The 288358-nt window shown below is 45.4% G+C and overlaps 1 long non-coding RNA gene and 1 pseudogene across 1 annotated transcript; one reads left to right on the plus strand and one right to left on the minus strand.

The window, feature by feature from the left end:
* Positions 1-12178: 12178 nt before the first annotated feature.
* On the plus strand, positions 12179-209665 carry LOC132593502 (uncharacterized). The gene is made up of 6 exons (XR_009559109.1): positions 12179-12363; positions 12721-12889; positions 18719-19026; positions 165203-165340; positions 176177-176304; positions 208064-209665. It is a non-coding gene; the product is annotated as an uncharacterized lncRNA (long non-coding RNA).
* A 71805-nt stretch (positions 209666-281470) lies between these two features.
* Positions 281471-288358, minus strand: part of LOC115861049 (histone H1.8 pseudogene) — a 10118-nt pseudogene continuing 3230 nt past the window's right edge.

Genomic DNA, 288358 nt, shown 5'->3' on the forward strand with positions numbered 1-288358 from the left:
GCATTGGTAGGCGGATTCTTACCCACTGCGCCACCAGGGAAGTCCTGCTCACACATCTTTAAACATGGTCTAGAGATGATGTAGGAAGAATACAGGATTGGAAACAGACAGAAATCATTCGTATCTGTGGTGGAAATCAGCTGCATTTGCCTGCCCAGCATCCCATTGCTTCTTCAACTCTCACAGAACCTCAATTTTCTTTTCAGGAATCACCCTTCCCCCCACTGTCAGTCCCTGTGGTTTGGGCAAGACTGGTCTTACCTCTATTCTCAAGGGGTGAGAATCTGACCAAGGCCTGGCCAATCACGGGACTGAAACTCGCCAGCTACAGTGATTGGTTCAGGGATCAGCCATGACTCAGGTAGGGCCAATGAAAGCCTGACCTGAGATTTTTTGCTAGAATGATGGGAAGAGAAGCACTGCCTTTCGGTTGAGAATGCTAAGCTGGTAGGATGTAGGCTTGAAGCTGTTGGGATTCTATCGTAGCCACCAGGTGGAGAAAACCTGACTGAGAATGAAGTCAACTCTGCAGGGAGCAGAGCCAAGAGATAGAGATGGAGAGATTCTTGAAGATTTTGAGTACCTAGATCTAACTGTACCTGAAGCTAACATTACTGATGGTTTTTTCATGAGCCAGAAGATACTCATTTTCTAGTTAGGTCTGTCTGAGTTGGGCTGAGTTTTGGTTACTTGTCATAATATAGCTTACTAATTCATCTCCTGAGAACCAGTTTAAGAGGGGTCTCACTAGTGAAAGATATTAAGACAGACAGGCAAACAGGCAGATAGATAATCTATCATAATTAGAAACTTCTTTTCACCTCTTTACAGGGCAGAGCTGCACCATCCCTCCTTGCTGGTTGCTTTGCTTGTGTCTGAGGCAGCCAGGGCAGGGTGCCAGTACCAGGCAGGCTGCAAATATTACAGAACGTCTGGGGAAAACAGTATTGTTCCCAATTTATGTTTTTGCTTCCCCTCCTGTCTCCTGCCTTTTTGCTTTTATTTAAGGCTGTGTTCAATGTTGTAATTACTTGTTAAATTGGTAACGTCTGTGTCTCGGGTGCATGGCTTCCCTCTGTTGCTGGGCCTGGCACTGCAGATAAACCCTGGTACTTGGGCTGGGAGGTGCCTGCTGAAATATTGCCCTAAATAAATAAAAGGCAAATTAGATATTGGAAAATAACTTTAAATTACATTTGAATTCTTGAGGAATTACATCTTACATCTGCATTTAGGACAAATGAATTCACCATGAATAATATGTCTGGAGTGAGCACCAGTGGAGGATAGCAGTGTGGGGCAATGGGAGGAGGGAGAATAGGATTAGATCTCTCTGAGGATAGTGAGGCTTAAAAGAGATGGGGCTTCTTAAGGGATGGTCATGGCAATGGGTGTGTGTGCATATACATCCTAGGAGACCTTGGGTATGCCTGCTGCATCTTCCAGAGAGGCGGGGCTCCTCCAAAGGAAAGTTGCCAGGTTAGTTAACTGGGTTAATTTCCTTGTGGATGGAAGGGGATGCTGACATCACTATGTCCCTACCATCTACTGGGTACCTCACAAACATGGAGGCAGTGTAGTCACCAGCTTTGGGGACAGGAACCTGGGTACAGATGCTGGTTTTGTCACCACCACTGTTGACCAGCAGATAGACCCTTGTCACCAGGAGACTTCAGTCCCCTGGCTTGTTGCTGAGGAATTGGGGGCAGGGAGGGTTATATGTCTTAACAGCAGGGGCTCTGGCATCAATCTGACTTGGGTTCAATCCCTGTTCTGACACCTCCTAGTGACACTTCCTAGTGTCTTTGGGCAAGTCACTTACCTCGCCAAACCTGCTTCTTCATCTGTAAAATGGAGTTCATAACAGTAGTAACTTGTCTCTCAGAGTTGCTGGAAGGATTAAATGTGATAATAAATATTACTTGTTCAGCATAACTTCACTCATAGAATGGTAATATTATTCAATCTTGTTATCTTACAACAGCCTTGTGTAATTAGATGTTAAAACTGAGGTTTCAATTAGGCACCAGGATAAGACAGATTAGCAATTTCAAAGTGAGGTGCCAATTCTCTGTATGCAGACTTACAAATAAAATAGTTGGAAACATGTACCTCAACTCTCAATCCCCTTTTACCTACTTCAGAAATAGAAAAGAAATGAAAATGAAGGCCAACAATTTGTGAGGAAGATATCTTTACAAAAAGCTATCCTGAGAGCCTTATTCTTTCCCTGTCTTAAGGAGTTAAAGGTGCTGTTCTCTTCATTGTAAAGCTAGAGATAGGTGTATGGAGTACAACAGTAAGACTGGTATGAGGAGAGTATTAGTCAGGATAGGACAGTCTTTGATGCAGTAACAAATAAACCCAGAAGTCTCAGTGGCTTAATCAAACTAAGATTTATTTCCTGCTCAGGCTGAAGTCTGATGCTGCTCTCTTCCATCTTATAGCAGTGCTGTCTAGAATACTTGGCCCTCAAGGGAGGAGAGCTAGAGGGTGGAAGCCTCTGAGGTTCTTAACCATCTCAGTCCAGAAGGGACACATGGCAATCCTGTTCACTTCATTGGCCAGAACTTGTCACATGGCTTTAATCCAACTGCAAGGAAGTCTGGGAAACATGGGAGCACCTGGATGTTTGGTGAGTACTACCATTTCCTAGGAGCTCTTCCTCTAGGAGAGCTTGAAGGGGTTTAGCCTGCACTCCCAGAGTGTTTCAGGGCAATGGATGTGTGGCTGTTTCCAATGGACTAGCCAAGCGGGGGAGACCTGACATGGGATCATTGTGGGTCCCATCTGACAGGAGCTCCTGGAAGAAGGAGGTGAATGCATTGGGCTGAGGAAAGACCACTGTGACAAAGATGCATCCACTCAAGTACAGGGAAACTTCAGCTGGTGAGGCTCCAGGAGGGAACCCCAAAGCACTAACAAGTCCCCTATGAAAGTATCAGTATTAAACATCTGCCTAGTCTAGAGGGGGCAAGGCCAGCTTGCACAGTAGGGGTTCAAGTAATACCTTTCCTGCCCCCTTACCCTCCTCCCTCTCTGAGCACCAGCCCCAGAAGGGAGAAGTCTCTCCATGTCAGGCAGGGAAGGCAGAGTGGAGGCAGAGAGAAGCCAGTCACGTTCCCTGTCCCAGGGCTAACCTCCACCCAGACATAGGCTTGACCTGGGAGAACCTCAGGACTTGATGGTTAAACCAAGCTCAGAGTTGGATGAATAATTTGGTCTGGACACTCTACTTATTGAACTGAAACTATTTTATTCTTTCAGCAAATGTTTATTGACCACTGTTCTAGGTGCTGGGTTACATCCATGAACAGAGCACCAATGACTGGTCTTGTTAGGCTGCAATTCTAGTGTTGCTTCCTTGGAGAAGGACAGTCATGGTCAGAAGAGCCACGGGACCTGGGGTAGTTTTCAAACAGGGCAGGAGAAGATACCTCCTACTGAATGAAGTTTAAAGCCATGAAGACAGCCATTGCACTTGTCAGGAGGGCATTAGTCTCCCAGGTTTATAGATGAGAGAACTGAAATTGCCCGAGGTCACACAGCTAGAAAGTGGCAGAAGCAGAACGTCCAACTTGGGCCTCTCTGACTCCGAAACGCTTCCTCTTTCCATGGTATAACCTAACTACCTCCTGAAGCCTTCTTCCTTTTTCCAGGAGTCTCACTCACCATGCTATAAAAGCTCGTCCCACCCTGCCATCCTACAGCCCTTGAAGATGGGTGCAGAGGAAGAGGCAAATGTCAAAGACTGCTCTTTCCTTGGAAGCTCAGAGACCCAGAGCTTCCTTTTCCCCACCCCCATCATAAACACCTACGACCTGAGGGCAGAGGACCACGTGAGTCAACGGAACACAGATAGCCATCTGGGTGACATGTCCTGTGAGGTCCTGTTCCCTCGCCCCATTCTGGACCAGAGGAGCCCATAGCTGGCAGGGGTCATGAGAGGTGCAGGACGGCTGCTTTTTACTCTCCTTACTTTTGTGCCTGTCACTGTTCTAAGCACAAATATTAAATCATTTGACCCTCAGAACAACCCAATGAGGCAAGTCCTATTTCTAAACTGATTTACAGAAGAAGCTGAAGCACAGAGAGGGGAAGTTACCGGCTGGGGCTGCATGGCGAGGGAGGGGGCAGAGCTAGGATTCTAAGCAGGCAGCCTCCAGCCTCCTAGCCACTCTGCCATCCCACCCCTCTCCGCCTCTGTAATAGGAGCTGTCGGGTCCAGTCCAAGCCTCTCATTTTTCTGAATTGGAAATGGAGGACCTAAGAGGGGTGACAACCTGCCCAAAGTCCCACAGTCTGCTAGTGTCCTGACATCCATTGGGGTCCCTTCCCTGTACCCACTGTGGATCAGGTCAACTTTGGGATTCTGGGAAGGAAGACCAGAAAGGGCTTCTTGGTCAGTTGACGGCGTTACTGCTGAAAAGTTGTAATTGACCTTGTACCAAGAAGCACATAGAGACAAATACCTCCTAGAATGTGGAGAGGAAGCTTCAGTAGGCTGAGCCTAGGGGTGTCTGGCTGGGGAGATCCTGTACCAGATCAGAGCATCAGGGTCCAGTCTGCGGTTGCAAGCAAAAGAGAACGATATATGCAGAAAACACACGCTTCGTCAGAAGGGTGTGGAACTGCTGAACCGTCCTAGCTGCTTGGGGGTCTGGGAGGCAGAGCCTGGGCAGCTTCACCATCAGGATGAATTAGCTGTAACCACTTTCCATCCGGTGTCACTTCATTCAAGATTCAAATTCTTGGGAGAGAGAATCTTATTGGATCATTTTAGGTCACATGCTTATCCTTGAGCCAATCACTGTATCCAGGTGCATGGAGCACCCTGACTGGCCAGGCTTGGGTCATGTGCTTATCCCTGGACCAGGGAGGGTCAGGCTCGCCAGAGTCTCATGGAGCAAGATGGGGAGGTTAGTATCCCATCCCTTCCTCAGGGCAGGACTGAGTCAGCTACCGGAGCATCACCACAGGACCTTAGTGTGAGTTAGAAGAAGGAGATGCCTGTGGGCAGGATCAGCCCTGTGAGCTCAGGGCTTGGTAAGCAGAGCCTGCATGGATGCAGACACTTGCCCTCCAGACCAGTTAAAGCAGATTGTCTAAATGTCAGCATCTTTCCTTTCCTTTCCTTCCTTTCCTTTCCTCTCATTTCCTCTCCTTTCCTTTCCCCCTCCCTCCCTCCTTCCCCCCCTTCCCCCCTTCCCCGCTTCCCTGCTTCCCCCTTTCCCACCTTCACCCCTTCCTCCTTTCCTTCCTTCCTTTCTCTCTTTCTCTCTTACAATTTAATGCCTTTTACTGTATTTACAGACTTGTGCCTCCATCACCACCATCAACTGAAAAGCACTTTCATTACTCCAAGAAGATATCAATGCACCCCTTCACTGTCACTCCCAAATCCCCCCACCTGCCTCCACCCTCCACCCTAGCTGTAGGCAACCAGTAATCTACTTTCTGTCTCTATAGATTTGTCTATTCTGGACATTTCTTATAAATAGAATCATATAATATGTGGTCCTTTGAGACTGGCTTCTTTCACTCAGCATAATGTTTTCAAGGCTCATGCATGTATCAGTACTTCATTTCTTTTCATTGCTGAGTAATATTCCATTATATAGATATACCACATTTTATTTATCCATTCCTCAGCTGATGCAAATTGGGATTGTTTCCACTTTTTGGCTATTATGAATAATGCCACTATAAATATTCCTGTACAAGATTTTGTGTGGATCTATGTTTTCATTTCTCCTAGGTATATACTAGGAATGGAATTGCTGGGTCACATGATGTCTTTATGTTTAACCTTTTGAGGAACTGCCAGACTGTTTTCCAAAGCAGCTGCACCATTCATACCAGAAGGGCAAGAGGGTTTCTTACACTTTGTTTCACACAATCACCAGAACTTATTGGCATCTGTCTTTTTGATTATAGCCTTCCTATCAGGTATAAAGTGGTATCTTACTGTGGTTTCCATATGAATTTCTCTGATGCATAATGATGTTAAGCAACTTTTCATGTGCTTATTGGCCTTTTGTATATCTCCTTTGGACAAATATCTACTCAGATTCTTTACTCATTTAAAAATTGAGTTATGTTTTTATTGTTGAGTTGTAATAATTCTTTATTTAGTTTACATACAAGTCAGACATATAATTTGAAAAACCTTTTTCTCATTCTGTGGGTTGTCTTTTCACTCTTTTGATGATGTCATTTGAAGTACAAAGTTTTTAATTTTGATTAAGTTCAATTCATCTAGTTTTTCTTTTGTTGCTTGTGATTTGGGTGTCATATCTAAGATCCAAACTCAAGGTCACAAAGATTTCATCTTATGTTTTCTTCAAAGAATGTGATAGTTTTACAACAACTATATAGTCTTACATTTGATAGTCTTACCTTTAGGTCTTTGATCCAGTTTGAGTAATTTTTTATGTGGTGTGAGGTAGGGGTTCAACTTCATTTACTCTTTTACGTGTGGATATCTAGTTGTCCCAGCACTATTTGTTGGAAAGACTATTCTTTCTCCCTTGCCAAAAATCAACTGCCCATGGATATATGGGTGTATTTCTGAACTCCCAATTTTATTCCATTGATATTTATGCCAGTGCCACACTGTCTCAACTACTGTAGTATTGTTGTAAGTTTTGAAATTGGGAACTGTGAATCCTCCAACTTTCTCTTTTTCTTCCAAGACTGTAAGATTGTATTGCTGATTTTTTGACTTTCCGTATGAATTTTAGTATAAGCTCATCAATTTCTAAGGAAGCAGCCAGCTGGGATATTGATGGGGATTGCACTGAGGCTATAGATCAGTTTGGGAAGTCTGGCCAAAATGGCAACACTTAATCTTCTGATCTATGAACATGGGATGTCTTTTCCTTTATTTAGGTCTTCCTGAATTTCATTCAACAATGTTTTGTAATTTTCAGAGTATAGGTTTTACTCTTTCGTTACATCAGTGTTTTCTAAAGCTCCTTTGGTGATCCCAATGTTCAGTCAAACTTGCATAGTGATTTCAGTAGCTCACATTCCTTCAGTGCTTTTATTCCAGACTGAGGTTCAGGGAAGTGCAGGGTATAGCAGAGCCAGGCTTGAGGCTCAGATATGTCTGACTCCTGAGTTAGGCTCTTTTATCAACATCCACCTGCTTCTCAGAAAACACACCTGGGATTGTAACTGAACTACAAGGGATCCGGGGCCCTCAGAGGATTCACTAAAAGGTTTGAGGCTTGGAAAAGATACCCAAGTGCTCCCACTGCCTTCCAGGGTCCCAAGTGGGTGTCCTCCATCTCTTCTTCTAAGTGAACATATACCTCTTGTATTAGTTCCATAAATATTTACCGAGTCCCTCCAATGTTCTAGGTGTGGCACTAGGCGCTGGGGCTCCAGCAGTAAACAAAAAGACTGCCTTGTGGAACTAACACTTTTATAGGTGGAAATAGTCAAAAACCTAAGCCAACAAATAAATGAGGGGGCTAATTTTGGACTGGTATAAATCCAGTGAAGGAAATGGATTAGGATGTGTGATATTGTGCGATAATGAGAAATATAAATATATATATATTTGGTCTTTGTCTTCACTTCCTAGCACAGAGCTCTTAAAATCCCTATAATTTTCTGAGTGATGGGGGGTGATAGGTGCATCTTTTGTCGTAATATTTGGTCTTAGTCCCTGGTTCTTGATTCAAGAGCTTCTAAGACCCTTGGGACTTATGATAAGAGTGTTGTTTTATATGCTAAGAATGACTGGGGGTGGTGGCCTAGATACCTTCAGAATTGGGGCTGGTTGCCAGAAAGACCAAGGCATGATTAGAGGGTTGGAACTTTGAGCCCCACCCCTTGACCTCTAGGAAGGGGATGGGGCTGGAGTTTGAGTGCAGTCACCCAGCGCCAGTGATTTAATCCCTCGTGCCTGTGTAACGGAACCTTCATAAAAATCCTAATGATGGGGTCTGGAGAGCTTCCAGGTTGGTCACACATCAAGGTGCAGGGGTGGCGATGTGCCTGAAGAGGGCATGGAAGTCCATGGACCACCCCTCCACCACGCCTTGCCCTGTGCATCTCTTCCACGGGCTGTTCCTGAGTTGTATCCTTTATAATAAACCAGTAATCATAAGTAAACAGTTTTCCTGAGTTCTGTGAGTAATTTGACAATTAGCCAAACCCAGTGAGGGAGTTGTGGGAGCCCCTGACTCATAGTCAGTCTGTCAGGAGTACAGGAGGCTCGTGGCTTGCAGTTGGGGTCTGAAGTGGGGGCTGTCTTGTGGGACAGGACCCTTAACCTGTGGGGTCTGTGCTAACCTCGGGCGCTTAGTGTCAGATGGTGTTGAATTGTAGGACACCCAGCTGGTGAGTGGAGAGTTGCAGAATTGATTGTTGGTGTGAAAACACCCAACACATCTTGGTGTCTGAGGTGTTTGGAGAAAAAACCACTTTAGGGCGTGTGTGATAGGTGGTTAAGAAAAGTCTCCCTGAAGAGTGCCATTTGGGCGGAGACCAGCTGTGTGAAGACCTGGAACAGTGTCCCAGGCTGGACGGAATGGCAAATGCAGCGGCACCAAGGAGGTTCCCAGCTTGCTGTGGTGGAGGGACAGGAAGAAGCCAGGTGTGGCCAGAGTGCAGTGAAGAGTGAGAAGAGGATGGAGAGCCAGGTAGGGGGTAGATCTTGAGGGTCTTAGCATCCGTTGCTGTCCAGACAGGAAACAGACGGCACACTCAGGGAGGTAAGCGGTGCAAGTTTAATGAGGGGACTATTTATGGAGGTTGGGTGGGGTTGAGGGAGACTAATTAGGAGGCATGAGGCACCTGGGCACCAGTAGCAGTGGGGCCCTTGTTGCCACCCTAGCCCTGACGGGGCCAGGGAGGAGCAGTGAGGGGAACCCAGAAATAGTCATGGCTGTAGGAGACCACCAGTGGCTGTCATCAGACGGACCCAGCCATGCCAGCCCACGGCCAAGCAGAGAGGAAGTGGGAATGATACCGCCTCCCTCCTTCCCGCCCCCATCTCCTGCTGGCACCTCCAGAAGCCAGAGGGCAAAGGTTGATGTTGACCCTTCAGGTCAGCCTCTGGGTCACTAAACAGTGTGGGGAAGGATGGAGAGTGACCTGGGGACAAACAGAGAAGATCTAGTCCAGTCGTGGAAGGGGTGGTCCAGTGTCCATTTCATTCTGAGTTCAATGAGGGGCCACTGCGGGGTCTAAGATGAGGAGTGATCTGATTTGGGATGAACTTGACCTCTCTGGCTCAAGCTCTGGGGAGTGGATTGGGTGGGGAGGGCCAGGGTGGGGAGCACAGTTTGGGAGGCTCCTCTAGTTGTCCAGGTGGCTGATGACAGTAGATTGGACCAGGGATGGAGTGGTGAGGATGCAGAGAAGAGCATGGGCTCAGGGTTATATTTTGAGGTGAAACCCATGGGGTGGATTGGGCGTGGGGGAGGGGTAAGGCCACATGAGAAAGGAGCGTGAAGAAGAGAATAATGGACGACTCAATTTCAACCTCACTTCAAGCTCAGGAAGCTCACAGCTATGTGTGTGTGGAAACATCACCTTCTGGATTTGTTCCCTTTGCCTACCCTCACCGCTTCACAGGGAAAGGGGATTTAGAGGACCTCCTTAGGACAGCCCAATGTGGCAGTATCTTCTTAACAAGTGAAGAATTCAGACATCAGAGAGGTTAAGACATCGGCCCAAGATCACACAGCAAGTAGGTGATAGATGGGGATTTGGAGACCCGGGTCTGTCTGATTCAAGAACACGCTGTGCAGAAGGAATTGGATGGGGTCTCTTGCCTTACACTTTAGCCACAAACCAGAGAGAGGCTGCAAGCCCGTCAGCAACGTGTGCACGTTGTTAGGGACGCCTGAGGGGATATGTGACTGTCTGCTGTGTTCAGGAATTTGGGCAGAGCAGCAGACCCAGCAGAAGCTTTTTAGTTTTTTTTTTTTTTTTCCATTATTACAGAATTGAAGAACAAGGAAGGGAACTAACATTTACATGCTCATTCATTTATTTCTTCATCCTTTAATTAAAAAAATCTATTCCTGAATTCCAGGCTTCTTGCTGGGCAGGTTTCTTGCATTATTTATTGAATCCCCCAAATGAACCCAGCCAGGGTAGGCCCCCTGCTTCACCCCTGTTTCACAGACCTGAGGAAACGGAGGCTCAGAGAGGGGAAGTGACTCGCTCAAGGTAACACCTCCACCTCCAAGACATTTCCCACTGAGTGTAAGGCCTGCTGGGTGGCAGAATGTAGGGTGCAGTGGTTAGAATCATGGTATTGAACCCAGGCTGTCTTCATTCAAATCTTGGCTCTCCTTCTTTAGAGATGTGACCTCAGTTTCCACATCTGTAAAATGGGATTAGTAATGGTATCTATCGGAAAGGCTATTGCAAGGATTGATGGGGATGAGGCATGCAAATGACTGAGCAGAGCAAGGGCTCAGAACACTGACTGTCACTGGGATCTCTCTTCCCAAAACTAGTGTCAAGTTCAATGCCATGAGGTAAACTCTTCAGCCATCTCTGGGCTCCCTCACTCAGCAAGTACCAGATCAGCTCTGCTCCCTTCCCTGAGGTGCTGCCCGGCACCCAGCCCTGGGGTAGGGGCACAGGGATGGGAGGACAGGCTCTGCCTTCAAGCCATCACGTGGTGAGGGGGACAGGTGCAGACAGAGGCATGCACCTCAGAATCCAAGAGGTGCAACTGCAAAGCTGGATTCAAACAAGGGTACTGATAGCAGTGTTCCGCTCCCCTCTCCCCCAGCCTCTTCCTAGTGCATCACTTGTTTCATTCATTTCTCAGCACTTAGCATCCAAAATCATCTCGTGCATTCCTTGGTTGATTAGTTTGTTTCCTGTCTTTATCACAAAGTACCCCGCCCCCCGCTGCCCCCCCCCCGCCCCCGCACTGTCCAGCACTGGGCCTGGCATCTGCAGATGCTCAATGAATATCAGCTGATTGTATGAACGAGTCGTTAGGTGAAATGAAGCCTCATGTGTCAGTTCTCTGCCTCTGGACACGGTGGAGGAGGCAAGAGACAGGTGGGGAAGAGTTTGTGGCTCAGCCCCTGAGCTCCCTTGCCCCCTGCACACAGCTTGTGTCATCAGGGATGCTGTCGGGGACTACAGCCTCGGGCCACCTTGGAGGCCGGCTGCCAACACTCTTCCACCAGCCCGGGGGGCTGTCTGAGATTAGTTCCTGGTGTTCAAGGGGGACATTTCGGGTGTGAGGGTGGGAGGGAGGGTCTGGGCAGCAGACTGTACACAAGTGGCCTTGAATAAGCCTCTGGAGGTCTCAGTGTATTTGTTGGGTGAGAGGGGTGATAGCATCCATTTTTAGCAGTTACCGTAGAGCCCTTAAGCCTGTGAGCCCTGGGTGGAACTTCATGGCTTAAAACCCGGGTGTTGCCACTAACTGGCTCTGGGCCCTTAACTCCTCTGGGCCTCAGTTTCCTCTCGGCGAAGTGGGCATAAAACCAACCTCATGGCTCCCTGCGTTTAAAATGAGCCCACATATGAAAAATGCCTGGCAAAGAGGAAGCCCTCAGTCAACGTTAGCCACGGCCTTTCAAGGGTTCTGGGCTAGTCTTGGCGATTCCACTGACCTCGGCCACCGCCAAGCCTCGGTGCTGTTCCTCCGTGGGACCCTCTCTAACTCAGCAGGTTCTCTGCAGAGACTTTCCAAGGTCTAGCAGTGGCCGCTGGGCTGCAGCAAAGAGCTTCCCTCAATGCTTCAAACGTGACTCTTTAAAAACAGGGAAAAACCTTTCCTGGATTGTTGCCTGCGGCAGACACAGTTTAAAACTTAAACCATTTCCTTCTCCCACCCCCACCTCATTATCCTTTTTCAGGAGGAGAGAAGAGAAAACCTTTTCGGGAAAAAGCTACGGGAGACGCTTCTCTCTCTCTTCCCTCCAGCGGATGCCAGGCCTAGAGATGCTAAAGTTTGCAGCCGGCGCCCGGCTTGCCGGAGCGAGGGACTTAGCATTTAGGGCCAGTTGCTAGGGAACGCGGGCGGCTCGGAGGGTCCCTGGGGAGGGTGGTCCTCGCGGCGTTCCGTCGCCGCCCCGCGCTGCAGCGCCCCGCGCCGCCGCTAGGGTGCAGCAGGGCCCTGCGGATGCGCGGCCGCCCGATCGGCGTCGCGTACGCAGACCACGTCCCGGAAGGGGCGAAGGGATGCAAAAGGCGGCGGCGGGGCGGTGACCCGAGTTGGCTCAGGGCTGCAGGGGCCGCGGAAGGCGCCGGCCTGAGACCTCGGGCTGCTTCTGTTACCCTAGCGGGTTTCCGCGGGGGATTGCTTCCAGGACCTCCGCGGATACCAAAATCTGCGGATGCTCACTCGAGTCCCTTGTATGCAGTGAGGTAATACAGCTGGCCCTCAGTATCCCCTGGTTCAACCAAAATTTGACCCGTGGTTGGTTGAATCCGCGCATGCGGAACCTGCGGATACGGAGGGCCTGACTGTACTTCCTTAATTGACGCATTCTTTCTTCTTTCATTGCTTCAACCCCTGCATACTACTTTTCTTCACTCTCTCCCTTCCCGGCCTTCCTTCTTCCCTTTTCCGTTCATTCCTCCCTTCCTTCTTCCCTCTCATTCTTTCACCGCCCGCCCACCGTCCATTCGTTCTCTCCATCCATTCCTCCATCCATCCATCTTTTCAACTTCCTCCTTCCCTCTCTTCTTTCTCACTTCCTTCCTTCTTTCTGGATTCTGCAGTTGGACTACAAATTCCACCTCTGGCCAAACGTGTCTGGGCAAGTTGTCAACGTTTCTGCATCGCCCCTTCCGTATCTGGGCAGCGAGGACACCAGCACCAGCTTCACGGGCCTGCTGTGAGGATGGAGTGACGGTCCACAGAGGAGCCTTGCCCAAGGTTTGGCACCTGGTGAGCGCTGGATTCTCGGAGCGTCGCCTCCCGTTCCCTCGTTCTCCACTTAGGCTGCTCATTACAATCACCTGGGGAACCTTTTGAATCGATTACCTGGTCTTCTCCAGAAATTCTGGTGGGGCCCCTACCCTGGTAATTTTTGACAGCTCTGTGGGCGATTCTAATGGGCTGCTAGGGTGGAAACCAACTCGGAAGACTTTTTGATTGATGCCTGCTAGTGCCAGGCTCTGTGCCAGGTGAACCCCCAGGGAGCTGGGTGGGGCGGGGACTTATCTTGCCCTCCCCCAGTCACCTGTCTCCCTTCCTCCCACTCCCCTCGTAGCCCCAGGGTCCAGCCTCCCTGCAATGCTCCTTCTTTCTTCAAGGAACAGGCACATTCACATCTCCAGGCCTTTGCATACACAGCCGCCACCCCCGCACCTGGAAAACAGCTTAGCACCTGGGCTGATGCCCCCTTCCCAGCCACACACCCCAGGCTCACACATCCCCACATCTGCCGTTTCAGTGGCCTGTGTTTCTATCTGTCTTCTCCTGTGTGTGGGAGCTTCTCACGGGTGAGGTCTGGATCTGATTCTTCTCTGAGTGTCCCAGGCCTGGCGTGGAGTGGGCACTGATATAGGTTTATTCATGGATGTTTCTGCTGATTGAATTTGGTTTTGATCAAGTCCTATAAGCAGACACATCACCGTCACCAGCAAATCTGACCTCTCTCCCTGTACCCCCTGTGGTTCTTCTCCTGAGAGGGGGAATAATAAGATCTTTGGGTCCAGGAATATTTATTAAAAGGGAAAACGTCCCACCTCTAGCTTCTTAAAGACTTAAGGTGTAGCCAGAGCTTGTAAGCTTGCCAAACCCTCCCCACTGACATGTGTTGTTTGGCATACATAGGGTTAATTGTTTTCCTAAGAAGTAGTTGCTGACATTTAAAAACTGGCAGATTTCACACCTTCTTGGGAAAAACGGAGAGCTCTGCTAACATCCTCCCCTCCTTCCCCGTGGGCTAGAGCAGGACTGACCTTCCATCAGACTAGGGGGAGCTCCTGCAGTTCTCAAGACTCCAGACAAGGGCGGGGGAGCCCCTGAGTTCTCAAGACTCCAGGTCCAGGTTCCTGCTGACATTACCTCCCCTCATTCGAGGTGGGGAGCTCTGCTGCCGTTCTTCATTTTATGGACGAGGAAGCAGAGGTCCAGAGAGGCCTGTGCACTTGGCAAGGGTCACAAAGCAAGTGTTTGGAGGCACCAGGGCTGTCAGATAGCAGAGACGTAAAGAAGGGGTGATGAGTGATTCTGAGGGTCTCTTCTGGGGAGAAAATCATGAGAAGGACTTGGGGGTGGGATGGGGTGGGGCTGGGACTGTTTCACCTGAGAGAAGAGATGCCTCAGGGGTTGATGTGGGGCAAGCATAGTCGTTTCCAGGTGGGAAGGGTGTTCTGTGTGACTTCAGGAGGTCTCGATACATCGCAGCTGGTATTCGCTGAGTGCTTACCCTGCATCAGGCAGGACGCAGTGTGTGTGTCTCATGCATCACCCTTCACCCACGCCACAGGAATAGACACATTCATGACCCTCCTTTTGACATGAAACAAAGGCTCAGAGAGATTTAGCAAATTGCCTAGTATCACTGTGCTCGACTTTACTGCAGGCACAAATGTTCTGGTCTTTTCTCCTTCCTGACTACACAGACAAGAGCATTTTCCAGTCCCCTACGTTAGGCAGGGTCATGGGACTAGTTCTGGCCATTGACATGTGGGTGGAAGTGATGGGTGTCACTTCCTGGCTGAAGCAGGGAACTGTCCTTCGATAGTTATGGAGTCTCTCCCTTCCCACCCCCCCATCACTCCAGGTGATGGAACCACGTGTTCTAGGCAGTTAGCATGTGGAGGGCAGTTGCCCTGACACGTGGTCCTGACCTTGAGTAGATTTGTGTGAACACAGCCCTTTATTGTGTTAAGCCACTGAGATTTGGGGATTGTTTTTTACTGCAGCAGATCATAGCCTACCCTGATTAACACAGGCAGACCTCAAAGATATTGCAGGTTTGATTCCAGACCACCTCAATAAAGTGAATATGCAATAAAGAAAGTCACACAAAATTTTTTTGTTTCCCAGTACATATACAAGTGATGTTTCCACTATACTGCAGTCTAAGTGTGCAATAGCATTATGTCTAAAAAATGTACATACCTTAATTAAAAATACTTTTTTGCTAAAAAAAGCTGACCAATCATCTGAGCCTTCAGTGAGTCATAGTAGTAACATCAAAGATCACTGATCACAGATCACCATACAAATATAATACTAATGAAAAAGTTAGAAATAGTGTGAGAATTACCAGAATGTGACATAGACATGAAGGGAGCAACCGCTGTTAGAAAAATGGTGCTGATAGACTTGCTCGACTCAGGATTGTCATAAACCTTCAGTTTGTTAAAAAACACAATATCTGGGAAGCACAGTAAAATGAGGTATACATCACACAGCCAAGACGTAGAGTGGCTGGGAGTTGAAGCCATGCCTTTATGACCCCAAACTCTTGTCTATTACATTAGAAGCAGAATCAGGGAAGGTGGGTGCAGATTCCACTGATTCAAAGACACGTGTTTTCTCCTCTCCATGAAAACAGGTTTCATCTTATGAAATGGCATTTCACAATTGTTAGCCTGATGGCAGTGTGATGCACTTTCCAGGCAAGTTTCATTGCCTGGAAAGTTGTGGCAAGATTTTTTAAAAAGTGGCAACATCAAAACTTGAAGAATGAATGTCTGCTTGAGATCAAATCTCAGGGACAAAGGTGGAACACTCTTTTAAGAGATGGTGCATCACCTAAGCTCTTGATGTCCCAGAAGATGATATTGTGTGAAAAACACAAACATCAATGACTCTGAGTTGAAAAGAGACTCACAAAAGTCAAATTCTGAAGGCAAAGATGTTGTAGGATAACTTGACCAATTTATTTGGCTCACGTTTTCCATTTTTTATAGGCACCATAGTGATATATGATAAAAATCTACATTTAAATACGTCTAAGAGAGCCCTTTCGATACATATAAAATAAAAATTCTAAGTGCTAATAAAGCAGTATGTCTTGGTTTAATTGGCCGTGTTCTTTCTTTCTTAGTGGTACATAAAGGTGCACCGTACAGTCAATGGCATCTTAGATTTGTTGAAATATGGTCCCCGTTGGTTACAGGAGGCAGAATTTGCTACCACCATTAGCTGCCTGGGTGTGTGTGCGGTGGGGGCAGTGTCTGGACCCCCTGCAGAGCCGGCTAGGGTTGGAGGAGCTGGCATCATCCTGGGGGCTCTGTTCTCAACGCCCCTTCTCTGCCCGAGGAACCTGGCTTTGACTTTCTTCTCTGCAGATTCTCTTTGCAACAGCTCCTGATTTATGGCTGCTCAGCAGAGCTGACAGAGTTCAGGATAAACGCAGGCTCCACAGAGGGGATGAGGAATCCTCGGAATGAAATAAAGAGAAAGAGAGAGAGCTCTCCAGGTCCCTTCCAGGGAAATCAAGTGAAATTTCTGGAAGGAAGACGAAGACAGCTGGCTGTGCTCAGAGAGCAACCCTGTCTGTGGGGCCAGACTCCTCTGGAGGGTGAAAAGAAGAGGGGCAGGATCTACTGGTCCCAGTCCCTCCCCTCCCCCATCCCTGCTCAGTGCTGTCACTGCCCTCATCGCCCTACCCTGACCACATCAGTCAGGGCAGACTGTGTACTGCTACAGTAACAAACGTCTCCCATCTCCATCTCAGTGGCTCCGAGTCACAGAGGTTTCGTCCTCCCTCATGCTTCGTGTCCCTCATGGGTTTCTCCTCACTCGGGACCCTGGTGGACAGAGCCTCCACCATCTGGGGTGTCCCAAGTTGCCCATTCACAAGTGACATATATCCCTCCCACTGACATATCATGGCCAAAGCAAGTCACACAGCCACAGCCAATGTCAAAGGAAGTGCAATCCTACCACATAACATAAAGCAGAGAAACTGAACATCTCTGAACAATCATGGGAACCTTCCCATTGACCACATTCCCATGCCTGACCTTGTCCCCCTTTCTAGCCATGCCCTTGTCTGTAACCACTCTCATCACCGGCTGTACTCCATCCCTCAAAGTCTCCACATCCCTGATCATGTCCCCGTGGGTGAGACTGTATTTGTGAGACTGTGTGTCCTGGCATTTGCTTCTGGAAACGCAGAACCATGTCTGTTCTTCTCCTCTGGTACCTATCCCATCCGCAGTACCACTTACATCCATGGCTGAGAGTCCTGCTGGTCTGGGAGCTCTTTCCACGGGATGGTGGTCATTCATTCTGTGCACTTCCTCCACCCCCACGCCCAGCACAGAGCCTGGCACAGAGGAAGTGTGCATGAGAAGAATGGGTATTTAAGTGAATGATAGAATGAGTCTTTGGAAGAATGAAGCGCTTCTTACCCCAGGGAGTCCAGACCACTTGAGCCAGGACCCTAGTCTCTGCCCATTGACTGGCATTGTCAGAAATGCCCGGGAAAGGCGAGTGTGCATGTGTGTGTGTGTGTGTGTGTGGGGAGGTAGAGGGTGTGTGGAGACCCCCGTACTTCAGACACACCCTCAGAGGCTGTGCTGTGGCTGGGCTGGCAGGAGGTGGGTTGGGGTTGCTGGACCTTCATGTGTCATCAACACAGCTGTTCAGTCTAGACCAATGGTTGTCAACCTCCCTGCCCCCCTGCCATGACCCACAGGGCAAATGACATCCACAGGAGTATCTTGTTATAGGCACACCTAGCCTATGATCTGAAGCACAGGTAAGACAGCCTCTGGGCTATATGCAGTCCTCAGTGACTGGCTGTGAATCCACTGCTTTCTTTCTCTGTGAAAGAAAGCTGGTCAGAAAGCAAGTGAGTGAGAGTAATTTTTTACAGTGTTTTTGTCAGGACATTTTTTTGGCTGCAAGTGATACAGAACCAGTTAAAACAGGACTGTGCAAACAAAAGGGAGTTTATTTGCTTATTTATCCAAAAAGTCCAGGGTAATGACTTGAAGCACACCTGCATCCAGGTGCTCAAGTGACGTGGCCAGGTGTCTGTCCACGTGTCTGGATGAGGGCTTTCCATTCAGAGGAACAAGCTGACATTTATTGAGCGTCTACTTTGCTCTAGGAACTGTGCTAACACTTTGCATCATGTTCTGTCACCTTTAATCCTCACAACCCTGTGAAGTAGGTTCTAGTATTACTTTACGCAGCTGAGAAAACAAAAGCTCAGAGACATTTAGTAACTTGCCGAAGTACACACAGAGAGTAAGTGGCAGATCCAGGATTAGATCACTATCTGTCTGACTCTACAGCCTATACTTTTTTTTTTTTTTTTTTGGTGCGCGGGCCTCTCACTGTTGTGGCCTCTCCCGTTGCGGAGCACAGGCTCCAGAAGCGCAGGCTCAGCGGCCATGGCTCACGGGCCCAGCCGCTCCGCGGCATGTGGGATCCTCCCAGACCGGGGCACGAACCCGTGTCCCCTGCATCGGCAGGCGGACTCTCAACCACTGTGCCATCAGGGAAGCCCCAGCCTATACTCTTAATCCTTGTCATATTCGTTTTTCCAGCTTGAGATAAATAATCTAAAAGACACTCATGCCAACCACTATATCCCTGACCCTCTCGCTCAGATCCCAGGAGGCAGGTTCCCTGAAGGATAACGTTTCAGACCTCAGGAACCACAGGTTAAAAGGACTAGAGATGCTAATTTTCTCCTGCATCCATCCGCCTTCTGCAAGAAACTTCCCTCCTCACAGCCCTGGGTCACCTTAAACTGCCGTCATCTATAATAAGTGACTCTACCCTTTCTCTTCCCAGTCATGGCTGATCGGACCAGCAGTGGCCATGTGACCTGAGGACAGCCAGACTATAGGTTGGCTTACCACCTATCACTTGTGTGGCCTGGATGGGCTTGGCCAATCGGATTCTCTCCTGGAATTTGAACAAGACTCAGAGGGGAATTCCCAGTTGGTAGTGGCAGTTGAACTTGAATGCAAAGTGGATTCCGGGTTGGAGCAGCCATTTTGGACCCCTGAGTCAGAGAGGAAGCCAGGTAGTGGAGAGAGGAGGTCACGGCAGCCGTGTAAGGAAGAGTAGAGGTTCCACAGAGAAGTGACTTCCCAAAGGTGAGTAGCTTCCAGGTGGCCTGTGGCTGCCTCTCAGCTCTGCTTTCTGATTTCAAACATGGTACCTGCACTTTCCAGAACCCTGGTATGCTTTCCACACCTCCCTGTGGATTTAAGCATTTCCTTTTCTCTTCTTCAGTTTAAAGGCACAGGGAGTTTAGTTGAAATAAATTAGATGGAGTAAAAATTAAGTCAACAAATATTTATTGAGCTTCAGCTCTGTGTCAGGAACTGTGCCAGTTCTGTGAATGAGATGGGGTCTGTCAGGGGACATGGACCCATTCCTGACTTTAAGTTTCCCTGGGGGCGTTGCACCTAACCCAGAGTCTGTCTTGTCTATGCTCTGATCACAGGCTGGATATATCCCTGACAGGATACTCCTGTGGACGTCATTTGCCCTGGGGGTCATGGTGAGGGCAGGGAGGTTGAGAACCACTGATCTAGACTGAATGGCTATGTTGATTTGGTGACCCCCTCTCTCGGGTCTTTGTGAGGCAAAGAGGTTGGATCAGATATGTCTGAAGGCCTTTCTAGAGCAATGACTTGGGGAAGAAAGTGGGCTTCCTTTTTTACTCTAAACCCACAATGGCCACGGCTTTAGCAGAGAAAGAGACTGGAAGGTGCAGACTGGCCTTAGGGTCCTCATGGGCCTGTCCTGTGCTTGTTCCGCTGTCATCACCATGCTGGCTCTTGGGGTGTTTCAGCCAACCTGAGCACTTTTCTATGTGGATCCAGAAGTAAGTTCGTGGTCTCTCCTGGGTGGAGGGAAACAGATGTGCCACTGGGCTGAGTCATCTCTCTTCTTCTTTCCTTCATGACTTTTTCTTATTTTCAATTACACACATTAAAATAGTGTATAACTCTACTATATAAAATATAAAATAGATAATCAACAAGGACCTACTGTATAGCACAAGGAACTCTACTCAACACTCTGTAATAACCTATAAGGGAAAAGAATCTGAAAAAGAATAGATAAATGGATATGTATATAACTGGATCACTTTGCTGTACACCTGAAACTAACACAACATTGTAAATCAACTATACTCCAATATAGAATAAAAATTTAAAAAAGAATAAAAAAATAGTATATAAAGCACACACAGAGTTTAAAAAGTAACTGTAAAATAAAGACCCAGGTTGAGAAGTAGAACATTTCTCAGTACCTCAGAACCTCCTAGGTGCTTTTCTCCAGTGACAATTTCCCTCCCTTTCCAAAAATTAGCGCCATCTTGAATTTTGTGCTAAGGTTTAATTCATTTTTACTGCTGTCTGGTATACTGTTGTGTGAATGACTGCAGACCATGTATCCATTCTGTTGGTGATGGATGAATTGTTTCGTTTGGGGGGACTAGTTTGGCGGGACATTCCTATTTATGTCTCCTGGCACACTTGTTGAAGGGTTTATCTAGGTATGTGCCCAGGAGTATGACTGCTGGGTCAGGGATTTTCTTATGTAAAACTTGGGAGGTAAATCCAACCTGTTTTCAAAAGTGGTTATACCAAACACCTCACCACGTGTGTCTGAGGATTCCTGTGATTCCACATCCCTGCTAGCATTTGCGAACGTTATTTTTTGTTTGTTTGTTTTTTTGCGGTACGCGGGCCTCTCACTGTTGTGGCTTCTCCTGTTGCGGAGCACAGGCTCCGGACGCGCAGGCTCAGTGGCCATGGCTCACGGGCCCAGCTGCTCTGCGGCATGTGGGATCTTCCCGGACCGGGGCACGAACCCGTGTCCCCTGCATCGGCAGGCGGACTCTCAACCACTGTGCCACCAGGGATGCCCGTGAATGTCTTAACAATTTTGCCCATCTGTTTGGTGGGAATTGAAATCTCGTTGTGGTTTTAATTTGCGCTTTTATGATTTGCAACTTTTATTATTTTGTTTTCAATTCAGTAGTTTAGTTTTTTTTTTAATTAATTAATTAATTTGGCTTTTGTTGGGTCTTCGTTGCTGCGCTTGGGCTTTCTCTAGTTGCGGCAAGCAGGGCTACTCTTTGTTGCGGTGCACGGGCTTCTCCTTGCGGTGGTTTCTCCTTGCGGTGGCTTCTCTTGTTGCACAGCGCGGGCTCCAGGCATGCAGGCTCAGTAGTTGTGGCGTGTGGGCTTTGTTGCTCTGCGGCATGTGGGATCTTCCCAGACCAGGGCTCGAACCTGTGTCCCCTGAAATGGCAGGCGGATTCTTAACCACTGCGCCACCAGGGAAGCTCCAGTAGTTTAGTTTTTTAATGAAGATTTTATGTTTTTAGAGCAGTTTTAGGTTCACAGCAAAATTGAGTGGAAGGTCCAGCGATTTCCCAAAGACCACCCCGCACCATGCACAGCCTGCCCTGTTATCAACATTGCCCACCACATGGTACATTTGTTACAACTGATGAACCTACATGGACACATCATTACCACCCAGAGTCCACAGTTTACACTCCTTGGTTCACTCTTTGTGTTGTACATCCCATGGGTTTGGACCAGGGGATTTTTTTAAAACACAGCTCAGATCCTGTCTCACTTTGCTGAGAAACTTCCACAGGCTTCACACTGCACTGGGCCTTGTCCTTTCTGTTTCTGATACTTCCTGGGCTAGAACACTCTCTCCTCAGCTCTGCACACGACTGGATCCTTCGGTTCGAATGTCGTGTCCTCACAGACATTCTTCTGATCAAGGCTATCTAAAGGCAGCCAACTCCCCATTCCTGTTCTAGTTCTTCTTTTAAAAAATTTTCAGAGCTGAGCCTAGTCTGTAAATTTCCTATTTCTTTTCTGTTTTTTCTTTTTTTTTCCCGTATTTCTTAATGTGTCTTTCTTCCCCCATTATCAGTCCCCTCCCCCACCCGCCATGACCTTGTTCCATACTGGCACATGGTAAGCACTCAACACACATCTGTTGAATGTTGAAATGATACTAGGTTGTACCAAGAGTTTTCTGTGTGTCAGATTTGCATCTTTTAAATTATTAGTTATTGAGGTAACATTAGTTTATAAGATTATATGTTTCACATGTACAACATTGTATTTCTCCTTCCCTGTACAGTACAGTGTGCTCACCATCGAACGTTTCGTTTCCGTCCATCACCATACAGCTAACCCCTTTACCCATTTCACACTCCCCCCACTCCCCTGCCCTGCTGACCCTTCGCCTCTGGTAGCCGCTACTCTGTTCTATGTATCTACGTGTTTGTGTGTTTGTTTCTGTTTGGTTGGGTTTAGTTTATTTATTTATTTTTATATTATTAGTTGTTTGAGTTTCCTCTTCTGGGAAATTCCTGTTCATGTCTTTTTTCCCCCACTTTTTTAGTGGGTTTTGTCTTCTTACCAATTCATAAGAATTCTTAATACAGTTTGAATAACAATCCTTTGTTGATTTGTTTTGTATGCTGTAACTATCTTCCCTTACATGCATGCATTCTTGAAAAAAATTCAGATATGGCTAATACTAAACTTCCACTTGAAGTCCCCCTCAATCCATCCCCCTTTCTCCCCAGAAGTAACAACTGTTATCATTTAACTGTGTTTTCTTTCAACCTTCTTCTATGTATCTGTGCACATACACATGCACATACATTCCTATAGGAATACATTATTTTCTTCTGTTTGTTCCAATACAAATGAGATTATACTATATGTATTATTCTATAACACTCTGATTTCACTTACTATGTCTTGGACATCTTCTGTCTGTGGTCATTCGTCTAGATCTATCTCTTTTTATCTGCTTCATTATATTCCATTATATGATTGTATTATTTTAATTTAGTCATTCCTATATCTATAGACATTGCACCGTTTTCAACTGTTTGCTCTTACAAATGATGCTTGTGGTGACCATCCCTATTTTATGCCTCCTTGGGCCCGGATATGAGTATTTCTCTAGGATACTCACTTAGCAGTGGCTAAAATAGTATCCTAATTTCAGATTTTAACAGGCACTGTCAGATTGCCCTCCCCAAAGCTACCATTTTTCACTTCTAGCAACAGTACGTGAAAGTACCCATTTTCCTACACTGTCACCAACCCTGGCCACTTTTGATCTAGTTTTTTGTCCCTTTGATAGGTCTGAAAGGGCTTCTCTTTAACCTCCATAGATCCTTGCTGGGCCGAGGGCCCTTCTGTGTGTTAGTTGGTCCAAAGTCTCTGTTATGTGTGAGTTGCCTATTTATAGACTTTGTCCATTTTGGGTTGTTTTTCTTTTTTCTCTCTCTCTTTTTTTTTTACTTGTCAATGGATTTTTTTTTTTTTTTTTTTTTTTGCAGTACGCGGGCCTCTCACTGCTGTGGCCTCTCCCGTTGCGGAGCACAGGCTCCGGGCGCGCAGGCTCAGCGGCCATGGCTCACGGGCCCAGCCACTCCGCGGCATGTGGGATCCTCCCGGACCGGGGCATGAACCCGTGTCCCCTGCATCGGCAGGCGGACTCTCAACCACTGCGCCACCAGGGAAGCCGTGTCAATGGATTTTTAAAAACATTTTTAATTGAAGTATAGTTGATTTACAATATCGTGTAAGTTTCAGGTGTACAGCACAGTGATTCAGTTATACATACATACGTATATTATATATATATATATATATATATTCTTTTTCAGATTCTTTTCCCTTATAGGTTATTATATAATATTGAGTATAGTTCCTGGGCTATGTAGTAGGTCCCTGTCAGTGTTCTATTTTATAGTTTTGCTTTTTCTTGTTGATTGATAGATATGCATTATTTTGACAGTTAAATGTGTCAGAAAACATTTCTCTGCCCACTGGAATTTCAGTCCTGTGGAAAACTTTTACTTAGTTTAGTTCAATCTAGCAATTTCCCAAGGGGTCTAGTTCCCGGACCAGATAAGTCTGAGAGCGTTTAGCGAAGTGAGCTACCCCAACCCAGATTAGCAGTGGCTGCCTGGTGAGCATAAGTTGCTGGCAGCTGCAAGGCCTGACCCACACATGCCCAGCTGGCTTCCCCATCTCTCCCTAAGGATGGTGGTTGAGTGTCAGATGCCTAGAGTTCAGTTACTGGGCAGGACGTGCTTGGCATGTGGAGAATCACCACGTATTGTGGGCCTACTCTGTCTGAGTCACCATACATACACCTCCCCAGTCCCTACAGCTGCCCTGAGAGATGCACTCTGTTATCCCTACCATATATAGAGGAGGAAACTGAGGCTTAGGGAAGTGAGTTTCAGTGCTTCACAGTAACCACGTAGTGGGGCCAGGATTATTCAAGTGTGGCTTTGACTGACTTGAAATCTCACATTCCTACCCTTGCAACATGGCGCCCCTGTTGAAAGGGTCGGCGGTAGCAGGAGTTGCTGATATTCCTACTGTTATTACTACCACTGTTAATACTACTACTCTTAGAACTGCTAGCAATTCTTCTTCTTCCTACTACTAGTACCATTACTATTATAAATGTATTAATTTGGTAAACTCTTTGAAATTTTATTTTATTGTGATAAGAACACTTAAAGTGAGATCTATCCTCTTAACAAATTTTAAGTGTACAAGACGTTATTGTTGGCTATAAGTTTAACCCTTGGCAAACTGTCCTTCAGAAATGAAGGCCAGATAAAGACTTTGCCAGCAACACGATAGCATAAGAAAAAAAGAAGCTTGTTAATTCAGTCAACTCTGTCTGTGTTGTATTCTGGCAAACAAAGGAGCTATGGTTTAGTGGCTGATGATAAAGTCAGTATTTTTTTGAGCTCTGCCTATGTGCAGGCACCATGCTTGGCACTTTGTGGACAGTGTTTCATTTAGTTCTTACACCCGCCCTGGGGGTTAGGGACTGTTGCTCATCTTCTGGTCTTGGCTCACATGTCACCTCCTCCGAGAAGCCTTCTCTGACACCTTGTATGAATGGATGCCCCTCCTCCTCATTCCTGTTGTCTTCATCCTCTCACCCTGTGGGTTTCCATTATTGTTCCGGTCACATGTTATCCTCATCTGTGGGTTGATTGTCTGCTCCCCTGCTAGACCAAAAGCGACCTGTGTCTATTGGGTTTACCATTGTATCACAGACACCCAGCACAGCATCTGCCACACAGTAGGCAGCCAGTCGATATTTGTGGAATAAATTCTCATTTTTCAGATGGGGAAACTGAGACTCAGAGAGGTGAGCAACTTTCCCGAGGTCACCTTGCCAGATGAGGCAGAAGTAGGACTCAAATTCTGGTCCTTCTGACTCTAGGGCCCCAGTTCCCATTCACTGTACTATATAGGAACTCCCTGACTTGGGGGCTGTGTCCTGGCTTTCTGGGATGCCACCGAAGATGTGGTCAGGTCAAAGTGCTGCCTCTTACCTGGCTTTATAAAAGCCAACTACCTGGCCACATCTGGCCTCTCACAGATGGTGTTTTGGGAGTCACTATGGGCTTCAAGAGGCCACTTCCCCAGGTTCAGGCTAGCAAGGGTCTGTTTGGGATGATTCCACCAACTTTGCTGATATGAGAGGACACCACTCACCCTAACTGTCTTAGCCTCTCAGGGCCAGAGAGAACTTTAGAAAGTAAAGCCTGAATCTTGGCCAGTGAACAACTTAGCAACATCCAGCATCCGACCCATGAGGGTGGGTACCCATGATGCCCTGGTGCTGTCGTGGGCTGGGAAGGAAGGGTTTTGCTCTAGACACCCTGACTTCTCTGTTCTTCTAATGAGCTGTGCTCTCTTACCTCAAGATCATTGCATAGGTTTTGTCCCCACTGTCAGGAACAGCACTCCACTGCCATTCCCACTTCCTTCACCTGGAAAACTGATCCATAATCATTTACTGGGTCTCAGCTTAAATGTTGCTTCCTTGGAGAAGCCTGCTAGGGCTGTCCAGGTCAGGACTAGGGATGCTCTGATGTGTGTGTTCTCATGGTGTCCTGCACTTTCTCTTGGACCTACTAGATTCCAAGAGAAGTAAGCCCCTCTTGCTCACCACAGTAGCTGCAGCACCAACTCGATGTCTGATATATAGTAGGTGCTCAGTAAACATTGGTTGTGTGAGCATGGGATGTTTCTGTCAGGATGCATCCTTCTAAGCAGAGGTGACCAAGATCCAGTTTGCTTTCTGCTTGTTCTAACTGGTGTCTTCAACCACCCTTTTATGGACTGAATTGTGCCCCATACCCAATTCATATGTTGAAACCCTAACACCCAATGTGACTGTATTTGGAGATAGGACCTTGAAGGAGATAACTAAATTAAATGAGTTCATAAGGGTGAGGCCCTAATCCCATGGGACTGACGTCCTTATAAGAAGAGGAAGGGACATTAGAGTTCTATCTCCCTTTTCTGTGCGTGCCAAGGAAGAAGGTGGCCATCTACAAGCCAGGAAGACAGAAACCAAAATTTCTGATACCTTGATCTTGGACTTCTACCCTCTAGAACTGTGAGAAAATGCATTTTTGTGTTTAAGCTACCCAGTCCGTGGTATTTTGTTATGGCAGCTGGAGCAGGCCCAAGACTGATTATTCCTCTTCAGGAAACCAAGGGCCGCTCCCCAACTCCTTGCTCTAGCTCTGTCATCTTGGTTTATCAGAGGCTCTTTCTCAGGGATGGCTGGCCTGGGGCCAGCGACGATGGCCAAGGAGAGCAGAGCCATCAGCAATTCCCACCTCTGGAGCCCTTGCGGCCTGGGAAATGCATTTCCTGTAAACCTCGTTAGGGCCAAATACACAGCAATGTGCACTACTATATTTAGCTAACTATTTAATTGGACTATTGGCAACAGTCTCAGAGGAGTCAGATTGAATAACAACAGAGTATGTCTAACCATCAAGAAAAAATTATAGCGTGTCAGCACGTAGGCACTGCAAGAGCACTGCCAAGTCTGTTACCAACGCGCATCTACCCACATCACTTTCTTTAGGTGGGGACCTTGTTTTGATTTTCTGAAAGAAATGCTGCTTTTAATTATGTTCATTTTTAGAACACCACAAAATATTCACAAGAGACCCCAAATACACTAATATTTCTCCCCTTAAACTGCCTCCTTCAGGATTGACTGCCCTGTCCTTTGTAAGGGAGGCTTAGTCCTGTTCGGAAGAGCAGTGAGGGAACCATTATTTGATCCTCTGGACCCTTTCTAGCAGCAGACATAGTAAGGGTCCAAAGTGTGCCCCATGGCACTGGTTAGCTCAGCCCCTGGAAACACCACCTGCACAGCCTTTGGCCAATTGTAGCACACCCTGCTTGGAGCCACCAGCACAGCCCCCAACTCCATATCCAACTAAATACCAAGTCCTGTTGATTCTCCCTCTCTTTGTCGGACCCACTCAGCCAGCCTGATTCAGAACTGCTGTGGTGGACAGTTCCCTGCTCCTGCCCCAGGTCCTGTGTTCTGTGAGGTCTCTGCGTTCTCCAAAGCTGTGCTGGGCAATAAGATGGCCACTCCCACATATGACTATATACATTTAAGTTCATTAAAATTAAGTAAAATGAAAAATTCAGTTTCTCAGTCACACCAGCTGCACTTCACGTGCTGAGTGGTCATGTGTGGCTGGCTAGTGGCTACCATATTTGACAGCATCAATGTAGAACATTTCCCTTATTGCAGAAAGTTCTATTAGACGACAGTGCTTCACAGCCTCCAAAGGTCACTCGGCTGTGTGTATATACTACTCAGATGTGTGCGGACCCCTGGGGGCCGTCTCCAACCAATGGGGGATGAGAGTTGGTGGATAAATTACTCAGGCTCCCTGTCCTCCAGGGGGCCAGTTCTGTCTCCAGTGGGCAGTTTACTTGGTTCTTCAGATGGTTCCCAGTGAGACTGAGCTCCAGGTGCCCACAGGGGGAATTTGCTCCTTGGCATACCCTTTATAGGTTCATCTCCTTTTCTTGCCTCCCTTTCCCACCTTCCTCATGGTGCTTCCTGAGATCATCTCCCAGATAAACTACCTGTATCCAAGTCCATGTCTGTAGTCTGCTTTTAGGGCAGCCCTGACTATGACACCTTGGATTTGTAAATTTCTCTCCACTTCAGTGCATCTGCCTCAGTGCAGACCCCCATCTTCTTTTATCTGGACGATGGTGACAGCCTCCTTATCAGTCTTCTCACCTCCCTTCTTACCTTCTATCAGTTTTCCACACTGAAGCCAGAGGACAAGACAAATAACACAAATACGAATCACCTCACTAACCCCGTGTTTCAGTCGTTTAATAACTCCTTGTTATGTGCTGAATTACATCCCCTCCCCCCAAATGCATGTGTTGAGATCCTAATCCCCAGTAGCTCAGAATGTGACTGTACTTGGGGATACCATCTTTAAAGAGGTAAAGTTAACATGAGGTCATTGGGAGTGGGCCCTAATCCAACATGACTGCTGTCTTCAATCAGAAGAGATTAGGACACAGATACACAGAGGAAGGACCATGTGAGGACACAAGAAGAGGACCATCTACAAACCAAAGGGAGAGGCCTCAGAAGAAACCAACTCTGCTGACACCTTGATATCACACTTCTAAGCCTCAAGAACGGTGAGAACATAAATTTCTGTTGTTTAAGCCACTCAGTCCGTGGCACTTTGTTTTGGTATTATGAACTGACTAATACACCCCTCATTGTCCCAAGGACAGTGTCCAGATTCCTTAAAGTGGCTCTGAAGACTGGTATTATCCAGTCCTAATTTACACCCTCAGCCTCTTTCTTCCTAACCCTGAGTAACTGGAGTGTAGGTTAGTTCATCCAAAGCCAAGTCATCAAAGACAATTTGCCCCAAATTAGTCATCCTTCTAATGGTCGATTTGCCAAAATTGTGAGGAAAAGCCTTAAACTGAGTCTAGGTTTAAGACTAGGGCCAGAACTAGGGTGAGGTAGGGGAGTTTAGAGGGGCTTTTTTTCTTGTGGTTAAGAACAATAACAACTTTTTATTTTGAGATAATTGTAGATTCACATGCAGGTGTAAGAAATAGTACAAAGAGGGCCCATGTATATCCCTTTCCCAGGTTCCTCCAATGGCAATAACTTCCTTAACCACAGTACAAATCACAACCAGAACACTGACATTGCTATGGTCCAGATACAGAACATTTCCATCACCACAAGGATCTCTTGTATTGCCCTTTCTCTGGCTACCACTAATCTGTTCTTTAGTTCTATAATTTTATCATTTCAAGAATGTTATGTAAATGGAATCACACAGTATGTAACGTTTGAGATTTTTTTTTTCACTTAACGTAACACTTTGGAGATTCATCCAAGTTGTTACATGTATCAATAGTTTATTCCTTTTGCTGCTGAGTAGTATTCCACTGTATGGATGTACCACAGTTCGTTTATCCATTCACCAATTGAAAGACATCTGGAATGTATCACTATTATGAATAAAGCTGCTATGAACATTTGTATACAGGGTTTTGTGGGAACACACATTTTCATTTCTCTAGAATAAATGCCCAGGAGTATAACTGCTGGGTCATCTGGTAGTCACATGTGTATTTTTATAAGTAATTGTCAGACTGTTTCCCAGAGTGGCTGTACCATTTTACATTTTCACCCACAGGTATGAGTGATCCAAATTCTCCACATCCTCACCAGTATTTAGTTTTGTCACTAATTTCTATTTTAGCCATTCAGACAGGTATGTAGTCTTGTAATTTTAATTTGCATTTCCCTAATGGCTAATGATGTTGGAACATCTTTTCATGTGCTTATTTGCCATCTGTATATCCTCTTCGGTGGAATTTTTGTTTATCTCTTTTGCCCTTTTTCTAATTAGATTGTTTGTTTTCTTATTATTGGATTTGATAATCCTTTACATATTTTAGGTTTTTTTTTTTTTTTATTTTTCGGTACGCGGGCTTCTCACTGTTGTGGCCTCTCCCGTTGCGGAGCACAGGCTCCGGACGTGCAGGCTCGGCGGCCATGGCTCACGGGCCCAGACACTCTGCGGCATGTGGGATCTTCCCAGACCGGGGCACGAACCTGTGTCCCCTGCATCAGCAGGCAGACTCTCAACCACTGCGCCACCAGGGAAACCCTACATATTTTAGATACTAGTCCTTTGTTGCATATGTGGTTTGCAAATGTTTTCTCCCAATCTGTAGCTTGTCTTTTCATTGTTTACAGAGTCTTTCACAGAGAAAAGGTTTTTTAATTTTTATGATGTTCAATGTATCACTTTTTTCTTTTTATGCATTGTGCTGTCTTTCCTCTATTATTGTCAATGATCTTGATTTCTGTAGTTATATAATAAGGCTTGAAATTAGGTAGACTTATTCCTCCCACTTCATTCTTCCTTTTCAAAATTGTTTTAATTATTCTGGTTCTTTGTCTTGCCATTTAAATTTTAGCATAATCTTGTCTACATCTACAAAAACTCTTTCTGTGATTTTGATAAGAATTGTGTTAAAACTGAATATCAAATTGGGATGAACTGATATCATTTCTTTGTTGAGTTCTTCCAATCTGTGAAAATGGTATTTCTCTCCTTTTATTTACATCCTCTTTGATTTCTTTCATCAGTATTTTGTAGTTTTCAGGATAAGAGTCCATACTGTATGTATGTTATTATATTTACACTTAAGTATTTCATTTTGAGGGGGAGAGGGCAATTGAAAATGGTATAGTATCTTAAATTTCAGTGTCTATGTGTTCATTACTAGTATACAGAAATGCTAAACATTTTTGTATGTTTACCGTGTGTCCTGCAAACTTAGCTAAACTTCCTTATTGGCTTAGGAGTTTTTTCTTTTCCTTTCTTCTTCTTTTTTTAAAGACTCCTTGGCATTTTCTGTGTAGATAATCATGTCATCTGCAAATAGGGACTGTTTTATTTCTTCTTTTTGATCTATATGCATTTTATTTCCTTTTCTTGCTTAATTGCACTTGTTAGAAATTTTAGCACTATGTTGAATAAGAGTGGTGAGAGTGGACATCCTTGACTTTTTCCAGAACTTAGGGAGAAAGTATTAGGTCTTGAATCATTAGGTATAGTATTAGTTATAGTTTTTTTGTAGATGCTCTTTATGAAGTTGAGGAAATTCCCATTTATTTATAGTATTCTCAGAGGGTTTTTTTTCAAATCATGAATGAGTGTTGGATTTTGTCAAATGCTTTTCTTTATCAACTGATATGGCCACGTGATTTCTATTTGTTAGCTTGTTAACACAGATTATGTTGACTGATTTTCAAATATTGAATCAGCCTTGCGTCCCTTGAATAAACCACGCTTGGTCAAGGTGTGTTTCTTTTCTTATATATTGCTGAATTCTATCTGCTGATACTTTATTAAGGGTTTTTGCATCTCTATTCGTGAGTAATAATGATCTGTAGTTTTCTTCTGTTGTACTGTTTTTGTCTGATATTGGTGTCAATGAAATACTAGCTTCATAAAATGAATTGGAAGTGCCCTCTCTTCTATTTTCTAGAAGAGATTGTGTAGAATTATTATTACTTTTTCTTTAAATACTTGATAAAATTCTCCAGTGAAACCATCTAAGCCTGGAGACTTCTTTTGGGGAATTTTAAAATTATAAATTCACTTTTCTTAGCAGTTCCAGGTCTATTCAAATTACCAGTTCCTTTTTTAAAAAAAATTATTTTATTTTATTATTTTACATCTTTATTGGAGTACAATTGCTTTACAATGTTGTGTTAGTTTCTGCTTGATAACAAAGTGAATCAGTTATACATATACATATGTTCCCATATCTCTTCCCTCTTGCATCTCCCTCCCTCCCACCCTCCCTATCCCACCCCTTCAGGCGGTCACAAAGCACCGAGCTGATCTCCCTGTGCTATGTGGCTGCTTCCCACTAGCTATCTACCTTACGTTTGGTAGTGTATATATGTCCATGCCTCTCTCTCGCTTTGTCATAGCTTACCCTTCCCCCTCCCCATATCCTCAAGTCCATTCTCTAGTAGGTCTGTGTCTTTATTCCTGTCTTACCCCTAGGTTCTTCATGACATTTTTTTTCTTAAATTCCACATATATGTGTTAGCATACGGTATCTGTCTTTCTCTTTCTGACTTACTTCACTCTGTATGACAGACTCTAGTTCTATCCACCTCATTACAAATAGCTCAATTTTGTTTCTTTTTATGGCTGAGTAATATTCCATTGTATATATGTGCCACATCTTCTTTATCCATTCATCCGATGATGGACACTTAGGTTGTTTCCATCTCCGGGCTATTGTAAATAGAGCTGCAATGAACATTTTGGTACATGACTCTTTTTGAATTCTGGTTTTCTCAGGGTATATGCCCAGTAGTGGGATTGCTGGGTCATATGGTAGTTCGATTTGTAGGTTTTTAAGGAACCTCCATACTGTTCTCCACAGCGGCTGTATCAATTTACATTCCCACCAACAGAGCAAAAGTGTTCCCTTTTCTCCACACCCTCTCCAGCATTTATTGTTTCTAGATTTTTTGATGATGGCCATTCTGACTGATGTGAGATGATATCTCATTGTAGTTTTGATTTGCATTTCTTTAATGATTAATGATGTTGAGCATTCTTTCATGTGTTTGTTGACAGTCTGTATATCTTCTTTGGAGAAACGTCTATTTAGGTCTTCTGCCCATTTTTGGATTGGGTTGTTTGTTTTTTTGTTATTGAGCTGCATGAGCTGCTTATAAATTTTGGAGATTAATCCTTTGTCAGTTGCTTCATTTGCAAATATTTTCTCCCATTCTGAGGGTTGTCTTTTGGTCTTGTTTATGGTTTCCTTTGCTGTGCAAAAGCTTTGAAGTTTCATTAGGCCCCATTTGTTTATTTTTATTTCCATTTCTCTAGGAGGTGGGTCAAAAAGGATCTTGCTGTGATTTATGTCATAGAGTGTTCTGCCTATGTTTTCCTCTAAGAGTTTGATGTTTCTGGCCTTACATTTAGGTCTTTAATCCATTTTGAGCTTATTTTTGTGTATGGTGTTAGGGAGTGATCTAATCTCATACTTTTACATGTACCTGTCCAGTTTTCCCAGCACCACTCATTGAAGAAGCTGTCCTTTCTCCACTGTACATTCCTGCCTGCTTTATCAAAGATAAGGTGACCATATGTGCGTGGGTTTATCTCTGGGCTTTCTATCCTGTTCCATTGATCTTTCTGTTTTTGTGCCAGTACCATACTGTCTTGATTACTGTAGCTTTGTAGTATAGTCTGAAGTCAGGGAGCCTGATCCCTCCAGCTCTGTTTTTCGTTCTCAAGATTGCTTTGGTTATTCGGGGTCTTTTGTGTTTCCATACAAATTGTGAAAGTTTTTGTTCTAGTTCTGTGAAAAATGCCAGTGGTAGTTTGATAGGGATTGCATTGAATCTGTAGATTGCTTTGGGTAGTAGAGTCATTTTCACAATGTTGATTCTTCCAATCCAAGAACATGGTATATCTCTCCATCTATTTGTATCATCTTTAATTTCTTTCATCAGTGTCTTATAATTTTCTGCATACAGGTCTTTTGTCTCCTTAGGTAGGTTTATTCCTAGATATTTTATTCTTTTTGTTGCAATGGTAAATGGGAGTGTTTTCTTGATTTCACTTTCAGATTTTTCTTCATTAGTGTATAGGAATGCAAGAGATTTCTGTGCATTAATTTTGTATGCTGCTACTTTACCAAATTCATTGATTAGCTCTAGTAGTTTTCTGGTAGCATCTTTAGGATTCTCTATGTATAGTATCATGTCATCTGCAAACAGTGACAGCTTTACTTCTTCTTTTCCGATTTGGATACCTTTTATTTCCTTTTCTTCTCTGATTGCTGTGGCTAAAACTTCCAAAACTATGTTGAATAAGAGTGGTGAGAGTGGGCAACCTTGTCTTGTTCCTGATCTTAGTGGAAATGCTTTCAGTTTTTCACCATTGAGGACAATGTTGGCTGTGGGTTTGTCATATATGGCCTTTATTATGTTGAGGAAGGTTCCCTCTATGCCTACTTTCTGCAGGGTTTTTATCATAAATGGGTGTTGAATTTTGTCAAAAGCTTTCTCTGCATCTATTGAGATGATCATATGGTTTTTCTCCTTCAATTTGTTAATATGGTGTATCACGTTGATTGATTTGCGTATATTGAAGAATCCTTGCATTCCTGGAATAAACCCCACTTGATCATGGTGTATGATCCATTTAATGTGCTGTTGGATTCTGTTTGCTAGTATTTTGTTGAGGATTTTTGCATCTATGTTCGTCAGTGATATTGGCCTGTAGTTTTCTTTCTTTGTGACATTCTTGTCTGGTTTTGGTATCAGGGTGATGGTGGCCTCGTAGAATGAGTTTGGGAGTGTTCCTCCCTCTGCTATATTTTGGAACAGTTTGAGAAGGATAGGTGTTAACTCTTCTCTAAATGTTTGATAGAATTCGCCTGTGAAGCCATCTGGTCCTGGGCTTTTGTTTGTTGGAAGATTTTTAATCACAGTTTCAATTTCGGTGCTTGTGATTGGTCTATTTATATCTTCTATTTCTTCCTGGTTCTGTCTCGGAATGTTGTGCTTTTCTAAGAATTTGTCCATTTCTTCCAGGTTGCCCATTTTATTGGCCTAGAGTTGCTTGTAGTAATCTCTCATGATCCTTTGTATTTCTGCAGTGTCAGTTGTTACTTCTCCTTTTTCATTTCTAATTCTATTGATTTGAGTCTTCTCCCTTTTTTTCTTGATGAGTCTGGCTAATGGTTTATCAATTTTGTTTATCTTCTCAAAGAACCAGCTTTTAGTTTTATTGATCTTTGCTATCGTTTCCTTCATTTCTTTCTCATTTATTTCTGATCTGATTTTTATGATTTCTTTCCTTCTGCTAACTTTGTGGTTTTTTTGTTCTTCTTTCTCTAGTTGCTTTAGGTGCAAGGTTAGGTTGTTTATTCAAGATGTTTCCTGTTTCTTGAGGTAGGATTGTATTGCTATAAACTTCCCTCTTAGAACTGCTTTTGCTGCATCCCATAGATTTTGGGTCGTCGTGTTTCCATTGTCATTTGTTTCTAGTTATTTTTTGATTTCCTCTTTGATTTCTTCAGTGATCACTTCGTTATTAAGTAGTGTATTGTTTAGCCTCCATGTGTTTGTATTTTTTACAGATCTTTTCCTGTAATTGATATCTAGTCTCATAGCATTGTGGTTGGAAAAAATACTTGATACAATTTCAATTTTCTTAAATTTACCAAGGCTTGATTTGTGACCCAAGATATGATCTATCCTGGAGAATGTTCCATGAGCACTTGAGAAAAATGTGTATCCTGTTGTTTTTGGATGGAATGTCCTATAAATATCAATTAAGTCCATCTTGTTTAATGTGTCAGTTAAAGCTTGTGTTTCCTTATTTATTTTCATTTTGGATGATCTGTCCATTGGTGAAAGTGGGGTGTTAAAGTCCCCTACTATGAATGTGTTACTGTCGATTTCCCCTTTTATGGCTGTTAGTATTTGCCTTATGTATTGAGGTGCTCCTATGTTGGGTGCATAAATATTTACAATTGTTATATCTTCTTCTTGGATCGATCCTTTGATCATTATGTAGTGTCCTTCTTTGTCTCTTCTAATAGTCTTTATTTTAAAGTCTATTTTGTCTGATATGAGAATTGCTACTCCAGCTTTCTTTTGGTTTCCATTTGCATGAAATATCTTTTTCCATCCCCTTACTTTGAGTCTGTATGTGTCTCTAGGTCTGAAGTGGGTCTCTTGTAGACAGCAAATATATGGGTCTTGTTTTTGTATCCATTCACCCCATCTGTGTCTTTTGGTGGGAGCATTTAGTCCATTTACATTTAAGGTAATTATCGATATGTATGTACCTATTCCCATTTTCTTAATTGTTTTGTGTTCGTTATTGTAGGTCTTTTCCTTCTCTTGTGTTTCTTGCCTAGAGAAGTTCCTTTAGCAGTTGTTGTAAAGCTGGTTTGGTGGTGCTGAACTCTCTCAGCTTTTGCTTGTCTGTAAGGTTTTAATTTCTCCATCAAATCTGAATGAGATCCTTGCTGGGTAGGGTAATCTTGGTTGCAGGTTTTTCTCCTTCATCACTTTAAATATTTCCTGCCAGTCCCTTCTGGCTTGCAGAGTTTCTGCTGAAAGATCAGCTGTTAACCTTATGGGGATTCCCTTGTGTGTTATTTGTTGTTTTTCCCTTGCTGCTTTTAATATGTTTTCTTTGTATTTAGTTTTTGACAGTTTGATTAATATGTGTCTTGGCGTATTTCTCCTTGTATTTATCCTGTATGGGACTCTCTGTGCTTCCTGGACTTGATTAACTATTTCCTTTCCCATATTAGGGAAGTTTTGAACTATAATCTCTTCAAATATTTTCTCAGTCCCTTTCTTTTTCTCTTCTTCTTCTGGAACCCCTATAATTCGAATGTTGGTGTGTTTGATGTTGTCCCAGAGGTCTCTGAGACTGTGCTCAGTTCTTTTCATTCTTTTTTCTTTATTCTGCTCTGCAGTAGTTATTTCCACTATTTTATCTTCCAGGTCACTTATCCGTTCTTCTGCCTCAGTTATTCTGCTATTGATCCCATCTAGAGTATTTTTAATTTCATTTATTGTATTGTTCATCATTGTTTGTTTCATCTTTAGTTCTTCTAGATCCTTGTTAAATGTTTCTTGCATTTTGTCTATTCTATTTCCAAGATTTTGGATCATCTTTACTATCATTACTCTGAATTCTTTTTCAGGTAGACTGCCTATTTCCTCTTCATTTGATAGGTCTGGTGGGTTTTTATCTTGCTCCTTCATCTGCTGTGTGTGTTTCTGTCTTCTCATTTTGCTTATCTTACTGTGTTTGGGGTCTCCTTTTTGCAGGCTGCAGGTTTACAGTTCCCGTTGTTTTTGGTGTATGTCCCCAGTGTCTAAGGTTGGTTCAGTGGGTTGTGTAGGCTTCCTGGTGGAGGGGACTAGTGCCTGTGTTCTGGTGGATGAGGCTGGATCTTGTCTTTCTGGTGGGCAGGTCCACGTCTGGTGGTGTGTTTTGGGGTGTCTGTGGACTTGTTATGATTTTAGGCAGCCTGTCTGCTAATGGGTGGCGTTGTGTTTCTGTGTCACTAGTTGTTTGGCATAGGATGTCCAGCACTGTAGCTTGCTGGTCGTTGAGTGAAGCTGGGTGCTGGCGTTGTGATGGAGATCTCTGGGAGATTTTCGCTGTTTGATTTTATGTGGAGCTGGGAGGTCTCTTGTGGACCAGTGTCCTGAAATTGGCTCTCCTACCTCAGAGGCACAGCACTGACTCCTGGCTGCTGCACCAAGAGCCTTTCATCCACACGGCTCAGAATAAAAGGGAGAAAAAGTAGAAAGAAAGAATTAGTAGAAGGAGAAAGAGAGAAAGAAAGAAAAAAGAAAGAAAGGAGGGAGGGAGGAAGGAAGGAAGGAGGGAAGGAAGGAAAAAAGAAAGGAGATAAAGTAAAATAAAATATAATAAAGTTATTAAAATAAAAAATAATTATTAAGAGGAAAAAAAGAAAAAAATTAAACAAACAAAAAAAAAACGGACGGATAGAACCCTAGGACAAATGGTGGAAGCAAAGCTATACAGACAAAATCTCACACAGAAGCATACACATACACACTCACAAAAAGAGGAAAAGGGGAAAAAATCATAAATCTTGCTCTCAAGTCCACCTCCTTAATTTGGGATGACTCGTCGTCTATTCATGTATTCCACAGATGCAGGTACATCAAGTTGACTGTGGAGCTTTAATCCGCTGCTCCTGAGGCTGCTGGGAGAGATTTCCCTTTCTCTTCTTTGTTTTCACAGCTCCCAGGGGCTCAGCTTTGGATTTGGCCCCGCCTCTGCGTGTAGGTCGCCGGAGGGCGTCTGTTCTTCGCTCAGGCAGGATGGGATTAAAGGAGCCGCTGATTTGGGGGCTCTGGCTCCCTCAGGCCGAGGGGAGGGAGGGGCAAGGAGCGCGGGGCGGGCCTGCGGCGGCAGAGGCCGGCGTGACGTTGCAGCAGCCTGAGGCGCGCCGTGCGTTCTCCTGGAGGAGTTGACCCTGGATCCCGGAACCCTGGCAGTGGCAGGCTGCACAGGCTCCCCGGAAGGGGGGTGTGGAGAGTGACCTGTGCTCGCACACAGGCTTCTTCGTGGCGGCAGCAGCAGCCTTAGCGTCTCCTGCCCGTCTCTGGGGTCCGCGCTGTTAGCCGCGGCTCGCGCCCGTCTCTGGAGCTCCTTTAAGCAGCGCTCTTAATCCCCTCTGCTTGCGCACCAGGAAACAAAGAGGTAAGAACAAGTCTCTTGCCTCTTCGGCAGGTCCAGACTTTTCCCCGGACTCCCTCCCGGCTAGCCGTGGCACACTAATCCCCTGCAGGCTGTGTTCACGCCGCCAACCCCAGTCCTCTCCCTGCGCTTCGACCGAAGCCCGAGCCTCAGCTCCCAGCCCCGCCCGCCCCGGCGGGTGAGCAGACAAGCCTCTCGGGCTGGTGAGTGCCGGTCGGCCCTGATCCTCTGTGCGGGAATCTCTCCGCTTCGCCCTCCACACCCCTGTGGATGCGCTCTCCTCCGCGGCTCCGAGGCTTTCCCCCTCTTCCACCCGCCGTCTCCACCCGCAAAGGGGCTTCCTAGTGTGTGGAAACATTTCCTCCTTCACAGCTCCCTCCCACCGGTGCAGGTCCCGTCCCTATCCTTTTGTCTCTGTTTATTCTTTTTTCTTTTGCCCTACCCAGGTATGTGGGGAGTTTCTTGTCTTTTGGGAGGTCTGAGGTCTTCTGCCAGCATTCAGTAGGTGTTCTGTAGGAGTTGTTCCACGTGTAGATGTATTTCTGGTGTATCTGTGGGGAGGAAGGTGATCTCCGCGTCTTACTCTTCCGCCATCTTCTCGGAAGCCTCCTACCTATTTCATTTTGAGTGAGTTTAGGTAGTTTGTGTTTTTCAAGAAATTGGTTCATTTTATTTGTTACCAGCTTTCTGGGTGTAGATTGTATGTGTTGTTTGTACTATTCCTTTTTTATTATCCTTTTGATGTTTGCAGGGTCTGTAGTGATATCGCTGTTTCATTCCTAAATTTGGCAATTTGTATCTTCTCTCTTTTTGTTTTGTCAGTCTTCCTAGAAGTTTATCAATTTTATTGATTTTTTTAAAGAACCAAATTTTGTTTTATTGATGTTCCCTATTGTTTTTGTTTTCAGTTTTGATTTCTGTTTTTATATTTCTTCTGCTTTCTTTGGGTTTATTTTGCTCTTTTTTCTAGATTCTTAGATCTGAGAGTTTTACTCTTTTTTCATGTAAGTATTTAGTGCTATGAATTCTCTCTCAACATTTCTTTATCTGTGTCCACAAATTTTGTCATACTGTGTTTTTATTTTCATTCAGTTCAATATATTTTTAAATTTCCCTTGAGACTTCCACTTTGACTCATGGATTATTTAAAAGTGCGTTGTTTAGTTTTCAAAAGCTTAGGAATTTTGCTGTTCTACTTCTGTTATTGATTTCTAGTTTGATTCTACTACACCCAGAGAACACACTCTGTATGATTTAATGCTTTTAAATTTATTGAGGTTTGTTTTGACGCCTAGAATATGATCTATTTGGGTATACGTTTTGTGAGCACTTGAATGTGTATTATGTTGATGTTGGGTGGAGTGTTCTATAAATGTCAACTAAATTCTGCTGGTTGATGATATTGTTGAGTTCTTCTGACTAGAAGAAGATTTTGTTGATTTTCTGAATAGTTGTTTTATCAGTTGTTGAGAGGGGGTGTTGATGTCTCCAATTGTGCTCGTGTATCTATTTCTCCTTTCAATTCTATCAGGTTTTGCTGTATATATTTTGTAGCTCTGTTTGGTGCATACATATTTAGGATTGTTATGTCTTCGTGGTAGATTCTTTTATCTTTGTGTGGTGTTCCCTTCTGTCTCTGTTAATTATTTTTGCTCTGAATTATACTTTATCTTGATTTTTTAGTTAAAATTTTCAGGATGCATATATTTCCATTCTTTTATTTTTAACTTACCTATATTGTTATATTTGAAGGGAGTTTCTTGTAGAGAGCATGTAGTTAGGTCACTCTGACAAACTCTGTCTTTTAATTGATATATTTAGGCTACTTATATTTAATGTAATTACTGCTGTGTTAGGGCTTAAGTTTGTCTTTTCATCTTTTGTTTTATGTTTGTTCTCTTTTTTCATTTCTCTCTTTTCTTTTTCCTGCCTTCCTGTAGGTTACTTGAACAGTTTTTAGAATTCTATCTATAGTGTTTTTGAGGATGTATCTTTTTTTAGTGGTTTCTCTGGGTATACATTATCTATATATGTCATTTATTTTACAGTCTACTGGTGTCAATATTTTATCAAGTGAAATATAGAAAACATATATGTATGTAACATATGTATACGTGTGTTTATATATCCTGTGCTTATCTCTATTTCAGACAAAGGTGACTGTATTGCTGATGGGGTGGTTATGTAGTTGATTCTATATTTATGTGTTATAGAAGTTTTTTAATTAATTAATTAATTAATTTTTGGCTGTGTTGGGTCTTTGTTGCTGCGCACAGGCTTTCTCTAGTTGTGGTGAGTGGGAGCTACTCTTCGTTGCAGTGCGTGGGCTTCTCATTGCGGTGGCTTCTCTTGTTGCGGAGCAAGGGCTCTAGGTGCACAGGCTTCAGTAGTTGTGGCTCGTGGGTTCTAGAGCTCAGGCTCAGTAGTTGTGGCACACAGGCTTAGTTGCTCCACGGCATGTGGGATCTTTCCAGACCAGGGCTCGAACCCGTGTCCCCTGCATTGGCAGGTAGATTCTTAACCACTGTGCCACCAGGGAAGTCCCACAAGTTTGTTTTTTTAATTGAGGAATTATGTGTAGTAAAGGGCACAAATCTTAAATGTTTAGCCTGGTGATATTTTTTTAATATAACCACCACCAAGAAAAAGATATAGAATATTTATAACACCCTAGGAGGTTCCCTTGTGCCCTCTTGCAGTTGATACTCCCCAAAGATAACTCATACTATGGTCTCTATCACCATGGATAAACTTTTTTGTAAACAGAATCCTATAGTATATACTCTCTTGTGTATGGCTTCTTTTGCTAAATGTTATTCCTATGAGATTCATCGATGTTGTTATGTGTGGCAATATTCATTCTTTTTTCACTGCTGTACAATATTCCATCATATGAATGTGCCACAATTTGTCCATTTTACTGTTGGTGGAGATTTTTTTTTTTCCAGTTTGGAGTTATGAACATTTTCCAGTTGGAGCTGTGGTCATTTTGTACATTCCTTTTGCTGGAGGTAGCAATCATTTCTCTTGGATATATACCTAGGAGTGGAATTGCCAGGTCAAAGGGTAGGGATATATTCAGCTTTGGCAGATACTATCAAAAAATCTCCCCAAATGGATGTGCCGTTTTACACTCCACTAGCAGTGTATGTGAGCTCCCGTTGCTGCAGAGTCTTGTCACCATTTGGTATTGTAAGACATTAATTTCAGACATTCTGGTGGGGGTGTAGTGGATTCTTAGTTTGGTTTTAAGTTCCCTAAGGACAGAGGCCCCAGACGCAATGTTTCTACTAAGCCACACCCTCCCTGCTGGCCACATCTGATTGGCCCAGCCAATCAGATTGTATACCTGACAGTATGCAGGGCCAATCAGAATTTGGAATTGAGACGTAAGCGTTGCCAATCAGGCTGCTGAGACCTTGAAAAAGAGCTCGAAAACCAGGGAGCCATGCAGTGTCCAACTCTATCCGCAGAAAAGCCAAGAAAGCAGGTTTGCAGAGAGAGGAGAGGGAAAGAAATGCAGGAAAGGACAGGAAGAGGAGATACTGGAGTTCTGGAGAAGAAGCAGACATTGAGAGAAGCGGTGCTTCTGGCCCGTGAGGCTCTGCTAGACCCGGCCCAGGGTCCTGCGTCCTGTGAGAGACCGCCTTGTGCTCAGTAAGCTGTTCCTTTTCTCCCTCACTTCCTCCTTTTGCCTCAATCCCTTTTGAGTGGATTTTTTCCCCTTGCAACTAAAGAGGCTTGAAAAAGAAGTGTTTTCTCTGTTTCCTTTCTGTCCTTCCCCTTTTCCTTAGCAAGTCTTTTTGAAAATGTTAGCCTCTTGCTCAGCAGAGGGAAAAGGAAAGGGGGGCTGGCATTTGCTGGTCTCTCACTGTGTGTCAGTCTCGTCATGGGCACACAACCCCATGGGGGAGGGACTGGCATTACCCTATTTCACAAATGTGGCAAATGAGAGGCAGAGAGGATAGGGGTAGTTCAGCTGGGGACGCCATCCCAGGCTGGCCTGGCTCTGCAGCCTGGGTCCTCTATTCAGCCAGGCTCCAGCAGCACCACCATGCCCTTTGTCCATGATTGAGTCTGAGTGTTAAAGGTGGCACACACACGCCTTTTGTCACCGCTTTTAGAGTTTGTCTCCTGCCCCTCCTCCCACCTGCCACCAACGAGACCTGGGCGGTCTAGGCTGTATTACAGTAAAGGAGAGCAGTCCCTACGGGGGCTCCAGAGATCTCCCCAGTTCCACTGTCACACCAACCGAATTTCATCTCATCCATATCGCCCTTCCATCAGTGCCTTGTTGCAAACGCTCTTTGAAAGTAACATAATTTGCTTCCAGAAACTTCTTCCTTGTATACAACTAAAATCCCAGTTGACACCATCGTGTCAAGATAGAGAATGTACTGGCCATGGAGTCATATAGACTTGAGTCCTAATCGCGTTCTCCTGAGCTGTGAACTGTGGAACCACGGGCCTCTCTGAGCCTCAGTTTCTTCATCTGTAAGATGGGGATGAGAAATATTACCCCGTGGAGTTTTTGTAAGACTTAGATAAGTAAAAGTAAAGTGTTTAGCCTCCCTCTTGGCACATAAGCGACCAATACATAGTAATTGTTTTTGCTTTTATTGTAGTTTCTTTTGTCCTGGGAATTCCTGATAACAGGAAACTGTTAAGTACCTGTTCTCTACGTGGGCTTAATGTTCTCCGTCTGGCTGTTGCTGCAGCCAAACACCCCCCTGACCCCCTTGAAATGCCTCATCAGCAAGTCCAGCCTCTCTCTGGGATTTTCGGGTTAGGATCACTAGCTATGAGGCCTTGGCTTGTTGCTAGATGCAGAGACAACAAATATTGTTTTAGAAACATTAATAATTGAGAGGTTTTTCAGCAGAGAATTGGCCAGCTTTAGGGGAATTGAAAATTAAGGCTAAGATACTACCTCAAGCAGATTTCCTGATGAATAATTCATGAAGCCAGTGCCTACGAAGACCTAGAAGAGAAAATACCTTCTGTATTTTCTGTCCTCCCCACCACTGCCACCAGCCCCGTCACCTCGACTTTTTCCTGACCCCTCGGTGGGGGAAGGGGCATTTGAGAAAGTAAATAAGAGCCAAGAACACAGCAGAGTCCTGATTTGAGTTTTCATTGGAGTTTTGCCTGCATGTTGCTGTGTGATCATTGATAAATTCTGTCCCTCTCTGAGTAGAAGTCCTGCCATCTGTGAACTGACTCTGATGCTTTGAAATCCACGTGATGGAAGGGACTTTGAGCACCCACTGAGGCCTCTGTTTCCAGGGAGATCTGTACCCCAAAGCCTTTGTAGGAAGGGGTTTATTCCATTTACAGACCTCCCTCCTTTCTTCCTTTAGCACACATTTGAGTGGCTGCTCTGTGCTAAGTGCTGGGGATATTGCCCCCACAGAGGAGAAAACTGCCAAGGAAGTGGACAATTACAACCCAGGAGACTTGGACAAAGATGGAGCAAAGCAGAAGGTCGTGAGAGTACAGGGAATGGACACCTAAATTCAGCCTGGGGTGAGATCAGGGAAGGTGCAGGGGACACCTGAATTGAGTCCTCTGGAGAGAGTTGGGGAGGAAAAGAAGGGAAGGAGGGTGTTCCAGATTGAGAGAAAATTTGTAAAAATCCCCAGAAGAGAAGGAAAGGTACTTTTGTGGGGGCTACATGAGATCATGGGCTTGTGTGGGAGGGGTTGGAGAAAAGGCTGGATCCTGGAAGGCATCAAGGTCAAGTTAAGGCATTTGCATTTGGTCTTTACCCTGAGGGCAAGGGGGAAGCCATTGAAGGTTTAAGCAAGGTGCTGGAAACGCGATTGGATTTGTTTTAAAAAGATACTGGGACTGCTGGCTGGAGCACTTGGTCGTTCTTGTTTTCTGTAGTTAACCCTCAGGGCATTGGTTTAAACACTTCTCATCCTGGTCAAACTGATTGCCTGTCATCCTTTGCAGGAAAAAAATCATTCTTTATGTCTCTAAAGTCTGTCCAATCTCAAGCTGCCTTTTTGTTTCTGTTCATCCATTACATCTGTTCTCGGGGGAGGGGGTGGGGTGTGGACGGGAGGGAGTTTGTGTGGGGTTCCCAAGAAGGACCTCCACTCACTTCTTTTGCCAACTTGTCAGCTCAGACGGGACACTGCCAAGTTCAGTGTGGGAAGCCAGCCAATCTCCAAGGAGAACCAGCTTCATAAACCAGACTTATTAGCGTGGAGGTCAGAAACTGGTGACTCCTAGGATAAATCTGGATCTGTGGACATGTTTTGCCAGAACAGTGTGTTGTTTGGGAAAAAAAAGGAAATAATCATTAAAAATCAGGAGATTTCTCACAAAAAGTCCAGTTTCCAATTTTCTGGAAATAGCAGACTCGGCAATACTGGCGCCACCTTCCTGCGAAGCAGCCATTGGCTGGTGCTAAGTGGTAACTTCTCCTGAGACAGGGCTCGGCGGGTCCCAGTTCACCCCAGTCCCGACTATTCCCTGTCACCTTCCTGTCCTGAGGCTGATGGTAGCTTCTGTCTTTCATGATCCCTGCACCACATTTTTCTTCTACCAACCAAGGAAGAAAGTGAGCCATTTTTTGATATTACATCTTAATCAAAAACAGAAAAAAAGTCAAAGATAGACCTAGAGGGCCATGCATTTCCAGACAAATGGAAGAGCACGTATTTCTTGATGGAAATAAAAAATAAGTACTTGATACATAAGCCACATTTCTCTATCTGGGTTGGAAGAGTCCAGCCTAAGATGCTGTGACAGGTAACGGGGACTCCTGTGGTCCCTCGCGCTTGTCTTGGGCCTGGGCCTGGCACTCATGGGTTTTTGACCCCTGGTTTGAGCCTCAGAGGACTGATGAGACGTGGTTTCAGAATCCCAAGTGCCAGAACCATCTTTCCCACTGTTCTTCCCAGATCCCTGTGGCCTGGGGCTCCAGGTGGGGGACAAATGGCTCGGGTCTTGCCCACTGCCCCCCTGCTGTGCAAGCTCAGCCTCTATCTGCACACGTGTCTCCTTTCTTTTGGGGTGGGGTTGGGAGAATGGTTTCAAGTACTTTTACAGATAAATATAAAAGCCATTGATCTAGCAGAGCCCCGTCATGTAACTCTGGAGTAAACTCAGGCCAGAGAAGGCGACTGACCTACCCGTTGTCACTGCGTGGTCTGAGTAGAAATGGCCCGTCCCTCCCTCGCCTGCCTCCCTGTCTTCCCAGACTGAGTGAGGGCCTCACGCCGCCTCTGGCTCCGTCATCTCCTCTGCTGCACTGTCTACCCATCTGCCTCTCCCTCCAGCCCAGGGCTGCAAACTCAACGGCTTACAGGCCATGCAAAAAATAAGTTTGGAGTAGAGGGACCTCTGCTCCAGCAGCTTGCGGCCAGGTGGGAACGTGGCCAGATCTCAGGCCGACGGCCACTTGGATCTTTAAGTGAAATCTGCATGCTGGTGCTTTCTGACTTCTGGCCCAGGAGCAACCGGAAGGCAGAAATGGTCTCATTCTGGTTTGGTTCTCTGACATCTAGCCCAGGGCTCAGCACCTAGTGAATACTGAATGTGTGAATGAGTTGAATTCCGTCTTTCCTCTTCAAGTTCTTATTTCATCATTCAACAGACATTTATCACCATCTGCTCTGTGCCAGGCCCTGAGCTAAGGGCTGGGGTTGGAGGTGGGGTGGAGGGTGGGAGGTGGGCAGAAAGACATGTAAACTAGCAACTAGCGGGACACACCCTGAGCTGGGAGCTGCCTGGGAGGAGAGTCAGGCCAGCCCCAGGGTCTGCTGCAGAAACAGTCACCATTTATTGATGGCCGACCGTGCATTGAGACAGATGTGCTTGACACAGATTACCCTGGAGGTGCTATTTCCATCCCATTTTACAGGTGAGAACACTGAGGATTAGAGAGGTCAAATTGCATGTTCCGAGGCACAGAGCTGGTGTGTGGCAGAGCCGAGACTTGTGCCCAGGGATGCTGAACCCCGTCTGGCCTCTAAGTTGCTGCGAATTCTAGGGTTAGAATGAGGCCACCTTGTGCTCATACAGCTGATGTGATATGAAAGTGAAGGATTTTCTTTAGAAAGAAAGGGATTCCAGGCAAGTTTTCGTAAGCCACAACTGACAGTCCATTGAGGCGAGCAGGTGGTCCCTAGGGACTCATAAGAGCCCGAGAGGTAAGTCTGTCAACAGTCACTTTTTTGACCTTGCCAGACTTGGTGTGTGCGTGTGTGCATGCGTACGTGCGTGTGTGTGTGTGTGTGTGTGTGTGTGAGAGAGAGAGAGAGAGAGAGAGAGAGACACTTTCAATCTCCATGGCTCTCACTTTTGACCTTTCGTGTTTTAAGAACTAACATTACAGTCGAGGTTTGACACGTGTCCACTGGCTGGCCTTGCAAGGCTCAGATTCAACTGATTCATTCAGAAGTATGCCTTGAGCACCCACTGTGTGCAAGGCTTGGCTATAGGTGCTGGGGACACAAAGAGGCCCCGACTGTGCAAAGGCTGTTCTGGGCTCTGGAGACCCAACAAAGAGCAAATTAGAGCCAGTCCCTGGCCTTGTGGAGCTAAAGGCAGATTTTGATCAAAGAGTCACACAGGGAAGGGTCAGCTTACAACTTGAAGGAAGTGCTGTGACCGGGAGGGGCACGGTGGCCTGAGGGCGTGCACCAGGGGCCAGGGAAGCCTCTGCCAGGGGAGGGACGCGTGAGCTGGCTCTGAAGGAAGAGTGGGCAGTAACCAAGTGAGGGGCGCAGAGAACATTCTGGGTCCCAGACTTGCTGGTGCCGAGGCTCAGGGCGAGGGGGTCTGAGGAAGTGAAGGCACCACAGGGAGGAACAGATGAGGCCAGAATGGTCAGCAGAGGCCAGGCCCGTGGAGGTCACGGGGAGAATTCTCTTCTTTATCCTGAGAGCAAGGGGCCAATAGCAGAGCAGTAGCAGCTAGCTTTATCTGTGTAACAAACTAGCCCCAAAGATAACGGCTTTCAAAACCCACTTTAGCTCAGGAGCCTGTCGGTCAGCAGTTTGGCTTGGCTCAGTGGGTGGTGGTTCTGGTCTGGGTCAGGCTCAGCAGATCTGGGCTGAGCTTGTCCATGTGTCTGTGGTCACTGGTGGGTCACGTGGAGCTGGTTGGTTTATGATGGCCTTGACAGGGATGGCTGGGGGGCCTGGGGATTCTTTCATCATGTACCAGCCTGGCCCAGCTTGATCCCATGATAGCTGTGGAGAGTGAAGAGTGCGTGAGCGGAAACTGCAAGGGCCCTGACGACCTAGACTTGGAACTGCAGAGCATCACTTTCTGTCGGTCAGAGCAGATCACAAGATCAACCCAGATTCAGGTGATGGAGAAATGGACTCCTCCTCTTAGTGGGAGGGGTTGCTAGGTATTGGGGCCATTTTCGCCAGATACCCCAAAGGTGTTAAGTGAAAGGGTGATGTTATTAGAAGGTAAAAAGCGGAGAATTGATCGGGGGCAGTTTGTACCTCAATATCCATTCCTTCCTCCCCTACCAGTAACAGAACGCCAATTTCATTTCTGCACATTGCTTCGTAGAATAAAGACCAAATTTCCTCACTCTCTTATTGCTAGGCATAGCCCTGTTGTATGGGACTTTTAGGAAGCCTTTTTGAAAAGAGAAGGGCCAAGCTTTTCTTCCCTCCTTCCTCCCCTGCTCTCCTCGATGTGTTGGATGGAGATGTGTTGGTTGGAGCTTGGACAGCCATCTTGGACCATGAGCACGAGCGTCCCATCCTAAGGATGGCGGATGGAGATCTGGAAGGAGCTGAGCTCCTGATCACTGTGTGGGGCCACCATGCCAACCTGACTGCCTGCCTGGCATTGCCACTAGTGACTCACAGCTGTCCCTTCTCTGGAGAATTGCTCTTAGTTGGATGGGAGCTATTCCACCAGGGAGGTTATGTTCCCCTCACCCAGGCATGGAGGCATGAAGGGCCCTCCCCCTTTGATTGAAGGTGGGACCAGCTCTGAGTTGCAGTTGACACTGTAGAACACTGCCCCTTGCCCCCCCCCCACTCCCTCCCCCTCACCATGAGATCAGCCTGAGGCCAGTCTCCAGGCCCTTCCCTTCCCCAACCTGCTTTCCTCTTCCCTTCTCCCTGGAACAAGAACCCCCAGCTCAGGCTCTGCTTCTAGGGGACCTGACCTTGGACGCCCTACTCCCCCTCCCTGCCCATTATGAGCCGTGGACTGAGAATCCGGCTTACCCAGCAAGCTCCTGGCTCAGAAAGAACCATACTCGCCAGACTCCATCCATTTTACCCACTGGTTTTGGAATGGGCAGAGGAGGAGAGGTCAGGAGCTTGAATCCAACAGAACAGGCACATCATAGCGTGAAAGATGACCTCCTTCCGGGCAGGACTGGGGGACGGAGGCCAAGGGAGCACAGGGGAACAGAGGTCCTGGATTTGGTCAGCGTGTGAGGCCCACCAACCCGTCCTGCCTGCCCACTCCAGGCCTCTTTGAAGTCTGAGGGCTGCTGCGGTCTGCTGGACAGACAGCATTTGTAAGCAGCTCTCTCCCCAGCCCAGTTAATAATTCAGGAGCCAGCGCCTGCAGCCGACCCATCATTCTAACTCTGTTGCACCCTGAACGCCGAGCTAGTGGACAGGAAAGAAAAAAATCACTGTGCCCACATGAAAAATGATCCTCACTTCAAGTGCTTGCTGCGTGCCCAGTGCTGGGGTGGGAGGGAGCTGGGCCAACACACATCTGCTGGGCAGACAGTGAGAGGAGGAGGGAGCTGTCCTGGGGGCCGGGGCGTGCACAGTAAGCGGTAGTTAACTTTTGGATCCTGAGCTACATTTGTTTTGGGCTGTAGTCGCTGGAGAACGGGCCTTGAGGACCCAGCTCTCTTCCTCTGATTCAGCCATGCATCCTTCACTCACTTGCCTGCTCACTCATTCATTCATTCATTCGGCGATCACTGGTGCCGCTGACAGGGATGGGGCCTTGAGGATATAGATGGGGTGGGGCCGGGAATTCCCTGGCAGTCCAGTGGTTAAGACTCGATGCTTTCACTGCCGTGGGCCCGGGTTCAATCCCTGGTCAGGGAACTAAGATCCCGCAAGCCGCACTGCGGCCAAAAAAAAAAAATCAGATGGGGTGGGAGTGGCACCTCCCCTCAGGGAGACAGACACATCCAGTGGGAGGCATCATATTTAGGGGCCTGAGACAAGAAACAGCTGGCTGGGGGCCCTGTGTTTGGTGTGGCCTGTGGCCTGGGTTTGCTGGGGGCCCGCTGAGTCCAAGGCACAGAGGGGAGGGTAGAGAGGCCAATGGTTAAGATCATGGACTCCGGAGCCACACTGCCTGTGTTCAAATCCCAGCCCTGCCAACTAACCCACACAGTGTTAGTCTTTCTGGGCCTCAGTTTCCCCATATGTAAAATGGAGTTAATAATGGGAGGCTGAAACAAACTTCCTCGTACTGTTACGATAATGAACAGGGAGCTAGATCATTAAAATGAAAAACCGAAGCACTAGCAGATACAAAGCTCCGGTAAAGCAGAGCTTCCTTTGGAGAACGAGTTGGCACTTTCCTGCAAAGTGAAGCACGCTCACATGCCTCCCAGCCGTCTTCTCCTGGGCATTCACCCAAGTGAAATGATAAACTTATGTTCGCGCAAAACCCGGCACATAAACGTTTATTAGCCGATTCATCACCTCCCCAGACGGAAACCAGCAGAGTGCCTCTCAGCCAGAGGACTGAGAAGCCACGGACCCTGCTCAGGACGAACACAAACGACGCTGGTGGGTCACAAATGGCGCCAGCTAAGCGACAGCAGCCAGGCTCATACTGTGCGATTCCATGTACGTGACATTCTGGAAAACTGTAGGGACAGAAAACTGGTCAGTGATTGTGGAGGTGGGAGGAGGGACGGATACAAAGGGGCATGAGGGGACTTTGGGGGGGATGATGGAACTAGTTGGTATTCTGGGGGTGATGGTGGATCACCATGACTGCATGTGTGTGTTTGTCAAAAAGCATAGAACTGTACACTAAAAAAGGGTGAATTATATTGTATGGAAATTATACTGCATGCAAATTATGGCAGGCAGAGGGAAGAGTGTGTGCAAAGGCCCAGGGGCTTGAACTCAGGTTTGTGACAGCACCTAGAGGGTTAGGAGGAAGTAGCCGGAGTTGAGGTAGGGAAAACATATTTAGGTCAGTTTGTGAAGAGCCAGGAAGGTCAGGGAGACTGTCCTCCAAAGGGGTGCTCATGCTTGAGGGGAAGGAACCCACCCGTCCAGACATGTGACACCCTCAAACCCAGAAAAACTCACCCCTCCTCAAACCCAGCTGCTGAACCGTCTTGACTCCTAAGCAGATGCTCTATTAAGCAGTCTCATTTGTGCCTGTGAGTGAAACAAGGCAGAAACGACTGTGCCCGTTTTACAGATGGGCAAAAAAGGGAAGGGAACAAACAATGTCTATTACTAGCCAGGTACTTAAAATACAATTTCGTGTAATCCACGTAACCATCCTATGCACGTGTGAAATAGGGGTGACTGGTCTCATTTTCCATATGAGCAAGCTGAGGCTCAGAAAGTGTGAGGATTTTGCTTAGAAGTAGCAGAGTTGGTAGCTAAACCCTACTCCTTCCACGGTTCTTCAGTACGATCGTGGCCCACTGTCATGGTAGCCGTGCCAGGAACACACACACACACACACACACACACACACACACACACACACACACACACACACACACACACACACACACACACACACACACACACACACACACACACACACACACACACACACACACACACACACACACACACACACACACCCTCTCCAGACACCTTTTATTGTCTTTGGTGCCCCCTCAGCCTTCCTTCTGGTACCCAGTGGATGTCTTCATGACTGTTCTGGCTTCTGTCCCTCCGAGGACACGCTCATTCCCTCCCCGCCCCCGCAACAGAGACATGGATGGCCGTCAGGGAGCATTTGCTCCTGGGAAGATCCTGGCCTGCAGCTATCTGGAAACAGTGTTCAAAGTGAAAGTGTGACGCTTCCTTGGGTGACGCTCCTCAGGGGTGGGGCTCCATTGATGCAGTCATCACAGCTGTCCTCTCTAGATGCTCCTGGCTCCTGTGGGCAGCGCGTGCCACAGAGCGTGCTTGGGGCAGAGCTCCCTGGATAGCACCCGCTTCAGCTGGCTCTCGACGTGGACATTCCCATCTGTGGTTGGTGGTTGTGTCTTCTGAGCTCATCATGGTTGGTGTTGGTTGTAGATGGTGTTCCCCACTTAGGATGGTTTCATCGTGGAACAGTTGTCCCCCCTGATGAGTTTGTGCACAGGTGATCCCACCAACGATGGTTCTCAACAGAGATGGTTTTGCCATGGAGGGATGCTGTCAGGGATGGCTCGTCACGGGGGTTCACAGGACTGATGTTATTGCCACTGGCGGTCTTAACACAGGTGGACCCCGCACTGACGGCTCTCGATCGTATTCTTCCCAAGAATGGTTTTCAGTGTAGGTGGTCTCATCATCCATTGCTGATTCTCGGTGTAGTTGGCTACGTGTGACTCTTCTGCTGATGGTTGTTGCTGCAGATAGGGCTATCCATCGATGATTTTGACAAAGTGTGTACTTTTTAAAGGTCTTTCTTACTTCTGTTGGCAGTAACCACTCTGGGTGAAGTCTGGGTTTTCTGGGTCCTCATGTCTGCATTTTTCGAGGTCCTAGTGGCAAATCTTCTCATAAAGGATCACGACCAGAAGAGGTGAGAACCACTTTCAAAGAGGCCTGTGGCCTCTGCTTTGCCAGGTCAGGAGACCTGGCCATGCATCCCAGCTGAGGCCCTTATGTGCTGCGTTTCCTCACATCACTTCATCTTCTGAGCCGCTTACCCCTCGCTGAGCCACTTGTGAGGACTGCAGAGAATTTCACAGTCAGGAGTCTAACCTCAGTTTTTCCATGGCCCTGCCTGGTGGAGCTCCTGCTCTTAGCCTCATCCCACGTCACACCCTACCCCGTCCTTACCTCGGATGCCCAGCCACACTGGCCGCTTTCTTATTCCGAGCTCTTACCTGCCACAGGGCCTTTGCACTGGCAGTTCCCACCGCCTGGAATGCTCTTTCCTTGGTCCCTTCAGGCTTCAGCTCCAGTGTCACTCATTTAGCTTTCCCTGGCCTCCCTAAGAAGATCCCTCTATTATTCTTCAGGCCACATCCTAATTTATGGACCTTGTGGCTTTAATTATGATTTGCGATGATTTTTACGTACTGGTTATTTATTGCTGTTGGTTCCCTCTGCTGCAATGTCAACCTCATGAGGGCAGAGATTTTGATTTCTTATTTTCTGCTCTGCCCCTGATACCCAGCCTAGTGCCTGGCACATAACGTAATAGATGCTTATTAAGCATTTACTGAGTGAGTGAATCGACCACCTTCAGATGTACATTATAACCACGCAGGGAGCTTTTCGTAAGTGTTTGGATTGTTGAGGACAGTGGCTCTCCCTTGGCTGCTCCTCAGGATCACCTGAGATCACCTGGGTCCCACTCGCAGCGGTTCTGACGAATTGGTCTTGGGTGAGACTTTGGCATCAGAATTTTGAAAAGCTCTCCAACGTGATTCCAATGTGCAGTCAGCATTGAGAACTGCTGTGCTGGGAGAGAGGCTTGGCTACCTGTGCTTTTTTATAGGTGATTCTGTGTGCAGATCTGATTAAGTAGTACTGTAAGTGAGAACGCCAAGCGTGGCACTTATTAGCCGATACTTAATAGATGTTCACTGAATGACTGAATTGAGAAATTCATTGACCTCCCCCAAAGCGTTCATAGGTGGGTTTTAAGGACTCGGGGAATTCATTGAAATTGTGTACAGAATTTGCACTGAGCTACAAGTATGCTTTTTTCTCCCCTAAGGGAGGAGTCACAGCTTTCATCAAATTCTCCAGGGTGTCCGTGATCCTCAAAAGATCAAGAAGCATAAAGATTCAATACAACTCTTGCCTAACACTTGGGAGAGGGATGGCCCTGGTGCTTAGCCTGACTGTGATGGGTCTGAGAGGGCTGGCTGGCTCTGTCTGGGATGCAGGGTGAGGGGAGAAGGGAGGTGCGCCTTGGAGAGTGAGCGGCCCCGCCCCTTGGCAGTCAGCAGGGCCAATCACCACTGTCGTGTTTATTATGAATTCCTTTCCCATTGCCCGGGGCCATTCAGCGTCCCTCTGCTGTACACAGAGGCATCTCTTTTGCTTCGGAAATTCTGATCCTTCCGGGGTATGAGGGCATCTCACGGCTGTCTGACTTCTTGTTCCCACAATCCTGCATTCCCCACCAGGGACTGGCAGGGAAGGGACAGAGCAGTGGCTTGGTGGTGATCCAGAGGAAGGGGCGTGGTGGGAGCCAGCTCTTGTAGGAAGCAGGGACAAGGTCTAGCTTTAGGGGACGGGCAGGAGGGAGGCAGGGGCGGTCACCGAGCAGGTAGTCTGGGGCTCGAGACTGTCTCTGTCCCTTCACGAATGCAAAACAGGGCAGGTGCACCGATGCTGGGAATTAATGGTGAGCCTGTTGGGACTCACATTCCCTCCGCTTCCCGCCCCACCTGCCTCAGGTACTCTGCACTCTGGGCCTGAGGACTGTAGGGAACACCTGGGGATGTGTCCAGGGTGAAGGGCAGAGAGCACGCCAGTGAGCAGAGCGCTCTTCCTTTCTAGCACAGGTGACTTCAGGATTGGTACCTGTGGATGCAGCAGGACCACGTGAATAGCCGGGGCTTGGCTCAGCATCCTCCTTCTGAAAGTCTCTCTTGGTCCCTATGCTGGGGCCGACCAGTGCATCCCCACTGCCAGGGTGCCCTGCCTGCCTGAGCCCGGGGGGAGAGCGCCAGTGAGGGCAGGGCTGGCCCTGAGTTAGCACAGCAGGGCCGCCTGCGGAATGTGGCCACCGCTGATGGGTGATGGCCTTTTGAGCAAATTATTCCCTCACGTTCACAGAGAGGAGGAATTATTGGCAGAAAATGAGGACATAAAACCCTGTGGGACAGGGAGATCAGCTCGGTGCTTTGTGGCCACCTAGAGGGGTGGGATAGGGAGGGTGGGAGGGAGGGAGACACAAGAGGGAGGGGATATGGGGATATATGTATACGTATAGCTGATTTACTTTGTTATACAGCAGAAACTAACACGCCATTGTAAAGCAATTATATTCCAATAAAGGTGTTAAAATAAAACAACCCTGTGGGAGCTGGGCACCTTTTGGGGCACTGAGTGCCAAGCACTTGGAAGCTGTCCCGCAGATTGGTTCATTTTTAATGATCTAGGACTATAGTTTAATTTTGTTTAATTCAAACGACGTGACATAATATCTTTCATTTGGACTTAAAACTGCACGGCGCTGACGTGGCTCCCAGCATTCTCCGGGCAGCACGTTCTGTCATTGATGCACATTCCCTCTCTCTGGCCAAATTTAAAGGGAAAGGCTGCAGCCTCGGAGAGGAGAGATCAGCAGAGAATAGGTCACATCAGTTATTAAGGAATGAAAATGAAAATGAATTCATTCTTTCCTCCGTTGAATGAGCAGCTGTGCTTGGGTCTCTGTGATCCATGAAATAGGCTGTCAGGAAAATAGGAAATGGGCCGCGTTTGAACTTCACTGGTTGCTTCTGCCCCATTGCCTTGGAGACTGGTATCACTGCCCAGGGCAGGGGCCAGGGGGAGGAGGGGCACCCACATTTACGGGGCGCCCACTGGATGCCAGACGCATGGCTTCGTCAGTCCTGGGTCGGGGGGAGCCTCATTATCCTCACTTTTCAGATGAGGACAGTGAGGCTCTGAAGGATCCAGGGGCTTGCTCCCGGTTACTCAGGCACAGATCCCTGCTGCCGTTTGAGGTGTGCAGCATTACGGCTGGGCATTTGGCCTGAAGAACCTCAAAGCCTCACCCTCCCCTGGGTTCAACATGAAGTGTCAGCTTTCCACACCGTAGAAATACCCACTGCCGCTGGATCGTGGTGAGGGGTGAATGAGGGAATGAACTTCGTGAGCTCAGCACAGGGCTCCATGCAGAGCGATTGCTCACAATTGTGACCCTGGTTATGAACTCCCACCTTTCCATTCCTCAGATGGTAGAGCGTGAGTGAAGCCTGGAAAGCAAGTGACTGAAGTGCCCTAAGACCTAGTTCAGGTGGCTGGTGGGTCTGGGATCTGCCCCTCGGACTGGGCTGGGAGTCCCTGTTCTTCCTACTATACCAGGAAGTAGAAAGTCCGGACTGGGGAGGGGGTTTTGAGATGTTTGCTATGGAATTTTCCCCTTCTCTGCTTTATATCTCTCCATAACACCCTCCACCAGCCTTATATATTTGACTTGGTTATTGTGTTCATTGTCTCCTAGCCACTTGAACATTTACGTGAGGAGGGGTTTTGACCAATTCCTCGCTGTAGGTGCCTCGCTGAATTCCTCACTGAAGGGTGCCTGACACATAGTTACATTCAAGAAAGATTTGTAGAATGAATGATGCCCTACCATGTATCCAGGCTCATTTTCTGAGTCCCCAGAGAACATATTGTCTTCCAGTGGGTATTCAAGGGTCTTTGTATCTGAAGGAAGCTAGAACCCCAAACAGCTGCTTTTACTTGGCTCCATCCTTTGGCCACAGCTGAGTATTTCTGATAGTGGTGAGCTAAAGAAGAAGGGTGTGCCCCTTTCAGGATCTGACGGTGGAACTAATTAGAACTCAGGTCTCTAAAACTGCCTAATGAGGGGATGAAATGCAAGAAATCTGGGCTCTGAAAACCTGTGCAGAATCTCACGCCATCATTAGAGACCGGCCGCACCTTTCCCTCTCCTGGATGTTTCTTGCAATTAAAAGCCACACGGGGTTGTACTGACAGTCGTTAGTGTAATGAGATCTGGCTGTGCAGCGCCCCTTGTCCACTTCTTCCACGGCCAGCACACCTGGGCTGAGCCAGTCGAGTACAGCTGCCATACCTCTGATGCTCCGTTTCAATGAAATATCAGGTCTTGCCTCTGAAACCAAAGCTGAGGTTTCATCAAGTTGCATTGTCATAATTAAGGCAGGAGTGAGAAATAACCTCCTGTATAATTTAAAACGGTAAAATTATTGATACCTTTTTCAGCCTCAGCTTTAAATCTTAGCCACCAATGACTCCCCTATTAACAGACCTAATTAAATCCATTTCTCAGGACGTCTTTGGCAAATTCCATTTTAGCAAAACTGTAGGAAGTTTAATTTGATTTGTCTCTGCTCCCCAGAGCTCTCCTGTAAAAATGAGGGCAGCGTGGACGCTCGTCTCTCCACGTCTGATATTTATTAATCCACTCAACAAATATTTATTGAGCACTTACTACGTGCTTTGGCATCAAACTATGGGAGGAGGAGGAAGCAGTGAAAAGACAAGTTCCTATTCCCATGGCCACAGGGGACTGGGGATCATTCATTAATTCATCCATTCAATGAACCTGTATCGAGCCTGCTGTTGGAGTGATGAAAGACCCCCTATGAAAGTCACCACCTATTTGAGGTGGTGAGACAGTTAATAATCAGCGTGGTAAATACCAGTGCCCGCAACTCATCCCTGACCACATACGTCATAATTTCTGGAGGTGGGGTCGAGGCTTTGGTATCTTGTTTTAAAGCTCTCCGGATAATGCTAATATTCAGCCAGGTTAGAGTCACTAACGTGCAAAGTGGTGAGAGGTGTGGCTGGAGAGGTGGTGGCCAGGAGCTAGGTCATGCAGGGTCCTGGAATCCTGTTAAGGGATCAGAACCTTATCTGAGGGCAGTGAGGGTTTCAAGCAGGAGAAGAAGGGCCTCCTGTTTGTGCTTCAGAAGGAATTACTCTGCCAGCGGTGTAGAGGATGGGTTGGATTGGGATAACCGGAGTCAGAGAAACTGGCAAGGAGGCTATTGCAGAAACCTGGGCCCACGGTCATGGTCACGGAGATGGAGAGGACAGAGATTCAGGAGGCCAGATCGACACGACTGGGTGGTGAATCATGTATCCCGACCGAATTAGGGGAAGCAGTGTAAGAGGACTCCAAGTGGGCTGGGTGACTGGTTGGATGGTTATGACATTAACCAGAGAGGGGCGGGGAAAGAATGATTTGGGTTTAGGACATGTTGGAGAGATTTGATTGGCAGCTGGAGTTGAGATCTGACCCTTGGAATTGTGCTCTGTGTGGGCGGAGCAACTGGAAAGTCAACTGGGACTCAGTTGGAAGGTATCATCCAGGGAGAGTGTGTAACCTCAGAGGAAGAGGAGAAGGCCAAGGGTGGTGGGGCCTTTAGGAATCTCAGCATTTAAAGGGCAGTTGTAGTTCTGAGGAGCTGAGAAAGAACTTGATGAGGAATGGCAGAGAGGTAGAAGGAAAAGCAGAGAGAGAGTGATGTCACGAAGCCGAGGAAGGAAAGAGTTCTGAGAAGAGAGTGGCAACATGTTGAAAGCTGTGCGGAGGCCAAATAAAATGGAAGGCCTCTTATATATTTAGGAAAAAACAGTTTTGACGGGACATTGGGGGTGGTAGCCAGACTGCAGTGGGTTGCAGAGTGAATGGAAGAGAGAAGCGTATAGGTGTAGGTGCTGGTCCAAGAAAGGGAAGCAACAGAGGAGCAGTACCCAGAGGAGATGTTGGATTGGGCGGACACGAGACAGGATTAAGTGCAAGTAGTTTACTTTGGAGGTGATCCCAGGAAACACGAGTAGGGGAGTGAAGAAGTGAGACGTAAAGGTAAGGAAATCAGTCAGGGGTGTGCCAGCAAGCAAGTAACCACTGAGGGAAAATGGAACTTAATCCCATTGGGTAACTAGAGAAGGCGATTCAGAACGTGCACCTGAGTTACTGTCCGTAAGAGGCGAGGGAGCTGGGGTCTTTATCCACCAATTCCCACGGTCATCGGTTGAGGACTCTTCCTCGTTGGTTGAGGAAGCATTAATTTCCAGACACTTGGCCTGCCGTGTGCATGGGGAGAGTGGGCTCTGGCAGCCAGATGAAGCCCTCAGGCAAAGAGACAAAGGTGGTGGCAGTGGGAAGTTGGATTGGAGTGATGCCAATAGTAAAAAACTGAGGGGACAGGATCAGACACCAAGAGCATCTGCTCCAGGAGGGATTTAGATTTTTCCAGACTGAACAGAATCCGTCATGATTGAATGGTGAGGATGAATAAGAAGGAGGGGTTGAAAAACAAGTTAGAGGGGATAACTGATGGAGAGTGGTCAAGAAGAGATGGAAGCTATAGAGAGTAACATAAGGGGAGGGCTTGGTTGCCATGATAGGAGGTTGTGGTTGATAAGTAGGGGCCTGGGATTCAAGTTCAAGCAAAAGTTGGCACGTCATAATCATGGGTGTGGGTGGTCGAAGTGGAAGGAAAGTGAGGTCCATTGGAGTCGGAGAGGTTGAAGATGTCGACTGGCTCATTCACATTGGACATCAAAGTCCCCAAGGACTTGGGAGTGGAGAGAAAGACTAATTCAGCTGCCAAAGTTATTACTGACTATTAAAAGCCACCATGTACCCTAGTCCCACTCACAGGGTAAGGTGAACCAAGGGAGTGTGTTGACCACTGGGTGCTGGGCCAGGAAGGAGAAGCTGAGAAGAGCTTCTGAGAAGAGCTGAGAAGCTGGTACCAAGAATCTCCAATCCAAGGGGTAGGCAGGAGGCCTTGGACCAGAGACGGGGACAGGACCTGGGGAAGCCAAGAACAAGTTGGGAAGCCAAGTTCAAGATTAACCAGGGTACGTGGTGCAGGATGAAGGCTCTGGATAAGGAGAGGAAAGAAAGGCTCATGCTTCTTGGAGGGACACGGGTCGGTAAAGATTGGACGAAAAGTACAGGGTACTGACTCTGCTTAGCTTTCCCTTATTCCCTGAGGCTTACACCTGCTGAATCCCAGGGCCTCATGGAATCCAGTTAGACAACCACTGATGAAAGGAAGTGAGCTCAACTCTAGGGTCAGATCAACCCGGGTTCAAATCTCTGCTCAGTCTTTTCTAGCTGTGAGTCTTGAACAAGTTTTCGCCTCTGAGGGTAGTCGAACCTACATCCTGGGATTGTTTCAAGGAAGAAGTAAGTGTGATCGAGTGGCATATGTCTGTTCTTGTTGCTCGAAGAATCATACTCGGAACATTGAGATGACAGTAAAAGTAAGTGCTCATGAAGGAAAGTTACACAGGGCTACAAATGTGTTATACGGGCGCCTGACCTAGTCAGGAGATCAAGGAAGGCTTCCCTGAGGAGGTAATGTTTGAGCTAAGATCTGCGGAATGAAAAGGAGTTAGGTAGATAAAAGGAGAAATGGGATCAGTCTAGGAGGAGGAGACAGCATGTGCAAAGACCTGCGGCGGGAGGCAGTGTGGCCCATGTTAGTAACTGGTTGCCGTGGAGAGAGTGAGGGGGAGCACTGAGGAGCTGCCAGCAGGAGGCAGTCCGGGCAGGGCCCGCTTCCTCATGAGAGCAGCCAGCACTCAGAGTTTCAGCAGGAAGACACCTGGGTCAGTTTGTGGTTGCTGAATCAAGGGGACCCTGCGGGAGGAAGTAGCATAGATCAAGGCGGGGGTGGCGGGGCAGTTGTGAGGTTGCCGCCTTCATCCAGGAAAGGGGCACAATTGGCCTGGAATAGGTGCTAAAGATGGAGCAAGAGACAAGGGAGTGGATTTGAGGGTTGCTCAGGAGGAAATACACCAGACTCTAATGGATTAGGTAGGGGAAGGGATTGTTTATAGGGAGAGAGGTTAAGGATGGTGTCCGCATTTCTGGTTGTCCAGTTAGTTGCCAACCTAAGAGTCATGCCTCCCTTGTTTTAAATGTCACGACCCCATGTTTGGAGGATCCATGTGCTCAGGCTGGGTTTCTTGCCCAGGCCCAGGTCACAGACCGTGATTAGCTTAGGCCACACATGGCCCATGACCATCCCATTCCGCCGTAGTTACTGACGGAGAGGAAAGCGTGTGCCCAGTGGAGCACAGAGATGGCAAGTGAAGCCATGGGTGTGGATGTGATGACTTTGGGAGATTTGTAATGAGAGGAGATGAGGGCCTACTTCCAAGTCTTGAGTAACTTCAGTATTTCACGGCCAGGCACTGGGGAAGGACTCTGCAGAAGGAACAGGGGGAAGAAACTGGAGAACCATGTGACTGTGGTGCCATGAAAGCCAAGGGGAGGAAGAGCCTCAGAAAGAGTGAGTGAGCCTGTTTGCAAGAGCCAAGACACGGAAGCAGCCTAAGCGTCCATCGACAGAGGAAAGGCTAAAGAAGGTGGCGTACATATACGCAGTGGAGTATTACTCAGCCATAAAAAGAATGAAATAATGCCATTTGCGGCAACATGGATGGACCTAGAGACTGTCATGCTAAGTGAAGTAAGTCAGACAGAGGCAAATATCATATGCTGTCACTTATACGTGAAATGTAAAAGACAGTACAAAGGAACTTATTTACAAAACAGAAACAGACTCACAGACTTAGATAACGAACTGATGGTTACCCAAGGGGAGGAGAGTGGAGGGATAAATTGGGAGTAGGGGATTAACAGATGCACACTACCATATATAAAATAGATAAACAACAAGCGTTTACTGTATAGCACAGGCAACTATATTCAATATCTTGTAATAAACTATAATGGAAAAGAATTGAAAAACAGGAATGTATATATCCGAATATATATCGGAATCCCTTTGCTCTACCCCTGAAACTAATACGATATTGTAAATCAACTATACTTCAATTAAAAAAAAAAAGAAAAAGGGAGTGTGCTATAGTGCTGAATGTTGCTGCAACGTGAGACAAAGGAAGGAGTAAAATTTTTATGATTCTCTTATTTTCCTGATGAGGAATTCGGAGACCAGACATAGTGAATGCTTTTATTATTCATACAGTGAGTTGGTGGCCCAGCCTTCTGTGTCAGTTAGCTCATGCTGTGTAAGAACGAGCTCCAAAAAGGAAGTGACTCAAAACCACAAAGACTTATTATTTCTTATGAGTCTAGAGTTTGGTTGTGTTCTGCTGACCTGGACAAAGCTTGGCTGATCTTGACTGGACCTGTTCATGGGCAGCTGGTAGCTGGTCTAGAAGGGCCTCAGCTGGGACAGTTTATCTGTGTTCCACGTGGTCTCATCCCCCAGCAGGCTAGCCCAGTGGTAAGGTCCAGGCAGAGGAAATAGCAGGTGCAAAGGCCCTGAGGTGAGAGCAAGCTTGGACGTTTGAGGAAGAGTAAGGAGGCCAGCGTGGCTGAGAGAGCATGCCAGGGGAGGAGCAGTGGAAGATGAGAACAGAGAGGTAGAGTGGGTGGGAGGTGGGGGAGAGTACCATGAGCATCTTGTAGATCATGGTAAGGATTTTTGCTTATACTTTTATCATTATTAGACTTACCTTCTGCTGTGTTACCCTGACTGACTCCAGTTTGGATTCTACTCTGTGGCAGTGGTTTTGCATTTTATCTGGCCACATTGATGCGGACTTTGCTTCTCCCCTCCCTGTGCTGACATTTCCTACATCCTGGTCCCACTGAGTGGTGCAAGGCAGGTCAGCGTCACTGGTCCAGAAATCACAAACACTTGCTCCTAAAGCCCCATCCTCCAGGACGGGAAGTTATAGCCCACAGGCCAAATCTGGTCCACTGCCTGTTTTGGTAAATCAAGTTTTATTGGAATGCCGCGATGCCCATTCATCTACCTACCTGTCTGTGGCCACTTTTATGCTACAACGGCAGAGTTGAGTAGTTGTGACAGAAACTGTATGGCCCACAAAGCCTTAGATATTTATTATCTGACCCTTGAGAGATAAAGTTAAACCTTCTGGAACTTAAGAGGAAATACTTTCAATTCCCTCCTGCTTTGAAGGGTGGGGAAGTTCAGGTCTGTGGATTTGCCTGTGGGCAGAGGAGGTGTAAGAGCATCAGATCCACACTGTGCTCTGATTTCCAGCATCTTGCTCCCTTCATCCCTGCCCACCCTGGGCTGACCTGCAACCCTGCTCCAGGATATAGTGATACTTCTGATGTCTTAGTCCTCTTGGGCTGCTATAACTAAATACCACAGACTGGGTGGCTTAAACAACAGTTTTGGAAGCTGGGAAGTCCAAGATCAGGGTGCCAGCATGGTCAGGATCTTGGTAAGGGCTCTTTTCCTGCCTTGCAGATGGCCACCTTCTCACCTTCTCTCTCAGAGAGAGAGAGACAGAGAGAGAGAAAGAGAGAGAAAGAAAAAGAGAGAGAGAGAGAGAGAGCGCGCGAGCACACTCTGGTCTCTTCCTCTTCTTTTAGGGACAGTAATCTCATCATGGAGGCCCTACCTTCATGACATCATCTAAACCTAATCACCTCCCAAAGGCCCCGCTTCCCAATACCATCACATTAGGGGAGGCTTCAACTTATGAACTTTGGGGGAATAATATATTCAGTCTATAACACTTAACATCTCTTATCTTTCTACCTGTGCCCCTCTTGAAGCTAATGAGCGGGGAGCAGGGCCGTGTCGGTGATGGGCAAGAACCCAGTCTCTGGAGTTAGGCATACCTGAGTTCAAGTTCCCTGTAATCTTGGGGGGACTCTCAGAACCTCAGTTTTCTCAGCAAAAAGAGCTAATAATACGTCCCACCTCTTCATGTTGCTGGGAGGACATCGTGGGCATCACCTGTGCAGTGCTTAGCAGTGGTTGGCAAATAGTAAGTACCCTGTTTTAAACTGTGACTACAAAAGGAACGTGAGGAAACTACCTTTCTCTCCTTTCTAGGAAAACAAGAAAACCCTTTGGCAAACAGAGCTGGGGAAATCAGCCAGTCCATATTCAGTCCCCCCTCAATAACTTCTGCATCTCTGGGCAGGATACCTGATTTCAGAAAAGCAGAAGAAGAGGGAATCAATATCTCCAGGCTTGCAGCCAATAAAATCTCAGAAGTGGCAATTTCATCTTGACTGTGTCTGCCTGAATCACTAACAGTGAGCTCAACACAAGGGTGGTGACGAGTTTGGGGGTGAGGGAGGCTCGTGAAAATGACCGATGTAGATATTAATGATTTAATCTTCTAACGCGGCGCGGCTGCTCTGAGCATCCCATTCCTCAGCCTCCAGGAACCCATTAGGAGGAGGCTGGATGAGAAGCACCGGGGACGGAGCAGGGATGTGGTGGGAATGAAGACGAATCGTGGAGCACAATATTGATTTGCCTTGCCTGGAACGGCTGCTTTCTGTTTGAAAATACGGAAAGCAAATTAATGAATAAATGAGCCGGCTCGGTGAACTGCGCTCCCCTGGGAGCCCTGGTGTTTAAGCCACATATGCCAACAGGCTCTGAGCAAATACAGGGAGAGGGGAGGGCTTACCGAGAGGGGCAGTGTCACTCAGCCTGCCGGTCTGAGGATCCCGCCCAGGAAAGCTGTGGGAAGCAGTGGCAAGTGTCCTGAAATCAGGCAGATTCTTGATCAAATTTTGGCTCTGCCTCCTGCTAGCTGTGGGGCCCGAAAAATTCATGCAGTGTCTCTGAACTTGAGCTTCTCCCTCGGCAGAAAGTGGGCAGAAAGGGATCTACGGGCGGACTCAATTAGATCGTGTGCATCTGATACTGGCTCTCCCTCCTATGCCGATATTGGGCGCGTTTTCTGACCTCTCTGCACTTCAGATTTCCCTCCTATCACACGGAGATAGTAACACCTATTCCTGGGACACAGGGCTAAAAAATGGAAGCTTTTATAGCTACTCTACATTCCACAAACCTTGATTAAGCACTTATTTTGTGCCAATTACTACTTTAGGTGCTTAGGGTAGAACTGTGAACAAAACAGAGTAACTAACATCCCTTTGCTCATAGAATTTATTATTATTTTCCCTACGGATGTCCAAACGTTCCAGCACGATTTGTTGAAAGAGTACCGTTCCTCCACCGAGTCGCTTTTTCACCTTTGTCAAAAATCGTTGTCTGTACTTGGGTGCAGCTATTCCTGGGTTCTCTGGTCTGTTTCCTTGATCTATGCATCTGTCCCTCTGCTAGTAACACATTGTCTTGATTACTGTACCTCTATAGTAAGACTTAAAAGTGGGTAGTATGATTCCTCCCACTTTATTCTTCTTTTCCAACCTTTTCAAATCCTAGTTCCTTTGCCTTTCCATATACATTTTAAAATAGACTTACCTATATCTTTCAAAAAAAATCTTACTGGGATTCTGATGGGAATTGCAGTAAACCTGTATATCAATCTGGGAAGAATTGACATCTTTACTATGTTGAGTCTTCTAATCCATGAACATGGTACATTTCTCCATTTATTTAGATCTTTGATCTCTTTCATCAACATCTTGTAGTATTCAGCATATAATCCCTGTAATATTTTGCTGGATTTATTCCTAAGCATTTAATTTTTCTGAGCAATGGTAACTGATAAGTAATTCCAGTTTCTACTTGTTCATTGCTAGTATATAGAAATTGAGTCTTGTATGTTGGTCCTGCATCCTGTGACCTTGCCGAACTCGCTTCTTACTTCCAGAAGTTTCTGTGTGGGTGGATTCTTTGGAATTTTCTACATCGATAATCATGCCATCTACAAATAGGGGCAGTTTTAATTTTCCCTTTCTAATCTGAATTTATTGTGATTATATCAGAAGTCCTGTACCCAAATGCCTAAAGGGGCTAGGCTGGCGAAGACTGTGGCAAATGGGAGCCCATGCCCCAGTCAAAGGGGGCTCTGTGAGTCCACATCTTCAGACTGTTAACGAATTTTGACGTGACGTTTTTTGATATTTAAATGTTGGTAAGTTATTCAAATATTTAGACACTTTTCAGGTCAAACAAAACATACCTGTGGGATGGACTGAATTTGCACCGGTTTGCAAGCTGGCATAATAGGCATTCCTTAAACAGAAGCATCTGTTCCTGCTGCCTGATGTCTCAAGTGGGCAGGTTCCAGGGATGTGTTGGGAAGCACGTGCTGTTGACTTGCCTCAGGTTTCTAGGGTGCGCGAGAAGGCCTCTGATGACGAAGGTTAAACTGCATTGGAAAGGTTGTCTCCGGGATTCCCGTGGCTTGGAACCATTGGGCTGGGCACTTCAGCCCCAGAAGGAGACCCCGGGATGTGTGGCTGCGGAGTAACCGGGCTGATGACGTGGTGAGGGTGGAGTCAGGACTGGAAAGGTCAAAACCTGGGAAAACTACAGAAAGTGTCTGAGTTGTCTGGGTGTAAAATGGGAGAAGTGGTAGCAGGGAGTGAGTAGGTAAGTAGCATCTGTCATGTGCCACATGTGCTGGGTGCTTCTCTCCCCTCCCCTCCCCTGCCTTCGTTCCTCCCTCCCTCCCTCTGTTCCTCCCTCCCTCCCTTCCTTCCATGCAACATATTCAGGGTCCACTCTGTGCCAGGCACTGTCCTAGGTGCTCACCTTTCACTTATTCCTGCATAGTCCTGTAAGACAGGCATCGTTCCCTCCACTTCACAAATGAGGGAACTAAGATTCAGGGAGGTTAAGTAACTTGCCTTTGACCCCAGATCTGACTTCAAAGGTCATGTGCTCTTTGTACCATATGCACCCTGATATCACCCCATGGGTACAACACATACCTCTGGTGTATTCTGACAATCTTTGGTTCCAAGAGCTCCAATGGGGTGGGAGGAATGCAGCAGGAGCAGAATCCCAGTGACTGCTGAATCCATGAGTCAGGGACATCATGACCTGAGTTGTCTATACAATGGCATGAGGCATCAACCACTGGGAGCAGTAGCCCTGGGAGGATGACCTGGGACCAACAGCCCTCTATAGCTCATCGACAAAGAGACAAGAAGATCAGGCAGTGCCCTAGCATTTAAACAGTATTTATTCTCATTCATGGTGTGATTAGTAGACAACGAAGGAAGCCTGGGTGCAGGGCTTAGAGCGGCTTTGTCCCTGATCCCGGATGAGACATTTAACTCCAAGACCCACTGGATGGTCTGGGAAGAGCTGCTGGGTTACACTGCACCTTAGTCAGACCTGCCTGAAACAGGCAATACTGGATCTTGGGGGGAGCTGGTGGCGCTCAGGACCTGGTACTGAGGATCTCTGGGGAGAGACACCCTCCTCAGGATCCTACTCCTGTTCTGATTTCAAAATGCTTCCCCATGGGTGACTAAGCAAACTGGGAACGGAAGGGAGGAAAATGGCTTGAGAAGGAGTCTCTTAGTCAGGGCTCTTTGGACTACAAGTCACAGAAACTCTGACTTTAACTTACTTAAGCAAGAAAAAGGGCCAGAAGTGCCAGGGAATAGAGGCTGCCTTCAGGCAGAGCTGGATCTAGAAGCCCGAACAGTGGCTTCAGAATATGTCTCCATCTGTCATCTCTGCTTCCCTCTGCACTGGCTTCTTCCTCAGCCTGTCATGGCTTCCAGCACCTCTGGAGTCACATCAGTTTTAATGTCAGTGGTCCTGTGGAAAGAGATGGCCTTCGTCCCTGAGGTTCCAACAAAGGTCTAAGAAATCAGGCCTTACTGGCCTGGCTTTGTTCATATGCCTGCCCTCTGAACCAATCACTGACAAGGACGGGTATGGAATGAGCTGACTGGCTGGGCCTGGCTCACATGCCCCCCACTGGATTTAGTGGGGAGGAGTGGGGTCAGCCTCAGTTGAACCACATGCACTGGGAGAGGAGGACGTGGTTCCACAAAGGGAGCTGGGGATGTTGCTCCCTGGGGAAAATACATGCTGGACACAATCTCCTCCCTCTTGGAGTTAATGGGAATGTTATCAAGGTCTGGCTTATAAGGGACTGGGAGTTGAAAATGTTCTGTGATCCAGGGCCTTTGTTGCTTGCCCCTTTGCTCTGTACAGTCTATTTTATTTTGTCATGCTCTCTGCAGACAGGCTTTCTATGCCTCTCTGCAACACATCGCTGTCATACAGGTTCCTATCCCAAATGTCCATGCACGGGATGAGCTCACATCGACGAGTGTTGAGTCCCGATTCCCAAGAGGTTTGCAGGGTGTCCTCTTCTAGTGCCAGCGCCCTGATTTTCCCCTGGGCACTGCCTCATCCTTGCCCTGCCACCGAGTCCATGCAGTGGAGGCAGGAATCTTCCCTTCCCCCTACACCTCAGCTCCAGGAATGAGCCTGTGGTCCCGGCAGGGTCAACCAGATATTCTAAGTCCTGTGGCCACCGCAGACTTTTTCAGGGATGGTCACATGAGCGAGGTAAGGTCCTCACCTTGGGCTCTTGCTGGGACTTTTGGGAGAGACACATTCTCTTTGTGCTGAGTTGCAAGGGTGGTCAGATATTAGCCTAGACCTGCTAGAGGTCACTCGTGGCACTGAAGGATAAAGCCATCGTGGATGGAAGCAGAGTCGGGACAGAGTCCCAGTAATATTTTTTGTGGTACGTGGGCCTCTCACCTCTGGGGCCCCTCCCGCCGCGGAGCACAGGCTCCGGACGCGCAGGCCCAGCGGCCATGGCTCACGGGCCCAGCCGCTCCACAGCACGTGGGATCCTCCCGGACCGGGGCACGAACCCGCGTCCCCTGCATCGGCAGGCGGACCCTCAACCACTGCGCCACCAGGGAAGCCCTCTCAGTAATATTTTTTTTGAGCTTCTGGATCCAGCGAAGCCTGGGGCTTTTCCCTCCTCGGGCTTTTGTTGACGTGAGCTGATGCACTACCATTTTGCCCAGGCCAGTCTGAGCTGGAGGTCTACCTTTTGCCATCAAGAGTCCGTATGAATGCACAGAGAGGGTCTGATGGTGCCCCTCCAGTTGGCTCGTGGGTGTGCACCTCAGGTACAACCATGTGGTACAACATGGCTATGGGGGGAGGGGCAGTTTTCAGGGTGGAGGTTTGTCACCTGGGTCAGGCTTGCTGGTTTGGGGGACGTCGGCAGCTACGCAGAGAGAAGCACAGCTGGGTGGACCAGGCCAGGCTTTGGAGAGGCGGGATCCCTGTGCTTATACACTGTCAAGCATCCTCCAGGCACATGTGACATTCAGCCCAGGGCAGCTAGACTTATTCTAGCTCCGTCCACTGGTGAGATGACACTGCCAATGTGGTCAGACCTGGCTCAGGGCCTCGACTAGAAATGTGCCTGCAGCTTGAAGACCCAAGGATTGGAAAGGCATGCCGCAGCCCTAGAATCCGACACCTCCTAGGGATGCAGTGAGAGGCCCAGACAACGCTTGGCGGGTGAGCTGCACACCCACGCACCGCCGTGGACACACCCATGCATGGGAGGGGCCCTGGGGAATTTCTTCAGCCTGAGTGGCATGTGGGTGCTCCCTGGTCTGGCTGCCAGTGCTGTGACTGGACAGCTTCGGGTCCACCCTCAGGGCACCCCATCACTGGCAAAGAAGTGCTACTAATAGCCTTTTCTTTTTTTTTAAAATTATTTATTTTATGTATTTATTTTTGGCTGCGTTTGTGTCTTCGTTGCTGGGCGCGGGCTTTCTCTCGTTGCGGTGAGGGGGGCCTACTCTTCGTTGTGGTGCGTGGGCTTCTCATTGCAGTGGCTTGTCTTGCTGCGGAGCACGGGCTCTAGGCGCCCGGACTCAGTAGTTGTGGCGCACGGGCTTAGTTGCTCTGGCAGCATGTGGGATCTTCCCGGACCAGGGCTCAAACCCATGTCCCCTGCATCAGCAGGTGGATTCTTAACCACTGTGCCACCAGGGAAGTCCCATTAATAGCCTTTTCGTTCTATCCCTTCCTCCCTCTGCCTGGGTGTCCATATGGACAATTAGGAAAAGACAATTTAATACTGAAGAAATTAATTGCATTTGCCAAATGGGCTTGAAACAGGCTGTTTCTCGGTCAGCATAACAGATGACAGTACTCAGAAAATGAACACTGTTGACAGTTGACACAGTTGTCTCTGGCTGTGGATCAACTGTGATTTTTTTGGAGAGGTAGGGGGTGGAGAGCAGGGAGTGGAGAGAGACCTTTGCCTCCTCGGCACATGCTCCGTGTGGGTTGCTGTCTCCTAGTTCTATCTTTAGTAAGACTAGCTACTCGCTGTTGAGAGCTTCCCATGTGCCTGGTATGCACAAGGCATCATTTTTAATCTTCACAACGTTTGTGTAAGGAAGGTGTTAGCGTCTCCATTTCACAGATGGGGAAACTGAGGTGCAGAGATGGGACTTAGCTGAAACCTATGCTTTTTCCTAGCTCCCCACTCTGGAGTATGGATACTCTCAGTCCTTAGAGGTGAATCCTATGTCCCCAAATTGTCCATTAGGTCTGGGGAGGCAAAAGAGTGCAACCAGTTAAGATTCCAGACCCTGGAGTTGGGTTCTCAGAGTTCAAATCCTGCCTCTGATACTACCTGGATTGTGCTGAATGAGCTGTGTTGCTTCTCTGAACCTAAGTTTTCTCATGTGTAAAATGGAAAAAGAACAAATGTATTTTCCTCCCAGGATTATTGCGAAGATAAAGGAGATGATGTATGTAAAGCATTCACATATGGCAACCCTGTAACAAGTGTTAACTTTCATTACCCTGAGCGGGAGGGACTGGTTGGTTCAGGAAGGGACTGCCTGGGGCAGGAGAAGAGTGAGGAGCACCCAGAGGACTGTGGCGGATTAGATTGCCGTTCAGAAAATATTCACACTCCATCCCTTGATGTCAGGCTTGGTCATGAACTTGTTTTGGCCAATGGAATGTAGGCTGAAGGAACAGCATGAGAGTTCTGAGCCCAAGACTTAAGAGGCAGCATGCATTTCTTACCACTCTGTGGGCTTCTATGCCATGGAACAAAGCTTTCCCCAGACAGTCACTGCCTCCCAAGTTTGGCCTCAATATGAGACTCATGGAGCGGAGCTGCTCTGGCCAACTTGCAGTCCTGTGAGAGAGACAGAGTAATTGCTGTTTTAAGCCACTGATGCAGGTGATGCTTGTTACACAGTATTTTATGGCAGTAGCTAACTGATACGTACAGAGAAGACAAGATTAGTGGCTATATGATCTTGTCTGTTCAGCATCTTGGCTGGACCGCCCCTCTCCCATTCTTGGCTCATGTGGACCACAGCAATAGCCTCTAACTAGTCTCCCTGACCCCACCTTTGCCCCTTACAGTCTATTTACCATCGAACAGAAAGAGTGAGTCTTTTAAAACATAAGCCACATCAGGATACTCCTTGCTCATCTCTCTCCCATGGCTTCTCGTGGTGCTTAGAATAAAATCCAAACTCCTCCCCTTGGTCTGCAGGACCCTATGTGATCTGGCCCTTGGCTACCTCCAAGACCTCATGTTCTTCTATTGTTCCCCAATACTCTTGCTTAAAAATAGTGGCTGACCTGAGAAAGAGGTGGCCCCAGGAAGGTGAAGGTCATCGTGGGGTTTTTCTGAGGAAGGGAAACTGGTCACTTAGTGAGGTTAAGGCTGTCAGTTGATGATCAATCCATCTTCCATCCCTGAACTAGTTTCTTCACATCTTGCTGTGGGAGAGATATACTCAGAACCCTCAACCCCCTTTATTTCAGTACTCTGGCATCTCTAAGTCCTGCCCCTTACTCCCTTGGCCTGGGTATTCTCCAGGAGGGGGAGCGCAGTGGATCCACTGTCCTGGCAGCGATGGGCTGTATATAGGGATTCAGGGTTGAATAATGGTGTTCCTCTACACCCACTGGTACACCAAAATGAGCCGGGCCCAGAAAGCAGAGAGAGGCCCCTTCCCATTCACCTGGGGGTCTCTGGTGCAGGGGGTGGGGGGCATTGTCTTACCCAGGAGGCAGAGTCCTGGATGGGGCCCAGGAGTTCAAGACTCATCTGCTGAATGATCTTGGGCTAGCTATTATCTCTTTGGGGATCAGTTTCTTCTTCTGTAAAATGGGTACAAGGTGGAGTGAGCTATTCCAGATCAGTGAGCAATAAACCCCTAAGAGAATCTGATTCAAGGTATAAGCTATTGCCCCAGGCATGGGCATATGTGCATGTGTGCCTCTGTGGGTCACTGAAAATTTATATATAATTTTAGGAGGTTGTGGGCCTCTTGGAAGCTTTTAATGGACTGTGGGTTCAGAAGTTCTGGCCTACATGAAGAACAGCATTGTGACTCTAACTGAACAAAGTATTTGGAGCCAATCTGCATGATATTCAGTTTCTCCCGACCACTTGCTAGCTGTGTGACCTTGGCCAAGTTACTTAACATCTCTGTGCCTCCATTTCCTCATCTGTGAGAGAGCAGTGATGAGAATACCACCCAATCCGTAGGTTGCTGAGAGGAATGTAGGAGACTTGTGTGTACATGGACATAGCACAATGCTTAGTACATAGTAAGTGCTCACAAGTCACATGATCTTTCAGACGTAACCACCTAGGACCCAGGAAGCTTCTCTCTTCTTGTTTTCTAGGACCCTTACAGCTTCTCTCTTCCTGTCTCAAGCCTTGCTGGGGATCTGTTTGTCTCTCCTTGTCTCTTCCTGGTTCTAGGCTGGGGTCTTACAGGAACGATTCCCCTTCCTGACTCTGCCTCCAGGCAGGCACCCCTGCTGCTCCCATAGATGCAGGAGTTAAGTGGATCCGGGAGACAACGTGAGCTGGTCCCCTGCCTCTGTCCCTCGTGCTTCTCTCCCTGTTTTCCCTTCCTGCCGCTGCCTATCTGCCCGTGGTCTCTGCTGCTGCCTCAGGTCTCAGCCACGTTCTCGCTGACTCCGTCTCCATCTAATAATCATCATAGCTGACAGATGGAGGGCCCACCCGGTGTCGGGCCCTGTGCTATGTGCTCTGTATTGTTTATTCGTTAAATCCTCATAACAGCTTTATGAGGCAGGTACTGTTTTTTATTCATTCAATAAATCTTTATTAGGCACCTGGTATGATTCCAGACTCTTGTAAGGGCTGGTGTTCGAGGGGTGAGCCTATCACACAAACTCTGCAGGAGCTGGTCTTCCAGCCTCTGGATGAGGAAACTGAGGTTTAGAGAAGTTGAGTGATGTGTCACTGGTAAGGGGCTGCATCACGCCTTGCATGCAAATCTCTCTAAAACTAGACTTTGGGCAAGACCTAAATCACTACGTTAGATGTCCTCCCGTAGGGCTCACAGCCTGGTCAGGAACAGAGATAATTCAATACATAAAGTACAGGAGGATCAGTGCTGGCAGAGTGGCATGGTGGCCAGAATAATGGCCCCCCAAGTCCACATTTTAGTCCTGGAAGCTGCGAATGTGTTACCTTACATGGCAGGATGGCAGATGTGGTTAAACTAAGGATCTTGAGCTGGGAGATGATCCTGGATTATTTGCGTGGGCCCGGTGTCATCACAGGGGTCCTTATTAGAGGGAGGCTGGAGGGTCTGAGTCAGAGTTCGGGAAGGAGATGTGACAACGGAAGTAGGGGTCAGAGGCATACTGGAGGATGCTACACAGCTGTCTTTGAAGATGGAGGAACAGCCCATGAGCCAACGAATGCAGGTGCCTTCTAGAAGCTGAAAAAGGGAAGTCGCTGGAGGAAACAGATTCTCCCCTTAGAGTCTCTAGAAGAATGCAGGCCTGCTGGTCCCTTGATTTCAGTCCACTGAGACCCATGTCAGATGTCTGACCTCCAGAACTGAGGTCATTTGCATTGTTTTCAGCCACTCAGTTCGTGGTAAATTGTCACAGCAGCAGCAGGACAGTAACACGTGGTTGGTTCATTATGGCAGGCAACACAAAAAAAGGGCACTCAAGGGCCTGCTGGCATTCTACTAGAAGCAGCAAGAGGAAGCCAGGAGACAGCTTCCAACACCACCCACCACCAGGCTCATGGGCACACTTCCTACTTTCCACGTCACCGAAGCCAAGAATGTTGCCGAGCTTCCTGTCACTGTAAAACAAGATCCCCTTCCCAATACATGCTCTCGTTTCCCTTTGATCCGCACCCTTTGGTGTCCTCACAGTTCAGGCTTCAGTAACAGTCTGTCCAAAGTTCAGTCTTTCTCCAGCACGTGGCTTAGCATCCATCCCACCTCTGTCTTCTGCTTCATTCCAAAGCCTCTCCCAACTTTTTCTTTCTTCTTTTTTTAAAATAAATTTATTATTTATTTATTATTATTATTTTTGGCTGCGTTGGGTCTTCGTTGCTGTGCGCGGGCTTTCTCTAGTTGCGGCAAGCGAGGGCTACTCTTCGTTGTGGTGCGTGGGCTTATTGCGGTGGCTTCTCGTTGCGGAGCACGGGCTCTAGGTGCGTGGGCTTCAGTAGTTGTGGCACATGGGCTCAGTAGTTGTGGCTCACACGTTCTAGAGTGCAGGCTCAGTAGTTGTGGCGCACGGGCTTAGTTGCTCCGCGGCATGTGGGATCTTCCCGGACCAGGGATTGAACCCATGTCCCCTGCATTGGCAGGGAGATTCTTAACCACTGTGCCACCAGGGAAGTCCCTCTCTTTCTTTTATTGAGGTATAATTGACATATAACATTATATTACGTTCAGGTGTACCACAGACTGATTCGGTATTTGTATATATTGTGAAAAGATCACCATAGTGAGTCTGGTTAACACCTGTCACCATACAAAGTTATACAATTTTTTTTCTTGCGATGAGAACTTTCAAGATCTGTTCTCTTAGTTATTTTCAAATATACAATGCAGTCTTATTAACTGTTATCATGATTCTGTACATTACATCCCCAGGACTTGTTTGTACCTTTTGAGTCCCTTCACCCATTTTGCCCACCCCCATCCCCTCTGCCTCTGGCAATGACCAATCTGTTCTCTATCTATAAGCTTGATTTTTTTTTTTTTTTAAGATTCCATATATAAATGAGATCATATGGTATTTGTCTTCCTCTGACTTATCTCCCAGGTACCAAAATCTGTATCAGGTATTAATTCCTGCACAACAAATTACCCCCAAACATGGAGGCTTAAAACAACCACCATTATCTTAGTTTGTGGGCATCTTAGTTTGGCTTAGCTGGGTCCTCCAGCTGAGGGTGTCTCCTGAGGCTGCACCTGAAGGGTCCCCTTCTGAGCTCGCTCCTGTGGCTGTTGGTAGCCTCAGGTCTTTGTTGGCTGTTGGCTGGAGGCCTCAGCTCCTTACTGTGTGGAGCTCTCCATAGGGAAGTCCTTACCGTGGCAACATCCTCTCTCCAGGGCCAGAGCTCCAGAGATGGAAGGCACAGGCGTTGGCAACCTAATCTCAGTAGCAACACCCCACCACCTTTGCCATATCCTGTTTGTTCTATCTGGTCACTAGGTCTGGCCCACGCTCAGGATGTCCCATGAAGGCATGAACACAGGTGGTGGGGGTGATTGGGAGCCATCCCAGGGGCTTTTTTTTTTATCACCAGAGGTGTGCCGAGGTGCCAGGGACCACAGATGAGGGGCTGGGTGGGTGCTGGGTCTATGTGCCTCACATTATACATCGGGAAACTGAGGCATAGAAAGGCTAAGTAATATGCCCGAGGTCACTCAGCTACTGGCAAGCGGTCTAACCAGGCTTGGGACCAGGCACCTGGCTCCTAAGCCCTCATTCTTACCCCCCAGACTCTCCCCACTGTGTCCCCCTAGGGAACTCTCCTGCCTGCCGGCCTGGTTTGGTTTCATTCTGTTTCCTCTTTTCCTCCTCTTCCGCCACCTCCTCCTCTTAAACATCTGCCTTTCAGCCTGTCTTCCCCACTGTGTTCTCTTTTGCTTGTGATGTTGGCCTCTAGTCTGTCATCCTGTCCCGTGTGTGTCTTCCTCTCCTAGTCACTCCTTTGCGCTTCTCCTACTACTTCCCCCTCCGTCTGTCTGTCTGTCTTGGTCTTGCTGTCATCTGTTCTTCGTTTCCATGACTGCCAGTGTCTGTGTGTCTGTGTGTCTGGTGTGTCTGTCTCTGTCTGTCGGCCTTAGATTTTGTCCATGGGTCCCTCTGTCCCTATCTCCCTTTTCCCAGTACTCACCTGTCTGTCATATATCTTTGTCTCTTTTTGAACCCATTGCTTCATTTCCCCCTTCCGCCTAGATCCTTCTCTGTTTGTCCCTCTGTATGTAGCGGTGTTTTTCTATCTATATTCTTCTGGACTCTGCCCATCTCCTTTCCTCTCAGGCCGCAATGAGCTGCTTCTGGTTTTATCCAGTTGGGCCGGGGGGAGTTTTGATTATTTATGACACTATCACATTAATTATTATCTTTATGATAACATAAAAACAACAGCCTCTGAGGCCCTACCCACCGGCGGGCAGTGCCCAGCAGCCTCATCCTCCTGCCATGTAGACCGATGGGACCTCCTGCGTCTATTCATCAGGCTTTGATACTCTTCTCCTTGGAGACTGTCGGCTCCAATGTTACAATCACAGCAGTATTAGAATAACAACTTAAAACCAATCATTTTTATGGGGACACACACAGTATAAAAAGACCTGCCTGTCTGAGGACACATATAACATCAGCAGCTATTGCCCCATAAAGCTGTCATTTAGAGAAACATCTCGGGGAGTCCTTGAACACCAAGTTTAACCAGAGAGAGAGAGAGACGGGGGGAGAGAGAGAGAGAGAGAGGGAGAGGGAGAGGGAGAGAGGGGACTTTGCAAATCATTTTTCATGGAGGTCTAGGAAAAAAAATGTGAGAGATGGATTCCATAGGGAGCCAATGGATTGAGTTAAATGGCTGAGGCTCAGCCCCAGCTGGAACTTGGCATATGTCTCCTGAAATTACAGAGGAGGCTTAGAAAGGGGCATGGGCAAGGGGACCCAGCAGGCATGGCCTAGCTAACTTCCTTCAGTTCCCATTCTAGGCTCAATTTCTCTGAATCAGACCCTTAGATGAAGTTTCATGTGTAAGATTTTTTTAAAAATTAATTAATTAATTATTGGCTGCACTGGGTCTTCGTTGCTACACACGGGCTTTCTCTAGTTGCGGCGAGTGGGGGCTACTCTTTGTTGTGGTGCCCAGGCTTCTCATCGCTGTGGCTTCTCTTGTTGCGGAGCACGGGCTCTAGGCACATGGGCTTCAGTAGTTGTGGCACATGGGCTTCAGTAGTTGTGGCACGTGGGCTTCAGTAGTTGTGGCTCGAGGGCTCTAGAGCGCAGGCTCAGTAGTTGTGGTGCATGGGCTTAGTTGCTCCGCGGCATGTGGGATCTTCCTGGACCAGGGCTCGAACCCGTGTCCCCTGCATTGGCAGGCGGATTCTTAACCATTGTGCCACCAGAAAAGTCCCTCATGTGTAAGATTTTTATTAGGAAGCATCCTCCAGGGAAAATCAGTAGGGGAGTGAAGGAGTGAGACGGAAGGGAAGAAAGAAGTCAGGGTTGGCATCAGACAAGGTCCCATGGAGTGAACCTTGGGCTCAGTTCCATGGGGCAGCCCTGGAGGCAGTGTAGGTGACACCTCCTCTCTGGACCAGGCCTGGGGAAAGGCAGCCAGAGGTCAGAGGCTTCCACGGGGCAGCGGAAATGAATCCCCAGCTACTTCTGGCTCCTCGTGCACACAGGTGAGGTGGCTTCCAGCAGCCTGGAGGCCATCCTCCAGCAAAGAGGTGCACGTGCTGGCTGTTGGGATGGAGGCAGGTTGGGAGCTGGTGTGGATGGTAAAGGGCACCCAAGGGGTGCAGATGGAGGGCTGACAGCACCTGCCATGGGTCCTGGGCAATGCTTGCACCCAGTGTCAACACCGGGTCTCTGCTGCTTCAACTCCACTTGGGAATGGGGAGGAGGTAGACCGATCTGGGTTCCCTGGGTTGATGGACCCTTGACTCTGGTCACTGGGGAGGACTTTCTTACCTCCAGAGAGACTGGTTCCTGGTGGCCCCTGAGGCTCCTGGGTGAGTGATGAACTTCTTAAGATGCAAGCCCTCAGGAAGAATAATTCACCAACCAGTACTCGCGATAGGATCAGCTCTTTAGAGATGAAACGCAGCAGGTGTAAGCCTTGAGCTCAAATCAGAAACACCCAACCGGACAGACAATGGAACCAAGAGCCATAATTTAGCAGCAGCTCTTCTAGAAACCAACCAACCAACCAACCAAACCAAAACCTTGACTCCTAATATGGCAGTGGGAACAGAAGCAGCTCTTACTGGGTCGGGTTATTCTACGGTGCTTTTGTGTAAATTAGAGCAAGTGCCCCCTGCTGGGTGGAGGGAGCACTGCAGCGCATGGCTTGATGCGTCAAAGGCAACTTTCTTAAAAAGATGTCTTTTTGGACAGATTCAGCTACATGCCAGAGCGCAGGATTTGATGAGGGGAGTGAGCGGTGGAATTCAGTCCTCACTCCCCTCTATGTTGGGTGTCATTGCGCAGTGCGTTCACTGTACAACCAAACTGTATGGGACAGCCCTGAGCTTTTAGATGATGGTGGGCTCAGCACTACAGGCAAGGAAATTGAAAACAGTGCACTTCGTGAAGGCTGGGGCTAGGTCAGGATCACCCACCACCGTGTCCCCTAGCACTATACACAGTGCTCGGTACAGGGTAAGCATTTAAAATAGTTCCTGTTGAAGAAATGAATTTTAAATGTCATAGCTTGTTTGGCATATCACAGTCAATAAACGTTTGCCAAGTGAACGAATGGCTACTCCTGTCAAAAGTCTCATGTGAACTTCCGCGGCACTATAGGAGGAGAGGCATTACAGCATCCAAGCTTGAGTAAGTCTGCCTGGATTCAAACCTTCCACTGATTGGCTGTGTGATTTTGGGCAGGTTAATTCTACTCCCTGTGCCTCTGTTTCATCATCTGTAAAATGGGGATAATAAGAGGACCTGCTTTCACAGGGTTTTTTCGAGGATTGAAAGAGTTGAGGTGACATGCTCAGCACAGTACTCAGCAGACAGTAACTTCTCCACAAAAGTTAGCTGTTTATTATTATTATCACCATTGGAGATGACAGCCCCCTGGTGCTCTCTGCTGGCCAGACCTCCTTGGAGAACAGTGTCACCTCTGGGCATCATATTCTGAAAGAGATAATGACAGCTATCTTGGCTATGAAGGCCCCACAGGAACTTGCCAATAGATAAATGTTGAAGTATATTGCACAGATATTGTTCAGACAAGGAGTAATCTAGTATGGATAAGACGATTTTTAGTAAGCTCTTCATCTATCCTCGTTCCACTCTATTCATTATGGCATAAACTTTATGCCTTGAAAACTTCACTGAAGAAGCTCCCTTTTACCCCCAAGAGTCCCTCAGTATTTGGAGGGGAGGGACTCAGAGGCCCAGGGATGATGGATCTGCCAATCGGCATAAAGGCCCACGGATTTACCCATTCGGCACAACCCGTTCCTCCAGTGATTGGTTCAGAGGTGGGAACGTGGCCCGTTTGGGGCCAGTGAGGTGGGAGATGATGTTGGTTGGGGGCTTCTGGGCGGAGCTATCTGGAGACACGTGCTCCCACCCCCTCACCCCCTTGGGTGAGGAAGGCCCTGGGAGCACCCGGCAGCTAGCTTGTCCCTCCCTGGGGATCCAGCCTTGATTTGGAACAGCCTCCATTGAAGGTAGGGAGGACAGTTGGTCTCTCTTGAGTGACAGTGTTGAGTTCCTGGGTCAACCACCTGTGAAGCTGTTCTCCCTCTGGCCCTGTCAGTCCTGTTCTTGTCTTATTTCTTAGCTAGTTTGAGTTGGGTGTTCTGTTACCTGCAGGAGGATGGCTCCCAGCTGACGCACTGGCTATTCTTTCTCCGGAATATTCCTCATGGTGTAAACCGTATACCTTGATTTCATCAGGGTTCAGTGTTTTGAAGCTTTAAAGCCGCCTTTCTTACATCTCATACCTTCCTCTGAATCACCTGTCCCCTGAGTCAATAAAGTGTATGGCTAAACATGGGAGTAGGGGGTGCGGAGGGGGGAGAAAGGGTTCCAGGAAATTGAGGGGGGCAAACATGTGTTGAGATCTCAAAATATTAGCTACCACGTTGTGTGTGTGCCAGGCACAGCACTAAAAGCTTTATCTGCATGGTTTCGTTTAATTTTCCCAACCGCGTGACAGGTTGCTGTGATTATCCCCATTTACAGATGAGGAAACTGAGGCCCTGGATCACTTGCTCAAAGTCACACAGTCTGGCAGGTAACCTTGTTTTGTGTTGAACCAGCTGTACCCCAGCCTGGGAGACAGCACCAGCCAAGAAGCCTGCGAGGCCCTGAAGATCCATGTGGGAATCGCACACAGAGGAATTTTATAGACAGTTAAATCTGTAAAGATTGGCCAGTGTGTGTACTTAAAGCTGTGTGCAGAGGTAAATGCCAAGTTTTCTCCCATCTCCTGAAGAGCTTTTAAACCAAGGAGGGTGGTCTCACTGGGCTGAACGCTAAGCAGGCCAGTTAGGGCCAGGAGGAGTGGGGCTGGGGGCCAGGAGGTGGCTGGGAGAGGGCACAGGGCTGCGGATGGCCAGCCCTCGGGGGCCTGTGTGGCGGAAGCAGCCCGGGCTTTGCAGTCACTGACCTGACCAGCATCTCCCTTCCCACGTAGCAGCTCTGTGACTCCAAGCAAGCTCCGCACTCTTCTGAGCCTGTCTCTCCATCTGCACGGTGGGGACAAAACATGGACCACCTGGGGTTGCTGCCAGGATTAGATGGGATAATGTCCAAACTCTCCTCATGAGTCATGTACCCCACAGCCTTTATTATCTGGTTTCCCTACCAGCCAAACACCTGGGGGTTGGGAGATCAAGATTGGAGAAAGCGGCCAGAACTGAACTCAATATTCTTCGAGTTTCCTAGAAGCCTACAACATCTGGGGCTAATCTTTCCTAACTCTTTGGGTGACCTTTTCTGAGTGGTGTGGTAGAAACAGAATTACTGAAAGTCATCCACTCGCTTGCCAATAGACTCAGTTACTTAGCGTCCTTGACCTCATGTGCCTGTATCAGTTATCTTGTTGTAATGCTGCCCCAACATCTGACCCAAAGTCGGTGACTTGCAAACACAACCCTTTATGATTCTCATGAATCTGTGGGTCAGTTCGGTGATTTGGCGGTTCCGGGCGGTTCCGGGCTGGCTTGGCTGCCCAAGCATCTGCAGTCAGCTGGCGGATCAGCAGGGGGCTGGCTGATGCAGGATGGCCTCAGCTAGTAGCCTGCACGTGTTCTCCTGGCAGAAGCAGGGCAACAAGGGAGGAAATCGAAATGTACAAGCACTTTTGAAAGCCTCAGCTTTAGTTGTTTGCTGCAATCCCATTGGCCAAAGTATTGATAAGTCCAAAGGTCAATCCTAGAGTCGGGTGGGAGGACATTGACAAGGGGCGTGGATAAAGGGAGGCTGGAATGACTGAGACCATTACAGCAGTCAACCTACCACATGCCTCCTGGAAGATCCCAGGCCCCGGACCTCCAACTTGCCCTCTTATTTGCCATTGAAAAGGCAGAGAGGAAGCTCACTGAGGCTCTTACAATGGTCCTGCTTCAATTTCATGATCTCCAGCCTCAGTTGCACCCTCTGTGTTTCCTAGAAACCCTTAATCAGCTCTTTAATCTCCCATTCCCGTCACAGATGTAGCTTCTCCCTCAATTCCTACCCCTCCTTCACCCCCTCCGTCTTAGCAAATGATCTTTTATCTCCTAGTTCACAGAGATGATAGAAATGGCCAGAAGAAAGGTCTTTCAACTTCCTACTTCCTTTCGTTCATTTGAACTTATTTATTTTTTTAATCGAGCACCTACTGTGTTCCAGGCACTGCTGACGTTCAGTGAGGGATAGGACAAAATCCTCGGCCCCAGGGAGCTTGCATGTGGATGGAGGAAGTCACAATAAACAAGTGAACGAATTAACACGGTGACTTATGTAGAGATAAGTGCTGGAAAGAACCGAGAAATAGGATAGGCATGCCTGGCGTGTGCCCATACTCGGGACCGCATTTAGGGGGATGTGACTGTGAACCCTGCTCTTGGCCAGGCGCCTTTGAAACTCCTCACACTAGGGATGGAGCGTGCGTCTCTGCCCTTTGGCCTTGGGACTTGCTTTGGCAGAAGCGACAGCAGCCGATTCTGGAGCACAGATCCTAGAGTAACGGCATGTTCTGCTTGTTCCTTTTGCTCTTCGGCATTACCACGCCCCAGGAGACAGAGACATGGGGCAGACCCTGCCAATCACCCAGACCCAACCTGCAGCCTGTGCCCAAGCCCAGCCTGCGATTTCGTGGTCTTTGTTTTTACAGCAATAGTTGATAGATACAGTGATATAATCAAAAGGTTCAAAAGTGTGAATCTCTCCCTTGGCTCCTGTCGTTACAACCCAGTTTCCCTCCAGGAGACTAACCCAAATTGCTAGTGCCTGTGCATCACCCCGGAGAATCCTATGCACACGAGCAATTCCATGGGTATGTGGTTTCACTACACACGGTTGGGTGCCTTCCTTTTCTTCACCTTGTATATTTTGGAGATCATTTCATATCAGCACACAAAGATCTTCTTCAGTCCTTTTATCGCTATATGGCATTCCACTGGGTGGCTTTACCATTGTTGATGTAACCAGTCCCCTACTGGTGGACGTATGGGTTGTCCAATCTTTTACAATTTCAGAGGAGGCTGCAGTGCCCACTTTGGGGCAGACACATCATTTCTCACACATGCTGGGGTATCCATGGCATAAATTCCCAGAAGAAGAATTCCTTGATGCTGGGCACACGCACTTCTAACGTTGCTGGATGGAGCCCCACTGGTCTTCGTAGAAGTTGTCCAGTCCATTCTGGGGCATGCTCGAGTCTTTCCATCTTAAAGAAAAAATCCACAAAGACTCAAACAGTAACAAGAGACCTCAGACTGCCCCGTCACCACTTCTTCCTTCAACTTTGCCCTGTCATGTGGACTCTGCAGCCACAGCCTTCACCAGCTGTGTGTCCTGGGGCAAGTTACCCAGCCTCATCCCACCTTACTTTTCTCATCTGTATGTTAGCACAGCAATGGTACGTGCCTCCAGGCTTGCTGCGAGTAAATTAACTGAATTAAGGAATTAATACAGATCCGCACTTGACACCTAGTATCAGCAAATACATGTAATATAATGATGATGATGCCAATTCAAATTCCCCTTCTCCATTTGCACTACGTACATGTCCCTTTATGTATGCAACCAATCCCCAAATCCCAAGTCCACCTACTAAATTTTAATAACTCATTCCACATGTTTCCAGTTCCTCAAGCATCACCCTCATTCAGATCACAGGGGAATATGCTCTTTTTGCTCCACATTTTGTTCTCTGAGCCCAAAATAGAGCCTGGCACATAGTAGGTGCTCAGTGAGTAATAGAAGAAGAACGAACGAATAAACAAATAAAAGATCTGCTTTCCAACCCTGCACCTGCTTCCTGCTAGCTGTGTGACCTCTGGCAAGTGAACAAACCTCTCTGATCCTTCACAACAGAGTGAGAGAACAGACATGAAAGCCCTTGCCTTGTCACAGTCGACATTTACTTAATACTGGCAACAAGGTGTGTCGGTCCACAGGCTTCTGCCCTTGTTGAGTCTGTTTGCTCAGAACACAAATATTTATCGAGTGCCCTTTGTGTTTCCAGGCACTGGACAAGGCACTGGGGACAGGGCAAATAAGAGCCTGCCTCCTTGGTGTGAGCTCTAACTGAAGCTGAGGTTGCAAGCCTCCGGATAACTGCACACAAGTTCTCTTCCCGAGGGCAGGAGAGGGAAGCTTCCAGCTCTCTGGACCGTGGCTTTCATGAAAACCTTTCCCTAAAGGCTTCCAGCTTTATCTGCTTTCCCTTCCTTCCTTGCTCCCTTTGCTTTCATTTTCTGAAATGAGAAAGCAGGCTGCCTCTTTTCTGTTTATCCTGCCAAAGCCCCTTTGGGTACCAGGAGGCTGGCCTTTGTAGGCGAGGCAGCTTGATTCATTTTTTTCCAGCTAAGCTGGAAGTTTGGGAACAAGTTCTCAGGAGGAAAGGACGGGACTTCCAGAGGAAACCTGGGTATGAGCTTGAGTTGGGAAGGGATGCTTAAAAGGGAAAAACCCATCGGGATAGGAAATGAAGTTTGGCTTTGGAAGCTGGGAGACCCCCGTTGCCCAGGAATGGGGGCAGGCAGGTGCCTCTGGGGAAGGCCCAGGGTGGGGGGAGGAGGGTCAGGCTGGAGGCAGTTGACAGTAATGGGGGCTGGTGCCTGGTGCCTTTGTGTGGTGCAGAGCTCTGAATGTGCGCCTATCTGGGCATATTCCATGTGTATTTCCACGTCTTCAGTGTGTGTTGTGCGGGTATGGCTCTGTGACGCGTTTTCTGAGTGTACGTTTGGTGTGATTTGCATGATATGAACCTTTGTGGCTCCTTTGCCTGCGTGTATGTGGCTCTGATGACTGGCTTTCTCACGGATGTCTTCACTCATTCATGCAGTCAGCAATCTGCAGAGCGCCAAAAGCTGCATCAGGGGTCAGGGTGTAGGGGAGGGAGGGAGGAGGGCGAGGGGGAGGGAAGGAAGAGGGAGAAACAGAGAAAATGTATCTGCTGCTCTCCTAGAACCAGAGTAGAGTGGGGAAGACAGACAGAGACCCAGAAGTGACAGGGATGAGTGTGATATTGCACTTGGGACGGCGTGATGAAGTGCAGGCACCTGGCACTGGAGGGGCACCTGATGCGGGTTCTGTCTGAGCCCGGGGGGTCATGCATGGAGATACAAAGGAGGCGTGGGAGTTATTTCGGGGAAGAGAAGATGGATTTGAGTTATTATTTTTTACTTTTAATTTTGGACCTCAGCTGCACAGAGGTGAATTAACCACACTTCTCGTTTGGTTTGTGGCACGTCAGTGGTCCAGGCAATTAATGTTATGTTCATAACATTATGAACGTATATATGTTCTCTTTACCTCCATCTCTCCTCCCATTTCATTGCTCCCCCAGAGGCAGCCACTCTAATATATTTTAAGTTCTTAAATCAGGATGTATTTAGGAGAAATGTATGTTGATTTTTAAGGGTGGGTGTTTTTTAATGACAGAAAGAGCATCATGCTGTGTTTCCCCTCAACACTATGTCTCAGAAATCTCTCCATGCTACTTTTTGCTCATTTGTTTTACTCCATCTGACTCCTTCCTAGTATCCATTCCCCTAGTGATGGGCACCTAAGTTAGCCCCCATCTCATGTTACCATGAGCAAGGTGGTGACAAACATTTCCACATGTGTCCTTGCATGGATCTGGGTAAAAGTCTGTCTTAATATAGGTTCCTTTGAAAGCAGCACCAAAGACAAAGATCTGGGCATTTACTTCCTTTAGGAGGTGATTCTAGGAAGCACAGATGAGGGAGGATGGATTGGAGACACATCAGTCAAGTGTACTTTAATGAGCTGGTTTCCTGTGTGGCCACCCGAGGCTTACCACCCCTGGGACCTCCAAACCACTGAAAGTTGGTCGCTTAGTGGGTCCCCAGAGGAGACAGAAAGGCCCCAGTGGACAGCAGTTTCCCATCCTAGCTCTTGGCCTCTGTCCCTTGCCTCTGTTCTTTCTTTCTTCCTTCTTTCTTTACCTTCATCTTTCTTCTACCAGGTACTATTCTGCACTCCAAGGATACCACAGTCGACACACAGAGGAGGCCTGGGCTCTCATGGAGATTAATTTAAGGTCGTTTCAGACTGTAAAGGTGCTGTGATGAACATAAGACACGGTAGCAGACTAGAGGGGTCTGGGTGTTGCAATTCAGATGTGTCCATCAAGGACAACCTAGCCTCTCTGAGCAGGTGACCTCTGGGTTGAGGTGAGAAGGACCCAGCCATGGAAAGGTCTGGAGGTGGAGGGAACAGTTAAGTGCAAAGGCCCTGAGGTTGGAACACGCTTGTTCTATTTAAGAAATGACCAGGAGAGGAGAGAGTATGCGGGAGAGTGAGATGAGAGGTCAGAGAGGAGAGCAGCCGCCAGATCACACAGGACCTCACCTACCTGATAAACCAGCGGTTGCTGGGCTGATCTAGTCTCCTGGGAAATTCCAGCATTCATCCTAGAGATAAACCAGTGGTTGCTGGGCTGATTTATTCTCCTGGGAAATTCCATCATTCGTCTAGATGCAGAACAAATGGTCTTTAAACCTCACCAAGAACGTCATGGAAGGTTACCCCCAAGAACAAGAAAAACACTGTACAGGGACTCTGTTGCCCCACCTCCCATTCATGCTGGAATCTTGCTATCGCCTCCTTCACAGACGGCCATTCCACCCCTGCTTCTGCATCTATAGTGAGAGAGGAGCTCACGCCACACCCATTTCTGTCATTTAGGACTTTTTTGGTTGCAAGGGGTGGAAAATACACCAAAGCCGCTTAAATATAAAGGGGGTTTGTCCGTTCCTGTAACAGAAGAGACCAGGAGTAACTTCAGGTATGGCTTGATCCAGTTTCCAAATGACGTCATTTGGATTCAGACTCTTCATGGCTGAGTTCTGCTTCCTCTGTGTTGGTTCCACCTTCAGACTGACTTTCTTTTCTTGGAGCAGCATAATACAGCTCTTGCTGCACCAGTGATCTGAATGAAAGTCTCGTGCCTGCCCCGGGATGGTTTGGGCCACATGCACGTCCCTGAGCCAATCCCCTCGGTCACCTGATTGATGGGAGCCCTGGGCTCCTTCATTCTCTTACATCTGCTGTTTAGTAAGAGACTTCTTTTTCCAGCCACCAGGCAGATGTACTTGCTTATGTTGTAGCGATGTTAATTTAGGCACAAATGTTATGCTTGAGGCGTGTGCCTGACTTCTAGCAATAATATTGTTGAGAATCAATGAGCTGTTAAGGCTGACATTGCAGCTCAGTTGCTCCCTATTCCGACCTCTTTGATGTCACCCCAGTGTAGGGCCTGGGGGCCCTGTTACAGCCTCACGAGCATGAACACGTAGGCTTTCCACTTGTATTGCTGGTGTGGGTGGTGGAGCCACAGTTCCTTTCTCTGTGGTGTTTGGCTGCAGTAGTGTGCTTATTGTCCTGAAGTTTTCTGTCTTTCCAGGCTGCCTTTTTCCTGGTTCTTCGGCTGGGAGAGATCAGGCTTTTGTTAGTGTTTATTTTTGTTTGTGGCGTTTGTTTTTCCGGTTGCTGTTTCCTTCAGTTCCAAGTCTGAGACACAGGAGGCAAAGAGAGAACCCGGGGAACTCACTCTTGTGTTTTTCCTGGGGTCCCAAGTTCCCTGACCAGACTGTCTTCTTCTCTTCACCTTTCAAAGTCTCCTTAGGTTTGTTTTATATGTAATTTCCAGGGTTTTTGTTTGTACTTAGTGGAAACGAAAGGGGAAAGTGTGTCTAGTACATCTTCCTGGAAGAAGAAATCTAGCTACCGTGACTTTGAATATTTGTCCCTTTATTCTGCCTTCATGTAAGAGCTATCGATTGGTCCCAGCCTGGCCACTGGAATGATCCCAAACCAATTCAACCCATCTTCTCCATGACAGCCCTTTGGATGTTGGGAGACTGTGGCCATGCCCCATCCTTCTTCTTCAGGCCAGAGACTCTGAGATTTTGTATCAATTGCTCAGAGGTCATCAGTGTTCCAAACCCTGTGTTGTGTAGGTCACCTGATGTTTGTCTGTGAATGTGGAGAGGAAGAACACAGATACTATCTCTGTCTCTTTTTGGTTCTTTCACATAATTATTTATGTATTATCTGCCCCATCTCCCTTCTGGCCTCATCTACTCCACTCCTTGAATCGGACTCACTCCCTTCCAGCAACACTGACCTTAAACATCCTAAGCACATTTCTACCTCAGGGCCTTTGCACTTGCTGTTGTCTCTGCTTGAAAAGCTCTTTCTGCAGATATTTTTATGACCCCTCCCATCTATCTGCTCAATTAGGCCATCTTTTTAATAGAGAACTTCTCTGACCACTCTCTATAAAGTAACCCCCTCCCCCAGGAGTCTTCCCCTGCTTTACAGTTCTCCAAACACTTACACTGTTCCCTACAAACTACGTGCTTGTTTCCCGCCCCCCTTTCCCTTCCCCCTCAATTTATATGTTGAAATACTAACCTCTAATGTGATGGTGTTAGTAGATAGTGCCTTTGGGAACTGATTGTTTAGATGAGGTGATGAGGGTGGGGCCCTCATGATGAGATTAGTGCCCATGTAAAAAGAGGAGACACAGGATCTCTCTCTCTGCTCTCTGCCATATGAGCATACAATGAGAAGATGGTCATCAGGCAGAGGGTTCTCACCAGACACCAGATCTGCCTGTACCTTGATCTTAGACTTCCCAACCACCAAAACTGAGAAACTGGTCCTTTGGGAGAGATCGGTCTGTCTGTCATTTAAGCCACTCACTCTATGGTATTTTGTTATAGTGGCCCGAACAGACTAAGACATCCTTTGATATATCCTTTGATATCCTTTGACTAAGTACTTACTGGTTTGCTTATTTACTGAATTCACTGGAATCGAGAGGGCAGGGACTTTATTTACAGTGCCTGGAACACTGCTGGGCACATAGTAAACACCCAATCAACATTGCTGAATGGCTGCGTACGTCCTATCAGGCACCGTGCTAGGTGCTGGGGATCTGAATGAGAAAGACCCAGTCCCTGCAATTGTAAAACCCACAGGGCTGGAGTGGAAGTTGCATATGAACCAGCTAATCACATGGATAATTAATTGCATTGAAATGCCATGAAAGAAAAATACAGGGTGCTGCTATAAGAGCATCAAATAAGGGGCATCCAGCCAGTTTTGGGGTTTCAATATAGCCTGCTATGGAAAAATGATAAACAGGAATTAGACTGGTGTGTTGATAAGGTTATTGATGTGACTTATTTATACAAATTAAATGTATTTGATTATAAATGCACACTTATACAAATTATTCATCCGGCATTTGCTGAGAACCTACTATATGCCAAGCACTGTCCTAAGCAAAAAAGAAGATAATGAATATCTATTTACTCTGCAGGCCAATCCTGTCCCTGAAGCCACCAGCCTGAAATCGACCTTAGCTTTGCTATTTCTGACCTCATAGGCTGAGACCTCTCTGCCTTGTTTCCTCCACTTAAAAAATAACAATAAATAATAGTACCTACCTCCTAATTGAATGAGTTATTTTCATTTTATATATGGAGGGAATAGCTAATTTCCTGAGATCCCAGGCACAGGATTCAATCCCTCGTCTGCCTGATGCTTGAATTCTCATCCCCACTCAATGCATTCCACAGAAACACACCTCGCCCCTAATCTATTGCTCTAATATTTATAACAACACAGACACAATTCATTTTTCTGCTGCTTCAATGAGTCACGTCCTGATACTTTTGATTTCTAAGAGCAAAATGCCACCTCATTTTCTATTATCTGCCTGAGCCCAAGTAGCAATCCCCAGGTCTGCTCTTTGCCTGGGTGCTTTTCTCTTTTCCCATGCCTTATGGCCCGTGCTGCCTGATATACAGCAAAATGGGTTTGTGATTTAGGGGCAGAAAAGGTTAACTCTAACTAATGATCAGAAAGTTAAAATATAGAGCCAGAATGTTGCTTTAGTTTTTATAGGTTTTAAATAATTTCGCCTCCTTCCCCGAAGGATTTAGCATAATTCAATGAGAAAATTGCGTTCGGATCCTGTGGGCTGCTTTGACGTGACTGAATTGCAATGAGCAGAAGAGATGCAAAGTGTCTTTCCGGCAATGAACCTGACAGAGCCATGAGCTTAGGGAGGAATGACCCTGGGGAGTGTCCTGGCTTCCCCAGACTCCTGGGTGTAGTCCTGGGGGCGGGCCAGCTGGCAAGATGGAGCAAAAGATGGCAGTGACAGGTTCTTGTGCTGGGTCAGGAGGAAGACAGATATTGCATCCCTGCAGAAGATTGCCCTGGACCAGGGCAGCCCAGAGAAAGTTGATCTTCTCACATCTCCTTTTGTGCTTTGGCTGTGCACTGCCACCTTTGCAGGAGTGGTTAGATCCCATCCTTGCCATTTACAAATATATGAATTAGGATTGCATCTGGCTGCAATGCACAGGAAACTAACACTGGCTTAAGTGTATTGGGGTTTGTTTATTTATTTGAAACAAGAAAAACGTATAGGCTCACACTGGTCAGAATGGCCATCATTAAAAAATCTGCGAATAACAAATGCTGGAGAGGGCGTGGAGAAAAGGGAACCCTCCTACGTTGTTGGTGGGAATGTAAACTGGTGCAGTCATGATGGAAAACAGTATGGAGGGTCCTCAAGAAACTAAAAATAGAGTTGCCATATTATCCAGCAATCCCACTCCTGGGCATATATCGGGAGAAAACTAATTAAAAAAGATACATGTACTTTTATGTTCATAGCAGCACTATTCACAATAGCCAAGACACGGAAACAACCTAAGTGTCCATCGACAGATGAATGGATAAAGAAGATGTGGTACATATATACAATGGAATACTACTCAACCATAAAAAGGAATGAAATAATGCCATTTACAGCAACACGCATGGACCTAGAGATGATCACACTAAGCGAAGTAAGTCGGAAAGAGAAAAACAAATACCATATGGTATCACTTATATGTGGAATCTAAAATATGACGCAAATGAACTTATCTGTGAAACAGAAACAGACTCACAGACAGAGAACAGTCTTGTGTTGGGGGGAGGAAGGATTGGGAGGTTGGAATTAGTAGACGCAAACTATTACACAGAGAACGGGTAAACAACAAGGTCCTACTGATAGTACAAGGACCTATATTCAATATCCTGTGATAAACCATAATGGAAGAGAATATGAAAAAGAATGTATTTATGTGTATAACTGATTCACTTTGCTGTACAGCAGAAATTAACACAACATTGTAAATCAACTATTCCTCAATAAAATAAATTTTTTAAAAAAAGACAAGAAAAATGTATAGGTATTCCCAAGTGAGTGCACAGCTCAGAGATGCCATCAGGGACCCAGAGTTTGCTTTTTGCTTGTCAGCATTACTGTTGTGCAGGTTCTGAGTCACAGGGTTGGTGTGAGCAGTAAATTGAGTTAATATATGTAAAGTCCTTGGTATAGTTCTTGGTACATGGTAAATGCTATCTAAATGCTTTTGTAATCGAGAAGCTTATTTCAGTCTGATATTTCTTTACGTGACGAATCAGGACTGTTTTTCTGTGTCAATAAATAGAGATCTGCGTCATTGTTTTTAATGGATGCATAATGCTACGAGCTATCCATTATTGTTGACTGGATCCCCTATTGTTGGATATCTAGGTTGTTTCCAGTTCTATAACTATCCCTGTTCATAAATATTTATACACCAATCCAATGATTTCCTGTGGAAAAATTCTCAGAAGTGGAATTGCTGTAGTAAGTGCTTGCTCTGAGTGTGTGTGTGTGTGTGTGTGTGTGTGGTATGTATGGTCAGAAGAGGCTGGGGCAGGTGTGTAAGTTACTACTCTTGGTTCCTCTCCTATTTGACCTATTGGCTCAGTGTTTAGTTTGGGGTCCTAAAGGGCATTGTCTCTGTCGACACAAAGCCTGGCTCTGACTTCACTGCAGTCAGGACCGCTAGTCCCTATTGTGAGGTGTTTGGACTCCTCAGAACAGGGTTCAGGCAGCCCCCTCTGCTCCTTGGCCTTTCTTACTCCAGTGGTCCCCAAAGCCGTTTCCTTTAACCAATCCTGAACCAACACGTTCTGAAGCCAGGTGATGTAAATCAGTAGACATATGACTTTTTCATAAGATGAACTCTTAAGCATAACAACTGCTAATATCTACTGAATGCCTGCTACGTGCCAGGCGCTCTGCTAAGCACTTTACAGGCACTGGATAATTACAGCGCTCTTAGGAGGTAGTTCATATTGTTATTCCCATTTTTCAGCATGACTGAGTGACGTGTTCGAGGTCACAGATTGAATAAGAGGTAGATCTGGGAACTTAGAGCTTGGCTTTTGGCTTCTTAACCTCGTGTCCTCCTGCGGCTGTCCTAGGTGACCATCCAATGCCTGGCCAGACCAAAGACCTCTATCTCCATGGCCTGACACACTTCCAAAAGGCCTGTGGCACGCTGGGCACTGTGTGATAATTCATGTGGATGTGCTCTTGCTGCGTCCCCAGTGAGTCTGTATAAGTGACACACTCAAAATGCCACTTTTTACTAGGTTTTCTAAGGGAGAGATGGGTTTGGGGAGTTTTAATCTCTAATTGAGAGGGATATATTTGGGACATTCACTTATGCCAAATGAAGCCTTTGTGTACCGTGGAAAATAGAAATCCCTGTGACCCAGCTTCACTGCAAGAATCCTTTCCTGTGATGCGCCTCAGGATCCAACTACTCAGACCCCCGGGGGATTCCCAAGTGGAACCTGGCAATGGCTTGATTTGCTGCAGGCTACACAATGTTGGTTAACACAGTGATCATAACTGGGGAATCGAAAGGTGGGTGTTAATACACGGAGACTCTGCACAACATAAATCCATTTAAAAAGCAATTCACCTATGGTTAGTGACTAATGATAAAATGATAAGATGATGCTGTGGCATGGATAGCCTGTTACCTTGGAGAGATGTGTGTTCTGTTCGCCTTTGCATAGTATGGGATTGTCACTGGGAAGCAGCTGCTTCATTTTCCTGTCTCCCTTGCGCCCAGGCATGATCATGTGACTGGATTCACCAAAGGAATTTGAGCAGACCTCATAGCGGTCCCTTTTGGGCTGGGACCTTAAGATGTAGGTTGAGCCTTCTGTTTTACCTTTCTCCATGTCTGGTGGGAAGTGGAAGGCTCTGAGGACCTAGGGGATGGTGGAGCCATAAAATGGAAGGATCCATGAGGGGGAAGGAGCCACAATGCAGAAGGAGCCTGGGTTGCTGATTCACTGAATACGGTGTTACCAATATCCAGGAACACCCACATCAGGCTGTTACATATGGGAGGGAAAAGAAGTTCTGTTAGAGTGAGCTGCTGAAGTTTGGGGGTTATCTGTTACATCAGCTAGCATTGCTCTAAAGGATTCATAAGTCTGTTGGAAAAATTATTGGGTGAGGATGTTTCAAGTGGCAAATGGCAAATGATAAAAATGACTTGGAGCTGGCTTTATGGACGGCCGTTTGCTGGGGCCTCAGAACTAATTCTGGTCGTTAGGGGCTAAGTAGGTTTTGAGCATTCAGTTTCAGTGTGGGAGACGGGTTCCCCACGCTTCCACCAGGCCATTCTCGGGACACCAGCTGGGTGTTGTATGATTTAACTCAATCCTGACGTTATCTGGCTGGAGGTAGCATCAGAGTCCACAGGTTCAGGGTTCCATCCTACAACACTCCCACTCACCTTCACATGCCCCGACACAGCTATTTCAGATGACTGCCACAAGTCCAGGTTGTTATAAATCAGCTCACAGATTGGAGGTTCCAGTAACCTCCTAGGACTTCAGATGCCAATCACAAGTCCATGTTGTTAACCTGTACTTCTGACTCACTGGCTATAAGTCAGAGGTTCCCAGGACCCTCTCCTCCGGTTCAATTGATTTGCTATAGTGGCTTATAGAACTTAGAGAAACATTTCACTTATTAGATTAATGGTTTATTATAAAAGGATATTTTATAACTCAGGAACAGCCAGATGGAAGAGATGCTCTGGGCAAGGCATAGGGAAAGGGCGTGGAACTTCCATGTTCTCTGATCCCACCACTCTCCCCCAGTCTCCACATGTCCATCAACCTGGAAGCTCTCCAAGCCTTGACCTTCTTGAGTTTTTATGGAGGCTTCTTTACATAGTTATGATTGATTAAATCTTTGGCCATTAGCGATTGATTCAACCTGCAATCCCTCTCCCCTCCCTGGAGGTCTGGGGGCGGGGCTGAAAGTTCCAACCCTTTAATCACACAGTTGGTTCTCCTGGCAGCCAGCCCCCATCCTTAGGAAATGTCTAAAGGTCGCCTCATTAACGTAACAAAAGACTCTTTACTGGTGCTCCTCACTTAGGAAATTCCAAGGGTGTTAGGAGCTCTGTGTCAGGAACCAGAGGCAGATGATATATATATATATATTGTGTCTCACAGGGATCGATCCTTCTTTGGGTGTGAGTGGGGGAGTGTCATGTCCAGTAGATGTGGGGTCTCAGTGCAAGTTTCGGAGAAATGATTTCAGGAGGTGCCACAGGGGTGAGTGCAGGTCACAATTTAGAGAATGCAGAGGTCAACCATTATCAAGTCCAAGGAAACAGCATCATTCTTACCTGGAGGATAAAGGCAAGAAGAGCTTCAGAGAAACAAATACAACCCCAGAGCTGAGCAGGACGAAGCCAGAGAGTCCAAGACGATTAACAGGGACTGAGTGACAAGCATTGAGTTAATTTATATTGGCCACCAGCTATCTGGTGGGCCATGGGAGGCTTGTATTCAACGCATGGAATGGGAGGGCTATCAGCATCTCCTCCACACAGGGATGGGAAATGGGGGAGGGGCTTGGATTCTCCAGGTTGGGATCTGGTGTTACAGGGAGCTGGAGAATGAAATGAGAGCAGATAGTGGTGGGCCTTAGGGCCAAGCAAACCCTCCACACCGCAGCCTCGGGCTGCAAAGCCTTCTGAGGTGTGCGTACCTCTGCCATTTGTTACCTGCCCAGCAGCCATTTCTCCATCTTCTGAAACAGTATCCTGATTTTCCTTTGGGAAATCGTCTTTCTCATTCTAAATCCTATTGGTTCAGGTGGGACTGACGCTACCTTCTTGTCCCAAGAGTTGGTGAATGACCCATACCTGACCAATTGGCACATCACCCATGCTGGCTGCAGTGTTTGGTTCAGGGGTGGGCACGTGACCTGAGGCAGGCCAATGGAAGCCACTGCTGGGACTGGTACAGAACCTATTGGAAGAGAGGTTCTCTTTCCATCAGGGTTACTGAGCAGGGAGAAGGAAAGCATGGAGGTGCTACTGGGCACATTTACAGGGGAGAAGTTGCCTGAAGGTGACAGCAACACAGAGAGAGACACAGTTTCCTGACACAATCCTTTGGTACCTGGATACAGCCGTGCCTGAAGCTAGCATTCAAAGTTACCTGAGCCAATCCATTTCCCTCACTCAATGAAACCATTTTAAGTTCGTTTCTTTCAAGTATAACTGAAAGAACCCTGGCTGACTTCTGGGTTTCTCCTTCTACCCTCTGCCCTCTCGGGGATTACTCTCAGCCTCCTGCCCTCAAAAAAAAAAAAAAAAAGGCAAATAAACCGTTATGGGAAAGGCGTCCCTCCATCCATTTTCAAGGTGAGCAAGTGTCCTTGGGTGTGCCCTCAATTCCCCTCCTTTACTTATTCCTTCTTCCTCTCTCCTTGGTGAAGATGGTGGCCTTTGTACCTTTGAGAACCATTTAATCCCTATTAAATCCCATCATATATCAGCGATTATACCTGTTACAAGGCAGGTTCTGTGCTTCATGCTGCACATACCACGTCTCACCAAATTCTCACAGTAGTCCTGGGAGGGAGGTTTTCTTATGCCCATTTTACAAATGAGAGGAAGAGACTTGCCCACGATCGCAGAGTGAGTAGGAGGCAGTGGGTCCCAGGTCTGGGGCAGATCTCACAGACAGAAGGGCCATGCACTGAGCCGGGGTCCCGCCTTCAGGGCAGTTATTTGCAAACGGTGAGCAGGGAGAGAGAGTAGAGAAGGTCCCTCCACGTGCAGTTTTCCTCCCCTGGGACCCTGGTAGGGGAGCCTGGAGGTCATTCCCACCCCTGCTGAGCTCTAAGCCCCACCCGCCTGCAAACAGGGAGTTCTTGCTGTGAGAAGGCTGCCAAGGGCAGTCACGCATGACTCACCACCGGTCTCCCAGGCTTTCAGGATTGTCCTCTTGAAAAGAAGCCAATTTATTTTTTATTCAAAATCCATATGAAACAATTGAACAATAAAACTGTCAGCTTCACTGTCTCTTTCAGCAGGGAAACACGATCACCTCCGAAACTAAGCCTCCTCCCGCCTTCCTTCCTCCCTCCTTCTCTCCTTGCCTCCCTTCCACACTTCCTTCTGTAAATATTTTTTTGAGAACCTACTATGCGCCGGGATTTGTGACAACTTCAGATGTTCCCTTCACATACAATTGCCTCCTGAGATTTCCGTTTAAGGCATTTGCTGATTTCCAACCAACATTGGCTCTCATCCACTACAGGGGTTTCAAGTCAGTAACCTTTAAAAGGTGAAGGGTTTAGAGGGCAAACTTGGTTCTGAGACCAGCTCTGTGGTTCATAACCTGTGTGACCTGGGACAGGAGCACCCTATCTCTGCTCCTAAACGTCCGCTTTTAGACATTATTATGAAGATCCTTGTGCTGCGTACCGCCCCGTCTCTGGAACGATCTCTAAGAGGAGGTCTTTGCCTCGATTATCATTCATCGCCAGTGCCTAGAGCAGGGTCACCAAGTAGGTGCGCAATGCATTTTCGGTGAGCGAGTGAATGAATATAGGTACGTCTGGGTTGGGATCCTCATTCTGGAAGTCCAGAGACCCTAATCCTAACCCTGCAGGGATCCCCAAATCCAGAGCCACGGGGCTCCATCCCAGGGGCTGAATTCCATCAGCAGTTTTAAATCACGGGGCGGGGGGTATAACACCCAGGATGGGAAACTGCCGTGAGACTGAGCGGGGCTTGGCTGAGCTTGGGTGGGAGGGGGAAACAGTGGGGCTGCTGCTTACGTGTCACTGTGGCCCTCCCAGCCCCATCAGCTGGGGCGGGGGCTCTCTCTGGAGAGAAATGCAACCTCTGCAGGTCACATCTTTATGCTGGCCCAAGGCAAGACAAGGAACTGCCTTCATCTGAGCTGGGAAACATAAAGCCCCTATGCACCATTGATGAGCTTCTGCCAGCAGCGTTTATGGATGTCATACATTATTGACACTGCCTCCCCCGCCCCTGGACCACTGCTGAAGGGCAGAGCGGGCTCTGGGGTGGGGAGGGAGGCTGATGGCTCCACAGACCTGCCAGACTGGGGGCCTTGTCTTAATGCTCTGCAATCCACCTGGTCTCAGGTGGGCTCTGGTGATAACAGCCTGGATTTTTATAGTCCCAGGGTTCAATTTTGGCTTTATCGCTGCTTATTTCATCCCTCTGGTTCTCTTTTATCTCATCACTACAAAGGGAGGGAATCCCAGGATTGGGGATTGAGGGGAGGATTAGGTGAAAGAAGGCACTCAAGGAATTTAGCACAGCCCCGCAGTCCAGCACACGATGAGGCCCCCAATCAATGGAAGCTGCGTTATCGCGAGAAGGGACTCTTAAAAATAGATATTATGTGCAGGCCGGGGTCGATAGCCATGTGAGGGGGCAGCTCCAAGGCAGAGTGGTCATTAAGACTCTGGGCCTGGGTTCAAATCCCAGTTCTACCACATACTAGCTGGGGTGAGCAAATTTCTTGGTTGCTTTGTGCCTCAGTTTCCTCAGCTGTAAGATGGGATAGCAATAGTGCCCACCTGACTGTGTTGTTTTTGCAGTTCAGTGAGTTAACTATAGAGAGAGCTCAGAACAGTGCCTTGCAGGCACTAAGTAAGGGCCATTGGGGTTATTAAGTTTCTCCCTCTAGCCCTTACATCGGTACTTTATCTGACTCTTTCTTTGGCATGGATACTTTTTTCATATTATAGGACCGAAATTTAGCCATGTCTTACCTCCCCTCTGTGATGGGGGTTGGGGTGATGGGATCTTCGAAGTCCTTGTGAGCGATAATAGTCCTCCAGAGATGTGCACATCCTAACCCTGGGAACCGTGAATATGTGACCTTACGTGGCAGAAGGGACTTTGTGGGTGAGATTAAGTGAAGGATCTCGAGACGGGAGATTATCCTGGATTATCTGGGTGGGCCCGATGTAATCACAAGGGTCCTTATAAGAGGGAGACAGGAGAGAAGGAGTCAGAGAAGGTGATGTGGTGACAAAAGCAGAGGATAGAGAGAGACTTGAAGCTGTTAGGCTGCTGTCCTTGAAGATGAAGGAAGAGGCCACGAGCCAAGGAAAGCAGGCAGCCTGTAGAAGCTGAAAAAGGCAGAGAAACAGATTTTTCTCCTAGAACCTCCCGTGGAAACACAGGCACCATCACTGGAGGACTTCTGACCTCCAGAACTAGAAAATAACAAAATTGTGTTGCTTCAAGCCACTAAGGTTGTGGTAATCGTTACAGCAGGGATAAGATGTGAATATAGTTGTGTAGCAAGAAGGGCGATGTACACCCCCTAATCCCTGCAGTGTCAGTGTGATGAAGTTTTGGGGAACCAAGTGGGCCTGAGTCCCTCCCCCGATTTGCTGTGTGAATTGGATGAATTACGAGGCTTCTCTGAGCTTACTTTTCTCATCTGTACAAGGGGAATCATAATAGTTATGGGATGAAAACCCAAGATGCTGAAGGTGCAGGCTTCTCAAGCGGGGTCTGGCACACAGTAGGTGTTCAGGGGAGAGATGCTCCCTCACCTGCCCCATTCTTTGGCAGCGTAAGTGGAGCTTGTCCCTTCCCTCTGGTCACCCTTTGGTGACCTCCAAGAGTGAGCATGTGGGCAGAAGTTTAGCCTGGGCAGCTGGAGGAGGAAGTGTGTGTGGAGGACCAGGACCCCAGGACCTAGACTATTATCTGGTGGAAGTGAGCAAACAAAAATTTTTTTCTATTTGACTACTTTCTCCTGGTCTGATTATTTACAGTTCATTCTTGTGTTAAACAGACCCACTCTAGCCTTCATACTGATCCTTCAAGGTCTTTTCACCACGGTCTTAACCACAGTTCTGTCAACATGGTAACTTAAAACTTGTTGCGTAGGTGGCTTGTTTTGCAGAACGTGAATTTATAGAATAACCGACCCCAGAAATTTCCCCCAGAAAGGTCGCTGTTGCTGGCCCCTCACACTCATTCATTCGTTCAACAAAAATTTATTGAGTACCTACCATGTGCCAGCCACTAGGTGCTAGGGAAGTAGGATTTTTTTAGGAGCTTAAATTCTGATGGACCGAGACACACAAGAAATAGGCAGAAGTAATTCAGCAGATTGGAAAATTTTAGATTTCAGTAAGTGTTATGAGGAAAATAAAACCGGGTGACGTGATAAGCATGCTGCTTATCAGAGAGAAAGAGCTCTCTGGGGAGGATTTTTGAGCAGGTACCTGCAGGAAGCTGTCCCGAGCTGGGGGCTGTCATAGGCCTAATTAATTCCTGTTGGTGCTGTTGTCAAAGGGCCCCTCCAGGGCTTCGCTGGTGGCGCAGTGGTTGAGAGTCCGCCTGCCGATGCAGGGGACGCGGGTTCGTGCCCCGGCCCAGGAAGATCTCACATGCCGCGGAGCGGCTGGGCCCGTGAGCCATGGCCGCTGAGCCTGCGCGTCCGGAGCCTGTGCTCCACAACGGGAGAGGCCACAGCAGTGAGAGGCCTGTGTACCGCAAAAAAAAAAAAAAAAAAAAAAAAAAGAAAGGGCCCCTCCAGTGGGTGAATGGGAATTTGCAGCCTTGCCTCAGCATGCTGGGTCCAATCAGGCAGAACAGGCAGGAGCTATTAGGAGGTTGGGGCAGCCTGAAAATTGCCTCTCCTGGGAGCATCTTGGGGCCCGCTCCTGCAGGGTTAGGACTGGGCGGTGCTCAGCCTGGGAGGCCAAGGCAGTTTTTCAGGGTCTGCTGCTCATGTAGATGCCAAAATGATGCAACCATTCTTCGAGGGAATATTCTTGACCCACAGGGCCTATGTCTCGTTTCTGGAGGAGCAGGACGATCAGGAGGTCCAGGTGACCCAGACCTCATATTCCCAAAAGATTTAACGATCCACCCATGGTGGGGGTTACAAACACAGGCACTAGAGCCAGATGCCCTGAGCTCAAATCCCAGCTCTGCCATTCAGTGGCTCTGTGACCTTGGGCAAGTCATTCGGCCCTTTTCTGCCTCGGTTTTCTCATCTGGAAAATGGGGGTGATGACAGTACCTAAGATTGTTATGAAATTTAAATACATTACTACTTTAAAAGCTCTGTCGTGAGTTCTTCCTGACACATAATAAATGCTGGTGTGTAGACACGCACTTGTGTACACACACACGTATTTTTAAAAAATTTTAAATTGAAGTATAGTGGATTTACAATGTGTTAATTTCTGCTGTACAGCAAAGTGATTTACTTATATGTATATATACATTCTGTTTTCATATTCTTTTCTGTTATGGTTTATCATAGGATATTGAATATAGTTCCCTGTGCTATACAGTAGGACCTTGTGTATCCATTCTGTATATAATAGCTGACATCTGCTAACCCCAGCATCTCACTCTATTTCTCCCCCAAGCCCCTCCCCCTTGGCAATCAGAAGTCTGCTCTCCATATCCCTGCATCTGTTTTCGTTTCATAGATAGTTTTATTTGCACACACACGTATTTTTGTTAGAGAAATATAATTTAAATTTCTGACATCACGTCCAAAGAAGACTTACATACCATTACATTCAGAGATCAACCAACAGGTTTGAAAAAAGTCATTTATTCTCCAACTTTAAATTTATGTCCCGTACCTGGACTTCACTGCCCATAGGGAACATGGAATTGATAATACTCCCATAATTACCTTATGAAAAGTATAATTATATTGCTTTGCCTTTTTTTTTTTTCCGGAGGGTGTTAAAATGTTAATATGTTCACTGGAGATGTGCTGTGACTCTTGTGAGATTTTTGGGAGCATCCTTTTACTTTTTTAATATGTCAAGAGCCTCAAAGAATGGCAGGGGCCCCTCCCAGCTTGAGGAGGTGGCCGGGAGCTGGAGAGAAGGAGGAGGGGCAGCGGCTGATGAGCCCGTCCCAGCTCCAGCACGTGGGCGCGACTTCTCTTATTACTCCCACGGGGGGAAGCAATTACTGCAGAACACGGCGGTTCCCTCCGCTGTGCTTTTCAATCTTCAGTAATTTCCGCACTTTGTCATGCCACCTGCAGCCCCGTTAGTCATGTCGCAGCCCGAAACGCTGTGTGGCAGAAGCAATTACTGCCAACGTTGTCACACTGTCATGGTGTTTGTTACCCCACCTGTCGCCAGGGCCCACACCAAACACGTGGCCACCTGCTGTTTCTCACCTGCCCCCCTCCCCTTGCTCCCTCCCACCTGGTCTCAGGCGCTTGGAGAAGTGGGACGCAGCCTCCAGGTGCCGGGACGGACGCCGCCGAGGGCAACAGCCCACCTTGCCTGGCTCTGCCTAGCTGCCTGCCTGCTGCCCGCACCCTGAACCAGACTAGCCCAGCCTTGGGGAGATTTGGGGATGTTATGGGCCAGCTTGAGTTTGGGAGTCAGAGAGACTTGGGTTCCCATCTTGGCTCCTCCACTCAGCCTTGAACAAGTTACTCTTTTTTTTTTTTTTTTTTTTTTCCGGTACGCGGGCCTCTCACTGTTGTGGCCTCTCCCGTTGCGGAGCACAGGCTCAGCGGCCATGGCTCACGGGCCCAGCCGCTCCGCGGCATGTGGGATCTTCCCGGACCGGGGCACGATCCCGCGTCCCCTGCATCGGCAGGCAGACTCTCAACCACTGCGCCACCAGGGAAGCCCCCACGTCCGTGTTTTTTTACTTACAGTTCTATCCCAGCAGCCAGTACAGTGCCAGGTACATTGCATGGCTCGGTAACATTTGTGGGAAGCATGTCTTATTACAAGTTTGCTCATCCTGCCTCTTGTGAAGAGGATTCACAGGTGATAAAGGTACAGCGTTATTCAGAGTTCTGGCAGGAAATACAAGGCACGCTGAAGAAGACAGATGAGGGCAGTTCATTGAAGGGGCTGTGTAGAGAGGCCTGGGCAAGGATACGGGCAACCTGACTAGCCACAGTGGGCAGCCATAACTACCCCTAGACCTGAAAGGTTTACCAGAACCCAGAGGGAGCTGTAGGCAAGGGAGAGGCTCACTCAGCGGGGCCAGTGACGTTAATTAGAAGAAGTGAAGAATAAATACTCTGCCCTCCGATGGCCTCTGAACACCTCCCATCAGGCAAACCCAGTCTAAACTAGGGAGCGAGGGAGTTAATTGATGCACACCATAGAAGTTAGGCTTCTGACAAACTATAATTCAAAAAGATATGTGCATCCCTATGTTCATAGCAGCATTATTCACAATAGCCAAGACATGGAAGCAACCTAAATGTCCATTGACAGATGAATGGATAAAGAAGACGTGGTACATATATACAATAGACTACTACTCAGCCATAAAAAGAATGACATAATGCCATTTGCCGCCACATGGAGGCAACTAGGGATTATCATACTAAGTGAATCAAGTAAGACAGAGAAAGACAAATACCATATGATATCACTTATATGTGGAATCTAAAATAAGGCACAAATGAACCTATCTACAAAACAGAAGCAGACTCACTGACATAGAGAACAGACTCGTGGTTGCCAAGGGTGGGGGGAGGGAGAGGGAGAGATGGACTGGGGGTTTGGGGTTAGTAGATGCAAACTATTACATTTAGAATGGATAAATAGCAAGGTCCTACTGTATAGCATAGGGAACTATATTCAATATCCTGGGATAAACCATAATGGAAAAGAATATAAAAGAGAAAACGTATATATGTATAACTGAGTCACTTTTCTGTACAGTGGAAATTAACACAACATTGTAAATCAACTATACTTCAATAAAAAAAAATTTCTGGGACTATATCTGAGAAATCTTTAGAACTACAATGGAATGCTGATTCTACAACAGAAAGAAAAAGTAGTTAGGCTCCTGGGACACAGAGAAGATAGAAATGGGTGGGGTGAATTTTGAGGGACAAACAGAGAACATTGGGCACAAGCCCTGTGACAGTGACCTGCTCCCCCGACACGAGCTTGTGTTCCAGGTGCTGACATGAGCACAGCCCTTGAAGGTGTCATTCTAAGGAGGTACAGACTGGAAGGGCAGCCTGAATCTCAGAGATGGCAGACACAAGAGAAGCACCCCCATTAGTAATACAGGCAGACATCACCGACCCCTACTCACACGCCTGGGTCCCAGTGACCTGCCGCCAGCTGGCACCCCCTCCCAGGGTGAGAGCAATGATCAGACATGCTTTATCACTTGTCACTAGTCTAACCTCCTTGCCACCAACTTGCCAGGGACAAGGGAGTGGCATTTATAACACAGTGGATAATTATTCTTCAAATGAATCAAGCTATCAGGGAGCACCCTGGCTGAATAAATCAAAGCAGAATGAGGGCAGATTTCATAGAACTGAGTGGCTACGGCTGCCCTTTGTGATAGATCGTGCGAGAGGTCTCTTTTGTCACCACCCAGCATTTATAAGGGATGCCTCCTCTCCATGGCTTTCAGCAATTTCCCATGCCAAATGAAGATAAATGTCAGATGAGCAAACAGCCTTCAAATTGCTGTTGAAAATATTTTGAAAAACCCACGAAATGCCAGGCCTTTCTCCCTTCCATAGAGATTCTATTTATCTCCTGAGAAATGTACCCACTCTGCCCTGAAGAAACTACTATTCAGTGAGGTGGGGAGGTAGCACCCAATTGCTATTTCTAAGGAGTTGGCAATGCCTAAGTGATAATCCCTCTAGCCAGGTGAATTTCCATCCAACTAATGTCAGCTGACCAGGCTCCCGAAAGGATGACATCATTCACTGTTTATTGAGCATCTACTAGGTGCCAGCCATTGTGTTCAGCAGTGGACCAAATGGGCAATATTCTTACTCTCCTACAGCTTAATTTTTTTAAAAATTTATTTTTTATTGAAGTATAGTTGATTTACAATGTTGTATTAATTCTGCTGTACAGAAAAGTGACTCAGTTATACACATATACACATTCTTTTTTATGTTCTTTTCCATTATGGTTTAGCCCAGGATATTGACTATAGATCCCTGTGCCGTACAGTAGGACCTTATTGCTTATCTATTCCATATGTAGTAGTTTGCAGCTACTAACCCCAAACTCCTAGCCCATCCCTCTCCGTCCCCTACCTCCTTCCCCCTTGGCAACCACAAGTCTGTTCTCTATGTCTGTGAGTCTGCTTCTGTTTTGTAGATAGGTTCATCTGTGCTATATTTTAGATTCCACATGTAAGTGATATCTTATGGTATTTGTTTTTCTCTGTCTGACTTACTTCACTTAGTATGATAATCTCTATTTGCATCCATGTATCTGCACATGGCATTATTTCCTTCTTTTTAATAGCTGAGTAGTATTCCATTGTATATATGTAACACATCTTCTTTACCCATTCATCTGTTCATGGACATTTAGGCTGTTTCCATGCCTTGGCTATTGTGAGTTGTGTCATACAGCTTACTTTTTAGTATGGGGTATGTGGGGAGGCAGATAATAAAGGATAGATGTTCTGTCAGAGGGTGATAAGTGCTGTGATAAAAAGCACAGCAGAGCAAGAGGGATGGTGAGGGATAGGGGTTGGAGGGCTGCATTAGATGTTACAGGGAAGGCCTCCTTATAACATTTAGGCAAAGACAAGAAGGGAATGAGGGAACGAACCAAGAAGATATTTGAGGAAGAGAGTTACAGGCAGAGGGATTGGCATGTACAAAGGCCCTGAGCACGGGTGGACCTGGTGTGTTTGAGTGGCAGCAAGAAAGCCAGCATGGCCATAGCGGAGTGAGCGAATGAGAGAGTGGCAGGAGAAAAGGTCAGAGAGGGAGCTGGGGGCTTATCAGGCAGGAAATGTTAGGCTGTGCTAGGACTTCGGATTTTCATTTGAGTGAGGTTGGGAGATACTGGAGAGTTTCGAGCAGAGGAGTGTCAGGTCTTATTCATGTTATATAATATGATTTCTCTGGCTGCTGTGCTGTCATGGACTGTTGGGGGTCAAGAACGGAGACAGGAATCTGGTCCTCTTTTGAGTGAGAGATGACAGTGACTTGGGCCACAGCGTGGTGATGGTGGAGGCGGTCATGGCTGGATTCTGGCTCACAGGTAGAGCTGATGTGATTTGCTCATGAATTGGATGTAGGGTGTGAAAGAACAAGAGGAGGAAAGGATGACTCCCAAGATTTTTGGTCTGAGAAACTTCTACAGTGAAGGTGCCAGTTAATTGGGATGGGAAGAGTGAGCAGGAAGTCAAGTTTGGAGATGGAAATAAAGATCTCAAGATGGCTTGAGATGCCCACTAAACAGTCACATGGTGGTGCTGAGCAGCCAGTTGGGTGCCAGAGTCTGAGTTCGGTGGAAAGGTTGGGGATGTCAGGTGTACAGTATAGAAAGCCACTGGGCTGCCTGAGATCATCTAGGGAGTTAGAGGATTTGTTTGGTCAATTTTATCGAGAATTACTCTTCGCCCAGCCTCGTTCCACGTGTTGGGACATAGCTCACGGTCTAGTGTGGAAGATGGGCAAGAACTGGACAATTTCAATCCCGGGTGATGAGTGTTGTTATGGAGGAAGCACAGGGTGGGAGAGGCACCCAGCGTGGTCTTGGAACTCAGACAAGACTTCCTGCAGGAAATGAAATGTATGCTGTTACCTAAAACTTACAAGTAGCTAGTACTTGCCTCATGCATTCTAAGTGCCAGGTAGAGTTTCAAGCAGTTGGCACTAGTGGTTCTCAACTTTCCTACATAGTAGTATTGCCTGGAGAGAGTTAAAAAAGCCCAGTGCCTGGGCCTGGCCCCAGACCAACTAAATCAGAGTCTCTGGGCATGGGATCCAGGCATCAGTATTTTAAAAAAAATGTTCCCAGTGTTTCCAACATGTGGCTAAGTGTGAGAACCATTGCTATTTCTGTATTTATTCATGGAATTCTTGGAATCACAGCCTCATGGGGAAGGTACCACTCTATTATCATCCCCATTTTACAGATGGGGAAACTGAGGCATTTTGAAGTCATACACATACTCAAGGTTATAGAACTAGTGAGTGACAGGACTGGATACGAAGTCTGGATCCTCCACATTCCTTTTTTTTTAAATTTATTTTATTTAGGTATAGTTAATTTATATTGTGTTAATTTCTGCTATGCAGCAAAGTGACTCAGTTATAAATACATATACATTCTTTTTCATATTCTTTTCCATTATGGTTTAAAACAGGATATTGAATATAGTTCCATGAGCTATACGGTAGGACCTTGTTGTTTATCCATTCTACATGTAATAGTTTGTACCTGCTAATCCCAATGAAACCACAGGTCTCCCCCTTGGCAACCACAGGTCTGTTCGCTATGTCTGTGAGTCTGTTTCTGTTTCACAGATAAGTTCATTTGTGTCATATTTTAGATTCCACATATAGGCGATATCATATGGTATTTGTCTTTCTCTTTCTGACTTACTTTGCTTAGTATGATAACCTCTAGGTCCATCCACGTTGCTGCAAATGACATTATTTCATTCTTTTTTATGGCTGAGTTGTATTTCATTGCATATACGTATATACCACATCTTCTTTATCCATTCACGTGTCGACGGACATTTAGGTTGCTTCCGTGTCTTGGCTATTGTGAATAGTGCTGCTATGAACGTAGGGGTACGTGCATCTTTTCGAATTAGAGTTTTGTCCAGGTATATGCCCAGGAGTGGGATTGCTGGATCATATAGCAACTCTATTTTTAGTTTGGATCCTCCACATTCTTAAACACTGTTCCATGAAGCTTCCCATGAGGGGCCCGTGTTGGCATTAATCAGGAGAAGGGCACGACAGGAAGGAGTGTGTTCCAGATGGTGGGTTTATTTGGACTTTGATGGAACTTTTAGTAGATTAATGTGAGTGTAGAATATGTGTATTCGTTCATTCATTCATTCAACAAGTATTCTTCCAAGGTTTTGGGGTTGAGCATCTTGGCAGGAGCTGGCTACTTTTGCTAGTATGTGATAGGAGTAGTTTTGGCAGAGGATATGAATAAGAACTTCACTTTGGACAGAGCGTATTGCAGACGCCTCTGAGAACTCCAAGAAATTCCAGTGGGTAACTCGATACTGAAATCTAGAGCTTGGACATGTATATGCCACCTACTGTCATGGGGTTAATGATGTTGTCCCTGTTCTTATGTCCCCTGCAGACATTTGGCTCCCATGTCAAGGTCGTGTCACCTCAGTCTGTGGCATCAGAAGTGAGGTCAAGCATATATAATATCTGACCCTTTCCTTAAATTTCAAGGTTGATCTACCTCATTTTACAGATGTGGAAACTGAGGCTTGGGGAGGAAGGGACTTGCTCAAGCTCACACAGTGTGTTAGTGGCAGAACGCTCACCTCCTTTCTCTGTGCTTAGGTGATTTCATAGGTCTCTGTGGCAGTGGGAGTAGGCACCAGATTCTAGGCACAGCGGTGGCTCTATCAGGTGGACCTTGCCACTTAAACACAGGCCCTTAGTTTACTGTTTCTCTGCTCCTGCATCTTTACACTTCATCCCACTGGTGAGTTTCATAAGCTCTTAGATTTTCAGAAGTGGAAGCCCCTTGGGAGGTTAACTTGACCAGGCATACATATAACATGGCACCTGTCCCACCACTGCCCATGCCAGACATCGCCAGTCGATCTCAGAACTCCTGGTCACCAAGTCTTAAAATCACCCTCCACCTAACATTCTAGGTAGTTGAAATTCCAGAGTAGGCAGGTGAGTGAATCCTGGACAATTGCTTTGTGCGTGGAGATTAGGTTCCCAAGCCGGAATGTAAGGAGAAAATCATGGAGAGCTAAAATTTTGGAAAAGTATATCAAATTGCTCATGAAGTACAATGCCTGTTATTTTGTGTACATTGTGTTTTTCTCAATGAGTACGACTCAGCCAATTTTTCTCCTAACTTTGGTACAGATGATTGTTTCTTTGTTGGGTACTGGATGAAGGAAATGAGCGGCAATTAGAAGCCATTCCGTGATATTTACCTTGAATCGCACAGGGAAAATTCACAGGAATGGTCCTCCACTGTGCCTGCCATCTCTCTTCCAGAACAATCCTGCTCTCTGACTCTTTCTCTTTGTTTTCAATAACATAAGCTAATGTTAGTAATGCTTACTGTGCATCTGATACTCTTCTAAAAGCTTTACATGCATTGATTTTATTTAATGCTTGCATCAATCCTATGAAGTGAGTATTTTTATTAACCTCACTTTTCAGATGAGGAAACTGAAAGTCAGAGAGGCTAAGTCATTTCCCCAATGTCACACTATTGGTGAGAGGTAGAGTCAGGATTTGAACCTAGAACTTTTGGTTCCAGAGCCTGAACTCTTTATGCTGCCCTACCTAACCCTAACCCTAACCCTAACCCTAACCTTAACCCTAATCCTAACCCTAATCCTAACTCCAGGCTGAATGGAGGTGCTCATTGCACTGGAAACTAGTGGTGACCTCAGACTGGAACCCATATCTTTTGTCTCCCCTTCTCAGGTTCTTAACATCTCTCCAGATCTTCCTTCTGGCCTGGCTTCCCTGCCCTCTCTCTGGGGGCTGCCACACTTGCTGACTGTGGCATTCATCACCTGTCATCCATCCCAGTCTCCAGTGCTTTGGTTAAACATGTACTCCAAGACTCCAACCTCATTTCTCCAATCCATTCAGAGCTTTATTGATCTTGCCTGACATTTGCTTCTCTCAGATTCTCAGCCCCATGCAGCTGGACAAATGGCCTTTGCACCTCTGTGTCTCACAGGAGCTGCAGCGTTTAACCAGCTCAGGGCTCTCAGTTAATGGAGAAGGCATGGGGGAGGGGTGGGGATTGCCATGGTGGGTGGGAAAGGGGCACTGACCTCTGGGCATCCCAGAGTTCTCTCCCCAGGGACTCCTAAAAGGCATTGATCTCAGCACTTTATATTTTCAGAGTAGCTCTCTCTGAAGTCCTAGAAGACCCATGCAGTGTACCTGTTATTCAAGGGCTGCAGAAGAAGGGATCAAGACGGGACCTTCATGCCTTTTGGGGTGAAGACAGGACAGCAGATTCCTGGGGAACAGTAAGACTGAGATGTTTGTCTAGACTGCCCAGGAGTTGTTATTTTTGGGCTGGTATCTCAGTGTTTTTCCTGTGCTCTCTGATGAATGTATCCTTGGTTTCCCAAAGCAGGAGACGTGGCAGAAGCTGAAGCATTTTGTGGCCCTGGACGGGTGAATGGCTTCTCACTGCCAAACAGAAAGAAATGGCTGTTCTCAGTTAGGTTTTCTGAAGTCAGATCTTTTTATCTTAATTGAAGTATAGTTGATTTACGATGTTGTGTTAGTTTCAGGTGTACAGCAAAGTGATTCAGTTATACACACATACATGTGTATATATGTATATGCATCTGTATATAATATATATACATATATATTCTTTTTCAGATTCTTTTCCAATTTAAGTTATTACAAAATATTGAGTATAGTTCCCTGTGCTATACAGTAGGTCCTTGTTGAAGTCAGATCTTTGATAAGGCTTTCTGATTGTTGGCATTCAAGAAACGGGTTTGGTTTCTGAGAGATATGGCTTGAAATAACAGTGGGTGTTTGCCTGGCATAGATCAGTTTTTCAATAACAATAGCAGAGAACACTTCCGTAGAATGTTTGATGAGCCACATACAGTTCTCAACGTTTAACTCTTCACAGTTAACATTAACTTGCCTAATACTTACGGCAACTTCGTGGGGTAGAAACCATTATTCCCCCCGCTTGACAAATGAGGAAGCAGAAGAATGGATTGTAACACCCTCAGTTAGGATTCACACTCCAGCGCCAGGTTCCCGAATTTGCGGTCCTATCCAAACCACCCAAAAAGCTCTTCTGCCTGTCGCTCTCTGTCCTGCTGGTTGTCACTGTTGCTAACCTGTCACTCACGTCCACCCGATTTGATGAATTCCTTTCGTTTCATTAGAACCCCTAACAGAGACCCCCCTCGGGGGGGAGGATATGGCAAAAGAGTAAAGAATGTTCTAGAAACAGTTTGTTGTCTGGTTCTGGAGACACATTTAGCCCAGCTCAAGCCCGAGTCTACAGAGGAGACTACAGAGGAGTCTACAGAGGAGACATATGGACTCCATATGCAGATCATTTGTTCCTCTATTCATTTATTTAAGTAAATAAAAATTTTTCCATAAGTATTTGTTGAGCACCTACTGTGTGCTTGGCTAACATGACTATTAGCTTAGCCACTCAAAAATATTTGCTCACTCAAGGAGAGAACAGAGCGGAGAGGCAGGGACGCCACAGAAGGGGTGATGTAGCCTCTGACTGCGTCACCAGGGGCCCTGGTCTCCTGGTCTGACACAGCATTTAACTTGTCCAAAGCTGAGACCTATGTCCACGGTCTTTGGCCCATCTCTCTGATCAAAGCCCTTGTCCAAACCTAGTTATTTTTCAGGCCTCTGAAAACTTTGACTTGTGCTCTGTGGTTGGAAAGCTTGAAGGCAAACAGGATATTTCCTTGCCCTGGGGTAGGGGATGCCCCAGGCCCCTGGTACATATCCATCTGGGAGACCATTAGGTGTCCTCTCCATGTGTGCCATATATGCTGGTAGAGCTGGTTGTGCAAACAAAACAAACACGAGACCTTACTAGCCATTGATCCTAGGATGCAGATAAGGGCAGGAGCTGTGGGCCAGGCTGTTTGGGTTGGTCTCACCTCTGCCTCTTTCTGACTGCTTGATTCTGAGCAAGCTTCTGCACCCACATCAGACTGTAACATGAGGAAGAAGCAAACGTTTGGTTGTGTCAACCCACAGATATTTTAGGGTTGTTATAGCCATTAGTGAGTAGTCCTGTGATGAGTGCAGTAAAGGTGGAATGTTGGAGGTTCAGGGAATGCTGTGTGGGACCATGCGCGGGGTGGGGGCGGGTGCTTCAGGGAATGCTGTGCGGGACAATGCGCGGGGTGGGGGCGGGTGCTTTGGGACTGCCAGGGCTTGAGAGGGATTCTGGAGGTGGAGACAGTTCTACCTGGTGCTCTTGCTGTGGCCCGATTCTGGCTGATGGTGCCCTGTTTCCTGCCCATCCCTGTTAGGTGGAAGGTTTATTCTTTGCTGCCCTCCCTCGCAGAGGACAGCGGTCCTCATCTGAGCCCGAGGGACAGCAAGGTTTGCTCCAGATGAGAGGAGGTTCTGAGCCCAGACAGTGGGGAGTGTGAGGGGTGGGTTTCCGGCCTTTCTCATGGGGGCACTGGATCCCCTCCCCAAGCCTGCACTTACAAGGAGAGGCTGCCCTCTCTGGTTGCCACCCTGCCCTCTGTCCTTCCTGTGAGCCCCGTGAGGGTCAGCGGGTAAGAGCCTTCCAATGAGGCTGAACTCTTGATCAGGGCTCCCAGGGGGTCTTGAGAGTCACAGGCCCACATGGGAACTCGAACGGCTTTCTAAACTGAGCTGGGTCTTTCTGTGTCACCGGGATGGGGGCCACCCCTTCCTCTTGAGCCGAGCTTCCTGTTCCAACTTCCTGTCCCGACTCTCCTTGGAGTGGGTTCTATGCCCTCAGATTCCAAGCTACGTGGAAGCCGTTCAGCCTCAGTTCTCTGATGGGCTTGAGAAAAATGACTTTGTGGATGATTTGGAGTTTTCTCTTTTTTAGGGTGAGAGACTCCCTGTTTGGGCTGACTACACTGACGCAGAACCTGAGAAGTAAATTTTCACATGGAATTTTCCAGTCTTTAAAAGTTGGCAATTAATTAAAATGATTCTAAAATACTGCAGGCTGCTCAAAGCATGTCCGTTGGCCAAATCCGTCAAAGCTATCAAGGGTCAGAGGAAGCACAATAGAATTGGGTTTTAGGTGTGTAAAGAGCAATGCTAATGAGGGCTGTAGAGCACCGAAGTGGAGTCCCGGAAACGTGGAGAGAAACCCAGAGGATGATTGGGAGTGATTAACAGCCGGAGTCCTTTGGGGGGTTCTTTGGGGTCCACAGTTTGACCTGAACGTTCCTCAGTGTCCTACTGGACACCATTGATTGGTGGCTGGGCTAAGCTGAGCAGAAGTGGCTGAAGAGGGGAGACGTGGTTTTGATGTGAGCAGACCTAAGAGAAGCCCCTGGGCCTGCACCCCCTTTCCTCCAACTCCTACCCTGGGTTAGAGCCTCTTGCCTGCCCGGGTCTGTGCCTCTTGTCCTCACCCCCAGTCACTGAGACCCAATAAGACAGGTGTCTTCCTGCAGAGAGTGGCAGGGAGACTTTACAGCCCTTCTGCAGAGAAATAAAACACTGCCTTCTGTTCAGGCTTCTCATCCTACTGGCCTCCCCCTCATTCCCCCAGAGATGGGATTTTGAGTGATGAGGGAGGGATGAGGGGTGGGTAGGGGCGGTGCCAGGGATCTAGAGAAATAGCGATATTCAAAGAGACACGGAGAGGACAGAAGGAGACAGACTTGGGAGAGCTAAGAGCCACAGAGACAGACAGAGATAAAGAGGAAGAGAGAGGGCTTCCCTGGTGGCTCAGTGGTTGAGAGTCTGCCTGCCGATGCAGGGGACACGGGTTCGTACCCCGGTCCGGGAAGATCCCACATGCTGTGGAGCGGCTGGGCCCGTGAGCCATGACCGCTGAGCCTGGGCGTCCGGAGCCTGTGCTCTGCAACGGGAGAGGCCACAGCAGTGAGAGGCCCGCATACCTCAAAGGAAAAAAAAAAAAGAGGAAGAGAGAGAGACAGAGAGAAAATGTAACAGAGAGGTAGAGAAAGATGGATGGAGGGAGGGAGGGAGGGGGGACAGGGAGAGACAGAGAGACAGACAGAGATAGACAGAGACAGAAAGGAAGACAGACAGACAGACAAAGAGATAACTTTCTAGGGACCAAGACAAAACTAGAGAGAAAGAAAACTATGGAGTTGGGAGAGGCAAACCGAGAAGACAAGGAGGTGATGTGGAAATAAAAGAATAATCCAGAGAGACAAAGCAGAATGTAGTTCAGGTCAAAGAGGGGGGCGACAGAGAGGCACAGAGATGGAAGCTGTGAGACAGGAAGAGAGAGCTCCAGATAGGATGCAGGGATCTGGGGAGCATGCCTACGGAAAGGGGTAGAGAGGGGAATTGATATTTTTTGAGCACCTCTTATGTCAAGGTGGATTCCATATATATTTGTTGATTACAAATATTTATTTTTTTTCTTGTTTGACCCTGTGACAGCCTCCTGGGCTAGAGACATCATTGCCTTTACTTTAAAGATGGGGAAACTGAGCTGTCACTTGGCTAGAAAGTCAGTGACCTGGGGCTCATCTGACCCGACCTGCATCCAAAGCCTCTCTCTGACCTCAGACACAGCAACCAACAGAGGGGAGGCCAGGCCTTGCTCTGGGTCCTTGGGTTTCCGACCCCTCCTTTTCCCTTTTGATTCTGCCATTGCAAATCAGGGCTGGAGATGGTTCTGGTAGGGCTTGAGGCGGGGCTGGGGGTGGTCACATTCTTCAGGGAGGGAACGTCTGGAAGGATTTTTCTTCATCAGGGCAAGAGGATGTTTGACGCCTGCAGAGACGCCTGAGCAACCTCATTCCAGAGGTTAGCGCTTCTAACAGTCTAGATCTGACCTACTTCTAGATGACCAGCTGGCCAGGACCAGTGCCATTCACATGGAATCCTTCTTTCTCCAACTGGGGCTCCTTCTTGCTTGATCACACTCCTTGCTTGACACTGGCACAAAGATCTGTCTCTCTGGAAGTTTCTCCTCACCCCTCACAGAGGCCAAGGCAACCAAAGGGAAGGTGAGTCCCTTTGGTGTTTTGCTGTTTGAGTTACCTCACAAGTCCTGGCTCTCTACAGAGGCAGTCTTTGAACAAGATTCAGACGAGAAATCTCTACAGTCCTGTTAATCAAATAATAGTCATCTCTCTGTATCCAGCGGGGATTGGTTCCAGGGCCCCCGGGGGATACCAGAATCTGCAGATGCTCAAGTATTAACATATAACCTACACACATCCTCCCATGCACCTTCAATCACCTCTAGATTACTTATAATATCGAATACAATGTAAATGCTATGTAAATAGTTGTAAGTACAATGTACATGCTATGTAAATAGTTGCTGGCATGCGACAAATTCCAGTTTTACTTTTTGGAACTTTCTGGAATTATTTTTTCCCTAATATATTTTGATCCGTGGTTGGTTGAACCCACGGACGGAGAACCTGTGCATATGGAGGGATAACTGTACATTAAAAGGAAAGTCTGTTTCTTCTGAGGCCTGATTTCTCAGGGGACACTGGAGACAGGTCCCAGGGATCACTTGGGTGTAGGGGTTGATTCTTCACCCATCGTGGAGGTGGCCTTCCATCTGCTGGCTCTTGGACTCCATTCTGTGCTATACTGTGAGATCCCAGGGCTCGGATGGATGGGGTGGGATGTTTTCCAGAGTGGTTAAAGGCAGGTAAGGAGGGCAAAGAAGCACTGGGGAAGAAGACCGGAAGTCAGGTGTGAGGGGTAAGGTGATGCCACAACTGCCCATTTTTCCCTGAGGGCAGAATCTGGGTAGGGACCAACAAAAGTTGTTATGGAGTCACTTTCCAAGGGTCAGACAGGTCGGGAGATGGGCGGGGGCTCCTTGGATGGAAGCTTCTTGGATGAAGTTTATGGCATGGGACGGGTTGATGGACTGAGGGTGCAGCATCTTCCTCCCACCCACTGGATTTTCATTCTGGGACATTCCCTGCACAGCAGTCCCCTCACCCTTGGACTGACAGCCTGGACTTAATATTCAGTCTTTGCTTCCTCTCTGGGTCGCCATTAACAGCCAGAGTCTTTCTAGCTTCCCTCTCCTCCTGCTCTCCTTTGGGGCACTGCCCAGACAGCTGACCTTCATGGAAGAGGGGAGGGCGGTCACACTGGGGTTGGGGGGATGACACGGGGGTTGTGCAGAGGATGGACTTCCCTGGCTGGGCGTTTCCATCTCTTTGGAAACCTTCTCTCTGGTCACAGTTCTGAGCCCCTCAGGGTGAGGCTTGTTGGGGAGGACCAGCCATCTGCCCTGAAGAGAGCTTACCCAAGGGATTTCCTGAAGAGATGAAGCCATTCGTCCAAGTTAGAAGCTTCCACCCTTGGTCAATACTGATGCTCGTGGAAAGTGCATCCAAGCGTATTTATTTCCCTGGGAGTGACGAGGTTGAGAAAAGCCAGCTGTTGGCACAGGGAGACCCCCCCCAGATTGTCCGCTGGGCTGCAGCTGCTCACGGAGCCCACAGCAGCGCAGCTGACCTTGCCTCTTCCTTGGGAGATTTGACGGCGATTCCCTTCTTGGCTGCAGGAGAAATGGAGCCAAGGGGTAGGACCTGAAGGAGGGAGGACTCAGGGCAGCCTTCCGGTGAGAGGTGAGGTCAGGACTCTGCTATTCAAGGCTGAGAGAAGCAGGGTCAGTGTTTCTGCTTCCCTCCCAGGGTCCTGACCTGAGTTAGCCAGGACTGGGACCGCTGTGAAGGCTGGCCCCAGGGGAGCGCTTCTGACTCAGAAGAGCAGCTTCCTCTCTCATTTTGGTGGGCCGTTGGGTGAGCCCCATTCAAGGGGCAGACGGAGGACTGCTTCCCCACACTGGGAGCCTGCACAGTGGGGATCAGCGCTACGGTCAAGGCGAAGGTCTTCAAAATCTTGTCTCCCCGCCTCTCCTTTGGTAAGAGAGATAAATGGGTATGTTCAACTGGATAGGCTAATTGTGGTCATAAGCAATCCTCAAATGCCAGCGGCTTTAGTGAGACACAAAGATTCCTTACTCACATCAAAGTCCAGTAGTGGCTGCACAGGGGCTCTTCTCCATGCGGTCTGTCAGGGACCCAATGTCCACCAGTCCACGGCTCTGGACTCTTCTGCCTTCTCAGCTCAGATGGATGAAGAGAGTGAGAGGATTGCGTGGGAGTTTTTGGATCAGGCTGGGAAGTGGCACACAGCAGTGTGCCCACGTCCCTCGGGCTAAGGGTTTTACCCTAGGAAGCCTTTGCCTGGCTACTGGGGAAGGAAGGCTGTCTCCAGGGATGCACACCTAGAACCACTGGTCAGAATTGGGCCACATTGGTGCCTTTATGTGCAAAGGAGGTGGTGAGATTCATGTTTTAGCTGAGCGCCTTGCTACCCTGGACAAAATCTGTGCTTGGATGTGTGTGTGTGTGTGTGTGTGTGTGTGTGTGTGTGTGTGTGTGCATGTGTGTATATTGTGTGTATGTGTATATATGTGTGTGTGTATATATTGTGTGTATGTGTGTGTGTGTATGTATCTGTGTGTATGTTTGCGTGTGGTAGGCACCTAGTCACAATCACCACAGCTGCCCAGACAATAAGTCAGTGGTGGTTAATGGCACTGGGTTTTGAGCCAGACCCTCTTGGCTTTGAATCTGGACTGTACACCAACCAGCACTCTCTACACTGCTTGGTTTGGGGGTCAAGGGAAGAGAAGCTCCAGCTGGTCCAGCTGGCCTATGTCCAAGAGGTCTGAGCGGGGGTGCCCTCTGCTTGGAGGCTGCCCCTCCACCCACTCCTTTGCTAGCATCCCTGGCTGTGGCATTTATGCAGGGTTTGGGCATCACCCTCGGGGTGGCTCAATGCAAGATTAGTCAGAGCATGTCAGAGTTGCAAACGTAAATATCTAGGGGTCCAGGCTGATCTTTCAATAAACACAGTGGTGCAGTGGATGGCTGTGACTCAGGCTCCACTGAGGGTGTCTCCAGGGGAAAGCTGGGTATTGCCAGATTTTTGGAAATGTCAGAGAAGCTGCAAGTGAAAACTTTCATGTGCACTTTTTTTGAATGATAGCAACGAATCACCTAAAACTTACTCAGCAATAACTTGGCCCAAACCAAACATCTCTGCAGGAGGGCTATTTCCCGAGGGCTGGGTCCATCTCTGTATGAGGGAGGGGCCTGGCTGACACAATGACACCCTTCTGGGTGTGCAGGAAAACAGAGCTGAGTGTTAAATAAGCACCCGCTCATTACCCTGAGAATATTTATTGAGGTTTCCACACATTGTAATAAGAAATTATTGAAACATACATCACCCACCGAGCTGTTAATCATTGGTAAATATATTTTAAAAACAGCAGTCCATTAGTATTTTAATTTAGCCTGTCTCCAGGAGAATTTGTGTTGGATCAGACAAATGTGTTGAGCTTCAGAGCCAAGGGAAAAATTCCTCACCTAGTTAATCTTTATGTTCCCCTCTCAGGGAGGAAATGCCGTCTGCACCAGCAAGAGGAATGTTCCCCCGGGTCCGGTATTGATGGAGGAGCTGGTGGGCAAGGCAGGGAGGCTGCAGCTCTGGAGAGAAGGCAGAGTGGGTTGGGGCCGGAGTGCTGGCTGTTGGCGACTCCCCTGCCGGTCACTGAAATGCACAATTGTACAGCTGAAAAGAACGACAGCTTATGTATTGAACCTCAGTGATCACAGCAGACTTTCTTTTCAGCTTGGATGGTCTGCTCAGAATTGTTTACTTCCCTTTCCTGTAGGCTTCCTCCCTGTCCAAAGGGTGGGTTCAGATGTCATGCTTCACGTATGCCACATACACGTGGGGCCAGCCAGAAGGGGACAGACCCAGTGATGGTGAACGGGCCTTTGCCTTGGCGCCACCAGACAAGCCTCCCTTGTGGACCCCTCTCCCCATCAGCTTACCTGGTCATTCAACAGACACTTATCCAGCACCCATCACGTACCAGGTACCGTTCTGGGCGCTGGAGATACAGGGGTGAACCAGGAAGAGAAGGTTTTACTTTCCGGAGCTTACATCCCAGGTGTGGAAGGCAGACAACGGACACTTCAACAGTCAGTAAGCAAGTGCGTTTGGGGGCCTGAAGACGCTGTGAGAAAACAGAGCCGGGGTGATGGGGGAGGGTGACTGCCAGAGCCGCGGTGAGGGTGGTGAGGGAATATCCGAACTCGGACTCAGAGTCCATATTTTGATTTGATAGGTGGGGAGGGAGAAATGGATGATACCTTTGAAGTTTCAAAAGTGGAGGAGATGATGAGCCATTCATTCCCTGAGCCTAGGAATTTGAGGGAAGGAGCAGGGTCACGCAGAAGGGATGCTGACCTAGTTGGGAGCATGTTGAATCCGAGGTGTGTATGTGGCACTCAGGAGAAAAGCCTCTGCTGAAATGCCCCCTCCCACTCCCAGCTACAGCAGACACGTGTGATGCTCTGAGCCGCATCCCCTCGGCACCTCTGATGTCAGCGCTGGGGGTGTGGCCAGTGTCCAGCCAAGCTTGTGCTGCTGTCTCTTCCGTGCCAGCCTCAGTGGGAGGCACGTCAGCTCAAGGCAGCTGCCACCAGGAAGTGGTGGAGGGGAGTTCACATCGCTGGGGAGACCCTCAGTCAAAGGAGGATGAGGGAATTTTCTGGCGGTCCAGTGGTTAGGACTCAGCACTTTCACTGCCATGGTATAGGGTTCAATCCCTGGTTGGGAACTAAGATCCCGCAAGCTGCCCAGTGTGACCCAAAACAAACAGACAAACAAACAAACGAAGGAGAATGAGAGGAGGTGGATAAAAGCCTCCATCTTCCCATTCTCTGGGAGGGGGGCAGTTCCAGGGAACATTCTCCAGGGTTCCTCAGAGGATCTCCAGTGGGACTGAGCCTGGGTGCCCACGGCATCACCTGCTATCCAGTGTACATGTCAGTTGGCCTTTCTCTTCACTCTGCCCCCACTCTCTCACTCCTGCTTTCTCAAAGAAACCTCTCAAACTCCCTGCGCTGAGTCCTTGTCTCAGTATCTGCCTTCGGTGGTCCCCAAATCTGGACAGACTCCTCTTACCAGTTCCCGAGGGCACACACGTGAGAATGTACGTCATGGTGCTGGCTGACCAGGCCGCAGCAGATTTCCCAGGAAGAATGGGAGGCATGAGAACAGAAGAGGGAACACTAATGCTTAAAAGGCAGGCAGAGGAAGAAGAGTGGGTTTTCCTAAAAACACACAGAACGAACAAATCACCCAAGAGCAAACACCGACAACCGAATACTTAGGGGGAAAAAAACCCAAACCTCATCGTCTTTCTCTTCTTTTCCCTTCTTTCTTATCCTTATCGTAGCTTCTTAACCTCTTTGAGCTGTGAGGTCATAAGCAGTTTTCAGAGGAGTTTTTGCATCCCTGGCACAGTCTTACTGGGGCTATTTTCTTCTGAGACCCCATTGGTCTGCAACCCAGTAAGATTGCTTTGGGGATGGTGTGTGTGGTGTGAAACCCACCTGGAACACCACCTTGATCAGGAAATATCCCTGGCTGATTTCCAGTCAAAGTCATCTCTTCTTCCTGTCAGTTTCTATCTCAGTCAGCTCTCACCACAATCATGATGTATAACAAACAGCCTCCAAACTCAGCAGCTCATAAAAATAAGCATTTGTTTCTTGCCCACGTACTTGCAGGTTAGTGGTGGCAGCCCTGCTCCCCATGTTTCAGGTTGGAAGGGCAGTGGCTGGCTGAGATGCTTTTCTCGAGAAAGAAGTTGGATGCTCCCAGAGGGCCAGCAGAAATGTGCAATGTTTCTTAAGGCCTTGGCTCTGAATTCACAAACTGTCACTTCCACTCACGTCTCATTGGGCAAAGCAAGCCACACATCCAAGCTTGATATCAGTGTGCAAAGAAGCACATTCTTCTCGTGAGGATGTGCGTGTATGTATGTAAACAGATATTTGCTGAACATTAACGAACCACAGGGCCCACAGCACATGATCTAAGCATCTCTTGTGGAGTTTACAACATTCTACTCTCTATTATGTGCATGGCAGTTGCATGTATGCTCTATCTCCCACCCACCCTGTGAATTTCTTCCAGAGGCAGTATTCATATGCAACCACTTTTGCTACCTCTCCACCCATCAACCTAGAAGGGGGATACTACACATAGTAATATGTGGTCAGATTCTAGGTATATTTTGAAGGCAGAGCAAACAGGATTTGTTGACAGATTGGGTATGCGCTATGTAAGAGAATGAGGGAGATGGTGATATTGTTTTTGACCTGAGCAATTGAGAAAATTGAGTTGCCCTAGACAGGGGGGAAATTGTGGGAGGAATTGACGCTCAGAAAATGGAAGGTCATGAATATCTATTTTATTGCTTCCAGAAGTGTGGGACGCTCTATATTTATGGGTGGAAGGGACATGATACACAGACCCAAGAACAGTTAACATTGAATCAAAGAGTTAGAAAACTATTTATCTTTCAATTCTTTTTTCTTTTTTTTTTCTTTTTTTTTTTTTGCGGTACGCGGGCCTCTCACCTGTTGCGGCCTCTCCCGTTGCGGAGCACAGGCTCCGGACGCGCAGGCTCAGCCGCCATGGCTCACGGGCCCAGCCGCTCCGCGGCATGTGGGATCTTCCCAGACCGGGGCACGAACCCGTGTCCCCTGCATCGGCAGGCGGACTCTCAACCACTGCGCCACCAGGGAAGCCCTATCTTTCAATTCTTTATTGACTCTTTTGATTAGTTAAAAAACAGTCTCGGTTTGGTGTTAGTGTGTCTTTAAACACCTGCTGATCTCCCTTTTTGGAAAAGAGATTATGCTGCAGGCTTAGAGACTTGGGCTGGCAACAATATCTAGCTAGATTTAATAATGGCATTTTCTTTTCATTGTATTTCTTTTTCTGGGTAACTTCTCTGTATGACTATTGATTCTGGTTCATTTACAGTCTAGATATACATTTCCTTTTAAAAATGAATTTACTTACATTAAAATGGGAATCAATTTAGCACAAAAAGGTTTAAGTGAATTTATTTATCCATTTGGAAAATATTTCTTGAGTGTCAGCTATTTGCCAGACGCTGTCTTGGGTGTTGGGAACATAGCGGTGAGTAAAAATAGACAAAACCCTGGGACGTGGTGGAGCTTTCAGTCTAGTAGTGAAGGCAGAGACAAAGTAAATAGGTAAAAGGAGGGTATTTGATAAGTCCTAAAGAATAAGGAAAGCAGAAAAGCTGAATTGGAAGTAATGTGCTGGTCGTGGTGCAATTTAAATAGGGTGGGCAGGAAATGCTTCCTGGAGAAGGTGGCATTTGAGGAAAGATCCAAGGAATCTGGCCACACTGGTCTTGGAGAAAGTGTGTTCCTGGCAGGGACAACAGCAGGGACAAAAGCCCTGAGGCCAGAGCATGCCTGCCATGGTCCAAGAGGAGCACGGAATCCGTTCTGTGTGGAGTGGAGGGAGCTGGGGGAGAGTAGTAGAACATAAAATCAGAGAGCTAGCGAGGGGGTGGCATCATGCAGGGTCCTGGGGGACATTGCTGGGAATCCAGCTTCTACGCTGAATGTAGTCAGATTCTGGGAATATTTTGAAGGCAGAGACAGCAGAATTTGCTGACAGATTAGATATGTGCTATGCAAGAGAATGAGTGAGGGCTTCCCTGGTGGCGCAGTGGTTGAGAGTCCGCCTGCCGATGCAGGGAACACGGGTTCGTGCCTCGGTCCGGGAAGATCCCACATGCCGCGGAGCGGCTGGGCCCGTGAGCCATGGCCGCTGAGCCTGCGCGTCCGGAGCCTGTGCTCCGCAACGGGAGAGGCCACAACAGTGAGAGGCCCACACACCGCAAAAAAAAAAAAAAGAATGAGGGAGATGGTGTTTTTGATCCAAGCGATTAAGAAAATTGCATTGCGCTATATACAGATGGGGAAATTGTGGGAGGAGCAGATGGGGGTTTGCATCAGGAGTTCCTCTTTGTTGTGTTGACTTTGAGATGACTGTTAGACATCCCAGTGGGGTTGTTATGTAGACTCCTGGATATTGAGGTTGGAGTTCATGTGGTAGATCCCAACCAGGGCTTAAACACAGGAACCATCAGCATTTAGATAGTGTTAGAAGAACAGACAAGAGACAGAGGGGGGCATAAAGCTGGGGTCTCTCTTCTTGCCTGCCTGAGGCTAGACCTGCATCTGTAGCTCTTTGCTCTTCTAAGGTCTGGGCCCCAGATATGACAGGTGCAGATGACACAAGGCTATTTTCTTAGTGACTTGGGAAAATATCCCCATTTCCTGTGGTCCCAGAAAGGGCAAAGAAAATCTGCTTTGAAAAACCATCACTTCAGCATAATCACTCTGCATACCAAGCTCTGCACGTTAAGCTTTTCAAATTGATCTGTCCTGTCATTTTGACTCCCTAAACCTTGCCTTTTTCTTTACATAGTTCATATTTCCACTGGGAAGCAGTTGTCTGAAGCCTGAACTGTGTATGTCAAAACATCCTGTTAGGGTTTTCTGAGGTTTCTGATGTTGGGACTCTTCAGGGCATTTGGTTTCCAGATCAGAGAAGGGAAATTTTCTTCCTGTCATTAGGTTATCACCGCAGACCGGGTCTTGACTGCTTCAGGTCTTGGGACCAGAAACAAATGCCGAAGATCTGTAATGGTTTCTGCTATAGAATGTGAAATTGGCTTAGCCTGGATCTTGTGAGGACAATTTAAAATAATAGTGATAACTACCATCAAATGAACACTGATTTTGCCAGGCTCTGTTTTGTAGCAGATGCTATCGGTGCCTTGCAGAAACCCTACCCTGGCTGCACACCCACTGTCCAGCTGCTAACAGCTCACATCTGTCCCCTTGGCTGGACAGCTGTCCCCCCTCACCTGCCCCTGCCAGCAGCTGATGACCGACTGACCCAGGCTGGCCACCTCGCCTTGATTTGGGACTATCTCTGTGCTCTAGAGCTCCCTGTGGGATCAGGCTGAAGCCCGTCTTGGGGTGAGATCATATCCTTGCTTTTCTCTCTTCCCTCATCCTACTCTGCTTCCCTCACTCCCCTTCTCTGGAGAGAGCTCCCCATCTCAGAAGACCGTCTCAGGCTCTGTTTCTGGAGAACTCAGCCTAAGACAAGTGTCTGATATATTTCATATCATCTAATCCTCTCAACAACGCTTTGACATAGTATTATTATTTCTTATTTACAGACGTGGTTGTGAAGGCTCAGAGAGGGTCACGTGGCTGGACAGGTACAAGAGCCAGGAGTCAAATCCAGCAATTGTTCTAAAGCGCATGCTTCTGGCAATCATGGCGGCATGTCATCTTTCTAAATGGTTGATCTCAGATATTTTGAACATCAAATGTTTTCTTCCTTTCTCTTCTTTGGGGCTCAGAAATGTTAAGCAGTGTTGACTGGAGGGCCAGGGACTAGTTGTCTGTGGTGACAATGGGCAAAGGGATAATGGATAGCTGGGCCCTTGGGGAGGCAAAGAAAAGTCATTGATCAGTGTATGTAGTTATGTTGTACGTATTCTGGCCCGAAAAAGTAGATGGCCTTGGACAACCCAAGAACCACTCCCGATTTGTTTTGGAATATAGTCAGAAATTCCCAGCCATTTGTAAGTCGCTCACATACTCACTACTGCTTCTCCTAGACTAGGCCTCAGGAGACATAAATATTCATCTAGCTTCTGCCACTAATTAGCAGGGTTTTCTTTTGCAAGTGTTCTAACCATGCTATGTGAAACAGTGTTCTCATCTGTAAAATGGGGGAAATGACTTCTCCTCTGTCTTTTTTTTAAATTAAATTAAATTAATTAATTTATTTAACATCTTTATTGGAGTATAATTGCTTTACAATGGTATGTTAGTTTCTGCTTTATAACAAAGTGAATCAGTTATACATATACATATGTTCCCATATCTCTTACCTCTTGCGTCTCCCTCCCTCCCACCCTCCCTATCCCACCCCTCTAGGTGGTCACAAAGCACCGAGCTGATCTCCCTGTGCCATGCGGCTGCTTCCCACTAGCTATCTGTTTTACGTTTTGTAGTGTATATATGTCCATGCCACTCTCTCACTTTGTCACAGCTTACCCTTCCCCCTCCCCGTATCCTCAAGTCCATTCTCTAGTAGGTCTGTGTCTTTATTTCCGTCTTACCCCTAGATTCTTCATGACCTTTTAAAATTTTTTTTTCCTTAGATTCCATATATATGTGTTAGCATACGGTATTTGTTTTTCTCTTTCTGACTTACTTCACTCTGTATGGCAGACTCTAGGTCCATCCACCTCACTACAAATAACTCAATTTCGTTTCTTTTTATGGCTGAGTAATCTTCCATTGTATATATGTGCCACATCTTCTTTATCCATTCATCCGATGATGGACGCTTAGGTTGCTTCCATGTCCTAGCTATTGTAAATAGAGCTGCAATGAACATTTTGGTACATGACTCTTTTTGAATTATGGTTTTCTCAGGGTATATGCCCAGTAGTGGGATTGCTGGGTCATATGGTAATTCTATTTGTAGTTTTTTAAGGAACTCCATACTGTTCTCCATAGTGGCTGTATCAATTTACATTCCCACCAACAGTGCAAGAGGGTTCCCTTTTCTCCACACCCACTCCAGCATTTATTGTTTCTAGATTTTTTGATGATGGCCATTCTGATCGGTGTGAGATGATATCTCATTGTAGTTTTGATTTGCATTGCTCTAATGATTAATGACGTTGAGCATTCTTTCACGTGTTTGCTGGCAGTCTGTATATCTTCTTTGGAGAAATGTCTATTTAGGTCTTCTGCCCATTTTTGGATTGGGTTGTTTCTCCTCCGTCTTTTATAAAATCATTGTCTGTGCTTGACAAACTACAAGTTAATTGCTCTCTGCAAGAGAGGATTATGATTGGTGAGTTTTCTGGGTGAGGAGAGGGTCCAGGTCCCCTTGTATAATTCCCAAAGTGTACACTGAGGGCTTCTGCCGCCTGGCGGGCCAGCCTGTGTCTCAAAATGGAATGAGATGCTAAAATCATTGAGATGAGATGTGACTAGTGTAAACGTAGGCGCACGCATTTAGGTTCAAAACATCCTCAGCTCACCTGCTGGATGGGAGAGGGCTGGAGAAAGAACAAGGCATGCTTAAAAGGATTTAAGAGTTTTTGACTGAGAGCAAGGTCAGTATCAGCCAATAATGACGATGTCGTTGTGCTTGTAAGGCCGTAAATAAGATCCTCACTTGCTTTAAGAGAAGTAGGGGATGCATGGCCTCGTTCTGCTCTAGGGGGATGAGATTACAGTTGGAGAATAAAATGATAATGACGAGAGCTTTTATTTATTGACTACGTATCATTCCAGGCATTGTGTGTGCTAAGCGCTTCATGTGCGTTACCTCCTTTAATTCTCACAACAGCACATGGGCCCCCAAACTGTATTTTTTAAACTCTACATATGAGGACATTGGGGCTTAGATAAGTCACTTACTCAGCTCCCAACAATAAGTAAGTTAATGTCCTTAACCAGGAAGAAATGGTTTTCAGTCCAAGGGCCATGCTCCACCTCGAGTTAGGCAATCACGTTTACGAGTCATGGTCAGATTCAGAAAATACCAGAGTTCACTGCAAGGAGTAGAGTTGTTCTGCAAATCTTTTGATCCAGGAATCCCTGTGTTGTTGCTACGTACGTGCACACGTATATACACATATGACTGTATTGGTTTGTGATAAAAAATGTATTTCTTACCATAAATTATAGTTTTAAAAGTTTGAACAACACCAGGCTTACACTCTACTCCTTGCTTTGGGTTTCCCACTTTAAGTGACATGGGTGGACATAGAGATGGTCATACTGAGTGAAGTAAGTCACAGAGAAAGACAAATATCTTATGATATATGTGGAATCTAAAAAATTGGTACAAATGAACTTATTTACAAAACACAAACAGAGTCATAGATGTAGAAAACAAACTTATGGTTACCAACGGGGAAGGGGGGAAGGGATAAGTCAGGAGATTGGGATTGACATACATACACTACTATATATAAACTAGATAACGCATAAGAACCTACTGTATAGCACAGGGAACTCTACTCAGTAGTCTGTAATGACCTACATGGGAAAAGAATCTAAAAAAGAGTGGATATACGTGTGTGCATAACTGATTCACTTTGCTGTACAGCAGAAACTAACACAACATTGTAAATCAACTAGACTCCAATAAAAATTAATTTAAAAATAAATAAAAACTCGCTAAGAGGGATAGGAGCAACACAAAGCACATCCGGAGGAGGGTGACGAGGACCATGGGGGATGGGATAGATGACCAACCCAGGTCCCGGCCCTACTCCCTACAAGACTGGAACTTTCCCTTAAGGGTCCATTTCCCAGGCCTGAAGACCATACTCAGCGTCCTTTTGTTCTAATCTTATTCAGTTTTGTTTCTCTCTCTGCAGGGAAAGATGCAGTTACATTGCTCAGAATTTCAAAGGAGTCAATAGTGACTTTCTAATTTAAGGCTCACGCAAGGGAAGCGGGATAGGCCGGGGGAGCAGAGGTGGCCTGGGTGAACCTCTGCACCATGGCTTTGGGGTCTGGCCTGGTAGTCCGAGAGGTTAGGCGCTGGTCGATGCCGGTGACTCCCTTAGGTGTTGGTCATGATCCATCAGGACATTGTTTAGGTCAGGGGGAGGAGTGTGAACAGGGGAAGGCTGACGGCAGACACGGCCAGGACGTCAGAGCCCCCCAGGGGTCAAGCGTGGTAGCCTGGGTGTGTCACCGCGCACAGTTCCTGTGCGGCAGCCTTCCTCTGGAGTCTGGGATTTCATCTTCATTGCCTCTGAGCCCCACCGTGTGTGAAACCTAGTTGATGATGTGACTCCCCTTTATATTTGTCAGGAATTCATCCTCAACTTTCCAAGAGCCTTTGCCTTGGAAGGCTGTGTCTTTTGACCTGCCGTATGTATGTAAGACACTGTATAGTTCTTCCTGGGACTCTTTCAGAGGTGAAACTGGGGCACACTTCTCTCAACGGGGGGGAAGCACATCTCCTAGGAGTTGGTGCTCAGCTCTGTCTTTATGCAGCATCCGCTCTAATCAGGTGGTGCTGTGGGAATACAGTTCAACTTTGGGGGTGACCAGAACGTGAGTTCTCTGCGGTCAGGGACCTTGTCTTTTTGTTATTCTTGTCCACTCTGTGCCTGGCACACTGAAGGACTTCAACAAACATTGGTCCAGTGAATAGGTTTCCATATCTGCTTTCTTTCATCCTAGCCAAATGGCCTTCGGCAAATTGCTTAACCTTTCTGAGTCTCCATTTCCTCATCTGTATAATGGAGATGTTAACATCTAGTCTACAGGGCTGTTGGAGGGATCAGACGGATGCTGTATTTACAAGAACTAGACACAAATCAGACACTTAATAAGTCACTGCTTCCTTCCTTCTGAGGAACTGACATTTTTGTCCCCCTCCCCCAAGGTCCTAAAGCCCACCTCTGACTGGAGTTCCTTCCTCACCTGAGGCTGGCATTACTTCTGAGCCTGGAGCTCTACTTTTGGGGACCATATCCTCTAACGGGGGAATAGGTGCAGGCTCATGGCTTCTTCTCAAGATGGCAAGGAGAGGTGTGGGAGTCAACGGCTCACCTTTCCCATCTGGCCCAGAGCAGACTGCGAGGCCTGGGCTCTGGCAGACACCCCAGGACTGAGGCATGCAGACTAGGGGCAGCCTCTTCAAAGCATACACCCTGGGAGGCTGCCGGCACCTTCCAGCAAAGATGGCATCACCAGGAGCTTTCCAACCTTAGGCCACTTTCTTTTAAAAGTGTATCTTTATTTTAAAAGCCTAAAATAAATATTCTTAATACAAAATAATCTAACAATTCATTAAAGCAAGACGTTAATGAATCTCTCAATCCTGCATGCTGAGGGGAAATGATGCTTAATAGTGTGGTACACAGAATGTCAAGCATTTTTTTATGAGTACATTTTATGAGTATATTAAATAAATACATATATTTAGTATATATTTACATATCTACATTTACATGTGATCATTATCTTCAGATCTGTAATATACTGTTTTCATTTACATTTTAGTGTCAGAATAAATATACTTTGTTGTCTTTTTTTTTTTTTTTTTTTTTGCGGTACGTGGGCCTCTCACTGTTGTGGCCTCTCCTGTTGCGGAGCACAGGCTCCGGACGCGCAGGCTCAGCGGCCATGGCTCACGGGCCCAGCCGCTCCGCAGCATGTGGGATCTTCCCGGACCGGGGCACGAACCCGTGTCCCCTGCATCGGCAGGCGGACTCTCAACCACTGCGCCACCAGGGAAGCCCTGTTCTTTTTTAACATCTGCATAGTATTCCATTATACAGTGTGTCCTTAATTTGATGAACCAGTTGTCTTCTTGATGGTCATTTGGGTTATTTCCAATTCTTTTGCTAATGATGAACCTCTTTCTCTACTTAAGATATATACACTTTGAATTTCCCATATAAGATAGGTTTCTGTCTCTTGAAAATTATTTGTATTTGGGAAACAGCTAAGAGTGATTTGTCAACAGCTTTGTCATGATTGTTGTCAAAAACATTTATTCAGCAATGAGTGTTCCAGACCCTGTGCTCAGTTCTGAGGTTATAGAGAAGCTCAAGTCCATCCACACACCACTGCGATGAGGGTTTTACGTGATAATGACCATAAGAGAGGGGTGAAACCTCTGCTCTGGACATCTGATCTGAGCTTTAGGTAATTAGAAGTTGTCCAGAAAAAAAAGAAAGAGAAGGACATTTCAAATATATGAATTAAAGCTACAAAGCCAGAGAGAAGTGAGAGAGTATGCCATGGTTCGGAACTGGCAAGTCACAGAGCTTGGGTCTGAAGCAGAGAGGAGCTTCCGTGCGCAGAGGAGAGAGGATGCAGCAGGAAGTTGCCAAGGGCAGCCAGGACCAGACTGCAGACTCTGTGCTGAGAAGTCTGAACTTGGAGGAAGGAAGTGATAACTGAGGTCATGGGCTTTGGAGTCCAGCTGTGCTCTGATCTTCGCCCCTGTGGCAACACCTTCACAGCAGTGCCTTTGGTCCTGGCAAAGAGGACTGCAGAGGGCTGGCTCTGGTCTTCCTCTGACCCTGCCCTCTGTGGGGTGAGGAAGCAGGGGGTCGAGGGGCCATGCCTGCCCAGAACCCACTCTAGACCATGCAACTTTATGATTCCTGTTCAGACATCCCCTAACCTACTTCGAGGGTCTGCACGAACCACTTTGCTGAGCCCATCCCCCTGAGAATGTATCCTGCTACTGGTGTGAACATTCCCACTTCTGAGCAGTGCCCAAGGTGTGGCAGTTTTCAGGGGATATGGATGAAGTTTTGATGGGCAGGCTGGGGTGTCCACACGCGTGTGTGATGAAGCCCCTTGATGTATGGGATGGAACCAGTATGGAAAGAGAAGGACCCTGGGCTGTGGGCTCACAGCTTCCCCTTGCCAGAGGGCTGTAAATGTCAAGGGAAGGCTCATTACTTCAACTGCCTGCTTCTTAGTTACCTCTTCTGTAAGGTGGACTAACAGTAGACTTTATGTCACAGGGATTTTGTGAAGATTAAATAGGGCACCAGATGTACAGTGCTAGCGTAGTACCTGCCCGGCATTCAGCAAGTGTTCAGTAAAGGCTTATTGTAGGCAAAGGGTTCTCTGGGAGGCTTTGCAGCTGGGTGGCATGTTGGATGTGGGATGTTGTGCGGAGATGGACTAGGGGTGGGGAACTAAAGACAGGGAGATCAGTTACGAGCCTAAATGGTATGATACGGAGAGTTGATGGGGAGGCGGATGTAGCCTTGGCAGTGGGGCTGGAGAGAGTCAAGGGACATTCTCAGGCCATCAGCAGTTACTGGAGTTGGGGGTGTACAGTGCCTTTCTGACGGAGCACTAAAATCAGCATTTGTTCCGTCTGACTCATCGACTTCCAGCACCAGATCGACCTGGGTGGTTTTGCTGAAATGCAGATTCCCAGGTGCCAGTGCAAGCATAATGTGTCAGAATCTCTGGGGCTGGGACCCAGAGGTGCTTATATGCACATCAATTTGTGAACCACTGACACAGAAATAAAGACAAGCTGGTGACTAAGGATTGTGGATTAAAATCTGGAATGACATTGAAAAAAAGGAGATATTACCTGCCTGGAAGAAAGGAACTATTACCTACTATAGACCAGTTGTTTTGGAGAAAATGTCTTTCCAAACTTGAGCTGAAGGAGAAAAAGAATCAGAAGGTGTTGGCAACAAAGAGGCTGGAAGCCACGGCTTTGAAGGAGGCTGTGTGTGTGTGTGTGTGTGTGTGTGTGTGTGTGTGTGTGTGTGTGTGTTTGTATCTAAGAGATTGCAAATCGATATTCCATTTCCCTTGGAGTTTACACAGCTGCCCACAGGGCGATTCCTGACTCAAGGGTAAATAGGGCCATATCACTCGGCTGGAGAATAATGAATTTCCTAGATGGGCCACACATCCACACGATGGGCCTTTCAGGAGACAACGTTTGGGGGAGAGCTTGTTCTTCCCTGCAGAGAAGTGCACTCACATACTCCCGTCCCCCTCTGGCCAGTCCTAGGACGTATGCGTCCCGTGAGTGAGTACTTTTGTGCAGGAGAACATTGTGTTTGAGAGAGATCCCCTGCAGTCAGGTCGGGGTTACTGGTATTTGTGGACTGATTTTTCTATCCACCGGACTGTGATTACCTTGAGGGCAGAGCCGTCTTGTATTTGTCTCATCACGTCCCCTGTAACCATCAAGACAGGCTAGGTGGTCCTGCAACCACAAACCACCCTGGACCCTCAGTGACTTTTGATGACAAGGGCTGATTTCTTGCTCACACTATGTGTGTGTCCATCACGGGTGACGCTGGGCTGGGCTCCATGTCCCTCGTGCTCTGGCCTGCAGGCTGATTGATGGAACTTCTGGGCTGTTGCCAGTCGCCAAAGAAGTGGGATGGAAACATGGTGGATTTCACACTGGACCTTAAGGCTCTGCCTATAAGTTGCAAGACACTTCTGCTCACGTTTCACTGGACAAAGGAAGTCACATGGCTCCGTTTAAGTTGAAGGAGTTGGGGAAGTTCAATGTACTTAGTCTTTCGAAGGAGAAAACCAGAAATATTGGTTAATGGCGAGAATGACTGCCACACTGTCGTGACAAGCTAACTAGGGCTTCGAATAGTGTGGGCAAGTGGATGAAATACGCTTGTCTTGAATCCAGAGCTAATAAGAACAAAAAGCGCAAGGAGGGGCCTGGCTAGGGTGTCCAGAGCAAATCTTATCTTTGTCTGGGTGTCAGTTCCCGTATTTGACATATAGAACCTATTGGCCCTTTAAGTTTTGTTTCTGTCTATAAGCTGGGCAGGCATTTACTGAATGATCTGGCATTTCCAGCTCCATGACTTGAGTTCTGAATACTCTTTAAGTCTTGCAGCGAAGTGTCTAGCAACCCAAGCCAACCGCTTGGGGCTGGCTGTCCAAAACCACACCAGTGAAGTTGACCATGGACATCCCAGGTGCACACAGCTGGGAAGTCTGAGCAGGGACACGGATTGGCCCTCAGGCCCCGACTGTTTCCACCACAATGTGAAAGCCAGACTAGCAGAGCCGTGAGTACGGGCTCTGGGGTCCGATGGCCTGCTCTCAGCTTCGGCGGTTGCTGTGTGGCCTCAGGTAGGCGACATTTCCTCTTTGTCCTCGGTTTCCTTTCTTGAGGGTTTTGGTGAGGATTCGGTGAGTTCACTTGTGTAAAGCCTGTGGCATTGTGCCTGACACACACTGAGTGAGGGAGGATGGATGCTAAGCTGTGATCCTGAATATTACTATTTGTTCCTTTCCACTGGGATTCCCGTGCCTCTAGCGTGTTTTTCCATCTACAGTATAGAGATACAGTTACGACCTCACGGGACGGTTGTGAACCTTCACTGAGACTTCAGATCATTGGAAACGCCTTACACGATGCTGACTCTTGATCAGTAACCGATAACTAGGCATTTCTTCTCCTGATCCCTCAACTCACTCACTGGGTGACCTCAGGCACATCACTTTATCTGCCTGTGCCTCAACTTCCCCACCTGTAAAGCAGGCATCGATATACCTGCAGTCACATGCAGGGATTCTGAACCTCTGCTTTTAAGTGTGCCTTAGCCCCTTCTCCAGTATTTCTGACCACAGAAGAGGAATAACAAGGGAATATTTCCTTAAGATTCAAAGCTGCAAGAACCCTAGAGATACTGCTAAGACCTGATAGCTAGTCAGCATCTCCAGGTCTGCATTAAGCAGTCCTTCTCACCTTTGCCTAAAGTCAGTCCAGCAGTGTGCTTGCCTTCCCTGCCTCCAGCCTCTCTCCTTCCAATTTCTTGGCATTACAGACGGAGTGATCTTTCTAAGACATCCACCTGACTAGGTCACTACCAGCTCAAATCCCTCCAGCAGTTTCACTCGCCCTCAGGATGAGAACCAAGCTGTGTAGGATGGTACACAAAACCCTTCACAAGCAGCCCCTGTGGGATCTCCAGTCTCTTCTCTCCTCCGCACACTTCAGGAAGCTCTGCTCCTGCCAGACTGTACATTGTCATTCTAGCCAGCCTCTGTATTAGTCAGGGGTCTCCAGAGAAACAGAGCCGATAGGATATATCCTATTGGTTCTCCCTCTCTTCAGGCTGGACACCCAGGAAAGCTATGTTCATACATAACCTTGTGATGCTATGGGCTCAACCAGGGCTTCTTGAAAATGTAGGTGACCAAGAGCGAGAGTTAGGAAGAGAGTCATTCTTTGTCCATTCTCCTGGCAGGGTAGCTTCTGTGCCCCTGTGGGCTCAGGGTGACCACCAGTGGGCATTACAGTGCTCAGAAGAGGGCCTGGGAGAAGCGTATTGGTACAGAAAAGGCTCTCATTGGCCAAGGACCTCCCTTGAGGGCTGATGGGTGAGTGACCTCCTTCTAGAAAACAGGAGAACCTGACAGGCTTGAACCTCGCACCACTACCAAGCCGATAGCTCACTAAATAGCTGTGGCAAACTTTCAGAAGAGTCTGATTGTTCCAGGAGCACTGGATGTGGCCATCTTTACCTAGATGTCATCGCTAGTCATGGCTTCTCCTAGGGGAAAATGTGTGTGTGCGTGTGTGTATGTGTAGTAAAAGAATTACTCTATTAGGAGCTGACTTTGGTGGACTATTTGTGTAGGGCCCCCTGACTATAATTGATGGTAGGGAGTGGTCTCCCCTCAGTTTGTACACCCATCCTCACTTTGATGATTTTATTGTAAGTTGTGCAAAAGTCATACGTTCCCGGGAGGTTCGTTGGAACGCTCCATTGGTGACGTGGCTGCTGGGGCTTAGACTGTGATGTCTTGGTAATGGCACTGCTGGTGAGTGAGGACAGGTTTCCTTCTCCATCCTGAAGGCAGGAGAGATCCCCCCTAGGCTGTCGCAGGGTCAGAAGTTGCAGAATCTGTGTTCCAGGGCTTACCCCATTACTGGTTCATTAGTAGGTAGAGAACAGAAGCAGGACCAATGTCGGGGCAAGTGTCAGAATCTTTGGTAATTATGAGGGATGTTTCGAATGGAGAAATCAGAGGAAAGACCAAACTCACTGCTAGATGAGCAGGTAAGGGCTCAGGGCACCAAGAGCTAGGGGAACTTAGGTTCTCTGGGTGGTACAGCTGGCACAGACAGGCTGATTAGGGGAAAAGTAGAATTGGGAGGGATCTCATTCCTTGGGCTGCACTGTTCTATTGGATTCCAGCTAGCATAGGCTGAGCTGCACGATAGACTTTATGTAGAAGAGGCGGAAGAGGTCTGTGTCACTCGAGGTGACAGTTTGGGGTTTGGGGACATGTTTCCTCTTTACTCCTTTAGCACTAACCTGCTCAGAAGAGAGGATTTGATTGGCTCAGGATGCCATCGTGTATCATGAGATGCCCCTCTTGGGCACAATTCTTTCCAAGTCACCTGCCCAGCCCATGTATGATGACCATTGCCTTGTGCGTGAGTCCAGCCAGGGAGAGCCGTGATGTCTGGTTTTACTTGAAAGCACATGGTCCAGAGAGGCTTACGTAAGAGGCAAATGATAGCAATATGTTGAAAAAGAGTGGCTAGAGGGCTTCCCTGGTGGCGCAGTGGTTGAGAGTCCGCCTGCCGGTGCAGGGGACACGGGTTCGTGCCCCGGTCCGGGAAGATCCCACATGCCGCAGAGCGGCTGGGCCCGTGAGCCATGGCCGCTGAGCCTGCGTGTCCGGAGCCTGTGCTCCGCAACGGGAGAGGCCACAGCTGTGAGAGGCCCACGTACCGCCAAAACAAAAACAAAAAGAGTGGCTAGAGAGTGTCTACTCCACTTCAGTCAATTTAAATTTTACAGGTGAGTCCTGTACACAGTTTCGCAGTGGATATGTTTCTGAAATGCGAATGGGCCTGATTTTATCATGTTCCTGCTCCTGAAACTGATGACTGGCATGGCATAAAAGCAACAGTTAAACCATGTGGCCTTGTGTAACATGGTTGCCAGTTGAATCTCTTGATGATAAACACCGTGAAAGATGCAAGTGAAATCTTTGCTCATAAGACATTAAGATCACCTGGAAACAGCTAGAAACTTTAGTTTCCTGCATGGGTACAAGATGCTGCATAGCACAAAATGCCAGATTCCACAAGAAGGTGGTGTGGTTTCCGGATGAGAGCAGTGAGGACGGCCCCTCTGAATTGACGGGGGGAAGATGGTGGCAGCTTGATAACTGGTTTAGTCCCCTGGGCCCCACAGCAGGCACACATGTGCCCCCAAATCTCACTGACACAGTCCTGTGACCTTCTTCTCCTGGTCTCCCTATCCTCGCAGTTCAAAACCAGCCCATAAAATGGGGGCCATTAGGGTGACACGAGAGGCTGAAATTGGGGTGTGATTATAAAATGTTTCAATGGAAATAAAAAATAAGGATATATTTTATTCTATTAAACTTTAGTTTTTGTTTTTTTAAGCTAGGCTTGAGGCATTGTCTGTCCAGGTCCTGTTACAGAACCAAACTCGGGTCTGCTTGTCTGCACGCAGTGAAGCCAATCTGCTGACACCGGGTTGTGGTGAAGGAAAGTGCAGCGTTTATTGCAGGACACGAAGCAAGGAGTCTGGGCAGCTAGCGCTCAAACCCCCGCCCCCCCGACCACCCCCCATGGGTTTTAGGAAAGCAGTTTTAAAGGCCAGGCGAGGGGGGCGGGTAGCAGGGTAAGTGCAACATTCTCTGATTGGTTGATGGTGAGGTAACAGGGTGACAGGGCGGTGTCACAGGGGTTCACACTGTCAATCCTCACGCTCCAGTAGGTGTGGAGGCTACGTGCTCAGGGTCATCAAGTAGTTAGCGTCTTCCATTTTGTGGGAGTTTTAGCATCTGTAAAACCACTCAGGAATGTGCACCAGATACTGTTATCTAGGTAGTTCAGAGAGGAGCTACAGCAGAGGATAGGGAGGGGAGCGGTCTGCACCTGGAAGACCCCACAGCGTCCTGCTCGGTTACAGTCCCATAGAGCCCAAAGCTGTCATGGTCTCTTCACTCCAGCTGTCACGTGCGCAGGTTCACTTCCATTTTCTCTGTCTTGTGTTGGGGCAACATGTGGTCACAGCTCCTGAGGGGAGAACTTGGCAGTGGTGACAACTTGATGGCATGGGAAGTGTCAGGGCCTTTATATTCAAATGCTTATGGGGTCCAGACAGTTAAATGAATGAACTGGGCCAGGCAGGGACTAAGGCATAGGAAGAGGTACTTGCCCTTTGCTACCTGAAGGGGGCAGTACCCCTCAGTTCCTGCCAACTGAGGCCACGTAGATATGCAGGTGAGATGTAGCCAAATCTTATTTTAAGGAGATCCAGATTTGTATGTGAAATTTACCAATTCTTATTTTCCAAAAACATCGGCCCTACCAAACAGGACGCAACTGTGGGCCACACGTAGCCCACGATCACTGGTCTTTGCTATCAGACGTTTGTTAACGTACGCAGCTCAACACCTGGTGTGAAGGTAGCCTTCAGCATCCTTGAGCTCTCTGCCTCCCTTCCCTCTCCAGAAAGGTTTTGTATGATGAGGAAGGAAAATAAGATTAAGCCCAAGGTGGGTGGAGGTTGTCTGTTTGTTGTCTTAATGGGTTGAGTCTCATCATTAAATTTTCCTGAGCTGATGGCTTTCTGTGGAAGAAATACCAGCCAAGCCCGAACACCCTGAAAGCTCTGTTAATCTTTCTGTAACCCCATTAACACTCACTGCATATTTCCTGTGAAAAAGGATTGGAAATGACCAGAGCCCGCAGCATGGAACTATCTGTCATGTACGCAGCAGCCGGGGAAAGGCCGTGTTGGCACACAATGGGAGGACCGTCAGAATACGCTTCCTTTGGAATTGTTAAAGGAGGGGGGACAGAGAGGGAGAGAAAGAATCACTTGACCCTGGGAATCTTATAATTTGACAGTCATTACAATAGAGTCATCTGTACTTTGCCATCTAGAAATATCTATTACCTTGAACCTGGGGTTAGGTGCCTGCTCCCCAGGGGAACTCTGGAAACAGAGATTTATTTGTGCAGCGATAATTGAAGAGCTCATTTGATTCCAGTGTGGATCTTTCAACCACAATCAATTTCACGCCCCATCATAAATAATGGAGGTCGCCCAGGCAGCCAGGCAGGGAGGGAGGATCATTCCAACAGCATCAACAGAAAGGGACAGAGCCCGTGACAGCATGTTTGGAGAGGGTTTGAGTGGCAGGGTGTGCGTTTTTTTTTGTTTGTTTTTATTTGTTTGTTTTTAGCAGAACCTTTTTTTCTCCCCCACAAATGGGAGAGACGTTCAGACATCGCATTATTAACTGCATGGGGAGCAGCAAGGTCGCATCAGTGGACTCAACGCTCTGGCAGCTCCTGGGAGGGTATGCTGGGACAGGGCAACTCCTCCAGCCCCCTTAGGCACCAGGCTTGCTTCTTAGGGAAGCCCTATTGGTGGAGGAATTAACAAGTGGAGTGCTGTAATTGGCAGAGTTTCAGGATGCTTCAGGTTAAATGCCCTGAGGCGGTGTGAGGGATGGCTGTTTGAAGTCTGAATTGGATGAGAATAGGGAAGAAAGGGTAAAAGAAAATTAAAAAATCAGTTCTGGCTGCTTTACAGAGATTTTCCATTTCTACTGAAATGAGATGTAGAAATTTTAAAACTTCACATCTCTGGAAGACACTGACTTAAATACACCTCCCAGCCTGGTCCTCTTCCCCTGGCTCACATAGCTGCTGGTCCTCTGGCATCTCTCTCCTGCCTCAGGGCCTTTGCATGGGCTACTTCTTTTGCCTCACTCCTCTTCCCTCTCTTCACCTGGTTAAGTCTTACTCAACCTTATGCTTCCAGCTTAAATAAAATTTCCTCAAGGAGATCTTCCAGACCCAGTTGTATGTTCTCATAGCAACCTGTTCCAGTCTTTCAGAGTACTGGTCACAGTTGAAATTAAATAATCATTTGCATAATTGTTTGGTAAATATTCACTTCCCTCTCTAGCCTAAAAACCTTCTTCTTGGGAAGCAGGGCTAGTGTCAGTCTTGTTCAACGTTGTATTCCCAGCCCTTAGCACAGCAATTGGCATACAGGAGACACTCAAGACATGTTGATGGGTGAGTGGATGCTTGCCAAGAGAAACCGGAGGATAGCCCCTTGGAGCTGCAGCTGTCATGTGCACCTGTGTATTCTTGTAACCTGGTGGCTCAGCTGGTCAGGAGAAAGAGGCAATAGGAATCAGTGGGGCTTATTTAGGACAAAAAATATCTGCTTTTGCCTGGCTTCCAGTGTGGTGGTCACCACTTAACAACCAAGGTCCAAAATGGGCTGGGCACTGGGGTAAATGCAGAAAGTGGTACCCAGTTCAGCTGGTGGCAGTACCGTCGTTCTAGGTGATTGGTCTATTCTGGGCAGACAGATATTCAGACATGGGAGATCAGAGTAAGCCACTATAAGGGGGAGGGTAGCAGGGAGGTGGACCTGAGACTACTGGCTTGATTCTAGAGCAGGATTTAAACACCAGAGATATATGGAGGAGGGCGTGGGGGTCAATCAGAAGAGCTTAAGATTCTGGGCGCTCAGGGGTACGTGGGGGGTTGTCCCTATCCTGGGGGATGGATTTGGAGCAGCAAGGTTAATTCCAGAACTGCTGATGGAGATGGGATTTCTAGTTTCTACGTCCTGGCTGGGTAGAGCTCGGGGACCCGAGTGAGGGTGTAGAGACTTGGAGGTCTACATGGTTTCCGCTTCCTGCACCAACAGATGCTGATTTTGGTTTGAGTAGCCGTACTGTAGTCTCTTCCCCTGGCAGCATGGTGATTCTGCACTCCAGGTCTCAGGGGGAATCACATGACCCAAGCCTATGCCAGTCCCATTGTCTCAGCGATTCATTCAGGGATAGGCACCAGAGCCAAGTCAGGCCAATCAGAGCGAACTAGAGCTACTGAGGAAGTGGATTACACTCTCCCACTGATTTAAACATGAAACTAGAGCTTGGGCTGCCATCTCGTCCCAACAGAGAACGTGATTAAGAATTTAAGGGGAATGCAAAGCGAGGTGAGGGATGGAGAGGTCAGGGTCCTAGCCATATCATTTGAGCCCCTGCATTTAGTTCTGTCTTAAACCAGCCCAGAAGCCTTCGGTTTTCAAGTTCCATGAGTCGTTAACTCCCCTTTTTGCCAAGGATCCTGTTTGAAAGAGATAAGCATGGATATTTCCCCTATTTTAACCCCTTCCTATCCTACCCGACTCACAAGAGCTTATAAAAATCTATTTAAAAAAAATCTATTTGAACCCCTGCTAATGGTTCTATCAAGCAAGTGAAAGTTCATGGAATCATAGGATGTCAAAGCTGTTAACGTATCTTCTGCTTTCACAGCTTAACAAATGGGGACATTGAGGCAATAGAGAGATGTCATTTACTTTACTCAATTAGTAGGTCTTCACCAAATATTTACCAAGAGTGTATTTGGTGCTGGGCCCTGTGCTGGACAATGGGGGTGCACAAATGAAGAGAATATTATTCCTGCACTCAGTAAACTTATAACAGGTGGTGGCAATGGCGAGTGAGTCAACAACTGCAGCGAGCTTTGGCATATGATATGACAATGATGTTAATGTTGTAGGAACATCAAGGTGGGGCCCCTAATTCATCCCGGGTCATAGGTTGGTCTCATGTTTGAGCTGATTTTCGGAAGATGATAGGAATTCTCAGGGTGGCCTCAGTGTGTAAGGGCATTCCAGGCAAAGGAAAGAAAAAACACAAAGGCGTGGAGGTGAGAGAGCATGACAGGAACCTCTAGGGAATACGAGTAATTTAGTACGACTGGCAGGTTACATGTTGACTGTTGGGGGTGGTGAGACATGAGCCTGGTAGGAAATAGAAGCCCGACCACTGAGGGACTTTAAAGATGGCTGAGAGGTTTGGTGTTCTAGGGCAATGAGGAGTCATAGGAGGGATCCAATCATGTAGCAGGTGTGAATCTCAACTCACAAATTTGAATGTGCACAAAAAAATCTAATTCTTTTGTATAACTCAGCTTAATTTCTGAATCTGAGCTCTCCCATTTCAACATTAATCCCAATCATTTCGGGGGGGGGTCCTCTAAGGAAGGTCCCTGAGATGATCTCATGTTCTGGGGTCTTACATGGTGTCAAGGAATTTGGGGAAGTCCATTGGTCTTCAAGCAGTCTGTCCACTGCTTGACCAGTCATGAGGATGACGGATGATGAGGTGTCCACCATCTTCGCATGAGTGACCCCTGTGTTCCGGCGGCCATCAGTGGCCAAGCTAGGCGTGGGAATATTTTGCAAGCTGTGATCATGGCTTCCTCCAGACACACCATGCAGACCTTTCTTACTTGGATTTTGCTATCAGTCCATTAGTGTTGTCAGGAAGTAGGCTTCAAGTCACACGTGCTCCGGGGTCCACCAATCTCTCTGCTTTCAGTACCTCTCTTTTAAGCTGGGGGAAATGCTTTTCCGTCATAGTTCTCACTTTGCCTTTGCCAGTAAATCCCATTTTCCTAAGGGCTTGGGCTTCTTGGAACATAGAAGACAGAGGATTGCAGGAAGGTTTTGATTTTGGTCCTGCTTTTCCTGCTTGAATAACGTGGGGGAAAAGAAAGGTGGAAATATAAACAGCCAAAACAATGAACATTCCAAAGTATTTCTTTTCCAGAGACAATCCTATTCAGATACTAAGTAGTTAGTGCGGAGAGTGTGTTGGGGGGGAGAGTTGTGTGGTGGAGAGGCCACTGAGATCTACACACGGGATCTGAGCGAGGGAGTGTGTATCGTGACCGTGGGCAAACTGCTAGAGACCAGATATTGCTTCCTGAACCTTTGCTTGTTCATCTCATTGAATCCCCATAGCAACCTTGCGAGACTGGTATTTTAAACGTCCATTTTACGGATGAGTAAACTGAGTGGTTGGCAGAGTCAGTATTCACACACAGGCTTATCGAATGACATGCCTTCCATTGCCCCTTGGGAGCCCAAGTCTTGCACCCTTTTCACCCCAGAAGGGATGAGAGACCGCCCAGCTGGTGGGGAGGAGGGATGGAGACCAGGTTTGTGTTTGTGCACATGAGTGTGCCCATCTGCTCCCGAAGGCAACCTTTTCTCGACTCAAATGCCAGAAGTCTATACCCTGTTCCCTACCTGAACTCGTTCAACAAGTGAATTCAAATTTATTTATATCTCTGATGAGTTGGTTGGTGCCAGTGTGTACCACCATCAGAGGCAGAGGTTGGGTGGTCTCTGAGATGAGATACCTGTGTGTTCTCTTTCCAAGGGGAGGGAAGGGGAAGGTACCGCTAACATCTGTTTTTAGTCATCAAATGCAACAGTGGGAAATCTGCTGGGGAGAACTTGGCACCCAGCCTGGAAGGGCACAGATATCCAGACCTCTGGCTTGTCACCCTGTGATTTTCCCCAGCTGCTTCTAACAGCCTGTGTGATATTTGGGCTTTCTGTTTCCTGAACGTCGCATGGTCTGGTCTCAACAGAGAAGCCGGAGGAATTCCATGTAAACCCGAGTCAGATCTCACTCCTCCTTTTCTCAGAACCCTCAATGGCTCTCCATTTTGCTCGTGGTAAAAGCCAAGTCTTTACACTGGCCTGCATGGCCCGGCACAGTCCAGCCCCATCTCCTACTGCCTTTCTTTCACTCACTCCGTTCCAGCCACGCCTGACGCCCTACTGTCCTTTAAACCTGCTGCATACCCTCTACCCAGGCATGGTCCTCTCTGGTCCCTCTACCAGGAATGCTCCCCTTTCATGACTTGCTTCTGCCCCACTTTCAGGTCTTCATCAGGTATCATCTTTGCAGGGAGGCCTTCTCTGACCACCCTGTCTAAAATTGGAACTCCTTCCTCAGCGTGACCTTGAACAGGTCATTTCTCCACTTTGGTCCTCTGTTTCTGAGGCATGGTCTAGTTGCAACCTGTGCTTTGGAATAGTGAGGGTTCTGTAAAGGACAGCTATTATTAGCAGCATCCTCGCTTAGCAAAGAGGAAGGGAGAGGCCTTCTTCCCCATCAGCAAGTGAAACTGAGCCAAAGGCAGGATGGGTCCCAGGTGTCCTCTGTCCCAGCTGGGATCTTCCTAATGAATTTCTCTCCTGGAAATTGAGGGAGACCTTGGTGAAGGGAAGTTGGGCCAGAAAAGAATAAACTCATTTTGAGTCAGACGTAAGAAACATCCTTGGTTCAGGTAAGTCCAACATCCCCGACTCTTTGTCTCTTTTCTCCTGTAGCTCTTTCCGCTGGACTTGGCCACAGCACACACCCTCTCCCAACGTCCTCTGTTGGCTCCACCCTTTGGGCAGGAGCATCTTCGGGAGTGGGCCTGGTGGAGTCCCTCACAAGACATCAACTTCTTTAATGATCAGTTACCATAATGACTAGCGGACCTAGAAGAGAACCGCCTCTGGAAGGTTTGCATCTGCCCATGTTTCCTTTTTGTTCATCATTTTTCAACATGTTAAGGATGTTTTAAACCAATATACATGAGCGCCTCTTTTATCTGCTGAGTATTAATGTTGCTGCATTTTTAGGAAAGGTAGGATTATATTAAATCCTCGTGGGTGTCTTTCCTCCCTCCTATTTGAATACCTTTATTTGTACTTTTAGAATGGCCGAATGGATGCAAAAGCGCTCTATGGGGGCTGGATTTTTAAAACTGTGGCCAAATATCTGTAACGTAAAATTTGCCATTCTAATCATTTTTAACTGTGCAGTTCTGTGGCATTAATTATATTCATATTTTTTGTGCAACTATCACTAACATCTGTCTCCAGAACTTTTTCCTCTTCCCCAACTAAAACTCTGTAACCATTAAACCTCAGCATCCCCTTACTTTCCTCCTCTAGCCCCTGGAAACCACCATTCTACTTTCTGTCTCTATGAATGCCATTATTCTAGGAACCTCTTAAAGAGGAAACACGCAATATTTGTCTTTTTGTGATTCCTTTATTTCACTCAGCATAACGCCTTCAGACTTCATCCATGTTGTAGCATGTATCACAATTTCCTTCCTTTTTAAGGCTGACAAATAATCCATTGTATGTATACATCACATTTTGTTTATCCATTCATCTGTTGATGGACACCTTTTGGCTATTGTGAATAATATTGCTATGAGCATAGATGTACAAACATCTGTTCAAATTCTTGCTTGCAATTCTTTTGGGTCCATGCCCAGAAGTAGAATTACTGGATCATCTGGTAATTCTATGTTTAAGTTTTTGAGGAATCACCATTCCGTTTTCCACGGCGGATGCATCATTTTACATGCCCACCAGCAATGTACAAAGCTTTCAGATTTTTCCACACCCTCACCAACACTTGTTATTTCCTGTTTCTTTGATAGTAGCCATGCTAATGGATGTGAGGTTATCTTATTTTGGTTTTAATTTACGTTTTCCTAATGATTAATGATGTTGAGCACTTTTTCATGTGCTTATTGATCATTTGTATATCTTCTTTGGAGAATGTCTGTTTAAGTCCTTTGTCAAGTTTTTAATTGGGGTGTTTGTTTTTCTGTTGTTGAGTCATAGGAGTTCTTTATATATTCTGGAAATAATATTCTCCCATTCCATGGGCTGCCTTTTCATCCTCTTGATAGTGTCCTTTGAAGCACAAAAGTTTTAAATTTTGAGAGTCCAACTTACTTATTTTTTTCTTTTGTTGCTGTGCTTTTGGTGTCATATCCAACAAATAATTGCCAAATTTAATGTCATAAAATTTCCCCCTATGTTTTCTTTAGTCTAAGCGTTTTATACTTTCAGCTCTTACATTTAGGTCTTTGACCCATTTGAGATAATTTTTATATATGGTGTAAATAAGGGTTCAACTTTTTTCCCCCCATATAGCTATACAGTTTTCCCTTTACCATTTGTTGAAAAGACTTTCCTTTACCCCCCCTTAAATGGTCTCGGTACCCTTGTTGAAATCATTTGATCGTATATGCAAAGGTTTATTTCTGGGCTCTCTATTCTAATCCATTGGTCTATATGTCTGTCTTATGCAAGTACCACACTGTTTTGATTACCATGGACATATAGTAAGTTTGAAATCAGGAAGTGTGAGACTTCCAACTCTGTTCTTGTTGTTCAGGATTCTTTTGACTTTTGGGGATCTCTTGAACTTTAGGATGGACTTTTATCTACCTGCAAAAGTGTTGTTGGGATTTTGATAAGAATTGTGTTGAATCTGTAGGTTACTTTGGGTATTATTGACATCATATCAATATTAAGTCTTCCAGTCCATAAACATGGAAAGTCTTTCCATTTATTTGTGTCTTCTTTAATTTCCTTCAGCAGTGTTTTGCAGTTTTCAGTGTACCAATCTTTTGCCTTCTTGTTAAGTTTATTCCTAAGTATTTTATTTTCTTTCTTTTTCTTGCTCTGGCTGGGACTTCTGGTGAGTATTTTTTGAGATGCTGGATATGTTTTGTGCTTTCTAACATGGTAGCCAGCAGTCACATGGGGCTATTGAGTACTTGAAATGTACCTAGTCCATCTGAGGAAGGAGCTGAAGTTTTAAATTTTATTTAATTTTTATTATTGTAAATTTAAAACTAAATAGTTACACATTGGCTATAATAAAAAAATGAACAAGTGTTGGCAAAGATATGAAGGAATTGAAATGCTCATGCATTGCTGGTAAGAATGTAAAATGGTGCAGCCACTTTGGATAACAGTTTGGTAGTCCCTCTGAGAGTTAAACCTAGAAGTACCCTATGATCCAGCAATTCCACTCCTAGGTATATACCCAAGAGAACTGAAACCATACATTCACACAAAAACTTGTGCATGAATGTTCACAGTAGCATTATTCACAATAGGCAAAAAACGGAAACAACCCAAATGCCTATCAACTGATAAATGTGGTATAGTGAAAATGTGGTATATTCATAAATGGAAATTGTCATAAATGGAAATTAATCAGACATGATAAGAATTGCAGTGCTTATACCTGCTACAATGTGGATGAATCTTGAAAACATTAAGTGAAAGAAGCCAGACATAAAAGACCACGTATTACAGGATGTTGCTATTTGTATGAAATGTCAAGGACAAGCAAACCAGAGAGATGGAAAGGAGATTAGCAGTTGCCAGAGCTGAGGGAGGAGGGAATGGGTACAGGGTTTCTTTATGGGATGATGAAAATGTTCTGGAAATAGATAGTGGTTATGGCTGCACAGCCTTGTGAATATTTGAAAACCCGGGGACTTACACATCTTAAAAGGGTGAATTTTACGGTGTGTGAATCATATTTCAATTTCAAATATAGTCACGTGTGACTGGTGGCTACTGTGTTGGACAGCACAGGTCTAGATCAATCTTGGGGATCCCTTCCTCTTGCCAGTGAGCAAGGATCCATTCGGGTCGTGAAAACAATAGGGGAGCGTTTTGGTGTTCTTCTTGAGAAAGTCTTCCTCACTCTTAAGAAGGAGACCCAGGAGGAGGTGCCCCCTTTTCTTTTCCCTACATTGTTTTCTTCATTCCCTCCATTTTTTCCCCTACGATGTACTGGATATTGGAACTGCGGACACCATCTTGAGTCCACGAGGAGAGCAGAGTGGGGAAGATGGAAAACACATGGGGTTTTTTATGGTTTCATTGAGTCTTGGATCATATAACACCTGGGGCCCATCCTCCTACTCATACAACCTTATGAGATTATAAATTGTCTTACTGTTTAAGCCATTTTGAGTCAGTTACTTGTTGCTGAAAACGTTACTGATACAGTTATGTTCCCTCACCCCTTGCTGTTTATCACCACCCTCCTCCTCATTATGACATTGGGTGGTAGTTCGAGCACAGGTACAGAGATCTTCAAGACTGCTGCTGGGTGCGGAGGAGTTCTCCTTAATGCGGTTCTCTCTCCACCTTAGTAACTGTCAGAGAGAATAGACAAGCTATTAATAAATAGCATTTTCACCATGCTTTACAGCTCTCAAAGGTCCCGCACATCCTTTATCTCGGTTGACCTTCACTACAACCTAGCAAGATGGTCTGGGCTGAGGTCCTTACCCCATTTCATGAACAAGAAAAATGAGGTTCCAATGGAAATGACTTGCCCCAGGTCACCCAGGAGGACGTGGAGAGGCAGATGTTCAAACCCAGGTCTTCAGACTTCGGTTTTAGTATCCCTAACCACAATGTCCTATTTGGAGCAGACGTTGGGTGGTGGTGTTCGATTTTTATTCATTTCTCTACTCATTTCCAGTGGGGAGGACTCTGCAGTCATGGTTTAGAAGTGCTCGCTTTCCCACATTTCTTCCTGCCCTGTAACAATTTCATGACTAGCAAGGCTCCTTAGGTCTCAGCCAAAGCCCACGTGAACGTTCACATGCCAGAAAGCACACTTAGGGATCTGAATGTTCATCGTCTTGGGCTGTAGGAATCTTGTGTCCTGGCCTCTAAACCCAAGACAATGGGGTGGCTGGGACATCACTAGGTGGATTCCACCACCACCGTGATTTTTGTGGCATTTGAAAGGGCAGAGGGCTGGGTGTGATTAGGCTGGTCCAGCGTTGCTCATTAGCCCAGACAAGCAGCAGATGTGAGGGACAGCCCTAAAGGAATGATCGTTTCAGTCTGGATCCCAGAATAACCCTGGCTCTCAAATAAAACCGGGAAAGGAACCCAGTGCCTGCTCAGATCCTATGCTCTCCCAGCTCAACTGTCTTCAAGTCCTATCTATACGCCTAAAGCCCCCATGAGCCAAAGATGGCCTTACTGTCCTTCTTACTGAGAACATGCAAAACCCCGGACGCCATGCATCTTCCCAGCTCAAGTCTTTCCTCTGAGAATGTGGTACAAGATGTCTGGAGGACAGCAACTTCAATCTTATCGTCATCATTGTCACTATCATCATCAATGTCATCTCCAGAGCGTCATCAACAGCAATTAGAATATCAAGAACCAGCACTTACCAAGCACCCTATGTGCTCAGTGAGTGGCTAGGTGCTTTACACACTTTAACTCATTTGACTTCTCACAACAGCCCCATGAATAGGTTCTGACGTTATCCCCAATTGACAGAAGAGGAAGCCGAGCACAGAACTTTAAGTGGCTTTGTGGAGTCATACAGGACTCCTGCCTGGAGTTCATGCAGAAGCCAGAAACGTGAGCCTGGGCCCCTCTGACCCCGAGCCTGAGTTTTATGCTGCCTCTCCAGATGGAAGCAGAAACAGTCATGGATTGATCAATTGATCAGTCAATCAATAGAATCGAAATCCAGCCCCTGTGCCACAACATCCCACGTCCCTAAAGCCTATGGTCAGGGATGGGAACGTGAAAGAAAAACAGGCTGTATCTGCAGGACAGCATTGAAAAACAGGGACTGGTTGTGTCAGCTGGGGAGGACTGACGGTCAAATGAGATAACAGAATCCAAGGAGGATGGTCCAAAGTGAACCCTGGACATTCGTCACCCAGGACCAGGGGTGTTCCTCGCCCAGAGGGAGCAGCTGGGGTCAAACCTCCTTTCTCATGGAACGCGTGGCTTCCTCCTCCCAGCAGGAGCTGTGTGCAAACCCAGCTTTCCGTGGGTCTTTCCCAGAGAACACCAGAATTCCTGATGCCAGGCTGCGTTTCCCCGCTGCCAAGGCTGCGCTCACCCTGCGCTGTGAGAAGGGAGAGTAACGGTGGGGGTGGGGTCTTCCCCAGAGCGTAAGCCCACAGAGAGGGTCTAGCAGAGCACCTTGGCCTTGGCACACATCTGTCTGAGGACGATGAGAGGCCCGGGGAACCTTGGCCCCTCTTACCGACCCCGGTTTCTAAGTCTCCAATAAAGCCATTCTGTGTGACTCTGTGGAATTCCCTGAAGGTCCTGGCACCTGACAGATGGCGACCACAAATGGACCCCCCTCACTGACGAGCACGTGGCGACGTGCCCGGCACATGGTGAGCCCTTACTGTCAAATCGTGCCGGTTGTCAAGGCGTCACCGTGATCGTGATTGTCGTCTCCACTGTGAATGTGGCCATCGCCACCTATCTCAGACAAGCATCGCACCGGCCCTCTCCTTTCCTCTGCTGGAGGGGATCCTGCAGCCCGGAAAGGGGCAGGGGCCCTTTAAGAAACTGGCCCTCCTGCTTCAGTGCTGCATCAAAGAAATGTCAAGAGGCTGAGTCTGCTCCCGAATGTAATGTGTCCTGTCAGTCAGGCGTCAGACCGCAGACCTGCAAGGCCCATTGACGGAGACCCAAGAAGATTTATTTTGTCTCATTTAATTGCCCTTTTTGCTTTGTAAACATAATAAAGGTTGCAGCTTATGGTCTGACAGCTAGAGTAGCTTTTTTTTCTCGAGAAAAAGATAACATTTGCGTTCTTAGAAATGTTTCCCTCGATCCTGTCTAATAGTCCCTCGCCCCCCACCCTTGCCTTGTGCAAGGTCTCTGAGTTTTCTTTAGGAAGACCCCAGCACTGGTGTCAGATGGACCCCCGTGACCCGTGGCTATTCCTCTCTGGCTTCAGTTTCTTCTTCTGTGAAATGTGTTGGGAGAAGTCACTGGGGCAATGCAGTTGGAGTGGCTGAGAACCAGCACTAGGACCGAGAGCTCTTGGGTTCAAATCCCAGCTCTGCTGCTTGCTAGCTTTGTGACTTAACCTCTCTGTGTCTCAGTTTCCCTCTCTATCAAAAGGGGGATGCTTGGGCTTCCTTGGTGGTGCAGTGGTTGAGAGTCCGCCTGCCGATGCAGGGGACACGGGTTCGTGCCCCGGTCCGGGAAGATCCCACATGCCGCGGAGCGGCTGGGCCCGTGAGCCATGGCCGCTGAGCCTGCGCGTCCGGAGCCTGTGCTCTGCAACAGGAGAGGCCACAACAGTGAGAGGCCCGCGTGCCGCAAAAAAAAAAAAAAAAAAGAAAAAGGGGATGCTTAAGGTAACTAGGAGGATTGAATAAGTTAACGTGAGTGAAGCACTTAAAAGAGGGCGTGGCCCATAGTAAGGGCTGCGCAACTGGGTTTATTTAAATTAGCAGATGCTCTGTGCTTTGCTCATGCCTGACACATAATAGGGAGCTTTTATTATTTTCTTCCAGATCAAAGGTTACAAAGAGACTGCCCAAGCAGTACTTTATTTGTTAGCATTTAGCAATTTGAGGATTTCAGTTGTGATATCTAACGCTTTCTGCAGAGGCTGCCACGGGCCTAGCCAATGCAGACTGCGTTAATGGGCGGGGCAGGCAGTAGGAAGGGATGGGGCTGGCTATGGCCCAAGGCAGGCTCTGGGCCCCTCGCAAACAAAATATGCCAGGTTGAAGATGTGTGCACCACACGTGGAGATGTGCACGTATGGGCATGCCTCCACATGGGCACGTGCACATGCAAACACAAACGTGTGTACATACCTCATGCACAGGTCCACATGCAAACAGATGCTAAACATTTACGTATAAGCACACACATTCAAAAGGGCACCACGCCCAGGCAAATGCACACACATGAAAATTCACATGCGTGTGCACTCAAACACCCCAAACCCATCCTTGGACTCACACCCAGACCCAAGGACAAAGTCATATGTGTCCATCCGTGCGTCCACACACAAGCACACACTTGTCTCCCAGTGCTGAGGATAGTGGTTCTCATCTGATGGCAGAACCCACTTCTTGTCCATTTGGGGTAGAAAACTGGAGAAATGATGACTCTGCTTCGTGATCGCCAACCCTGGTGACAGTGTCACGTGATGGATTTTTAAGGATGCAAGATTAGAACAGTGCCGACAGAGAACTAGGGGCACAGCTACTTAGGCTGAAAGAATATGAGCCACCAGTGGAGTTTTTAAGAGTCATTTATGTGACTGGAGACTGGTACAGGCTAATGATTTTGCTTCCCTGGGCTCCTACCCAGCGGCGAAGCTCAAAAACTTTCCACAGCTCCGTCTTGCCTTAAGATCCAGTGTAGAGTCATGAACTTTGTATTCACCTTCCTTCACTCTTGGTTCTAACCCATCTTAGCTATTCCTCATTATGCATATCATTGTCCAGCTATTCTGTGCAATTTTCTCATTCTTTAAAACACCTCATTCGTTCATTCCCCATGTCTTTGACATACTCTGACATCTGCCTGGCAAGCCCTTTTTCTCCTTTCTCATTTTTCAAAGCCCAGCAAAAATGTCACTTCTGGAAAGACTTCCTCTTGACTTGCTTGACTTAAATCCATTCATTTATTACCAGCCGACTCTGTGTTAGGCAGTGCGGTAGGGATTTAAAGATGGACGTGACATAGTTCAGGTCCATGTGGAATCTCCAGAGTTAGCCTGAGGGGCACTTTCACCATCGTAATGAAGTATTTGCATGTACGTCTTCTTCCCCAAACAATGAGCTTTTTGAAGTTTAGAGCTGTGCCTTTTATAACCATACCACGCGGCTCTTGCACAGTGCCTTGCTATGTAGCTAGGTAATTGTTTCTCCTCAAGCGAAGGAGGAATCGATTATCGTAACATACAAATGACAGTAACCTGCAAGGAATCTTAAGGAGACTCTTTGGTGTTAAGTCCTCTAAAGCGGGAGGGTGGAGATGACCTTGTGGATGATTTTAAGGGCTACGCTGTGACTGCGCTGGTTGGTGAGCTAAGAGCAGTCCGCAGAATGTTTACGTTCCTGTGACCATCAGGCTTCAGTCAGCCAGCAACACGACTGGGGCCAGCCTGAGGCGGGCAGTGGGAGAGGGGTGGAGGAAAGTGGATGAAGACTGAGAGCGGTCAGGACGAGGGAGACTGATGGGTGGGGTTAGATAGAGAAGGAGGGTGGGGTGGGTTTGGTCTCTGCTTGGATCGCTGAATATGCAGAGGTATCATCACTGAGATGGAGAGACAGGAGGACCAGGTTTGGGAAGCAGAGGCCTCTTTCTGTCAAGTGTTTCGTTAGGAAGTGATCCCAGAAAAAACTGGTAGAGAAGTAGGAACCTAGGGAAGGGACGGAGACCAAGCAGTGGTATGATAAGTAGCAAAGTCCAGGGCAATGGTTACTCAGACCCACAGGGGAGCCCTGAAGTTCACGCTTCAGAGGGGTCCCTGTCATGGGCAGGGGACCCGGAGTATTTATACTCCTGCACCTGTCAATCTTTGGTTAAAGAATGCCCTCGGTGGCGACATCAATCCCTGGGCACTTCTGGCCCTGTGCACCTACAGGAAAAGTCTCTTCTGCAGCCTGTGTGCAGCCCTCCAACAAAGCAACGCTGGTGCTGGCTGTTGCGTGTGGAAGCCACAGGAGGACGGCATGCCCAGAACAACCAGTAAAGGGATCCAGGGGGTGTGGGCAGAGCACTGATGTGGCGAGTGGAGAGTTTAGTTCGGGGCATACTGAGTTTGGGTTCCATGCGTGATAGGTCATCTAAGTGGAGATTCTTATTAGTAAGTTGGATATTCATCTATCCGTCCATTCATTCAATCAGTATTATAGAGTGTGTACCATGCGCCCAGCCTGTTGTAGGTAACAAGGCTCCGGAAAGACAAACCCTCTGTCTCAAGGAAACTCCCACTCCAGCAGCAGAGACAGAATAAACAAGTGAATTTTAATGTCAGGCGGTAATAAATGCTAGGAAGGAAACTAAGGAGACTTGTCTTTAAGGAGGTGATATTTGAGTTGAGGCTTTAATGAAGGGAGGGAACCACCCCTGCCGACATCTGGGGAAGGAACATTCCAGGCAAAAAGAACTGAGATGCTTGGAGTGACTGCAGGGCCGCAGGAAGGCCCATGTGGCAGAGAGGTGAGAGTGAGGTGGGCAGGGGCGTAGGGCTGGGCAGAGACCAGGTCGCGGAGCGAGTGCCTTGGTGACGGGTTTTATTCTCAGTGTGATGAGTAGTCATTGATGGTTTTGAGTAAAGGGGTGATAGTGAAGCCGAATCTGGTCTCTGCACCCTGACACCAAATTAAATCTCAGAGACAGAGTTTTGGGTGAAGTAGGGAAGAATAGCTTCATTGCTTTGCCAGGCGAAGGGGGCCACAGCAGGCTAGTGCCCTCAAAACTCTGTGTCCTGACCTGGAGCGGGTAGTGAGGAGTTTTATAGTAGTGGTTCAAAGAGGGCGTGGTCAGCTTGTGGACATTCTTCTGATTGGTTGGCGGTGAGGTAACCGGGAGTCAGCCTCATCCACCTTCTGGTTCCAACCGGTCTGGAGTGTACGCGCTTGTGGGCAGCATACAGTTAACTTCTTCCACCAGGTGGGGTTCAGTATCTGCAAAACAGCTCAAAGATATTCTTATGTGTATCCCTTCAGGGGGAACCGGGACGCTGCCCCAGGGCTGCACTGTTGTTTCTTGACTGCTTCTCCCTTGTCTCCCATCCCCTCCCTTCCCTGATTAGCAGCTATTTGAACCTGCTCTTTGGAACTCAGGGAAGGTCAATGGAGGCTGAATGAAGCCTATTACCTGTAACCAAGAAATGGGGCACCCAGAAAGGCTTTTGTGCCCAGCAGCCCCACAGGGTCCTGCTGGTGATCTGGAAGCAGCCGTGGAGGTAATGGGAAGAAGGCAGATTCGGAATAAAGTTTACCTGTGGAGCCAGCAGGACTTGCTGTTGTGTTGCACGTGGGGTGTGGAAGACAGCTAAGGGTTAAGGATGAGTCTTGGCTTTTTCACCTGAATAACCCCAAGCTGAAGGGGCCATTACCGAGATGGGGCAGCCTGCCAGGGGAGTAGCCGTACGTTTGGGTTCCCCTTTGGTTATGTTAAATGTGAAGCATCCAGGCAGAGATAAGCAGGTGATTGTATGTAGGAGCCCGGACCTCCCAGTGGAAGTTAGAATCACCAGCTTGTAGATAACATTTAAAGGCAGAGGACTTGGTGAGATCGCTTTGGGAGTGAGTGTAGCTAGAGAAGCCGTCTGAAAAGCAAATCCTGGCCTTTCTGGCCAGCGCCATTAGGAAGCAGGAGGTAAAGCTAGCAAGAAAGGCAAAAACGGGGAGGCTTTGAGAGGCAGGTGGAAAAGCAGAAGACTGATGTCCTGGACGCTTATGAAAGAAGTATTTTAAGGAGGGAGTGTCCGAGGGAGTGTCCGAGGGAGTGTCCAAGGGAGTCAGATCTTTTTTTTTTAACATCTTTATTGGAGTATAATTGCTTTACAATGGTGTGTTAGTTTCTGCTTTATAACAAAGTGAATCAGTTATACATATACGCATATCCCCATATCGCCTCCCTCTTGCGGATGCAAGAGATGCAAGAGAGGTCTCAACCCTTATCTCTGAGGGAGAATTATTTTGGATGAAGACTGGTATGTATTGGATCCTCACCGCAGCAGAAGGCTCTGTGTCCAAGTACGGGCAAGACTGCATGGGGAAATCTATGGCTTGATTAAGAAACACAGCCACATAAATGGTGGGATCCCACAAGGCAAGGTGTAGGGCCCAGGCTCTGTATGATTAGTCCATAAGAATTCAGGCTAGGCGTGTAGAAACCTGGAGGCCTTCCCCGTGGGTATGTGTCTTCTAGTCTTAATGAACAGTTCTCTGAACCCAATGTCCGGCAAAAACAATGGCTAGTGAAATTGCTCTTGACCAGTGCTTAAGGCATCAAAGGAAGACCACCCATACCCAGTGTAGTTTCGTAGAAAGAGTAGAAGTTTGTAAGATAGACCTGGGTTTGGTTGTTGGGTCCACCACTTACTAACTGTGGCTCTGCATAAGTGACACGGCTGTTCTCAATTATAGTTTCTTCATCAGTAAAGTGGGCATCATGTCAAATGTCATCATAGGGATGTTGGGAGGAGTAAATGAGATAATTCAAGTAACACTTACAGCAAGTTTCAAGCATAGAGTAAGCACTCAGTAAACTAGGTGCTATTATGGGGAGGACAGCTCAGTTCTTGAAGCCTTAGATATACTCACCAATCTACTCAACAGCACTCTGCCTAAGAGTGTAAGAGATGCACTTATTTGCCATCAGAGGACAGGTGGGCAAATACCTAAGTTCTATCTGAAGGAGAATGTTGAAGTGTCAAATGTGAGTTTAAAATATGTCTTCAGTCAAGAGGTAGGGGGCAGGGAGGGACACAAAGCTTGTTGGAGGGAACAAGCAGGATGGCGTTGCTTCACGGCGTTGCACAGATCCCTGTGCCTCCACGGATGTTGAGGTGAATGGGAACTAGGCTCTTCCCAACAGAAGGGCAGCCGTTTACTTCACTTAAAGGAAAGAATGAGATTACATCGACAGCCAAACCGTCACACCGGGAGGCTGATGAAAATAGGGCAGAAAAATGGTCAAGGGGGTCTGCCTTCTTTTTTTTTTTTTTTCTTTCTGTGTTACGCGGGCCTCTCACTGCTGTGGCCTCTCCCGTTGCGGAGCACAGGCTCAGCGGCCATGGCTCACGGGCCCAGCCGCTCCGCGGCATGTGGGATCTTCCCGGACCGGAGCACGAACCCATGTCCCCTGCATCGGCAGGCGGACTCTCAACCACTGCGCCACCAGGGAAGCCCGTGGGTCTGCCTTCTTTGCTCCCCTTTTCGGAGGCAATGAATGGGGGCACAGTCTCCCCAGCTCTTTCAGCTTCATTACTATTCCAGATGGGATGCTCATGGTCTGATCGTGCCAGACCCCTCATTTGCTTGCAGTCACAGGCAGGAACAAGCACAGAATCCTACATCTGACACAATTGCGTTGTGACCCAGCATTCTCCTTACGTTTCCATTGTTCTCTTGACATTTAAGCTTTGTTCATTCTGATCCTGCTGTGTTGTTCTTCCTTCCTGTAGTCTATGGAGCCATTCTCCTTCATACCTCTGGACCTGTGCACTTGGCGTTTCTTCAGCCTGAATTCCTGTTGCCTAAAACTCCCACCTGATCCCCCCTGCCCCAGCCTGATCCCCCTTTCCTAGGCCAGCTCCCAGTTGTACTCTCGATCTTGGCCTTGGGGAGGTCTTACCTGATTTTCTAGCTGCTATTATATGTCCGCCTAGCACCGGAAGTTCCTCTAGCACCTATCCAGTTGAAATTCATTACTTATTGGGGTAGTTATTTGCTTAGTCTCCCGTCCACTTCTCTCTCACTGGTTTATAAACTCCATAGGATAGACAGTGTATTTATTGAAAAAAATAAAAGGTACACTATGCCAGGGATCTTAAAGAGTAAAACAATGGCCAAGGATCGTTGTCTTTCCTCTACCCATAGATACTCATCCATCTTTCCACCCAACTACTCATCCATCTGTCCACCCTTCCATTTATCCATCCATCCATCCATCCATCCACTCTATCTAGTAGTCATTCAGGATGACAGGCTTCTAAAGATTTACTATGTATCAGGCGCTTGGTAGTCACCATGGAGGTTCATTTATACATTCATTGATTCTGCCACCCTTTCAAAATTTATAGGAGATGCACTTATTTGCCATCACAGGACAAGTGGGCAAATATCTAAGTCCTATCTGAAGGAGAATATTGAAGTGTCAAAATGTGAGTTTAAAATATGTTTTCGGTCAAGAGGTAGGGGGCAGGGAGGGACACAAAGCTAAAGGGTTGATACGTCAAACCTGTGAGGTTTTAATCAAGGAGAAGAAACTGCTGGTAAAGCACAGGCAGCCTGAGCAGCGTTAGAGCTGGGCGTGTGCAGCTCCCTGCAGCGGGCAAGCCAGTTCACCTCCGGGGGCTGGGCCAGGGCTCCAGCGCTTAACCTTGCTCGTGGCCATGTGATGGCAGCAGCTGAGGTCACATTAGTTCCAGCCCTCTGACTACATTTCTGCCTTTGTTTCTTTAACTTGGACTTAAGCCCAAGTCATTTCGGGCTAGAGCCCTGATCTTCTCCAAGGACTCCATTTCCTATATTCCTAAACTCCTCGTGGGGGGTCCTGCTCCCCCAAAAGTGACTCCCAAGTCTCTAATAGAGTCGTAAGACTCTGATCACCTGAACTTCAGTGTCACCCTGAGGTCTCCTTCTCCCTGGGTGACCCCAGGACATCCTGGATCGAGTGCGACTTCAGTCCTAGACCTTGTCCCAACTTGGTCTTTCAGATGGGAAGCTGAAAGATGGTTCAACCATTTCAGATGGTTGGAAATGTTCCCCAAAATTCCTTACTTCACTAAATAATTCCTACGTTGTGGAGTAGTTTGGAGGATTCCATGAATTAACACATGTAAAGGGCTTGTAACAGTGCCTGCCATGTCATACCCAATGGTATTACTCTTGCCGTTGCTGTTGTTATCAATCTTCCAGGACACAGTGCTGTAAAGCAGAGTGCTTACCCCAGAGTCACGAGCCCTAATTCTTCCCAGGCCCTGTGATTTGAAGTAAGCCCCTTAATACCCCTGGATCTCAATTTCCCCATCTGAAGTCAACCCAAAGGCCTCTTTAACTTGCCTTGTTTTACACCGGCTTAATTCCCAAAATACTGGAATGGTGTATCAGTTCACTAATACTCTTACAGCAGTAAGTAATTAAAAAACAACAATCAAATCGATTGAAGCAAAAGGGGATTTTTTTTTTTTTTGGTTTACAAAGTGACGTCACTAGGACTACATTTCCGTCCTCTTCTTGGTTTTCCTTTTCTCTGTATTGGCTTCCTTCTCAGGCAGGCTCTTCCCAGGTGCTGGCAAGCTTTGGGTTTTCAGTCTTCCATCCTAGTAACAACAGGTGGAAGACAGTGGTTTTCTTTCTTTTCTTTTTAAATTTAAAATTTTTATTTTTTTGAAAAAAATTTCCAGTTTTATTGAGATATAATTGACGTACAGTCAGTGCCTTTTTTCCCAATCATCTATTAAAAATCCCAGGATTTGCTTCTCCAGGACTCAACTGGGCCATGTGCCCACCCCTGAAACTATCACTGTGACCAGGATGAGGGTGGTCCACGTTGCATACCAAGCCTTGAAGTTGATGATGGGAGTGGGTGCCATTAGCCTCAGCTGATTGGGAGATGGAAGGGGCGGAGCCCCACAGGCAAACTGGAGTACTGTACCAGAAGAAGGAGGGATGGTTGCAGGGTAGATAAAACAACAGATGTCTGTAAAAAGAGCACGTGAATGAAGCGTGCCCTGCCCTGGCCCTGGCCCATCTCTCTGGAACCTTCCCTCATCCCATTCCCTGAATGTGATTTTCTTTTTCTCAGCTTCCCTTCTTTTGCCAGAACATCTCTTACCCTCATCTGTTTACTGAGCAATTTTTCACACTTAAGAATTTCGGGGAACTGATGCTCATCGCTACAGGAAGAGTTCGTTGTTCTTCTGCGCTCCCGTGATGCTGTGCTTTGATGTACAACGTGGAGCCTCTGATGATGTAATGTGACTCCTTATTTCCGTGCCTGTCTCCCCTACTAAATCGTGAGCCTCGGGGACAGTGACTGTTGCGATTTACCTTTGTAGCTCTAGTGCTTGGAGTCATTGTGGTGCATAGTAGGCACTTAATAAATGTTTCTTGCATTAAAAGGATTCAATCAAGCTGCAATTTATCTAAGCCTTGCCAGTGTCCCCCCTCGCACATCATTTCCCTGTGTCCTAGAGGAGGGCGGGAAGATCAATGTGACAATATTACAAAGGCCTGGGAGAGCAGGGCAGCCAGTGAATACGAGGTTTTGTCATTAGTGGCATATTGCTTATTGAGACCCTGGCACATTGCGTCTGCCGGGGGGTTGGACAAGAGGATTGGAGAGTCGTGATCAGAATGCCAAAGTGGAAAAGAGTTCGGTTGGCAGATGCTGAAGACATTGGCTAAAAAGCCCATAAAATTTACATTGGATTAGCAGGTGAAAGATTATGTGACCATTGCAACAATTCCTTCTTGGCATATGAACATCTCATTTATAAAAATATTGATTCCACTTCTTTGGACAAAATTGATTAATTATATTTTGAGAGAGAAAAATCATTTCCAGGTCTCTGCAGGGGTTGCCTTGTCTCATCTTGTGGTGTCCTGGTCCCCAGACTGCTGAATAGCCTTATTTTTCAAGACTGCAGCTTCTTCCTGCCTGGAAATGGGGGCCCACAGTCTATAAGAAAATAGGAAGAATGTGTCTCTGAGAATTTCTTAGGCCAGCTGTGAAAATAAATAGTCTAAGCATAGAATATCGAAGTCTTAAGAATAGAAAGCATCTTAGAAATTATCTAACTTAGGGGTCCTTGACTTTCAAGTCTTACAACCCATCAATCATTGCATTTTAGGGGAGGATGGGCCAGGAAAGTGGAAAATCCAAAACACATTAAAATTCTACTTTCCTGTCATTAAAAGCCCTGTGAGTGTTCTCTGGAAAATTAGAACACTATAGAAAAAAGAAGAAAATAAAAAATGGTCTTCCATTATCCTGTCACATTAAGAAAATCACTGTTAATATTTTAAAGTATGTATTTTCAGTAATGCTTTTTTTTTTTTTTTTTTTACAATATTAGAATGATTCTCTACATATTACTTTGTGGCCTGGTCTTTCATTTATTATGAAACATTGTGGTGACTTCTTCTTGCTGTTTGCCTTTTACAACATGATTTTTAATGGATGGGTAATATTTTTTCATATATTTGTATAATAATGTCTTTATCCATTGTTGGATATTTAATATGCCTCTAGTTTTCTTGTTTTGCTATTTAAAAATCGAATGTAATTAGCATTGTGGTATATAAAGCTTGCGTGGGTCTCTAGATATATCCTTAGGCTATGTCTCCTTGAGGGGGAATTGCTGGAGCAAAGCCTGTTCCAATTTTCAGGATTTTGATATGTGTTTAAAACTGTCTTCCACAAAATATGCATCCATTTATACTTCTGCTAATAGTTATTTTCTTGTGCCCTTGCTGAGGCACGATATTAGCATCATTAAAAAAAAACAACTGCCAACTTGATAGCCAAAGAAGTGTCTCATTTTTCATTGTTTCTTTTTATAAATGGCTTTATTGAGATATAATTCACATACCATATAATTCACTCATTTAACATGTACTCTTCAGTGTTTTTAGTTTATTTATAAGGTTGTGCAGCCATCACTACAAACTAACTTTAAAACATTTTCGCCCCCTCAAAAACAAACCCTGTACCCATTAGACTCATTCCTTGTTTCCTCTCTCCTCCCAAGACAAGCACTAATCCATTTTCTGTAACTATATTTGCCCATTCTAAACATTTCATATAAATTCCACTTCATATATATTCTAGAATCATACATTATATTGTCTTTTGTGACTGGACTGTTTTTTCACTTAGTATAATGTTTTTAAGGTTCATCTGCATTGTAGCATGTAGCAGCACTCCATTCCTTTTTACGGCTGAATAATATTCTATTCAATGGATATACCACATTTTATTTACCCATTCATTAGTTGATGGACATTTGGGTTGTTTCCACCTTTTGGCTATTATGAATAATGTGCTATGAACATTCATATAGAAATTTTTCTGTGGATGTATGTTTTCATTTCTCTTGGGTATAAACCTAGGATTGCAATCACTGGGTCACAGGGTAACTCTACAGATTCAACTTTTTGAAGAACTGCTAGGCTGTCTTCCAAAGCAACTGCACTCTTTTACATCACTACCAGCAATAAACGAGGGTTCCAATTTCTCCGTATCCTTGCCAACACTTACTGTCTTTCCTTTTTCTCAGATTTATTTTTTATTGAGGTAACATTGGTTTATAACATTATATAAGTTTCATGTCTGTCTTTTTGATTACAGTTATCCTCGTGAGTGTGGAGTCGTATCTCATTGTGTTTTTGATTTGTATTTCCCTGACGGCTAATGACATCGAGCATCTTCTCATGCACTGGGCGGCAATTTGTATAGCTTCTTTGGAGACAGTCTATTCCGGTTCTTGTCCATTTTGGAATTGGGTTATTGTCTTTTTATTTTTGAGTTGTATGAGTTTTAAATGTTTTGGATAAAAATCATATATATCAGATATATGATTTGTAAATATTTCCACTCAAATTGTGAATTGTCTTCTCACTTTGTTGATGATACCCTTTGCAGCATGAAGTTTTAAATTTTTATGAAGTCCAATTTATCTATTTTTTTCTTTTGCCTATTGTCCTTTTGGTGTCATAGCTAAGAAACCATTGCCTAACCCAAAGTCAGAAAGATTTTCTTCCATGTTTCCTTCTAGGAGTTTGATAGAGTTGGATCTTACATTTAGGCCTATTGTATAAAAAAGTGAGTATTGAGGTTGCATATTCACAATTTGTCTTTTGTGAACTTTCTGCTTATTTGCCTTGTTCATTTTCCCATTAGGCTGGTTTTTATCTTACTGATTTTCATAAGTAATTTATATATTGGTTGTTGGCACTTTGTCTTATTTGCTGCAATTTTATTTTCTGGTTTGTATTTTGCCTCTTAATTTTGCTTGTTGTGTAAAGTTACTTTTAAAAATTATTATTTTTTAACCATATAATAAGCAAAGAGACCAGATTCCTTGTTATAGGGATTTAAAAAAAAAAAAAGGATTTCCTCTTTAGGCCACATCTGTGACTGAGCTTGTGCCTGCATCACAGGATTGTGACCCTCCCACCATTTCCTGGTAAAGAATGGGTAATCTCAGATTACAAGCAACTAATAAAAGATGGAAATTTGGAGTTGTGGTCAGGAACATAGACTTTGTCTCAAGGCATAGTTTGGTTCAAATCCTGTTTCCCATATTTACTAGCTGCATGACCTTGGGTAGAGTATTGACCTATTTGAGTTTATTTTCCTCATCTGTAAATTTGGGATGATAATCCCTTATTACAAAGTTTATTGTAGAGAGTCACTGAAGGAGTATTTGTGGTACTGACAGTGTGACTGACTAGAAACTTAAAGACAGTGCCACTGGAAACATCTAGAAGTGCTGAAAATAGGTATACTTTTAAATGAATAAATGAGTTTGCAGACAATAAAGGGGATCCTTAATTGGCTGAAAACTAGAAGAATAAGCATGTAAATGGGCAGTGTGACCATCTTGGGTGGGGTGTCAATCTTAGCAACTTAGGGAGGTGGGTTTTAATATCCAGCGAGGACAAGAGACAAGGTTTTTAGCCACACAAAACCTTGAGGTGGGATGTTGAAACTGAGGCCACACCTACAGTAAAACAGAACCCTTAAAAAGGCTGCATCTTCTGAGAGAGTAGACAAAAAAATCCACCTGCCAGTAAAGGGGCAAGACAACAAGTTTGTCTATTTCCATCTGATGTCTGGGTAGGAAAAGTCCCTGTATATCTTCAAAACCACAGGCTGGCTGTTCCTCACATACATTTGAGATTCAAATTTATACTGAGAACACTCAAGCTGAGAAAATGAAACAGCAGTCTCAGATTTTTCTTTTCTGGAAGTTTTTACTGACTATGGAAGAAGAGAGAACATTCTCCACTCATTTCTGTGACAAAACATCGACACCCAAAGCTAACAAGGACAGCATAAGAAAGCAAGATTACAGGCCAATCACATGGGTGAACGTAGATGGAAAAAGCCCAAAGTTTTATCAAAAAAGAACTCATCAATACATTAAACAGATAATATGTAATGTCTGATTTGGCTTTATTCCAGGGATGTGAGTTTGGATCACATTAGAAAGTCGATTAATGTCATTCATCCCATTCACAGATTAAAGGAGAAATATCTTGTGATAATTTCAGTATATATAGAAAAAACTGATAACATTTCTTAGCAAAAGAAGAATAGAAGGGAATTTCTCTTAGACTGCTATAAAAATATTCTAAGAAACCTTGCATTTAAAGAAAAATTGAAGAAAGCATTCCCTTTAAGATCAGGAACAGGAAAGTAATATCTATTGTCACTACTTGTATTCAGTGTTGTACTGGAAGTCCTAGACAGCACAGTAATGTGAGAAAAGAAATAAAAGCTATAAAGATAGAGATGAAGAAAAATTCAGTATTCCCAAAATGGTATGATTATGTAGAAAACACAAAAGAGTCTACAGATAAATTCTTAGAATTAGTAAGAGAATTTAACACAACTCTTGCACAAAAATTTAATCTATAAAAATAAATGGCATTGGTAGTTACCAGCCATCAATAGGTAGAAACTGTAATAAAATATGTACCATTTATAATAGTATCTATAAAGAAATAGAAATCTAAAGATTTGTAAGAAACCTTTAAGGAGAAAATTATAAAATGTTATTGGAAGATGTTAAAGGAGACATAAAGGGATATTTTATGCTCATGGATAAGAAGACAGTTTCACAAAGCTGCCAGTTCTTCCCAAGTTGATCTGAAAAGTCAATGCTATTCTCATTAAGAGTCCAACAGGATTTTTTTTTCTTTGTAGCATTTTATGCTAATACTAAATTTTATGGAAGAGTAAAGGGCTAAGAATAAGATACCCATAAAGGGGAAAAATGAGAGGAAACCTGGCTTACTTCATATTAAGAACTAGTATAAAATTATTGGTTAAAATCATGAAAAAGCTGTACTAAGTAAGACAGTGTAACAATGAGATGGACGAGTCATTGTATCCCTCCCTCATACTATACACAAAAGTAAATTCCAGCTGGGTTAAAGATTTAAATGTGAAAGGCAAACATAACATCTTTTAGAAGACAATATTGGAGAATATATTTGTGACTATGCATCAGGGAACAATATTTTGAAAACAATATGTGGGAAGTATAAATCATAAAGGGAGAAATGAATAAACTTGACTGCATAAAAATTCCTGTTAAAAAAACCAACACACAAAGATGAGAGTTAAAATAAAAACCAAAATCTGGGAGAAGATATTTGCAACAAGATTGGTAAAAGATGAGTATTAGGCAAAATAAAGAACTACAAGTCAGCATGAATAAGACAAATAATCAGATTGAAAAATGGATAATCAACTTATAAAGGCTATCACAGAAGTGGAAATACAAATGTCATTAAACACTGAAGAAGATGGTCAACTTCATTAATATTCTGAGAAATAAAAATTAAAACAACCATAAGATTTCATATCATACTTCCTAATTGGCCAAACTCCCCCCCACCAAAAAACAAACAAACAGACAATATCAGTTGTTGGTGAGGCCATGATGGCAAATCTTACACGTTTCTGGTGGGAGGATAAATTTATAAATTTATAACTGCTTTGGAAAACACTTTGGCTTTCTCTGATAAAGATGATGGGCAGCATGAGTTGCATACAGGAATGTACGTAGCAACCCCTTTTAATAACAGCAGAAGGACTGGAAATACTTATCAGCATTGGAATGGAAACGCAAATTTTGGTACATACAATGAGATTCTAAACAGTAGTGAAAATGGACTACAGCTACAAGTAACAACAAGGATGAATCTCAAAAACATAATACATTGAGTGAGAAAAGCAAATTGTCAATGAATAATACAGTATGGTTCTATTGATTTAAAGTTCAAAACCCACGAAAAGCGCTTCCCTGGTGGCGCAGTGGTTGAGAGTCCGCCTGCCGATGCAGGGGACACGGGTTCGTGCCCTGGTCTGGGAAGATCCCACATGCCGCAGAGCGGCTGGGCCCGTGAGCCATGGCCGCTGAGCCTGCGTATCCGGAGCCTGTGCTCCGCAACGGGAGAGGCCACGGCAGTGAGAGGCCCGCGTATCGCAAAAAAAAAAAAAAAAAAAAGAGCATGAGATGTAATATTTTTCATCCAAAAGCATCAAGTACCAAAATCCAAGAGCAAACATACATAACGGTGAAATTTAAGCAGCATTTTCTTTAGAGCTGGCAATGGAACAAGTATGCCTGCATTTCTGCTTCTAGTCCATATTTTTGCTACTTTAAAAAACAGATTTGTTGAAGCATAATTGATATTTAGTAAATTGCACATAAGATTGGATATATGTGCACACACATGAAATCACCATCACAATCAAGATAAGGAACATGTTCATGACCCCTCGAATCTTTCCTTGTGCTTTTTGTAATTCCCCCTCCTGCCTGTCCTTGCCTGCCATACATCCCCGACCCCAGGCAACCACCGATCTGCTTTCTGTTGCTATAGATTGCTGCTCACTTTTAACGAATTCAGTACCGATGAAATAATACAATATGTGCCTTTTGCATCTGCCTTCTTTTATTCAAATAACCGCCTTAAAATCTATCCATGTTGTATCATGCATAAGTAGTTCACTCCTTTTTATTGCTGGGAAGTATTCCATCCTGGGTATACCACAGTTTGTTTATCCATTCATCTGTTGAACATTTGTATTGTTCCCAGCTTTGACTATTTCAAATAAAGCTCCTGTGAGCATTTGTATACAAGTCCTGTATACACATGTGCTTTCAGTTCTCTTGTATAAATACCTAGGAGTGGAATGGCAGGATCATAAGTAAGGTGTATGTTTCACTCTTAAGGGACTGCCAGACTGTTTTCCAAAGTGCCTGGAGCCATTCCACATTCCTATATTCCCATTAGTGTATGAAATTTCCAGCTGTACCACATTCTTGTCAACACCTGGCGTGGTTAGTCTTTAAAATTTTAGACATTCTAATAGGTGTGTACTGGTATTTCATTGGGGTTTCATTGTGTTTCTCTAATGACTAATGATGTTGAGCATCTTTTCATGCTTATTTGCCAGCTATATCTTCTTGGGTAAAGTATCTGTTCAAATTTTTTATCAAATACTGCTTTCATTTTGTTTTCTTATTATATGTTCTGGATGCAATCTTAAAAAATCAAGAATGTGATTTGCAAGTAATTTCTCTGTATTTTGTCTTTTATTCTTTTCATAGTCATTTTAAAAGCTTTATTGAGGTATACTGTATATATCTTGAAATTCACCTATTCTGAGTACAGAACTGAATTATTTTTAGTACATTTACAGACCTGTGTGATAACGTCACAATTCAATTTTAGAATATTTCATCACCAATAAAGATCCCTTCTGCGTATTTGCAGACATTCCCTGTTCCCACCTCTAGCTCCAGGCAACCACTAATCTTATTCTGACTCTTTGGATTTGCCTTTTCTGGACATTTTATATAAGTGGAGTCTTACAGTGTGTGGTGATGGGTCTGGATTCCTTCACTTAGCATAACGTTTCTGAGGTTCATCTACGTTGTTGCATGTATCAATAGTTCATTGTTTTTTATTTCTGAATGGTATCCATCAGTTGATGAACATTTGAGCTGTCTCAAGTTTTGGGCTATTATGAATAATGCTGCTATGAGTATTTGGGTTTAAGTGTTTGTCCAGATATAATCTTTTATTTCTCTTGGGTAGATACCTCGGAGTGGAATTATAGCATGTTATGTTAAATTTATGTTTAGGGGCTTCCCTGGTGGCGCAGTGGTTGAGAGTCCGCCTGCCAATGTAGGGGACACGGGTTCGTGCCCCGGTCTGGGAAGATCCCACATGCCGCGGAGCGGCTGGGCCCGTGAGCCATGGCCGCTGGGCCTGCGCGTCCGGAGCCTGTGCTCCGCAGCAGGGGAGGCCACAACAGTGAGAGGTCCGCGTACCGCAAAAAAAAAAAAAAAAAAAAATTATGTTTAAATTTTTGAGGATCTGCCAAACCTTTCTTCCCGAAAGTGGCTGCATCATTTTACATGCAATAATTTGGGGTTCCAGTTTCTTTATAAGCTTCCGAATAGTTGTATTATCTGTGTTTTTGATGATTTCCATTATAATCAATGTGAAATCATGTCTCATGGTGCTTTGAATTTGATTTCATTAATTGTTCATTATATACAACATCTTTTCATGTGTTTATTGGCCAATTGTATATCTTCTGTGGCAAAATGTCTACTCATATATTTCGTACATTTCAATTTCAGCTGCTATTTCTTCAAATATTTTTTATTCTCCATTCTTCCTTTCAGGTACTCCAATTTCATGTATATCAGGGAAATTAACATTGTCTTACAGCTCACTGAAGTGCTGTCTATTTTTTAAAAGCCTTGCGTCTTATTGCAGGTAGTTTCTTTTACCGTTTCTTCAGTTTCACTAATCTTTTCTTGCGCCATGTCTTGTCTGTTGTTAATCCATCCCATCGAGTGTAATTTTTCATCTCAGACATCTTAGTTTTCATCTCTAGCAGTTGATTTGGTGGTTTCTCTTTGTTCCATGTGCTTAATTAACCTCTTCCATGTTTTCTCTAGCTTCTATTTATAAATTCCATCAGCTGTATCTGTTCTGCATCGCTTTTGATTAGTTGATTATTTTCCTTATTATGGGTTGTATTTTCTTGCGTATTTGTATGCTCAGTAATTTTTGAGTGCCACTTTTGATTTTGAATTCCACCTTGCTGTGACTAGATATTTTCCTTTCCGATGACTACTTTGAGCTTTGTTCTTACGTGTAATTACATTACTTGAAACCTATTTGATCCTTTTGTGTCTTGCATTTAAGCACTGTTAGGCAGGGCCAGAGCAGCTTTTAGGGCTAATTGTGCCCCACCACTGTGACAAAATCCTTCTGGTACTCTACCCAGTGCTCTGTGAATGATGAGGTTTTCTGACGTGGCTGGTGACGATAGGCATTCTTTCCTGGTCTTGTGTAGTTCCTGAGTATTATATGTCTTAATCCTTTATGGTGGTTCTTTACTTAACTTTGGGGAGGGGGTGACGGTTTGTCACATTCATGAGCTGATCAGTACTCAGCTGAAGACTCACTGGGGGCCTTCCGCAGATTTCCGAAGATCTCTGAATAGCCCTGTGAACTCTAGCCACATTGGGTTCCTAGTCTCTCAGCCTCATCTTCTTGTCTCAGGTGGATCTGATTCTGCCTGGGGTCACCACCCCCTCATGCTGCAGCCTGGAAACTTTCTCCTGGCGGTAAGTTGGGCCAATCCAGAGCCTACCTGGTTTGTTTCCTGTCTCTCAGAGGTCACTGACCTTCTTTGACTAATTCCAATATCTTGAGAACCATTGTTTCATAAAGTTTTAAATGACTTTTTTAGATGTTTCTGAACGTCTAAAAAATGTGAGAAGGTAAATCCAATTCCTGTAGCTCCATCTTGGCCAGAAAAGGAAGTGCTTCTATTCAGTATTGAACTGAGGGAACAATGATAGTGTAACAAAACACACACACACACACACACACATACCTGCACACATACACACAAAGAAATAAAAGGTATAAGAGTTGTAAAGAAAGCAATGAGGCTGTCATTATTTGCAGTTAATGTGATTACACAGAAAAATGCTACAGAAAAAAAAAGAAAAATGCTACAGAATATAGTCATATTAATAACAAATATAAGAGTTCAGTGAGTTGCTTAATATACAGAAAAAATCAATATACAGAAAAAAATCAATTGTGTTCTTAAACACCAGTCGAAACAATTAAAAACAGTAATTAAAAAGATTCAATGTACCATAACAACAAAACCTATAAATTAATTAATATCCAGCAGAGGACAGACACAAAATTTGTGGAGCAAAATATAATATCCTTCTGAAAAATATATGAGAAGACCTAAAAAAATGGGAAAACCATGCTGTGTTCATGGATCAGAAAAATCGCAGTTCAGATGTCAATTCGTTACACATTTAGCTATAAATTTATGCAATTGATATTTAAATATCCAAATGCTTAATATTAATTATTTTAGTGGAACTTCACAAGAAGGACCATAAAACCGGTGTGGAAAAGTAAAGGCTAAGAAGATCACGGCAATTTTGAAGGAGAAAAATCAAGAGAGAACGTTTCCTTCTTTGACATCAAGATTCACTGTGAAGTTGCTCTGTCGGTAAGTGTCCAGTCAAGGGACAGAAACCACACCAGCTGTTTTAACAGAGTTTAATATAAGGAACTGTAAACCGGTTGTAAAATTGTTGGTTAGGTAAATAAAAGGCAATAAAGGACACAAAGATAGCACAAAGACAGCAACTACAGGAATTACTTACAGCTCTGGGACTAAGGGACAAAGGAAAATGGTTGGAATGATGACTTTCGACTGAATCTCTGTTGGGAAATGGTAAATAAGTTATGGTTTATTCACTGTAGGATATGATATCACAGTTTGGATGAATGAATGAGACTCATGTATCAATACAGATAAATTAAGAAAAATATGTTTGAAGGAAGAACAAGTTTTAAAGGCTATTACATGTAATATTTTAAAACATGCAAAAATTTTAACATATACACATATATGTATAGTACACGCATATAAATATATATAATTTAGTGTATGCTTATATAGAAAAATTCAATGAACATTAACATATGTGTGGTTCATTCACAGCGATTCAGTATTAAGTTTACCTCTGAGATAGGACAGAAATAGAGAAAAGAATAAAAGGTATTGATGAAGAGGAGTTTACTAGCGTCTGTAACATTCTGTTTCTTTAAAAAGTGTTTGAAAGTAATATGGTGAAATGTTAACATCTGTTTAATCTTAGGGTATATGTGTCTGACACATTATTTTCTGTGTGTTTGAACAGAACTAGGAAAAGGAAAAGGTTAAATGAGATAATGTACCCAAAGCACCGAGGTGACATGGGGTTATTATAATTGTGATTATTGAACTGACTGCCCCAGGTCATGGCCGTTGGATGCAGAGGAAGCCGCATGTCACATTTAGGGTTGGTCGTGCTGGCTGAAAGAGACAGAATCCTATAGGATTTCAGAAAACTGTCACCCCTAGGTCCCTCTGCTACCTGGTAGCACCACTAATTTAGGACAACATTGTCAATGCTGAAATGTCGTTTTATAGTGGAAACTAAAACTCAGAGGAGAAGAGTAATCGGTGCACAGGAACCCAACCAAATAGCCTTTATCACGGAGCTGCGGCCACTTTTAATTTTACCTCCCAGTTGTCTTTCTAGCCAAGACACAGAATGAAAGATGGAGCTGCTGTTGGAATCAGCCAGATGTGAGTTTGAACATGAGTTCACGTTGCATAGATCAACCCATTCTTCTTCTTAAAGTCTCAGTTTCCTTAACAACGAAAATATTGGGAAGATAGGAGTGAGTCCATGGGGATGCTGTGGAGCTCTGTGGGTTAGCACACCGTAAGTCTCCAGGCTTACAGAGGCAGTCACTTCTGGCCCACCACTTCGCCTTCCTTGGTGGAGTGGACGACCCAGTGGATTATCTACTCTCCTTTCTTCACCAGAAGAATCCCAATTTCCTCACTCATTTTCTGTCCTTCAGTCAGCATATATCACTCTGGCTCCAGAACCGAACCTGAGTCCCAGAACCGAGACCCAGAGCTCCAAACTGCACCGATAAATTGGCCCTGGAACTTTCCAGGAGCTACTGGAAAAGAGAAACACTCTTTCCATTAGGGCTTCCGAGCTGGTAGGATGTGAGTCTGGATCTTTTGTTAGCTACCTCACCATCCTGAGAGTAGAATCTGCTAGAGAGTGAAGACAGCACAAGAGAAAAAGACGTAAGAGACCAGGAGATAGAATTCTTATGACATAGTTAAAACTCCTGGATCTAGCCACACCTGAAACCTGATTGAACCTTTCAGTTACATGAGCTAGTAAGTCCCTCCCCCCCACCTCTCCCTTGCTTCCTTTTTTCCTTTGTTTTGTTTTGTTCCCTATAGAACAGCAAATGATCTAACGTCTTCAAGTTATGCCTCCTGGATAATCTTTCCTGAGGGTCAACGCCTAACTCTCCAGCTATGACATAAGTCCCTTTCATGCAAAGTATTTAGGGGGACATAGAGCAAATTCTGTTCTGTAATTCTTTCAGCATGTGAGAGCCAGGTGGTGATGCTGCCGCATTAACCCACAGTGCAGGCAAGCATCTGCAGAGTCTTCTAGCTGCTTAGATGAGACAGCCTGACGGATGGCAGGACTCCTGGTGTTCTGTTAGCTATTCTGGCAGCTGGAACGCACAGGTAGAGAAGAATGACTTGCCCAGCTGAACTGTTCCCAGGTCCTTTCAGCCATAAGTGCAGATTCCTGCAATTTTCAGAACCAGCTTTATTCCATCCCATCACCTGGCTGGTTCAGGGAAGAGGCAGCTTTTCTACCAGTAGGATTCAGAATTATTTTGCTGTCACAGCCAGGTGACTGTGTCAGAGATGAGCCCTAGGTACGTGCAAGTGCAGCCTTTCTGTGGCGTAGAGTGGTTAAAGTATGGGCTTCGGAGTCAGAAAACCCTGAGGCCCGTAATATTCTTTTCACTACATACGAGCCTTGTGCTCCTGCCTCTCAAAGCCTTGGTCTCTTTGTCTATAAAATGTGGCAAATAAGAGTATCTACCTCCTGGGGTTGTAGTGAGGGTTAAAGAAGACCACATGGGTAAAGCACTTAGCACATGGCCTGGCGTGCCTCAAACATTATATTAATCATCATTATAATACTGATAATAACTGTCTCACTTTTCTCCACTGTGACTATAGTGCTTCCAATCTGTCTGTTCCCAAAGGTCACAGGTAGAACCCTGAAATTATGGAAAGGGCGAGTGGGCTTGTCCCTGGGGGTGGCAAGAGGGGGGAGGGAAGCATATAAGCCCCATTTCAAGCCACGCTAAGAGGGCCGTCTGGGGGTGCAGCATATTTCCCCAGGTGAAGGTGAGGGCTGCTCTATGGAAGAGGAGAAGGGATGCCAGGGACAGAAGTAACCTCTCAGGATTGGCATTCTGTCCCCATCTAGGTCACAGCAGGCCCAGTGGGCCAATGGCAACCCTTCTACAACAGGTCCCTCTGCCAGGACCTGTCCATCAAATGCTCTGACAGAGCCCTTTGTTCTTGTCACCTGCAGTCAAATAACCCTGGTGCGGAGGGAGTGAGAGCTGGGCGGCAGCATCAGTTTCCCCAGAAATCCTATCCCAGCGTTGCTTGGTACCCCGAGAGCAGGGGAAGCTGGGTCCTGGTGGTTCAGGGAGCAAAATGGTTACGTGTCCTGGTTGCGTGGTGGGTACAAATCTCATCTCATCACCTTAGCAATGTAAGACATAGAGTCTAAACAATTATGTGGCTGAGCTTGACTCGGATGGTAGGAACTGAACCTCGGTCAGGTGGGCGTCTTTCTTCTCCCAGGGTCTTGCCCAAGTCTGGAGGTGCCCAGATCTCAGCGGGGTTCGGTGGGAGCGCGGAGGAGGGAGCATTTGGACTTGGTGCTGTCATCTGTCTGTTGGTTCCCCTGTGCTGTGTGTGGTCCCTTCTGCTCTGGTCTTTGGTCCCTACTGGTTGCTGCTGTGTCGTTTTTCACACCCAGCTTCAAGTCTGCTTTAGCTCACATCTTTCCACACCTCCCTTCTCTCCATCCAGGGTGCATGGGAACATTCTGTGGTCCTCATTCTGGGTGGGGTCACAGGGCCTCCTTCACAGACTGCACACAGGTGGTTTTTCGGCTCTCACTCTGGCTTGGTGTAGGGAGATCAGGGGATCCTGCTGTATTCTGGGACTTCCCTCCTGGGATAGACAGCATGGTTCCTCTCTCTTTTGGGGTCCCCACAGGTATCTTGGGGTTCTGTAATTTTCCCAACCATTACTCTGAACTTGGCCGTGGGGAAAGGGCACATAGCCCCTTCTCATTCACTCACCAAAGTCACACTCTAATTCTAATTCTCTAATTCTAATAATTAATAATAATTCTAATTCTAATAATAATTATAATTCTAATTCCCTCTAATTCTCCTCTCTCTGCCAAGCCTGCCAAATGTTTATCTGGTCTGGGAGTGTGTCTTTGTATGCTTTTGAGATGCTTACCTTACTATACGTTCATCTAAGGTCTTTCCACTCTCTGGTCTTTGTGCTCAGATCTGCCAGAGCTCCGACATCCCTCCTCTGAGGCAGGATGTTGGACACCCTCGATGCTCTGTGAATGGAGGAGGCCTCTCTGGGCCGCAGGCATTTCTAGGAATGGAGGAAAAAAAGGGTACACATCGATTAACATATCAAAGCTTTATTCCCCCAGCGCCTGAAAAAGATTTTGGCACAGAAGGAACTCCTTACTTCAGCTTCACGCAGATGGTTTTCTTTGGAGATCAGTTCCTGGACCACAGTTTGGATTTTTGGGAGAGGAGGATGGAAAGTTTTATCTCTTTTTAAAAAAATATTTATTTATTTGGCTGTGCCGGGTCTTAGTTGTGGCACGCGGGGTCTTCGTTGCTGCGTGCGGGATCTTAATTGTGGCGTGTGGGCTCTTAGTTGCAGCCTATGGGATCTAGTTCCCTGACCAGGGATCGTACCCAGGCCCCCTGCATTGGGAGCCTGGAGTCTTAACCACTGGACCACCAGGGAAGTCCCAGAAATTTTTATCTTAAATGATGTAATTATAATGTTGCATCCCTCAACTCCCTAAGTCACCTCATGCTCTACCAGAGGGGTGGCCAATACATTAAAAAAATGTTTACCCGTGATAGTTAATTAATATTATTTTTTAAATAGGGCAGCACATTTTTGGAAACACAGTTATGGCCACAAGTCCACTGATGTAGGAAGCCAGAGACCCACATCCAAAATGTGTTGCTAATTTGCTGGGTGACTTGGGTGCATCTCTCGCTGCCTCTGGGCTTTCCTTTCGCCATGAACAAGAGGAGGAGAGTGATAAAAAATCACCCTGTAGGGTTGTAGTGTGGACTAGGTGAGAACTGTGAGCGCACCATGAAAAATGTGAAAGAACAATGAACGGTAACAAAATCTGGGGACGCAAATGGCGAAGCTGACAGGTAGGAGTTACTGCAGGGAAGAAAAACATGCGTTGCTTCCGGTCATTTTCTTGGTTAAGGTGAAGGGGCAGAGTTGTGAAGTTAGGCTCGCTGGATTTGAATGCTAGACACCACATTTGTGATCTTGGGCGAATTATTTACTTACTTTTGGTATATCATTTCCCCTACCTGGGAAGTGGCATTTATCATAGGGTCTACTTTCTGGAGTTACCATGAAAAATCAATGAGATAATTGCATGTTAGTGCTTAGATTCATGCCTGGAACATAGTAAGTGCTCAATAAATATTTATTAGCATTTGGGATTATTTATTAGCATTATTTAATGCATTAGCATTACTTATTAGCATTAATATTTATTAGCATTAGCATTTGAGGGTTCAGCCCCTGTGAATGCAGTTTTCTGTATTAAAAACTTTTTTCCTTTGAGTAAAGAACCGGATATTTTCTGGCCTTTGATCCTCAGACTGTTTCTCTCTTCAGAATCTGTTTTTCCAGCTCCCTGAATATTAGCCTATTTAATTCCCCACAGTACTTGGACCTGACACGTGAGGACCACCCCATCTCCCTTCCTCTCTCTTGAGTCACAGCCCCCATTTGTCCCTCTGTGTCCCACTCTGGACCTCAGTCTGCCCTCCCTGCTTCTCTGAGACTCTGTTACTTTCCTCATGTGAGACTTTGCCAGGGAAGGGGCTGCATCGCTGATTTCTTGTGCGTCAGTTTCTGAATTTTCTTCCTTGAAAAGGCCAAATTATCTGCTGAGGAGCCCCAGCCATCGGCCGACAACTCCATCCAGAGTGCTTGTGGTTGCCCTCAGTAGTTTAAAAACAACCCTCCCATCTGGCCCTTTCTGTTGAGTACTTGGGGTGGAGACGGGAAAAGCTTACCAAACCCATTTCCTCTTCCTCCTGGGGACACAGCTGGGTCACATTTCCCCTCCTCCCTTGCGTGTGGCCATGTGACTGAGTTCTGCCCAATGAAATGTGGGCAGAGCGATGGGAGCCACTTCCAGACCAGGTCCATCCCACCCTCTCCTGGGAGCCTGTCCAGTCTCCTTCCCCTTTTGCCAGCTTGAGACCGATGAACACGGTGACTGTGGGAGGCAGATCTGGAGATGGCAGAGCAGGAAGGAAGCTTGGAAGGAGGCTGAGTTCCGGGACACTCATGAGGGATTGGTAGACAGCCAGGAGCAGCTGCCTTGGACTGAGTATAAATGTCCCTTGTGCCAAGCCACTGATGTCTAAGGGGTGGTTCGTTAGAGGAATCATCCTGAGTCTAGAGAATCCACTTGCACTGCCCGAGATCCAGCAGTAATCCACTTTATCTTCAGTAGCCCCTCCAAGGGTCTTCCTCCCCCAGCTCTCTTTCCATATGGCTTCCAAAGCAATAATCCAAATAACAAAGGCTGACCACGGTCACGCACGCACGTCTCTGCTTGAAGAACCTTCACTGATGCCTACAAGATAAAGTTCAAGTCTTTTATTAGCTGGCCCTTCCTGCATCTTTTATTTTATCTCTTATTTGTCTCCTCAGTGAACCCTGCAAAATCTTAAAAAAAAACAGAGCACACTAAAATATGATTTCCATGCAACAGAGAGCATAGATATTACTTATTGCATAAAGAATTGGATACAGGCAATTACTATGACACAGGCAGGTGAGTTTGGATTTCACTGAGTTTAAGGAACAGTTGTGTTTGTAGAGGTCAGCGCATTCACACACCCAGACCCCGGCTGCCTTTGGGCCCACCTATTTATAACATTTTCCATTAACAAGTTTTACAAGAGATGGCATATGGAACACATGGAACCATGGTCACACATAAAGACGTCCGTGGGAGTGATACAGAGTGGGTGAGCCTAGTCACTGCTTACTGCTTTAGAAGAGAATCTTTAGGCATCCTTCTGCTGTTTTCCCATTACCTGCCCTCTGCTACAACCATTGCAAACACCCTTCTATTTGTCAAATGACCCAGTCCTTTTCACGCCATCGTGTCTCTGCGTGGGACACTTTCCCTGTCTTACCCTCCAGGAAATGCCCTAGTCATCCTTCAGAGCTCACTGAGGGCTCACTCTTTCTAGCTAAGCTTCTCCAACCTTCTGGCTCCCTTGCTCCTAAGGCAGGTTAGTCATGAATTCCTCTAGCTTAAAGCTCTTGGTGCAAGCTCTCCAGTTAGAACATTGTGCGGTAGTTATCTGGTTGTGTATCTGTTTTTCTCACTAGACAATGAGCTGGGAGGAGAAGAGTATTATTGTTTAAATAGCATATTTACATATACGAAATACATATAAATGCATACGTGTGTAAGTAGCAGGTACTCTACATGCACAGATTGACTCATAAGTAGGGGGAAGAGGGAGTCTGTATGTCCACATGCAATTCAGCCAAAGTGTTGGCCACAGGCTGGTGATGAGATCACTTATGTTTCCCCTCACCCCTTCTAGGAGGGCCATGGATGCGACATGAAAGAGGAAGAAAATGTATTCTGAGTGGTCCCAGAGGTCACAACTGGGACCAGTAGCTGGAATGATCTGGGGCCTAATGTCGGTTCCGTTAAAGATGACAATTTCCCCTCTTCACTAAAATACACTAAAAAAAATAAAAAAGCAACGAAGACATGTTTTAAACATCAGAGAAGTTCAGATAATAAAAGACATATACTATGTACCTACCAGCAAGTTGCATCAGATGTTGACATTTTGCCATATTTGCTTCAGGCCTCTTTGTTAAAGAAACAAATGTTACAGATAGCGTTAGAGGCCCCTCCCTCACCCCTCCCTCCCCCCTCTCAGAGGCCACCACTGCTTTGTGGTGGGTGTGTATCCGTCCCATGCACGTGTTTGTACTTTTACTAGAGGTAACAGACATTATCGTTAAATGAATATTTACACATATGAAAGATATGTAAATGAATAGATATGTGTGTATAGTATCATATTGTATGCACCAATATAGTGTTTTTTTAAGACATCCTTTCAGTTGCATGTAGATCTAAAGAATTTATTTGAATGACTGCAGACGACCACTACTGTACAGATAAGCCCTTTGCTGTTTGCCTACTTAGAGATATTCAGTTACATTTTTCACTGTGATAACCAGTTCTGAAAAGCACGTCTTTGTTTATGCTTCATCATGTGCACAAAATAACACATTCTCACCATAGAACTGGCTGCTTCCAGAGGTCAAGGGCTTCCAGTCCCTGGAGTTGATCACGGGGAAGCTTATCAAGGAATGTTATAAAGGGGTTTCCTTCACTGGTTTTTAAGTTGAATCTGATGATGTGTAAATTCCCTTATAACACTGAAGCTGGAGGTTTTCTTGAGTTTGGGAATGAAATATTAAATAAGCATGTCGTGGAGTTTTCTTTGAATTCTAGGGTCACAAGCCAAGTGCAGTAGAAGCTAATCATGGAACCAATGATTAGAAGGCCCTTTAGCAGCCCACCTCTTGGTGGGTGTCTCCATGTTGGAACTGTCATTATTCTAAGCAGTTTTCATTAAGTCATTCAACAAACATTTATTGAGCACCTATTATGTGCCGGGCACTAAGTGTTAGGCATATGTAGTGAAGAAAACAAGGTCTCTCGTGGAGTTTATGATTGCAGAGAAATATGTAATATAATGTTAGGTGCCTTTATGGGCTGAATTGGGTCCCCCCAAATTTATATTTTGAAGCCCTAAGCCCCAGTACCTCAGAAGAAGACTACATTCAGAGATGCAGTCTTTAAAGTGATTAAGTCAAAAGAGGCCATTGAGGTGGGTCTTAAGCCAATCTAACTGCTATCCTCATAAGAATAGGAAATTTGGACACACAAGGAGAGATGAGGGCACACGTGCACAGAGGAAAGGCCACATGAGAATACAGTGAGGAGGGGCCCAGGCCTCAGGAGAAACCAAATCTGCCGACACCTTGTTCTTGGACTTCTAATCTCCAGAACAGTGAGAGAACAAATTTCTGTTGTTGAAGCCACCCAGTCTGTGGGCTTTTGTTCCGGCAGCCTAAGCAAACGAATACAGCAGTTGCGGAGAAAAATAAAGCAGAAAAAAGAGATGGAAAATGAGGAGGCTGGTATTTTATGAGGACGGTCAAGAAAGCACTGCCCTCGGAAATATTTCATCAGATCCTGTGATGCTCTGCACTTTACAGATGAGGGAATGTGAGCTCAGAGAGGTTAAACGCCATCCACAAAGCCACACAGCTGGGAAGCAACAGGGATTCAAACCTCTGTCTTTTGATTCCATATTACTCTTGTGTTACACAGTGCTGTGCTGCTCCTGTTTTTTTATTTAAAGGGAAGACTAGCATAGAGATGATGCTTTACAGTTTATACATTATTTTCATCCATACTCTCACATCTGATCATCACAGCGAATTTATTTATGTAGGAAGATGATCTCCCTTCCTTCCCCTCTGCTCCCCTGCGCCCGCACCCCTCCGCTTTCTTATCATCTTTGTTTACTGAGGCTCAGAGAAGTTAAATGATTGGCCCAATCTCACAGCAGCAGAGTAAAAGAGTCAGAGCTAGAACTGAATTCTACTCCATTGATCTTTCCACTTTGTAAGAGAAAGTGTTTCCTCTTCAGACAAATCCTTGATCAGCTCCTGAAATTTACATCGAGCTACAGCCCTGTATTTACTCTCCTGAGAGATATCCCACCTGGACCCCCGGGTGATCGGCTGGGCCATTAGCCTCAGCACAGTAAGCCCATTTCTCGGAGGCATCAGCCCTTCTAGCTCCCACAGCCCACAACAAGACCCTGCATGGCCCATCAAGCCTCCCGCCGCAAATCAACCTAACTGCGGAGAGTTAATTCGTCTAACTATAAAGGGCATTCAATAAGTGTAAAACAAAACTAATTGGTTCTCTTCCATACAAATTTAATCATACCATAAAATGGGATCAATGCAAATAAAAACCATTGAGGAGGTTAAGTGTCGAGGATCCATAAAGGGGGAAAAGCTGTCCGTGCACATCATCCTAGGGATTGAAATCTGGGCGCGTAGTCACATGTGCATTAATCATCTCGCACGCGGCCAGAGTTGACAATAGCTGGGCTGTGTTGGAGGGACACTGCAAATGTCCTTCTTTTGTGCTGATGGTGCGGAGGAGATGATTTCCTCATTGATTGGGGGGCGCATTTGTTATCAGCTAATACATTCTGGATAATATTCATCAGCTGCCTGTTTCCTGCGTGTGCACGCCACACGTTGCCTGCAGGTGCTGCCCGAAGTGTTCTGGCGCTGACTGCCCTCATTGTAGATAAAGAGGCTGGGGTTTGTGGAATGTACTTCCTCAAGGGTTAAATAATGCAGAGGGGGAGGGGTGTGGAGACCTCTTCTGTGCACAATTTATTCGGCGGAGGGTGGGGGGAAGCTGGGAAGAATGGCGACTTCTAAAACATCAAATCCAATCCTTTGTTCTATTATCACCCCTTACTGGAGGGGCAAATGAAGGCATTTATACCACTCACCTTTGTTCGTCTATCAGATGGATTCTTGGCTCCTTTCCACCCTAGGTGGAATCACTGGAATTACCTGGAAGCTGAGCCCTGTTCAGACTCTGAGGGGAGCCTATCAGGACGGGTCCCTGGGGAAGGGCAGCCCTGCAGCCAGTCTTACTGCCATAGAGTATGTGCTCCAGACTTCTGCCCAGGGAGGTGCCTGTCTTTCTATTTTGCATTCTGATCAAAGCCCTTGCGAAGCTCACACCAAAGCAGACATTCCACTGGAACCACGACATTGCTACCTGTGAACTCTGAGAACCACCATGACCTGGAATGGACTAGGGCCACATGCCGTGTATCTGGACCTCTTTGATGTAGACCTTGTCGTGGTTGTGTGCTGAAGTCAACTTTCTCTTCCTTACCTCTCCTTCCTGCTTCTACTCCCCATTCCCCAAGGTGGCATAAACTGTGAATTGCCACTAAAATCCGTTCTCCTCTTCTCCCACAGCCACAGAATCACAGACGGACGTGGATGCCCAGCCAGGGACCGCAGTTCCAAGCCTCCCTTGCAATTAATTAGGTGTGGCCGTGACTGAGTTCTTTTCCAAGGGAAGGTAAACAGCTGTGATGTGAATGGTAAGGATCAGTGAGACCTTGGAAGTGTTTGAGAAGGAAATGTCACCATCAGCCTGGGCCCCTGAATCTCAGTGTGGAGCAGAACCCCTGCCCATGTGAAATACCTTCCCTAGACGCACAGTGTAGGGGAGAAACTTCTATTGTATTAAGGCTATTATATATTTGGGTCTATTTGTTACAGCACTTTTGCTGCTTCTAACCAATACATTCCATCATGCCTTATCTCTGTAGGCATGTCTAGTGTATGTCTTCAGGTCCTATGCAAACTAATTAGACCTACTATCTACTGAGATTTTAGTTCTTTGATCTCATCCATTCTTCACTTTCCCACTCCCAATGGAAATAGTTTTCTTTTTTTTGTTTTTTACCAACTTCAACATTAATACATGCTTATTGTGAAAACAGACAATGAAGACTTGCACAAAGATAAAGTTTCACTCACTATTATTATACCATCCAGAGGAAACTACCCTAAATCTTTTTCTTTAAACATACACATCTGCATAAAATATTTTTACTGAAGTATAATATACATGAAGAAAAGTTCACATATCGTGAATGGACAGCTTGATCAATTTTCATAAGGTGAATATACCCTTGTTACTGGCAAGCATATCAAGAAACAGAACATTCTTACACTCAAGGAATCCTCCTTTTTCCCTGATCCACTTGTTACCCCCAAAGGTAAACATGCTCTTTTTTAAAAACCAAAAATTTGACTAAACATTTTTTGCAAACTGATTTTTAAAAAGTTTTTAACATACCATACATTTCTTTCCATGTCAGTGTATATAGATGTGCATCAGAGTCATTAAAAATTAATAGTATGCCCTTTAATTAATGTATCATAAATGTTGTGCAGTTTGGTTAAAATGATGCTACAGTGAGAATTCTTGTATACACGTTTCTACATTCTTTTTTCCTCCTAAAGATGCAATCATAGAAGTTGACTTTCTGGATCAAAGGTGTAAACTCTTTAGGTATTTTGAAAACACATTTAACATTTTCTCAATAGAAATATTGTATCAATCAACATTCCTATTTTCCCATGCCCTGAAACATACTACACTTACATACCTTCCTCCTCATGTAGCAACATTTATTGGGCTGGAGATCTATTGTTTTTGGCTTCCTAGAACATTTCTACCCTTATTTCCCTTCTTCTGATCACAGTCCCTAACCCTCCTGGTGACTAGGGTGGTCATGTGACCCAGACCTGACTAATCATAGCACCCTTTTGTTGGAGTATAATTGCTTTACGGTGGTGTGTTAGTTTCTGCTTTATAACAAAGTGAATCAGCTATACATATACATATATCCCCATATCTCCTCCCTCTTGCATCTCCCTCCCACCCTCCCTATCCCACCCCTCTAGGTGGTCACAAAGCACCGAGCTGATCTCCCTGCATACCACCCTTTGGAATGAGCACATGATCCAAGGAGAGCCAATCAGAGTTCTTCCCTGGGATTTATATACAAACAATGGAAGAGAGACTTTTTTATCTGCCAGTTTTTCTAAGCTGGGACGATGTGAATTTGGGGCTGTCAGTGGCCATCTTCCCCACAATATAGAGAGGTTTTTGTTTGTTTTTTGGTTTGTGTTTAGAATGAAACTAGAGCTAAACAGAAATAAGACATAGGATATGAGAAAGTAGGAAAAGAGTGTTTGGATAAGACTGAACTCCTGAGGCTCTGGTTTTGTGGGAGTTGATCACAGGCACTACCTTGGAACCCTTCCCAGTTTTGTGAGGCAATGAATGACATTTTTGCTTAAGCTATTAATAGTTTAGATTGGGTTTCTGTTACTTACAACGGCAAGAGCTGTGGCTATTACACATTTCCATAGAAAGATTAGATGCAAAACAGGGAGGAGTAGTTTCTGACATGTGGATACCATTTGGGAAGAAAGATTAATTTAGTCACATCCAGTCTTAAAAAACCAGGGTTAGCCATTAACGAGCCTTCAACTGAGGAGGGAGTCTCTGCCTATATCACCCTAGTGATGATGTTTGAATTTTTTTGGTAAACTGTTATACAAATGTGAGGGTCTTTAAAGTATTTAGAACTTTGTCAGGAGGCACGATGTGTCAGAATTATGCCCGTCTTATAGGAGAGGATACTGTAGCTCCAAGCAGTATTGTTGACTAGTTCAAATGACTTTGAGGATGGATGAATAAGAGCCTGAGTCATTTCTGTATTTCTCAAGCAGAATGTCTTTGGAAGGGTCATCCCAACAGAATGAGCGCTCACATCCGGTTTTGCCTTCTTGTTCCCTCAGCAGATAAAGCTGTGGATGTAGAGGCACCTGCAGAGGTTGACATCGGGGGTCAGGAGGGAGGGGAAGGCCCAGCATATGTGGAGGGCCTGTGAAGTCTAGGCAAATAGTCTGTGTGTGGTGGTAGTGGTGGCAGTGGCGGCGTGTGTGTGCATTTGTGTAGTGATGGTTGGACATCCAGGGATGCACTAGAGAAGCATCCTGTCACTGGGAACCCACGTAGCTGGGAATCCAGGAGAACTCTGGTCCCTGCTGGGAATCTGGCAGGACAGGGAAGCATCCTTTCCCAGAAGTATTCTGAATAATTAGGGAGGTTTGCTAGGCTGGAGCTGAAGAGTGAGGAAAGGGAAAAGGCAGGTCTGAGTGTTTGGAGGATAGATTCCAAAATAGAAACACAATCTATGACCACATAGGTGACAGCCATCCCATATCAATTCTGAGACCCAGCATCCTGATCTCTAAAATGGGCATCCAAAACCTACCTCAGTTAATGGCAACTTACCAGTAACGGACTCAGAAACATGGGAGTCAGAACCTCTTCCTGTGGGGAGGGTGCTCAGGGGATGGGAATAATCACATATTAGCATGAACGTGGGAGCTCAGGTCTCAGGATTTCTCTCCACAAAACTTGTACACCCCAGGGCCTTTGTACTTGCTATCGTTGTTGCCTGAAACACCCTCCCTCCAACTCCTATTTATCTTTCAGATTTCAGTTTAAGTGCTATTTCCTTTACAAAGCCTTCTGCTCCCCACACTTGCCCCAGACCAGATTAAACTTCTACTAACCCCCAAAGCTTCTATTTTCATCATGTATCATTGTTTGTTTAATGATCCGCTCCCACAACCGTCCTTGGTTAGACTGAAAGTTTGTTGAGCATTATTTATGGCACGTAGTTGGCACTTAAAGTTTGTTGAACAACTGAAGGAATGAAGAGTTTGGGATACCTTCCTGAAGTCCATCAGGGATGGTGACTCTAGGTCAAGTTCAGGTGATGGCATCCTAGAAGGATTTGAATTCTTCCAGCCTCAAGATTGGAATTGGGGCTGGGTGAGCTCATAAATGAGGTGTGATATCTGGAGTCCTGACCCGCCTCCACAGCTGGGTAGACAGAGACAGACAATGAGGTGCACTAATCTTCTTCCTGGATTCTCTTTCTTCCAGAAGAGTTGAGAAAGGTCACACTTTGGGTCCTTATTGGTCCCCCCAAAGAAGCCCATCTTGTACATCAGTGGCTCCCCAGCCACTTACGCACTGCCGACTCTTTCTAGTCCTGGGTCTCTGCTTCTGATTCTCTCTTCTGCTTCTGGGAATCTGCTTCACCCTGAGCTGCTGGGGCTCTGCCTTCTTCCCTATGGTTTATCAGCGCAACACCTGTTGCCGTTCTACTCTTTCATTTGTCTGCTTTCAATAATTATTTAAGCTTTATTAGGTATTTATCAGGTAAACTGTCAGCTTCTGAAGTTTGCTTATTGTAGCCAGAGGTTGAGAAGGGCAATTTGTGTGCATCTCATAGCTCACACGGCAAATCCTCTCTCTGGATTGAAATTATGATATGAACATGATGTTTTATGAGATAATAGAAGAAAGGTTCCAAATTCTGGGGTTTGATAGATATTTTTTTCCTCTGAGATTTCCTGAGAAAGAAATACGTGTAAGCAGCTCAAGTGGCTGGGTATTGGCAAGGAGGGTGTGGAAATGTCCTCAGTATGGGGAGTCAAGAAGGAGCAGATGAATGCTCCAGCTCAGATGGCCTTTATTTAATTAATTAATTTATTTAATTTTCCAACAGTTTTTAATGAAAATTTTCAAACAGACTGAAAAGTAAAAAGATATACATATATATATATATATATATATACACACATATATATATACACATATAGGCTGCGTTGGGTCTTTGTTGCTGCACGCAGGCTTTCCCTAGTTGTGGTGAGCAGGGGCTACTCTTTGTTGTGGTGCACATGTTTTCATTGCAGTGGCTTCTCTTGTTGCCGAGCACAGGCTCTAGGTGCGTGGGCTTCAGTAGTTGTGGCACACGGGCTCAGTAGTTGTGGCACGCAGGCTCAGTAGTTGTAGCTCGTGGGCTCTAGAGCGCAAGCTCAGTAGTTGTGGCACACGGGCCCAGCCGCTCCGCGGCATGTGGGATCTTCCCGGACCAGGACTCGAACCCGTGTCCCCTGCACTGGCAGGCGGATTCTGAACCACTGCGCCACCTGGGAAGTCCAAAAAATAATTTTCAATGAATACTATATAATTATCACCTATATTCTACAATCAACATTTTAGAATACTTACTTTGTCATATATCTATCATCTATCCATCCATGAATCTTATTTTTGATGCATTTCAAAGTCTATTACAGACATCAATGTAATTCACCTTTAATTACTTTAGTATACATACCATTAACTAGAGTTTACTATTTGTTTACAGTTCTTTTTTTGGGGTGTTATTTACGTATAGTTAATGCACTTATCTTAAATATACCATTTGATGTGTTTTGACAAATGCACACGTCTGTATAACCCAAACCATCACTCCAGAAAGTCCCCTCATATCTCTTCCAGTCAATCTCTGCACCATCCCCATTCCCTGCAAAAGGTAAGCACTTTCTGATTTTTTATTTTTTTACCATAGAATTGTTTGCCAGTTCTAGGATTTTACATGTGGAAGCATAAGCCTGCAGTACATACTTTCTTGCATAACGCTTCTTTCACGTAGCGTGTTTTAAAGCCTCATCCATGCTGTGTGAGTCAGTAAATTATTCCTTTTGCTGGCTGAGTTGTAGTTCATTGAACCAATATCTCAGGTTTTGATTACTCATTCTCCTGCTGATGGGCACCAAGACTGTTTTCAGTTTTGGGAAATTATTAACAAAGCTTACATAAACATTCTATACAATAGTTCTTGGGCACATATGCTTTCATTTCATTTGGGTAAACATCCAGGGATGAAATTACTGAGTCATGGGTTAGATGCATGTTTAGTTTTATGAAAAACTGCCAGAACTTTCCAAAGTAATTGTACCTTTTTTCATTCCCATCAGCAACATCTGAGAATCCCAGTTGCACATCCTCATCAACAGTGGTGCCGTCAGTCATTTTAATTTTAGCCATTCACATGGGTGTGCAGTAGTTCTAATTTCATTTCCCGAATGACTAATGAGGTTGAGCATCTTTTTTCATATGATTATTGGCCATTCATTAATCTTCCTTCGTTAAATGTCTGTGCAGATCTTTGCCCATTTTTATTGAATTGTCTGTCTTTTTATTATTGAGTTGCAGGAATGATTTATATATTCTGGACACTAGTCCTTTGTCAGATATATGTTTTGAAGATCTTTTCCTCAATCTGTGGCTTGCCTATTTGCTTTCTCAATAGTGCTTTTTGATGAGCAGTTTTTAATTTTTATGAAGTCTGATTTAACCATGTTTTCTTTTATGGTTATTGTCTTCCTTAATTCTGTCTAAGAAATCCTGGCTACCTCCAAGTCACAAAGATAGTTTCCCAGTTTCTTCTAGAAGCTTCTAGAATTTATGATCCATATCAAATTAATTTTTGTATATGTGTAAGGCAAGGGCCTAAATTCACTTTTCCATGTTAGTATCCAGTTCTTCCAGCGCCTTTTGCTGGAAAGACTTTCCTTTTCTCCATTACAATGACTTGGTGCCTTTGGTGAAAATCAAATGTTTATAGATATATGAGTCTATTTCCAGACTCTCTATTCTGTCCCACCGATCTATTGGGGGATCCTTACGTCAGTTCATACAGTTTGGATTAATGTAGCTTTTATAATAAGTCTTGGAGACAAGTACCATAAGCCCTCCAACTTTGTTCTTTTTTAAAGGGTTGCTTTGGATATTCTAAGTTCTTTGCATTTTCATATAAAATTAGCATGTCAATTTCTTTAAAAAAATCTGTTGGGATTATGATTGGGATTTCAGTAAATCTAAGGGGAGAATCTAATTTGGGAAGACTTGTCATCAATTTTGAGTCTTCCAATTCATGAATATGGGCTATCACTCCAGTTATTTAGATCTTCTTCTTCTTTTCTTATTTTTTTTAACAGTTTAACTCATTTATTTCACCATCAGATGGGCTTTAAATTCATGAGGTGGAGTACAAGCCAAGTTAAATACCACTGAGCTCTCTAGCTCCTTGAACTCTGCTGAAGTGGACGATTAATCTGGCTGTAGAGCACCAAAGGGGTTGCAACAGTGTAGGTGAGCAGTAATGTCCTGAACCAGAACAGAGGCAGTGGAATGGATTCAGAGGGCAGAGTGTTTGAAGGGGGTAAAAACCACAGGGCTATAGTAGCGTAATAGGAGTTGTACAATCCTTTTTATTTGTGTTTCTGGTTGATACAGCAAAAAGAGGTAGATACTTTTATACCATAGTTTTCATAGGCAGAAACCGAAGCTCCAAAAAGTCACAGATTAGGACATCTATTGTTTTTGCTAGACTGGCATCCACTCTACACACATTTTGGGTAACCGAAGCCAGGTTTTCTTTTGGGGAAATCACCCATCCTCCATTTTCAGTTCATGAAATTGGGGTAAGATTGATGAATCCTCCAGCTCTAGAAGTGGGCATACGACCAGGTTTGGCTGATAGGTACAGATTAGTCCCCTGACCAGGGTCACTTTTCATGTGTGGAATGGCCCCCTGACCTAGACCAGCGCAATGCCACTAAGTTCTGGAGCTTTGCTTAGGAAGATTGTGGGAGAGAAACCCTTTCTCTGATGGGGCTTGAAACAGTGAGGTTGTAATATGTGTAAGACTGGGGCTGTTGGGGGCTTCCACAGGGGAGGGGTGCCTAAACTGAAGCCAGTGAAGAGGAAAAGAGAATTAAGAAGAGATGGAGATCTAATGACATCTAGGCCTGGACCTAACCATTCCTCAAGAGCCCACATCTGTACCTTTCAGTTACATGAAACAGAAAGAGCTTATATTATCATCATTATTATTACTGTTATTATTTCCTTATATCATTTTTTTATTGGAGTATGATTGCTTTACAATGTTGTATTAGTTTCTGCTGCACAGCGAAGTGAATCAGCCATACGCATACACACATCCTCTCCCTCTTGGACCTCCCCAGCCCCCATCTCACCCAACTAGGCCATCACAGAACACTGAGTTGATCTCCCTGTGCTATACAGCAGGTTCCCACTAGCTATCTGTTTTACACATGGTAATGTATTTATGTCAAGTCTAATCTCCCAGTTCATCTCACCCTTCCCATCCCCCCCATGTCCACATGTCCATTCTCTACATCTGCCTTTGTATTCCTGCCCAGCAAATAGGTTCATTTGTACCATTTTTCTAGATTCCACATATATGCATTAACATACGATACTTGTTTTTCTCTTTCCGACTTACTTCACTCTGTATGACAGACTCTAGGTCCATCCACATCTCTACAAATGACCCAATTTCATTTATTTTTATGGCTGAGTAATATTCCATTATATGTATGTACCACATCTTTATCCATTCATCTGTCGATGGGCATTTAGGTTGCTTCCATTGTCCTGGCTATTGTAAACAGTGCTGCAGTGAACATTGGGGTGCATGTGTCTTTTTGAATTATGTCAGAATGGCCATCATCAGAAAATCTACAAACAATAAATGCTGGAGAGGGTGTGGAGAAAAGGGAACCCTCTTGCACTGTTGGTGGGAATGTAAATTCTCCATATCACTATGGAGAACAGTATGGAGCTTCCTTAAAAAACTAAAAATAGAACTACCATACGACCCAGCAATCCCACTACTGGGCATATACCCTGAGAAAACCATAATTCAAAAGGACACAAGTACCCTTATATCATTTTAAGTAGTATTTTCTGTCACTTAACCAAGAGCCTTGATCAATACAGTCCTTCAGCTAGAGCAGTGGGAATGGAGGGAATGGTGACAATGATGATTTGTGGGAGCCTTCAGATCTGAAAGTCTGCACTGTCCCCACTGTGTATGTTGAGGGGGAAACATGGAGAAAAAGACACAACAAAGAACCTCACGCTGATCACAGAAGTCACCTGGAAACCAGGGCTCAAGGCAGGGCACCTGGGACCAAATCCTGGCTCAGCAGCTCATCTCTGAGTGACCAAGTCTTCAACCTCCCTGGGCCTCAGAGCCACATCTTTACTTGGGGACATTGATTTATGGTTCTTTTTTTTTTTTTTTTTTTTTTTTTGGTGAGAATCAGAAATTACAACCATGCTTTGTAATGATAAGATCTGTGAACATGCTACTGATACTGTTACTACTTTTATTACGACTCCCCATCGCTGGGTATCACAGAGAGGCCAAATGCCTGCCTGTCCCAGGTATCAAATTCAAGCAGCAGATAGGTTACTAGGATTTATGGTCTTCAGGAATCTTGATGAAGGGAGTATATATCTCTGAGGTAGTGACTATGAGCCTGGAGCCTGGTGTTTGAATGTATGTTAACCCGCTAGGTGCCGCTGCAGCTGTGCTTGGTTGATTGACTATCTGCATTTTACCACTTGAGAGATGCAGATCATTATTCAAGACCACACACGGGACCAGGGGCAGACCTGGGTCTAGAGTCAGTTCCGTTGGACTCTAGAGATCCCATCTTTCCACTAAGGGGTTCTGCCTCAGGATTCAGAAAAGTAGTAGGAAGTTGACAGAAAGAAAGAAAAAGATCTGGAATGAGAGATTGTCCTAAATCTGGCCTTAACGGAAAAAGACAAAGTATGGCTGTGAAATCCTCAAGTGGGTAGAAGGCCTGGTTTGATCAGGTGGATTGACCTCCTAGAATCTTGACTTTGTTAAAGCCCATTCATTTATTTATTCATTCAATTATTTATGGAACATATATTGAACATCTACTACGTGCAAGACCTTGGACTAAGCTTGTGAAGATGAGTTAGTCATTGTCTCTTCCCTCAAGGAACTCCATCTGCTAGGGGATGTATTCCTGCAAATACCTTACTCTAGTACAATGTCATAAGTTCTAAATAGGGCTGTGACCAAGATGTACATCATAGGGACTGAGTAATAGAAACTAATCTGAAATGAAATCTTGAAAAGCTTTTAAACAGGAGGAGGGGCATCTGAGCTGGGTTTTGAAGAATACATAGGAGTTCGTCATATGCACAAGGTGAGGGAACGTGCATACCTGAAAGAGGGAACAGCCTGAGGAAAGGTAGAGAGACACACATGGTTGGAGAATAAGTAGTTGTTGGATCTGGTTGGAGCATGGGAGGTGGGGTGTGTAGGAGATGAGCTTGGAGAATTCGGCAGGGCCAAAGGACGAGTAAACACTAAGATGGGGTCTGGATATTATCCTGGGTGTGATGTGTAGCCTTTGAAGGAGTTTAATCCTGGAAGTAACAAGGATAAATCTGAATTTGCAAAGCTGGCCCTTGCTGCTCTTGGAGGATGGATTAGAGGCTGCCAAGCTTGGGGTAGGGAGGTCACAGAGGGGGCCACTGAACTCAACAAGGGCAGTAACCCCATGGACTTGAGTTAGGACTTGAGTTAGTGTTTGAGAAGCCGCTAAATGCAAGATTTGAGGCCCAAAGGGCCTTTCACAGCAGACCTCTCTGCTTGTACACTTCCAGTCTCACTACTTTATAGCTTCCTTCTATCTCTGAGTGTCCCAGAGACCATTCTGAAAGGTGTGGTTCCCCTTTCCCCCATTCCTATCTACGGGCTCCTGGAAGGAAGAGATAGAACATCTAACTGAAGGAGGCTGAGAAGACTAGCCAGAGAGGGCTCCCTCCTGCAAGAAGGCTGTGAAGATAGGGGCAGTTTCAGTGGACCCCAACTCAAGTCGAGGAAAGGAAATCCAAGACTCGATTATCCTTACCTGCATGGAGAGCTGGAAGAGAAGAGACCGAAGGCCAGATTCCTTCTGCCTTGGAATTCTCTTTGGATTCAGAACAAAACACATGACCAAGCGACATCCAGATAAGACCTCAGACCATCTAGGCCAGGGGCCAGTAAATATTTTTTTCAAGGGCCGGATAGTAAATACTTTAGACGTTGCTGGACCTAAAGTCTCTGTTGCGATTACTCAGTTCTGCTCTTGCAGCGTGAAAGCAGCCACAGAAGACACATAAATGAATGAGCTGGCTGTGTTCTAATCACACTGCATTTATAGAAACATGGGGTGGCCCTATAAGCTATACAGTTGTGCCGAGAACAGGAACACTTTGGAGGCTTAGCCCAAGTCATCTTTCTGCCTTAAGCCTGGTGGGCTCCGTCAAGCCCCAGGGGAACCTCTCGCTCCATGGTTCCCCCTCCCATTAAAGCTGTCCGCAATTTTCCCAGCATGTCTACTCCGTTTCTATGGCTGGCCTCAGTCCCTGATGAGCAAGTTCTTTTCCCCATGGGTCGGTGGGGGTGGGGGGCTAATTTCCTACCTTACTCCTCAACCATTTGCTTAGAACTTTGGAACCTAGAACCACAGGTTGGGTACTGATTGCCCAACATCAGGTGCCGTATTGTCTGGATCATCCAGAAATCCTGCCTCATCTGAGCAGACCCTTTTGACAGCATCATATGTGCAAACGCTACATGGGACTCTGGTTTCGGCTTTCCATAGGCAGGTCAGGGACGCCAGGTGGATCCTGTTCTGTTCTCCTCTGAGTCTTCCACTTAGAGACCTCTCCCTCCTGTCGGAGGCCAGGCTGCCAGGTTGGGGGCTGGGTTGGGAGTCACCAGTCTGGTAGGCGACTGGGGGTAGGAGAAAGAGCAGATGGGAGGAGAAATCAGGAGCTCCTGGTCCAACTGAGGCGTATAAATGTCCTGGCTGCTGTGAAGTGTTTTAAATGTTTTGACAATCCCCAATCCATCAGAGCCTTTAATTGGGTTTTGACTGAGTTGTTCTATATGTAAATACCAGTTACTGGTGAGGTTGTTTATAGCCAAACTGTCTGTTTATGCAAATTATGTTCCAAGATCGCAGTGGTTTCATTGCAGGATAAAAACATTCCCTTTATTTAATGCCAAAATCGCTCCCTCCTTGGGCTGGGGTTTGTTTTCCTCTTTGACTTTTAAATACAGCACAGCAATTTGGTAAGCGGGAGGAGGGGATACGGTTCCCAGCTGGCTGAGGCCACAAGGCCTCCCAAAGAGGCAGGCAGTGAAGCTGGCAACTTGGCTTTCACAGATTCACGGTGTGCTCTCAGCTCTCTCGGCCCAGCATCCCCCCAAGGTAGGTGTAGGCCCTCGTTGCCCCTCAAAGCAGCCGTGTTTGGGCAGTTCTTACGACTGTAAAGCTGTCCTTGATAACGATTTGGAATTTGCCCTCTTGAAACTGACCCTCCCTTTTCACCAGTCTTCCAGGATTACCTAACTCCTCATTGCTCACCTGGAAGATTAGAATAGCCTCTCTCTTCCCTTGGATAATCCCCTCAAAGCCCAGAGTGGACTTTTGGGAACACAGATCTTTCCTGTCTCTCTGCCTTTTGCCCTCAAGATAAAACCCATGGTCTTTCAGATGGTCTATCTGATGCTCTGTGATCAGGACACATCTTTCATATCCTCGAACCCTAAACTCCAGCTTTACTGAGTCGCCTCAAGGCTTTTATCCCTGGCCTCTCAATTGCTGTCGAGGAAATAAAATGTCAGACTGGTGCCTCAGCACATTGGTTCATATCAGTATTTAGCAAGTATACCAAATTTAACCCTGGTGATACGGCAGTGACCAACACAGGGAGTGGCTCTGCCCTCATGGAATTTATCTGCTCGTGGAGCGCATGTACAAATTTCTGGCTTCCAGTCTCAGCTGGTGAACGCTTCCTCCTGCAGGACCACACTCAACACAAGTTCAAGCCTTTCCTCTTAACGAGCTCACCGCCACCATTTTCCCCTCCCTCAGCAAACTAACCATTCTTCTGTTTTGCAAAGAAAATTATAGTCAGGAGGAAAAACTCCCTCATCATCCTTTTCTTCTCCACCTGAACCCCACACCTTCTTCCATCATTCCTTTTGCATCATTGCATTTGTCCGTATAGCTCCTCATGCGTGGAGCCTGGATATTTCCTTCTTATCTTTCAAGATTCACTCAGCATATATTCAAATTGATGACATTAATTTAAAGATGACAGATGATGTGGAGTTGCTTAAATAGCTTTTCATTGGCAATGTGAATATGGTATTGACAGTTTTAGGGAAAGGTTTTTTGAGTGTATTGTCAGTGTTATGATGGAAAAAATCTTTTCAAATTCTGACAACTGCAAAATTCTTTTATCTGCATCATGATAGTTAAGACTATGAACTTGAGAAGCCAACATGAATGGGTTAAAATTCTGTTCCTACCATTTATTAGCTAGGGACTCAGGCAAGTTATTAATATCCCTGTGCCCACAGCTTCCTTATTTACAAAATGGGATGATAATAGATACATCACAGTGTTGCTATCATGATTAAATTATCTTATAAAAGTAAACTTTTATGAGCGTTTGATGTTTTCATGGGTACTATACGAGAGGAAACATCACTTAGGATAAAACGTTTTTTATTAATCCATCTCTTTTTGTAGATTTTTCATTAGCCAGGACCACTTAAGGAAACACAACTTTAAACCATAGTGATCCTTATACAAGCATGAACTCAGGCATTAACATTTTATGACAGCACCTCTAGATGAGATGGGCTCATCTCTCAGGGGATCTGGTGTCTGCAATTTTGCCTTGTAGTCACCAGATGGAACTACTATTAGTTGAACCAGCTGGACCTTAAGAGTCAAGAAGTTGAGAAAGCTAAGGTTAATAGAATTTCTCCAAGAATAATAACCCACAGGCAAGTTTGCTTATTATAAAATGAAATAAACTCCTTCCTTAAAACTTTGCTTAAAAAAGATTCTTTCAGACTTTACTTGTCTATTAATATGTCTTCATTTATCACTAGACTGGGAAGTCCACTAAAGGTAGGAATCATGTGTTTTCATTCCTGTTTCTTTACTGCTTAGTAAAAAGCCTGGCAAATCTTTGGTCTCATTAGATATTTGTGGAATGAATGAATAAATGAATGAATGAGTGAGTGTCAAATGGGCTCTTGTCTAAATCATTCAGGGCTTCAAACTTTGGTCAAGGCAAATGAATTCTCTATCTAGAGGTATAGCAGGAAAGCCCATTCTGAAATGGCCACCCCTATTTTGATCTCATCATCTTGGTGGAATTTACTGCTTTCTGACATTGTCTTATTTATTTATGTGCTTATGTGCTATCATCCATCCCCTGTACTAGAATGGAACTCCACAGGGTCAGAATCTTGTTCACACCTGAATCTCTAAGAACTAGCTCAGTGCCTAACACACTGTTGATGCCAGATACATGTTTGTTCAATGAATAAATGGCCTTGCTTTGATAGTGGGCAGCCTGCAGAGGGCCTTGAACACTGAGCTACTCTACAAGACAAATTATGGGCGGAGGGGGAGAAAGAATGTTCGGGACAAACAGCATGGCTGGGTCTGGGTCAGGGCAGGCAGAGGCATCTTGAGGGGAGAAGACAGATCTTTGTGTGCCCATTCCTTATTTGAAAATTTTGGAGGAGAAGAGCTGGTAAGCCCATTGTAAAAAGTCTAATGTGTGGGTTGGCCCCCCAGCAGGTACTCATGACGTTTGTAGTGCTAATGAAAGAAGGCAAATAATAACAGTCACAACAATCATTGAGGCTTACTTTGGTTTACACACTATTTTAAGTACCTTGTTACATTAATCTCTGCTTCTTTGCTTTGACCTTCTCAGGTGCATACCATTATTAAATCCATTTTGCTGATAAGAAAGAGAGGGTACATATGCATGCAATAACTTGTCTAAAGTCACAGAGATAGAAAAGGGCAGGCTTGGACTCCAGTCCCTGCGCCTTTAACCGCCATGTACACCAATAAACCCCACATCATTCTGCCTCCTCCTGTCAGCAGCCAACACCCCTACTTTCCCCTTCTGGGCTTGTTTTACTTTACCTGTTACTCATCACACTCCAGCCAGCTTATTTGCCTTTTGTGTTTTGAACTCAAGTTTATTCTTGCTTCAGGGTTTTTGAAATTGTTATTACATTTGGCTTTAAACTGTGCTGTGTTTGACCTGATGATGTTTTTATCATTAAGAGATTCCACATAGAAATCTGAATATCCAGGTTAACTTAAAAAAGGAATCACAGGGACTTCCCTGGTGGCACAGTGGTTAAGAATCCGCCTGCCAATGCAGGGGACATGGGTTTGATCCCTGGTCCAGGAAGATCCCACATGCCATGTAGCAACTAAGCCCATGCACCACAACTACTGAACCTGTGCTCTAGAGCCCGCGAGCCACAACTACTGAGCCCGTGTGTCACAACTACTGAAGACCACACACCTAGAGCCTGTGCTCCACAACAAGAGAAACCACCACAATGAGAAGTCCGTGTACCACAACAAAGAGTAGCCCCTGCTCACCACAACTAGAGAAAGCCCACACACAGCAAAGAAGACCCAACACAGCCGAAAAAACGAAAACCAAAACCAAAAAACCCCCAAACAAACAAAAACACAGTATGTGGCAACACAGATCCTGCATTTCCATATGGCAACCGTTAACTGATACTAGGCCACTTAAGATGAAACAAGCACTTCACTGAACCACAGTTGCCACCCTTCCCTATTGCTCCACCCAGGCTCCTTTGCTAGTTTTTACTTTCCTGACCTCTGTAGGCATCCAATGTTTTGAGTCCTGCTTTACATCTAGTTCATCTACTGTGTCAGAGACCTGAAGATATAGAGAAGACTCTTTCCCGAAGCTGCCAGTTTTACATAAGATCTCTGATGCATTTCTATCTCCCTTGGGGGCTCAGAGGCAAAAAAAAAAAAATAGTATCTTAGAATCTTGTTAACATTCACATTCTACTTCAGTAGGTCTGGGATGAAGCCTGAGGTTCTGCATTTTAAGGAGCTCCATGGTGGTACCAGTGCTGCTGGAAAAACAAAGATTAAAAGAAATGTGATACTTCTTGGGCTTCCCTGGTGGCGCAGGGGTTGAGAGTCCGCCTGCCGATGCAGGGGACACGGGTTTGTGCCCCAGTCCGGGAGGATCCCACATGCCGCGGAGCGGCTGGGCCCGTGAGCCATGGCCGCTGAGCCTGCGCGTCCGGAGCCTGTGCTCCGCAATGGAAGAGGCCACAACAGTGAGAGGCCCACATACCGAAAAAAAAAAAAAAAAGAAATATAATATTTCTTATTTTTAACCCATTTTTAAAAGTTGAAAAAAAATCCTTGCTGCTTCCTTTTTCATTTTTTGATTGTGAAATAAATTTTACTAAATAGTTATAATTGCAGACACTAGAAGTCTCAAGTTAAATGCTGCAAGGGCCTGAGAGGTTACCTGATGCAACAGAGAAAGGCCCAGAGGCCCAAAGAAGGGATGGGCTCAAGACCACACAGGAAGTCAGAGTCAGGCTTCAGACCATGCTCTTTGATTCTCTGCCCACAAATCAGACTGCAGGATCAGAGAGGAAGCTGGGAGCAGTGCATCTGTCCCTGAAGTGGGTGCAAGGCCCCCAGGATGCCTTCATGAACAATGCACAGTAATTCCCCTGTGCCCACCCTTGTGTTCATCAGGGAGGTCACCATTATCTTTACGCTCTGCCTGGAGGCGAACTGTCCAGGTAGCCTCGTTAAGAAGTTATGTTTAAAAGCTGGACTAAAGCTGTAGGTCATCGATAATCTACTAACTGGTTAAGAGTGTATATCTTAAGGCATCTGGAAATTACAGGGATAGTTCATAGTCTCATTTGGGGGCATAGGCATGGTGCTAGCTATGGGTAGATCTGTTTTGCTTGGGAAAAGTCAGGAATAAAGAAAAGTCTGGAAAATCCAACAACTGAAATGCTGAGTGGTGGAGGGCAGTGCTGGGTGGAAATATATGATAACCCAAGCACTGGTGGTCCTGTAGGAAAGCAAAACCGAGACAGTAGGTGGATTGGAGGTCAGATCTGAGGTTGGAGGTGGTCTATATCTTCAGGATGGGGGTGATTATTATAGGAGGAATCAGGACAGCCCCAGAGTATACGGGGCACAGGAACTAAAGGGTCTGGGTCAAGCGCCAGGGAAAATGGACTGACCCCATTATGCTGGTCTTTTTCTTTGTTTTTTAAAAATTTATTGATTTATATAATACCCATATGGTAAAAAACAAAAAGAAAAACTCAGACAATGAAAGAGGTAATACATTGAAAATAATTCTCCCCCGGTGTCTAATCTCCCACTTCCCAGCCTGCCAGCCCCAGAGGCAACAGCTATGTTCTGTTTCTTATGTACCTCTCAAGATATATTACATGTGCACGTTTATTTTTACACCTATGGAAGAATGTTATAAACTTTGTTCTACACGTTTTTTCCTGTGTATCAATATATCATACATCTTGAATATCATTTCATATCAGTACATAGCAATCTCCCTTCTTATTTTAACAGCTGCATTGTATTCTATTAACATATAGCACTGCAATTTATTTAACCTGCCTTTTATAAATGGTTGGCTATGTTATTTGCAGTCTTTTGCTATCACAAACGATTTTGCAAAGAATATCTTTCTACAACTGTCTCTACATCATGCATGCATATATCTGTAGGATGACTTCTAGAAGTGAAATGACTGGGTCAAGTGTGCATCTGTATTACTCATTGTGATAGGTATTGTCAAAATTGCCCTCCAGGGAGATTGCACCACACTTATACTCTCACCAGGCATGTATGCTAGTGAATTTCCTCACACCCTTGCAAACAATTTATCACCAAATATTTCGGGGGCTTTAAAAAATTGAGGTATGATTCATGAACAGTGATATGCACAGACCTTCACTGTACAGTTTTGACAGTTGCATAAACTCTCACCCCAATCAAGACAAATTCCATCACGCCAGAAGGTTTTCCTCAGGCCTCTTTCTAGCCAATTTTGTCTCCTGCTCCAAGAAGCAACTGCTACTCTGATATTTATCACCATAGATTTTTGTTTTTGAACTTCATATAAATACGATGTGTTCTCTTGAGTTTGACATCTTTTTTTTTTTTTTTTTTTTTTTTTTTGCCGTACACGGGCCTCTCACTGTTGTGGCCTCTCCTGTTGCGGAGCACAGGCTACGGACGCGCAGGCTCAGCGGCCATGTCTCATGGGCCTAGCTGCTCCGCGGCATGTGGGATCTTCCCAGACCGGGGCAGGAACCCGTGTCCCCTGCATCGGCAGGCAGACTCTCAACCACTGCGCCAACAGGGAAGCTCAATGTTTGACTTCTTTTGATTGATTTAAGGTCTGTGAGATTCATACATGCTATTATCAATGTTTGTCCCTTTTCATTGGTAAATCGTATTCCATTGTGTGGCTATATCAAGATTTGTTTGTCCATTCTCCTCTTGAAGGACATTTGGGTGGTTTTCAGTTTGGGGCTGTGGTAAGTAAAGCTATCAATAACATTCTTGAACAACTCTCTGTGTGGACATATGTTTTTGTTTCTCTTGGACACATGTCCAGGAGTAGGATTGCTGCATTATAGTGTAGGTGTATGTTTTATCACGTAAAAGACCACCAAGCTGTTTTCTGAAGTGGCTGAACCATTTTACACTCCCAACAGCAATATGTGCTGTTCTCAGTCTTTTACACAGGGATCATTATATTGGGTGTGAGGTTTTATCTCATTACTTTAATGAGTATTTAACACCCTTCAATGAGTTTTAATGTGTAATTCCCTGATGACTAAAGATATTGAGCACCTTTTCATGTGCTAATATGTCATTAATTTATCTTCTTTTGTAATGTCTGTTCAAGTCTTTTGACAATTTTTATTGGGTGATTTGTCTTTTATTATTGATTTGTAGGCGTTCTTTATGTAGTATGGATACTATTTTTTTGGTCAGATATATATTTTCGCCCAGTCTGTGGCTGACCTGTTTTTTAATGATATAACTTGATGAGCACAATTTTAAAATATTGATGAAGTTCCATTTATTTTCTTTTATGGTTAGCCCTTTTTCTTTCCTAAGAAATCTTTGCCAAAGCTGTGAAATTGTTCTCCTATATTTTCTTTCAGAAATTTTATAGTTTTAGCTTTTAGGTTTCTATCCATGATCCTTCTTGACTTGATCTTTTGTACATGGTGTGAGATAGAGGTCAAAGTTCATCTTCCCCCCCATGTTTATTCAGTTGTTCCAGTGCTATTTGTTAAAAAGCTGTTTCTTTCCCCCACTGAATTGCTTGGGCACCTTAGTAAAGAAAAACAACAACAACTGACGTGTAATTATGGGTCTTTCTCTGGATTCTCTCTTCTGTTGCAATGATCCTTATTCTAATGCCATAGTCTCTTGATTACTGTAGCTTTATTATCAGTTTTAAAGTCAGGTTGTGGAGGTCCTCCAACTTTGTTCTTTTTCAAGATTATTTTGCCTATACTAGGTCTTTCATTTATACACAAATTTAAAAATCAGCTCGTCAGTTTCTACAAATGGGCTGCTGAGATTTTGATTGATTTTGCATCAAATCTATTGATCAATGTACAGAGATCTCATCCTAACAAATTAAGTCCTCCAGTCCACCAGCCTATGAACATAGTATACCTCTCCATTTATTTAGGTCTTGTTTAATTTCACTTAGCAATGTATTGATGTTTTGTAATTTTTTAGCACACAAAGGGTTCTTGCATAGCATTTATTTAATGTACTTCTACGTTTTTTTAATAGTTTTCATGCTATTAAATATTTATTTAATTTTCCAATTATTTATTGGTATTATATAGAAATATAATTGATTTTTTAATAGTCAACTTGTATTTAATAATTTTGCTAAATTTTCATATTAGTTCTAGTAGCTTTGGGGGTAGATTCCTTTGGATTTTCTGCATACACAATCATGTCAAATTGAATAAAGGTATCTTTACTTCTTTTCAATTTTTGTATCTTTTATGAGCTTTTGCCCAACGTTGAATAGAAATGGTATTTTGGACAAAGTATTCTTGACTTACTTGCTACAATGACCTGGACAAGGCCTATACTTCTAGCAGCCTTCATTTTCTCATCTATAAAATGGGGATATATTGGTTGGGGTTTGGTTAGAAAAACATTCATCATGCTAGGTATTTCAAATGGAGAAGATTTAATACAGGGGATTGGTTACACAGGTGTTAGGAGCCTAGAAGAGTGAAAAAGGGGAGGGAACGTATCCTAAATATTAGAGATGTAGACAGCAGCAACTGTTCCTTAGTGCTGGGTAGGAAAGGCAAGAGGTGATGCCACAGCATTTAGGTGCTCGTGGGAGAATACCTGGTAGGTGGGCCTCTGGATCTTGAAGGGAAGTCCTCCCCAGGAGGTCCTCACACCTTAGGGGACACCGGGTCACTGGTGTTTACACGTATGGGGGCAGTAAGTGACAACTCCTGGGAGTGGCTAGAGCCTTGACTGTCCTCTGCTGTTGCAGAGATGCTGCCAGAAACTGGAGAGAGCGAGTCCCTTCTCCCCTTCTACCGATCTTTCAGCAATGCCTCCTTCTGGCAAAACCCCAAAGGAAGCCAGGCATCAAGGAATTCTGGGATATGAAGTGTGAAGACAGCCAGCCCCACAATGTCAGAGTAGAGCAGAGGTTGGCAAAGTACAGCCCACAGGCCAAATTTAGCCTCCTTTCATGTGGCCCACAACTTAATAATAATTTGACATTTTTAAATGTTGAAAATAATCAAAAGAAGAATAATATTTTTGACATGTGAACATTATGTAAAATTCAAATTTCAGTGTCCATGAATTCCAGCCAGGTTCACTGGTTTATGTGTTGCCTATGGTTACTTTCGTGCTACAGTGGCAGTGTTGAGCCTTTGTGACAAATACTTAGGCCCGCAAACCCTAAAATATTTAGTATTTGGCCCTTTACAGAAAATGTGTGCAGTATGGTTTAGAGAGTGTTTTGGGGGCTGAGAGATACTAAGTAAGATAATAAATGACCCCTTGCAGAACAAAAATGATGACTGAAGGAGTTAGTATGTATAAAGTACTTACTAGAGATTTTTAACATACAGCAAATACTTAACGCATTACGAGCCTGTGCTGTGTGTCAGACACTAGGCTAGGTTTTGGGGTGCCAGAGATGAATAAGGCATAGTTACGACTTCCAGGAGATCCCAGCTTGGTAGTGGTGGAAATTGGGTAAGAAAAAAAATCAAAGCAATATAATAAATGCATTATTCATATCCTACTGTTTGCCCTTGCTGTTCTGGGCTGCAGGAGAGACGCCACAGAAATAAGGCCTCAGGCATTTCCTGTACTGGAACAGAGATGTGGTCCCACCATAACCCCCCATATACTGCTAGTGTAAATATTTGCCTTAGGACCTGTCTTTCCTCTAAAATGAGGAGGCCATCTCCATATCTCCAGAGTCTTATCTATTATACAGTTGACAATAGGCACCTGTATATACGTGTGTTGAATGACTGAAAGAACAAATTGGGATTAAGCAATGTTCCGTTCAGAAGGCACCTTCTCATCTAGTCCAGTCTCTTCAAATGGAGAAATTGAGTTTCAAAGAGTTTATGCAGCTCACCCTCTGGGTGGTTGGATTCAGGAAAAACCTGCCTTTTCAGAGCAGGTATAGCCTCATGCCAAGGCACATGGCTTGGTGGGCAGAGCTCAGACCAGAATTTCAGCCCTTGCTCACCCCTCTTCAGCTGGAGGCCTTGTGCAGTACATAACTTGTCCCAACCTGCCTGCATCAGATCTTTCTCCAGTGTCTGCCTCCCTGCACCCATAAGCCTCTAGTTTCAATTCCTCTGCCTTTTCCAAAACATCCCTTGAGGTGCAGGTGGGTGGGGGAGATGATGTATTTACAGCTTGGTGTTTGAGAAAGATCCCATAGTGAAAGGGATCCTAAATCTTTCTGCAATTGGGCCGCACACTAATCACTTCCAGGTCCTGGGGCTGGCAGCTGGCATGGCTCTAAGTAGCCGGCTGTCACGCCCTCGCATACATATTCCTGTTGTCAGAATTAATAAGGCACAATTGCCTGGGGCCTTGTTACCCAAGAATTAAACTTTGGATTTTTATCGTGCAACCTCGAGGATGCTTTTATGGTATCAGAAGCGTTTGGACGTTAAATACTGCTAATATTCATCGCTCCCACATGGGTGCTTCACATTCTGCTCCATTCCCAGTGTGATTAAGGAATGAATTGATTTGGATGAGATCGGCACGTGCTCTTGACAATAAAATGATGAGTCCTTTATGAAGCTGTGCATATAGTGGGCCTGCTGCTGCCCTCGAGGCTGGTAAGTGGGAGCTCATGGGCGTTTGGCACCAAGCCCAGATCACAGTGACACTTGCCTCTGGCCAAAGGAATCTGTAGATCCTCCAAGAGGCTCCAGAGTCCAGCTCTTCCTCCTTCCAATTCCCTCCCTCTTCCCTTTCTTCGTCCCTCTTTCTCTCTCTCTTCCTTCCTCCTTTCTAATTTATATCTTCCCTTTCCCAAATTTCTACCTAACACGCTCTCTCCCTTCTTTCTACTCTTCCCTCCATCCTTTTTACCTCTCTCTCTTCTTCCTTCTCTCCCTTCCCTGAAATCTTATTAAAACACCAACTTTCATTCTCTGCCTTAAATTTCTAGGAATCCCTTAACCTCACTTGAGCCTGATCTGCTTTTCTGTTGGGAGAATCGCATTCCCCAAAACAGAGGCCCACTCACACTGGCCCACCCAAGAGGGGTCCTAATAAGACAAACGCGTGGAGTTGTAAGGAGACCAGAACCTCCTAATTCTAGCACAGAGCCTCTAACAGGGTCAGGCCTCGTGGATACAGGCCTTGGATAGGACGGAAGTTCTGGATTTCAGGTGCCTGCAGGTTGTGCTGAGAACATGTGATAATGTTTACTGAGTGTTTCCTATGTACCAGGCACTGTGCTAAGTGCTTTATGTGGTTTATAGATCACTGACTCCAATGGGAGAGACAGGCGCTCAGAGAGGTTACCTGCCTTGCACTATGGAACTCAGCAAGTTCCCAGCAAGACTGAGTGGGAACTCAAACTCAGACAGCCTTTCCCACCTGGTAGTCCATGTTCTATGGAGTACGTTGACATTAACCTAACTCATATACACTCAGCCTACACACGGTTCATCAGGGTGCCATTGGCCCCATGTCAGCCTCATTACCGTTCAGATCTTCTCCCAGTGTTGGCTGGCAACCTCTTCCAACCTCCCTTGTCTCCATGTGAGGTCATGTGACTCTCTCTCCCTAATGGAATGTGAATAGAAGTGATGTGTATGAATTCTAGGTCAAGGTGGCTAAGAAGTGGATGTGCTTTTCCTCTCTTTTCCCTTCTCTCTGGGGGCAGAGGAACTTTGATTCTCTAGGGGCTTGTGGAGGTTAATATGCAAGAAGTTTGGGTCCCTGCATCACCACTCGGAGGAGTGCTCCCCATGCACCAGGGTATCTGAAATATCACATGAGCAGGAAATGATCTCCCATTTCATTCAGCCTCTGCCATTTTGAATTTATTTGTTACAGCAACTGGAGTTACCTGCACAAATACAGTTTGCAAACCCCACATAGGAAGATAGGGTTGTTGGCAAGGGGTCTCAAGCAATGCTTTATCCATGACTCGGGACCTCTTGCAGATCAGACAGCAAGGACACCGGCAATGACCATGATGTAACTCATTAGAGGCAGACCTTTGCACTCCAGTCTTCATACACTGCCCTTAATCAAGAGTGATATGAGGCAAAGGAGGGAGATGCAGTTGTGGAGGAGAGGGAATTGCTTTCCTGTGAGAGAAGGGTCACAGCTAGGTTCCCTTAAGGGAAATAAAGTGATATTCCTTTTCTTTCTGACTTTGAGGATGGAAGCTAATACCTATTACACTAAAAAAACAAACCACGTCATATCACTTCTCTGCTTGAAACCAGAGGCTTCTGAGTTCACTCCTAATAAAAGCCAAAGTCCTTACTTTGGAACATAATCTGCTCCCCTCTGCTCTTACCTCCTGTCACTCTCCTTGCTGTTACTTTTACACGTTCCTGTGTCAGGGATTTTGCATTTGTTTCTTCTGCTTAGAATACTTCTCCCACAGCTATCCTCATGGCTTTCTCTCACCTCCTTTAAGTCTTCTCATGTATCATCTTTCAACACCATCCCTACCAACTCTATTTGAAATGGTACCTCTTACCCCACCCTACTTTCCCCTAATATGTTATCAAACTTATTTGTTTACTCATTGTCTCTTCACCAGATTGTGAATTTCATAAGGCAAAGATATTTTATTTTTGTTTACTATTGTACACCGGATCCTGGGATAGTGTTTGGAATATCATAGGCACGTCACAAATACTTGTTGTCTAACCACATTCTGTCCTATATTGAGATGCTGTTCAGTGGCATTGCTGTTGACTGAGTTTTCTTTAAAAAATTATTTATTTATTAGTTATTTTTGGCTGTGTTGGGTCTTCGTTGTGTGCTGGCTTTCTCTAGTTGCAGTGAGCTGGGGCTACTCTTCGTTGTGGTGTGTGGGCTTCTCATAGCAGTTGCTTCTCTTGTTGCGGAGCACAGGCTCTAGGCATGCAGGCTTCAGTAGTTGTGGCGCGTGGGCTTAGTTGCTCTGCAGCATGGGGGATCTTCCCAGACCAGGGCTTGAACCCATGTCCCCTGCATTGGCAGGTGGATTCTTAACCACCGCGCCACTAGGGAAGTCCGTAGTGGAAAAACTTTGAGTTTCTCACCATTATTAGCTGTAAGTTTTCTTTTTTTATATATGTTCCTTATCAAGCTGAGGAAGTTCCCCTCTATTCCTAAGTTTATGAGAGTTTTTATCATGCATGGATATTGGATTTTGTCAAATGCATGAATGGAAATGATCATGAAAATTTTTTTCTTTCGCCTGCTGATTTGATGAATTACATTTACTGATTTTTAAATGTTGAACCAGCTTTCCATACCTGGGATAAACCCCACTTGGTCATGGTGTATAATTCTTTTATACAGTGTTGGATTTTACTTGCTCATGTTTTGTTGAGGATTTTTGCATCTATGTGTATGAGTGATGTTGGTCTGTAGTTTTCTTTTCTTGTAATGTGTCTGATCTTGGGGTGTAGTAGGGTAATGATAGCATGATAGAATAAGTTACGAAGTATTCCTTTGGCTTCTATTTTATGGGAGAGATTGTGGAGAATTAGTATAATTTCTTCCTTAAGTGTTTGGAAGAATTCACCAGTGAACCCACCAGGGCCCGGTGCTTTCTGTTTTGGAAGGTTATTAATTATTGACTCAATCTCTTTAGTAGATATAAACCTATTCAGATTACCTGTTAATTCTTGTGTATTTTTTGGCAGATTGTGTCTTTCAAGGTACTGGTCCATTTCATCTAGGTTATGAAATATGTGGGCATAGAGTTGTTAATAATATTCCTTAATTATGTTTTTAATGTCCATGAGATCTGTGGTGATGTCACCTCTTTCATTTCTGGTATTAGTAATTTGTGTCTTCCCTGTTTTTTGATTAGTCAACCTGGCTAAAGGCATATCAATTTTACTGACCTTTTCAAAGGGCCACCTTACGATTTTGTTGATAGTCTCTATTGATTTTCAATATTCATTTTCAATTCATTTCTGCTCTGATTTTAATTATTTATTTTCTTCTACTTACTCTGAATTTAATTTACTTTTCTTTTTCTAGTGTCCTACAGTAAAAGCTTAGATTATTGATTTTAGATATTTCTCTTTTCTGATATATTCAATACCATAAATTTTTTTCTAGGCACTACTTCCAGGGTGGTTGCTGTGCCTGGGTTTCTGCTTAGTAAGTTGTGATTCTCTGTATCAGCCTGTCTGTTTGGGGGGCAGCAGTTTTCCCTGTGACCTTGTGTCTCTGAAGAACTTAGGAAGAGTTGCTGATTTCTCAGTTTGTTCAGCTTTTTACTTGTTGTTAGGATTGAGTGGTAATTTCTAAACTTCTTACACACCCAGCTAGAAACCAAAAGTCCATATTGTTGAGAAAGAAAAAAAAGAAGAGGAATAGAATTAGTGACCAGCATTTAAAAATGAAGTAATTCCAGTTAATAACATCCAATCATTTTCTGGCTTCTCTAGAATAATTGGACAACACTATCCTTTATTTCTCCCAAGTTTGAGTTGAATAGCAAGTTGAGTTGATGCTTATCTTGGTGGGACATATGTTCTCCGGTTCTCCATGATCTATTCCCAGCATGGCTCATCTTCTTATTTTTCTTACCTTAGCCCTGGAGTCATTTGAGTTTGTGACTCTTACTTTAGATTTTGCTCTTCTCCCAGCTCTCCCCTCTCTGACCTGCCTGGGTTTATTGTTTTGTATTTGGTCTCATAATTGACTCCTAGTTCTGAGCCATATCATGACAGATGTAGCACTCCCTCTCTCTCTAGTCCAGATCTGGTGTCTTTGATCTCCCTTGTGAAGCTAAAAACAGATCAGACTGTGTTTCTCCAGGCTTATCTCAATTGGGCTGGATGACTGGGCGTATCAGAAGGTTCTCACATCAGGGCATCTGCATATTCCTGGCCCCTTTACCTCTCCCCACCTCTCTCCTGAGCAGGGTCCTGGGGTGATGGGTGGGGCACCAACAACACATCTAGGGTCCCTATGACTGTAACGATCTGCTTGCTCCCTGCCCCTGCGAACCTCTGACCTGCTCAGCTGCAGCCACTTAGCCCCCAGCAGCAGCCCCATGGAGACTCAGAGCTCAATGCAGACCATGCTCAGAGAAGTATCGGGAGGTCTTGGCAAACAGCCTCTGGCCCCACATGGACAATCCTGGTGGGACTGCATCATAGCACAGAGACTGCTGGTTACTCTGAAATCAGTACTTTCTCTTGAATGTACTTTGGGGGAACACTTGTAGCATCTTGCTGGAGGCTGATGAAAACAAAAGCAAATAAAAACAGGGAGAGATAAATCAGGTGGATGGCTCATCTTCTCCAATTGGAGGAAAGGAACATGAGACCCCAGTGTGCTCAGACAGAAAGAGATTAAAAGAGTCAACAGCCTCTCCCCTCCTTTTCCATCATGTAAGGCAGAAATGACAGTTGCTGACTGAATAATGGTGGCTAAACAGGGTAATCCTTGAGAGGGCTGAGGAGGGATTTAATCATTGCCTGCTAGTTCCAGCATTTGAGTAAAAAGGACAGTTACTAATCACCACTTCCTCCACTCCATTTCACTCCTTTTATCATCATTCTTTCTATACAAGTGGTGGGAACGCTAGCCCAAACTGGAAGGAGAATGGTCAGGGGATTTGTCTGGCTTCAGGTATGGCTTGATTCAGATGCTCACATAATGTCACAAGATCTCTCCTCTTTCTTGCTTTTACTGTTGGATCCATTTTCAGAGTCTCTACCTACATGTTGGCAACATGGCTCGATCCTCCCATCCTTCCAAATTCAAGTCCAGTGAGGAAAAAAAGAGTATCTGCAAAGCCAGGTTGATGTGTGGAGTGTTAATCACAGAGCAACAATATTTCAGTACAACAGAGGGGCTCTTTGTGATTTATCTTTTACTGCATTTTTATAAAGGGCAATATATTTTCTTATTTCTTTCCCTTGTTACCATAGCAATCTTTCCTAAATTAAATATGTAACCAATTACAAATATATAGAGGGATTCTCTCTTCCTGTCACCTAACAGAGTCCCCAATTCCACTTTGATTAGCCCAAGATGGGGCACATGCCAACCTCTGAATTAATGGCTATAGTTAGGGGGATTTGGTTGGGCTAAATGGCCAGTTCTGGGTCACATGCCTCAGCCCTAGAGTCATGGGCAAGGTCCCACACAAGATGGAGAAGGGAGTGAATGAACACTGATATTCCCCAAATGCCCATTCCCTGTGATCTTTCATTCCATTTATCTCCTGCCTGCAACAACCTTTCTCTCACTAAGGACATCAGTGGTTGTCTCAGTTGGTCTGTGCTGTATAGTAGAATACCATAGACTAGGCAGCTTATAAACAACAGACATTTGTCTCTCACCATTCTGGAGGCTGGGAAGTCCAAGATTAAGGTGTCAGAAGATTTGGTGTCTGGTGAGAGCCCACTTCCTGACTCATAGATGGCCATCTTCTCACTATGTCCTCACATGGCAGAAGGGGCAGGGGGTCTCTCTGGAGTCTCTTTTATAAGGGCACTAATCCTATTCATGAGGGCTCCACCCTCATGCCCTAATCACCTCCCAACTGCTCCACTTTCAAGTACCGTTGCATTGGGATTTAGGATTTCAACCTATGAACTTTGAGAGGGCACAAACTTTTAGTCTGTGGCAGTGGCCTCCTGCCTGTGAAATCCAGTGGATAATTTTCATGCATTATCTTAATGAAATTCCCTGCAGAATTGGGCTCTGATTATATTTTAATATTTTCTCCACATTCCAAGGTCTCTCTTTTCATTTTCCTTCCTATTTTACTAGCTCCTCCTTTTATTCCCACCAATTAAATATTTGTTGTTATTTCCCCAGGTTTAGTTCATAGCCCTTGAATCAATTAGAAATGCATTCAGCTTTAAGTGACAGATTGCTTGAGGAACAGTGGCTTAAGCCATAAGGAAATGACCTTGGGTGTCTTAGAGCTACCCAGTGGTGTCATTAAGGACTCGGGCTCTTTCTATGCTTTTTCCTCAACATTTTTAGCTTGTTAGCTTTTCCCCTATACTTGTCAATCTCATAGTGACAAAATACTGTAGTGATGAGCATTTTATTGAGTTTAAAGCAGGGACAGTGATGAAGAACAATGCCAGCATCTCACTCTGTGAATCTGCCCTTTTACAGGTAGGACAAAACCTTTCAAAAATCCTCCTGGGAAAACTTGCCTTTCACCTTATTGGCCAGAACAGGGTCACATGTCTATCCCTGGCTGCAAAGGCAGCAGGGAAGGGGGTCGTCAGTCAGTGAAGTCTGCCACCCCACACACTGCCCCTGAACAGCCCTCTCCGTCCCCCAAAGCCTTGGCTGCCATCTTCACACTAATGCTCCCAGATTTCAGTTCAGACCTTTCCTTTGAGATACAGAACAGTGGAGGTCAGACCTTTCTAGCTGGGTAAGTCTTGGGCACTGTACGCAGTCCACGTGCTCAGAGCAGAACTCAACGTCGTCCTCAAGTGTGCGCTTCTTCCCACGTTTTCCAGCATGTCCCACATTTCTGCCACAAATAAAAACCTAGATGCCGTCTCCGTCCTCGTCTTGCTCACCCTGCTCTTGCTGTGAGGGATGGAGTCACTTTCCCAGTGTTCACACCCCCCCAGGTTTAAACTCTGTATCTGTGCTCTTGGCCACATGACTCTGGGTTCTTCCCAGTAGAGGCAGAACACATCGCCCCACCCCATCCGTGTTGGGCGTGGCCTGGAGCGGGGGTGAGAGCGTCGACTGCCCATTCTGGGCCAAGGCTGGACACTCGCATGTTCCCGAGTGTTCGCCTCGCTCAGGTGATTGCTACCGAAATCTTGGTCTCTGTACAGCAGTGCTGAATCGAAATCATGGAGACAGAGTTTTGGGTGAAGAAGAAAAGAGTAGCTTTATTGCTTTGCCAGGCAAAGGAGGCCACAACAGGCTAATGCCCTCAAGACTGTGTCCTCCCTGAAAGGGTTCAGTGAGTAAAACTTACAGTGTTAGCTCAAAATAGGGTTCTTCATAAGGATCGGGGCAGGTGCGGGGTCTGCATTCTTCTCTTCTCATGGAACATTTCAAAGCCGTCAAGGCCAGCATCGGGAGGTCCAGAGATGGGCTCTGGTGGTCTTTGGGGTTATTGTACAGTGACCTTCTCTTCTGGAATGAAGAATGCTTCAAAGAAGAAGAATGTAAGGGATTGTTTCAAAGAGGATAAACACCGGGTGCCTGATATAGCTTTAACTAACAAATGAGTTACTCTAGGCAATTAGGTGCAAAGGAATCATTAACAAAAGAAAGAAAAAAACATATGGAAAGAGGGCGTGCAAGTGAAGCATAAGGTGATGGAGACCTAGCTAGTCCGGTCAGTTTTAGCTATAACATGACCTGCCATGAGAAGGACGTGCTCCAGGTGGCTACAACCCCTTCCGTCTGGACCCTGAACGAACCCTGGAGCCTGAGCCATGTGTGGACTGAAGCCGACCTGGAGCCTGGAGCCAAGTGCAGCCTACTTACAGCTTGCAGCAGAGCACAAGGACAGCCTAGATCAGCCTAGCTGCAGTCCCAGGAGCATGAGAATAAATGCTTTTTGCTGTAAGCTGCTGAGCGTCGAGCTGTTTGTGTTATGGCGTTATTGGGGCAAGGGTTCACTCTCACTGTTGTGGCCTCTCCCGTTGCGGAGCAACAGGCTCCGGACGCGCAGGCTCAGTGGCCATGGCTCACGGGCCCAGCAGCTCCACGGCATGCGGGGTCCTCCTGGACCGGGGCACGAACCCGTGTCCCCCGCATCAGCAGGCGGACTCTCAACCACTGCGCCACCAGGAACACCTTTTATGTTCCTGTTTCATCTGTCCCTTTCCCACTGGTCTGTTCTATCTAACCGTCACGCCCCAGCTAAAATATCAGCTGGTATGACGTCTTCCCCGCCCTCAGGGTGCTTCTGGTCAAGCAGAAAACACAGCTATTGAAGAGTAACTATTCGTTCAGTGTTGCAAGTGTTTAAAAAGGAAACTAGCTTGAGCACATAGCAAGGAACCTGCACCTGTTTTGGGCTGGGGGTCCCGCAGGGCTTCCTGGGAAAGTGGTATTTAAGCAGAGTATGGATGAGAAATGGGATATGGCCAGATAAAGTGGAGAGGCAAGAATACTTCAGGAGGAAGAAAGAGTTTGTGTGAGGACCCTCAGGGCAGGGAGTGAGGTTGCTGTGAGAGAAGGGAGGACGCCCTAAGGTGGAGCCAGATGGGGGGGGGGGAGGACCCAGGGATCAAACTTTTGTCCTAAAGGCAACCAGAAGGGTTTAGGTAGGGGCATGCTGGAGACTGGGTCATGAAAGGCAGAGCAGGTCTCTCCCTGGGATCCCACAGTAGTTTTAGCTCTGTTATCACATCTACGTCCCTGCCTTGCAGCTCTGTGTTTAAGCATGGTCCTTCTTTTGAGACTGTGAATAACTCCAAGAGAAGGATGGGGTGGCCGGTGAGTGCCCCCCACCCCAGAGCACAGGCACGGTGGAAGGAAGAAACAAACACAAGGAATTAATATTTAAGAAACACAAGCTTTGTGCCAGGCACTGGTTTGGGTGTTTCACCTGCTTCGGGAGGCAAGAGGGCAGAACTTTGACAAGGACGGAGGAGGGAGGGATGAAAGAAGGAAAAGGTCCATCACTCATTTTCAGATTTACCCTAAGGACAAGATCCAGCCTGCAGCCCAAAAGATTCAGATGAGATTTGAGCAAGGTCTGCTCCATGGAGAATGCGGGATGTTAGACGCTTAAGTGCATTTTCAAGGCTGGAGGAGAGTTTCCTCCTCTGGCAATTGTGAGGAGTGAGCCCAGTCCTCGTGGGGACTGAGTGGTGAAGTGATTGTGCTGAGAGGCAGGGGCCACCAGGCTGGTGGTCCTGTGGAGTCCTCTCCCATCCCTTTCTGGGTGTGACTCAGATCCCCTGGAAGTAATTTGTCCACAAGTGCTAGGAAGAATCTACTGGGCTATTTGGGGAAGGATGTCTTGCTGAATTCAAGGTAAATAATGGGCATCAGGTGCCACCTGAAGGCCAGGTAAACTTGGGGAAAATTTCTTAACCTAATTTGCAAAATGGGGCTTAAGCGCAATGACTCTGTAGCGTTGCTGGAGGGAGAAATATGTCACATGTCTTACGTTCAGTGATGGTTGGGGGTCTTTTCTGTGTCTAGTGACCTCTTTTGGGAATGAGGGCCAGATCCATACCCTTGACCTCTTTGACAGTCTCTGTCTCCTATTCCTGCTATCAGAGAGGAGGGAGGGAGAGAGAGAGGGAGAGAGAGAGAGAGAGAGAGAGATCAAGTGTGCTCTGAGATAATTTTAATATTTCCCCTTTCCAGAGGGAGAGAGGGAACAGAGCATCTTTTGTTCACCTCCATGCCGCTGCGCTGTGATATAGACTTTCAGAGATATTCATGTTGTGATTTATTCAATTCTTTTTCTCCGCTGATTTTAATTAAGTTCCTGAGCTGTCTCCAAGCCTGGGGAGCGGGAACAGAACATGAAACATTGAGAGCCAAATGCTTTTCCTTTGCAATTGAGTTTTTCCGAGTTCTTAAAGTGCTTCACGGGAGAGGTGAGAGGCGTCCAGAGGCTGAGGCATTTCCTGTGCTCCATCAGTCCCTAAATAATAAACATAAACATTAAAATCCGGTTAAGAAAAATCACAGAAGTCATTACAGCTTGGTGGCTGATGGGGACTTTGATCAAATCTTTTACGCAATTTCACAGTTTCTGGGGGAATTCACTGAGCTGGCATTGATCTTGTTCGTGCCAGATGGATTGTTTTCTCCCAGCAGCCACGGTGCGGAGAGCACAGGACCTGCCACCTCCCAAACCAATTTCATCTTCGGATCTAAGTTCATGTCATGCTTTTTAAGGGCAATGCCGTGGCAGCTTCTGGACCAGTTCCTTGGATTCCCATCAGGCACAGCCCACACCGGACCTCCAGCAGGCCTTCCCAGAGATATGGAAAGTCAGTGAGGTCCCAGAGTCAGCCTCTGATCCCTGGGCCAGAGGAAGGTCACTCAGTAGGATCTAAAAGCCAGATGGCTGACCACCGGCCTGTGGTCAATGTTGTGGAAATGGTAAGTTTGAAAATGCAAATGCTTTTGGAGCCGGCCTACAACCTAAGAAGAGAAATAGCCCGTGTATGGACTTTGGCAAAAGGTGGATCCAAGCTGGGTCTAAAGTGGGCAGCCCTTTAGGCCAATAGTTATCACGTGGGAACCCTGGCTTGCTGTGGCCAATGTTCTGAATTTTCCAAAAGCCAGAAACAAGGACTTCGAGTAATACGAAAATTTAAAAAAAACACCCAAATCTTATATTTAAATATTGAAAACAAATTTCCAAACATTTAAATCACTTTGCTGGTCAAACAACATACATCTGCAGGCTGGAGTGTAGCAGTGGACACTGGTTTTCAATCCCTGACATGTTGGTGAAAAGTGAACGCTCGGAATCAATGTCCAGGCGCCATCACCTACCAGCTGCATGACCTTGGCACGTATTTTAACTTCCGAGGCTCCACTTATAAGGACAGTACGTAGAGCACGGTGTACTCACAATGTAAAGAGCCTGGTGCACAGTATGTAACCAATAAATGCTATAACGGTTGCTGTCATTGTCATTGTTAGCTTCTTCTTTATCATCACCATCACTGTGATATGGTGATTTATAATACGATATATATATATATATATATATATATTTGGTTACGTTTCTGTGTTACTGTTTCTGTTCTGTTACTGTGTCCCTGTTTCTGGCCAAAGAGCTCCTAAAACTCTTGGAATTTCCTAAGCTATGACAGCAAGAAAGGTGTCTTGAGTTATGTTAACGAGGTGACTTTTGGGGGTTGATGATTAGTTGAGCCAACCTTGCGAGTAGAGGCTTTGAACTTTCAGGCCCATCCTCAGACTCCAGGGAAGGGAGGGGAGGGGCTGGAGATTGAGTTCAACCACCAACGGTCAGCGATTGAATCAATCATGCCTATGTAATGAAGTCATCATAAAACCCAAAAGGACTGGGTTTGGAGACTTTCTGGGTTGGTGAACACATGGAGATTCAGGGAGAGTGGAGCTCTTGGAGAGGAATGGAAGGTCTGCACCCCTTCTCACATACTCTGCCCTGTGCCTCTCTTCCCCCTGGCTGTTCCTGAATTCAATGCTTCTATAACTCACTGGTGATCTAGTAAGGAAAATGTTTCTCTGAGTTCTGTGAGCCACTCTGGCAAATTGATCAAACCCAGGGAGGGGGCTGTTGGAACCTCTGGATGTATATAGTCAGTCACAGTGGTAAGTCAGAAGCCCAGGTGACAACATGGACTCCAGATTGGTCTCCAAAGTGGTATATATATGCACAATGGAATACTACTCAGCCATAAAAAAAATGAAAGAGTGACATTTGCAGCAACATGGCTGGACTTCGGGAGTATCATACCAAGTGAAGTCAGTCAGACAGAGAAAGACAAATATCATATGATATCACTTATATGTGGACTATATCTTGTAATAAACTTTAATGGAAAAGAATCTGAAAAAGTATCTATATCTATGTCTATATCTGTATCTATATCTGAATCACTTTGCTATACACCAGAAACTAATGCAACTTTGGAAATCAACTACAATTTAAAAAATAAAAGAAATGTGAAAAAAAAATCATCATGTTGTACACCTTAAACTTACCCAATGTTATATGTGAATTAAATCTCAGTAAAGCTGGGGAAAAGAAATGTGATGAAACATGCAAGTTTCACATTAGACTTACTGGATCAGACCCTGGAAATGGGGCCCGGTGATAAGTTTTTGTTTTAGGATAATTCTAAATTCACACAGTTGTAAGGAACATTGCAGAGAAATCTTTTGGATACTTTTCCCCGTTTTACCTCAATGGTAACATTTAGCAAAACTGTGGGCTGTGCCCCCTCCTTTGGGTGGGACTTTGGGGCATTGTGCTGGTTAAGTGGCCTGAAGCTCAGAGGAGTGGCCTCAGCCCAGTGGGGGAGCCCAGGGAGCAGTGGACCTGGTTTTTAATGAGATGACTCTGGCCCAGGAAGCCCAGCGAGCAGCCCTGTGACCTGGGGTGCCCACTTAGAGTGTCTTGCATTAATTCTGGGCTGCAACCAGGTACTAGAATTGAATTATTGAGACACTTACTTCTGGACACGGACAGGAAAATCTTGGGTAGCTTGAGCCTTTACGAGAGCCCCCCAGATTTAATTTTGGGTGTGTGTGTCAGCTCTGTATTTTGTTCTTTTGGGAAGGGGCTAAGGGCTTGCAAGGAAGACAGGAAAGGTAAGTTTTGTTACGGGATGGAAGAGATTTCACACGTGGGGCATCCAATCTTCCACTGACTGGAGTACCTTCCACGCCATTGGACTAACACCATGCGACACAGAAGTCCTTGTCGTTTCCAGTTCACATTTTGGGAACATGAAAACAGAGACCAGGGTGACTGAGCCCAATGCCCAATTTCTAGGGATGTTAGAAACTGCGCCATGTGACCCCTGAAGAACTAGTGGAGAGCTGAAGAATCAGTTCATCTTAGAAGTCAAATCATTGATCTTTTAGGTCCCCTGGATGGGATCATTTCCTGCAAATAAACCCTGTTAGCACATTTGACAGATACTTGGAGTTTACTGGAGTCATCCCGTTTTCCCACCCAGCGTTGCCCCTCCTCTAAACCCATGTCCTTTCCAAATATCTTACTGTGCTGTGACACTCATCTCTGCCCCCATTTAATAGAGAAGGTAGGTGATGTGCCTGGGCTCACACAGTGGGGAGCATCACAGTCAGGATTTGAACCTGGGTGGGCAAAACTCTGGAGCACGATGCTCTCCCGCTACCATGTGGCTCCTCTCCTTATTAGAAACACAATGTAATTAAGTGCTCGGGGCTTGCCATAATTCAAAATACACTACACAGCAATCTACCCAAGACACCATTCATAATGGAGCAATGACAGGGGAACTGCCCTCCTGACAGGTGAGAGATTCTATCCGTCTGACTCCATCATCACCATTACTCGCGCTGTATCTCGATTATCTCCCCCATAAGACATATTTACAGCAATATTAAAAGGGAGAGGAAGGGATATATTACGTTCCTTATGTATTACATATATTACATGCCCATGCCCATCATGGCCCAGATGATGCCCGACAAGGCGGGCTGCGGTGATAGGAGCAAAGTCATTCTACCAGTTTCAAACGGGCCAACTACCTCCCCATGTGATGGGAGAGATCAGCATCATTATCAACACCCCCATTTCATAGAGGAGAACACTGAGGCTCAGAGGACTGAAATGATTGGCCCTAGGTGCCCCCCGTCTTGGACTAGTGGAGGCAGGACTTGGCCCCAGACCTTCTGATTTCATATCCCCTGAGACCCTTATATTACAGATGTCTCTGGGGATGTGTTCATTCATTCCCTCATTCATTGATTCATTTAATATCTACTGAGTGCGCACCTACTGTGGGCTAAACGTGAGGTGCTGTGAGGAAATTGTGAAGGAGACCACCTACACTCCCTGGTCAGAGAGACCAGAGCAGGGGTCTTGCCCAGGTTGATTTTCCCCAGGCAACATTGCGCAGAGTCTGGAGACGTTTTCGGTTGTCACAATGAGAAGGATGCTACTGTCATCTCCTGTGTTGATGCCACATAAGTTGCCAAACACCCTACAATACACAGGACAGCCCCACAACAAAGAGTTATCCATCCCCAAATGTCAATAGTGCTGATTATTGAGTTGCCCTGGCCTAGAGCATATTGAAGAAGACAGAATTAATCAAATTATTCCATTCAGGAGGGTATGGTTACAAACAGAGAAACAAGAAATGTATAAACATCAACAGCCATTGCTTTTATAGCACACTGCCAGGCTTGGCTCCAAGTGCCTTTTACCTCTACTAACTTAGTCCTTAAAACAACCCTGTGGGATTGGCATTATTGTCATCTCCAATTATATAGAGGAGGAAACTGAGGTTCAGAGAGGTTAAGTACCTTGTCTAGTGTCACACAGTCAGGGAGGGACTGGGACTTGAATCTAGGCTGTTTGACACCAGCTTCCCTGCCTTTGGCCACTACCTTGCACTGCCTCCTTGTGAGACAAAGGAACTTGTCCTGGTTTGGGGTTGAGGGATGCTCTGTGGAGGAAGAGACACATGATATGAGATTTAAGGAACACTAGAGCATAGGGGAGAGAGGGAAGAGCATTTCACTCAGGCGGAACAGCATGGGCAAAAGCCACATGGCAAGAGGCACGGTTGGGAAAACGATTGAAAGTGACTGTGATAGGAGAGCAGAGGTCTGGGGTGGAGATGAAGCTGGAGGGTCCAGCAGGGCCACAGGCTGGGTTTGCAGGGAGGATGTGTTCTGAGCAGAGCAGTGGCAGGGTCTGACTTGGACTTTGAAGGTCTGCTCTGGCTGCTGTGTGTAGAGGGGGGCCTGAGTACAGGAAGGGACAAGAGAGGAGGCAATTGCAACGCTAGGAGACTGGGCTGGCATCACTGGGATGCAGAGAAGTGGACAGATGTGAAAACTATTTAGGAGGCCAAACTGCCAGGATGTGGTGATGGACGGGGCGTTGGGGCAGGGTGATGGGTAATGCATTGATCGCCACCGCATGCCTGACCTACTTGTGAATTAACCCAAAGATTGCTGGTGGACAGCCCTGGAGACTGCTGGGAAGGGCTGCTGGCCTTGCCCACCCCTCCTTGAACCTGAAAGCCCCTGTCCCCGGTCATGGTCCCCGCTGCAAAGCCCAGGAGCAATCATCATTGTTGTCTTGCTCTGTTGACAGCCCTCTGCCTGTGCTTTCAGATGCCTCTAACTCACAGATAATTAATGTCAGCCAGCTGTCACCACACCCTGGCTAATCACAGTGCTTGGGGGTAGGCACACCGGTCGATGAGCAGCCCAGGGATCTGTCAGCCCCAGGAAAGGGCGCGTCACTTGCCCAGTCACCGGAGAGTGTGCCGTGAATTTAAGCACATGCCTGTTTCCTTGAGAGGCACTGGTAGTCTCCATCCCATGGGAGGCAGATGCTCAAGGTCATGTCTGCAGGTCCAGGGACCCAGGCTGGGCAAAAGGAGAGGGAATAGGTAGGGAGTTTACTCCTGATGGGTGTGGACACAGCCCCTCCCCTTTCCTACGTGTAAACCACAGTGGCTTCTATTGCAGACTCAGTGCTGTGCTCAAAATTCAGATAATTAAGTGCGTTGGCACAGCCCTGAATTGCTTTCGCAGTCACACGAAGACACTTGTAGCTCCCCAAACACTTCAGCCTTTGCTGAATTTCTTTGCCTTCGTCTGGGCAGTTCCTTCTGCTCGTTGCAGTTTCCTGAGCCCCCAGTTCCCACCCCCACTGGCACATGAGCCATGAAGTTAAACTCGTTGCTCAGCACTCTTTTTCCAAGGAGTTGGTGTCAGCCCCCGTGTTCCAGCAACACATTGTGTAAACTTCTAGGACATTTATTCATTCATTTGTTTGTTTGTTCATTCATTCATTCACCAGATCAGCATTGAGTTCCCATTGAGCACGGCTCTGCGCAAGAAAAAACGGTGATCAACAAGGCGGACACGGTCTGCGCCAGGGCACAGTCTGCAGGGCAAGGCGGCAGCGTTAAGAATGATGCAAAGTGTTGTTAATTACAGCGTCATCAGTTCTTCTTTCCACGTTGCATTTTTGTCTCTGTTTCCAATTCTAGGACTCTGACTCCATGGGAATCTCTCTGAGGTCAGAGACTGTCTGATTTATGTCTGGGTCTTCGGTGTCCAGCACAGTATATTCACAGTGACTATTTAATGAAAGACAGTGAATGGAGTAAATGAAACCTGGATTCACACACCCAGGACAATTAATACTTCTTCATCCAGAGAGCTGCCTGCCATCCCAAGCTACCCAAGGTACATTGTGATGTGTCAACACAGTCATTTGAAGGAATAGTTGGGCACATCAGATACAGCCTGGGCAGGGGAGGGTCCCTCCTTTGGAGGTCTGGTTGCCCAGGCAAAAACTCAGAGACAGCCATCTCAAGCATCTATTATATGTGTAGCACTGTGCCCAGGGCACGAGGGGTTGAGGCTTCCCTCTGAAGCTGAGTGGCAGGCTGAACTCTGGGAGACAGGAGACAGGGCGAGGGCAGCAGAGACCCTCCAGTTGGTCTAGGAAGCTCCAAGGAGCGTCAGCTTGCCCACCAGCGCAGTGGAAGGAAACTGGAGGGGAAGAGGCAGTGAGGGAGTCAGCTCCCCATCTAGGAAGGTATTCAAGAAGATCATAGAAGATGCCTTGCCCGAGATGCTGCATTCCCAGTTGGAATAGGCAATCTGAAAGAGCTATTGGGATGGGCTAAGTGTGAAACTCAGCAAGCTTCTGCTGTGGGTCTCATAGGGAAGGGGACTTGGGGTGTAGTTAGGAGCCCTCGTCTCAGAACCAAATAGACTTGTGTGATTAAATCCTGGCTTTAACCTCTTCATAGTTGTGCAATAGTGAGGAAGTCATTGAACTTCTTTTTTTTTTTTTTTTTGCGGTACGCGGGCCTCTCACTGTTGTGGCCTCTCCTGTTGCGGAGCACAGGCTCCGGACGCGCAGGCTCAGCGGCCGTGGCTCACAGGCCCAGCCGCTCCGCGGTACGTGGGATCTTCCCGGACCGGGGCACGAACCCGTGTCCCCTGCATCGGCAGGCGGACTCTCAACCACTGCGCCACCAGGGAAGCCCCCATTGAACTTCTTTGATCCTTAGTTTTCCCCTTTGTAAAACGGGGGAAATGACACTTACATGATAACACCTGCAAAGTATGGTGTACGGGCTTGACAAACGGGAGCTACCCATGCTGTTTGTAAAAGATCAAAGGCCAATGCAGGGAACGGACCGGTGCCCAGTGGATGGGGAAGCGGGGTAAGGAAGGCTGCACATGCTGGGTTTGGGGCAGATGGCACCTGGGGAAAAGCCATAGCAGGAGAGGGGTGCCAGGGCGAGGAGGCACCAGGCACCGCCCTGCAGAAGGAAGTGAGTGGGTGAGGGCTGGCTGAGCAGGGCTCCTACTGAAGGACGGGCAAGCTCAGGCTCCAGCTCTCAACTCATCTTGAATCCCCATTAAGGGGATGGCTTCAGGGCCGACGTCTGGCTTGTGTTCTCTTCCAGCTCTGGGTGCTTTGTACTTCTGGGGTCCCAGTTATCAGCAAGAGTGATTCCTACCTGTTCATTTGTTTCACTTCCTTCTTCCCCTCTGGTAGAAGGCTCCTCATTCATTTGCTCCCTTTTAAAGTCAGTCGACAAACCCTTCTGAGAACTGCTTTCTGGCTGACTTCTTGCCTAGGGCTTCTAGCCTAGGTGCTGCAGAATTGCAACAGAGATGGAGCAAACAGAGTCCCTACCCTCAAGAACCTCTAGCCTGGAGGTGGAGGCAGAAATGTGGCAGGGGACTGTCATACAGTGTGCCAACTGACACGGCAAGTACAGCCACTATAATATAGCTAACACTGCATGTTCATTGCACGTAAGTTACCTTATTGAGTCTTTGCTACACCCCTTGGGGGGAGGAGTTGAATCTCAGAGAGGGTAGTTCACATTTCCAAGGTCACACAGCCCTTATCAGTCAGGTCTGCCTGACATCCATGTTCGTGCTCTTAACCACTATGTTATGCAGCCTCCTTATGTCTCCTAATTCATTCGATAGATGTTTATAAAGCTCCTACTATGTGTTGGGGACCATAATAAAGGCAGATACTACAACAGAGAACAAGGCATCTCCTGTTCTGTGCCTATGGGGAGTATACATTCCGACCAGGGTTCTTTGGAGCACAGAGGAACTCTTCTTGGGTGACATATTCACAAAGAAGGTGGCATGTGAATTGGGTTCTGAAGCATCTGCAGGAGTTTTCCTGGCAAAATATGGAAGTATGTGTGTGGGTGCGAGGTTGAAGAAGTCATCCAGGAAGTGGAAATAGCAAGGGCAGAGGCCTGGAAATGTGTTCCTAGAATAATGAGAATTCCTCCCTCCCTGCTTCTCTCTTGTCCTTCATCCTTCCTTCCTTCCCTCCTTTTTTCTCTCCTTCCTTCCCTTTTATTTCTGAATGGGTGATATTTTCACATAGTTCAAAAGTTTAAAGGCAAAAAAATGTGTATAGTGAATATCTTCCTCCCTCTCCATCCCTACCTCCACCCATTCATTTCCCACCCTACTCCCCCCCCCACACCCGCATATCACCACTTTCTTTTGTCTCCTAAGCATCCTTCCAGAGTAGCTTTACGCAAATGCAAGCAAATATAAATAAGTTTTCTTATCTCCCCCTTTTATTTCACAGAGAACATGCCTACTACTCTGGAGAAAGATGAGAATTTAATGCAGCTGAAGCATAGCTTTGGGGGACCTGGGAAGCAGGGAATAGTGGGTGGAGATTTGGTTGTGAGGGGCCTTGAATGTCATCCTAAAGCCCTTTCGAGTGTGGGCATATTCTAGGCCATTTCTCAGATTTTTCTCCAAGTCATGACACTTTCAAGGAAACTACAAACCCAGCCAGAGTTATCAGAAGCTGTCCGATTGACTTGATTAAAAACAAAACCACAGCCACAATCCACTCCCACCCCCCCCCAAAAAAAATTAAGAAAAATGAAACTCAAGGCAAAGGTAATCACAATGAATTTGTATCACACCGGGAGCTAGCTGCCTCTCTTGTTTTCTCCTTAATTTATTTTCTGGAAAACATTCACTGACTCATAGAATAGTTCCCTTCCCTCTGTCAGCAACCAGCCCTTGGAACCAAATTGCTGGCTAAAAATAATGTATTTTTATTAAAAATCACTTTAAGTTGGTACATATTTCTAAGACAAATTCACATATGGATGACCACCCAGTATTGCTTGCTATAGATAAGTGATGAATTATTTTAATCAGAAGTGGATTTATCAGCACTGCAAAAATAAATTTATGAGATTTTTCACAATCTGGTTGTCTTTTCTGATTCTTCGTATTTATATTTAGTATTCAATGAAGACTAATCGTGACTATTGGACATTCAATAAAACTTCCCCAAAGCAGATTCATCTCGCCCATAATAAAGACTGACATTTTCTCCAGTCATTCTGGGAAATGTTTCCAGTCTCTACGTACAAAACTAGATGGGAAAATACATACACAGAGACTTTCCTCCCAAACACCAGCAGTCATCTTTGGCTCTGCAGTAGAGGAGTGCATTGCTGTGTTTAGTCAATCATCATCCAACATCCGCAGATCTGATGCTCACGGTGGCAGCCACTGCATAGAGGGAGAGAGTACTGAACGATTCAGAAAGGGCTCAGCCCTGCCCTGGCTCCCCGGCCAATTTGACTTGCAGCAAGAAAGACCTTAGTAGCCTCTTACTGTTAACTGGCTATGCTCAAAACTGAACGTTGTTTTATTTCATGTCCCAGAATGAAGCTTCTCTACGGCATTTGCAAGCAAGAGTTGTAGGACCAGGGATACGGGAAGAGCTGGTCATCAGGAGACTGTGTGTCAGTTAGGGGACTTTTGAGTGTAAGCAACAGAAGCAGATTCAGGCTGCCTGAAGGCATAGATCATGGTACAGGGACATGACATTAAATGTCAATGAATAGCTGAGCATATAATATGGAAATCTCAGTTGGTTCTTGTATGTGGTTAACACTTCTCTAACTTTTCCTCATCTCTCTAATTAACAAGGAGAGTGAATCCCAGGCTTTTTCTGGCAATGATATTGAGCCACAATAACAATGCTAGTTTTCATCGTATTTACGGCTGCTTTTGGCTGGTGGAAAGTTATACCAGTTTTTCATTTACAGTAGTGATCTCAAGTGTCCTTTAAAAATATATTTATTTGAGATAATGAATGAGTCAAATTAGAGGTAACGTATTGTTCATAATAGAACAGGGAGTAAAAGAATGGTAAAAACCATGAAAATTGCAGTCAGTTGAGTAAATAGATCTTATTCACATTGGTTTCTCTAGCAAAGAGGTGACTGAAGGGTTAGACAAGAAAAGGAATCTATTTTGTTCTAAGGATTTCAGGTATCTTACATAAATTAATTGAACTCCAACTTTAGCTTATTCAACAGATGAGGTCAATATCTCCCCTTGTACATTTCCAAGTTGCTAATGGAAAGGTTGCCTGGGACAGGACCAAGGACAGAGCACTGTGACCCTCCACTACAGACCTCCCAGTTCCACTCTACTCAATTATTAGCACCTTTGGCCAGGAGGGTATGACTTGTATGGCTTCTCATTCTAGGGGCTCATGAGAAGAAAGGGTCTGCTTTCCAGGGCTCTGGCTGCCTCTGGAATCTAGTGGACCTGACAGAGCCCTCCGTGCCTTCTTTTTCCCGATAAACCAATATCATCAGCTTTTGTTGATCAAGACATTGCTCTGCGTTGATGGGGCTGACATTAGCAGCTGGGATTAATCCGTTTTTTTCCCTTTCCATTTATTTGGAGGATCTCATTAAGGCAGGTTTCCTTCAGGAAATTGATGCTTTAATATTCTGCGTTGTCAGCTGAGGGCCTGAATTTTATTTCTTGAATAACATTTAATTAAATGTGCAGGCTCCCTTTCCCTGACGCATCAGTGATCACAGTGCTGGGCCCACCTCCATTGCTCTTGGAAAATCAGCAGAAAGCTAAGTTGGGGGGGGGGGGGCGATGTCCTGCTGAAAAATAAAGTTTATGGCCTGTACCTCTGCTGAAATTCGGGCCCAGGGTCCTGCTGACGCAGGCTGCTTCAGGTGCCTCGACTAAGACGCAACCACTTTGTAAATGCTGGTTCCTGGATTGTAACCTGCATCTTGTTCAAGAGGTATCCCAGAGGGGGACTCCCCTAAACCAGGAATCAACAGACTAGAACCTGCTAGCCAAATCAGCCCACAGCCCATTTCTTAAAATAAAGCTTTACTGGGATATAGCCACGCCCATCCATTTATGTATTGTCTATGGCTGCATTTGTGACAGAACAGAAGAATCCCAGACCCTGTGGCAGGGCAGTAAGGAAGGACCAGAGCATCCTCTGGCCAACCCAGGCTTGTCTTTTTTTTTTTTTTAAGTGTTCTCTTTTTTTTACATCTTTATTGGAGTATAACTGCTTTACAATGGTGTGTTAGTTTCTGCTTTATAACAAACTGAATCAGTTATACATACATATATGTTCCCATATCTCTTCCCTCTTGCGTCTCCCTCCCTCCCACCCTCTCTATCCCACCCCTCTAGGTGGTCACAAAGCACCGAGCTGATCTCCCTGTGCTATGCGGCTCCTTCCCACTAGCTATCTACCTTACGTTTGGTAGTGTGTATATGTCCATGCCTCTCTCCCGCTTTGTCACAGCTTACGCTTCCCCCTCCCCATATCCTCAAGTCCGTTCTCTAGTAGGTCTGTGTCTTTATTCCTGTCTTACCCCTAGGGTCTTCATGACATTTTTTTCCCCTTAAATTCCATATATATGTGTTAGCATACGGTATTTGTCTTTCTCTTTCTGACTTACTTCACTCTGTATGACAGACTCTAGGTCTATCCACCTCATTAGAAATAGCTCAATTTCGTTTCTTTTTATGGATGAGTAATATTCCATTGTATATATGTGCCACATCTTCTTTATCCATTCATCCGATGATGGACACTTAGGTTGTTTCCATCTCCGGGCTATTGTAAATAGAGCTGCAATGAACATTTTGGTACATGACTCTTTTTGAATTCTGGTTTTCTCAGGGTATATGCCCAGTAGTGGGATTGCTGGGTCGTATGGTAGTTCTATTTGTAGTTTTTTAAGGAAACTCCATACTGTTCTCCACAGCGGCTGTATCAATTTACATTCCCACCAACAGAGCAAGAGGGTTCCCTTTTCTCCACACCCTCTCCAGCATTTATTGTTTCTAGATTTTTTGATGACGGCCATTCTGACTAATGTGAGATGATATCTCATTGTAGTTTTGATTTGCATTTCTCTAATGATTAGTGATGTTGAGCATTCTTTCATGTGTTTGTTGGCACTCTGTATATCTTCTTTGGAGAAATGTCTATTTAGGTCTTCTGCCCATTTTTGGATTGGGTTGTTTGGTTTTTTGTTATTGAGCTGCATGAGCTGCTTATAAATTTTGGAGATTAATCCTTTGTCAGTTGCTTCATTTGCAAATATTTTCTCCCATTCTGAGGGTTGTCTTTTGGTCCTGTTTATGGTTTCCTTTGCTGTGCAAAAGCTTTGAAGTTTCATTAGGTCCCATTTGTTAATTTTTGTTTTTATTTCCATTTCTCTAGGAGGTGGGTCAAAAAGGATCTTGCTGTGATTTATGTCATAGAGTGTTCTGCCTATGTTTTCCTCTAAGAGTTTGATAGTTTCTGGCCTTACATTTAGGTCTTTAATCCATTTTGAGCTTATTTTTGTGTATGGTGTTAGGGAGTGATCTAATCTCATACTTTTACATGTACCTGTCCAGTTTTCCCAGCACCACTTATTGAAGAGGCTGTCCTTTCTCCACTGTACATTCCTGCCTCCTTTATCAAAGATAAGGTGACCATAGGTGCGTGGGTTTATCTCTGGGCTTTCTATCCTGTTCCATTGATCTACCTTTCTGTTTTTGTGCCAGTACCATACTGTCTTGATTACTGTAGCTTTGTAGTATAGTCTGAAGTCAGGGAGCCTGATTCCTCCAGCTCCGTTTTTCATTCTCAAGATTGCTTTGGCTATTCGGGGTTTTTTGTGTTTCCATACAAATTGTGAAATTTTTTGTTCTAGTTCTGTGAAAAATGCCAGTGGTAGTTTGATAGGGATTGCATTGAATCTGTAGATTGCTTTGGGTAGTAGAGTCATTTTCACAATGTTGATTCTTCCAATCCAAGAACATGGTATATCTCTCCATCTATTTGTATCATCTTTAATTTCTTTCATCAGTGTCTTATAATTTTCTGCATACAGGTCTTTTATCTCCTTAGGTAGGTTTATTCCTAGATATTTTATTCTTTTTGTTGCAATGGTAAATGGGAGTGTTTTCTTGATTTCACTTTCAGATTTTTCATTAGTGTATAGGAATGCCAGAGATTTCTGTGCATTAATTTTGTATGCTGCTACTTTACCAAATTCATTGATTAGCTCTAGTAGTTTTCTGGTAGCATCTTTAGGATTCTCTATGTATAGTATCATGTCATCTGCAAACAGTGACAGCTTTACTTCTTCTTTTCCGATTTGGATTCCTTTTATTTCCTTTTCTTCTCTGATTGCTGTGGCTAAAACTTCCAAAACTATGTTGAATAAGAGTGGTGAGAGTGGGCAACCTTGTCTTGTTCCTGATCTTAGTGGAAATGCTTTCAGTTTTTCACCATTGAGGACAATGTTGGCTGTGGGTTTGTCATATATGGCCTTTATTATGTTGAGGAAATTTCCCTCTATGCCTACTTTCTGCAGGGTTTTTATCATAAATGGGTGTTAAATTTTGTCGAAAGCTTTCTCTGCATCTATTGAGATGATCATATGGTTTTTCTCCTTCAATTTGTTAATATGGTGTATCACGTTGATTGATTTGCGTATATTGAAGAATCCTTGCATTCCTGGAATAAACCCCACTTGATCATGGTGTATGATCCATTTAATGTGCTGTTGGATTCTGTTTGCTAGTAGTTTGTTGAGGATTTTTGCATCTATGTTCATCAGTGATATTGGCCTGTAGTTTTCTTTCTTTGTGACATCCTTGTCTGGTTTTGGTATCAGGGTGATGGTGGCCTCGTAGAATGAGTTTGGGAGTGTTCCTCCCTCTGCTAAATTTTGGAAGAGTTTGAGAAGGATAGGTGTTAGCCCTTCTCTAAATGTTTGATAGAATTCGCCTGTGAAGCCATCTGGTCCTGGGCTTTTGTTTGTTGGAAGATTTTTAATCACAGTTTCAATTTCAGTGCTTGTGATTGGTCTGTTCATATTTTCAATTTATTCCTGATTCAGTCTTGGCATGTTGTGCATTTCGAAGAATTTGTCCATTTCTTCCAGGTTGTCCATTTTATTGGCATAGTGTTGCTTGTAGTAATCTCTCATGATCTTTTGTATTTCTGCAGTGTCAGTTGTTACTTCTCCTTTTTCATTTCTAATTCTATTGATTTGAGTCTTCTCCCTTTTTCGCTTGATGAGTATGGCTAATGGTTTATCAATTTTGTTTATCTTCTCAAAGAACCAGCTTTTAGTTTTATTGATCTTTGCTATCATTTCCTTCATTTCTTTTTAATTTATTTCTGATCTGATTTTTATAATTTCTTACCTTCTGCTAACTTTGGGGGTTTTTTGTTCTTCTTTCTCTAATTGCTTTAGGTGCAAGGTTAGGTTGTTTATTCGAGATGTTTCCTGTTTCTTAAGGTAGGATTGTATTGCTATAAACTTCCCTCTTAGAACTGCTTTTGCTGCATCCCATAGATTTTGGGTCGTCGTGTCTCCATTGTCATTTGTTTCTAGGTATTTTTTTATTTCCTCTTTGATTTCTTCAGTGATCACTTCGTTATTAACTAGTGTATTGTTTAGCCTCCATGTGTTTGTAGTTTTTACAGATCTTTTCCTGTAATTGATATCTAGTCTCATAGCATTGTGGTTGGAAAAAATACTTGATACAATTTCAATTTTCTTAAATTTACCAAGGCTTGATTTGTGACCCAAGATATGATCTATCCTGGAGAATGTTCCATGAGCACTTGAGAAAAATGTGTATCCTGTTGTTTTTGGATGGAATGTCCTATAAATGTCAATTAAGTCCATCTTGTTTAATGTATCATTTAAAGCTTGTGTTTCCTTATTTATTTTCATTTTGGATGATCTGTCCATTGGTGAAAGTGGGGTGTTAAAGTCCCCTACTATGAATGTGTTACTGTCGATTTCCCCTTTTATGGCTGTTAGTATTTGCCTTATGTATTGAGGTGCTCCTATGTTGGGTGCATAAATATTTACAATTGTTATATCTTCTTCTTAGATCGATCCCTTGATCATTATGTAGTGTCCTTCTTTGTCTCTTCTAATAGTCTTTATTTTAAAGTCTAATTTTGTCTGATATGAGAATTGCTACTCCAGCTTTCTTGTGATTTCCATTTGCATGGAATATCTTTTTCCATCTCCTTACTTTCAGTCTGTATGTGTCTCTAGGTCTGAAGTGGGTCTCCTGTAGACAGCAAATATATGGGTCTTGTTTTTGTATCCATTCACCCCATCTGTGTCTTTTGGTGGGAGCATTTAGTCCATTTACATTTAAGGTAATTATCGATATGTATGTACCTATTCCCATTTTCTTAATTGTGTTGTGTTCGTTATTGTAGGTCTTTTCCTTCTCTTGTGTTTCTTGCCTAGAGAAGTTCCTTTAGCAGTTGTTGTAGGGCTGGTTTGGTGGTGCTGAACTCTCTCAGCTTTTGCTTGTCTGTAAAGGTTTTAATTTCTCCATCAAATCTGAATGAGATCCTTGCTGGGTAGGGTAATCTTGGTTGCAGGTTTTTCTCCTTCATCACTTTAAATATTTCCTGCCAGTCCCTTCTGGCTTGCAGAGTTTCTGCTGAAAGATCAGCTGTTAACCTTATGGGGATTCCCTTGTGTGTTATTTGTTGTTTTTCCCTTGCTGCTTTTAATATGTTTTCTTTGTATTTAGTTTTTGACAGTTTGATTAATATGTGTCTTGGCGTATTTCTCCTTGGATTTATCCTGTATGGGACTCTCTGTGCTTCCTGGACTTGATTAACTATTTCCTTTCCCATATTAGGGAAGTTTTCAACTATAATCTCTTCAAATATTTTCTCAGTCCCTTTCTTTTTCTCTTCTTCTTCTGGAACCCCTATAATTCGAATGTTGGTGCATTTGATGTTGTCCCAGAGGTCTCTGAGACTGTGCTCAGTTCTTTTCATTCTTTTTTCTTTATTCTGCTCTGCAGTAGTTATTTCCACTATTTTATCTTCCAGGTCACTTATCCGTTCTTCTGCCTCAGTTATTCTACTATTGATCCCATCTAGAGTATTTTTCAGTTATTGTGTTGTTCATCGTTGTTTGTTTCATCTTTAGTTCTTCTAGGTCCTTGTTAAATGTTTCTTGCATTTTGTCTATTCTATTTCCAAGATTTTGGATCATCTTTACTATCATTATTCTGAATTCTTTTTCAGGTAGACTGCCTATTTCCTCTTCATTTGTTAGGTCTGGTGGGTTTTTATCTTGCTCCTTCATCTGCTGTGTGTTTTTCTGTCTTCTCATTTTGCTTATCTTACTGTGTTTGGGGTCTCCTTTTTGCAGGCTGCATGTTCGTAGTTCCCGTTGTTTTTGGTGTCTGTCCCCAGTGGCTAAAGTTGGTTCAGTGTGTTGTAGGCTTCCTGGTGGAGGGTACTAGTGCCTGTGTTCTGGTGGATGAGGCTGGATCTTGTCTTTCTGGTGGGCAGGTCCACGTCTGGTGGTGTGTTTTGGGGTGTCTGTGGACTTATTATGATTTTAGGCAGCCTCTCTGCTAATGGGTGGGGTTGTGTTCCTGTCTTGCTAGTTGTTTGGCATAGGATGTCCAGCACTGTAGCTTTCTGGTCGTTGAGTGAAGCTGGGTGCTGGTGTTGAGATGGAGATCTCTGGGAGATTTTTGCCATTTGATATTATGTGGAGCTGGGAGGTCTCTTGTGGACCAGTGTCTTGAAGTTGGCTCTCCCACCTCAGAGGCACAGCACTGACTCCTGGCTGCAGCACCAAGAGCCTTTCATCCACATGGCTCAGAATAAAAGGGAGAAAAAGTAGAAAGAAAGAATTAGTAGAAGTAGAAAGAAAGAAAGAAAGGAGGGAGGGAGGGAGGAAGGAAGGAGGGAAGTAAGGAAAAAAGAAAGAAAGTAGATAAAGTAAAATAAAATATAGTAAGATAAAATATAATAAAGTTATTAAAATAAAAAAATAAGTATTAAGAGAAAAAAAACGGACGGATAGAACCCTAGGACAAATGGTGGAAGCAACGCTATACAGACAAAATCTCACACAGAAGCATACACATACACACTCACAAAAAGAGGAAAAGGGGAAAAAATCATAAATCTTGCTCTCAAGTCCACCTCCTCAATTTGGGATGACTCGTCGTCTATTCATGTATTCCACAGATGCAGGTACATCAAGTTGATTGTGGAGCTTTAATCCGCTGCTCCTGAGGCTGCTGGCAGAGATTTCCCTTTCTCTTCTTTGTTCTCAGAGCTCCCAGGGGCTCAGCTTTGGATTTGGCCCCGCCTCTGCGTGTAGGTCGCTGGAGGGCGTCTGTTTTTCGCTCAGACTGGAGTGGGTTAACGGAGCAGCTGATTCGGGGGCGCTTGCTCACTCAGATGCGGGGGGGGGGGGGGGAGGGAGGGGCACGGAGGGCGGGGCGGGCCTGCGGCGGCAGAGGCCAGCGTGACGTTGCAGCAGCCTGAGGCGCGCCGTGCGTTCTCTCGCGGGAGTTGTCCCTGGATCCCGGAACCCTGGCAATGGCGGGCTGCAGAGGCTCGCCGGAAGGGGGATGTGGAGCGCGACCTGTGCTCGCACACAGGCTTCCTGGTGGCGGCAGCAGCAGCGTTAGCGTCTCCTGCCCGTCTCTGGGGTCCGCGCTTTTAGCCGCGGCTCGCGCCCGTCTCTGGAGCTCCTTTAAGCAGCGCTCTTAATCCATCTCCTCGCGCACCAGGAAACAAAGAGGTAAGAAAAAGTGTCTTGCCTCTTCGGCAGGTCCAGACTTTTCCCCGGACTCCCTCCCGGCTAGCCGTGGCGCACTAACCCCCTGCAGGCTGTGTTCACACCGCCAACCCCAGTCCTCTCCCTGCGCTCCAACCGAAGCCGAGCCTCAACTACCAGCCCCACCCGCCCCGGCGGGGCAGCAGACAAGCCTCTCGGGCTGGTGAGTGCCGGTCGGCCCTGATCCTCTGTGCGGGAATCTCTCCGCTTCGCCCTCCGCACCCCTGTTGCTGTGCTCTCCTCCGCAGCTCCGAAGCTTCCCCGCTCCGCCACCCGCAGTCTCCGCCCGCGAAGGGGCTTCCTAGTGTGTGGAAACCATTCGTTCTTCACGGCTCCCTCCCACTGGTGCAGGTCCCGTCCCTATCCTTTTGTCTCTGTTTATTCTTTTTTCGTTTGCCCTACCCAGGTACGTGGGGGGTTTCTTGCCTTTTGGGAGGTCTGAGGTTTTCTGCCAGCATTCAGTAGGTGTTCTGTAGGAGTTGTTCCACGTGTAGATGTATTTCTGGTGTATCTGTGGGGAGGAGGGTGATCTCCGCAGCTTACTCTTCCGCCATCTTCCCGGAAGCCTCTCCAGGCTTGTCTTAAGCTGAGTGCTTGCTTTATGTCAAGCATTCGATATACTTCATTTCATCTCAAGCATTCTTTCAACACATACTTATTGAGCACCTACTTTGAGTCAGACATAGTTCTAGGTGCTGAGGATGAGATGCTGAACAAGACAGTGGAGGCCCTGGCTTTATCTGCCACAAGAGAAAGACGAACAATAACCAAGTATCCAAAGAAATATATAAGCAAGAGAGTTTCGAACAGCAATATAGATCCTGGAGAATATAAACCAGTGTGAGAAAGCATGATGGTGTGTATGTATGACAGTGTTGAGAGGTGGTCAGGGAGGGCTTCCCTGAGGAGGTGACAGTTGAGCTGAGATGTGAATGATGAGTAGGAGCCAGACAGAGAAAGATCTGCAGGGAGAGCAGCCCAGGTGGGGTTGGGGAATCAGCTGGTGCAAAGGCCTGGTGGGAATGGAAAAGAGAAGGATTGAAGTCGGGGGTGGGGTGGGGAGGCACCCCTGGTGCAGGGACATATGGGATTATGCTGCCATGCTGCCGAATTTGAACTTTATTATATGGCAAACCTGGGAATACTGACCTAATCTACTTTTAAAAATTCATTTTACCTTCCATGACATAGTAATGAGATTGGTATTTTTATTATGACACCCTTCCTGTGGCATTTTTTTGCAGTTTATAAAAAGCTCTTTTGTTTTCTCTCAGAAAATCTTGCTCGGGATTGTCAGAAATGTGAGGGTACTTGCCCAGGCTCAGCCTGTTCACGAGTGGCAGAGTTGGAGTTTGAACCCAGCTCTGTTTGACACTGAGGCCAGCTCTGTCAGAGCCCCTCTGGGCCAAGGTGCGGGCCTGGTGGGAGAGGACAGAGGCTGCGTCATGCTGGTTTCTGGAGACTGTGTGGACTCATGGATGTCTCACATAATTCTGAGTCAGTGTGGTCCAAGCCTGTTGGCCTCCCATTCCTGGGCTGGGCACCTCTAAGCACGTCAAGGTATCTGAACCTCAGTTTCTTAAATCTGTAAAATGGGTGGATAAAGGCTCCTACCTGGAAGAGAATGAGATGGATAATGTACCTAGAGGGTCTGAAGCATATATATTTTTAGGGAATATCGATATCATCCTTCCTCCCCTGCCCTGACTGTGGAAGGGGCAGGAGGAAGAGGGGGAGGAAGTGGGGGAGGAAGAGGGGGAGGAAGGGGGGAGGAAGAGGGGGAGGAAGGGGGGAGGAAGGGGGGGAGGAAGAGGGGGAGGAAGGGGGGGAGGAAGAGGGGGAGGAAGAGGGGGAGGCATGACACTAAAAGCACTATCCATAAAAGAAAATAATCAATAATAGGACTTCATAAAAACTTGAAGTCTGCTCTTTGAAAGACATTGTTAAGGGAATGAGAAGACAAGCTACATATGAGGAGGAACTATTTACAAATCACACATCTGAAAGGGACATGATCTAGAATAAGCATGGAACTATCAAAATTCAAAAATAAGAAAATAAACAATCTGATAATAATGAGCACACACTTTAGCAAAGACAGACAGTAAATAAACACATGAAAAGATGCACATCGTTTGTCATTGGGGGATAATCAAATGCCTACATTTAAAAAGACGTGTTAAATATTGGTAAAGACATAGAGCAATTGGGATGCTCACACACTGTTGATGGCAGTGTTAAGTGGTTGGACTTTATATTCCTGTGTATCTCCTAACAAGCATATGCTCATACAGAGGCTTTTACATGTGCATTCACAGCATTTTTATTTGTTATCACCATCAACTGGTGAACGGATAAACAGATTATGGTATAACCATATCACGGTATATTCACATACTACTATTCAGCAGTAAAAATGAACAAGCTATTGATCCATGCAGCAATGCAGTTAAAAATAAAAATTGTGTTGAGTGATGTATTTAAAGTGATGAAAGGGAAAAAACCTACAACCAAGAATACTTTACCCAGCAAGGATATCATTTAGATTTGAAGGAGAGAGAGAGTTTTACAGGTAAGCAAAAGCTAAAGGAGTTCAGCACCACTAAACACAAATAAACTCAAAATGGAATAAAGACTTAAATGTAAGACCTGAAACCATACAACTCTTAGAAGAAACATAGGCAATACTCTCTCTGACATCAGTCTTAGCACTATATATATATATCTGTCTCCTCAGGTAAGGGAAAAACGCAAAAGTAAACAGATGGGACTACAGCAAACTGTAAAGCTTCTGCACAGTGAAAGAAACTGTCAACAGAAAGAAGGAAAACTCTGCCTAATGAATGGGAGAAGATATTTGCAAATATTATAGCTGATGGGAGGTTAATATCCAAAATATACTAAGACTCGTACAACTCAATATCAAATAAACAAACAACCCAATTTAAAAAGTAGGCAGAGGACCTGAACAGACATTTTCCCAAAGAACATCAGAGGGTCAGCAGACGTATGAAAAGATGCTCCTCAGGGAAATGCAAATCAAAATCATAATGAGATACCGCCTCACACTTGTTAAAATGACTGCTACCAAAAAAACAAGAAATAACAAGTGTTGGGGAGGATGTGAAGAAAAGGGAACCCTTGCTTACTGTAGGTGGGAATGTAAATTGGTTCAGTCACGATGGAAAACAGTGTGGAAGTTACTCAAAAAATTAAAAATAGTACTACCATATGATCAAGCATTTCCACTTCTGGACACTTTCTGAAGAAAACAAAAACACTAATTCAAAAAGATGTATGCACATTAGGTTCGTTTCAGCATTATTTATAATAGCCAATATTTGGAAGCAACCTAAGTGTCCATCAGTAGATGAGTGGATAAAGAAGAAGTGATACACACACATGTGCACACACACACACACACACAATGGAATACTACTCAGTCATAAAAAAGATTGAAATCTTGCCATTGTGACAACATGGATGGACCTGGAGGGTATTACGCTAAATGAAATAAGTCACACAGAGATAGACAAATACCATATAATTTCACTTATATGTGAAATTAAAAAAGCAAAACAAACGAACAGACATAACAAAACAGAAACAGACTCATAGATACAAACAAGTGGTTACCAGAGGGGAAGGGGTGAGGGATGAGTGAAATAGGTGAGGACGATTAAGAGGCACAACTTCCAGTTACAAAATAAATGAGTCATTAGGATGCAGTGTACAGCATGGGGAGTATAGTCAATATTATTGTAATATCTTTGTATGGTAACCAGCCTTATTGTTCTGATCATTTTGCAACGTATAGAAGTATTGTTATCACTATGCTGTGCACCTTGAACTAACATAGTGTTTGTAGGTCAATTATACTTTAGTTTAAAAAATTATTAAATTTAAAAAGAATATACAATAACTTATTTATTGTGGTCTTTTTCTGGGACAGGAAACTGGGAAACTGGGGTTAGGGATAGACAGGAAGCCCAGGTTTACTGCATATGGACTTGTAATTCTGATCTTTTTTAAAAATTAATTAATCAATTAATCTTTGGCTGCATTGGGTCTTCGTTGCTGTGCACAGGCTTTCTCTACATGCGGCAAGCAGGGGCTACTCTTCATTGTGGTGCGCAGACTTCTCATTGTGGTGGCTTCTCTTGCTGCGGACCACAGGCTCTAGACACGTGGGCTTCAGTAGTTGTGGCATGCGGGCTCAGTAGTTGTGGCTCGTGGGCTCTAGAGCGCAGGCTCAGTAGTTGTGGTGCACCGGCTTAGTTGTTCCGCGACATGTGAGATCTTCCCGGACTGGGGCTCGAACCCACGTGCCCTGTATTGGCAGGCATATTCTTAATCACTGCGCCACAAGGGAAGTCCCCTGATGTTTTTACTTTACACAAATATAACCGATTTTTTAAAGTATCCCCCCCCCCGCAAAAAAAAATCAAAACCATAAAAGTTAAAAAAAAGACTCCAAATTAGAATTTGCCTGGGCATGTTCACGTTTTCAGCTTATTTTGGTGCAGGCTTTGGCATATGTGTTAGTTAAACTGGACTGTATTGTAGTAACAGACCCAAATATGTAATGGATCAACGCATTAGATGTGTATTTTTCATTTATGTAGCAGTCTTGGTTGAGCATTCAAATCAGCAGGGTGGTTTCTCTCTACATAATCAATCAGAGACTCAGACTGTTTCCATCTTGTGGCTTTTCCTTCCCTTAAGATCTTAGAACTAGTCTTAAGCATTCAGCAGAAGGGAGGAAAAAAGATGGAGAAGCAAGCATGGGAGGCTTTATGGACTAGACCTGAAGTGGCTCACTTTACTTCTCTCATTCTATTGGCTTCAACTCATTGCATGGCTACACACTGAAAGGGAGTCTGGGAATTGTACATCTGATGCATAGGTGGAAAGAAGATGTGTTCCATGTATAGCCAATAGTCTCTAACAGTTTTAGTGCACAATCACACTCAGTAATATTCACTGAGGCAAGCTTTTCAAAGCCTCCTGCAGGAATGAAGTTCAATGAAGAGTCTGAGGTCCTCTCAGCATTCCTCATGTCCTTTCCCAGCACCTGCTCCCTGTACCCAGCTTTCTGACCTCTCAGTAGGGGAATTGTAATGGAAGCGGCATCTGAAGGCAGAAAGAACACAAGGCTGAAAGGCAGGAGGTCTGAGTTCTAGTCCCCATTGTAATTATCTGAGTCTTGTTTCTTTGTAATACGGAATGATGACATTTTTATTCCTAGAAGGGTTTGAGCGCTGCCTTATTATTGATAGTTCAGTCTTTAGTGATAGGTGAGGAGGGGGGAGAAATCTAGGAAGGGAGGAAGAAGCTAATGGAAAGAAGGAATGGAGGAAGGAATCGTATTTTTTTTGAGAACTTACATGTGCCAGAGATTCAGTTATTAACTTCATGTGCATTCGTTCTTTTAATTCTCAAGACAATGCTGTGAAATGTCACTATTGCAAGATCCAGTTTATAGGTGAGCAAACTGGATCTAGAGTGCTAAAGGGACAGGGTCACTTGACTTCCAGGGTCACACAACTAGGGTATGATGGAGCTGGGATTAGAATCCAGCTATTTATGACTCCAAACCCTGTGCTCTAAGCCAGTAAAATGCAGCCCTGGGGCTTTCTAGTAAATCCATTCTTTGCCAGAGCTTTGGATCACAATCCCCTCTCTGCTCGTAAACACATCGGTCCAGAGAGTTGGAGGGTCCTCCTGCTATTCATTTAATATTTTGGAGGAAATAGGTTTATGACCTCAATATATTTCTCCCTGTTAAATGTTACAGCTTCTTTGAGCTTTGCATTTGACTTAACATTGCTTCATGGTTGGTTTGGGGTTTCTGCAGTGAGTTTGGCTGGGGTCCTCCAAAGGTGATGCTGCCCACTTCTGAATTCTCTCTCCACAATTTACCCTAAGTCTTGTTGGGTCTATATCTGGATCTCTTAGGGGTTGCATCTTAAAGCATGTAACAGAAAACTCAATCACACTTACCAAACAAAGAGCAAGCAACAAGAAATCTGGAGGGAGTCAAATCATGGCTTAAGCAGCTCTGTAACATGATCACTGTCTCACACTCTCTTTCATCTCTACCGTTCTTAGCTTATGGAATTTGGCTTTAGGCTTATGACTTCATGGTCCCAAGATGGCTGCCACACCTCCTGGGAAGACATCAGATTTCAGGCATGACATGAAGGGAAGATGAGAAAACTAAAGCCAGTCAAATCTGTTTCCTTTTCAAAAGCCCAGAAACCTCATCCAGTGTATTTATTTATTTATTTGCCACGGCTGAATTACGTCACCCTTATCTGCAAGGAAGATTGGGAAGTGAATATTTTTAAATACACACCTTGCCAACCAGAACATTTCTGAGATTATATTAGTAATAAATAAGTGGGTACTGGAGTAGGCAACTATTGGTATCAGCCACAGTCTTCTAAATATCTTTTAGATGTGTCCATTTCCCTTTATCTGCACTGACACTCCAGGCCAATATTATTTTTTTCTTGGACTCTGAAATATCTTCCTGGCTTGTACTTCCACTTTCCCTCTTAACTTCCCCTTCCTCCCACTTAATCTGTTTCCTATACTGTGGCCAGAGAGAACTTTATAGAACATAAATCTGACCATGTCATTCCCTGAAGGATAATGTATTTAGTACTATGTATTTTATTTTTATTTTTTTCTGCTGTTAAAGAAAAAATGAGAACTATCTGCCTCCCTTCTTTTTTTTTTTTTTTTTCCCGGTGCGCGGGCCTCTCACTGTTGTGGCCTCTCCCGTTGCAGAGCACAGGCTCCGGACACGCAGGCCCAGCGGCCATGGCTCACGGGCCCAGCTGCTCCACGGCATGTGGGATCCTCCCAGACCGGGGCACGAACCCGCGTCCCCTGCATCGGTAGGCGGACTCTCAACCACTGCGCCACCAGGGAAGCCCTGCCTCCCTTCTTGAACTGATGTGTAAACAGGGTCTGAAGTGAGTCTTAGCAGCCTGGGGCTTCTTTTGCTTAAGGGAATATTTAGGAGCTGCAACGATGCTTGGTGCCTGGAGATAGAAGGAGCCTAAGTTGGGAGAGAATTTCCCAAAGATTGGGGTGAAGAAGGGTTTTGGGGTTCTGCTACATCAGAACCCTGATTCCTTGTGGTACCCTTGGGAAGCAGACGACTTAGAAGGAGGATGCCACATGGTACATCTAGGGACACTGGGCTCAGATGCCGGGGCACCAGCCTTGGCAAAGACCTTATCTCATAGCTTTGGGAAAAACATAGCCCTGGGCTTAGTTTAATACTTTTGTGTCATCATCTGAAAATTCTTAATAATCTTCAAACAAGATTATTATTTTGCACAAATTATGTAACTGGTCCTGATGTCAGTGACAAGTGTGACCCAGAAGCCTGGATGGTGTAAGCCTCCGGGAACATTTGTACAATTTTTTGAGGAGTTGGAGTAGAAGCCCCAGTGATAACTAAGACTGAATTTCCTTCCAGGTGAGGGGTCAGAGTCAGATTTAATTTGATTATTGAGACAAAAGGGAAATAAGATGATATTTCTTGTGCCTGAGTATGATGGTGATGTGAAATTCACACCTGTTACACCTTCAGAGGTTCCTCATTTTGCTCAGGACACAGTCCACTTCCCAAGAGTCTAAGGCAGAGCAGTCTATAGAAAGTCAAGACTAAAACAAAGTTATACAAAGTTGACATCTTGTAACAGGGAGAGGAAACTTTGTATGAGAGTTTGGTTCTCCCAGAGGAGGAAGGGCTGAAAGATGAAAGGAGGGGAAGTATGTCCTGGGGACAAAATTTGCACCACTTTTCCCTACAGGAAGCTCAGGAGGAGAGAGCAAGTCTTTGGCCAGATTCTGAAGGCAAGGCACTTCAGAGCTTCTCCCCTCTGAGTGGCTCATGCGTGTATCTCTGAACCAATCACCGTGGCCAGGGAAATAAGATAAAGCCAGCCGTACCCATAGACATTCTGGCTATAGAAACCGACCAATCATCTTTTTGCTTACTCTGGTTTGTGTTGGGTTTTCTATTTGCAGCCGAAAAGGTTGCTTCACCTGGAATACAGGTCCCAGAAGTCCTAGTTCTTTCCACTGAATTCCATAAAAATAGCAGTCTCTTCCCCGCTATTCACTGGTTCTGATTAAGATTGACCCAGCAAAGAGATCAAGGCCGGGAATGACCTTTACCCCTCCGTCCCCCTACTCAAGGATCCTGGAGGAAATGGGGGCATGGATTCCTCCCTTCTCAGTTCTTAACAGCCTATTCCAATGAATAGAATTTCTGTCTAATTTTACCATTAACAGGAAATACTTTAAAAGATTTAAAACATTTAAGTAGGTTAATTCTTTTCAAAAAGAACAGTGAAGTTTTAAAAACTGCTTCCATCAGTAAATTTAAAATACAATAAATAATTTAGGGGTCAATTTTCCTTCCACAATGAAGAATTAAGAACCTTCAGTCTCTCAAATAGTCTCTTTAAAAAAGCTACAAATTCTTTCTCTCCTTTCTCTGGCCTCAGACTTGGCACTTGGGCTTGGGGTTGGGCTGCTGGTCATGTTTTAGCAGCTGAAATTCCTTTCCAGTAAGAAACATTTTCTTTTAATTGCTTTTCTCCATCCACCCCCTCCCCAGCGATATTCAAATCCTCCATTTTTTTTCCTCTGTGAGCAAAAGAGATGAGGTATTTATGGCCATTTTGCAGATGCAAAAACTCAGTGAGATTAAGTGACTTTACCAGGCATGTGGAATAATCTGAGTCAATTTACTCCTCCTAACAGTAAATAAAACAATCATACTTATTTTCTCTGAAGGAGACTGATGTGCCTCACTGTACAGGGTCAGATCAGTCAAGGGTGAGTGGGAAACGTAGTTCATTTCCAGGGAAATGCAGAGAAGTCAACATGGGGACTTTGAAACAGGGCCAGGCAGGGTTGGGAGCAGAAAGTAATGGTGAGGCAACCAGGGCCTTCCTACAGCGAGAAGCCAGTGCTTAGTGTTGGAGTCACAGATGGAGGAAATGCTGTTATCGGAGCCCAGAAAAATCTGGAGTCAAGGAAGAGCCAAAGCAGATATACTCACTACAGCTTTGACAGCGAGTTGAACTGACTCTGCTCACACAATTCCAGTGTCAAGGAACTCACTGCCTCTAGTGATCTGTCTCCCATCTGCCTGCCTCGAGTTTCCTTCTTGGGTTGCCCTGGACTGTCCACTCTTTTTTTTTTTTTTTGCGGTACGCGGGCCTCTCACTGTTGTGGCCCCTCCCGTTGCGGAGCACAGGCTCCGGACGCGCAGGCCCAGCGGCCATGGCTCACGGACCCAGCCGCTCCGCGGCACGTGGGATCTACCCGGACCGGCTCACGAACCCGTGTCCCCTGCATCGGCAGGGGGACTCTCAACCACTGCGCCACCAGGGAAGCCCTGGACTGTCCACGCTTGATGACTGCTGCTGTATTTCCCCTATTTCTCTCCCATCTTCCTTCATCATTCCTGCAGCACCATGAGAATCAGGTCAGCTTCTGCAGCTTCTGGGCCAGGCAGATGTCACGGAGTCCCGTGGCTCCCTCCTACACTGACATTGGCCCTGTCGCTGACTTTGCACCATGGTGGGCAGAGGGAAAAGAGAGGGAGGAGATGAATGAGGCATTAGCAAGGTGGGACACATTCAGCCTTATCCCCCGTCAGGGAGGGACAAATGTTCTGGAAAAAGGGTAACAGAGGAACTTATCCATGGCCTAGATCCCACTGTTGGAAATTAACTTTCTTGCTCAGGCAGCAGGTGATTAGATGAGAACATGCGGTGTATTCTTGGAGGGGTTGGTGTGTCCTCAGAGGAGGGGGGCTGAACAGAGAAGCAGATGCAGAAGGTTCTCTGGTATTTTGCTCCTGTTACCTGGTGTAATTAGAAACAGAAAGGTCTCCTCCTGCTTCTGCTCCTAGAAAGGTTATCATTGCTACATTTCCTGGGCTCTGCCTCAAGAATGCCTCCCAGCAGGTGCTTTCTGTACCTCCTGTTTTCAACCCTTGCAAAGGATTTTATTCCAGAGATTTGCATCTATTTGGTGGTGATGGGGGAACATGGAGATGTGGCCCCCTCGCCGCTGAGCACTGGGCGGATAGCAGGACTGCATGTCTGGTGTGCGCAAGATTCCAGGCATGTGGTGAACAAGGACCAGTGGACTGTTGCCACTTCCAGTCCCATCCATGGACAGGGCTGGGACAAGTGTGGTGTAAGCAGAGGCAGGACACTCCTACCATGGCTGCTTGGCATGTCCTGGGCCTGACAGGATCTGCCAGACATTTCAGGATTTGGACTCTGATTGCAGTCCCCAGCCCCCTCCCACCCAGCAAGAAGGTGCTAGAACTATACCCTTGGTTTCCCACCCACTTCCCTGTAAACTGCTCACTAGAGCCTTGTTGTTCCTGCCACAGCTGTGTCGGAGCTGTCAGGTTACTGCCCTGCCTCTATCTTCCTCTCAGTCTGTGGAAAGAAACCAGTGAGGCTGCGTGGGTGACTGGGGCACATGTGTGTGACATGTGTGTCTGTGATGTGTGCGAATGTGAGTGGTGTGTGTGTGTGCGCATGTGCGTACAGCAACCTCACAGACTCTCTATATAGTTGCTACACTTGTGCTGGGAAAGTGCACAGGGATGTTTGTTTGCATCTACACAAATAGCTCAGAAATGTTAGGATTTTTGAAGTCTTCTTTCTGTTCTACATGGATTTTCTGCTTTTCCTCTCTGCTGTTGACTACCCAACTCTGACTTTTGCCTGCTGCCACCATGCCTGCTTCTAGGATACCCACTGCCAAATTCACTTACATTAGCTCTGAAGGAAATCAGAAAGCCAAGTTGCTAGAATTCTGTGTAACACATGAGCAAAGTCTTTGAGGGAGAGGAGGGACTTGTGGCATGGATTTTGGCTTCCTGGAGAACTTTCCTGGACTCTCTGGGTCACCTGAGTTCAGATAAGTGGTGGGTGTCAGTGACCAGCTCATAACACACGACCCTTGTCCTAGAACAGATTATGTAAAGTTCAATACATTGAAGAGGAGTTATTTGCTCAATCGTTGTCTCTGACCCTTTGCAGAAGCGATCGCCTTCGGGTTCTTTTGAGCAGGATCTTCCTTGATGTGCGTAAAGACTCATTTACACAGAAACCAGAGGCAAAAATACCTAAAGACAGTGTATTACATGCCACTGGCTCAGATATTCTTCAGAGAAGGAGAGAAACAATCCAGACCAGACCAAGAAGATTCCTCAGGGCTGGTAGGATAAACACTAAAACCTAGGGTTTACTCTTAGGATCCCCAGGAAAATGCTTTATACCCAGTCCCTTATTTCCAGAACATCATCTGCAATCCATAGAATCGTGGACACCAGTCACCCAGTCAATCCGCTGCCTCTAAGGTAGGGTCCTCACACATGAAAAGCTACTGCTGAGGTTGGTTCCTCCCCAAGAGCAGCCCCTGAGACAAGGATGTGGGTGCATGTAGTTTATCGGGGAGGTGATTCTAGGAAGCAGTGACGGGGAAATGGGGAAGAGAAGAAAGTCAGTAAAAGTGTATCATCAAGAAGGTTACTTCTGTGAGCAACTGAGGCTGAGTCCCAGCAGAGAACTCTGGGAGGCAGTGTGGACTGCCCTGCCCTCATCTCAGCAGAGGGAAGGGATCTAGAGCAGTTGTCCATCAGGCCCCATCAGTCGTCAGTGAAGGGCTGCTCCTTTAGGGGGATTAATGTTCTCTGTGCATGCACAGAAATGGCAGAAGGTGTGAGTGGTGAGTGGATCTGGGCAGAGCCCTTCAGAACCTGCTACAGCTATTTTTCTTTTGACTGTCAGTTACGAGCACGTTCTCTTGCCGTGATTTTGCACACACTGTACCAGTTTCCCCCAATATCCCTTTCCTTAACCCAGTTGTGTTCAGGCTTAGTGGGAGCCTTGCCCTCTTGTCTTATATTTCTAAAGTCGCTGAGGTTTTCGTCTGAGGATGCCCTCTCCCCTCAATTCCCCAAGGGTAGTCTAGACATCGAATCCTTAGTCACCAGCAGCTGTAACCTCTGATATTAGTGCTGTCACTGTAGCGCTGGTATCCCTTGTGCCACGGGGAGCACTGAGCTCTCCTAAGCCCTTGCTGCAGAAGTCTATGAACCTATGGGTTCATATTTAGCCTGCAGACAGTTTTGTTTGGTCTGCAAATGTCTTAAAATACTTGAAACCAGTTGCCAGCATTTCCAATGTGTGGGATGTTCATACAAACTTTGGAATTCTGGCTTCTCTTGAAAAACTGCAAGACCTAGAAATGTGGGAATCATATTTCCACCTGGTATCAGTGGGCTGGAGCTAGTAGCAGCTGCCCCCCCGCCACCTAGTTGGGACACGTGTTTTCTAGGTGGCCAGTTTCCACTGGATGACCAGACCCACTTAGATTGCTTCCCTGGTCTCCATGGGCACCTGAGCTTGCTATCCCTGCCCTGCCTTCCTTGGCCCCTGCTGTGTTGCCTCTGCCTCATTTTCCCTGCCTGTGTGCTCACTTGTCTACTGGAACTGGATGGCTGTCTTGTCTTTCCATCCCTTTGTTTTCTTTCTAATCTTCTCTCTGGATTTTGCTGGCCTCTTCTACCTGGGGTGTAGGACTGTGCTTCTTGTTTTCTTAACTATTTACTGAAGTTGTGTTATAAATGAACAGAAATTATGATCTTCCCACAAGCCAGACTTTTAAGTGCCACCTGCCACCTGGGCTCCTGCTGCCTTTATCCACTAATTACTGTGGGCAAGTTTGGATTTTGATGCCAGCCAGACTAGAGCCCAAGACAGCAGGGCACTTGGGATTATGTATATTAGACTATGGGTCTATGTCCTTGGGAGATGCACTAGGCTTGTACCTATGTCTAGAATTCTCCATTCCTTCCACCTCAGGCTTCTCCACTTCCCATCAACTCATGCTGCTGAAATCCCAACATGCTTTGCACCTGGATCCAGTAAGGTTGCTAACATTAAATATATTATAATTGTCACCCTCATTCCAGATGGTTTTGTTGCCATGGAATTCTGTGAAGGTGCAAACCATGCAAGAATTCTCTTTCCTGGTCTGAGCCCAGCTAATTAGATCTGTTCTGAATCCAGTGTTAGAAAAGACATTGCCAATCTAGCAAGCAAATATCACTTTTCTCCACCTTTTATGATAAATATTGTTTTTTTCTTCTCTGTGCCTTTTTTTTTTTTTTTAATAAAAGAAAGGGTAGGTATTGGGAGGAGGAAGCCCAGGTGATCTGGAACTTTGAGTACCATTTGTTTCATTGATTACCACGTTTGAGGTAGAAAGGAGTGAAGGCAGAGAAAGTGATTTCTTAAAGCTGATTCATGTGTCTCCTTGGACAATGCAAACTACACATGATCAAGTTCTTTTTTGATAGAAAATGACTGATACAAGGACAGAAACAGATGAGTCACTTATTTTTGCAAGTTATTAGCTGGATAGAGTTTGTTAGAACTACAGTGTCATAGAATCTGAAAGTTGACTGTGACCCAGCCCTGCTTTTGCAGAACAAAACAAAACAAGCAAACAAGAAAACCTAGCTTTAGTGAGAGGAATAGAATCTCGTGCAAGCATTCTTAGTTAAGCAGGTCAGCATTCGTTGACAGCCAATATATGGCAGCCCTGGCTGGTGGGGACCTGAGATGAAAGTTATAGACTTTATCCCCAAAGACCTGATTTTTCAACCTGCGGGGCTGAACAGCAGTGTGGTGGTGTGGTCACTACCCAGGATTTGTGGCCAGACCTGCCTGGATCACATCCCAGGCCTGCTTGTCTCCTGGCTCCCAACTTTGAGAAATGGATTCAAGCTCTCTAATCTGATTTCCCTGATCTGTAGAAGGGACATAGTAATGTCTTCCTTTGAGGATATGTCATGAGCTTCAAGGATAATTTGGGTAAAATGCTCAATATATAGCAAGTTCAGTAACTAGTTTTCAAAGTAATTTCCATGAAAAGTGATATGTGTTGGGAGTGTAATGGAGGGGCACCTAATCCATTTTGGGGAGTCTGGGAAGGTTTCAGGGAGAAGGGGATAAAAACGAAGGCACTGCAAGCAGAGCTGTGAGCATTGTGGGGGAGGAAGGGAATGTTTGATGAGAATGAAGGTTCTATTTTGTGGAGGAGTAAGGAAGGGGCATAGAGGTGAGGGAATTAAGGGCGAAGTGGTGGCAGAGCAAGACATCATTGATGGAACAAAAGAAAGATTTGAGGGAGGAGGACACCCGTTTCCTGATCTGGGTCCCTGGGGGATCACAGTTCTGCCCATGAGAAAAGAATTGCAGGGCAAGACAGGGTGGAAGAAAGGTGAGGATTGCGGCTGTCAGGTGGGCTTTGTGGTGTTGGTGGGACTTCCAGCTGGAGATGCCCAGTAGGCAGTGGTGATATCCAGACAGAGATGAAGCCTTGGGTTATGAGAGAGTCCTCAGCACACGGATAGTGGCTGAGGAAAGAGGTGAGGACAGGACCTCACTGAGGAAGGGGCCAAGTGAAGAGGGAAAAGGACCCTTGATAGAACCCTGAGGAACCAGATGTTTAGGGGCTTGGCAGAGGAGGAGAAGCCAAAGGAGGAGAATGAGGTGATGCTCAAACCAGAAGATAATGTATTCATCCATGATACTGAAAGGTCGGGCAATTATCAGGCTGTAGACATCACTGGAACCAGGACCTAAAATGCAATACAATACAGTACAATACAATAAAGGTAAAATAAAATTTTCTTTTTTTTCTTCCTCCTCTTCCCCTTCCTTCTCCTCCTTACCTTTCCTCTTTACCATCCTTGTGCTGACTACATACCTTGCGTACGTTTCATTCGTGAGGTGGCAAAGGTGGCCTCAGGTTTTCATCATCCCACGTTTCATCCCAACAGACAAGAGTGGGATTCACTTACCCCATCACAAGTCCCAGGTTGACTCTTGGGTCTCTTGTGCTTGCCTGACTAACCAGGTCACCCTGGATCTTACACCCACCATGGATCCTAGGAGCGAGCACAGCACCACCCAGACCCACAGACTGAAAACGAGTGAGGGATAATTCTAAAAAAAGCCAGTGAGTAAAAAAGGATGCTGGCCAGACAAAAACACAAGATGTCTTCCTGAAGAGTAAAAAAGCCATCATCTGAAAGTGAAAAATTGGCTGAATTTAGCATTATGAGGGTCTGACCACATTCTCCTCTATTTCCTCATTTTGCTTCAGACCATGAACAACTTGTTCACAGACAGGTCTGGATTGATGGGTGTTTGCAGACCAAAGGACAAGGCAAGGACCTTAGCTTCTTCCGGGAGAGAGTGCTTGTCACTTCTCTATTTTCATAAAGAGAAAAAAAAAAAAAACCCTCCAAGTCTTTACACTGTCGCAGAACAAACATAACTGTGACTCATGTTTCACAATTTATGTAGCCGCTTCACATGCTTTTGACAGTTCTATCATGTTTTAGATGCTGCGAAATATTTGTTTTCCTCTGTGAGGCTGGGGTGGTGACAATCCACTTGCTTCTTGATTACTGATGCTCTGTGCTAGGGTTTCCCAACCTCAGCCCTATTGACATTTTGCGCAAGAGAATTCTTTGTTGTGAGGAGCCGTCCTGTGCCTGGGACGATGTTTAGCAGCAGCCCTGGCCTCTACCCACTAGATGCTGGTAGTGAGCTCCCAGTTGGGACAAACAAATGTGTCTCCAGACATCACCAAGTGTCTGTTGAGGGGGGACGTTTCCCCTGATTGAGAACCACTGCTATGCACTTTGGTTTCTAGCCATGTGTTGTGCTAGGAAAGCAATACTTAGACACGAGGAAGGGCTTGGGGATAAAAATAAATCACGAAAGAGGGATACCTCTGTACCTTTCACAAGGTGACCTTGATGAGGTGCACCTTGAGGACCATCTGCCACAGTCCCTTACTTTTCTCTCTCCCAGATTTCAGGAGAAGGAAGACACAGGAACCTCATCCGGAAGCAGAATAATTAAAATCTAGGTCTAAATGAGATGCTTGTAATATAATAGGAACCAGTTGGAGCTCTCCAGTCAGTGAATGGAAGAAACTTGCTGCTTATAAATAGCACAATTAGCAGCCAAACCCCCCGAAAAACACTCATCATGCCCGTGTCAGAGGAAGATGTGTCCCATGCTTTAGACGCTGAAAATAAATACCGTGAGTCGAAAATAAATGGCATTATTAGCATAAAGGGAGTTTCTAATTAACTAGTAATCGTCCATTACTGCAGCCTTCAATTCATTAAATTGCATAATTACATAAAAACTCAGTTGATGCTTGATTCAGTCAGTGTATCTGGTATTGTCTCCTCAATAATTAGTTCGATAATTGTCAGTTTGACAGGGCAATTAAAAATGTTTGAAGACATTGTGTCAGCTTCCCCGTACGAGACTGCACTCTGTAGGACGCTTCTAGGAGAAACCTTCCATCTGGGCGGCTTGATGGTTCCAAGCTCCTGGGACGAAGAGAAGGAAGGGCTGGGGGCTGGAGGATTTGCAGCTTTCTGGAGGGAAGTTATTCTGTCTGGGTGAACTGAGTATCTTTATGGGAGTGGTCACAGCTTTAACTGCTGGGATATGGGAGACGTGGAAGAAGCATCAGGAGCTGTATACGAATAAGTGGGAAGGAATCTGATTCTGGGTTTGACTGTGCAGGCATCAATATTCAGAGTGTTGGGTCCAGGGTGTGAGGGCCGCAGCATGAGGTTTTCAATGTCAGGCTGGCTGAAAGCATCCTGGAGTTCCAGTCCAATTTGGATTAGGCATCCATTGGTGGCTAGTTGCATTGGAAAGCTACCCCTTGTAGGAAGGAGGTGACCAGCGAAGGCTGTATGTGTGTTATGTTATGGGTGGTGGTTTTAGCTGGTCAGCATGGGTTCAGGATTCCCAGGTTTATATGTTTGTGTCGGTGGCAAAGACTATAGCTTGCTAAGTTCTTAGTGTTCAGGACCCACTCTAGGCACAAAGATAGCAGACCTGTGACCACAAAACTAATTCAGGTCCCTACCTCCCTGGCAAAGCTGCCTCCTTGGCCCCTTCCCTGGTCAGAATTTGCTCAGGAATGAGGGAGGACAGCTCCTACATGGGTCGATCACCAGCCATCCTGCTGAGCTGTGCTGAGGAGGCCCCAGGTCATTTGGATGTGCTGGACTGCACATGGTTTAACACCTAATTATTCTGGTCTGTGTAGAGCTGAGAAAGCCCAGCGGAAGGGTGAACCTTCTCCTCAATTTGGGAGACCAGGAAAATGTCATGAAACTCCTAGGTGGCTGGTCCCAGATTTCCTTTGCTCTCAAGTCCTATTTGCTTCCTGCCTGGCTCTCTAAAGCTAAGGAGGAAGACGAGCTTTTCTCTCTTAGAATCAGCTGCAGATGGACATGTTGATAAGACAGAGAAGCAAACCACAGGGGAAGGCTGCCTTCAAGGTAGCATTCTCCATGGCAGAAAGGATGTTTAATCAAACATTCCATGTTCTTGGACCATGATCCAGTTAGGTCTTAACTCCACACAGCAGCCCTCCCTTGCTTTTGGAATCGGGTTGAAAGGAGGACTGAAATTTCTGCCCCTATTTCATTCTCCCCTATGATCGATGTGGTCTTATCAGCCAGAGCATTGAGCAGCCAGGTGTGCTGCTGCCCCTTCAGGGGGGGAGACGGATGGAACCCTAGAATAGTCTTACCTGCTCTTTTGTGGGATTCTTCTCCAATCTTTACAACAAACCCTATATGCATGTCAATGAGTTGAGTGTTCACGTACTTTGGTGACTCTGTCTCAAGAAGTCTCTAAAAGTCACCAGTTGGTTAGTTCAATTAAGGCCACTCCACAGGTACTGTAGAGTAGAATAAGGAGGCCACTCTCTCGCTAGGGCTTTTCCACCAGAGGTACACGCGAGATCCACCCGTGAATTTTCTAAAAAAAATAATGCCTGTACCTCGTTCTAGACCTACTGAGTCAGCATACGAGTATACATGAGCAAAACTTTAAATTTTTAAGTTTAAAAGGAAAAAACTCTTAAAATTTATTGGTATTCATAGTCTCCTTCCTGTCCCACTAAGTATCTGACCTTAATTACTCCTCATTCATTCTCAGCCTCCAGCTCTTACACTAGGTGGGTCTGGGTCCTTTTGTATAAGTCAGGGTGATTATGAAAGAGCCAAGAATTTCTCTATCAATGTCTATATCCATTATCTATCTACCTATCTATTTATCTATCTATCTTCCTATCTCTATACAAGACATAGATCCTTACCTGTGCAAGAGGGAGAAAAGATAGGAGTCTGTGGTGATAGATCATGGAGTGAAGGGGAGTTTTGGTAGGAATCACCTTTAACTCACATTTTGGTTAATAGATTGTTGTTCTTTTTTTTTTTTCTTTTTTGCCGGTACGCTGGCCTCTCACTGCCGCAGCCTCTCCCGTTGCGGAGCACAGGCTCCGGACGCGCAGGCTCAGCGGCCATGGCTCACGGGCCCAGCCGCTCCGCGGCATGTAGGATCTTCCCGGACCGGGGCACGAACCCGTGTCCCCTGCATCGGCAGGCGGACTGTCAACCACTGCACCACCAGGGAAGCCCTGGATTGTCATTCTTTGAGGGGATAAATGTGCAGTTTCTATGGGTCAGCCTGGGTTTTGATCTTGGGCCCGTTCTTAAATCATTCCATGCTGTAGTCCCACAGTTTGTCCTCATTTAAAAACTGGAATTAGTTCATTCTTTCTACAAATGATTATTGAATATCTTTATGTGCCAGGCATTGTTTTAGATGCTTGGGATACATTGCTGCATAACGCAAACCCAAATCTCTATTCTCTTGGAAATTATATGCTTGTATGGGGAGAGAGATAATGAGTAACAAATATAATAAATTAGTAAATTAAGTGCTATGCTAAAATAGAGCAGGGTAAAGAAAATGAGAAGGCCTAGCAAGTGGGATGTAATTTTAAACATTAGAATATTTAATTAGATATTAAAAGTAGAGTTATTTGAATAGGCCTTATTCTGAAGGTGACATTTGAGCCAATGAATTGAAAGAGCGGAGTGAGTTGGCCATGTGGCCATCGGATGGGGGTGCCACCCAGGAAGCCAGGAAGCCCTAACATCAGTGCACATTGAAGAAACAGTGAGGAAGCCAGTGAAGCTGAAGTGGGGCGAGCAAGGAGGGCATTAGGAGGTGAGGTTGGGCAGGTCATGGGGAATTTAATCATACAGGGATTTGTAGGCCAAAATAAGGAATTTGGCTTTTATGCTGAGCGCAATCAGGAGTCATTGGAGGGTTTTATTGATTGGGGGTGGGGTGGATATGCTATGACTTGTGTTTTAAATGGATCCTTCTGAGAAATGCATGGTCAAAAACCTTTAGGAGGGCATGAGGGAAATCAGGGAGACCAGTTAGAAGACCGTTACAGTAATTTGGGCAAGAGATAACAGGTGACTTGGACCAGAGCTAATAATGGTGCCTATTTCATAGGGTTGTTGTATGGATTAAATGAGGTAATGTGTGAATGGTCTTAGAATGATGCTTTGTGTAATGTAAGCATGTAACAAATGGCAACTACGATTATCTAAAAGTGACCTCATGTCAAGACCGAGCACATGGAGCCCTAGAATCTATTTGGGTTTTAACTCCTTTCTAACTTGAGAAAAGTTTTCCAGGTGATTCTACTCTGCGTTTCACGGTAATAGTAATGATCCGGGATGTTTGTACAAATTATGCTCAGCTATATAGCTGTGCAAATTCTCCAGAGAGAGTTATACAATGTTCTTGAAATAACAGAATGGCCGAATTATAATAGGATATTAGCAATATAAGATGCACACTATATTTCTTTACTTTATTAAAGCTAACACTATACATTTTCAAAATAGTCCTCTTTTTCCAGAGAAGCATCAAAGATGCAACTAATATACAAAGTCATTTCTCCTACCCCCCAACCTTCTTATTTTGCTTTGTCACACCCAAAGTTGCCTCACCCTGATATTTGGTAAGATTCTGATTGCCTTATTAGGCAGCTGGAATCTTACTATTTCCCCCTTTGAACTGATATTATCCCTTTAGCCTCCTAAAGTTAGATACTCCAAAATCCATGTCTCTTATATACTCCAGCTTTCCAAAGTTTTGGAACTATTAGGACCATAAGGTGAATACAGATTTCCTTGTACAATGGAATCGTTCTCAGAAAGGGGAAAAGAAGCTATTTCCAGACAGACTCTAAGTGCTGCTAACAATTTCCCTCTGATTGCTGTTACCAGCCATAAGTTATTTTTTTTAAATCTCATTTTTATTTGAGGGCAGCAACCAGATGGGAAAAACAGAGTAAGTGAAAAGAGAAGAGTATTTTGGTTTCAGTACATTTGCGTCAATTGTCCAGAGTTGACAGGAACCTTGTGAACTTAAAACCCAAGGAAACATCTCTAATCAAAAGATTGATTGTGACATCACACTTCTTATTCCAGAGAAACATTTTACCACCTGTCTGCTTTTTCTACTGAAATGTGTAAATTGCATACTCCTAAAGACGAAATTGGATAATCCATGTAAGGGCTTAGAACAGTGCCAGATACCTAGTAATGCTCACTCAGTAAATATTAGCTATTCTTGGTTATGAGTCTAGCCACGTTTGGAAATGTGCAACAGGGATGCCTCCGATTTCCCATCTTCCTTTTGACCCTTGTCTCTCATATTGCATATTTTTTATATTTAAAATGATCTTTTCCTCTGTCCCCTGAACTCATGGCATCCCAATGCCAAGCTGTGTATGTGAGCGCTGTCCGAGGTCTTGGCCCCCAGGTCCTCTGATTTCAGGGCTATCGTTGGGTGACGCGTTCCCAGTAGGCACTTCCTTGGATTTCCCAAGGGTCAATTTTCTCTATGACTTCTTTTACTTTACAACTTTGTCTCTCTTAACTTCTGAATTTCTCAGGCCTCGGGAAAGCTTCCTTACTTAGATGTGAGCATGTACACTCTTTGTGGCCAGCTCTGTTCCTGTGCAGAGTGGTCCTTCTCTACTTCCTCTGACATTCCAGTTCAGTATCCCTCTGGCATTCTACTTCTTTCATGGGACTCCTGCTAGGATTTCAAAACTAAAAGCTGCCTCTCTAATTGGCCCCATCTTTCCTATCCCACATGCAGGGCTAAGGCTGTTTGCTGGAGCCTATTAGGATCTGCCGCATCGGCTTTCCCTTTCATTTCTCTTTCCTGCTGTTTCTTCTCTAACTACAAGATAAAACTTTTTTTTTTTAAATCAACTTCATTCATTAGAATGCTCCTTTCAAAGTCCAAGCCATGGTTTTCTGTTTGCCTACTAGCACTGAAGACTTCTCCTCTGCTGACTACATTTTTTTCCAGGTTCCTGGGCAAACCTGCCCTCTGGAGCCAAAGTGGTACAAGAACTTACCGTTTTATTTCTGTTTCATCTCTTGGGTTTGAGATAACTCTGTTGAAAATTTAACAGCAATCACAACCACGATATCAGGGTGCCGTCTGTTGCTAGTTACGAGCCAAGTACTGAGTTAAGCACTCTGTGGTGGCAGTTTTGGCCCTGCTTTACAAATGCGGACCCTGGGGGTCAGTCTAATAGAAAAAGAGATTCTGCCTACAATAATATCCGCATTCCAATTTATCCATTTATTTATAAAATCTTCCACCCTGTGTGCTTGAACCTACCCTGTGGATCACCCAACCCCACCATCCTGAATAAGGGTTAGTAGTGTGTTAGCTCCTCAGATGTGAATAAAAGCAAAAAAAAAAAAAAAAGAGAGAGAGAGAAGGAGGAGAAGAACACGAGGTAGGTATTTCCATGTGGTACACCCCAAATCCCTAGCTCCTATTCGTAGTCCTGGCTGGGTTAAAGTGAACCTAGCCTGGGTAGGTTACAAAGGAATATGGTTGATCACACTATAAGCAGTGAACAAGATCTCCCAATCGAGATCTAGGCTCTCTCTTCAAGGGACTTTGCCTAGGACACAGATGTGAGACCAAATACAACCCTTCCTTCTGCTGAACTGCACCAGATGTTAGCATGATAGGGATCTCGCAGAGATCCACAATTGCCAGTTTTAGTCTGCTGCCTCCTATGGGTGATGACATCCTTCCTAATTCCATGAGGTGCATGATCTATATTTCACAGAGTCCAAGTTCTGGCCACCACCTGACAAACCAGGCTAGACAGTACTGATAGAAATAATAGGGGTTCTGATAGAATGCAGCTAGGGTGCAGGGTGTCTGCCTCTTGCTCTTACAATTCTGTTGCCTCTTCACAGGATTCCTGAGAGGTCATTACACAAAAAAACAATATCAACAACACACAAAGCATTGCTTTGCTCTTAGGGGACCCAGTGGCCCCCAACGGACAATATCCAGTGGGAGGATCTTAGGAAGAGTTGGAATAATAGAGAAGGTAGCACATTCTAAAGAACTATGAAGGTTTATACTGCCTTCTATACAGAAATCCCAGTGTTATCACTGGCTGGCCCCCCACCTTGAAACGAGTGCACTATATCATGTACATGGACGAAGGTGAAGAGAGAGAGAGAATGAGCCCACAGCATGGAAGCATGAAGCAAGAGAGAAGATAGATGTCTGTATAGACATCACTGGTTTTCACACTTTGGTGTGCATGAGAATTGCCTTGGGAGAATGTTAAAAATACAAATGCCAGAGAGACAGTTTAGAACTACTGAGTTAGAATCTGTATTTTTTTATATCATTATTGGAGTATAATTACTTTACGGTGTTGTGTTAGTTTCTGCTGTACAACAAAGTGAACCAGCTATATGTATACATGTATCCCCATATCCCCTCCCTCTAGAGCCTCCCTGCCACCCGCCTATCCCACCCCTCTAGGTTGTCACAAAGCACCGAGCTGATCTCCCTGTGCTATGCAGCAGCTTCCCACCAGCCATCCGTTTTACATTTAGTAGTGTATATATGTCCATGCTGCTCTCTCACTTCGTCGAGCTTCCCCTTACCCCTTGTGTCCTCAAGTCCATTCTCTACGTCTGCATCTTTATTCCTGCCCTGCCACTAGGTTCATCAGTACCATTTTGTTTGTTTGTTTGTTTTTTTAGATTCCACATATGTGCGTTAGCATACGGTATTTGTTTTTCTCTTTCTGACTTACTTCACTCTGTATGACAGACTCTAGGTCCATCCACCTCACTACAAATAACGCAATTTCGTTTCTTTTTATGGCTGAGTAATATTCCATTGTATATATGTGCCACATCTTCTTTATCCATTCATCTGTTGATGGACACTTAGGTTGCTTCCATGTCCTGGCCATTGCAAATAGTGCTGCAGTGAACGTGGTGGTACATGTCTCTTTTTGAATTATGGTTTTCTCACGGCATATGCCCAGTAGTGGGATTGCTAGGTCATATGGCAGTTCTATTTTTAGTTTTAAAGGAACCTCTATACTGTTCTCCATAGTGGCTGTATCAATTTACATTCCCACCAACAGAGCAAAAGGGTTTTCTTTTCTCCACACCCTCTCCAGCATTTATTGTTTGTAGACTTTTTGATGATGGCCATTCTGACTGGTGTGAGGTGATGCCTCATTGTGGTTTTGATTTCCATTTCTCTAATAATTAGCGATGTTGAGCGTCTTCTCATGTGTTTGTTGGCCATCTGTATGTCTATTTTGGAGAAATGTCTCTTGAGGTCTTCTGTCCTTTTCTGGATTGGGTTGTTTGTTTTTTTGATGTTGAGCTGCATGCTGCTTTGCCTGCAAAATACTTCTCTGTCTTCTCATTTTGTCTAATTTACAGTATTTGAGGTCTCCTTTCCTCAGGCTGTAGGGTCATAGTTCCTTTGGCTTCTGTTCTCTGCTCCCGGAGGTGAGGTTGGTCCAGTGGCTTGCATAGGTTTTGTGATGGGAGGGACTGGTGCCTGAATTCTGGTGGGTGGAGCTGAGTCTTTTCCCTCTGATGAGCAGGGCTGTGTCAGGTGGTGTGTTTGGGGTGTCTGTGAGCTTAGTATGACTTTAGGTAGTCTGTGTGCTGATGGGTGGGTTTGTGTTCCTGTCTTGTTTGTTGTTTTGTGTCAGGTGTCTAGCGCTGGGAGCTGCTGGCAGTTGGGAGGAGCTGGGTCTTGGATTCAGATAGAGCTCTCAGTGATTAATCTTCCCTGGGGCCAGGGATTCTCCAGTGGTCCAGCATCCTGGACTCAGTGCTCCCACCCCAGAGCCCCAGGCCCGGCTTCTGGTAGAGGGACCAAGACCCCGCAAGTCGCTCATCTCGGCAATAAAGGGGATTAAAAAAAAAAAAAGGCTAACAAACCCCAGAGGAATGGTAAAAAGTAAAATCAAACAAACAGAAAGAGAAACAAGGAAACAATCACAAACACAAAAGAAACAAAAACAGAACCAAATAAAAAGCAAAAGAACAACCAGTCAAACAAAAGAACCCAAGAATGAAATCAAACAATTAAAAAGAAAGCTGACGAAACCACAAAACCAGAAAACAAAACCAGAGCAAAGTGCCCGCTGAAGAATGAAGGAAGGAAACAAAAGAAACCCACAAACAGGATTTAAAAAAAAAGGAAAGAGAAAGAGAAAGGGGAAAGAAGACAGAAGGACAGCAAAGCAACATCGAAATAGAAATATATCAAAAAAATAGGAACTATCTTAAAGAAAAAAAGGACAAAACCCCAGAGAAATGGTAAAAAAAATCAAACAAACAAAAACAGAAATAAGGAAGCATACACACATAAAAGAAACACAGAGTCAAATAAAATAAAAAGCAAGAGAAAACCAGACAAGTAGAACTCAAAAATGAAATCAATGAGGATTAAAACTAACAAAAACACACAACCTGAAACCAAATCCAAAGCCGTGTGCCAACCGAAGAATACAGCAAGGAAACGGAACAAACTGATAAGATGATTTAAAATAATAATAATATAAAAAGGAAAAAACAGAGGACCACAGAAAAGCAAAGGAGAAATGGAAATATTTTAAAAAAGAAAAATATATGAAAGAAAAAGAAGACGAAAACATAAGGGAAAAAGAACACAGAACAACAGAAAAGCAAAGTAAAAGTAGAAAAATGTTTAAAAAATAAAAATAAAAAATATGTTATAAAACACAGAGATCCCAAAAGACTAAATAAAAAGAAATTAGAAAAAACAACAAACGAAAAAGAAACCAAAAAAAAAGCCAGAACCAACAACAAAATGAATCAAAACATGATAAAATTAATAGTAATAATTATGTTTCCCTGGGATCTCCACTGTAAGGGTCCTTGCACACGCCGTGAGCCACAGCCCACCTCCGCCTCCCCAGGAGCCCCTCCTCTGCCTCTGGGCTGGTCTCTGGACCTGCTGTGGGCCCTGTGGGGACCCCTCCGGCTCTGATGTGGCCCAGTTCCCGCGTGTGCTGCCCCCAAAGTCCACAGCTGCCAGAGCTGGACCGTTTTCATTTGTGGGAACACTCATTGTCTACTCAGATATTCCATAGACACAGGGTCTACCTAGCTGATCACAGGGATTTTATCTGCAGGTAGTACAGATGATGGAAAGATTTTCGATCTTCCTTAGTCACCCCGTCCCTGGGGTCCAGCTTTGGTTTTATCCCTACTTCTGTGTTCTGTGTGTGGTCCACCCACAGGACTCTGGGCCTGAGGCTGCCTTGGAGCTCTTGGGTCTGCCCCTGTGAGGACAGGGTGCAGACGTAGTATGACTGCTTTGATCAGGGGAGCCCCAGCAGCACCAGATGCTCAGGGAAGCTGGCAGCCCTGGGCGCAAGAGATATGGCCCTGGTGAGGCCCTTTCCTGGCACCCGGCATAAGGCGTGTGAGGGCTGGCCCTGGCCAGGCTTTTCCTGGCGCCTGGCAGCAGGTGCACGAGGGCCAGCTCTGAGGGGGCTTTTTTTATTGCTTGGCAGCCAGCACACAAGAGCCAGCCCTGAGCGGGCTTCTTTTATTGTCGTCGGCAGGTGCCAACATGTGGGGAGAGAGAGGCTACAATAGTGGCTCCTCCCGTTGCGTGTGACTCAGCAGTTGTGCCCTGCTTCCAGGGCAGTCCGATCTTCCTCCATAGGCATTCCCTGCTGTGGATTTCCTCCCTCCCGACCCCCAGTCCGTCTCCCCACAGCCAACAGCAGTTCTCACCCCAGGCCTGTTCTCCAGTCCCCACGCACCAGCTCCCAGCCCCTTGCACACCTGTGAACACACGTCCCAGTCTGGGACATGTAGGGCTGTGGTATAGACCATCTGTATATTTCTCACTCTGTCCTGTCTGCCACAGATTGGCCGCTTCACCCTCTTCCAACAGCCTCAAATGCTTCCCTTCTGTCCCAATCGATTTCCCCCGTCGGAGAGGGGGTTTCCCGAATTTGGGAATCTCTCCTCTTCTTCAGTTCCCCTGCCCTGGGGTGCAGGTCCCTTCCTGCTTCCTCTCCTCCTCCTTCTCCCTTCTTTTTTTCTGTCCTACCCAGTTATGCAGGGATCTTTATAGTCTTTTCCGATGTCCTGAGACACAGGCTGGTCCACCAGGTGGCAGAAGCCCTCAGTGTACACTTTGGGAATTATACAAGGGGACCTGGACCCTCTCCTCACCCAGAAAACTCACCAATCATAATCCTTTCTTTCAGAGAGCAATTAACTTGTAGTTTGTCAAGCACAGACAATGATTTTATAAAAGACGGAGGAGAAACAACCCAATCCAAAAATGGGCAGAAGACCTAAATAGACATTTCTCCAAAGAAGATATACAGACTGCCAACAAACACATGAAAGAATGCTCAACATCATTAATCATTAGAGAAATGCAAATCAAAACTACAATGAGATATCATCTCACACCAGTCAGAATGGCCATCATCAAAAAATCTAGAAACAATAAATGCTGGAGAGGGTGTGAAGAAAAGGGAACACTCTTGCACTGCTGGTGGGAATGTAAATTGATACAGCCACTATGGAGAACAGTATGGAGGTTCCTTAAAAAACTACAAATAGAACTACCATACAACCCAGCAATCCCACTACTGGGCATATACCCTGAGAAAACCATAATTCAGAAAGAGTCATGTACCAAAATGTTCATTGCAGCTCTATTTACAATAGCCAGGACATGGAAGCAACCTAAGTGTCCATCATCAGATGAATGGACAAAGAAGATGTGGCACGTTTATACAACTGAATATTACTCAGCCATAAAAAGAAATGAAATAAAGTTATTTGTAGTGAGGTGGATGGACCTAGAATCTGTCATACAGAGTGAAGTAAGTCAGAAAGAGTAAAACAAATATTGTATGTTAACACATATATATGGAATCTACAAAACAACATAAAATAGTTCTGACGAACCTAAGGGCAGGACAGGAATAAAGACTCAGATATAGAGAATGGACTTGAGGATACGGGGAGGGTGGAGGGTATGCTGGGTCGAAGTGAGAGAGTAGCATTGACATATATATACTACCAAACGTAAAATAGATAGCTAGTGGGAAGCAGCCGCATAGCACAGGGAGATCAGCTCGGTGCTTTGTGTCCACCTAGAGGGGTGGGATAGGGAGGGTGGGAGGGAGGGAGATGTAAGAGGGAAGAGATATGGGAACATATGTATATGTATAGCTGATTCACTTTGTTATAAAGCAGAAACTAACATACCATTGTAAAGCAATTATACTCCAATAAAGATGTAAAAAAAAAAAAGAAATATAACAACAAAACCCTTACCACTAAAGGCTGTGTGTGGAACAACCTAAATAAATGTTCCGTTTTTAAAATTAAAAAAAAAAATCACTGCTATTTGGGATTATCTGTCAATCACAGCAGAAACTAATCGTAACTGATTGTATCCTACAGTTTTTGCTGCATAACAAACCAACCCCAAAACATAGTGGCTTTAATGACAAACATTTATTCTTTTTCTTACAATTTTATAGATTGTCTTGGTGGTTCTTCTGGTCTGGATTGGCGTGACTGATCTCTGGGTGTGCTGGTGGCTCACCTGGGACTGGATGAACTAGCACTATATCACTCACATGTCTATAGGTTGGTCTCCATGTGAGCTGGGGTGGTGTATGTGTGTCTCATCATCATAATGGTTGCAGGGTTCGCAAGAGCGCGAGAGAGGACAATTCCCACTGCACAAGCACTTTTCAAGTTTATGACTGCATCATTTTTTTTTTAAAGGTTCTACCCCTCATTCCTTTTTTAAAAAATTTATTTATTTATTTATTTATTTTTGGCTGTGTTGGGTCTTCGTTTCTGTGCGACGGCTTTCTCTACTTGCAGTGAGCGGGGGCCACTCTTCATCGCGGTGCGCGGGCCTCTCTTGTTGCGGAGCACAGCCTCCAGACGCGCAGGCTCAGTAGTTATGGCTCACGGGCCTAGTTGCTCTGCGGCATGTGGGATCCTCCCAGACCAGGGCTCGAACCCGTGTCCCCTGCATTAGCAGGCAGATTCTCAACCACTGCGCCACCAGGGAAGCCCCCGACTGCATCATTTTTGCTATGGTTGTATTGACCACAGCAAGTCATGAGACAAAGTTCAGAGTCAGTGTTTGAGGGAGCAGCCCAAGGCTCTGAATACAGGGAGGCTTGAGCAGATTATAGATTACTTTAACAATCTACCACACAGGTAAAAGCAGCATGCTATTTTTATGAGACGCAGAACCGTTCCCAGGTTAAAACAACTTACTCATGGCAGAATTGGGGCTAACTCCAATTCCAGTGTTTTTCTAAAATAGCATAATGTTTAAGACCGTGGGCTCTGAGCCTAGACTTCTTGAGTACACATCCTAGTTCCACCACTTACTAGATTGGTTTCCTTGGGTAAGTTTCACTTCGCCTCTCCATTCTTCAGTCTCCTCCTCCGTGACATAAAAATAAGGAGACCGTTGGGATATTATGGGCATTAAATGAGTTAATGTATGTATGGTGCTAAAAATAGTGCTTGGCACATAAATAGACGTGCATAATAATTGCTAATATTATTGCAACAAAGGTACCAGTCCCATGTCGTGCTGTCCCCAGCCCAGATCTGTCCTACCATGAAACATGGGGGGGGGTGTGTGGTTACTAACAGCTGGCAACAATTTTAGATGCTGCCTTCTTTACTTAGTTGTAGAAGCCATTGGCACAAACAGATATGTGAGTCCTTTTGTAAGTGAAGATATTTACCCACATGTGAGGTGCTGTTATTTTTACTATTAGAGCTCATGCCTCTGGGATTTCCTTCAGACTTAGATTCTAGTTAAATTAGAAGATGACTGTCACTCCAGCACATATCTGGCCAGAAGGGTGTGCCCAGGGGTCTCCCCCGTGAAGCTTTCTTGTCATCTCCATTGCCCGGTGGGCTCCGGTGCAAAAATACAAGGTTAGGGGCTCAGCAACTGACTGCATAACATCTCTCATCTTTGCAGCATTGCCTTGGGGAAAAAAAAGGACGAAACAGATCTAACTGTAGGTAATTAATTCTCCTGGTGATTTTCTGTATGTGCATCTGCTTCGGTGGCTACATTTGTTAATATCAAGCGATAGGGATTTCTTTCAGAGCAATTGTAATAAAAATAAAAACATAGGAAAAGAACATTTTTGAACCACTAAGCTGGCCACCCTAAATCTCTGGCCTGTTTGGTATGTAAAAACCTTTCATCCAGCATGCATTTTTTATGAAAAGATTGAAAACCCAAGAAATAAAACATGGGGTGCGCGCAGAACATCATTATGTAAGTAGCCAGTCCCTGGGGAGCAGTGCAATTCAGGGGAGCACCAAATCAGAAGCCCTGAGGATGAGCAGGTGTCCAGGAGGATTAGCTGAGCCCACGAAGTGCTAAACAGTGGTTAGCTCCTGAGTAAGGCTGTGTAGAATAAGAGAAACGTTCACCTTCACCCAGGACTCTAAATCAGCCTGCCATGCCCATAGCGGGTGGGCAATCAGGTTCCTGCAACCATCGCCCTAGTCTAAGCCATCAGTTACTACAGCCAAGGTCACTTTCTAAAAAACAAACCCAAACATGTAGAAGGGCTCAGTGTCATCAACATTTATTTCTCCCTCATGGAAAGTCCAAAAATGGGTGTTCCTGATGGCGGGCAACTGTCTTCCAAGTGGCTATTCAGGGTTCTCATCTTTTATGAGTGGCGGCTTCACCCTGTTTGGAATGTGGCTTCCAGGGTTCACATCTGCCTGGAGGATAATGCATGGGAGGGTTTTATGAGTCTGGCTGGGGCTGCACTATTTATGCTCACGTTTCATTGGTTAAAATTCAGCCACCTGGCCACACCTAACGGTTAGTCTGGAAATATTGTCCTACTGTATTTTCTGAACTGTACACCGCCCCTGCCCCCCCACCCCCGCCAAAGAGGTAATACTTTCGGCAGGTGCACAGCCAATCTCTACCACTTCGTGATTGCATTGTGTGTACTTCTGCCTGAGACAGTCCATTCTGTGCACAGAAGCTAGAGTAGTCAGTTCAGTTCTCAACTTCAAGGATTTCTCATTGCAATGAGGATAAAACCCAACCCCTTCCCATGCTCTCAGAGCTCTGCCAAGTTGAGAACCTGCCTACCTCTCAGACCCCATATCATGCCCTCTCACCCTCGATCCAGCTGGCCACTCTAACTTCATACATATTCTGAAATAACACATGGAGATCTTTCCTGTCTGGATACATTTTTTAAAAGTTAATATATTGGGCTTCCCTGGTGGTGCAGTGGTTGAGAGTCCGCCTGCCGATGCAGGGGACACGGGTTTGTGCCCCGGTCCGGGAAGATCCCACGTGCCGCGAAGCGGCTGGGCCCGTGAGCCATGGCCGCTGAGCCTGCACGTCCGGAGCCTGTGCTCCACAACGGGAGAGGCCGCGGCACTGAGAGGCCAGCGTACCGCAAAAAAAAAAAAAAAAAAAAAAAAGTTAATATATTTTCTTTATTTTTTCCAGCTTAAGGGCATATAATTCACGAGTAACCACTGTATATATTTAAGGTGTATAATGTGATGGTTTGATACCCATGTACGTTTTGAAATGATGACCTCAATCAAGCTAATTAACATATCCGCCACCTCACATGGTTGCCACTTGTGTGTGTGGGGAGAACACTTAAGATCTTCCTCCTCAGCAAATTCCAAGTATACAATACATTATTATCAATGATAATCACCATGTTGTACATTAGATCCCCAGAACTTATGCATCTTATAATGGAAAGTTTTTACTCTTTGGTCAATATCTCCTTATTTCACCCACCGCCCCAGTCCCTGGTGATCTTCGCTTCTGTGAGATCAACTTTTTTACATTCCACATATAAGTGAGATCATGCAGTATTGGCTTTCTGTGTCTGGCTTATTTCACTTAGCATAATGTCCTCCAGGTTTAGCCATGTTGTTGAAAATGTAGGTTTTCCTCATTTTTTATGACTGAATTTAATACACATATATAATTATTATTTATCCATTCATCCTTTGATGGACACTTAGGTCATTTCCATATCTTAGCTATTGTAAATAATGCTATCTCTTTGAAATACTGATTTTATTTACTTTGGAGATATACCGAGAAGTGGGGTTGCTGAATCCTGCAGTAGTTTTATTTTTAATTTTTTGAGGACCTCCATACTGTTTTCCATAGTGTCTGCAACCCATTTACATTCCCATCAACAGTGTGCAAGGATTCTTTTTTTCTCTATGTCCTCACCAACACTTGTTATCTTTGGTCTTTTTTTTTTTTTTTGGCTGTTCTTTTTGCACAGAACACCCTTCTCCTAGGGTCCATGTTTCTATATTATCTGTTGTAGACAAAATATCACTCCTTAAGAGACACTCTCCTGAACAGCCTAGGATGGCCAGCTCCTCCATTCATTACTCCCCATTACATCACTTTTTATCTCCTTTATAGAATCATCACACTCAGGAATGATCTGGATCATTCACGTGTTTGATTATTTATTGTCCGTATCCTCCACTAGACTGGGAGCAAGGACATTTTCCATAAAGGGCCAGATAAGTGTGTTTGACTTTGTGGACCACACAGTATCATCACAGTTACTCACCTCTGCTGTTGTAGTGGAAAAGCAGCCATAGACAGTATGTAAATGAATGTGCTTAGCTGTTTCCCAATAAAACTTTATTTACAAAAACAGATGATGGCACAGGCTCTAGTTTGCTGATCCTTGCATTGGAAACATAAGGTCCATGAGGACAGGGACCTTCTCTGTTTTACTCATTGCTGCATCCTCAGTGTTTGGCATGCAGATTGGCAAATAGTAGGAACTTACACAACCCCATGTCCGAGGGTTTTGACTTGGCTGTAAGTCCAATATTGAGGGGAAAATAACAAGTATGGAAGGACTCATGTCCCCCAAACTTAGAGATATTTGGTGTAGCACACACTGTAGGTGGGTTTATTCCTATTCCCATTCCTAACCCCTTCTCACATGCGTTTCTGAGCCAAAGATACAGGTGAGCACACTTCTTGATCTTTCTAGTCGCTCTTCACTTACGCATGGTCATGTGAATAGTGCTGGTCAATGGTACTTAAGCAGAAGTCTACTGAGCTGGGCTTCTGAACAAGCATTTGCTTTCTTGAAGAAAACAAACAGACTTGATCATGCATCCTTTTCTTTTTGTCCTTCTTTCTGACTGTGATGCAGATGTGATGCCAAGAGGTAGGGCAGCCAGCTTGTGGGCATAAGATAACCCAGTACCAAAGGTGACAGGAGATAGAGGACTGGGTCCTCAATGTCACTGAGTGGCTGCACCAGCCCTCGAATTCTCACTGGGTTTCTTGTTTATTGAGGCAACTCAAGCCCTTACTTGTTTAAGTCACTGGGAGTTAGGTTTTCTTTTGCTTGGAGATGAATATATTCCTAACTAATATGCTTGATAATGGTTTTTAGGCCAATAGTCCCATTCCCCCACCTTTTTTCTCCCTTGCAAAAGCATTGTTTCTCTAATCACCTCTTTCCTTTTTCTGACTGTTCCTTTCTTGTTCGTCACTTGTTCAAGTTCCCAGCAGAATCTGGGGAGAAGTAACTGCAAAACTGCTCACTCTTAGGAAACATAACCCTGTTAAGGCACCATGTAGATTTGGTAACATGGACAGCATTGCCTACCTCCATCCTGCCCTGTTTTTGCACAGCGTATGAGAGCTTAAACTCCGGTTCTTCGGACTCTGGGCTGATTCAGATGGCATCCTTTGCAACCACCTCCTAAAGTCTCAGCCCTTTAGGACTCCACCCCTGCCTGGAGGCTGCAAATATGCTTCTTTGGCTAGGTCCAAGCCTGCTTTATAGAAGAGAGAGGGGCATGTGATTCTTAGAAAAGGCACTTAAAAGTGGGCCACGTTGACATCTTTATTAGAACCTTTCCTCAATAGAATAGCAAGCTAATAGGAGGTCTGAGATTTCATTGTCATTTATTAATTTATGAATTCAACAGATATTTATTGGACACTTATGTGTGTGCCTGTACTCCGTACTTGATGTTGGAGATATAAAAATGAAAAAGCTATTCCTAGCCTAGAGATGCTTACAGCTGAGAGTAGATGACAGACACAAAAACAGATTCTTCCAATAGGATGGGGTAAGTGCTATGAAGGAGATACCCAGAAGAATGCAGGAAGAAAGAGGAAGAGTAGTTAACTCTGCCTGGTGGTTTAGGGAGAGAGTTGTGGGTCAGTTTGAACTGGACTGAAGTTTAAATCCACTTCAAACATGGACGGTTTAGGTAGGGTCATTCCAGGCAGAGGAAAGAGCATGTGCTGATGTCCAGAGATGTGAGTGAGAAAGGAGTATCCGGGGATGTGTGAGGAGGCTGGTATGAACATAGCATGTGTTACTGGGAGGTGCTGGAAGGACCACTGACTTTGGATGAAGCTAGAGGAGAAAGCAGGGGCTGGATCAGGCTGGAGAGCTTGGACCTCATCCACAGACCCAGATGCATCCTGAGCAAATAGGCCTGGAAGCATAAATAACATGGAGGAAGGTCTCCCTGTCTCCACTCACAATATCAGTTTAAGTATAAACACAACACTAGGAAAATGAGTCTCTGGAGGTAATTGAGTTTGTACTTATTGTACTATGGGCATCACCAGTGTAATCACTGACTTTCAATTCACAAATCCTTTTTGTTGTCCCCTTTTCTCTAAGACAACAATATATAATGTATTCTACTTACTCTTGGTAGCATAGACAGATCGCTTTCCCTCGTATTGCCCTTTCACAGATGGGAGTGTTATTGGATATGAGGGTGTTCAGGTAGCAGTATAAGGATTGATCGTGCCTGAGAAATCCACTGTGCTTTGGGACTCACACACACACACACCCTACAGGGATTGCCAACTCATGAAACACACACACACACACACACACACACACACTCTCTCTCTCTCTCTCTACAGGGATTGCCAACGCATGAAACTTCCTGCCAGCTGATACCTCTGGGGCAACACTAGTAGAGAGCATGTTGAGTAGGGCAACATCCAAGACCCCACGAGAAACCAGAGCTTTTTATGCAGCTCAAAGGGCTTCCTTGTCTTTTGCTACCCCTCCCTCCCTTACTTTATGAGCTTGGCTAACCTTGTCCTTGAAGTTCAATCATAATTTGGGATTTGCTGGCTCAGGATGGCTGCAGTGGTTGGGGGAATAGACCAGAAGGGCTCTAAAGTGATTTGTAGTTCCAGGTGGCTAGGATTCTGAGTTTCCAAAGTCATGATTTTAGAATTAGTGCCACGGAACTCCAGGAAGCTGGACTCTGAAGCCTCTAGAAGCACAACATGTCAGCAATGGGATGGAGCCCCTGAAGGCAAAGTCTTTGGCCTCTTGATTCACTGTCATCACAGAGGCAGAACCAATGGTTGGGCATCTCCCAGAAGCAGTTGTACTTGGAGACTTTTAGAGAGAAATTAAAGTACTGTTGGCTAACAACGCCTAATTCTATACCAGCAGGAAGGTCACTGATGCGCCAACACCAAGTCAGGCATCCTACTGGCAGTCGGAATGATTGGGAGCCAGTTGGGGGGGGGGGTGGTGAGCATATACTGATTTTGTAGGTCTTATTTCTCAGCTGCTACCTCCTGTGGTTGCCATGATTCTTGTTCCTTTTTACCCTGTGCCCTTAAGAGGAGATACCAACTAGTCCTCTTGGAAATAGATTCTGTAGCAATCATTATAATTTGTGGGCACTTGCAGGTATAGAATTGAACCAGGAGCTCTTCCTACATAAGTTCATGATGCAATCATGGAAAGGACATTGGAGAAGGAGAATTAGAATTTCAAAGTCTACTGCTACGGGTGTGGCCTGAGGCAAGCCACTTCTCCCCTCTGGGCTTCAGTGTACCATCTGTAGATTGAAAGTGTTGGATTGAATCATGGTGGCCAACTTAGGTGTCAACAGGGCCAAAGGGATAACACAGAGCGATGAAGCAGGCTGGTTGCACGGGCTGTGTGCTGTGTGAGTTGGCCAGAGGAGGCGGGACTACAGGACACAGGAGAATGTGAACAGCCCTGTCTCAGCTCCAGCTCACTGTCTCCATGCAGGAATGCAGGCGCAGAATTCAGACAGCTTCTGGTTTTTCAAGAGGGTCCAGGAATCTAGATTTTACAAGAAACCTTTACATTTTTAGGTGTCATCATAAGATTGTTTGAAACACTGAGAAAACTAAGTAACCTTATCCATTGACCAGATTTCAACCCAGGGGCCCCCAGTTTCCATCCTCTAGACTGGCTAGCCTGACTTCTAAGTCTATTGTTCTGTGGCCCAGTGATAGTACTTTGCCAGGGATGGACTTCCCACCAAGAGCTTTGGTCACCTTTCTGTGGTTATTTCAAAACTAAGCTCTGTTATTTAGCTGAGTGATTTGAGCAAGTCACTTCTTTCTTTCATACGATGGAAAACAATGAGATCTATCTCATGGGGCTGCTGTGAGATTGATGGGAAGTGATGTCTCTGAATCGTCCTGCTCAGAGTATAACCATGAGTTACCTCTCCTCGTCTTCTTCAGCCCTTCCTTTTTTTGAATTTCATTCACTCATTTAGTCACTCCATAAATAATAATTAGGCACTTACTGTAGGACAAAGCACGGTGCCAAGTACTGGGAATACAGTAGTGGACTAGCTAGACAGACTCTCTGAACTCTTGAAAATATTAATCATAATGCAGATAGTTGTTATTTAATGCTAATTATGTACCAAACACTATGCCTAGGGCTTTATAAGCATTAACCCTTTAATACTTGTAATCACCCAATAAGGTATCTACTTTCATTCCTACTTTGCAGATTAGAAAAACATGAGACCAGAAGAGAGAGAAATTACTTGCTCCAGGTTACACAGCTAATAATGGTAGAGCTGGGTCTGGAACCTAGTTCTGCCTGACCTGAAGCAGAAACAGCATGTAAGCTGAGGCCTGAAAGCTCTGGGGCCTCTGATGACAGGGAGTCGTGTGGGTACCTACAGGGATGACTGAGGTGGCAAAAATCTCTGCCAGACGCAGAAACATCTTTCTGGGCTTCTCCACTTTGCATCTCTCAGTGCTTGAAAACTGTAAATAATCTATTGAAAAGAGATCATTTGGAGGCAGCAGAGAGAAAGGGCAATCCCTTACTGTGGCATTAGAAGAGAGGTACCCTTCCGTAAAAGGAAGTGACCCACGATCTTCCATCACCACGCTTGTGCCTCTTGAAGACTTTATTCTTTGGGACCAATGGTTCCATGCCAAAATCTCTGGGCCAAGTGATGGGGGAAAGGGGGCAGGATGGTCTAGTGGTTAAGCCTAGGGGCTCTGGCATTGACTGTTGAAGTCTGATGAGGACTTGACTTTTTCCTGCCTTGGTTTCCCCAACTGCCAAATGGACTTCACAATAGTAGAGCTTATCCCTTAGAGTAGTTGGGATGGCTGCATGAGATAATGACATGGAATGCTGAGCAGGGGGCCTCCACCTAATGGATACCCAGCAGATATTTGCCGATTAAGGAATCTGGAAAACCCCAGATCAGACCCATCTCCCCTCATTCAGCAATATCCTTTGAGCACTTCTTATATGTTACACACACATAAGCAGGGATCATCTCATTTAATCCTCACTATAATCTTGCAAGATAAGAAACTGTTTTCACAGATGAGCTCTCCACATCATTGAAGTTATCAAGCTGTGTTCTTTGAAGGGGCAGGTGGGTGTCACGGAACGCCACCCCACCCTCAATCCTGCCTCATGGCCTTCTTCTTCCTGGAATGCTTTCACTGCAGATAGTCACAGGATATTCTCTTGATTCCTTCAGATTTCTGCTCAAAAGTCACCTCCTTCAAGAAGCCATCCTTGACCTCATTGTAATATAGCACCTGTGTTACCCCTTAGTCCCCTCACCCTGTTTTATTCTTGTTCATAGCACTTCATCATAGCTGATATGTTATCTGTCTAGTGATCAATGTTATCTATCTCTCTGTATCTATCATCAGTCTATCTTATCTATCATCTGTCTATCATCTATCTATCTATCTATCTCCCTACCATTTCTTGTTTGACTTCACCAATAGAGCTGCAGCTTAGTGAAGGCAGGAACTTTGCCATGCTTATCCAGCACTATAGTCTCAGTGCTTGTGTCTCAATATATAGCTGCTCAGTAAATTAATTGATACATGGATGGATAAATGGATAGATGGACGGACAGATGGGAGAACAGATGGATGACTGGATGAGATGAGCGGCTGAATGAATGGATAGATGGATAGATGGGTGGACAGGAGAGTGGGTGGATTGATGGATGAAAAGCACATGGAATTCTGAGTCAGATGAGCCCTGGACCAAACCCTGGTTATGTCTCTCGCTTTCTTCTACTCCATGCATCCCATTTCTATGCCTTTCATTGGCATCACTTTGAATGTTGTCAAATCATTAAGCAAGTAGAATGCCTCATTATTTCATGAATCGCATCTTGTCCAGTGATTTGAGAACTTTGTTCTGGAAAACCCTATAGCTTTACAGAGGTGGCTAAGAGCCAACATCTCACCCTGGGCTTCAAATAGAGCAGCCCCTTTTTATCTGTCATAAACATGCAAATTTTCCATGATATTTCAGTTGATTAAGAGAGGTAGACTGCTATAAAATGAAACACACCCTGATATCCAAATACTATCTAACTCTTTCATTTTATGGGTAATGAAATTGTCCCAGATATCTGAATTTACTTCCCCCAAAGTCTCATGAGGATTAGTGTCATAATCAAGACTTGGATTAAATGTAACTCCAAGCCCAGTTGTCTTTCCATGGTATAAGTCACTCATTCATTATTCAATCACCTGATACACACTTATTGGGCACTAACTCTATCATGGAGCCAGTTCTCACATCTCAGTCTAGGTGCTGGGGATATAGAGATGAACCAGACAGGGAAGTTTCCTGCACTCTTAGAACAGCCAACAAACAAATAATTAAACCAGATAGTTTTGAATATTAAACCAAAGAAAATCAGAGCAAGTTATGTGGAAGGGTGGTGATGGTGACAGTGGTAGGAGTTCCAGGAACCCATCCTGAAGATATCTGCTCCAAGTGGACGTAACTCAGCTGACCTTTCTCAGTGAAAAAAGATTTCCTTCTCCCAGGATATAAAAACAGTTTGAATAAGGCCCCAAACTCCTACTCATCCCATTTACTCTCCCCATCTAGGTCTGCAAAGCCTTACCAGCAAACTAGCTCTCAGGAGCCCATGTTGATCAACGTAGCACATGCATTTTGCTGCTTGGTAAGCCCAGGATCTGATATTGCTGTACCACCCCACTGACATGTATGATTTGTTGCTCAGTAATCCCAGGACTGGATTTTTATCAGCCTCACTACCTAATTTCCAACTTCTGCTAGACTCTTTTCCCATGAGTTGATGCTTGGATGAAACAACAGTAAATTAAACTAGAAAACACACATACATGTAGTCACACACACACACACACACACACACACACACACACACTTCACTATTCGGAATGAGTCCATGGTGCAGATAGAACTGGGGAGCATTTGAGCATGTCTTCCATTGGTAGGAATGATAGTAATAAATGTGTGAGAGAGATTATGGGATAAAAGACTGCTCACTGGAAATGTAGGCTTGGAGAGCTGCTGGCACTACCATTTGGGGGACCTTGAAGCAAGTCTTTTTAGAGAAATTAGAAACATAGCTGATTCTGTGCCTTCCTAGATCATATTGGAGATGCCTGAATTTTTTTTTTCATTAAAAATTTTTAATTTTTTAAAATTAATTTATTTTAAAACTTTTTATTTTATATTGGAGTATAGTTGATTAACAATGTTGTATTAGTTTCAGGTGTAAAGAAAAGTGATTCACTTATATGTATACAGGGATTTATTCTTTTTCAAATTCTTTTCCCATTTAGGTTATTACAGAGTATTGAGCAGAGTCCCTTGTGCTATACAGTAGGTCTTCGTTGGTTGTCTATTTTACATATAGCAGCGTGTACATGTCAATCCCAAACTCCCAATCTATCCCTTCCCTCCACCCTTCCTCCCTGGTGACCATAAGTTTGTTCTCTAAGTCTGTGAGTCTGTTTCTGTTTTGTAAATAAGTTCATTTAAAAAAATTCTGCATAGAAGTGATATCGTATGATATTTGTCTTTCCCTGACTCACTCCACTTAGTATGACAATCTCTAGGTCCATCCATGTTGCTGCAAATGGCATTATTTCATTCTTTTTAACGAATGAGTAATATTCCATTGTATATATGTGCCACGTCTTCTTTATCCATTCATCTGTCGATGGACATTTAGGTTGCTTCCATGTCTTGGCTATTGTAAACAGTGCTGCAGTGAACATTGGGATGCAGTATATCCTTTTGAACCATGTTTTTCTCCAGATATATGCCCAGGAGTGGGATTGCTGGATCATATGGTAGCTCTAATTTTAGTTTCTTAAGGAACCTCCAGACTGTTCTCCATAGTGGCTGTACCAATTTATACTCCCACCAACAGTGCAAGAGGGTTCCCTTTTCTCCACACCCTCTCCAGCATTTATTGTTTATAGACATTTTGATGATGGCCATTCTGGCTGGTGTGAGGTGATATCTCATTGTAGTTTTGATTTGCATTTCTCTAATAATTAGAGATGTTGAGCATCTTTTCATGTGCCTCTTGGCCATCTGTATGTCCTCTTTGGAGAAATGTCTATTTATGTTTGATAACCACTGGATACCTGTCTTCTGAGATTCAGTTTAGCTTGTTGCTCAAGAACATTATACATAACTCAGGAGACGCTCATTAAGCACCTACTGTGTACATAGATGCCTGGTGAAAAGGGAGGAAAAGGAAAAAATACAATTCCTGCTGTCAAAAACTTCTCTGGAAGATGCACCATCACTGAGTTAAAATGATCTGCGGTGTGGCTGCTAGAGGGGGCTTGCTGGTGCAGTACATCCACTGAAAGGTGCACAGAGTGGCAGTTATGCCCTTGCCCTTCATCCACACAGACCCAACTCCAGCTCCGTCCTGCACCTGCTCTGGAGCCACTGCCTCAGGAGACAGTGCTTTCTCTGCTGCTCCCACCTGGATGAACATTGGTTACACCTCAACTGTATCTCACCGTATTTGGTTCTTAGCTAGACGTGACAGAAACTGAACTCCAAGTAACTGAAGCACAAGATTCTTCACATACAGCATTGTTATTCTTCAGGTACAGTTGAATCCAGGAGCTCAAATAATGCCATCTGGGCTCTGTCTTTAGTATTTCGTTGCCTTCACTTTCAGGAAAGCTCTTTTCTATGGGTAGACAGGACAGTTTCAGGTTGATATCTCCCCAACTCAGCAACTTCAGGGTAAAGGAAGCTGCTATTTTTATGTTATTCCAACAAGATCCCGGGGTTGAATTTCATTGGACCAATTGAGTCACATGCCCATTCTTGAACCAATCACTGTGGCTAGAGGAAGGGAATACTCTGATTGGTCAATGCTGTGACGGGCTTCCACCCTGAAGCTGGATAGTGAGATCAATCACTCCCATGTCATATGAAGTCATAGGGGGTTATGGGTAGTTCTCAAAGTAAAACTCAGGTTCTGTTACCCAAAGAAGGGGAAATAGATTCTAGAAGGGCAAAAATACTCAGTGCTCATCTTACTGTCTCATGACGTGTCCCACATCCCGCCTTGTGTTATAGCTATTCTGCTTATCTGCCCTCCCAGCTAAAAGCTTCTTCACACCAGAACTCACATCTGTCTCTGTCTCTGGCTTGACCCTGGGGAGTACCTTTCACATGACAGGTGCTCAATAAGTATGGCTATAATAGAATAATATATACCCAAGCTTTCTTTTACTCGGTTTGATGTAATGACTTTAAGAATCCCTGTGTGGAAGGAAATGCTCTTTTCAGCACACCTTTCCAACATATACATCTTCATGTGAAAGGCAGAACTTTCAGAGCTTGTGCAGTCCCTGGTTTTTATGATTAACAAATAAAGGTGAACAAAATCAATGAATGTGTCAAAATTTCGGAGGCTTTGATGTCTCAGACTCATTGGGTAAATGTTTCCATTGAATGAAACAGATTTATCTTTCCATTATATTTCCATTGTTCATAACTGTAGGTCATTTAATAGATCAAGCAGGCAGAGGCTTCTGTGGAAACTGAATACTGAAATGGGAAGAGTGGGAGGGTAGGAAAAGTTTTCTAAGCATCAGGAAAGCTTGGAATTCAAAACGTTTAATTAAAATAAGACATAGGAGTCTTATTAAAATAAGACAAGAAAGTTTTTGTTAGCGGGATTTTGACTCAGCTTAGGAGAGCTGAAGTCAGATGAGAGGGTCTTGTCTAGGTGTAAGGAGGTTTGTTTCCTTAGAGGAATCACCAGTGGGTCAAAGAGAAACCCCAACCCTGTTTGGGGAGAGTATAGTTGATTTACAATGTTGTGTTAGTTTCTGCTGTACAGCAAAGTGATTCAGTTATACATATATATATACATTCTTTTTCATATTCTTTTCCATTATGGTTTAACACAGGGTATTGAATATAATTCCCTGTGCTATACAGTAGGACCTTGTTGTTTATCCATCCTATATATAATAGTTTGCATCTGCTAATCCCAAACTCTCAATCCATCCCTCCCCTCCCCACCTCCCCCTTGGCAAGTCTGTTCCCTATGTCTGTGAGTCTGTTTCTGTTTCGTAGATAAGTTCATTTGGTTCATATTTTAGATTCCACATATAAGTGATACCATATGGTATTTGTCTTTCTCTTTCTGACTTACTTCGCTTAGTATAAAATCTCTAGGTCCATCCATGTTGCTGCAAATGACATTATTTCATTCTTTTGTATGACTGAGTAGTATTCCAATTTATCGATATATCTATCTATATCTCACATCTTGATCCATTCATCTGTTGATGGACATATCTAGGTTGTTTCCATGTCTTGACTATTATGAATAGTGCTGCTATGAACATAGGGATGCATATGTCTTTTTTTTTTTTAAAGATGTTGTGGGTAGGAGTTTATTAATTAATTAATTTATTTTTGCTGTGTTGGGTCTTTGTTTCTGTGCGAGGGCTTTCTCTAGTTGTGGCAAGCGGGGACCACTCTTCATCACGGTGCGCGGGCCTCTCACTGTCGCGGCCTCTCTTGTTGTGGAGCACAGGCTCCAGACACGCAGGCTCAGTAGTTGCGGCTCACGGGCCTAGTTGCTCCGCAGCATGTGAGATCTTCCCGGACCAGGGCTTGAACCCGTGTCCTCTGCATTAGCAGGCAGGTTCTCAACCATTGCGCCACCAGGAAAGCCCCAGCATGTGTCTTTTTGAATTATAGTTTTGTCCAAATATCTGCCCAGGAGTGGGATTGCTGGGTTGGGGATAGCTCTTAAATTTGAGCATTGGGTTAACTACATAGGAGTTACTTACTTGTCAAAAATACTGATTTCTGGACCCACTCTTGAGATTCTGATTCAATATGTATGTTGAGCAAGATGCAGAAATCTGGTGAAGCCAGGTGTGAGAACCTCTGTACGTGGGCAGCTGCTGACCTGCACCTGCAGTGCATTGTGAGTAGAGCTGAGTATCTGGAGTTGGCTAGATCGGGGTGAGAATCTCAGCTTCGCCCCTTATTGGCTGGGAAGCCTTGGGTAGTAAGACCCAATTCAATTCAATTTTCTGATGCTCAGAAGAAACGAAGATGAGCACAGTCTTGACCTCACGGGGTTGTGTGAGGATGAAAACAGGTACAGCACGTGGCAGAGTGCCTGGCATAGCCCACAGGGCCAGTGATGATTAAATCCCGCAAATGTTATGCCACCGGCACAGGGGCCACTGGTGTGTCTCACTTTAAACAAGCTGCTCTGTAAGGGAAATTAGCAATCACACCTTAATACTACTACTTCTACTAATAACAACAAGCGTTTATAAAGTGCCGTATGCTGGACCCAGTTCTAAATGCCATCCAACCATTAACCCATTTTATTCTTGCAACAGTCGCTTAAAGTAGAGGCTATTATTATTCCCATTATATATATGAGGAAACTGAGGCATATGGAGATTAAGTAACTCTCCTTTGCAGACGACCTCTCCTTAAGAGCCATATGTGTGGCAAGAAAACATCTATGTCCAGAGAGAATGTCTTTTGGTCTAGCAGAACTGGGTGGGAACACAGTTCTTGGGGGCAGACTTGCAGTGTGAAATAAATCCAGTTTAACTGCCTGTGTAGGCAGGCATTTCCAGCTGGTCTCTCAGCTTCTCAAATCCTTGGGTGTGGCTTTTGTGAAGGGGTCTGATTATTCTGTACATTCATACCTGTACAGCTGGTGACTTTTAGAACATCCCACCCTGAGATTCCCAAGAACGTAATCTGGTCCAGAGGTAGCACAGCTCAGCAGTGTGCATCCCTGCTGGTTTGCAGGACTGGGCTTCTAGGGGGTCGGTAGAGGAAATGAAGTCCAGCCGGATGCATGATGCCTCTGTCCTGGTCTAAAGGGGAGACACACATCAAAGCACTCCTTGCAAAGGCAGTGCCCGGGTTTCCCAGGCAGCCCGAACACGTGTGCTGTTGCCTGCACAAGAGAGGCATTTGTTTCCTTGGAAATCGATTACCAGGGCCCATTTAATGAGCTGCTTGCCTCATATCAATTCTGATCAACATGCCTTTGGTCTTGCTACTCTCCCTTGGCTCATAAAGCAGGATTTGGGGAGGCGAAAGCAAGTTCCCAGACCCACGACCAAAGGGTGGTGTCTCTCCTCTCCTTCCCCCCACTCCCCAGGTACAGAGACTCTTGTCAGTGTCTCCAATTCCACCATCGCGATTCGTTCCTTTGGGCTTAAAGACCATCTTTGGTCTTTTCCTTCTCTATTACTTATTAGGTTTCTTGTAAATCATAAAAAAGATTGCATATCCACTGTAACTAGACAAACAATTCAAAGGGGTTTAAAAAAGAAGTCATTAATTTCTTCTAATTTTTCCTCCAACCGCTGAGAAAACAACACTGGCTATCTGTTTTATGTCCTGCCATAGCTTGATTCAAGCTCATAAAACATGTACAAATATGTACATATTTGTAGAATTTCTTTGGCTCAACTTGGATCCTATTATGTACACTACCCTGCAGCTTCACTTATCACACCAGAAACTCCTGCAGATACATGATTAACTCAACACATCTTTTAAAATGACTGCATAGTATTTCACAGTTTGGTTTTACATCATGAGTTCAACTATTCTCCTACGGATTGACATTTAGGATGTGTCCAGGATATTTGTGTGTGTGTGCTTGACACTAAACAGTGCTGCAATAAACATGTTAATGTTTTTGTAGTTACTTTTATTTCTGTAAAATAGAGTAACCTCAATGGAGCTTGGTACGTCAAAGGGAATATGCATTTTTATTATGACAGCTGTTGTCAGACTAATTCCCAAAGAGCGACTAAGACTTCAGAAAAAAATAAAAAGACTTCCAGCAGGAATTTGGGAATGCTTGTTTCCCCATACACACGCTAGCACTGGATATTATTAGTCTTTTCTTATTTTTGTTAATCTGACTGATGAAAAGTGGAATCTCGCTGTGGTTTTGCTATGAGTTTCTCTGGGTAATAAAGACTGTGCACATTTTCATATAGTTTATTGTATTTTGGCCTTCAACAATCTCTTAATATGCAAGTATTCTTGAAAGGTGTTAATGCTTTCCTCACAATTACTTGTGAACTCAGAGCGTGGTCTTACAAGAGGAGCATTACAATTAGGAAGCAGGAATAAAGAACCGTTCTGTATTTCAGCATCTGTTAGGAACCTGGATTATGTCAGTGTTGGTACCCTCTTCTGATATTGTGCGATAGTTTTGCAATACGTTAATGGTGGTGGAGACTCAGTAGAAGGGACACAAGATCTCTCTGTAGTATATCTTACAACTGCATGCATCTCTGCAAATAAAATAAAATAAAAATTAAAAGTGTAACTAAAACTTTTGGTTAGGATCCAGCTCCATCTGGTCTAGTGATATTTGCCATCATTTAAAAGATTATGTTTTTAACACAAATTTAGAGAGGCTGTTGAAGGTCAGATGTTTTGGATAGACCCTTCCTGACACTGGCCCCCTAGTTTCATTGGCAACCACCCCATGAGTTACATAGTTCTTATGGGGTAGCTGTCTAGGTTTTCTCTAATTGAAGAGATGAAGTGAATGTAGTTTAGAAGAGGATCGTATCACTTGAACTTTCACTTCCCAGAAGACCCTCTTTAACAACTGCATGACCTGGAGAAATTTTCATATGTGCCCAGTACAACAAAAATTTTTTAAAACGTTGATTCAGAAGAAAACATAGGCAGAACACTCTATGACATAAATCACAGCAGGATCTTTTTTAACCCACCTTCTAGAGAAATGGAAATAAAACCAAAAATAAACAAATGAGACCTAATGAAACTTAAAAGCTTTTGCACAGCAAAGGAAAGCATAAACAAGATGAAAAGACAACCCTCAGAATGGGAGAAAATATTTGCAAATGAAGCAGCTGACAAAGGATTAATCTCCAAAATTTACAAGCAGCTCATGCCGCTCAATATCAAAGAGGCAAACAACCCAATCCAAAAATGCGCAGAAGACCTAAATAGACATTTCTCCAAAGAAGACACACAGATGGCCAAGAGGCACATGAAAGGATGCTCAACATCACTAATCATTAGAGAAACGCAAATCAAAACCACAATGAGGTATCACCTCACACCAGTCAGAATGGCCATCATCAAAAAATAAATGCTGGAGAGGGTGTGGAGAAAAGGGAACCCTCTTGCACTGTTGGTGGTAATGTAAATTGATACGGCCACTATGGAGAACAGTATGGAGATTCCTTAAAAACTAAAAATAGAACTACCGTATGACCCAGCAATCAATCCCACTACTGGGCATATACCCTGAGAAAACCATAATTCAAAAAGACACATGCACCCCAATGTTCATTGCAGCTCTATTTAAAATACCCAGGACATGGAAGCAACCTAAGTGTCCATCGACAGATGAATGGATAAAGAAGATGTGGCACATATATACAATGGAATGTTACTCAGCCATAAGAAGAAATGCAATTGAGTTATTTGTAGTGAGGTGGATGGACCTAGAGTCTGTCATACAGAGTGAAGTAAGTCAGAAAGAGAAAAACAAACACCGTATGCTAACACATATATATGGAATCTTAAAAAAAAAAAAGGTTCTGAAGAACCTAAGGGCAGGACAGGAATAAAGACACAGATGTAGAGAATGGACTTGAGGACATGGGGAGGGGGAAGGGGAAGCTGGGACGAAGTGAGAGAGTGGCATTGACATATATACACTACCAAATGTAAAATAGATAGCTAGTGGGAAGCAGCCGCGTAGCACAGGGAGATCAGCTCGGTGTTTTGTGTCCACTTAGAGGGGTGGGATAGGGAGGATGGGAGGGAGATGCAAGAGGGAGGAGATATGGAGATATATGTATATGTATAGCTGATTCACTTTGTTGTACAGCAGAAACTAACACACCATTGTAAAGCAATTATACTCCAATAAAGATGTTAAAAAAAAAATGTTGATCCATTGACTAGGCATTTCTGCCGTGCCTAGTATGTGCCAAGCACTGATTAGGAACTGAGAGTACAGTGCTGAACAAGACAATTGTCATGGAACTCAGACTCATGGGGAAGGCCTGATAATACACAAGCTGGTTAAAAATTAAACAGGCTCATTTTGAGTTAGTGATAAATTCTACCCAGGAAAAGATGTGGCAGATCTGTATGAAGTGGGTAGGTTAGCACTGGATCAGATAGAGAAAACATTCTGGAGAGACGACATTGAGCTAAGGCCTGAATAATGAGAAGAAGCAAGGTCAAAAAGAGATCTGTGGGTAGACTATTCCTGGGTGAGGAAAGAGCATACGTAAACTCTTAAGAGTGACAAAGTGAGAGAGTGGCATGGACATATATACACTACCAAACGTAAGGTAGATAGCTAGTGGGAAGCAGCCTCATAGCACAGGGATATCAGCTCGGTGCTTTGTGACCGCCTGGAGGGGTGGGATAGGGAGGGTGGGAGGGAGGGAGGGAGACGCAAGAGGGAAGAGATATGGGAACATATATATATGTATAACTGATGCACTTTGTTATAAAGCAGAAACTAACACACCATTGTAAAGCAATTATACCCCAATAAAGATGTTAAAAAAAAAAAAGAGTGGATGAAGGTCAGACACCCCACGGAGCAGAAGACCTCCTGTGTGTCTGGATCATAGTGGGAGGTGGTGGCTTGGATTTAGGTTGGAGAGATAGGCAGGACCTGCTCATGCAGGGGTTTTCAGACCATGCTAATGAGACTTCGTGTGTTCTAAGTCCATGGGAGCCAGTGAAGGATTTTATGCATGAGGTGAGGTACCTGCTTGTATTTCTGGAAGAGTGCAGTGGTGGCTGTATGAAGGATAGATTGTAGGTTGTGCAGTAGAGAAAAAAACACTAGAGAAGACAGAGAGCATTGAAGTATTCTAGGTTAGATATAGTTGTTTGGATTAGAAGTGTGCAGTAGAGATAGAGGAAGTTGGACAATTTTGGTGTCAATTTTGGATGTAGAATGAGATGAAGTTGTTGATGGATTGGATGTGAAAAGTAGGAGAAGGAGAGGGATTGAAGAGGATTCTAAAGTTTTCAGTTTGAAAAACGCAGAGAGATGGTGGCATCATTTCAGGAGCTGGGGAGGCCGAACAAAGAATTAGATTTGAAGCAAAAATGAAGAGTTCACGCAAGCGGGAGGCAATGTGGGGACATATGTATATGTATAGCTGATTCACTTTGTTATAAAGCAGAAACCAACACACCATTGTAAAGCAATTATACTCCAATAAAGATGTTAAAAAAAAAATGAAGAGTTATCCTTGACCATGACAGTTGCTATCCAGATAGAGATGACAAGCTCATCGTTGAATATATGAATCTAGAGTCAGACACGCAGTCTGAACTCGAGCTATAGATTTTAGCTTCAACAGCACATACATGTTATTTAAAGCCACAGGGCAGGAAAAAAGGAGAGGTGAGCCCTGGATTCCTGGTGTGTTTAAACCTGTCTGCTGAACTCAGATTCGTGCATCTAAATGCATACCCAACCTGTCCACCTGGATGCTGAGTAGGAATCTCAAGCTTAACATGTCCAAACCAGATGTCTTGACATTCCCCCTAAAACTGTTTGACCCGTGATCATCTTCATCTCAGTTAATGGCAATCCATTTCTCCAGCATCTCAGACCAAAATTTTGAGAAATTCATATATATATATGTATATACACATATATAGTAGTATATACACACACATAATAAACATGTAGTATATTATTCATAAATATCATATATATATGAATTTTATGCTTGTGGTACTGAGCTCTTATATTCAGAAACTCTCGTCATTTTGTGCAAGGTTTTAAAGAACAGGATTAAATATCTTATGAATAAAACTTACTGAAAAAATTACAGTTACGTCTTCATATTTCAGCTGATTAATGTTTACATGTCTCACAGATCATGATGGCTTCATTCTATCATGAAGTAATATTCCAAGACATGACAGGCCCTGAGGGTGAGGGAAAAATTATTGACATTTCTCTCTCTCTCTCTCTCTTTCGCTCTCTCTCTCTCTCTCACTTCACTCACAAACCATCAGGGAATCCTGCTGGTTCTGCCTTTAACATCTATCCAGAATCTGACCACTTCTCACCACCTCTGTTTACAACACTGCACCAAGCCCCAGTATGTCTACCCTGTCTGGTCTGATCATCTGTATGGTCTCCTAACTGGTCTCCTACGTAAATCACATCTTGATCACTCGTCTACTGAAAACCCACCAGTGGCTTGCCATTTCACTCAGAGTAAAACCTGCAGTGCTCATAACGGCTTTCCAAGACCCTGCATCATTTTGTTCTCATGAGCTATTGGATGTCATCGTCTACTTCAGCTTCACTTGTCTCCTTGCTGTTCTTCATTCTATCCAGCCATGTTTCTGCCTCAGGGTCTTTGCACTTGCTGTTTCCCAAATAGGACACTCTTTCCCCAGATATCTGCATGGCTTGTTCCCTCACTGCCTTCGAGTATTTGCTCAAGTATTGTCCCCCTCCCCTGCTGGCGCTCCTTATTTCCTATTTTTAATGTATTATGTATCATCTTTTATCATAGTGTGTAATTGTATTTGTTTTAATTTTTCGATTGTCTATGTCCCTCTGCTGGAGTGTAAGCTTCCTAAAGACATACTTTTAAAATCTGTTTTATTTACAGATGAATTCCAAGTATCTAGAGTAGGCACAGAATAAGAAACAATAAATCTTTGTTGAATTAATGAGAAATGTAAATTCCTAGAAGACACCTGAGTGTTTTTTCTTATTGATCTTTAGTTGTTTTTAAATCTCTGCTTAACTTAATCTCGATTTTTATTCTCCTTCTGCAGGAGCTTTCTCTAGGTTTGTTCAACAATAGACTACTTAAGGTGGGGGGTATCAAAAGGTTCTTGATCTCATTTCTAGTTCTTGAGCCATTTAAGGAAAAACTGGCTGCACTGCAGGTTGTTATTTTTTTTCCCCTCCTGCTGCTGTTGCTGGATAAGACTCACTTTATGAAATGGGCCATGTGATGCAGTAAACCAGAGCTCAGTGGCCACTAACTTCCTATGTCCGTGATTTGAATAAATACTTTTTCTCTATAAAAGAGAGGCTCATCCCCTCCAAGTACCAGGATGAAGCAGGATAGAGGACGGCTTCTTCGAGTCAGGCAGACCTGAGTTTCAAACACAGCTTTCAGTTCCCTCTTGGGGGATCTGTACACGGTTCAGCTTCTCTGAAAACACGAAAGAAGTTAATGCGATTGAGATAATCAACGTGATGTTTCTGGCACAGTACGTGTTGCGTGGTAACCACTCAGTTAATAAAAACAAGTACTTATTTTCCCTTTTGGTTTGATATCACTTTCCTTTCCAAGTCAGAATGAAAATAGGAGATGGAAACTCTTGTCTTAAGGGTGAGTTGGGCCAACTCTCTACATTTGCCAAAGAGGTATTTTATCTTATTTGTTCAATCAGAAAAGAATACCTTTGTCGGTGAGCTTATTCCATTGTAAACACCATTGCTCTTCTGCTCAGGCTACAACTGAATGATTCTCTCCATTCTGAACACGTGCATGTGGAATTTTGGATGTCAGTGTACCTTATTTTCTCAAAAATGCCATCTTGAGAGAATCTACCTTTTGGGATCTATCAAGTCCTGATTCAGCATTTAGTTATCCATACCAGCAATTTGATTTCTGCAAATAAATTTCGGAGCCCTTTTTTTTTTTTTTTTTTTTTGCGGTACGCGGGCCTCTCACTGTTGGGGCCTCTCCCGTTGCGGAGCACAGGCTCCGGACGCGCAGGCTCAGCGGCCATGGCTCACGGGCCCAGCCACTCTGCGGCATGTGGGATCTTCCCAGACCGGGGCCCTGCATCGGCAGGCGGACTCTCAACCACTGTGCCACCAGGGAAGCCCCCGGAGCCCTTTTTAAATGGCTGTGTGCTTGTGTAAATATCCTCCGAGGCAATAAGACTGAATGTTTGCATCCCTGAGCTCAGAAGGCTGAGCAGGCATGTTGCAGGGAAATTACCAGCCTAGTGCCAGGGCTCAGAACTCAGGAGTAGTTTAGGGAGATGCCCTGGTATCAGCTGTGAAATGTGGAAGAGCTATAACACAATTTTAAGAGAAATTCCAGCTTTATCCTTCCTTCACTTATTTATCCAACAAGCATTCATCAAATGACTGACATATACTGTCTTTTTCTGGGTGCTGGGGACACAAGCGATAGTGGTAGTAGAAGTAGAAGCAGCAGCAGCAGTAGTCGGAATAGCTACCAGTTTAAAAAAAACTGAGCATCTGTGGTGGACCAGGTACTCTACCTGGGACTTCCTGGCTGTCAGCTCATACTCTGAAGACGATTTTCTTTTTGCAGCAGCCGGTCATTTCTTCTGGGAATGAATCTCACCAGAGCATATTATTTTTCTCGTGTTGGGAAAGGGAGGGCGTGGCAAGTTCAAGAAGGACTGCTATACTGGATTGATAGGCTGAATGTAGAAGTCACAAGTGAGAGACTTGGGGATGCCACACCTCTTTCCCTAGAAGGGTAAGAAATAGAAATGCACAGCTGACGGTGTCTCTGATAAAGTAACCCCAGCTCACAGGTGAGTGGTCCCTAGGATAGTAATGATGGAGTTACTGCTTAGTGAAGGAAAGGACAATTGTTACTTGTTCTTGGTATGCTAACAGGGAAGATATGATTTCCTCATATATTATAAAACTGTCACTGCATTGCCCTGGCAGAAATGAATGTTGGTTTTGGTGAGGGTGCAAGCTTCCCAGGGAACTAAGGAGAAAAATCTAATGCTAGTGGGAAGAATGAATTAGCATTGGGGCATCCACAGCCTTCTCTTCTTGTTGGATCCAGCACTATCTCTCCTCATTTGGAGCTGTCAAATTCAGCAGATGAGAGCCTTGATTTGACCTTAACGCATGGCTGAGTTCCAAAGTATGCAAGATTCAAGAATATGGAAATACTGAAACTTTGTCCTCCGTTTTGGAAGAGTGTGGCTTCCATAGAGCTCAGGGTTGGGGCACTGAGTTGGAAGGCTTAGAAAAGGAGTCCCCAGAAAGACGTCATTGTGGATTAAGGAGAGATAATGGGAAGTAAGGCTAGGGATACAGTCATATGGGAAACATCCTTCTGAAGGCTCAGCCCTTCCTCACTTAGTGTGACTATAGGTAACAGGTGTGAGACTAAGTGACAACTTGGGGCATCTTACATGAAGGCTCTGCAAAGTTTACTTGACCTTTCATTCATTCATCAACCTTGTGCTCAGCCCCAGCTACGGGTCAAACACTGCATGGTGGCAGTCCAACCAGTCATGGTTCTTGGCATCGTAGGGCTAATGTTTTGGTGACGGGAAGAAAGAATAAACAAATTTGTGAGTAAATAAGAGAATTACAAATTGCGATAAGTTCTAGGAAGGAAATAAGGCAAATGATGGCTTTAGATAAGGTGCCTGTGGAGAGCTTCATTGAAGAGTCATTTGGGTGGAAAACTGAGAGATGAGAAGGAGCCAGTGTACAAAGGACTGGGGACAGAGGGAGAGGAGGCAGGAGAGTGAGGGCAGAATTCTTTTGAAATTCGGAGCAGTAATTCTCAACCTTGGCTGCCCTTTGGAATCTCTTGAGAGCACTTAGAATTTACTGAGGCCTGGTTCCCATCTCCAAGAGACTGTGATCTCACTGGTCTGGGGTTGGTCCTGGGAATTTATATATTTTAAAACCTAGCCCCCACCCCGGTGATTCTAAAGTGCAGCCAGGTTTGCAAAACCCTGGCTTAGAGGAAGAGAAAGGAGCAGGTATGGCTGGAACCCAGTGAGGGGGGAGAAAAGAGACAAGAAGAGGTAAAAAAAGAGGGCAGACTGTAGATCATTCAGGGCCTTGGAGGTTGTTATAAGGAGTTTGATTTTAGACAGTCAATTAAATTTATTCGTTTCTACTGTAGCAGCGTGTGTGTGTGTGTGTGTGTGTGTGTGTGTTGGCTGGGGAAGACTGAAAACCAGGAAATACATGAGAGGGGTCAGTATCTACTCTCTGACTGTCCTGCCAAAGTCGTCAGAAGAGAGGAAGATGAAGGAATGACAGCTGTCTCAGACCCCAGAGGGATGAAAGCCAGGTTGCTGCCGCTGAGGCAACTCCTAAAGCTTAAATGACAGACTGGATTTCTTGATATCTCCCCGATGAATATACTGGCAGAAAGTGGAGGGGCAAGTTACCAAGAGATTAGTGAGGATTACTGCAGGGGAGGCATGGGAATTTATTCTCCAGGACTCAGAATGAATAGGGACCTGGGGTGATGCCATCCCATCCAGGTGCCTCAGAGTCCCTCGCTACCTGAGAATGGTCCACGGACCAGCGACACCAGCATCCCATGGAGCTGCAGACACCCCAGGACTGCTGACTCCAAAGCTGCATTCTGACAGGATCCCCATGTAATTCACGTGCATTTAGAAGCTTGGGAAACGCTGCTTTAGCTGTTTCCTGTCAAGGCTCAGCTCAGCCCACCCAGGGCAAAAATTCAAATCCAGCTGCCACTCTTCCCTTACTTATTCCAGGTCTGGCTACTTCCTTCCATCTCCGTGATTTCTCTTTCCTGCCACCGGTAAAGGCCCATCCTCTCTCTCCCCTCTGTGTTCCTCTTCCCCAAATTGTAGTTACCTTCTCTCACCTGCTCACCTACTGTCTCTGCTTCCATCTCCAACTAATTGTCTCTGTCTTTCTTTTCGTGAGTACAGATAGAGGACTTGGCAAAGCCCTTCCACACGCACTATTTAGCTGATCCCACAGCAGCTTTGCTTCTCTCCAGTTTACAGATGAGGCCACTGAGGCTGAGGGAGATTAGACCACTTGCTCAAGGTCACACAGTAGCAAGTAGGGGCCCCGGACTGAAGCAAGATCTGTCGGATTCTGAAGCCTATGCTCTTAATAATGAAGAAACACAGCTCTCTGCATGAACAATTTTATTGATTTTCCTATAGGATATGCTCATTCCTTCTTCTGAACCTCTGCATAGCATTCTGTACCTGTGGCAGAAGAATATTTATGAGATATTCACCATTGGTTCTCCCCTGATGTCTCTTCTGTCCTATACCTTACTTCTCAAAATTAAAGAGAAAGAGAAAGAGAGGCTTAGTATTGCATTTAATACCTCAGGCTGGCAAACAGAAATAACCTGCTGGTTCTGGCTTTTGCATTCAAAAAGCCTGAACTTTCTGGGGAGAGAGGATTTAGAAGACAGGCTATATTTGCAGGATCTAAGAAGCAGGAGAGGATGGTGGACGCACTGTGCCTTGCCCTGGGCTGGGATAAGGAGAGGAGCCATGTGAGAGAGGATGACATAGCTCAAAGGCAACCCCTGTGCCTGGATTCTCAATAGAGCATCCATTTGGAGAACCAGAGACCTCAGAGAGGTCTGGGGGTCCGTCTTGGAAGTTGGGACCAGAAGCAGCCTTTTCACGATCCCATTGCTCCTTGGTGCAGAGTAATAACAAAGAGAGAGCCACGGGTGTGAGTGGGAGCGCGAGGTTTCCCAGCAGCAGCCTCCATGGACCAGCAGCTGAGGGTAGGGCCGGATGATGGATGAACCAGGAGATACTCGCCCACCTGGTGAAGAATCTCAAGAAGCCAGTTGCCCCAGACTCTGTGTCCATGACGTCCAGAACCTAGAACAAGATTAAGCTTCCGCCACTTGGCAAGAATGGAAACACAAAAGAGAAAATTAGTTGAGTTGGTAAGAAAATGATTCTATTTCTTTGCAACTGAGTTTGAGGACAGAGAGTTGTGCCCACCTCCAGCCTCTCCAGAGGCGGGCACTGTCTTTCCCTGGCCCCGTGTCCTGCCCAGCTCTGGGATCGGATCTGCAGCTTCTGCAAGCCCTGCCCCCTGGGCCCAAGGTCTTTGGAAAGCAGCTCAGGGTCTCCCCAGAGCCCTCCTCTCTTCCTCGATCCAGGGCATTGCACAGATCTCCCTGCTTCCCTAGGGAAGGCGGGCCCTCCCTCAGTGCTCCTGCATAATTGGGACGATGCGCAGGAAAATTAAAAAGGTCATTAATCACCGTGGAGCCCAAGGCAGCTCTCCGGGACCTATTCTTCATGATGATTAATGGGAGGCATCTCCTCCCCACTCCTCGATTCATTTTCCTGCCACCATTCACTCACTTTCCTTTGCTGTGTCCTCTTCGTCCCCGTCTGACAGAACAGGGGTTTCTGGAGACCACCCACTCAGGGTCAGGTCTTTCCTGGCTGTCTTCATTGCCACCAGACCTGGAGTGGACCCAGGGCGAGCCCCCCGATCAGACGCACAGCTGACAACCCCGGGCAGGTCACTTCATCTGGGGGAGCCTCAGCTGCTTCATCAAGAAAATGTGGGCGCACATAACAATTGACTTGCAGGTTTGTGAAGATGAAACGGGAAGATGCTCATAGCAGTGCCAGATATGCTCCCTGGACGAGAGTGAGGCTGCCTAACGTGTTAACGTCTCTCTCCCGCTTTTATTGTTATTTTTATTGCTCTGATGAGTATTGCTGTCCTTCAGTGCTCTTGCTGTCCTTAATCACTAGGAAGGACTGAGGGTAGATCCAGGGGATCTCACTGCTCTTTGATGAGGCTGATGACGATGAGACGTTTCCTGGGTGCTAGTACCAACAACTCTACATGGATTATTTCACTCAAACACGTCAACAACCCTGAGAGGCACACATTATTAGGCCCATTTTACGCATAAGAAAACATGTTCAAAGAGGGAGAGTAACCAGCTCCAAGTCACACAGCTAATAAACAGCAGAGGAGGAACTTACACCCAATTCCATCTGATGCCAGAGCCTGTGTTCTTCTGAGAACCAGACACACCAGCTGTCCTTTCTCAGGAGCTGCGTGCTTCTTCCTTGTCTCTTCTTTTCCCAGCCTCCAGATGGGGCTGCCCTTTCCCCGCAGGACTAGCCAAGTTCAGGTCATGCTCGAATAGCCTCTTCTTCTCCTTTTGTTTGCCAGTTAAACTCCCACTCGGTTTGCTGCTGCTTAAGATAAGCTGCTCCTTCTGCCCACTGCTGCATTGAGCCCAGGGTCTCGCTCTGACCAGCCCCCAATCAAGAGACACTTGATTTTCCTGAAGAAAACTATATCCTGGGGCGTTCGAGTGAATGTATAAGGAAAGAGCAGATCCTGTCAAGTTAAAGCATGGCGAAGGACATTTCCGAGGCTGGCAGAAATGAAGCAATGTTACCCTGTCAAATACAAAATCTTGGAGAGGGGTGGAAAACATTGGAAGACCAAGATGGAATCATGGTTCTGTTGTTGACTTGCTGGGTGAACTTGGGCAAGTCACTCTCCTCTAGGGTGGGTTCCTTAGCACAATTACAGGGTGAAAGTAGATCCTGAAAGTTTAAAGGTGGAGCTAAGATGCTGGGATGGGGGGAGAATTTGCACAAGAGGAAGGGTGTTGGAGGAGAGAAGACTTGAGAGGGAAGGGGCCAACGCTTTGGCCTCCCCTGGCCTTCTGCAAGACACCCATTGTGAGAGACCAGATCTCAGGCGGCGTGGATGTCTCAGGGAGAACTCAGGAGACTTAATGGGGAGCTGTGTAACAGTAGGAAGGAAGATGAAAATATAATGATAACCATGAAAGTATCAGTGAGGGTATTAAAGGTATTGGGGAACATTTATTAAGGAACAATTATGTGCCATTGTTTACCATAACCCTATGAAACAGCTACCAACTAGCATCTTCGTGTCACAGAGGAGAAACCTGGGGTGCAGAGGGGTTGGGTCATTTACGCAAGAACACGTAGGGAGCGACTGGCAAAGCCGGGTCTTGAACCCTTGTCTTTTCAACTCTAGAGTCAAAGCTCTTAGTGCCCACGCTTGGCTGGGATTCACCACAGTGTCGTGTGGATCTGGTATCCGGTGGCCCAGGGAGTCCTGGGTACCTGGGTGCATAGAGGCTTTCTCTATATCCACAGCTGCTACCTCAGTTTGCCTGCTTAGAAAACCAGTCCACCTGAGTACCTGGGACCAGCTACATAATATTATGGGGCTCAGTGAAAAATGAGAATACAGGGCCCTTTGTTTAAAAATCATTAAACTTTTTTTTGTGTGTGTGCAGTACGCGGGCCTCTCACTGCTGTGGCCTCTCCCGTTGCAGAGCACAGGCTCCGGATGCGCAGGCTCAGCGGCCACGGCTCACAGGCCCAGCTGCTCTGCGGCACATAGGATACTCCCGGACCGGGGCACAAACGCGCGTCCCCTGCATCGGCAGGCGGACTCTCAACAACTGCGCCACCAGGGAAGCCCTAAAGATCATTAAACATTTTAAAGTAGCAACAGCAGAGCACTTAACTGAGCATGAGGTCCTTCTGTGCTCAGGGCCCTGTGTGACACTTACCTGGCCCCAGCACCCATTCCCAGCACACTCTTCCCAAAGGCAGGACTCTGTCCCCCGTACCCTTGGTTACTCTCTGGCTCTTCCTCAGAATGGAAAGTTTAGATCCCTCCCTCCCTTAATGGTCCCTGCACCTCTGTCCTGGGCTGGTTTCCATGAACTCATCTAGGTGTTTGCAAGATGCCAAGTAAGGGCTGTCAACTGTCTGCTGCTCCATAGGCCACTGGAATAAATTACTCTCCCTTCATGCCTGTGACTGTCCATTCCTAACCCGGAAGAAATGTTCCAGAATATAAGCAAGTGCTAAAGGCCTCCTCTAATTAGCTGGCTGGTGGTTAACGGGGGATTTCACCGGGCAGAGCCTTCTGGTGGTCGGTGCGTAATTACCATGGAAACATTCACGCCACCCTCAGTGCTTCGCTCAGCCTTTTTCCCCGGGGAGTAGACATTGCTTGGCAAAAGCTGCATCTGGGCTATTGACATTGTCCGTGAGAGAAATAAATGGACAATTAGAAGCAAAACAGGTTGAGAAGCAAGGCTTGTTGGAGCAAAGTTTTACCCGCATCCATCCTGGGGCCTAATTGATGCTGTAGTCCCTGCATGAGAGGAAATCATTGGAAGGTGATGGATTCAGTTTGGATGGTCCTGTTTTGTTAAGCTCAAGGACAGGGAAAAATGCCTAATTAGGAGCCAGACTTTCCTGTCTTTTAGAGGCAGCTGCTGGGTTGGCCAGGAGATATAAAGACTTTTATTTCTTTTTCCATTTTTATACACAAATATTTATTTATTCTCTCCATCAGTGGAGTGAAGCCCCACTCTCACTGTGTAAGTGGGATCAAAAAAAATTTAATCTTGTAAAATGCAGAATCATTTTCTTGTGAAGGTTACTGAATGAGAACAGGGGTTGGATGAAGTGTGAGAGCTGGGTTAGTCAGGTTGGGCTGGGCTCTGCTGAAGTAACAAATAAACCCTAACATTTCAGCTGGCTTAACACAATAAAGGTCATTGAGGGGGTCATGCCAAGTTCAACTGTGGCCAGGCAGCTTTTTATATCACGTTCCTATGCCACCCGAACACGTGGACTTCAAGTTGCTGCAGGAGGAGAAGAGAAGGGTGGAGGAAGTACCACACAGGTTCTTAAAGGCCACGGGGCAGAAGAGACACATCTTGTTTTTCCTTGCAGTCCATTGGCTACATCGCTCTAACCTAATGACATGCGAGGCTGGGAAATACAGGGAGACCGTGGAATTTTGGTAGCACCAAATAAACATGCCACCATATTGCATTTAAAGAACTAGTCAAAAATGCAAGCCCTTTTGGAGAATGTGAATAGAGAGACCAACAGCTCCTGGGTCCACACCACCTTCTTTTACCTGGCTCTGCTTCCAAGGGTCACGTTAAATGTCATACCAAAGAGTGAAGACACTATCCTCCTTCCTAGAAAGCCTTTTCCCACTGCCTGGGCTGTCGTTTGCTGGTTTTCCACCTACACCCTGGGAACCAGGACTGTGTCCAATGCACTCCCACCCAGGCTCCCTTGCTTCTGCATCCAAAGGCCAAAAAGACAGAGTTAGAACAGGAAGGAGAGCTTGGACTGGCCAGTTCTAGAGGGGACAGCACCCAAAAGGTTGAGAGAAAAGGGAAGATATCTAGAAAGGCCTCACAAAGGAGAGCACATCACACCAGAATTTTGAAGAGTGAAGGATGCATTCACTCATTCATTTATTCATTCATCATTCATTCACTTATTCATCCATTCACTGACTGGTGCCTGCAGGGACTAAATGAGACCACCTTTGCTCCCTAGGGATATAGGCTCGAGCAAGCAGTGGGCACAAAGCAGAATTAAGATGCAATAAATGTCTTCAGAAATGCATAAAGGACTGCGTGGACTCTGGAGAAGGAAAAAGGAAATTCTCTGTGAACCAGAGGTATCCAGGAAGGCCTGTGGTGGAAGTGAAATTTGACTTGTATCTTGGAGAATGGATATTAATATTAATTTATGTTAGTGTTAACTTCAGGGTTGTATTAGAGATATTTTATTGCACAAGGCATACACATTTGTGGTTAAAAATGTAGAAGACAACAGATAAGTAAACTAAACAAAAGAAGATTAGCCAACAACTGTTAATATTTTGACATCTATCTGCCTATCTACCTACCTATCTATCTATAGAGTATGGCCATTCTATGGATATTCTTTTATGATCTACTTTTTATTTTATAATATAGTAATCAATTCTGTATTAATAAATGCAGATGTACATTATCATTTTAAACAGGTGAATCATATTGTAGGAATATACCTTCCTTTCTTTAATCAATCCTCTATTGTTGGATATTTACATGGCTTGAGATTTTTTGTCATTATAAATGCAGTTGTGATTAAGATCTTTGTAAATGAATCTTTGTGCAGTGGTTTGCTTAGGAAAAAATTGAGTGTGTTTTCAGTCGCTAGGGATTTGAGGCTTGACATGAAGGATGTTCTTGGCAGAAGACTCAGAGAAGACAGAGGCATAGAATCGGGAGCGCACGAGCAGATGACAGGAGCCACGATGCACAGTTAACTGCAAGCCTACGGCGTGCCAGCCACTGTGCTATAAGCCTTCACATACACCACCCTGTGCAATCTTCATAAGAACCACTTGAGGAGTATTGGGCTATTCCCATCTTACCGATGAGGAAACTGAAACACAGAGAGGTTAAGTTACCTACTCAGGGTCACACAGTAAATAACTGAGTTCGTGAGACCCCAAAGCTCAGGCTCAGTTCACTTAGTAAGTGGTAATCAAGGTTATCACGCTGGTCAGTTAGTAATGATGGCTCTCTTTTGGCCTTCACACCATTACTTAGGTAGACATGTGAAAAAAAATGGCACGAAGGCTCTCGTGTCTTCAGGCGGGCACAGGCGCCAGTGAAGACTAACAAGCCTTCATTGCTTTCTCATCAGGATGGGTGATGTCAGCAAAACTTCATGCTTGGAAATATATTGTTTTGAACTTGGCAACCTGTAAGCTGGGTTGCCATGGTTACCAGAGGGCCCTGGGGAAAGATGAACATAAAGGGCGGGCTTGAAACACAGTCAAGTCCTTCCCCTCCAGCCTCACTCTTAGCTGGTGACAGTCTTTGACAGACCCTCACGTGCCCAGGGAACCCCACACCACCATATTCATGCACAACCAGGTTGACTACTCCAGTCTTTTCAGCATGTAATAGCTGTTAATATTTATGGGACGCAGTGGGGAAGCACTTCATGTGGATAATCTTTTTTAATCTTTCCCAAACCATACACGATATGTGTTGCTGTTATTGCTATCTTACAGGTGAAGCCACAGAGAAGTTAAAAGACTCGCTCGGATGTCACACAGCTAGCAAATGGCAGTCTGGCTCCAGAGCAAGTGCTCATAAATAGCTCATCCTGGGGCTTCCCTGGTGGTGCAGTGGTTGAGAGTCCGCCTGCCGATGCAGGCGACACGGGTTCGTGCCTCGGTCCGGGAGGATCCCGTGTGCCGCGGAGCGGCTGGGCCCGTGAGCCATGGCCGCTGGGCCTGCGCGTCCGGGGCCTGTGCTCCGCAGCGGGAGAGGCCACGACAGTGAGAGGCCCGCGTACCGCAAAAAAAAAAAAAAAAAAAAAAGCTCATCCTTGCTAGAGCCAAGATCTTTAGGAAGTCACAGCAAACAACATCTCCAGGCGTCTTGTTGGTACCTAGCTTCTAAAAATTGCTGAAGGGAATATGGGTTCTTAGAAAGGCCATAAAAGGTTTTAAGCAAGAAAGATATGGGGCATTAGCAGGGCTGTCCTAAAACTACTAGATAAATAGAAGCAACAAAAGGAAGTACAAATTCAAATGTTCCCAGGCATCCAAGCAATTAGGCGTAAGGTCATCGTGAAAATCCCAGCAGGCAACGCAGGATGGCAAGGAGTTCTAAAGATCAATGTTTACTCTACTTCAATAAAATTAAATTAAATTAATAAAAATAAAAACCACTCTGACTCTGATGCCCAAGCTCTTGGCATCAGGCTGCATGTCCACATCTCTAGACTCACCTGTCTCCTCCCCAACGATGCCCCATTTGTACCATTCTTGTTTTTGTTCTTCTCAGAGCTCCAAAGTGTTAAGAGAATTTGCAACTGTTTCATAGAACAGAAGAGGCCACAGAGCATACGATGTTAATTGGGCTTGTTTTGTGGAGAGGAACGCCTGTCTTGGTGTCAGGACACCATGTAAAAATGTGTTTTTATTCCACATAAATTAGCCTGTGTGTTCACCCCATGCTAGTGAAGGTCTGGGGGCCGAACGGGACTTGGCATTAACTCTGACCACGGAGATCACTCATTAGTATAAGCAGGGTCCCTGTCTGCATTTTCTTTTGTCTCTTTTCCCAGACCAGAGCAGAACACAGGGTCTAATTGGGAGGCAGATTGCAGAGCAAATGTGAGTGAGCTTTCTCTTCCCAAATACTTCTCTTTAGCCTTGTCTACACTAGCAGAGGAATAATCCAGGACAGGGTCAGGCTGCAGTGAAAGTAGGATGTAGGCTCGTAGTGCCTGCAAGCCAGAGACTTAGAAAAGTGTATTCATGGCCTCTTGGAAACTCAATTCAGAGAATCTTAATAATGGAGAGCTGTTTTAATCATAGATGCTCAGAATTACAGAGTCTTAGAATTTTACATTCTTAGAATTGTGGAAATAAAGATGCAGCCAGACATCAGGTTCACAATTGCCCTCCACCAGCCCGCATTTCAGCTAGGTTGGACTTTCCCCATTTCCTCAAATGGGCTTTTGTTTCCCTCCTCCTGCCAGCCCCTACTCCCTTTGTCTGACTAGTTCATGATCATCATTCATGTCTCAGCTGAGATATCACTCCCTCTTGGGGGCCTTTCTCTCCATCTGCACTAAGACAGGCCCCTAGGAGAGGAAAATGAAAGCAAGCCCCTCACCTTCCCTCATCATTCTCTTCTCCCCTGAATTGACTTAATGCTTCCCCAAGATCTCCCCCACTTCAGTAGTCTGCAAAGTCTTTCAACGGAAGGGTTTTAGCTCTTTCATTCACCCCCAGATCCCCAGTGCCAGGCACATGCCTGAGCCAGAGAAGATA

This window comes from Globicephala melas, chromosome 15, assembly GCF_963455315.2.
Source record: "Globicephala melas chromosome 15, mGloMel1.2, whole genome shotgun sequence".
NCBI lineage: Eukaryota > Metazoa > Chordata > Mammalia > Artiodactyla > Delphinidae > Globicephala > Globicephala melas.